At 55.8% G+C, this 234,190-nt stretch overlaps 4 protein-coding genes and 1 long non-coding RNA gene across 13 annotated transcripts; 2 read left to right on the top strand and 3 right to left on the bottom strand.

Annotated features, from left to right (window-relative positions):
* Positions 1–1,185: 1,185 nt before the first annotated feature.
* MXD4 (MAX dimerization protein 4) lies at positions 1,186–15,867 on the bottom strand. Of its 2 annotated transcripts, XM_058723206.1 has the most exons (6): positions 15,635–15,865; positions 15,426–15,525; positions 11,789–11,818; positions 5,957–6,071; positions 4,790–4,952; positions 1,186–4,531 (listed from the first exon to the last, which is right to left on the bottom strand). In XM_058723206.1, exons 1-6 carry the CDS (start codon positions 15,696–15,698, stop codon positions 4,374–4,376), a joined length of 630 nt encoding a protein of 209 aa, XP_058579189.1. In that variant the 5' UTR covers positions 15,699–15,865; the 3' UTR covers positions 1,186–4,373. The 2 variants fall into 2 exon arrangements, with proteins under 2 accessions (XP_058579189.1, XP_058579190.1); XM_058723207.1 differs by lacking the exon at positions 11,789–11,818 and having other exon boundaries at positions 15,635–15,867.
* Positions 15,868–21,229: 5,362 nt separating this feature from the next.
* ZFYVE28 (zinc finger FYVE-type containing 28) lies at positions 21,230–141,359 on the bottom strand. Of its 3 annotated transcripts, none has more exons than XM_058719623.1 (13): positions 140,879–141,359; positions 83,909–84,049; positions 74,212–74,349; positions 72,168–72,370; positions 70,583–70,672; positions 65,925–65,999; positions 56,264–56,365; positions 48,742–50,040; positions 28,762–28,895; positions 26,657–26,773; positions 25,326–25,430; positions 23,062–23,165; positions 21,230–22,526 (listed from the first exon to the last, which is right to left on the bottom strand). In XM_058719623.1, exons 1-13 carry the CDS (start codon positions 140,915–140,917, stop codon positions 22,395–22,397), a joined length of 2,679 nt encoding a protein of 892 aa, XP_058575606.1. In that variant the 5' UTR covers positions 140,918–141,359; the 3' UTR covers positions 21,230–22,394. The 3 variants fall into 3 exon arrangements, with proteins under 3 accessions (XP_058575606.1, XP_058575605.1, XP_058575607.1); XM_058719622.1 differs by having other exon boundaries at positions 65,910–65,999; positions 140,879–141,356; XM_058719624.1 differs by lacking the exon at positions 140,879–141,359 and adding an exon at positions 139,639–139,834 and having other exon boundaries at positions 65,910–65,999.
* On the top strand, positions 48,870–219,611 carry RNF4 (ring finger protein 4). Of its 6 annotated transcripts, none has more exons than XR_009258696.1 (9): positions 188,324–188,481; positions 200,562–200,716; positions 203,991–204,105; positions 206,666–206,745; positions 215,608–215,617; positions 216,027–216,186; positions 216,782–216,830; positions 217,413–218,050; positions 218,719–219,611. XR_009258696.1 is itself a non-coding variant. In XM_058719684.1 (8 exons), exons 2-8 carry the CDS (start codon positions 200,708–200,710, stop codon positions 217,560–217,562), a joined length of 573 nt encoding a protein of 190 aa, XP_058575667.1. In that variant the 5' UTR covers positions 48,870–48,880; positions 200,562–200,707; the 3' UTR covers positions 217,563–219,611. The 6 variants fall into 6 exon arrangements, 3 of the variants coding, with proteins under 3 accessions (XP_058575667.1, XP_058575665.1, XP_058575666.1); XR_009258695.1 differs by having other exon boundaries at positions 217,413–218,394; XM_058719684.1 differs by lacking the exon at positions 188,324–188,481 and adding an exon at positions 48,870–48,880 and having other exon boundaries at positions 217,413–219,611.
* Positions 141,612–183,955, top strand: CFAP99 (cilia and flagella associated protein 99). Its single transcript, XM_058719639.1, has 16 exons — positions 141,612–141,728; positions 150,413–150,540; positions 161,230–161,374; positions 162,567–162,661; positions 166,100–166,212; positions 167,488–167,662; positions 169,283–169,363; positions 169,520–169,594; positions 170,497–170,568; positions 170,809–170,897; positions 171,478–171,682; positions 179,045–179,186; positions 179,377–179,528; positions 180,388–180,593; positions 182,220–182,382; positions 182,521–183,955. Exons 2-16 carry the CDS (start codon positions 150,430–150,432, stop codon positions 182,635–182,637), a joined length of 1,941 nt encoding a protein of 646 aa, XP_058575622.1. The 5' UTR covers positions 141,612–141,728; positions 150,413–150,429; the 3' UTR covers positions 182,638–183,955.
* Positions 186,105–188,267, bottom strand: LOC131506040 (uncharacterized). The gene is made up of 2 exons (XR_009258698.1): positions 187,680–188,267; positions 186,105–187,274 (listed from the first exon to the last, which is right to left on the bottom strand). It is a non-coding gene; the product is annotated as an uncharacterized LOC131506040 (long non-coding RNA).
* Positions 219,612–234,190: the final 14,579 nt, after the last annotated feature.

Below are 234,190 nucleotides of genomic sequence, written 5' to 3'. Positions count from 1 at the left end.
AAGGAGACTTTGGGAGGGAGGGCTGGGATGGAGGGGGTCGTCTCCCTTGAGGGGCGCTGAGATGGAATCTGGTGGGGGGAGGGGTTCCCCAGAGGACCAGGGTCAGATCCCAGGCCCACCCCGCTCCAGTGGGTGACTTGGGGAAGGTGGGTACCTTCTCTGAGCCTCAGTTTCCTGTGTGAGATGGGCCCAGCGTGAGGACATCAAGCTCTAATTTCTGGGGCCCTCATGCAGTCAATAAAAGGTGGTAGTGATTTTAAGTCCTGGCAATATTTGGAATTTACATCCAGACCCGAAGCCCCAGCTGCATTCCTAGGAGGGATTCCCTTGTTTTCCAAAGGTGCCCTCAGGCGGACTCACCCAGGTCGAGAGGCCAGAGTGCTGCTGCCTGCTGCAGGAGGGAGGAGGAACCCAGCTTCCTTCCTGAGGTCCCCGCAGGTCCTCTCCCAGACACCCCCAAACCTGCTGGAGGGTCTCACTGAGCCATCTCCAATGTGTGCGGCTGCATGTCCGATGCAGGCACCCCAAGCTCTCCGGAAAGTCCTGTTCCGGCTACCCTACCCAGCTCCCCGCTGCCAGCATTTCATCCCCCAGCTGCCTGTGCTGGGGTCACACCACTTCACACCCTCACCCTGCACAGCAGGTCCTGAGAGCAGCAGGCAAAGGCCCCGCCAGAGATATTCTGGGGACACTGAGGGCAGATCCAAGGAAGGTTTATCAAGGTGCATCCCTGGCAGCCGACGGTGGCTGCGTGGAAAGGGCATCTGGATGCGAACACCCGGTATCCACCCTAAGGCTGACCATCCCAAGGTCCCGGCACCAGGGCTGGGAGCAAAATCTGAATGCCAGCAATAAGAGCACCTGGTTGGCCGATGGTGTGTGTGTGTGTGTCTGTGTGTGTGTGTGGGTGTGTGGGTGTGTGGGTGTGTGGTTGGGGGAGGGGGAGGGGGTCCACCTTCATTCAACTGCAGGTGTGACTGTCCAGGGAGACAGCTGTGAGGGTGGAGTCTCAGTGGTGGCCAGTTGCAGTGGGGAAGGATCATGGTCTGTCGGGACTCCCTGAAAACAGAAGCTGTGGGCAGGGCAGCGAAGGCTGCCAAGGTCACCAGTGGGCTTGGGCTCCCTAAGGAGGCCGAGAGGAGGGGAGACAAATATGGTGATGGAAAGAACTGGAAGCCACAGGGGTGAGGTATAAAAATCTGTATTTATATTACAAAGACAGAATGGTACAGCACAGTCCCTCCCGGTGAACAGGCTGGTGGGTGGCCCAATTCTCTCCAGTGAGGATCTTGTAACACGCTATCCTGGCCAGTGCCAGGCCCCCCGGGAAGCCCCAGACTCTGGCACAGAACCTGCCCTAGATGTGGCCCAGGGTCAGAGTTCTGTGTGCCCAGCTATGGGGAGGGGTCCCCAGGTTAGCTGATCCAGAGAGGCAGGGGGTGGGAGAGTGAGGGAAGCCTGCCTCGCTCAGCAGATGGGGATTGTCTGGGGCAGACAGGAGGGCACGGGTCCTCAGGGCCTTAGTTGGGCACACAGCCCCATCAGCCCAAGAGAGCTGGCTCGGGCCCCGGGCCTCCCAGACCCAAAATACAAAGGTGGACCCAGAGCTCCAAGGAAGAGAAGCCTTCTTGCAGTCTTCCCAGCCAGCTGGGCCTGCACTGGGCAGTAATGGCCTGGTGTACAGGGGCCACCTCCCAGTGAGGGTGGGGACCCAAACATGAGCCTGGGACTCCAGGATCCTGGCCACCCAGTGCCACAATGGTCCACAGAGGTGTGGGAGGGCACACGGATAGAGCGTGCAGGCACCCCTGCAACCCTGTTCTGGTCCCATCTGCTTCTATAGACTCAACAGTGCTCAGTTATCCGACACGGCCTCAGCAGGGACCCCTCTGGGTCTCTGTGGCCACCAGCAACAGCTAACCTGTGCAAAAGGCCAGAGGGAGGAGAGAATGGATGTGTAACTCCTAGCACCACACCCTGGCCCCGAGGACCACCCCCAACGTGTCTGCTGGTGGCAGGGAGGGGCCTCTGGGAGCACAGGCCCCCAGGTGGCCAGTGAGGTCAACTCCCTGGCCCAGGTGGGAACCACAGCCTGAGAAGCCACAAGCTGAGCTGCCAGAAGGTCAGCTGAGGGAGGGCCACAGTTGGTCACCTGGAGATGACCCTGCTGGCTGGGGTACTGGGGGAGCTGGTACTTTATGAATTCTGAACACAGACCGCCCCAGGGGTCTGGACTTGTGCCTCCCACAGCAGGATCTTCAACTCGCGCACTCCTCTGCCTCGGAGTGTGCCAGATGCTGACAAGAAGCTCTCTGTGGACGTGCTCGGGCAGACGGGAGCCACCCTAGGCACTCTAGACCCCCAGGGACACCGGAAGGAGACAGGATAGAACAGGTTCCCTCGCAACCGCCAGCAAGATGTCTGGACAGTCTCCCCAGCCCCTGCGCTGTCTCCCATGAGCCTGCTCTCCACTCGCCATCCTGAGCCTCTGCAGGACAGGTTCTGTGCCAGAGCCGTTTCCAGGAACCCCTTTCTGCCTCAGTAGGCTACTCACCCTGGCGCGTCTACCAGCGTGACCGAAAATAAACACCAGCTTCCCCCCCCCACCCCAGTCTGGAAATTGGTTACAACGCACCAGAGAGGGAAGCAGACACTGCGGCGGGGCGGCCCCACAGCACACCACCCAAATATTGCTGTGTGGACAAGGGCTTCGGGAACAAAAGGCCAGGAGAAGCCTCCTAAGGCCCCGGCCTGGCTACCCAGGGTGAAGGTCTGTCCTCATCAGCTGCCTATTTCTGAAATTTGGGGCCCTCACCCCAGGCCAGGGGAGCAGGGATGGTTCAAGCTGGGTACAGCTGAGAACCTATTTCTCTGGTTAGCCGGCTCTTCACCAGGCCCCGGGGCACAGCGATACTGGGGTGCTGGGTCACCAGGGGGCCAGGTGACACAAAGCTGCTGCGCACGATCCCCCCCCCCCCTCCCGACCTGGCCCGGCAGGAAGCCAGCCGAGGCTGCTGGGAGGGGCTGCTGCCTGGGGAGGAAGCTAGGAGGGCACGTGCTGGGCAGGCCAGGGGCGCCCCTTGAGCCACAAGGGAGATGCTGGTGGTGGTGGGCGGGGCGGGGCCAGACATGGGACACAAGGCACACTTGGACGAAGGTGACATACAAGACGAGTCCCTGAGACGCTGGGTCACTCCCACCCCTCAGCAAACAAGGACACAGCAACGGCTAGGAAAATAGAGTACAAAAATCTCGTACAGGAAATTGAGGCGGCACACGCTGATGTCACTTGGCGGGGAGTCTTTAGAGCTTTTTTCTCTTTTAAAAACGTTTCTCTTTTGTTTTTGGGAAAAAGCCTCTCTCCTGGGAGCCCTGTTCTGGGCTGCTGGGCAGTGCAGCAATTTTTTTTTTTTTTTTTTTTGCTTTTTTTCTTTCAAAGGTAGATGAGAAAGCCTCCTGAGGCCTCAGTGCCTTCAGCCTGCCGTCCCCAGCGCACTCCAGCCCCCGCCAGGAGGAGAAGCCCTCTGCCCAGTGCAAACAGGGCCAGTGAGCTGGGGTGGGGAGGGGGAGCCAGGCACAGGCCAGGGACCAGAACTTGCCCAGATGACCCTTGAAGGCCTACCTCCCCATGATGTGTATCCTCTGGGTCCAGTGACGATGTGTGTGTGTGTGTGTGTGTGTGTGTGTGTGTGTGTGTGTGTATGCGCATGTGGGCGTGTGTGCCTAGGCATGTGTGTGTGTACATCTGAGGGACCTAACAGAGCAGAAGCTTGGAAGGGGGGGCCTGGCCTGCCCCCAGGAGCCCAGCGCTTGCTCCTGACACCTGTGGGGTGCAAAGGCCCCTCTCCGCCCACTTGCCCCAGGGTGCTCACCCGAGTCCCGCCCTTCATGGGTCCCTCCATCCAGGCCTCAGGAGCCTACGTGGACTGACAGACAGATGGACAGACGGACGGAGAGCCACGCCTTCCTTCCTTCCTCGGTCCACTCCTTCCTTTCTCCTGGGATCCAGGGTGGGGGTCTGAGCTCCCCGCAGTGGTCATTAAGCCCCTCACACGGTGCCCGCCGGGATTTGCAGCAATGATATTTAATACTTCTGGAATGATTAGGAATCTGAGAACAGACCGTGGGCGGCTACGCTGGGCTCCGGGATGTGGGAGCTGGGCCCCGCCTCCCTGCAGGAGTCCCTGCCCAGCTGGGAGGGGTGGGCAGCACGGTGGGCCCTGACCGGCAGGCGGCGGAGGCGGGCAGCCCAGGCGGCAGCTGGAGCTTCCAGAATGGCACAGCAGCGGGCCCGCGGAGAGGCTTTCGAGGACTGGAGGGCTGGCACGCTTGGCCGGGCAGGCAGGCGGGCCAAGGAGCTGAGGGCGCTGGGCCTACGAGAGGCCGGGGCGGCCAGGCCGCCGGCAGGGGGGCCCGTAGCCCCCATCGCTGCAGCCGCCCCTCTGCAGGCTGTAGTGGCCCTCCACGTCACTGCTGCTGCCAACACTGTCCAGCTCACCAGGGCCAAACTCCATGCCCTCTACGTCCACTTCTGGGGAGAACAGAGACGGCAGGATCAGAAACCGAGGTGCCGGCCGGGGGCCCCCTTCAGAGTTAGGGCCGATCTCCACCCTTCACGGAGGACGCAGAGGCTCCGGGGGCGGGGCGTGGGGGAGGGATGGGGCTCCCGGCCTCTGTGCCTCTCCCTCCACATGGCACCACTTCCGCTACCACACTCGGAGCGCTCGGACAGCGCCGGGGACACACAGCGGCCATCGTCCCCACCCAGGGGCCGCTCCCACGCCCCCACCTTGCTCGGAGTCGTCGGTGGAGACGGCGGAGCCTGTGCTGTCTGTGCGCACGCGCTCCAGGCTCTGCACCGACAGCTGCTCCAGGCGCCGCTTTAGGAAGCGGTGTTCCCGCTGCAGCTGCTCCTTGATGCTCAGCGCCCGGCGGTCCTGCTCCTCCAGTTTCTGGGGGCGGGGGCGGGGGGGGGGGGGGCGAGGGGAGCTGTGAGCTGCGGGGATGGGGGGACCGGGGACCATCCCCTACCAGGAACTGGGGTGCAGGGGCGGGTTCTCATCCCACACACCCCCCCCACCCCCGCCTGGCCAGGGGCCACAGGGTGCCCAGTGCCCATGGGGCCCAAAGTCCCGATGAGCCCCCTCCTCACCCCTCCAGGCCCGTTCTCTGTGTGTGCTGACTGGCTCCAGATGACCCACAGCCACTAGACACCTTGGCCGAGCCAAGTCACGCGTGGGCCCTGGGCTAGCACCACCTCCTGGAGGACAGCCCGCCCTCAGCAGTCTTGCCCCGCTGTCCCCCATACTCCTCACATCCGCTCACCCCCTGCCTGCCCTCTTCCCTCTCCATACCTTCCCTGCTGGAGCTGTTGCTGCTCTGTGAGGCCCCAGGGCACTGACTCTACCTCTCTCAAAGCTCCAGCCCCACTGCCTGTGCTGGCCTGGGAGCTTTGAGGATCTCTTGAGGACACTGAGACCCACCCTGGTTTGCCCAAGTGTCCCAAGACCCCCCCCCCCCCCCAACAACCAGCAGGTCTGTCTCGAGGCCTTGGGGGCCTACCCCAGGAGACCAACCCCACCCTCTACCCAGAACCTCCCAACCCCTGGGCTGCCGGCTTCCTATCCTGCCCTTCCTGGCCCCACGTCTCCTTCTAGCTGCTGCCCCTTCACAGCCCAGGGCCCCCGAGGACCACACCTCCCCCAGCCTGGCATGGCTACCTCCTACCCACCCCCCCGCCCAACCTCCCAATAAAACCCAGCACGTGCCTGTGACCACCTCAACCTTCAGCATCCCCCGTGGCCAAGCACCGCCCACCTACCACCAGAGACCCTCAGGGGTCCCCGATGTGCACCTGCTAGGCGGCTCCCCTCAGGCCCCCTGGTCACTCCCCCAGGGTGCACGGGACAGGATAGGGTCAGACCAGGGGCAGCAGTGGGGGCACCGTCCTACTTACCTTGATGTGCATCTTGGCACGCTTCAGGAGGCTCAGCGTGGTGTGGCGGGTGCTGTCAGGGCCCAGGGGCACCAGCTGCTTGAGCTGCTCCAGATAGAGCCTGAGCTTGGCTCGTCTGAAAGAGGAGAGACAGAACAGTCAGGCCAGAGTGGCACAGCCGACGGGGACAATGGCAATGGCAGCAGAGAGGCCTGGGAGGTCTGAGGGCACAAGAGGCAGCCAGCCAGACTCCTGCACGGACCTGCTGAGGGTCCAGGGCTCCCCTCCCAGCCTGGCTGGCAGCTTCCCCAGAGCAACCAGGCACCTGCCTTCTGGATGCCCCAACAGAGGAGGAGAGCCTATGGCCAGGGCCCGTGCAGCCAGCCCACCACAGCCCTCAGGGCCTCAGAAAGCCACCACCAGGCACCACCTTCAGAGCCCTGGCTCACCCTGCTGTCACCATCCTCCACAGTGGATCCAGGAGGTCAGGGGACGACCGGGGACAGCAGGGTTAGGGTCCTGGTCGGACTGCTCCCAGAGGTCCAAGGGCCCGAGACAAGATTGGCATTCCACCTTGCCAAGTTCAGGGTGGTCTCTGGTCACATCACCACAGAAACACAAGTCTATTGGGGTCATGGAGGGCTGAGGACCAGACCCTCCACCCCAAATTTGGTTTCCCTTAGAAGAAACAGCTTCATTCCAGATTTCGTCCCTGTGTTCAGGCAGATGAAGGCAGAGTTCCACAAAACTGTACTCCTAAGAGCCAGTGGCACTATTGACATAGGGGTCTCAGGTTGGGGGCCGGGGGGGGGCGGTTGGCCTGGATCCACCTTGCAGAAACACGGCCTTCCTGGCTCATCTCATCTGGGGAGGGCAGGCTGGCAGAGACTAAGGTGACTACAGCGCATCCTAAAGGACGCTGTGGCCACCGCGATGGCCTGGGGCCATTGCCCCATCCACGTGACGGCCCCTCCTCAGTACGTGCAGGGCGCCAGAGCCCCAACACGCTGTCCAGCCGCGATGCTCTGCTGGGGCTCCGCTCTGAAAGGAGGGCCCTTGAGGGCGAGGGGTAGGAATTCTTTGTGAGACAGCCTGTCGCCCGACTGCCCAATCACCACAGCCAGCACATGCCCCTTCCCTCAAAGTGCCAACCGTGGCCGTCTCTTATTTTCACCTCTATCCCCTATGTGCCACAGCCTTGCTTAGCCTTAGAGAGCCCGGGAGGAAAGTGGGCAGTGATGGCCACTTCTGAGGGGCATCCAAGGCCTGGGGAGAGAGAGGGGAGCTGGGTGCAGGGCAGGACCCCCTCTGTAGAACAGCAACTAACAGCCCCGCCCTGTAGGAGGAAGGCTGGCTGCACATGGACCCCCTGGCCCTACGTCTGCCACCCGTGTCCACACAGCACCCCCACTGAGAGGGCACCTCCCCACCCCGCACCCCAGCCCACAGCACCCCAGCACCTAGGTGGGCCAGGTGGGCCTGAGTTAGGAAGAACTTCCAGGACACAGGACTGACGCCGTGCTCTGCCACGAGGTCACACGGGGCCAGGACCTGAGCAGCCCAGGCACCAGGGACCTACGTATGGAGCAGCCCATGCTCTGCCTGGAGGCTGGGGGACCTTCAGAGATAAGCGCCCACCTCCATGCAGACACAGGGCTGGGGAAGGGGGCATGCACGACCCCCTGGAGTCCGGGAACCTCCGCTCCCTCACCTCCAAGTGGGCGGGGCATCCCCTCTGCCCTGCTGAAAACGGGGCCAGGAACACAGGGGCAGGCTGCACACCACACTCTGTGCTCAAGGAGGGGTCGGCAATGAGAGTGTCACCCTCTCCCCCGGGGCCCTCCTGTCCTGCCATCCGTGCTAAGTTCACAAGTGGGGTCCCCTTGTCCACCTACTCTAGAGCGAATGTCAATTCTTACAATCTGCTGCTTAATTACATAAGCAGCACGTGATCTTTGTGCAAAATCAGAAACTGCCGATCAGCAGAAAAGTAGCCCAGATTCCACCACCCAGAGACGACCACACCATCCTCTCAATGTGCTCTACGTTCCTGCGTCACAAACGCTCAGTGACAACATCAGCATACGGAACCACGTGTGTGACAGGTCACCCAATATTGTTTAAAAAAATAAAACAGCAGACGCACACAAGAGACTCAACAGGACACAATGAAGAGCAGGAGGCATGCGTCTCCAGGTGATGCGGTTGGCAACGTTTATTTCTTTGGCTTTACGGTTTGTGTTTTTTAGTTATTTGTTTTTATATTTTCCAAGTTTTCTACGCTAAAAAAAAAACAAAAAAACACCACATATTACTTTTACAATCAGAAAGAGACATTTGTACAAGAAAGAAAAAACACAGCCGAAAGACGAACAACAGTGGAAAAGTATCTGTGATACACATAAAAGACAAATGGTTAGTATCCGTGACATTTTGAGCTCATACACATCAAAAACAAGGAGAGGAGTATCTTAAGGTGGAAAACGGGCAAAGGACGCAAACAGGCAAGTTGCAGAGCACAGACTGCTAAGCTAGCACAAAACCGAGTGGGTCTCCCAGCACTCTAGGAACTGAGGACCAAGCAGGGCGGGCGGGCGGGCGGGCGTCTGGGCCACACTGGAAAGGACCTGCCGGCTCTCAGGCGGCGCACGGGCCCATCTGCGCTTTGTTCAGGGAGAGCGAACAGGGACGACAGCGCTGAGGGCCGCTGCGGCGACCCAAACCCTTGACCAGCACCTGCACTTGTAGGATCCGGGTCCCACCGGGCTGCCCCCCACGGATGCAAAGATGCACGTTTACCGACGCTCGCTGTGGCCCGGCCTGCGTCAACCAGAGGGCCGCCCCTAACAGTGCAGGCAGCACGCGTGCCCGTGCGGGCGCTGGGACCAGGAGCGGAGGGGAACGCACGACACAGGTGGACACTCACGTGGTGTCCGGTGAAAGGTCGGGTTAGAAAGAGCAGATGACAAGGTCCCATTCTTATCCAAGTTAGTATCCGTGCGGAGGAGAGGAGGGAGCAGGTGCGGCCTCCCAGCCGCCTAGGATGGCTGACTCTGAGGGGGGAGCCAGGGAGGCCCACGGGCGTCTGCGAGCAACGTGGATGGACTGCTTTAGAAATCCCAAAGCAGAGGCTTCTCAAGAGACAAGGAGAGCCCGCTGGACCACAGCCGTGCAACGTTTACCACTGGACAGCGCGCCCACCCAGCTCCAGAGGAGCGCTGGGCCAGGAGGGCAGCCTCGGCGGGGTGGGAACCGGCGCCGGCTGTGGGGCCCCGGGCAGGAACCCCATGCCCCACCCCTGTGGGGAGCGGGCTGCCCCATGACCTCTCTGGAGCTGGAAGGGGTGCCGGGGCCCTGCAGCCCTCCTCTGGGGCTGCCACAGCGCCGCAGGCCCTCTGCCAGTGCCCCGTGGCTGTCCCCGGCATTCCTGGGAGCTTTGAAAATTCACCACTTCCTGAAGGAACCCTGTGTGGATTCTGGGGCCAGAACCCGCCTCTGGGAATCACTGCAGTCTGTTAACAGCAGCTCCGTCTCTGGCAGCCGGCCACGGCCTGGCTCTTGACCCAGGCCCTTGCCCGCTTCCCACCACAAGACCCTGCTCCTCAGAGGAAGACCCAGGGCTCCCATGCCGCATCCCCGGCACCCGAGGGGCAGGGACCCAGCTCCGCAGGGCCACGCTCTGGGCCACCCCAGGCCCGGCAGTCCGAGAAGAGGCAGCATGGAGAGGCACCAAACTGTGGCTCCCTCAGCAGGTGTGACGAGAAGCAAGGGTGCCCCATTCTCCCCTCACGTGCTCCCGCACCTTCCAGTTGTGGGGTTTCTAGAGACGGTGAGCCACTGTGTCACGCAGACATGGCATGGCAGCCCCTGCAGAGGGTCCCCCACCCCTCCACACACAAAACCTAAATCCTGGAGCTGAGCCGGTGGGGGAGGGGGTCATCCTGCCAAGAAACATCTGACTTCCACGACCCCCAGGCCTGGGGTCAGGAGCAGAACACTAGAGCAGCGTTCCACAAGAGAAGAAGGGAGGACGGGGAAGGAACGGGCAGGGCGGGCCTCAGCTTGACCGGGCTGGCTCGGAGAACACGCCGGGGGATGCCCCACAGGCCCAACGTAGGCACGCCTCCAGGGAGGGCAACGTGCGGAGCTGGTGACCCAGCCAGCTGCTCCGTTCCTGCCCATGGCCAGCAGCCAGGAGCATCCAGCATCGGCACAGGTACAGCTGTGACCCGGGGCCTGACCAGGTCCCAAGCTCCAAGACTGTGGGCGCCTCATGGCCAGCCAGGAACACACGCCCCGCATCGGGATGGGGCAGTGTACGCAGACCTCAGGCCACCTGTCTGTCCTGCTTCCGTGTCTGGAAAGAGCCCCCCGAGGCCCAGCCTAGGGGCAGGCTTTGGGAGAAGGTGACTGAGGCCGTGGCCAAGGCCAAGGGGCAATTGTAGGGGTCAAGGCTAGCAACGTGTCCTCCTCCACAGGCAGCCATGCCCTTGCCACCCATACTCCCTTAGTGTCATCCCCTCTGTCTGAACTGAGGGGCAGTTTTTCCAGACACCACCCCCAGGAAGCCTTTTCTACAGCATCCCCACATGCCTGTCCAGGCTCCTGTCCCAGTGAGGCTGGCCATGTCTTCCAGCCTGGGAGGAACCCCAGGGCCCCCACACCTGCCCCACCTCCACACTCTCTTGGGAACCCCTCAATCACACAGGACCAGTCCAGGAAGTACGGTTCCTGCAAAGAACACAGCGTCCTGTCCCCACCCAGCGCCCACCCAGCCGAGGGCTGCTGGCGCTGCTGTGGGCGTCCCCGGAGGGGGAGGGGGGCACAGAAAACTGGCTATGCTCCAAGCTTTCCCAGGGCGGGCTGGAGTTTTTACCTTGTACGCTACCCACTACCCTTGTACACCCCCGCTACCGCCCAATACTGACCCAAGAAGGAAGGAAAGAACTGGCCCATTTCACAGATGGGAGCGAAGGTCCGGAAGAAGCTACCACAAGGCATCCCAGGACCCACCCACAGCTGCACCACCCTGTTAAGACCAGCTACAAGGCCACCTGTCGGCAGGGCCTAGGCTGCCTGTGTCTCGTCCCTTCGTCAGAGAAGGTGCAGGGTCGTGGAGCCCCTGAGGGCACGACAAGGCCTGTAGCACCCAGACTAGGGGCACCTGGGAGGGCTCTGGGGCCAACCTGGGCCGGCTGTACTGCCCCTTCCCCACTTCTCACCCCAAGCCCTCCCACTCCTGGGAGAACCCAGAGCAGACTGGGCCCTGCAGCTGGCAGGTGGGTGTCCCGGGATCCAGCCTGGGCCCGGAGCTTTCCCTCAGGCCCACATGGCCAGAGCCTGCTGCCCTTCCCACTGCCCCCAGATAAGACCAGTGGGAGCTCCTTGGAAGGCACACCCCACAGTGCAAGGGACCCTGAACTAAGGAACCCCAGACTGAGAGGGCTGAACCCTCCTGGCTGGAGGCCAGTGTCCTGAGAGCTCAAAAGCTGCTCCCAAAGGCAGCAAATGCCCCGAATTAGATGGATCTTCTCCTCCAGGGAGCTGGCCCTGACTGCCACATAGCACAGGGGGCCTGTCCCTAGCCGCTCACCCCCACCTGAGCTCTCATGAGCAGGGCACAGGCCCCGGTCTCTGCCTGCTGGCATGGGAGTGCCTGAGACCAGAGCCTGACTCCTCCTTCAAGATTGACCCTTCCCAAGCAAGGGCACGGCCTGGCAGGGCAGGTGGCCACACCCAGGGCACAGCAGGTGGATGCGGGTGCGGCCACAGCATCCCTTCAGCAGAAGGATAGGTAGGACATGTCAGGTGGCCAACGTGGGGCCTGGAGGGGAGGGACAGGGGATCACTTACCTGTGCTTTTCTAGTTCATTGTGTGAGGACCTGTTTAGAGAGACAGAAAGACAGAGCTCACTCTGCTGACCACCAAAGCACAAGAATGACAGCTCTACTCAGGGACTCAGGAACCTGCAAGATGGTGGCAGGGAGGGTGTGGGTCCCAGGACGGCTCGGGATGGGGAGTGCTGGGCAGGTGAGCACTGCTGACCAAAGGCTGGGGGAACCTCACACTGAGTGACAAGGACAGGAGACACAGAAGTGCAGTCATGTCCAGAGGTGCCTAGGACTGCCTGACTTACTTAGTGAGACATGTGGGGACTCTTGCCAGCAGGAAGGTCCAGGACCCCTTCCAGAAGGTTCTAGGACTGACCCACCCTGTGTTCCCAAGGTCTACCAGGCACTAAGCCACCAGCCTTCTCCACCCCACACTCCCGGAGGCCAGCAGTGTCTCTGGAGCCACAGGAGCTGTCACAGGGACCCAGCTGCAGGTGAGCACAGAGGCCAGGACTTCAGGACGCAGGGTGGTGCTGTCCTGACAACCCCAGCCATAGCAACATCCTCACCGTGTTGGGCTCTCCCACCTGCAAGATCACAGCTCACACCAGCGGGACATCGAGGGACAGAGCAGACCCAGCCCAAGAGCCCTCAGCCCAGGGCTCTGATACCTGGATGCTTCCTGGCCCAGTGGGCAGGAGGGACACTGAGGCTGGCCCTTCTGCTTCCCTCTGGGGCCACGGTCTCGGCCTCTCTGGGAACAGTGGCCCCATCTGCTGCTCAAGCCTTGCCCATCTGGCCCATTCAGACAGGGGTACAGAGTCCTGAGCACTCCAGTGGGCAGTGCCACCACATCTGCCCTGCAGAGCAGCAACGCAGCAGGGCCAATCTCCCCATTCTAGATCATTCTCCCAGTCCAGGCGGGGACCCCATGGACAGCCAGGACTCCGAGGCCTGCCAGGCTACCTCCCACGTGAGCAGAGGGCTCCGGCCACCTCGGGGCACACCCAGATTGGATGCCATGTCCCCCACCCCTCACTCCTTCCTGGAGCTTCTGCTGACCTCTGCCTGCCCGCCCTCACTCTCCTGCTCCAGGAACTCAGGATTAGGTGTCTCCCGTCCCCACCCCACGAGCTGGAGCACCTGCCCAGCCTTCGTGCCTCTGCTATCCACCATGGTTCACGGCCCCATCAGAGCCAACTGGGGCCTCCCCTCTGCAGCTTGAGGAGAGCCTCCAGACCTGGGTTCTGGGGGGCTCAAGGGCCTGCTGGTCACAAGGGTTGGGCAAGGAGCTTTGGAACCCCTGTCAGGGCTGGCCAGGACCAGGAGGGAGCAGAGCTGTCAGGCTCCTCGAGGCCTGAACAATAGCCCGCCAGCATGGGTCTGCCCACGTGTGAAGGATATAAGGGTCAGGGAGTGTCCTTCAGTGTAGAGCAACCGGCCCGGCCACCCCCTCACAGTCTGGGCTGGACCCCATCCTGGAGACAGAGGAACACTCCTTGGCTAGCCGGGAGTAGGGAGAGAGGCCCAGAGCCCCGCCTGGGGCTCCTCCCAGACACCTGTGCTAGCCTCCTGGGGGGTTTGTAACATGGGTCCAGGAATGCCCTGTCTTAGACATGCTTCGTACTGGGGCCAGGGGTGGGGGTGGACCCACGGCTGGAGCTTTACTAAGCACGTTCCTGGCATCACCGGTTCACACCCCACATCAACGCCTCCAGGTAGATACTCCTCTACCCATGTCCTTGTAAGACCCGAGCCCCAGCAGGCTGGCTCTAGGCCTCTTGCTGAACCATTGTTCCCAAGAGCCCTTCCTGGAGCTCTGGCAATTGTGGGGCCTCCCCACACATGTCACCCTCCTGCCCCACTATTCACCCCTCACCCCGGTCCCAGCTGTGCCCATCCTTTTCCCTCATCTTGGTGGGACACAGAAGCCTTGCAGGCTGGGACTGCCCTGCCAAGTCAGGGTCCCGAACCCTCTGGGCCCTGCTCTGCCTTAGGCCCTGGTCTGGGTTGGCTGAGGCCCAGCTGGGCCAGGACAGCCTGGAGGGACCATCACTGTGAGCCGTAGGGGCCTCAGACACTGGGAGCGGCAGGCTCTGCCCAGAGGAGCAGCAGGGAGGTGCAACGCAGCCCAGGAGACCCTCTCATTCCCTTCCCAGTGAGCTCAAGATCTCCATCCTGCAGAATGTAGAAGGCCAGGACCCCACTGCAGAACGGGAGTCCCAGAGACGGGACAGGGGGCCAGGCAAGTAATTCAACTGGTCTATGCCTCAGTTTCCTCAGCCTTAAAATGGGGATAAAAATAACACCTCCTTCATGGGTTGGGTGAATATTAGCACCTACGTGAACCACTCCGTACATAAAGGGCCCTCTTCAGAGAATCTTAGAATTCTGGTGATCGCTTTTGGGTACCCCATGGGAGTCCAAGGTCACGTCACGGAGTTCTCCAGGGGTGCCATGGCACTGGGGGCAATGAGAGCCAACAGCACGGGCCTGGCTAGCTCCCTGAGGAGGTGTGAGGCAGTGGTGCCCCCCCCCCCCCCCCCTTCACGTATCCCTTCCCAAACTGCCCTCAGCAGGGGACCAGGGGCCGGGACTCCGAGGCTCGTCCAGCCAGGGCAGATGGAGACTCCACCGATTCCTTGCCAGGCCCGGGGCGCCAGGACGTCACAGGAGATGGGTCCCTGTGCCAGCCTTTCTGTTTCCCAAGAACAGGCAGGCCACAGGAATGAGCCGCACCCTCTGCCAAGGGGCCCCCAAGCCCCCTGCAAGAGCAGATCCCAGCGTGGTGACATGGTCCAGAGCCAAAGTGGGCCCCCAGACAGTGCCAGGTGTGCTGTGGTCCTCATGGCAGCAGGGAGAGGGGAACCCCGTGGGAGCCCTAGCTCAGGGTCCCCATGCCCCTGCAGGGATGTGTACCCCGGCTTTGCGCTTCACAGCCTGGGAACGAGGCCAGGAGAGGGGGTGGGGATCGCTGGCACCCGGAGGGCTGCTGCACGGCGGCCCGCACCTCTTCCAGCTCCCCTTAAAAAAGGCCTCCTGTCCCAAAGAAAGGAACCCTACACTTGTCGCTGCACTTTCACTTATGTCAGGAGAGGGGCAGAAGCGGTGGGACGGGTGGGGGCCCAGGCAAGGCCTCCGGCCGCCCTCTTTGTCCAGGCCCCTGGGGGTAGGGGTCCTCAGCCCAGCCGCAGGAGAGGTGAGGCCCACCCACCCGCGGCAAGCAGAGGTCAGGGCGAGCGGTCCCACGCTGCTCTGCACCGAGCCTCAGTTTCCCTGGACTCACGGGGGCACCGGCCAGCGCCCAATGACAACTTTTTTCCTGCCCGGAAAAGTCCAGAACAACTTGGGAGCGGGGAGCGGCTGCGGGAAGAGACCCCGAGCGGCTGGCGCTGTACGCGTGGCACTGTTTACGCGAGAGGCCGAGGAGGCGCGGCCCGCGGGAAGATGGCGACGGCGCGGGCGGGGCCGGCCGGGCGGGGCTGCGGCCGCGGCCCCGGCGCGCCTCCTCCTCCAGGCTGGCCGCCGGGGCGCGCGGCCGCGGCCGGGCTGCGGACCGGGGGTCGGGGCCGCGGGAGGGCGCTTCGGGGCGGGGGGGGCGACCCCGGGCGCCGGGCCGGGCGGGGGGCGGCCGCGCGGGGGCTGGGGGGGGCGGTACCTGTTGTTCGGGGCCTTGCGCACCAGGCCGGCCGCCTTTGTCTTCTTCCTGGCGAAGTCGCCGTCGAAGGGCAGCACCGAGGCGTAGCCGTGCTCGGCCTCTGCGGACAGACGGCGCGGTCAGCGGGCCCCCGCCCCGGCCCCGGCCCCGCCGCCGCCGCCGCCGCCCGCCCGCCCGCGGCCCGGCGCACAAAGGGGCGCGGGCGCTACCTCGGTCCCTGCGCTCCAGGTACTCGGCCGCCTCCAGCAGGATCAGCAGGGAATTTAGCTCCATCCTCCTGCCCGCCCGCGCGCTCCGGGACGGCGGCGGCCGCTGCCCGGCCCTCTCCGGCCGGCTCCGCTAGCCGCCCGCCCCGCGCGCCCGGCGGCCCCACTTCCCCGACTCCCGCGGACTCCCAGCGCGCTCGGCCGCCACCCTCCGCCTCGGGCCCTCAAATTGACACATAAGGCGAGCGGCGGCCGACGCAGCCAATGGGGGCCGGCGCTCCGGGTCCGAGGGCGGGCGCTAGGCCGGGCCGGGGCCAATGGGAGCTGGCCGAACGCCTCGGGCCGGGCCGAGAATGTTGACAGATGCGAAGCTCGGTTCCGATAGGCCCGCCGCGGTAGTAACAATTTAGAAGCCCAAGCTTAGCAACAGCACGTGGTGGCCCGGCCCCCGCGCTCGCTGACTGGCGGCCGGCGTGCATGATAAGTAGGCGCCGTGCGCCGATTGGCCCAGAACGGTCTATGTAAAATAGGGACCGCGGACCAATGGCCGGCTGCGGGGCGCGCGGCCAATGAGGGCGCCGCGGCCGGACGCGTTGCCGGGAGGAAGCTGAGCGCGGTGGCACCGCAAGCCACCGGACCAGCGCCCCTGGGCTGGTCAGCGTGCGGGAGGTGTCGCGTGCGCCTGGCCTGTCCGCCGGGTCTGCACGTCGTGTGCAGGAACCTGTTGCCCTGGAACAGCCACAGCACTGGCTCCGCGGGAGCACGGGACCTCGTGCTCTCTTCGGGGGTGTCTTATGGGCTACAAAGCGACATCTCTTCCTGCCGGACACAGAGTGACCCCAGGAAAGACCGGAGCTTGGAGGAGGGACGTAGAGGGTCAGAGCCCAAGAGTCAGATCTTGAGCCACATCTCAACGGGCAGAGACCCAGAGAGGGAGGGCCCCTCAGAGCTGCCCAGTGGACCCCAGGCCTGAAGGAAGGGGCAGATATCTGCTGCCACGGTCCCGAGGGTTTCCCAAGAGTGGAGGGCTGCGTGCTCGTGTCTGGTCTGAAGAGTGGAGACATTCCAAGACTTTCCAAGGAAGCGCTTTCTAGGGAAGAGAGTTGCCCTCCTTGGGAGAGGAGCGAGCCCCTCATCAAACTCCTGGCACTTGGGTGGCCCTAGTGGCCCCTGACCCTAAACTGATTCCGTAGGAGCAGGGACTGGCAGCCTGGGGGGCATCCCCAGACTGGCCTCAGTTCCCTTTGGTCTTCCTTCTCACTGGTTGTTGAGACTCGTGGCCTGGCAACTCCTGAGGAGGGGCCCAGCAGGCTGGAGAGTGTGGGGATAAGGTGGCTGGACCCCTTCCCTGACCCTGCCCAAACCTCTAAAGGGGGCATTGCTACTGCCAACGAAACAGAACAAAAACTATAAAAATCTCAGTACTTTCCATCCTAGGATCTATTGGATGTTTTATACACCATTTCCTTGTGCATTTCTGAATCCCCGATTTATGGTTAAGGGAACTGGGAATCCTGAGGTTTAGGGACTGCCTAGTGTCTCCTGGGAATCCCAGTAGCATTGATATTGGTGCTCCCACAAATGTGACCCAGGCCTGGTGACACAGGAGCAGGAAGACCAAGCCACCTCCTGACCTAACGCTATTTGCTGGGGGTGGGAGCCCAGCTGTGTGATCTGAGAAATGGGGTTAGGGGTGTGTTGTCCTCCCTACAAGACCCCAGAAGAGCTCAGCAGGACCCAGCCGGGCACTTGAAACCTGCCATTAGACAGCCCTGCATGGGCTGTCTTGATGTTAACCCCAGCCTTTCCTGCTCATGCCCCACAATTACCCCAGAACCAGAGCACAGCCCCTAAATGCTGTGCAGGATAAAGGAGAGTGCCCAACTCTGGGGAGGGGCAGATGCATTCAGAGTTGGGGGGCCTAGGAGGTAGAACCCCAGGCTTACCACCTGGTGGCTGGTATTTTGCAGAGTCCCTTCATCCCTGCTATGTGAAGAGTAGGTTGCTGGCCCCAGTCCTAAAGCCGGCACCTTGCCTAGGGTGAGTGCACCTGCTGGATGCCCACCCTACTAACTGCCGTGGGGCACGAGGGCTGCTCTGTTCCACAGCCGGCTGGGCAAAGGGCCAGGTGTGACTGTGGGAACCATGTGCATACGGCATCCCAGTCTGAGAGGAGAGGGGTGGCCCCACCTTGCAGCTGAGCTGTTTCAGGGACCCCTCTCCTAGCAACACCCAGGACCAGGCACTTCCCAGTGGCTCCACACCGCCTGTGATGGTGGGTGGCACCTCAGTGCACATAGGGTGGGGGGAGTGAGGGGAGAAGTGGCCCATGAACTAGGGGCAGGAGGGCTAGGACCTGGCATGGGCAGAGGTATCACAACCCAGGCCTAGGGGCCAACCAGCTCACATGCCCTCTGCTCCAGATCTGCAGGCCCCAAGGGCAGGACAGATCCAGAATGTCTGTGCGCCCATCTTTGCCCAGCTCAGGTGCAGGATCCAGCCCTGAGCTACCCTGAGTGCACAGCAGAACGCAAAGCCTTGCTTGTGTGTTTAAGTTTTGGGTGTGACATTAACTTTGAGTGACTGCTCGGTGCTGGAATCTGCCCCTCTCCCAAGTCTCAGAGGCAGGAGAGGCTCTAGAGTTTTGTTGACTCCTGCAAGGAGACCCCAGACTCTGCCCTGAGAATGTGGGGTGTTGGGGGGGGGGGAGGAGGATGCTGCAGGCTAGGAAGGTTGCCTGGAGGAGGTGGCTTTGGCTAGGCCTCTGAGGAGATTAGTGCCTCCAGGACACTGGGTCATGGGGGTGGCATGGGGCAGGCACCTTGGGTCCTGCCCACCTTCCCCCAGCTCCCACTGCAGAGTCCAGGGAACAGGAAGAGCCAGGAATGGCTGAGAAGCCGCCCCCCTCCATGGTGCTATCAGCCCCCAGCCCCAACCCCGGTGGTTTGAGATGTCCAGCTCTAAGTAGGACGCCTGTTTCCCCATCCCAGACCTAGCTGGGATGTGGTTTGCCTTGCTTGCAGTCCCTGCTGAGCTGGGACCCTCCCTGGCCCCTCCTCACCCCTGCAGTCAGCAATGCGGTCGCCCCCCTGCCCTGGCAGCCCAACCTCACTGGGAGAGCAGGTGGTGGGATGGGTCGCCCTCTGGTGGCCATCAGGGTCTGCAGCAGGGACCCTGGAGGGGGTGCAGTCCTGGGCCCCAGAAGAGGAGCACACCTCCAACCCTACTCCTCCCATTTGGCCTCCTGGGATTATATTGTTCATCACCTTCCCCAGCAGCTGGAACACCAAGGCCACACAGCTGGTGGGGGGGGGGGGGGGGCTGCCCGCCTGCATGTCCAGGGGAGGAGGGCCAGGCCTGAGGGCAGGCTGGCTGTCCCTGGGCACGTTGTGGGGACGGATGAGCCACAAGTGGGGGCAAGCAGCAGGGCACCTCCAGAGGCCAGGGGTGGGTGTAGGGGTGGGAGGTGGGAGCACTGGATGAGCTGAGCCCACTGTGGGAGGGGCAGGACCAGGTGGGGTGCATCCCTCGTCCCCATCCCCATGCCACCTCCCAGAGTGAGTACAGAGAGCTTTGGGTGCTCCACCCCAGGCCCTCCATCCTCTGCCTTGGTGGCCTGCAGGCTGCAGGTCCTGAGTACCTGTGGGGCCCAGCCAGACCTAGGACCCCCACCTGTTACCAGAAGCATGGGGTGGAGGCGTTGGGGCACACGGAAGGCCTTCTCCCCAGGGCCTGTGCATAGCCAGAGAGAGGGGAGATGGGCAAGCCAGACCCAGGTGCACCAGGCTCCTGCAGCTCCCCAGCCTTCCCTGATGCCAGACAGGGGTGTGCCGTGGGCGTTCAGATGCCGGTGGAGCCCCTGTCTCCACACCTGCCCCAGAAGGGGCTCTCCAGGCAGAGCCAGCCGGGACTGTCACAGCACCCTCTGCTTCCGCCTCTCGTGTGACCCTCCTAAAAGCTAACAGCGTCTGCCAACTTCTGTAAGCCTCAGTTTCTCCATCTATGACACCGGGATCCTGCCCCCTCGGGGGATTGTCAAGGGGAGTAGAGGGGACAGCACTCAGAAAACGGTAACAGGAAGGACATAATGATGGTGACACAGGGGAACTGGGGGGCTCAGGAAGGCTAGCCTGCTCCAGGCCCAAGCCCGCTTGCAAGGGCTGCCTCCAAATCTGGAGCTCGTGTCTCTCTCTCTACCTGTCCCTGTCCCCAAGGTCTCCTAGTCTTGAGCCCCTACTGTGGGTGGGCAGCAGACTCTTCCTTCTAGAACCTTCCTGAGTGGGAAACTCGGTGTTGGGCTAATCCACTTCCCATCCCCAGGTCTTGGCTCTGCCCTTGGGGTGTGGATAGCTCTGTCGAAGGGTAGGGTGACCCCACGTCCCCGGTTTAGCACGGAAAGTCTCATGACTCAGGACTCTCATTCCTGAACAAACGGTACAAGTACTCACTCTTACTGGAGGCTCCCATGGCCCCAGAACCTTCCTCCAGGGCAGCTCAGGGTAGGGATGCACAAGGGCAGGCCAAATCTGGCTTGGTGGGCTTCCTGGCTCCAGGCCACACCCAGAGCTCTCCCTGTCTCCCTGGGACCCAGGCCTCTCCCTCAGGAGCGCAGCTCTGTCTGTGCCAAGGGTGGGCAGACCCTCTTTCCTGGGTCTCCATGCCTCCCAGCCTGACCTGGTGGATAAGGAGGGCCACCATGTTTTAGTCTGGAAGGTGACAACTGTGGGCCTGTTGAGGAGAGGAAGGGGGACCCTGCAGTGTCTCCTCAAAGCAGCTTCTCCTGTGAGGGGCTGACCTCCTGGTCTGACAGCAGGGGCTGTCTTCCTTCCCCGGGCAGCTGACCTTCCAGAAGTCTCCACCGTCCAGCCATTGGAGCTGCAGCCACCCACAGGGGTGGGAGGGGCTCTGTCCAGGGCAGGAGGATGAGGCCCAGACTTGGGCAGCCAGACACCAGGTCTCCCTGCAAATCCCTTCTCTTCTACTCCTGAAGGACTCAGGAGTGCCCCTAGGGAGTCCCCCAACTCTAAACTCTTTCACCTCTCAGGAAGAAAGTGGGCCTGGTGGCCACCAATTGGGTGGTTTCTCACAACCATCCCTCCATTCTCTGGGGTCCCAGTGTCCACCTCCAAGGGACTAGACACCCAAGTGATCAGCCTCCAAGAGCAGAGGAAGGCCCCATTGCCATGGCAACCCCAGGGTGCAGCCTACTCACCTGCATTCTCTCCAGGGCACTCCAGAAGGCAGCCCCCCCCCGCCCCCCGTGGGTGGGTGGTCCAGACCCGGAGCAGGTGGGGAGGGCTCCAAGGGGGAGTGTCCAAGAGTACCCACCCGCCAACACACACACAGGCCAGGATTCTGAGCTAAAGACCATGAGAAAAGGGGCTGGGCAAGTGGGCAGTGGGCAGGCAGTGGAGACCCTGGAACCCTCGTAGGGCATGGGATGGGGCTTTCGGGGGGGCAGGCTGACTACCCCTCTCCTACGGGCTCATGGGAACCCTTCAATTTCCCTAAGAGCGCAGAAGCCCGGAGCTTTCTAGGGAAGAATGCAAGAACACCGCTTCCCAGACGCAGAAAAAGAAGTCCACGTTCACACCAGAAACAAGTGTCTGCAATCCTTAAATAGATTTATGGAAATGGCTTCGAATTACAGCATTTAGAAAATAAAAATAATCTCAATACATAATATTCCCTCCATTATATACTTCCCCCCCACAGAAGCCATTTCTGTGCATGTGTACCCACTGTTCAGCAGTAGTTGGATTTTCTTATAAAAGAAGCAGTAGTTAGCGTCTCTCTAAAAATAAAGCTGCAATCCTCACTGCAATGTGAAGCCTGAGATTTAAGCCTGAGGTGTCCGTGCTGGGGCCCCCTGGCGGCCTCCGCCTGGGTGCCGGGCCACTCTGGGGTCTGAGGAGGTGGGCCAGGGTCCCTGGGGGAAGGGGGTCAGAGGGAAGGGGGTAGTGGCAGCAGGTGGGTGACATCTGTGGTCCTTGGACCCCGGGGGCCCTGGCCTAAGAACCTGGGGAACTGGGTCTCAGTGCTGTGCAGGCAGCTGCCTGGCCCCCCATCTCGTCAGCAGCCGGGCACACACCGGCAGGGGCGTGCCTGCGGCCCAGAGGACCTGGCCGTGTGTCTGAATCTCCCCCTCCGAGAATAAACAAGATGCCTGCTGTTTGGCCAAGGGAGGGGCAGCGCTGGAGAATGAGATGGCAGCTGCGGGCTCGGGACAGGGACAGAGAATGGGCAGCGCATGGGAAAGCCCTGTGGGACGCCGAGGCCTGCCCTTCTCCTGGACCTGTCCACCATCAGCCCAGGATTTAGCCCCAGGTGCAGTCCCACTTGGCTGGTCAGGAGCCGGCTCTGAGTAGGCCTTCTGTATGGCTGAGCAGCTCAGCAGGCCAGGGGCCGGGGGCAGAGGGCAGGGGACAGGGGCCGGGGGGCAGAGGGCAGGGGCAGGGGCAGGGGGCAGGTGGGAGGAAAGCCCACCCCTGCCCAGGCAGCCACCTGGCAGCCCTGGGTATTCCCCACTGCCTGAAGCTGACCTCCCGTTGGCCCCTGCAGCTGGACGGGGGTCCCCACAGGTGGGGAGTCTAGGGTAGGAGGGACGGAGGAGCTGGACGTTCTGGAAGCCTGGGCGGCCCGCAGCCTCCTGCAGTGGTGGCGGCCGCTCAATGAAATGCAGTGGAGACCCTCCTGCAGCCAGCAGCACCGCCCCCGGGAGTCCTCTGGGGCCCTGGCAGGTTTGGGGAGTGCCGGTGCCGTGTCAGATGCCCGCCTTGTCGCTGTAGAAGGGTGTGACGTGGAACATGTAGCAGTGCGTGCACACGCGCACGGGCTTCACCTGCCCGTAGCGGGGCAGCGGGGCCGAGTGTGAGGAGCAGCGGGAGCAGAAGATCTGGAATTTGTGGGGCGGGCAGGGGACCCAGTGAGCCAGGGTGCCAAACAAGCCACCGCCACCCTCCCCCCAGGCCGTGCCTCACCCCTCCCGACCTCGGCGGTTCCCACATCCCCCCTCCTCCAGCGTGCAGGGCACCACGGGCGGGGCTCTGTGGGCAGGGAGGGGACCTTGGGAAAAGCCTGGGGTGGGTCATGGCCTCAGGAGGCCAGGCTCACGAGGAGGGTCCCAGCCCTGCTCCTAGGCTGCTGCAGGCCTCCTGTTCAGACCCTCCTTCCCTCCACGTCCCCAACTCTGAAGCGGCTGGGGGCTGGGCACCACACCATCGGGACCCAGTGGGCAGAGTGCCTGGAGTCCACACACAGTGCCAAGTCAAAGCGGGGCCCAGGGCTCAGGGACAGGGACCCCAAAGGCCTTACCAGTGCCCTGGGGTGTCGGTCCTGATTCCCAGATCCTGTGGACGGGCCCCAGGGATGCCCCTGGCCACAGTCTCTGGGTCTGTGGGCACAACCTCTGGCCCCCGTGCCCCTCTTACCTTCCCGCAGCTTCGGCAGTGGTGCTTCCGGCGGATAACAGTGAAGGGTGCTTTGCATGCCGTGCAGAAGCCGCAAGCCTCATCGGGGACCCACTCTGGTGGATCTGGGACGAGAAGGGGGGTACGCGTCAGCCAGAGGGGGCCGCGAAGCGGTGACAGTGGCAGCCGGTGGGCTGGGGTGGGAGGCCGACCGCGGCGGGTGGGTGTACCGGTGCCTTCCGCTGGATGGGCCCCAGCAGCTCCAGCTCTCCTCCCCTCCCATCCTCCCCTGGACTCCAGGTGCTGGTTACGGTCTCGGGAAACTGCTGGCATCACATGGACAGGACCTTTGCAGCTGTTGTCAGTGCCTGTCTGCCAGGCCACCTGGATTCGGGACGTGGGCAGGGAGTGTTCACCTGGATGACCCTCTCCTGAGCCTCTCTCTGTCAGCACCCAGCCTGGCAGGGCCCTCGGGCAGAGGTGGTAGCTGAGAAGTGAAGGAATCAGCCACCAGCTCGGCACACTCTGTGGGGGCCCCCGGGGCCCCAGCCTTGCCCACCCCTGGCTCCAGAGCAGTTATGGGACCCTCGTGGTCCTGGAAACCCAGGCAGACGTCCGGCCGGCCCCTCCCTGACACAGGTGCAGGCCAGGCTGGGGCCTGGGCCCCCCTTCCAGGTGGGTGTGGGACCCATCCTGTCTCACTTCTAGAGGTGCTTGGAAGCCTCTATGGAGGTTTGCTCTGGGATTCGGAGACTCGTCAGTGCGGGGGAGGAGAGAGCTCCCACGCAGCAAGACAGGCACTTTCCTCCCGTTCAGGCCCCAAGGCCAGAGCCAATAGCCGGGCAGGGTGGGGGAGAACATCTGGGATCCATCCCTCAGACCACAGTGTGCTCAGAGGTGGTCTGTCCAGACTCGCACGACCCCCAGTGCTCAGGCGGGCACTGGCCTGCACCCCTGGCCCCATCCTCAGCACCTCCAAACGGAACTCGGCAAGGCTGCTGTCCAAGAAGGGCCTGGGGTCTCCTGGCCTCCCTCCTGGCCTGGAGGGTCTGCCCCTCCTCCTGCCTGCACAGACCCAAAGCTGCCTCCCACCCACCTCTCCCACCTTCCTCTCTGGGCCCCGTGAGCTCACCTCAGTGCAGGGAGGTCATTTCTCCCGCTTGCCACCCCTCCCCTGTGTAAAAATCCCAGGCTGACCCCAGGGAAATCCCAGGTGGCAATGTTAGCCCCTAAGGGCCATGCTAAGCCACAGACACCAGCTCAGACAGAAAAGGCCAAACCCTCTCCTGTGAGGACCGTGAGGGTCCGGGGGACTTCCTGGAACCGCTCCTCTGACCAGCATCCAGGCCCTGTCAGCAGGTGCCACTTCCAGGAGCGAGGCTGGGTCAGCAGTCGGCAAGGAGGGTGTGGCTCCCGCCTGTGCACTGGGCAAGCCAGACCTCACAGCTTTTCACTTCCACTCCTCCTGAGCAGAGGGGCCCCGAGTTCCTGCTACAGGTGCTTTGTACCATCGTGTATGGTTTTCCAGAAAGAGTCGGGAGATTGTGCCTGCTCCAGACACCCCATCCCCGCAGCCCCCTCTGGACACCCGCATCTGCATCACCCCCAGAGCACTGGAGCACCAGGGAGGCCCTGAGACGGACACAGGCAGGACCAGCCCAGCTGGCCAGGCACACCAGGAGTGCTGCGGCCTCTGGCCCATCATGGGGTGAACTTTCAACTCCTTCTCAGCTCCACGCACATCTGACACCTGGTTGGGCCTATCTGCCACCATCCATCTCAGCACCTTGCCCAGGTCCCCAGCTCCTCCCCACAGACATGATGCCAGGGCCCCAACCTACTCTGGATGCTCCCTCCCTGACTGGGACACCAGCAGGCCTGACCTCCAGGCTAACAGGGTAGCAGGGGCTCGGGGCTCCCACATAACCAGAGAGTGCAGCCTGCAGCCTCCTGTGAAGAGGGTGCCAGAAGCTGCCATTGAGGCCCTTCCTGTGGGGCAGGTGAATGCAGGTGGGGACAGGTGTGTGCCTGTGCCGAGCCCAGCCGCCTCCAGCCAGGGGCCCGTGTGCCCACCCTGGGGGCCGAAGAGGGGATGCCAGGGTGGGAAGTTGCCTCCCCAGGGGCAGCTACGTGCCCAGAGGGCCTCTGGGGAGGGACCCCCAGTTGGAGAAGCGGTGCCTTCATGGATTCCATATCCAGGGCAGAAAGGGGGACGGTCCAGACAGGGCCTTTGCTCCCTGCCCAGCACGCAGCACCGTGGGCGCTGGCCCAGACTCCACACGTACCTTCCAGGTCCCCATCTCGGGTCTTGGCTGCCAGTTCAGAGGATGACAGGGTCTCTTGGCACAGGGCACAATCCTCTAAGGCTGCACTCCGCAGGCTCTGGGTGACTGGAAGAGAAGGGAGGGGTGGGGTGGGCACAGAAACACCTGTTCCTGGTAGCCCCACCTCCGCATCACTGGCAGGGGTCCCCCAAACCCAGCCGCAGTCCCACGGCCATGGGGTCACCACAGCCCCAGCAGGCCGGGTACTGACCCCGGCAGGGGCCTTCAGTGCCTAGAGGCATGCGGCCTCCCTGGGGGCCCCAGCCCCAGAGCCCCTGCACGGTCTGTGCAGAAAGGTCTCCCTGGGCTGTGATCCCTAAGCCCACCATCCTTGCTTCCAGAAGCGGTCCATGTCACCTGCCTTTTCTGAACCGTGATGTCTCAGGAAGCAATCCCGCCCAGGAATCCCCGGCAAATGGGGGCAGCGCAGCCTGGCACAGTGCTACCACGAGTCAGAGCTTGGTGGACACACAGAACTAACTCTGCTCCTGCTCCCCGCTAGCAAGGAGGGGCTCTGGTGGGCTGGGGCGGGCTGCCCTGTGTGCCCAAATGCCCTGTGATGAGGGGTAGCTGGCCCAGAACAGGTATCTCAGCCCAGCACGGGGGTAGAGGGGGTAAGCCAAGGGTCAGGCTCTCTCCCCACCCCAGGCACGTGACAATATGAGAACGTGTGTGTGTGTGTGTGTGTGTGCGCGCGCGCGCACGTGCGCGCAAGTATGCATGTGGGTGTGAGGGCATGTGTCTACACCCGTGATGTGTTGAGCATGTGTAAGTATGTGAGGCAGGTCCCAGGTGGCCACAGGATATGAACAGCCACTTTCCCCAGGGAGAGATGGGGCCTATGTCCCCTCCTTGACTCTGGGCTGGCCTCGGACTGCTTTGGCAGCCAGAATTTGCTAGAAGTGACTCTGCCATATCTGGGTCTTGTCTTTAAGAGGAAGGGCACTGTCCCTCCCAGCCTGTTAGCCCCAAGAAGTTGGGTGACCTTGCAGGAGCATACGCAGAGGGAGAGTGGGAGGTTCTGCAGGCACAGGCCGGTGCGTGTGAGGTTGTAAGCCACCTGCAAAGCCAGCGGTGGGGACACTGCCCCAGGCAGGTGGCCTCTCGGGGACTTCTGGGGCCTGTGATGTGTGCCCCTTGGTCCCCTAGCGGAGAACCTGGCAGTGCTGGGTGCTTCTTGTTTGGAATGTGGCAGGTTGTGCAGAACCTGTAGGTTCTGTGTAGGGCCACGTTCGCTCAGGGTGAGGAGATGCTGATCCCTGGGGTGGGGACATGCCCTGAGCGGAACTCACCCTTCTTTAGCTTTTCCTTGTCGTCTGCTTCTGGTTTGGTGGCCATGACCTCAAAAAGGGTCTTGAGAATACTTCTCAGATCGCTGGCATAGTTGGTCTGCAGCTGGTCGGCCACACCTGGGAGGGGAGGAAGGCCGTCAGGCTCCGGGGGCTCCAGCCGCTGGCTGTGTCCTCAGGTAGGTGGGGGCAAGAAGAGGCCACCAGCCCCTGGGAGCTGGCTTTGTTGGCAGGAGTGAAAGCTCAGGAGTCCAGGGGAGGCCGGTGGAGGGGTGCCTACGCAGCCAGCCCCCCGCTGGCCCCCGCTCACTCTCACTCCCACATTTTATCCTTGGGGTCGCAGCCACTACTCCTGAGTGGTCCTAGCCTCTCACTGACAGGTGACCCCAGGGCCCTGAACCGTGCCCACTGCCCACAGCAGCGCCTTCACTGACACAGCCACGTGTGTGTCCGGTCGTGCCCTCTTGCCCTGGCAGACGCTGCTGCCCCAAGTCCCCCTGACTGCAGGGGCCCCTTTGGGGCGTGTGGCTGGGAGCCAAGGTGGGGCCTGCCCTCTGCCGGACTCTCTGCCATTCCCTGCTTCCCCCACTCTCACCGCAGAGCCCTCCTCCTCCCTGAGCAGGCTCCCTCTCCCTGAGTGGGGCTCCCCCTCCCTGACTGAGGGCTCCCCCTCCCTGAGTGAGGCTCCCCCTCCCTGCGTGGGGGTCCCCCTCCCTGAGTGAGGGCCATTTCCCAGCGATAATCGAAGCCCCGTTAGCTCTTTCGGCGCAGACACCGCTGCTACTTATGGCAGAGTGAGGGGAAAGCCTCGGGCATCCGGCCAGAACGGGAAGCCCAGTGACCCGCCCCAGGGACTGCAGTCAGCGCTTCCGGAGGATTCTTTGTGCACCGCGACGGTACTGAGCGCCTGCCAGACTCCATATCCCCAAACCTCGGAACAAAGCTGTGTGGCAGCTGTATGAAGCCAAGCTCAGGGTCACCGGGGTCCTCCTGGTTCCACCTGGCCTGGCTTGGCAGTGCCTGGGGGGCCCCGGGGCAGTATGGGACACCCCCCATCGTGACCGGGATTCTGCAGGGATCCCGCCCCCCCCCCCCCCCACACAGGCCACAGGCTGCAGTCCTGCCAAGCAGGCCGGGAAGAGCGGGTAGCGCGGGCTGCGGGGAAAGCCCCGTCAGCAAGCACCCCTAAACCGGGAGGATGGGGGTGGGAAGGGCACGCAGGAGGCCGGGGAGGGGGCCTTCAGTGCATACTTTTATACTGTTGAATCACATGGATGTGTTAGTTATATTAACACACGAACCAAAGAGCAGCATTAAAAAGACACCTTTTGGCTCACGGCCCTCTGAATTCCCCGGGGAGACAAAACAGGCGTCTCCCTCCTGTTCCCCCACTCTGGGGGAAACAAAACTAGGCAGGATGAACGCCACAATAGGAACCACGAACGAACAGACCCTCGCTGTGTGGGTGGCCAAGGCCCCCACGGGAGCCGGATGGGTTCCCCAGTCACAGATGGGGGCCCTAGTGAGGAATTAAGCCTTCCTCCCTCCTGGGCTTGGGGATGATGAAATGGCACCGTGGGGGGATCCCCAGATGGCAGGGAGGGGATGCTCCTGTGGCCCCGGCACAACCCGCATCCTGCCCAGCAGGGACCTTGTGGCCCACCCTCAGCCCTGCCCCGCCCACACTCGAGGCCCCGCCCAACCTGCAACCCACCCTCAGCCAGGCCCCGCCCAACCCCACGGCCCACGCCCAGACAGGCCCCGCCCACACTCGAGCCCCCGCCCAACCTGCAGCCCACCCTCAGCCAAGCCCCGCCCAACCCTGCGGCCCACGCCCAGCCAGGCCCCGCCCAACCTACAGCCCACCCTCAGCCAGGCCCTCTCCACCCTGAGGCCCCACCCACCCCCAACCATGCCCACCTTGCAGCCCACCCTCAGACAGGCCCCGCCCACACTCGAGGTCCCGCCCAACCTGCAGCCCACCCTCTGCCAGGCCCTCCCCACCCTGAGGCCCCACCCACTCCCAACAAGGCCCCCACCCTGCAGCCCACCATCAGCTAGGCCCCGCCCACCCCTGAGGCCCCGCCCCACGCGGGCCCAGCCGGCACCTGAAATGCAGACAAACAGGCGGTGGATCAGGTCGTGGCTGCCGTGGAACCTGGACCGGATCTTCTCTCTTGTGGCCAAGGGGACCGTCTCCAGCCCGGCCTTGTCTGAGGAACCTGAACCGGCCGTGGGGCCACTGCACAGAGGAGATACAGGGTGTGGGGGGCACGGGCACCGCCAGGGGCTCCTGGAGCCTGAAAGCCAGGAGCGAGAACCAAACTCTTTTTGCCCTGGAGGCTCCCACTGCACCACAGCCGAGCTGCCGGGAGGTACTGGTAGCTTCAGAGTGTCATCAAGGTCACAGGCACCACCTAACAAGCCAGCCGGCACAGCAAGGCTCCTAGCCTGGCCATGCCCTGTCTGCTGCCCTCACTTTGCTGTAGCCACTCTCAACTCCTTTCTCTCTGCTGGTGTAGACCACCTGGTGTGGACTCACATGCTCAGCACCACCCCCCCCCTTCTCCCTCCGACTGACATCATCTACTGACTTCCTCCTAGAACTCGCCCACCTACACCCTGCACAAACGGGACTAATTTGGATAAAGGGTCTTTGCAGCTGAGATCAAGGTACAGACCCGGAGAGGAGAAAGTCATCTTGGATTATCGGGTGGCCCTAACCCCGTGACAAGTGTCCTTATGAGAGGAGACGCAGACAGACAGGGCCTCCCAGCTGTGAAGGATGAATTTCTGTTGTTTTAACTCCCTGCGTGTGGGGCTTTGTTACTAACACAGGGTTTGGCTCCCACCATGCACGTCCCTGCTCCTCCCCACGGGGGGGGGGGGGGGGGGGCGCGTCTGCCCCACTTCAGGTGCCTCCAATTCTTACACGACTCCTCTCCTTTCTTCTCTATCCTCCTGTCCTACAATCTGGCAGTTTCTCGTTTCCCTTTCAGCTTTCCCCTTGACGTTTTAATTGATGCTCTCCCTGCGGCTCCATAGACGCAAGTCTTTTAAACGTGGCCAACGGCTGCCTGCACTACCTCCTTCTCCTTTCCGGGAGGTAGTGGATCTGCCTTCCATGCCAGAGGCCTGGTCCTTGGTTGTCCGTCCCGTTTCAGAGGGAGGCACTGAAGGCCGCATGGTGTAGGTGGAACAAAGGCAGCCTCGCACTGCTGGGGCCACAGCTTCAGAGAGAGAACTTGGCACCAGCTGCCCAAGCTCCCACCCCGGGGGCTGCCACTGGCACGCACGTGGAACTCTGCCCTTGTGGCCCGCAGACGTGGCAGGATCTTCACTGTGGCACTGGTTGCTCAGCGATGGGGCCATCTAGTCTTGCAGGGGCAGAGTCGACAGAGGCAGAGGGGGGCGGGTCACAGACCCTCACACACTGTGTGGGTCCCTCACATGGCGCAGAAACATGCAGGACCGCCCTAGGTCTTATGTGGGGGTACGTCCAGGGAGGAAAGACCATTAAGAAGTACAAAGATGTGACACGCCTGAGGTTTGGGGCCATTGTCTGCCCCCCCCCCAGCCCCCGTCCGGTACAGAGGGAGGCTGGGCTGCACGGGCTCCCTTCCTTTCGTCAAGGGCGGTGTGAGAGTTCATGCGTTTTTGCCACACTCTACAATAATGAATATCCACTATGAGTATTTAATGCTTCCCTGGGCCACGGAGAGGTGAGGGCAGGCTGGCAGTGTGAGGCTGGGTGCACCTGTGCCAAGCTGGCACCCTCGGGCAGGTCTACACCCTCTCCTCCTGAGTCGTGGAGTTTCCCGGACAGGCCCCGGACTTTCAGCCTGAGCGTGGGGGACCTGGCTGCCCTCCACCTGCTGTCCCCACCCTGGGAGCTGAGTGAGGAAAGGGGGAGGGGACTTCACTGTTCACAACGTCAGTTACCACTCAGCGTCCCCAGTGTCAGGTGACAGCTTTGCCCAAAAGATTTGGGAGCAGGGGCTCAGATAAATACCACACACCCGTGTTCACAGAAGCTTGCTCTCCAACCCCACCAACAGATAGTGGATAAACAGTGTGGTCCCCACAGTGGGACGTTATTCGACCATAAAAGGAAGTTCTGCACACACTACAAGGACAAACCTGGAAGACACCAGGCTGACTGAGACAAGCCGGTCACGGAAGGTCCCATAGGGTGTGATTCCATTTATGCGAACCATCGAGAAGAGGCAAGCCTACAGACACAGAAGGCAGAGGAGGGCTGTGGGGCCAGGGGCGAGAGATGGGGAATGACCGATTGATAACAGGTACAGGGTTTCTTTACGGGGTGGTGAAAATGTTTGCCAAACTGTGAATATAAAATAAAGGAATGTTTTCTTGCAATCATCTAGTGAACTCACATTTGGGAAATAGTTCATAAGTTAAATGTCTGTCATCAGTGGGCTGGCTCAACAAATCATCAGGTCACATCCATACAATTTCCATTTTGTAGAAGGGACAGATGCTAGAAATGTTAAAATATTAAGTGAAAAGGCAGCATTCTAAAAATTAGGGAGATCATATGTACATAAGGAGAGACAGGGAAACGCAATAAAAGCAAAGCATTAATATCACGTATATTTGAGTGGTGGGACCATGGATAAACTATGCTTTTCCAAAGTGTCTTCTGGGAGCAAGTATTACCTTTGTGATCAGAATGAACGTGATTTCCAGGAGAGAGGAAGCGCCCGTCGGCAGCAGGTGGCACCACAGCCCTGCCTGTGGCGGGAGCTCGTCCCAAGCCGAGACAGAAGCGGCTCGGGGCGCCCCCTGGGGGTCAGCCCTGCAGCCCCAGCCCCGCAGATCCATGCTCCGGAGGCCCTGGACGATGTGGGGCGACCAGCACACAGAAACCAGGGGAAGGGCCCTGACCCCACAGAGAGTTGAGGCCATGAAGGCTCCCTGAGGCTCTGGTTGAGCAGGGTAGGGGGGCCGGTGGAGAGAGAGGGAGAGGGACAAGGACTCCACAAAGACACTGATCCTAGGCAGAAAATCGGCTTCAAGGGGCTCGGGGAACAAAAGACCAGACTGCTGCAGGAAGAATTTGACCTGGGACCTGAGCCTGGGTCTAGTCGGTCTGCCTGGTCCCCGGGGGCCACAGGGATGGCCACTGTCTGGGCACTGCCCAGGGCCTGTGGATGCTGATCCTGCAAGGGCAGTTGCTAGACTGCTGGCCCATGGCAGGCACTGGACCCTTGGCGGACGCCACACAGGCTGGAAGCAGAGGGCCACTCGCATCTATAGGACACACCCCGTCTCCGCACACACCCCGTCTGCCAGGGTCTGCCCCTTCCGCTTCACTGCCCAGGCAGCAGGCTGACAAGGGCTGGTGGGGCCCTGGTCGGCCTGGGGACTGTGTTCAGCGGACTGGACCCAGGGCTCCTGCAGAGCCCTGCCTCGCTCGGCATGACCACAGGGCCGCCCCCGGCGGACTCACTGAGGGGAATCACCTTAGGCCTCAGAGGAGCCCAGCACCTGCCAGGACTTGCCAGGCAGGAACTCCCCTGACCGTGCCAGGGGCCACCCCAAGGAGCTGCAGCTCCTACCAAGATTACAGAAGGCCCAGGACAATGAATCTTTTCAAACAAGTCAGAACATGTCTTTCCTCTGCTGAAACCTTCTACCCCTGCCTCTCAATTAGTCCAAGTAAAAGCAAAAAGCCTTATTGGGCGAGGCTTACGGTGCCTGGCCTAGTCTGGACCCCTCTCTGTCACCCTCCCCTCCCACACCCTCCACTCACTCAAGCTTCTCAAACTTGGTCCTTGTTGTCACAGACAAGCCAAACATGCCATGGCCACAGGGCCTTTGCACAGATATCAGTGGGCCCAGAATGCTCCTTTTCTGGATACCCCCAGACGCCTCTATTTGGTATGCTCTATTGCAAGGGCCTTCCTTGACCACAAACAGGACCCCCCCACCCCCACCCCCACCCCCACCCCAGCTCTCTTCCTGACCCCACCCTGCATTCTGCTCACAGGGACACTCAGCATCCTGACATAGCACGTGTGCGCTGACTGTGTGTCTTACTCTGGGAGAAGGCAAGGTTGGCTCGGCAGCTACTTCCGTTCACTGCTGTACCCCAGCATCAAAGACAGCCCCCCACCCCACACTAGCCTCCCAATCTGTATCTGCTGAACAAAGAATATGAATCCATTAGATATGGAGGAGAACCGGAAGTGGGTTCCCTGGGAATAAACGCTTTCTGCACAGTTGTAATGCCGCATGGGGTTCAGGAAAAAGAGCAGCCAGCAGGGCCTCCTCACCCTTCTGGTGTCACAACTCCTCTGGGAAGAATGGGGGAGCCCCCCCAAAGATGTGTTCACGTCAAACCCCCAGAACCTGTGACTGGGGCCTTATTTGGAAAAAGGATCTTTGGGGATGTAAGTAAGCATAGGATCTCGAGAGGAGCTCATCCTGGACTGTCCGGGCAGGCTCTGAATCTGACGACAAGGGTCTTTCTAAGAGGAGGAGGGGAGACACCCAGACAGGAGGCTGAGTGTGGACAGAGGGGGACAGAGGACGCGGCCATAAGCCCAGGAGCAGCTGGAGCCTCGGGGGGCCAGGACAGGCAGGAAGGACCCTCCCTGGGGGGAGGGGGGGGGCCTCCCGAGGGAGGGTGGCCCTGGATTTTGGACTCTGGCCTCCAGGACTGTGACAAGGGAGGTCTCTGTCTTCCGAAGCCCCCGATGTGTGGCAGTTCGCCCCTGCTGCCCCGGGGAAGCCGGTCCGGACACAGCCGGAAACGTGATCCCACCTCCATCGCTCACCTGCTGGGCCCAGAAATTGCTCCCTTAGGCACAGAATGGGCACGAGGATAGCCACCGATGGGCCCAGCGAGGACAAGCCCGATCACAAGCACGTGTGGCCGCGAGAGGTGGGGCCGTTGTGGCAGGGAGGACACAGCCGGCTCCTACCGATAAGGCCCGCTCGCGCTTGCCAAGCCTTCAAAAGAGGTGGTCACATTACACATATAATTATGGCTGGAATCGTTTAAGGGACGCTAAGCTCATAATCAGTGTTTAAACCTCTAGGGAAATTGCTTTGCCGGGAGGTGTGTGTTTGCTATGTTCGTTCCACAGATTTGCAGCGGGCGAGGGGGCGCCGAGGAGTGGAGGGAGAAGGGGCTCCGTGAGGGTCCTGCCTAGCACCTGCTGTCCAGGGCGGCGGTGAGGCGGGGCTGGAAGAGATGCGGAGGCAGAGGGGCGCGGGGCTGCCTGGCACCTTGAGCTGGCGGGTGACGCTTCTGATGCAAGTGCCCGGGCCCAGGGCAGAGTCTCGCTCCCCCTCGGCATCCCGGGGCCGCCCACAGCCCCACCGGCGGGGAGATGGGGGGTCCCCAACCATGCTAGGGTGGTGGAACTGACACACACCTTCCCCACCCACCGGGATGTCCTGGGTGGGTCTGAGTGCACGTGTGTCTACGTACGTGTGAATGCGCGTCACAGTGTGCGTGTGCGCGCGTACGTGGGATGTGTGTGCACAGTGTGAGCATGCACACTCAGAATGGTGGCACACCCAGGACAGTGGCTGCACAGGGGTGCCAGAGGCTGGCCACTCTCCCAAGTACTGGGCAGGGACAGAGGGACAGGAGAGCGACAGGACCAAGGGTTCACTCGGACTGGCAGCAACCTCACCTGACTCCGCAGCAGTTTTCAAACAAACTCCTTTCCAGAACATGTCATGTTACAGGCTTGTATTGCTTAAAAGACGTAACTCATTCGCCTGTGACCTGTGCATGAATCCTGTCATGTTTTGATACTAATGGAAAGATTTTAAAAGCGAGATCCTGGGTGTGTACATGTTGAAGAGAGACCATCAGCCAGGAGCCGCTACAGTTCACCAGGTGGGAACCAGCTCACTCCCCACATCCTGGCTGCCCCGCACTGGCACCAGGATGGGACTCACGCCCCCAGCCGCACCCTCCCCACCGCCCGCTGTGGCCTCCTGAGCACGGTCAGTTCTGAGGAGGTGAGAGGCTGCCCCGGGCCTGCACCCCAACTCTACACCACCAGAAGGCGCCTGGGCCTCACTGGCCGGGGATGGGGCCAGGACTCAGAAACAAGCCCTCCAAGGCCAGGGCAGCCCCTAAGAGAGGGGGGGGGGCCTTCACCGCCGGTGGGAGTGGATGGGGCTGGAGACGGGGTGACGCCAGAGTCCACGCACGCGGGCTCCTGTGACTACAAAAACAACAGTGGTCTCTGCGTGCCGCACGCGAGTGTGGGTTCACACCGCCATCCCTCACAGGACGTGGAAGGCTCCCTGTGCACCTGTGTCCAGCCTCGTGACTGTGGGCGAATCGCTCCGTCCCCGAACCTCACTGTTCTCTTCCGTAAACGGCAATAGTTAGCAGGGACAGAGATGATGCTTTGAGAGGGGGCCACTCCCGCCTCTGACGAAGGCTCCGTAAGCCGCAGGGCCTCCCGGCAGAAGCCCAGACACAAGGCAGTGATTTCCGGTGATGTATGAACAAACACCACAGTACACAGATCCGTGTGCCGTGGGGTCCCGCGGGCGCTCCGGGCGCCGCCCACCCCTCTGCCCTCCCGCCCGTGCGGTCTACCCTCGCTGGCTCCCATGGCTGTCGGAGAAGCAGCGGCCTGCTCCCACTCCAGAGTCACAGGACCCCCACAGGACCCTGGGGCCGATCGCTGAGGGACTGCAAAAACTGGCAGTTTGGTCCAAACAGCAAATGTAAACAATATACTGAAAATTAGCTGATGTCTCCATTTCCTCTGATTAAGGAGCATTACCACTGATGTCCTAAGAGATGAGCAAGCACCTTTACATCTCTCTCCCTTTCCTACTTCAGTGAGTCCATGGACCCCTGCCCTGCCCAGGCCGGTCAGGCATGGCGGGTCCTGCCCTTGGCTCCCATCTGGGAGGCAGAAGCAAGAAATCAGAATCCCATTGATACCTGTGTCAGTTACGGATAGTCACCATACAGCAGGGAGGGCTTCCTGGAGGAGGCGGCATGGCATGAGAAGAGTCTATGAGTCCACGGAGACCCCCAGTCTCCCCACACCTGGGGCCCACAGCACCCTAGGACACCCCCCGACCTCAGGCAGCCCTGCCTGGCCCCTGCTGCCTGCAGAGTTCTGATGTGGTTCTGCTGCTGTGAACTCTGTGGAGACAGGACCTTCTTGGCCTCCCTGTCTCCCCATCTTTCCACCACCTTTCTGCTGCAGCTGCTCCCCAGGTCCACACTTCCCCAGGGCTCGGTATGTCCCTGTGAGGGGCATTTTCTGCCAGACGCTGGCCTCAGGGCCCACTGCCCTGGAGAGCTGCCAATGGATCTCCGCATCTGAGAAGGGCCTACCTCTCTCCCACTCCAGCCCTGGTTGCCGGGCAGGGGTCTCTACCTCCCAGGAAAACCAGCAGAGAGACTGGTAGGTGACCCAGCTCTGACAGGATCAGGCCCTAGTCTGAGAAGTCAGGTACGGTTGGAATTGGGGTCATGAGGCCCTGAGCTGGGTCCTAGGGCCACAGTGGACCAGCGGCACCTGCCCTTGAGGGGCTCTGGGGTGGTGACAAGGAGGAGGGGACCCCCGAGGGGACCCTGCACATGGCCACTGCTCCAGGGGGAGGTCTGCCATGGGCAAGAGTCCCAGGGCCGGGCTGGGAGTCCCTGGAAATTAGCACAGGCTGAAGGCTTCTGGCATCATCACCTCTGCCATCTGGGCAGAGGAAGGTGATCTCCCGGAGCCTCAGTTTACTGGTCTGTAAACTGGGAAAACAATGCCACCCGTGCAGGGTCCTCCGAAGAAGGACATCCAGACACATACGGTGGAGGGTGGGGCTGGGGGTGCGTGTGATTCCCCCCTTTGCTGTAACACGGGGAGAATGCACAGCTTCCCCAAGGGCAAGGGGGCTGTGAGGCTGGGGCCAGGCTCCCACACTACCACTGTCAAAGAGGTCGGCTGTCCAGAGGCTTAGGCAGGGGATGGACATCAAGCAGGGCCCAGCCCAGAGGCGACCGAGGGTCTGCCCCACACTGTTTGTGGGCACATCACCCCCCAGCGGAATCCCACTGTGAAGCAGCAGCCCCAAGACCACCCGGGCCGTGTGCCAGGCTCCCAGACTCCCTGCAAATACCACCTGGTCAGCCTGGTGGGTGATGTTCATCCAGAAGGAACACAGGGGCACAACTGTCCCTACAACACTGGGGGACAGCCAGGAAGCCTCAGTGAGCCCCCTTGTCACCAAAGGATGCTCTGCAGGGCCCCCAAAACCTTAGGAAGTTCTGGGGACCTGTGACTTCCCCGGACAGGGAGGACAGACAGCAGATGTCCTGCCCAGTGCCCACGGTCCTTGCTGAGCCATCCCTGCCTGACAACAGATAGATGGGGTGGCCAGCAGGGCCCGTCAGAGTTCTTCCCCAGACACAGGCCACAGGAAGACCACACAGGCCGCTCCCCCTGGAGCCCAGAGGGAAAGCCTGGTGGCTCTCAGGTCCATCTTGTCTCGAGTGACCCCAAGCCTGCTGGTACCCGAGGAGGGTCCACAAAACAGGGGGAACCCCTCCAGGGTTGAGGAGGGCCTGATGCCCTGGTGCCTCCCATGTTGCCATGACGACCCTCCATTCATCCCGCAGCTACCCCGGCAGGTCCCGTGTGTCCCCAGGCCCTGGCACACCCACCCTGCCCAGCCTTGCCCACTCATGAGACTACAGCCCTGTCACCGACAGCCCCCGGGAGACACTGTCCAGAGCTGGGGCTGCAGAGCCGGGCAGGGCCCCGAAGCAGCCGCTGACGCAGGCAGCTCCTCCCAGCCTGCCTCCCCGCTCCCTCTGGGCTCGCTGCCCGCCCCGGGCACTGCCTGGCCCTTCGCCACCCTGAGGTCAGGTGCACACTCGGCTCCCTCTGTGGAGAGGGGTGGGAGCCGTGGTCCCACTCCTCTGGTGGCATGGCACAGCCCAGCTCTGGAGAAGGTCCCATGGTTGGGTTATGGGAACCTGATCCTCACGCTCTACTCTAGAAAAGCCAGGAAACACAGACGAGGAAAAAGCGCACGTCCGTGTGTATTTTATAAACACGTGTGGTTGTCACATGAGCAGAGGGGACTTGTGTTACCTTCCGCTGTCGTAACTCACACACTCTTCCTGCACTTTTGCTGCTTTCAAAAGCTCTCAGAACATAAGGCGCCAGGGCTGATGAACAAAGCAGCGGGTGAACTTGACTGTGGACACCGCCTGGTGTCCCTGTTGGACCACACTCAGCAATTTAAACCTGCTTTCTCTGGTTTCTGCCTCCGTGAAGGTGGGAGGAAGTGTCGTACAGGGGAGGTGGCCTTGCAGACAGGGATTCACCTGGCCCCATGGGGTGGAGCAGGCGACCCCACGAGCCCTCGAGGGTGCTGCTGGGGCTGCACCCCGTGCCCTCCCCTCCATCCCGCATCCCGAGGAGAAGGGGTCAGTGCCTACCAAGCACACTGCACCCCTGCTCAGAGCCCTTCACCCTGCCCCGTGGAGCCCTGCATACAGAAGGAGTGGGCAGGCCTGGGGCTGCAGGGAGCGCGATGGGATGGTTGTGCCTGGAGACCCAGAACTGTAGGCCAGTCCCCTTCCCCTGGAGCTGCCCCTGCAGCACGCCCCCTCCCCCCACCGAAGCCACGAACACCCACATACCAAACACCCTGGCTGGGATGAGGGCACAGACCCTGCCTGGGAAGCAGGGCTGCACTGAGTGGAGGGCCAGCGGCCCAGAAGAGGTCCGCTGCAGGGGCAGGAGTTTGAGGGAAAGAACCCAGGATGTGAGATACCAGATGTGAACCCTGAGGTCCCCCTCCAAATCCCAGGGCATCCTCCTGAGGCCAGCTGCCTTCCAACCCTTGGTGGCCCCTCATTTTCACTTGATCTAGGGCAAGGATGTTCCCCCAACCAAGCACCCTAAGTCATACCCTCCAGCCTAAGGGACGTGGTGTGGGGGCTGGCAGGATGGGTGAGAAGACGTGAGACTCGAGGCTGGGCTCTGGGGATGGGCCCAGGGGTCCTGCAGTGGGCCCCCAAACTGGAGTCAGACAGATGAGAGGGTCTCTGAGCTCCTGCTTCCAATCTGTGAAGCAGGGACACCAGTGAAATGTTGCTATGGGACTCAGTGAGGCCACAGAGGCAAATTTTCCCATGGGTTTCATCAAAGGCACATGGTGACTTGGTATAACAGGGAGGGATGTCATGGCAGAGAGGGAGGGGACAGTGACCCAAGGAGCAAACAAGGACCAGAGGCACAAGAGTGCAGAGAGCACCTGGAAAGCTGACACTAGGAGGGTACAAAGGGGCAGTGGCGGGGCAGTTGCCCAGGGTCCAAGAGACCAGGAGAGTAGGGAGCCCTGGGGAGTTCCAAGCAGGGGACCATCACCCAGCTATTTGGTATCAGCCTGTCTGAGGGGACGTCAAGAGGACAGGGTAGGAACTGAGGACAATGCAAGTAAACTCCTCCACTCACTGAGGAAGAAATGGGTAACTGAGCAAACCTACATCCAGTAAAAACATTGAAGCCAAAAAGCCTTCCCATGAAAATGCTAGGCCCAGACAGCTTCACTGGTGAATTCAAACTAATATCTAACTAGCATCTAATTCAAACTAATATCTAAGGCAGAAAGAATACCTGCTCTACCAAACTCTTCTGGAAGACTGAAGAAGTGAAAGGACTCCCCAACTCATCCTAGGTCTCAGCTTTGCCCTGATACCCAATTCTGAAAAGGACATTATGAGAATAGAAAACTATTGCCCAGCATTCCTCACAATCAGATGCAAAATTCTTAATAAAATTTTAGCAAATCAAAACCAACAATACATAAAAAGGGTAATACCTAATGGCCAAGCAAAGTTCATCCCAGGAAGGTAAGATTCACTTAACATCTGAAAATCAATCAATGTAATTTATCACATTAATAGACTAAAAAAAATAAATACTATATGATCATCCCAAAAGATACAGAAGAAGCATTTGAGAAAATCCATCGTTTCTTGGTAAAAACTCTCAGCAAGCTGGGGATAAAAGAGAACTTACTGGACCTGATAAAGGGCGCCTATGAAAATCCTGCAGCCAACAACAGACACTAAATGCTTTCCCTCTGAGATCAGGAATACAGCAAAAATATCCTGTGTCAAATCTATTCAACATTGTACTAGAGGTCCTTGCCAGGGCGAAAATGCAAGAAAGAGAAGTAAACAACATCCGACTGAAAAGGAAATATAAAATTGGCTTTTTTTTCACAGATGACATCATCATCTGCAGGAAATGTGATGAATCTTCATAAAAACTATAATGAATAAAGCGAGTTTAGTAAAGTTGTAGGAAATAAGATCAATATATAAAACTCAATTGCACCTCCCATATTAGCAATGAACAATTGGAAACTGGAATCATAGAACAATATAATATCACATCAAAAATATAAAATACTTAGGGATAAATCTGATCTGACAAAAGATGTGCAAGACTTCTACAATAAAAACTATGAAAGTTTGCTGAGAGAATTAAGAGCCTAAATAAATGGAGAGATATACTATGTTCATGAACTGGAAGACTTGATCTTATTAAGGGGTTAATTCTTCCCAAATTGATCTACAGATTCAACAAAATTCCAGTCAAAATCCTAGCAGGCATTGTTTTTCGTTTTTGTTTCATATAAATTGACAACTGGTCCTAAAATTCATAGAGGACCCGGAATAACCAAAACAACTTTGAAAAAGAAGGAAGTTGTAGATTTACACTACCTGATGTTAAGCTACATTTTAGGGGCACCTGGTTGGTTCAGTCGGTTAAGGGTCCAGCTTCAGCTCAGGTCATGATCTCGCGGTCCATGAGTTCGAGCCCTGCATTGGGCTCTGTGCTGACAGCTCCAAGCTTGGACCCTGCTTCAGATTCTGTGTCTCCCTCTCTCTCTGCCCCTCCCCCACTCACGCTCTGTCTCTCTCCCTCTCTCTCTTTTTTTCAAGATAAAATATTAAACAAACAAAAAAAAATTTTTTGAACGCCAGCTGCCCATACATCACAGTGTGATATTGGTATTAATATAGACAGACCAATGAAACAGACTAGTGAGTCCAGAAACAAACCCACACATATATACTTGACTGATTTTTTTTTTTAATTTTTTTTTAATGTTTTTTATTTATTTTTGGGACAGAGAGAGACAGAGCATGAACGGGGGAGGGGCAGAGAGAGAGGGAGACACAGAATCGGAAACAGGCTCCAGGCTCGGAGCCATCAGCCCAGAGCCTGACGCGGGGCTCGAACTCACGGACCGCGAGATCGTGACCTGGCTGAAGTCGGACGCTTAACCGACTGCGCCACCCAGGCGCCCCTATACTTGACTGATTTTTGATGAAGGTGCAAAGGCAATTCAGTAGAGAAGGGATGGTCTTTTTCAACAAATGGTGCTGGAGTAATTGGTTTTCCTTATGCAAAACACAGTAAAATTTTGATCCATACCTCACACCATATACTAAGTTAATCCTAAATTGATCATAGACCTAAATATAAAAACCAAAAATATAAAACTTCTAGAACAGAAGAAAAACCTCTGTGACTTTGGGTTATAAAAATAATCCTTAGATCTGATACCAAAACTACAATCCAGGGAAGAAAGAAAGTTGATAAATAGGACTTCACTGAAATAAGAACTTCTATTCTTCAAAAGATACTCAGAATGAGAAGATAAGCCACAGGCTGGGAGAAAATATTTGCAAACTGTATTTCTGATAAAGGGCTCCTGAGTGAATGAAGAACTCTCAAAACTCAGTAAGGAAACCACCCAGTTGAAAGAAACAGCAAAAGATTTGAATACAGTAGAGGCTTCCCCCAGTTAGATAGGCTGATGGCACTCGAGTGCGTAAGATGCTGAACGTCAGCAGCCCTTAAGGAAATGCAGGCTGAAACCACCATCACGATACCACTTCAGGCCATCAGAACAGCTCAAGTTACAAAGCCTGACCACACCATGGTTTGGAGATGTGTGGAGGAGCTGCACCCTCACTCCACATGGCTTGGCTTACTCTATGCCGGTTACCTTTGACTAAAGCTGGTGAAACCGGTTAGAAATACCAGACTGGGCGTCCGAACTGTGCTCATGTGTTACTGCCTCTAATGCTGTGCCTTCCTCTTGGACTAACATTACTGCTCCCCTTGTCTGACTAACCTCGCTGGGCTTTGCCATGCCTGCCCTCCCCTTCTGCTTCCCCCCGTGTCCCCTCTGTCCTCCTGGCACCTTGGGCTTTGTTGGACCTGCTGCCTGGGACACATCTCCTCCCTCCCCACCTTCCATTCAGGTCTCAGAGGATGTCACCACCCCAGGAGGCCCACCCTGATTGCTCTGACTGCTGGAGCTGCCCCAGAGCCCACCCATCACTCTCCACCTTATGCATGGATTTTGTCTTCTTCCTGGCACTGGCCGATGGACAGTGGACAGTGTGGGGAGGGCAAGGAAAAGAGGAGAATGGGACCCAGGGGCACAGCTGACGGTGGCAAAGGCGGTGGAGGCGGCAGGGTGGGAGAACGTGAGATGTCTGGGGTGCAGGGAGAAGCTGTCTGGAATGAGAGGGCCTTTCCGGGCATGCTGGGTCAGCAGGGGGTGGAGGCCAGGACGGAGCTGTCCCGGGTGCTGATGCAGCGGTCACCATGCAGCCACTGCCTGGAGCACAGCCAGGCTGGATGTGCTCTCTCCAGCTCCACACCCTGCTATGAGTTTGTAAGACAGACTGTGACAGCAGTGAGGCCCCACAACGAGAAGGGCATGTCCCTCCCAGGACCCCGAGGACCCAAGTGCCTCCTGCGTGCAGGCACTCCACCGCCCTCCAGGGGTTCTAGCGGCTTGGGCCTTAGTCACTGTGCATGCTGCAGGTTGCATGGTGGTGCCGGTGAGGGGCTCAGGGGACTCAGGGAGAACCCAGCCCTGACCTGCCCTCTGACCTCATGCCAGTGCTCGGCTCCGGTCCCACCCCGTGCCAGCAGAGCAGCCCCGTCATGTAACAATTGACTTGATGACAGTCATTACGCCTAATCTGTTTTTTGAGAGTCTAATTAATTCCAAGTCCTTCTCTATTTTTAAACCACTCAATCATTCCTGTTTTTCCTTCCAGGGACAGGACATGGTGGGAGGCCTCCCTGTTCTTTGCACAGTGGTGGGGACACCGGCCGCAGGGACGGATGGCAGTAGCAGCAAGGCCTGCACCCAGTGTCCAGCCCTAGAATGGCTCTGGCAGAACCAGCAGTGATGTGTGTGTCCCGATGGGGACGAAACAAGGCTTCATGGGGCAGGACCTACTGCCCAGGGTCCCACAGCTGCCAGAGAGAGGTTAGGGTCAGGCCCGGGCTCGCTCTGTCACCCCGTTCCAGAGCTGGTGTTCTGCTGAGCCCCGCAGAGAGCCCAGCAATGGGGCGGGTGGGGCCCAGCCAGGAAACATCTCCTCCAAGTCTCCGCTCACTGAGAGGCCAGTCAGCCCAGGTAGTGCACAGTCCTTACTGCCCCCATGCCTTGACTGGCATCCCCTTACCTTTGAAGGTGCTGGCTCAGGACTGGTTCCCGAGAGCACCCCCAACCACCCCGACTACCTGCACCAGAATCCGAGGCTATTGATATTACACAGGAAAGGGAAGCACGCCCTTCCAAGTCGTGGAGGCCAGAAGATAGCAGTAGACCTTGGACACTGATGAGGCCCCACCCAGGGCAAGGGGCTGACCCCAGGCCTGGAACGGCCGACCTGACTCCGTCTGCTGGAGGGAAAACTGATTCGGTGATGTGTGCACAAAGCACATCAGAAGAGCCGGTCCCACACCTCTGGGGAAGGTTTCCACATGATGGAGGATTCACCACTCACCACATACTCTGGGGGAGGTTTACCCTGTGCAGCCCCTGGGCTGGGCACTGGGGCAGCACCGAGGTCTGCAGGCATCTCAAACAGTTCCCACTGTATGGGGAAGAAGGTCAGTGGGGCCCTGGGGGGAAGCTAGAGCCGGCCTCCTCTCTGCAGCCACAGGCATCCCCAGGGCCCCGACGCCTCTGAGCCTGCGTCCCGACCCTGGCAAAGGGCAGAGGAGCTCAGGTGGAACCACGACAGGGCCACAGCACAGAGGAAGGCAAGGAGTTCACTGGAAAAGGAGCCAGGCAGGCAAGACTCAGGTTCAGTGAGGAGGTGATGCTGGAGGCCGGCCTCCTCCAGAGTCTGTCAGCACGGGACAGAGTCCCACCGCGGTGCCCGAGATAACCCTGCCTGGTGGTCACACCACCAGTGAAGAGTGGGAATCAGACCCAGAAACAGTGAAATCCAGTGATGTGATGGGGAGGTAAAGTCAAGACTGGAAATAGGAGCAGTCAGTAACAATCCTGAACCAAGGCGGTGAGTAACAGTGGGTGAGTCACAGCGTCAGATAACAACAGCGAGTAACGAAGACACGTAACAATGACAAGTAAGACGTGGACTCACATGAAGGAACAATGTTCCGTGGCCTCTCAGCTCCTTCTCCAGATGCCATCTGAGCTGGAGACTACTGTTAGCCCATTTTGCAGATGACAAAACCAAGGCTTGAGGAGGTCAAGGTCAAGCATCCAGCCCACAGGTCCCCCCCCCTCCCCTGGACCCACTCACCCACGGAATTTGCAGGTGCAGGGGAACACATCCTCCAATACCGCCACCCAAACAGGGGAGGAGGCGCCACAGGCGAGGTGTGCCAGCAGCTCCCCTCTGCAAGAAGGAGCACATGGTCCGAGCATATGTCGCCTGTTTAGAGCAGAAGCTCAGAAGCCCGTGCAAAGGACAGCCTTCCAGATTCTTATCTTTCTACCCAAAGCGACAGCCAGGGAGGCTCACTAAGTGCATGATGGAGAGGCGGGGGGCACCACCAGCCAGACTCAAATGTGGCCAAAGAACTGAATGACGCAGAGCGACCCTGCAGGGCAGGGCCGGCGACGATGGTCGCTGAGGTCCCCCTGAGCCAGACACTGGAGTAGCCCTGCCTGTGTGTCAGGATGGCCCCAGGCCCTGACAGTCACGCTCCCTCTGATGGTTAGAGACGGTCTCAGAAGACAGAACAACGGGACTTCTAAGACTGGGGTGCAGAGTTGATGGTGAAAGAGGGGATGACCACAGGACACTAGCAGGAGACGAGGACAGTGCTCCCTGACCTTGCGGGTGAGGGGGGTAGCAGGTGCACAATCAGCCAGAGGAAAAACTAACAACAAACGTGAGAACCAAAAGTTGTCTCTAGAATTTTTATAAATTTAATTACGCAAAACAAAATGGACGTCATCAACAAAGTCAAAGGGCGAGTAGCACGTTGGGTAAATCTATCCACAGCAGACACACCAGAAGGAATGTTTTCAAGTCAGTAAAAAAGACACGAAAACCCGATTGGAAAATAAGCAAAACACGTGAACGGCCACTTTGTGCACAGACAGAGGAACCACGAAACAGGTAGAAGCACGTGGGATACCGACCACCAGAGAAAAGCCACCACCAACAGCACAGAGGGTCCCGCCTCTCCTCCTCAAGGTGGGAAAACTGGGCCTGCGGCTGTGGGGGCTGGGGCAGCCCCCCACCCAGGCAGTACATCGCTGGCTTCTGGGAGGTGAGCTGACATAAGTGATGGTAAGGCCTTTATACCTTTGCTGTGCTGACTCTACTAACAGTCGATTCTCAAGAAATAATCCAACTGGGGCGCCTGGGGGGCTCAGTCGGTTAAGCCTCTGACTCCTGATTTTGGCTCAGGTCATGATCTCGTGGTTTGTGAGTTTAAGCCCTGCGTCAGGCTCTGTGCTGACAGTGTGGAGCCCACTTGGGATTCTCTCTCTCTCTCTCTCTCTCTCTCTCTCAAAATAAATAAACATAAAAAAAAAATCCAAGAGGCAGATGCAGAGCCATAAGGGAGCATGACCACAAAGCTAATTTAACATGGAAAAAATATATGGAAGTGGGAAAACATAGAGTAAATTAGGTATGTTCTTAGGATACAGTAAAGTTCCACAGAAATAGTGTTTTTCAAGAGCTTTACAGAGCAATGATCACAAGATAAGATTTAGTGAGAAAAATAAAACTGCCCATGGGATTTGGGATGATTTTTATTTCCTTCTGTTTCCAAAGTTTCTACAATGAACGGGGCCATGTTTATAATAAGAAAAAAGAGAGCCTGTGTTAGTTTTCAAACAAGGCAGCAGGATGGAAACACTCTAGTCTAATGTCCGCAGAAAGGACAAAAACAGACTTGAAGCAGGATGAGCTTCCATGTTGTAGACAAGTGACTTATTCAGGCTTCCACAGCATGGAAGGTTCTGGAACAGTGAGGTGAGTCTAGGGAACAAGACTTTTAAAAAACGTTAACTTTTCCTTTAAAAAGCTCCTAACTTTTCCTGAAAAGGTAGGAGAGAAGAAGCCAGTAAAAAGAGAAAAGCTGAAGGACCCATGATTCTAGAACATTCTGCCCAGGATTCTGCTGAGGGCTATGTCCCACCATCCTGGCAACAGTGCTGGTGGAACGGGCCGTGGTGCAGTGGGCTGAATGTAGGGCCTGGGGGGCTGCCGCGGGGGCTTCTCCAGCTGAGACCCCAGTGCCCTGCCTTCCACCTGTCTTCTGCTTAAGCAGGAAAATCCGCTCCAGGTGTCCTCGGGGCAGGCGGACCCTCCGTCACAACTCCGTGCGCCTGGGCCAACCCTGTGTGGCTCGAAGAGGTGTGAGGCTGCACCTGTGTGACTCCCTCTCAGGACTGGGAGCTCATGAGCACAGTGCCACGCCTGCCGCTCACTCCTCCAGCCACCAGTCACCTGCAAGTCAGGACAGGCAGGAGGCTGCAGGCCACCCACATCTTCCAGGCACTCGGAGCCGAGGCAAACTCCAGCCTGTCCATCTGCAGAATGGGAGGGGTAGTCACCCGCCCCTGCATGCAAGGCCCACAGTCTCCATCGTGAAGCCTCATGAATTTTGGTGAACTTCCTGCCTGTGTGAGGCTGGTCCTTTGTGTCTGTTCATTTTAATTGTACCCTGCTCTGTCACCTCTGTATTAGTGTTCGAGCACGTCCATGAGGTCAGCTTGTGACATAAGCGAAAGGTGCTCCTGATGTGTGCACTGCCGGTGGATTCCTGCTACAGGGGCTTGGGGGGGGGGGGGGGGGGGGGTGTGTGTTCATCGCTGTCCAAGGTCCTGGCCCACAGGCATGTCTTTCCTGATCATCCCACCAGCTGCCACATTCTTCCCTCCTCAGACCCTCTGCAGCTTCCCTGCAAGATGGGACTGTCTCTCAAGGCCACCGTGGGGCTTCTCTTCCCTTTCCTCAGCTCAGCCTCAGCGTTTGTGCTATGGTGAGTGAGGCCTTGGGAAGCTGTCTGTGAGGCAAACAAGCCGTGTCCACTGTGGGACACGTCAGGAAACCAGGAGACAGAGCGGGTGTCCACTGGCTGGACCCAGAAAGGGGGGCAGGTCAAAAGCTGAAAAATTCACGTATCCTGTCAAAGAATTCCTGATGATTTCCTATCATCCTTGCAAAAAAGTTATCCGCTTACCAATCAGCTCTGTGCCGCAGGGTCAGAGGCCCTGACGAAGAAAGCCACCCAGCGGGTTGTGACAATAACTCATTCCCTCTGGACACGGCTGAGGAAGCTGGACTTGCACCTCAAAAACAGATGTTTGCACCGTCTGTAACAGCAGGGTCTGGTGCAGCCACACGGGGAGCCACGCGGCTGGAAGGGAAAGTGGGCACATCTCCAGAAATAAATGCAAATGACCATCTCTATGCATCTCATGTTGAATGAAATAAAATAACCTGCTGTGAGTAACACCGGGGGCACAGTCTCAAAGAAAGGAACGGTCTCGGTCTCGAGCGGGTTGGAAGCAGTCCACGCTGTGTGTGCTAAGGACAAACGCACTGTTGATAAAAGTCTCAGGTGATAATGAGCGCTGGTGAGGATGTACAGAAGGTGGGGCCTCACGCACGACTAGTGGACACAGAACTGCAGACCCTCTGGAAACCAGTCGATAGCACCTCAAAAAGCTGACCACAGAGTTAGCATATGGTGCAGTGATCCTACTTCTGCACACACACCCAAGAGAAATGAAAACCTCTGACTGTACAAAAACGTGTTCACGAATCTGCAGAGCAGGACTATCCATGGCAGCAAAAAGGATCAACAACGCACATGCACATCGACGGTGACCAACAAAACGGCAGAATACTACTCAGCCACAAAAAGGAAGGCGGCGCTGGCATTTGCTACAACGCTGATGAGCGAAAGGAGACACGCTCAGCGAAAGGAGACAGGCTCACGTATTGTGTGATTCTGGTTCTCTGAACTGTCCAGAAGGGGCAGATCCATGGAGACACAAAGTAAATCGGGGGCTGCTTGGGGCTGGGGGAGGGGTGAGGAGTGACTGCAGACCCCACACGGAAAAGCCCAACACCACTGGGCAGACACAGCCAAAGCAGGCAGGGCCCCGGTGGGAGGACCAAGGGTGGTGATGACACAACGGCCATGTGTGAACCCAGCACCTCTCTTCTGATGCTGAGGACGGAGCTGGGGCAATGCTCACTGAATCTGCTTTGTTCCGGATAAGTCCAGGGTGTGGGGACCAAGGGAAGGGACAGCGGCCTGGAGTCAAAAGAGGTGTGGAGGTGTCAGGGTCCCGCAGACCCCCACCGGGCCTGCCTTTCCTGGTCCCCTGCCTCTACGGGGGAGCCCAGGAGGAGCCCTGGAGGCACGGCCTGAGAATATGCCCAGGGAGTCCCCAGGATCCCACCACAGCCCCAGGGGCTCCACTTCCAAGGCCAGGACAGTGAGCAAAGAGAGATGGAAAGCATACTCAGAGGCGGCCATGGCCCAGTTCTCCCGAACGCGGCTCACCCAGGGCCAGGAGGGGCCACGATGACGCAAGGGGGTGGGCTGAGGCAGTCAGGCCCAGGAGGGCCTCGTACCATCTGCTTAACTGCCTGCCGTGCTGGTGTCTGACACCGGCCACCTCCCACCTCCCCTGGCACGCCTGAGAAGCTGAGGGAAGCGGGTCAGCACTTAGGGAATGAGCCCTGATGCAGACAGAGGAACCTGGCTGTGGCCAGAGATGGCCCTTACCTGGAGCCCGACAGGCACCGAGGCTCCTGCTCGGCCTCCTCTCCCTGCTGACTTTCCAGCCTGGCCGTCGAGGGCTGCCCTGCATCCTGCGGTCCGGCCTCAGGCCCCCTTTTCGGACTGGCGGCGGCGCCCGCTCCAGGTGACCTGTCTGCTGCATCGAGCTGAGGACCTGAGGTGTGTGTCAGGCACTTGTTGGAAGTAGGGGCGTCCTCTGGGGGCAGGGGGCACGGGGCGTCCGTGGGCAACGCCTCTGGCGTAGGTCGGGCCTCCTCCTGTCTCTCGGCAGGGCCCTTGGTGCCGGCCTTGGCGGAGCCCATGTAGGAGGCGCTGATGACGCTTCCCGGGCCGCACTTGTCCCGCAGACTCTGGGCAGCGGCGTCCTCCCTGCCGCCCCCACAGCCCCCGCAGCACACGCAGGAGTTCAGGAGGCAGCTGGTGGCCGCAGCACTGAGTTTGTGGGAGCCACCTTCCATCCCCTCGGCGGCAGGCTCCGACGGGGAGACGCCCTCTCCAGAGGCTTCCGGGGCGGTGCCGGCCACGCCCACGGCCGGGGTCGACTTGGGATTGAAGATGACGGTGGCCGAGAGCTTCATGCCCCCTGTCCGGTGGGCGATCTTCTCCGCCGTCCCCGCTGCGTCCACCCCCGCCTCCCAGCCCTCCAGGTGTGGCTGTGAGTCCAGGCAGCTGCAGGAGTTGGGGCCCAGCGCCCACAGCTTGTCGTCCTGGACGTTGTTGTTAGTGCTCAGGTCCCCCTCCTCTGCCTTGGCGGGCCTGCTGGCCCCTGCCTCCCCACGCCCCCTGCCCTGTCCTCTCTCCTGGGGGCCAGCACTGGCGCTGCCCGCCCACCCAGCCGGGCTGCCCGGGGCCTCTGCAGCCCCTTCCACGTCATCCATGAAGAACACCCTTCCTTCCTCCTCGTCGCCGCCCGGCCGCAGCCCTGCGCTGCCTGGGGAGGCCTCCCCGCGGGGGCTGCCCTCCGCCCCCGGCCTGTGCGCGGGGGACTGGCAGGCGCTGGGCGGGGAGAGGAGGGACGACATCTCGTCCCCGGCCCTGTGGACCATGCGGTTGAGTTGCTCTAGCTCCTGGTCGTCATACTGCATGGAGCAGGCCAGCTCCCCCTCCTGGCTTTTGGCCTTGGCCGAGAGCATTTCCTCGGCGGGGAGGGGTGAGGGAAAGGCGGGCGCCAGGGCTGGGGGCGCCTGGGCGTCTGCCCGGATGGGAAACTCCACGTCTTGGGAAATGCAGAGGTTCCTTTCCAGCGTGTGAAGCTCCTCCTCGGTCAGGGTCTGCAGCAAATCCCTAAAGGGTCAAGATAAGAACCAGGGGTGAGACTCCCAGAGGCCACACCAGCCCCGTGGCCAGGAGTGGACACAGCATCCTCGACGTCTGCATCAGCAGAGAAGCAAGGTGTCAAAGCCTTGCAACGAACTGCGCGTGGCGTACACCTCCCCCGCTACAGGACAAGGCACAGGCGTGCGGGGACCGCTCCGTGCCACGGGTCTGGACAGCAGCTGTCCGCATGGATGCCTGGGATGGTTTCCTTCTTAGAAGTGAGATTGGAAACAAGAGGGCCCTGGTTCTTGGGGATGTGATCATCACATTAAGAAAACCTTCTAGGAGTGAAAAAAAAAGTTGGTTTACGCATAGACTTTCATTCAGCACACGTTCTTGACAGCGGTCTCTGTGCTGGGCCCCGGGGAGACACAGGAAGGCCCAGGCAGGTCCCTGCCCTTGGGGCTGCGCTGGAAGAGCCGGTAAGAGACAGATTTCCATGAACGCTGACTGAGTTACACTAACAGCAACTACGACAAAGGAAAATGCCTGCTGGCTCGAGGGTAACAGCAGGGCACCGGGCTCAGTCTAGGGAGACTTCCTGGGGGAAGGGGCACTGAACCGGAGACCTGAAAGGGGTTAATGTAGTGGCGCTGGGGCGTGTCTAGCGCAGGCCTGCGCCTTGCTCTCTGCCAGCAGGTCTGAGTCCAGGTCACACATTCCTGTCGGTCACGGAAACAGGCAGAAAAGCGTACTTCCCAGAACCGCACAGCTGTGGTGCCTCCTACACTGAGCACGCCCGTGCAGACAGCATCAGATCAAACGACGGAACACGAACCAGGCTCCCAGGCCCCCACGTGCCTTTCCAGTCACCCCCTGCCATTGCCAGCAGCCTGACTTCTAAAGGCTGACGTGGTCTCGCCTGTTCTCATTCCGCACGTAAATGGGAATCGCAGCCCACACTCTTCAGAGGCGGGCTTCATTTGGCAATATCGTATTTGAGTACAGCCTCCAGACGACATGCAGGTAAATTTGAATTTCGGATAAACGACAAACACTCCTAGACATATGAATATTTCCTCGGGTACGTATTCCCAAACGGGGAGCATACGGGACATCCTTGCACTAAGAAAGTGCTCACTGTTTATCTGAAATTCAAATTCAGTTGAGGGTTCTGCTGGTTTTGTCTCGCTGGGTCTGGCAACCCCACCTGGTGAGGTTCTTGTGTGGTCGATGGTCTTGTCTCGTGGCCTGTAGCCTTTCGGGCTGGAAACCACCACGGCTCACCCGGGGAGCTGTTCCTGGTGGGCTCTGACTGCCCCGACTCACCCTCTTGGTGAGCCTCTCTGGGGCATGCACGTGCACATCCCTGCAGGTGCACATGGCCGTGGGGGCGGGGAAGCGTGCCCAGGGAATGCACGTGCGTGTCCCGGCAGGTGCAGACGGGGGCGGGGGGGGGGTGAGCGTGCACACTGGACAGCCCCCATGCCGCTCTCTGGCCTGCTCCCTGGCACTGCCATGCACTCCCGGCAATTTTTCACTTTAAAGTGCTCAGCCTGCTGACGAATGAAGTAAACACCGGGGTACATGCTTGTCAGCCCTTAGGTATGAATGCTGTGAATGCTTTCAGGTCTTCTGCCCATTTTTACTTGGCTTCGCGGTCTCGTTCTTACTGATTGACAGGAGTTCTTTACTTGTTTTGGATTTGAGTTCTTTGTTGGGTATATTCTCCAACTCTGGGGCCTTCCTTTTCACTCTTAATGGTACCTCCTGAAGAACTACAGTTTTTAATTTCAATGAAGTTCAATAAATCACTTTTTCCTTTATGTTTAGTGCTTTTCTGTCCTGTTTAAGAAATCTGCCTACTCCAAGGTCACAAAGATGTTCCTGCTCTTTTCCTCTGTGATCTTCACTGCTTTCCTTTCCACGTGTGTATCTCCCATCTATCCGGAGTTGATTCTTGTAGATGGTTGTGGTAAGGATCCAGACACATTTTTCCTCATATGGATATCTGCTGAGTCAGCCCATGTACTGGAAAAAAGTAAGCATTCCCACTGTTCGGCAATGTCTCCTCTGTCATAAATCCGGGAAACCTGTCTGTGTTGGTCTGTTTCTAGGCTCCATTCTGTTGATGGGGCCAGAAGCCGCTCCTGGGTCTGCACCTCCGTGAGCTTCACTAGAGCGCCATGCCAGGGAGTGTCCTTTTTTACGAAGCACACTCAGCAGAAATGCACACACATTCACAAGCATGGTCACACCAGCATTACTTGTGGAAACAACCCAAAGCCCAGCAGGAGTAGGATAGATAAATAATGTTCTTTTTCTCCAGGCATCTTCTTCTTTTTAGCTATTCTGGGCACACTGCACTTCTACCTGAATTTTAGAATTAGTTTGTCAATTTTCTGCCAAAAAAGAAGAGACAAACACCTCCGGAGATTTTAATGGAGACTTGCACTGAATTCATTTGAGAATAACGGGATATTTTCTCAGTGTTAAGTTTTCCACTCCTTGAACATGGATAGCTCTCTATTTACATCTTTAACATTTTATGTAACGTTTCATTAACTTTCAATGGAAGACTTAGACACCTTCAGACTTATGCTTAACTAGCTGATATTTAGTAATGTTATTTATTGTAGGTGATATTTAAATTTTTATTGTATCAAATACATATGACATGACATTTACCATCATAACCATTTTTAAGTGACAATTCAGTGGCATCGAATACATTCACATCATAGTGCAAACATCAGTACCATCCACCCCTAGAACTCACTCATCTTGTAAAACTGAAACTCTGTCCCCATGAAACACTAACCACACGCTCTCCTCCCTGGCTCTCACCATCCTACTCTCCATCCCTCTGATTCTGACTAGTTCAGGTCCCTCATATAATTGGAATCATACACGGTTTATCTTTTTGTTACTGGCTTACTTCGCCAAGCACGCCTTCAAGGTTCATCTGTGTGGTGGCAGACGTCAGGATTTCCTTCCTTTTTAAGGCTGAATGATATTCCATTGTGTGGCTGGACTATATTTCGCTTATCCACTCATCCATCAATGGACACCTAGGTTGCTTCCACTTCTTAGCTATTGTGAATAACGCCTCTGGGAACACAGGTGTATAAATATACCTTTGAGACACTACTTTCAATTCTCTTGGGTATATACCAGATGTGGAATTGCTGGATCAGGTGATAATTCTATTTTTCATTTTTTGAGGAACCTCCACACCGTTTTGCAAAGCACCTGCAGCATGTTACACTCCCACCAATAGCATACAGGGTTCTAATTTCTCCGCATCCTCATCAACACGGTTATTTTGTTTTGTTGTTGTTATTTGTTTGTTTTGAGGGTAGCCAGCCTAATGGGTAGGATCTTGTGGTTTTGATTTGCACGTGCTCTGACAATGATGTCGAGCATCTATTCATGTGCTTGTTGGCCATTCATAAATCTTCTTTGGAGAAATGTTTAATTAAATCCTTTGCCCTTTTGAATTGGGTTGTTTGGTTTTTGTTGGTGGGTTTTAGGAGTTCTCTATATATTCTGTGTATTGATCCCTTTATATCCCAGATACAAAATAGGAGAATATTTTCTCCAGTCTGTGGGTTGCCTCTTTATTCTGTTGAGAGCATCTTTCGATGCACAAAGTTTTAAACTTTTCAAGTCCAATTTGTCTATTTTTTCTTTGTTGCCTATGTCTTGGTATCCTATCCAAGAAATCATTTCCAAATGCAATGTGGTAGAGCATTTGTCCAGTGTGGTCTTCTAAGAGTTTTATTATTTCAGGCCTTGCATTTATGTCCTGGATCCATTTTGAGTTCACTTTTGTATATGGTGTTACATAAGGATTCAACTTCATATGGTGTGCATGCGTATCTCTCTCTTGTATCAGACTAAGGAAATCCCCATTTATTCCTAATTTGCTAAGAAATGTTTTCATCATAAAATACGTACTGACTTTTTCAAATTCTTATTCTGTAACTTTTGAAATTTTACAAATTAATGTAGCAAAATGCTGATTTTTCAAATGTTGACAATGCTATGTATAGTTTGAACTCCAGAAGACATTACAATGAGTTTTTTTGTATATCCACATTTATTTATATTAATTCACAGGAAGTTCTTCAATCTCTCTTGCATTTCCACATTTCCACCTGAAACTTCTCCTTTGCCTGAAGAACTCCAATTAGCATTTCTCTGTGGGCAGGCTGCTGACACATTTCTGCAGCACTCTGCTTTTGAATAACACTATTTCACCTTCACTGTGGAAGGATACTTCTGCTGGGTATAAAATCCTTGTTGGCAGCTAGTTTCTTTTAGCACTTTTAATACGTATCATTTCATTGCCTTCAGGCTCCCATTGTTTGTTTATTTCTTAGGCGACAGCTGTCAATCTTACATTCTTTTCCAAGAAATATGTGCTTTTTCTCTGGCTGTGCTTAAGACTTCTTTGTTTTCAGCAATTTTACTATGATACACCTAAGTATGTTTTATATTTATCTTCCTTGTAGTTTTCTTGAGCCTCCAAAGTGTGTGGGCAGAGATTTCTCTTCAGTTTGGGGAAATTCTTGGCCATTTTTTTCTTTGAATATTGTTTCTGCTCATTTTTCTCTATTCTTTCCTTCTTTTTTTTTTTTTTGAAGATTTTATTTTTTTAAGTAATCTCTATACCCGATGTGGGGCTTCAACTTACGACCCTGAGATGAAGAGTCATGTGCTCTCCTGACTGAGCCAGCCAGGCGCCCCTGTTCCTTCCTTCTGATTCCAATTATGTGCATTAGAATTTTGAGCATGTTGCACATGTCTCTGATGCTCTGGACATGCCCATACCCGGTGCCTCCCCCCTCCCCCATCTCCATGCACTGGCCCTTCCTCCATAAGACCCCCAGTCTGATCTAAGCACTCTACTCTTTCCCTCCCGGCCTCAGCATCATCCACCACCTCGCCTCCTTCTTTGTCTCTTCTCCCAGTCAGACAGCCAGGGAGGGCAGCAGCCGTGCCCTGGGCCAGGGTCACATTCTACCCAGAGTGCTCAAGACTGGGCTGGGCACAAGGGAAGCAACAGCAGGCCATCTATCAGATGAGCTACAGCCTAGACCAAGCACCCCATCACAGGCTGTGCTTCACCCACCCCCAGGGCCAATGACTCTCCGAGGACCATCCTGCTGGGTCATTCTCCACCACCCGGATTCACGGCACTTTTGGCTCCTCATGGGGGAAAGGGAAGCTTGGCACCAGTAAAGGAAAGCCAGCCCCAGGCCGCCCTGGGCTAAACAGTCCTGCCAGACCCAGGAAGGCTGCTGCAGGAGCGCACAGGGTCATCAGCTCCACCAAAGGCATGGAAGGGGGCCTCCAGGGACTGGAGCCATAAGACCCCAGTAAGAAAGACCTCAGAGTCCAAGACTGCAGGGCTAGGGAGGTGATCAGAGGACACGTGCTCACTGCCATCCCTCAAGGAGGCCACAGCTGGGTGCTTCAACTCAGAGGGGCCACCCCAGGGAGGGCTCCCCACCCATCTGAAGTTTGGGTTTGGGGGGTCTCCCAAGATGGAGGGGGCTGGCTTGAGGCTCGTTGCTGCTAAAGGCTAAGGGGAGCCCCTTACAGCAGAGAGCAGTCACCCTTCCAAGTGCCACCAAGCCCACAGGACAGCACGCATGGGGCCAAGGGCACCAACACCACCTGGCCCTGTTGCCTGGGACCACTGGGAGAGCCAGATAAGCCACAGCAGGGGAGGGGCATGGGGTGCTTGAGCGAGCTGGGCCCTTCACCCCTACACTGTGGAAGAAACAAATGAGAGCCCTCGGACAAATACCATTCTCCACCTGGGCCCGAGCCTCAGCCTGGAGGCTGGCCTGGGGGGACAGCCCTCCCCTGCAGGTTGTGTGGCCCTGGGGGCACCCGCACCACCTCAGTTTCCCCGGGCTCTCCATCTCTCAAGGCCCAGTGCCAGAGCCCTGAGCCAGGGCGGCTGCTGTCATGTTATTGGCATTTTTTACCAAAGGTCATAGTGTTACTGGCCAGGAACAAAGAGCCTGGTTGTGTGGGGAGAGAAAGGTATGGGGTTTTGCGAGGGGACTGTAAACATTATAAACCAATAACTCGAAACAAAGACCAAGGTTCTGGCACCTCTGACTTCACAGAAGAGGACTTCCATCCCCGAGGAAAGGAGGGCTCAGGGGCAACCACGGACTCCCCTCCCCCACTGCCCCTCCCCCACCCTCCCGAAGCACCTCCCCCCCTCCACCTTATTTTCCGCAGCAACGTGTGGAAGGGCCGGAACAGCTCAGACATGTCTTCTGCCTTGCGGTCCAAGTTCAGGGGTCCGTCCGCGTAGACCACGAGGCCACTGCATTCAAGACAAAAGCCAGCATGGCGTGAGGCCCTGCAGCCCCCTCAGTCAGCCCCCTGGGTGAGCCCAGACCACAGCCAGGGGCTCTGAGACCACACGTTTCTCTTGCGACTGAATCTTAAATAAGTTTAGAAAAAAAGCAATGAAGATTACTCAGACTTTATCATCTTCAGAAACTGATTAGCTGATGTTCACTTGAGGGATCATAAAAGAATCATAGAAACATATCTGTTCACATCACTGCTGCAATCAGACAAATCAGCGTCAAGATTTGTTACTAAAACTACCTCCTTGAAAATGGAAACATTGGATTTGTGTTTATATTGAGCACAAATGCAAGGGTTATGAGAATCACAGATAAACCATCCACCCACAGCCCTGGCCAGAGCAAGCAGACCCCTGAGCCTCGGGGGGGGGGGGGGCCTGTCAGGGGTCCCTGGGGGGCAGGATGCGCATCTCAAGGACCCTTGGCACAAAGGGGGTGAGACATCTCACAAATGTGGCATCCAGGCTGCCCACCTAGCCTCCCACGGGGACTCCCAGACTCTGACCTCACTCTCCCCCATCCACACTCTGAAGTCCAGAGCGTCCTGACTGAGTCTCTCCAACTCACTGACCACAGCTGTCCGGCCTCCCGGACCCACACCCGCTGGGACAATCCAATCCTGGCCACTACCTGCCCTGCCCGACCCGAACCCTGTGAGCCCCCTCCCCCCACAGTGATCTGTGTGCTTCGTGGCTCCCCCAACTGCACCCACGCTGTCCCCAAGCCCAACTTTCCCTTCGAGGTCTGGTTCACGCTCCATTGCCTGCCAAGACCAGAGACAGCCTCCTGTCACCCCCGGGCAGGACGGACCCTCTCTCCCCCCCACCAGTGGCCCGTGTGCCATCTGGCTCTGCACAGACGCCCCTCCAGGTGCCCCCTTGCCACAGGTGGCACCACACCCATCTCGCCATAGGCTGCACGGCCCTGCCCAGCTCCCAGCGTGCCCCGTTGCCCTTGTCCGAGGGCAGACCCATCTCTGGAGGACCCTCCTCTCGGTGCCTCCTCTCGGGGCTCCCGGGACCAGCCAACTCAGGCCTTGGCACGTGGCGGGTGCCCAGGGAGCAAGCACCCACAACCCCAGCAGCTGCTCCTTGCTTCCTCATCACAGCACAGGTGAGGGAGGATTTGTCTGCCTAAACAGAGAACGGTCTGCATGTTTCTGCAAATGAACAGAATCTCATCGCTGCATCGGGGTCAGGTCATCAGCACTCAACACAAGGTCCTCATTAGCTCAGGAACGCTTCCAATTCGGTGAGAAAGACTGATGAAACTGAATGGACTATGCTTCCCTTAGAAAGGTGAGACTCATGTGCAAAAAGAAAGATTCGAAAGTCACAGGAAAACACGGGTTGTGCCTCTCCCTAGGGCAGCAGGAGGGTCAGGGCTGCCAGAAGCGTGAGGGCGGGCGGCAGAGGATGCCCCATCCAGGCTTCTGTTCCTTCCGGTATGTTCTATGGGTCTTAACGCGAGCTGACAGTGTTCAGGGGACATCTTCCCCACACAGAACCTTGACTTCATGGGTGAATCGGTGATCTCAGCACAAAGGCAGGAAAGGGGCAGAAAGGGGTGGGTTTGGTGAATCCCCGTCCAGGCTTCCTGGCCACCTGGTCTTTCAGAAAGCAGTGAAAGGGGCCGGGAGGGACTCTGACTCCCCTCCTGGGTTCCAGGAAGGACACTGGCTGCCCCATCAGTCCGTGAGAACCAGGCCCAGGGCTGACCGCGGTTGGTCTGGAGCCTCAGAAATGAACTCGTTACGTAGGAGGGCTCCAGGTGCCGTGCCATCACAGTCCACGCAGGCCCATGCTGCGCCACCACCTAGGGGCAGGGCAGCCCCCACAGCTGAGCCTGGCAGAGGTGGACGGGAGGGGCCCGCTGAGCGCTGCGAGGGGCTGTCAGTGAGCAGGGGAGGACACCCAGCATAAGAGGAAAGCTGGGCTCTTTCCTTAGGCCACCTTTACCTGTCTTCATAATGTCCTTTGATGCACAAAAGATTTTAGCTTTGATGGAGATCAACTTACTACTTTTTTCATTTGCCACTTCTTTTCATGTCAAATCTAAGATTGGCCAAACCTGGAAATATGAAGATTTACCTCCTATATTAGAGTTCTCCAGAGAAACACACACACCAGTAGGGTGTGTGTGTGTGTGTGTGTGTGTGTGTGTGTGTGTGTGTACGGAGGGAGAGTTTGGTTAGTTGGCTTTTTTTTTTTTTTTTTTGAGAGAGAGAGTTATTTTAAGTAACTGGTTCACACAATTATGGATGGTGGCCACATCCAAAATCTGCAGAGTGAGTGCACAGGCTAGAGACCCAGAGACTCAGGTTTGAATCTGAACACAGTCTGGAGGTACAATTCCCTCTCACTTGGGGAACTAGGTCTGTTTTCTCTTAAGGCCCTCAACTGACTGGATGAGGCCCACCCACATTATGAAGGGTAAACCCCATTACTCTGGATCCACTGATTTATTAATCTCATCTTAAAAATACCTTCCAGCAACATCTAAACTGGCATTTGACCAAATATCTGGGTACTGTGGCCTAGGCAAGTTGACACACAAAATTAATCATCACAGGGGGCGCCTGGGTGGCGCAGTCGGTTGAGCGTCCGACTTCAGCCAGGTCACGATCTCACGGTCCGTGAGTTCGAGCCCCGCGTCAGGCTCTGGGCTGATGGCTCAGAGCCTGGAGCCTGTTTCCGATTCTGTGTCTCCCTCGCTCTCTGTCCCTCCCCCATTCATGCTCTGTCTCTCTCTGTCCCAAAAAATAAAATAAACGTTGAAAAAAAAAAAAAAAAGTAGAGAAAAAAAAAATTAATCATCACAGGGTCCAACTTTGTTCTTATGTGTGTGGCTATCCAGTTATCCCAGCATCATTTGTTGAAGATACTAACAAATTCCTTCCTCACTGAATGGTCTTGGCACCTTTGTCAAAAACCAGTTGGCTATAGATATTTGGGTTATTTTGTTGTCTTGGTTTTATTCCATTGGTCTATCCTTATGACAGTACCACACTTGTGATTAATATGACTTTGTAGTAAGTTCTGAAGTCAAGACATATGAACTCTCCAACTTTGTTTTTCTTTTTCAATATTGTTTGGACTATTCACGAGCCATTGTGGTTCCATATGAATTTGAGGTTCTTTTCTATTTCCACTAAAAAAAAAAAAAGGCCAATGTCGTCTTTATAGGAAATGTATTGAATCTATATACAACTTTGGGGAGCACCGCCATCTTAACTGGAGTAGTGCTCAGTCCATGAACATGGGCTATCTTTTCATTTAATTAGGTCTTTAATTTTTTTCACAAAAAATTGTGTTTTGTAGTTTTCAGTGTACATGTTTTCCACTTCCTTGGTTAAATTTATTCCTGGGTATTTTTCTCTTTTGGATGTTGCTGGAAATCTCTCCTTTAAAATACTATTTAATTACATGCGATGAAATATTATTCAGTCTTAAAAAGGCGTGAAGTTCCCACCTGCCACACGGATGAACCATGAAAATATTATGCTAAGTAAAATAAGCCAGACACAAAAGGAAAATACTGCATGATTCTATTTATATGAAGTCCTTAGAATAGTCAAATTCACCGAGGAAGAAAGTAGAATAGAGGTTACCAGGGGCCGGGGGAGGGGCTGGGGAGCTAGTGTTTAACGGAAACAGTCTCAGATGAGAAGGAGAGGACAGTGGCAAGACAGGGTGAACGTACTTAATGCCACTGAGGGTTAACGTGGGGGCACCTGCGGGGCTCAGTCGGTTAGGTGTCTGACTCTTGATTTTTGCTCAGGTCACCATCTCGTGGTTTGTGGGTTCGAGCCCTGTGTTGGGCTCTGTGTTGAAGCCTGCTTGGGATCCTCTTTCTCTCTGCCCCTCCCCGGCTTGTGCATGTGTGCATGTGCTCTCTCTTTCTTAAAATAAATAAATAAACATTAAAACAAAGATTTAAGTGGTAAATCTTATATTATGCATATTTTACCACAATAAAAAAATTAACATTTATTGCTTTGATTTCTGTTTACAAAAGTCATACCTATCATGCTAAGAAATTTTGTTAAGCAGAGACATACTATTTGGTACGATTTTTTTTGTACTCAGCACACTGGGGATGTTTTTCCATGGCTTTTGGGATTTTTCACTAATGTTACTTAAGTGGCTGGAGTATAGTTTTTAAACAATCCCTTAATTCTACATACCCACGCACTCGAATTTTCACGATTAAAAATAACCTTCAGTAAAAATCTTTGTAAACACATATTGTGCCCTGTCGGGTCAACGCAACAAAATTCGGAGAAAGTTCTACGGCCACATGCCAAGCACTAGGGACTCTGAGTGGAAAGGCAGTGAGCACTCCTCACGTACAGCTGCCAGGCTAGTGGGGAGACACAGACCCCATTTACATGAGATACCCCAGATGGGCAAATCTACAGACACAGGAACAGATCTGTGGTTTCCTGGGGCTGGAGGGGGGGTGGGGCGTAGGGGGTGGAGGGGACAGCTAAGGGGTAAGGGGTATGTATCTGTTTGGGGTGACGAATATGTTCTGGAATTAATGGTGACGGTTGCCCAATTCTGTACATTTACTAAAAACCATTGAATTGTACACTTAAAGTGGGTGAACTGTGTGGTATGTGCATTATATCTAACGTATTTTAAAAATAAGCGATCTAGGGTAAATATGTAACCTTGCCGGAGGCAGTGAACACCTGTATGAGGAAGGGCTGCAGGTGAGGCAGGTTGTGTGGAGACTGGGAAGGGGCTGGGTAGGGGGCTGTCACTGGTGGGGAAGCAGGTAGGCAAAGGGACCAAAGGAAGGGAGGCCAGAGCCTCCCAGGGCAGGGGCTTCTGGTGGTAGGACCACAGGATGGAATGTGGGTGGGAGGGGTGGCAAAATGAGAGAGGGGAAGGGATGGGGCTGCCTATAGCTGAGGGGGGGAGGGTGGGGAGGAGGGGAAAGAGGGGAGGGGAGTGGTAGAGGAGAGGGGAGAGGGAGGAGGAAAAAAGGAGGGGAGGGGGAGGGGGAAAAGGGGAGGAGAGTGGAGGGGATAGAGAAGAGGGGAAGGGAGGGGGAGAGGGAGAGGGGAAAGGGGAGGGGAGGGGGAAGAGAGGGGGAGAGGGAGAGGGGGAAAAGGGGAAGGGAGGGGGAAGAGGAGAGGAGAGACAGAGGGGAAAGGGGAGGAGAAGAGGAGGGGGGAGGGGGAAGAGGGAGGGAAAAAGGGGAGGGGAGAGGGAAAAGGGGAAAAGAGGAGGGGAGGGGGAAGAGGAGAGGGGGAGGGAGAGGGGAAAAGGGGAGGGGAGTGGAAGAGGGGAGGGAGGCACAGAACTGGCCCCATTGCAGGAGGGGAAGTGTGAGGCAGGACGGGGAGTGGGTTGCAGGGGTGGAGCAGGAGCAAGGCCTGGGCTCTGGGTTCTGGGCACTTCAGCCTGGGATGCAGGTTCGGGAGAGGGCGGCCCACTCGGAGTGGGGGCAACTGCAGAGGCTGGAGCTGAGGCCGGGCCAGGTCAGCAGCCAAGACCGGGAGGTGAAGCGGGCCTTGCAGGCAGGCCCAGGTAAGCAGGTCCACCCTGATGGGGCCAGTCACCCGGGCACAGAACCTGGAGACTGTTAGTTTCCTTATTCGTGTAAACCAACTCCAACTGTTTTCAGATAAACCGTCAGGAGTGAAACTAGTCTGTCACAGTCAGAACCACGTGGAGACTCACTTTCCCCCGGGACATGTAGCTGAGTGAGGGAGGGCCAGGTCCAGGGTGCCAGGGAAATGGGGGAGCTTGGGCCCAGGGTCCGGGGCTGGTACCTGAGCTGGCCGTGGATACCCTCTACCTGGGCCGGACTGGCCTCCTCCTGAACCTCCAGGCCCCCACATAGCCCTCTCTCAGACCTCAGTTTACCGCCTCTGCCTCAGGCACCTGCCCAGCGGTCACAAGGCAGAGGGCCGGGCTGGCTTGGGTTGTGCCTCTGACCTGTGACGGGCCAGAGAGACCACCTCAGAGGATGTGTTGCTCCTGGGAGAGCTCAGAGCAGGGCGTCTTCTCAACCTGGTGGGAAGGGGCTGGACGTAGGGCGAGGGGGACAGAGTGGCAGAGAGGCTACGCTCCCAGATCCCCCTCTGTCCTCAGGGGATCCCACCAACCCACATCACAGACGTGACCCTAGAAGGCTGTCATTCCAGGAGTGTTGGCTTTACCGCCAACCAAGTGTCTACGGGTCACCCTTCTCCCTTCAGCCAGAGGTCTTCCTGCCTCTGACCCTTTGCACATGCTCCCTGCCCGCAGTCCACCACCTGCCAGGCTCCCATCCTGACTCCCGGAGCTCTGCTCCAGAACCCAGGGAGCCTCTCCCCCATGCTACCAGCTCTTGTCCACTCCAGAGGGTCCTGCTCCAAGCCCCCTACCCCACCCCAGCATCCAGAACACTCCACAGCAACTGCTCGTTTCACCTACCTGTGCACTCCCCACGGGCATAATAGTGTCCCTGGGGACAAGCACAGGGTCAGGTACACAGCAGGTTCTCCACACGTGCTCGCTGGGCAAATACAGACAGAGCAAGGCCCAGGCTCCACCCCGTGCAGCTGTGATGCTGCCTGTCTGGCCCAGAGCAGCCACCAAGGACAGTGAGGAAGGAGAGAGGGAGCATCAGGCACCTGGGGAGGTGACCCTGAAGGGGGCGGCTCTGGGAACAGCTTCCTCCAGAAAGGAAGGAGGATTTCGGCCACGGCTAGGCAGCCTGGCTCTGAGGCTGTAACCCCTGCCTCTGCTCGAGGGCTGGCGAGGTTCTGAGGTGGCTGTAGTGAGGCCACCCTCCTGGCCAAGCCGAGCCGAGCCCCTCTGCTCCCCATGCTCTGCGCTTGGGGCCCCTGCATGTTCCCACTTCTGGCCGGCCTGGCCTGCACCTGCTCTCCCTTCAGTCCAACTACAAAGATGCCTCCCTTCGCTGTGACTTGGAGCCCCCTCATTTCTGGGGACTTCTGAGGGAACTCCACACGGGGCTGCCAGGGGGGACGACAGGGCAAGGGCCCAGCCCACGGGGCCCTCACTCTCCCTCCCAGGACGAGGGACAGAGAAGGAACAGAAGCTCAGATGTGTGCGGGGCAGCCGTGGTCTGCAAACAGGGTGCAGTGATGCCAGTCAGGGAGACGTGGCCTCAGGTGGCCACTCAGTGACAATAGAAAGGCCTGAGACCATGGTCCTGTGGTCACCGGGCCTGGGCCAATGCTGACAGGTAGGCTGGTAAAGGGCTGAACAGACCCACTCGGCAGGCTTCAGGGTGAGAACCCGGAATCCATGTGCTCAGGCTGTCTGATGCCTCACCTTATCCTAAACCGGGGTTTATTTTAAAACCGCCTAAGAGAGTCTGGTGCTCCCATGAGGCTTAGAACAGGCCAATTCCATCCTGACCCGAGATGCAGGGTGCTGCCTGGCCCCCGGGGTGCTGTGCGGGGCTCCTCCCCGCGGGGCAGCTCGTCAGAGCAGGCCGGTCAGTGCGCACCTGCGCCAGCCTTTGTGCGCTGTGAGGCAGCTCCGAAGGAAAGGCAGCCTGGGAACCCCATCGCGCGGCCACAGACCCCACGAGGGGGCTCCGTGGCGGGGGCACCTGATCCTGAGCTTCCAGGCACTCGCCAAGGAATTTAGGAAAGAACCAGGGCCAGGCCAGGGGCTGGGCGCTTCCCGCAAAGCGGGGTGTGAACCGCAGAGGAAGGGCAAAGCCGGCTCTCATGGGAAGGGCTGCAGACCCTAGCGCCCCCCGCCCCATAAACATTAAGGCCCCGGCTCGAAGCAGCGTTTTCTTCTACACGTTTGGCCACAGAGAACCATTGCCTAGAAAGCAAACGATGTAACAAAATCACATGGCCCCGTCCGAGGGGATGCTCCAGGACATGTCAGCCCAGACCACGTGAGTTGGCCCACTGGGGACGTCTGTCCTCTGCCTCCTCCAGCTTCGGGGGGAGGGAGAGTCCCGGAGCCCAGCAATTGAGGCGACTGTGACATGTTGCCCCTCTGGTGTGATGGGACCCACTCCTGTTTTCCCTGATTAGGACACCGTCTCCTGGGGACAAGGACAACAGAAGGAGGCACCAGGCCCAAGGGGTTCTGGCAAACTGAGACCCCCAGGGAAGCCGGCTCTGAGGACACAGCCAGGCCAGGGAGACTGAGGCCAGGCGGCCGCCCCCTTGCCCCACCCAGGAAAGTGAGGTGTCCAGAGGGCGCTGCTCAGGGTTCCCTGGGGTCCTGGGAAGTGACAGCCGCTCGCCCTGGCCCATCTCCCAGCCTTTCCTCAGCTGAGCCTCTGCTTATCTCTGGGGTCTCAGGGCAGCGGCAGGTGCTTCTGGGCCAGCCCAGGGCGGGGTCTGCCCGCAGCTCCCACACTTCCGCACGGCACACCACGAGTCCCGCCCCCTGTGGGCCAGGGAAGCCCCTCTGGCCCAGAAGCTGGCCCCATCCTGCGGCACCGCCACTGCCCTCCCTGCTCCCGCCACCGCACCCCCATTTCCCAAGGAGGGGATTCTGTGCCTGGACCAGTCCTGGCCTCCGCGTCACCCCACACTCCCCCAGGGCGGCTTTCGCTGACGATCACATCCACAATAGGCATCTGCCCCGAGGACTCCCGTCCTCTCTGCCCAGCTGCACGCCTGCACACCAGCTGCCCACCGGGCCCCTCCCTAACTTCCAGGTCCACAGAGACCCCCGTGGCCCATTGCCCTCCTCCTCCCTCTGTGACCGCCCTCCCCCTGCCCCCTCACCTGGCGGGAGAGAAGGGCAGTCCCTGTGTGGGAGTCGGGGTGTGGCTGAACAGCAGTGGACCAAGCCCACAACACCTGGGCTCTGACCTTGGCTCGGGGAAGCTCTGGGCACCCAGCAAGTGATCGAGCACCTCCTGCCTTGGCATACTTAGGGCCCAACCGTGTGCTGCCTGGCGTCTCTGAGCCCACCAGACCCCAAAGGCCCAAGCCTGAGCTCCCCTGCTCTCGCCACTCATCTCCCCCACCCCCCCAGCAGGAAAGGCTCCCGCCCAGGCATGCCCCCGCCCCGTGGCCAGACCAGCTGCTCCCACCTCCTCTTCACCTGACAGCTTTCATTTCACCTCCACGCCAGCCTTGAATGGCTCGGGTAACCCCGTCACACCCGCCCACGGGAGCCAGGGGCGTCCCACCCTCTCGTTACGCGCAGCCTCCCCCCACGGCCCGAGCTGGGCATTCTGCTTCTGCGCGCACCCCACGTGGCTCCATGCGGTGTGCGGGGTGCTCCTCCCCTGGGCTGTGAGTCCAGCGACTGTCCACGTCACCTGTCCAGCCGGGTGTTGGGTGTCCAGCCATCTCGCACTATCTAGGGTGGGGGGGGTCCCCCCCTCACCCTCAGAACACTGGTGAGGGGCGCCAGCAGGCCTGCATGGTGCTGTGCAGGCGGCTGACAGCCAGCGTTGGGGGTGTAAGTGCCAGAAGGGGCCCAGTCCTCCACAGTCCTGCCCGGCTTCTGCACGGCGGCTGCCCCGGGCCGGGGGAGCACTCACCACACGATGGCCAACCTGGGGATGGTGAACATGAGGGCCGGTTCATAGTCGTCAATCATGTCCTGGGTCAGGTACCCGAAGTCCAGGGCCCTGGCCGAGGGGCAGAGAGCAAGAAAGCAAGAAGGGTGAGGCCTGCCCGCCCACACCCACCGCGGCCCCGGCCACCCTCACCTGCGCCTGTGCTCAGCAGACAGCCAGGAAGGTGACACTGGACACCGTGGGCCCTCACACGCACACGGGGCCACTGCTGGAACCCGCCGCACTCCAGAAGGCCCGAGCAGGCCTGGTGCTTCCCTCTCCCCACTTTTCTCCTGCCTGACTCCCCTCCGGGACGGAGGGTGCTGGGAGGGGAAGGGGCGCTTGCTGAGGGGGGCCCACGGGCAGCGATGGCGTCCAGCCAACCAAATGGCTCGAGCGGCAAGAACAAACAGGGAACAAAAACACTGCCCCAGATGACCTGACGCTTCCCCGAGGAAACTGCCCTCCCGGATTTATCCGCACTCCCCAGGCCAACGCAGCGGCTCTCTCTCTATGCTCAGTGAGCTGGCGCCTGCTGGCACCACGGAGGGAGGCTCTGAGTAAAAGGAACTTTACGCCATCGTGTTTTTCAGCAGCTTGAAGTGTCTTTCACATACATCAACAGCGAATAACACGTCTTTAATTATGATGTGACATTAGGCAATTTCAAAACTTACCTAATACCACACAGCACTAGCTAAACAGGAGAAACATTCTAGACTAAACTTTAGTCTCAAAGTCTGACTTCAATTACTGCCCAAAGCACGACAAGACTGCTGATGATTCGCTCCACAGAGCCTTGTTCGGGAGCTCCACCCTGGCCTGTGGAGATGAGGAAATGAGAAGGGAAGAAGAGGGAGGGGGTGAGGCCGTGAGGAGGTGAGATGAAGACTGAGCAGGAGAGGAAGGTGAAGAGGTGAGGAGGTGAGGAGGGTAGGGAGGTGAGGGAGGGAGGTGGGGAGTGAGGAGGGTGAGGAGGTTTGGAGGTTGGAGGTGAGGAAGGGAGGAAGGTGAGAAAGGCATGGAAGTGTGGAGGTGAGGCTGGAGGAGGTGAGGAAGATGGGAAGATAAGCAAGTGTGGAGGGTAAGGGGATGAGGAAGGTATGGAGGTGAGGTGGGTATGGAGGTGAGGAAGATGGGGAGGTGAGGAGGTGAGGTGGGGGGGAGGTGAGGAGGTGAGGCAGGGGGGAGGTGAGGAGGTGAGGCAGGGGGGAGAGAGGAGGTGAGGCAGGGGAGGGTAAGGAGGTGAGGCAGGGGGGAGTGAGGTGAGGCAGGGTAGGGGGAGTGATGAGGTGAGGGGAGGAGGGAGTGAGGAGGTGAGACAGTGGGGAGTGAGGTGAGGCGGGGTAGGGGGAGTGGTGAGGTGAGGGGGGAGGGAGTGAGGAGATGAGACAGTGGGGAGTGAGGTGAGGCAGGGGGGAGGTGAGGAGGTGAGGCAGGGTGGGGGGAGTGAGAAGGTGAGGTGGGGTGGGGGGAGTGAGGAGGTGAGACAGTGGGGAGTGAGGAGGTGAGGCGGGGTAGGGGGAGTGGTGAGGTGAGGGGGGAGGGAGTGAGGAGGTGAGACAGTGGGGAGTGAGGTGAGGCGGGGTGGGGGGAGTGGTGAGGTGAGGGGGGAGGGAGTGAGGAGATGAGACAGTGGGGAGTGAGGTGAGGCAGGGGGGAGGTGAGGAGGTGAGGCGGGGTGGGGAGCGAGGAGGTGAGGCAGGAGGGAGCAAGGAAGTGAGGTGGGGGGAGTGAGGAGGTGAGGCAGGGTGGGGGGAGTGAGAAGGTGAGGTGGGGTGGGGGGAGTGAGGAGGTGAGACAGTGGGGAGTGAGGAGGTGAGGCAGGAGGGAGCAAGGAGGTGGGGGGAGTGAGAAGGTGAGGCGGGGTGGGGGGAGCGAGGAGGTGAGACAGTGGGGAGTGAGGAGGTGAGGCGGGGTGGGGAGTGAGGAGGTGAGGCAGGAGGGAGCAAGGAAGTGAGGTGGGGGGAGTGAGGAGGTGAGGCAGGGTGGGGGGAGTGAGAAGGTGAGGCGGGGTGGGGGGAGTGAGGAGGTGAGACAGTGGGGAGTGAGGAGGTGAGGCGGGGTGGGGAGCGAGGAGGTGAGGCAGGAGGGAGCAAGGAGGTAAGGTGGGGGGAGTGAGAAGGTGCGGTGGGGGGGAGTGAGGAGGTGAGGCGGGGTGGGGAGCGAGGAGGTGAGGCAGGAGGGAGCAAGGAAGTGAGGTGGGGGGAGTGAGAAGGTGAGGCGGGGTGGGGGGAGTGAGGAGGTGAGACAGTGTGGAGTGAGGAGGTGAGGCGGGGTGGGGAGCGAGGAGGTGAGGCAGGAGGGAGCAAGGAGGTGGGGGAGTGAGAAGGTGGGGTGGGGTGGGGGGAGTGAGGAGGTGAGACAGTGGGGAGCGAGGAGGTGAGGCGGGGTGGGGGGAGTGAGGAGGTGAGACAGTGGGGAGCAAGGAGGTGAGGCGGGGTGGGGGGGAGCGAGGAGGTGAGGAGGGGCGGGGAGCGAGGAGGTGAGGCAGGAGGGAGCAAGGAAGTGAGGTGGGGGGAGTGAGGAGGTGAGGCAGGGTGGGGGGAGTGAGGAGGTGAGACAGTGGGGAGTGAGGAGGTGAGGCGGGGTGGGGAGCGAGGTGGTGAGGCAGGAGGGAGCAAGGAAGTGAGGTGGGGGGAGTGAGGAGGTGAGGTGGGGTGGGGGGAGTGAGGAGGTGAGACAGTGGGGAGTGAGGAGGTGAGGCGGGGTGGGGAGCGAGGAGGTGAGGCAGGAGGGAGCAAGGAAGTGAGGTGGGGGGAGTGAGGAGGTGAGGCAGGGTGGGGGGAGTGAGAAGGTGAGGTGGGGTGGGGGGAGTGAGGAGGTGAGACAGTGGGGAGTGAGGAGGTGAGGCAGGAGGGAGCAAGGAGGTGGGGGGAGTGAGAAGGTGAGGCGGGGTGGGGGGAGCGAGGAGGTGAGACAGTGGGGAGTGAGGAGGTGAGGCGGGGTGGGGAGTGAGGAGGTGAGGCAGGAGGGAGCAAGGAAGTGAGGTGGGGGGAGTGAGGAGGTGAGGCAGGGTGGGGGGAGTGAGAAGGTGAGGCGGGGTGGGGGGAGTGAGGAGGTGAGACAGTGGGGAGTGAGGAGGTGAGGCGGGGTGGGGAGCGAGGAGGTGAGGCAGGAGGGAGCAAGGAGGTGGGGGGAGTGAGAAGGTGGGGTGGGGTGGGGGGAGTGAGGAGGTGAGACAGTGGGGAGTGAGGAGGTGAGGCGGGGTAGGGGGAGTGGTGAGGTGAGGGGGGAGGGAGTGAGGAGGTGAGACAGTGGGGAGTGAGGTGAGGCGGGGTAGGGGGAGTGGTGAGGTGAGGGGGGAGGGAGTGAGGAGATGAGACAGTGGGGAGTGAGGTGAGGCAGGGGGGAGGTGAGGAGGTGAGGCAGGGTGGGGGGAGCGAGGAGGTGAGACAGTGGGGAGCAAGGAGGTGAGGCAGGAGGGAGCAAGGAAGTGAGGTGGGGGGAGTGAGGAGGTGAGGCAGGGTGGGGGGAGTGAGGAGGTGAGGTGGGGTGGGGAGCGAGGAGGTGAGGCAGGAGGGAGCAAGGAGGTGGGGGGAGTGAGAAGGTGTGGTGGGGGGGAGTGAGGAGGTGAGGCGGGGTGGGGAGTGAGGAGGTGAGGCAGGAGGGAGCAAGGAAGTGAGGTGGGGGGAGTGAGAAGGTGGGGTGGGGTGGGGGGAGTGAGGAGGTGAGGAGGGGCGGGGAGCGAGGAGGTGAGGCAGGAGGGAGCAAGGAAGTGAGGTGGGGGGAGTGAGGAGGTGAGGCAGGGTGGGGGGAGTGAGAAGGTGAGGCGGGGTGGGGGGAGTGAGGAGGTGAGACAGTGGGGAGTGAGGAGGTGAGGCGGGGTGGGGAGCGAGGAGGTGAGGCAGGAGGGAGCAAGGAGGTGGGGGGAGTGAGAAGGTGGGGTGGGGTGGGGGGAGTGAGGAGGTGAGACAGTGGGGAGTGAGGAGGTGAGGCGGGGTGGGGAGCGAGGAGGTGAGGCAGGAGGGAGCAAGGAGGTGGGGGGAGTGAGAAGGTGGGGCAGGGGGCGGGGAGCGAGGAGGTGAGGCAGGAGGGAGCAAGGAAGTGAGGTGGGGGGAGTGAGGAGGTGAGGCAGGGTGGGGGGAGTGAGGAGGTGAGACAGTGGGGAGTGAGGAGGTGAGGCGGGGTGGGGAGCGAGGAGGTGAGGCAAGAGGGAGCAAGGAGGTGGGGGGAGTGAGAAGGTGGGGTGGGGTGGGGGGAGCAAGGAGGTGAGGCGGGGTGGGGGGGAGCGAGGAGGTGAGGAGGGGCGGGGAGCGAGGAGGTGAGGTGGGGGGGAGGTGAGGACCCCAGCTCTCCGTGCTGCCTGCCACAGCTCTGCTCCTCCACGGGGGGGGGGGGGGGGGGGGGGGGGGGGAGCTTCCCTGCAGGAAGTGTGCTCTGGGCTCTGAGGAGAGCGGAGGAAAGTGTCGGTGGAGCTGAGGAAGGAGGCTCTGGGTCTGCCTGCTGCTTGCTGGGGGAAGGTGACTTGGTAGCAGAAGGGGGCTGGAGCCTTCCCCCCCCCCCCCTGCTGCAGGCGCCCCGTCCCTGCCCTGCCCGGGCTCCCAGCCGGCCTCCTTCCTCTTTCCGGGGAGGAGAGGGGCCCTGTGGTGGCCGGGGGGGGGGGGGGGGGGGGGGGGGGGGGGGGGGGGGGCGGGGCGGGGGGGGGCCCTCACCTCTCCACGGTCTCGCAGAACAGCACAATGACCTCCTGCTGCACGTAGTACTCCCTGGGCGACTTCACGGGCACCATGGCAGAGACGTAGCTGCAAACACAGCCAGAGAGTGAGGGCTGCCCGCCGGCCACGCGTCCCCCCCCCCCCCCCCCCCCCGCCGCCTCTCAAATGAAAGCCACGTCAGCTTCCTACGTGCACGCCTCCCAGCAGGGCCAGCCTGGTCCAGTGCCTCCTGGCCCCCCGGCCCTGCCCCGTCTGGGCCCCGACCGCCCACTTCTGCGACGCCCCTGCCCGGGCACCCACCCCGGTGAGCGCGTGAGAATCAGTGCAAGAATGAACGTGCGTGTGGGTGGGTGAACCACGGGGTGGGGGTGGGGGCGGCCAGGACTGGGCGGTGTGAGCACGGGGGCCTCACGGGCAAGTGACACTTTGTCCAAATGTCCCCCGGGGTGAGAACGTGTTTCTTTCCTTCTGAGTCAGTAGCTCTAACTTTTCCTCGTTATAAAAGCTTATCTGGAAGAGGACACAGAAAACAACTGTCCACGCTCCCACCTCCTAGAGAGAACCGCCTTTAACATCCAGGCTGGTTTCCTCCCCGAGGTCATCGGGCCACACGATGGAGACGGCTTTTACTAACTGGGATCACCGTGGTGTGGATTTGGGGTCCCACTGTTTCTCGCCTACTGCGAGCATCTCCGCGCCTGTGGGAGCTGGTGGCGTGCCTGACTCCCGGTCCTGCGCTTCTCCAAAGCCCTGTGAGGAGGCCCCCAGGCCCCACCTGTGTCCTCCGGGGAAGGAGCAGGTGAGGGCAGCCCGTGGGGAGTGGGGCGGGAGGCACTGGCTGGACAGAGGGCAGGAGGGGACGGGTGGAGCTCACGGCAGGTGGTGGTGCTGGGGGATGGGGGGGAGGGCACCCTGTGATCCTCACAGACCCCCCTAACCTGGGGAGGTGCCCTCGCCCTCATCCCAGGGAGCTGGAGCGTCCCCGTGGCCCAGGAGCCACGGCCACCTCTCCCTTGCTCTGCCGTACCCCAGATCTGAGCGCATGGAAGTGATGCTCGGGTGTTTGTGGGGTGAGTGGGTGAACAGGCGGGATCAGGGGGCAGCTGGCGACCAACAAGCCCCTTACGGTGAGCCCAGTCACCAGGGGAGGCGAGGCAGGAGGTCAGAGGTGAGAGGTCAGAAGCAGGAAGTGAGGCAGGTGGTCAGAGTGGGGAGGTCAGAGTCAGGAAGCGAGGTGGGAAGCAGAGGGTAGAGGTCAGAGGTGGGAAGTGAGGCAGGAGGTCGGAGGTGGGGGGTGGGTCAGAGGCGGAGGCGAGGCAGGAGGCAGAGGGGAGCAGCAGAGCCTCTGGCCGGCGACACGTCCACTCTGGGTGACGGCTACTTGCAGGAACCTCCCGGGTCTTTAGCGCTGGGGTGCATCAGGGAGAGGCAGAGGGGGTGGGCCAGACCCCCGGGAAGGTCACCCAGCCTGACCCCCCAACGGCCCCACGTTGGGCCTCCAGGGTTAACTACGCGGACTGATGGCCCTGAACCGCCATCAGTGGGACGCGCTGCCGGGCTGGGGCCTCCCCCTCAGGGTCACCTCAGCTCGAACTCAGCAAACAGGACGTCGAAGTGCCTCAGCGCCTCCCTCATCTTCTCCGTGTAGGTGCTGAGGTCCCGCAGCGCCTGATCACGGAGGGCGCCCCGCACGTCCTCCAGGCTGCGCGTCAGCTCCTTGGCCAGCGGGCGCATGGCCATGCTCTCCAGCTCGCGGTTCATGATGATGGAGCCGGCGGCCAGGCACTGTGGGCAGAGAACGTGGGGCGGGTCACTCAGAGCCTCCTGGAGCCCGACGGCCCGGGGTCCTTCCTCCCCCCCGCCCGGCTCTGCAGAGCCCGAGCTCAAGAGCCGCCACGGAGGGCTGTGGTGCCAGAGCCGCGGGGACCGTGATGCGGGACAGGAAGGCACAAGAGTGGTGGCTGGGCCCGGCTGTGACCCTCCTCCCCTGGGCCCCGCTCCCAGGAGCACCCTCGCCTCCTGCTGTCTCCTCGCTCTGGGACCAGCGGTCTCTCCTAACCCAGAGTAGCCACGGCCACGACAGCACATACTCCCTCTGTGGCTGATAGGGTCCCCCACACAGACCCGGACGTGGGCAGAAAGGGAAGGCCGACCCACCGAGGCTCTTGGGTCTGGGGGCTCCGTACAGGGGCCCCGGTCAGGTGACTCCTGCCCCCTCCATGCCCAGCCCACAGACCGGGAGTGGGTGCCTGGGAGTCCCTGACACCAGGTTGGGGTGGCACTCGGGGCCAACCGGGCTCCCTGACACCACTGCCCTTTCTAGGCAGTAAAGACGCCCCGCTTCCACAAATGCTCACAGACCTTCTTCTGAGCCAAGACTCATCAGTGCGGGACGCCCAGCTTCTGGGCGATAAGGAGGGTCCCTCCGTGCCCGCAAATCTGCCCACACCTGTCCTGGGCTGTGGGAGGCAGGTCACAGGCCTGTGCGGGCTGCATGCACCTCCCCAGCTTCTTCCACTCGTCCAGTGACCTGGGGTACTCGTCAGACCCGGGTCCTGGCCAAGGGGCGGCCACGCAATCCCCGTGTGGGGCTGTGGTGTTGTGGGATTCCCCTGCCCACCTCGGGCCAGCACCCGTCAAAGTCTTATCCTGTCAGCAGTGACCCAGAGGGGAGCTGGGACTACAAGCACTTTCCCGGGGGGCGGAGTGTGGTGTCGTTGATTTCCCACCCACCCTGGAGGGGAGCGTGGAGCTGGCTGGCACCGGGACCACACGGGAGAGACGGCGCCCAGCGCCACGGGGCCCAGGACCTACATCATGTCATGGCTCCACAGCTCCCTGCCCCTGGGACCCACTCTACAGCGGTGAGAACTGAGACCAGAGACAGGGCTAGCCTGCCTGGGGCCACCCACACCAACTGGGGCCTTGGCGAGGACACCCTCCCATCAGGCGGCTCGGGTGAGCAGGGTGAGAGGGGTCAGGTGGGGGACACACAGGGCCAGGCCGTGCCCGAGGAAGTCAGGGCATTCCCGAGATTCACTAGGAGGGAGGCAGAAACAGGCTGAGAACCCCAGCATGGCCAAGGGAGGGGTCGCGAGGTGTGGGTACAGGAAACAGCTGGCTGGGGCGAGGCTGGTCCGGCCACCACGGGTCAGGCACCCTCCTCTCAGGCTGTAGTCTCCTCGCTGGGAGATGAAGGTCAAGGTCTGAGGGGTGGAGAGGGTGGTGGCTCCACTAAGGCACCCGAACGAACGCAGCTCCCAGCCCCCGGGGCAAGAATGACCCCTCCTGTCAGAGGGCGAGGGAAACACTGCTCCTAATTTAGGATTGTTGCTGGTAAGAACCACCTGGAGACCCTTCACATCTGGGGGCCTGAGAACCTCACAGAAATTGCACATGAAGCTTCGTGTCCATATTGGCTTATGTAGATCTGGAGGGAGCAGGTTCATGGCTTTCCCACACCTCCAAAGGGGCGTACGGCCTAATCAGAACGCGCCATCCGTAACCCATGGCGGGTGGGGCTCTTGAAGGGGGATGGAGACACCAGGTCCCTGCCCCCGCAGGTGCACACAGGTGCGGCCCAACGCCCCACACCGTGACCCTGGACCCAGCTGGCTGCCCGCTACCTCGGCCCCAAACCACAGCTGGCCCGCCAGGCTGTCATGTCGGATCTCCTCGGGGAACTTGACGCAGAAATCCCGTGGGGCTCGGTCCTGGGGGATGCACACATCCATGATCTGGTTAATGATGTTTAACACGTTGTCCTGAATCAGAAACAGAGAAAGGGCGCTAAGACACAGCCCCAGCTGGTGGCCGTCAGGTACTGCTTGAAAAATATGAAAAACACATACAGTGTGTTTTCCTGTTCTTTGAGATCATGAGGGTGATATGGTAATGGATCCCTGCTTGCTCTGCAATTGCTACAAAAGTTCGCATGGTCCGGAAGCACCCAGAGTGAAGTCCCGCTCCCCCTTCCCCACGCCCCTTCCTCACACTCATGTAGCCAGAGCGCGGGCAGTGCTGTGGCTATTACTCTGTGATCTCCTCTGCTCACCGCGGGCCTGGGGGAGCCTCCCACGTCACCATGTAGATTTTTCCTCGCCCTTTGTACCGGCCGCTGGCCGTATGCCTTTGTCTTCCCCTGCTGACCCATGCCCACTCCCTGCAGCCGAGGCCACGAGGACTGTCCCTGAACACCTCTCTCGCAACACCTGTACATGAATGTCCTACGACAGAGCCAGAGAAATGGCACTGCTAGGTGGACAGGTACACAAAAAGTTCACTTTGAACCGCCACAAGCCTGTGTCATCCTGGGTCTGTTCACAATACAGACAAGCTCAGCTGTCCGGGAGTAAGGCCACCGAGGGACAGTATGTAAAACCAGGCTTCTCAAACCCGCCACAGAGGACTCCAAGGCCTGTCCTATGTGAGGGCCTCCCCCCGCACCAGTGACCACAGGGGCCAGGGCATCTGGCAGACTCAGCAACCAGGGCCGGGGGCAAAGCCACTGTCCTCTCTGAACCTCAGTTTTGTAGACAGAGCAGGCCGAGCATCCCCTCAGACTCTTCTCGAACCAGCAGATCAATCACGGCAACATGTCAGTCAGCCAGCGAGGAAGAAGTGCCCCCTTCCTTCCAGGAGGTGGAGACCCTGACTCCGCCCCTCACGGCTGTGCAACCTGGGATGGGCCGCTTAACTTCTCTGATCGTCCAGGAGGCCTGGAAAAGGAGACCAGCCCTTCAGGAGGGCTGTGTGAGCTGGAGGCTGTAAGACTCTTGGCTCCGTTTGGCCCACAGCAAGTCTTAATACATGGTAACTTTTGTTCTAAAGACTCCTGAGAATTATTTTACTTAATTTCCTCATGTTCAAAACACAAAGGATAAGAAACTGTTTTGAACTCTTTGTACACATAAGGGAAGCATGCTCATTTTATTGCTTCTTAAATCACATTCATTCTTTTCTTAAAATCATCCTGTTCTTTACACATCTACCATTCACTGTCTGGAATTATAGGAACATTGAAAGTTTAGTTTTTTTCTTTAATTTGTTAAGGATAAAATTAAGGCACATTTACCACAGGAAAATTGGAAACAGTGGAAAACACAGAAGCAGGGAAAGTGTCGCCGGAGGAAAGACCACACGTTGGGCACGGTTCCTTTTCAGTCTTGTATTCTGTCGCTGTCACGGTCGCACGCCTGCCCGTCTCCACAAGCCCCACCTGTGATGGACAGCTATGTACGGTCCCAGCACACGGGCTGTCCCAGCACTGTCTCTCTCTCTCTCTCAAAAATAAATAAACATTTAAAAAAAAGGAAGCAGATATGGAAGATCACTACAGGTGGGAAGCATGACCTTTCTAATGCAAAAGTCAATGCATTAAACCCTGAAGGAAATTCTGCCTCACAACACAAAAACTAAAAATAAAATTCAACCAACGTCAAGTGGTACTGCTGGGAGTTCCTTTTTAAAGGCTTTCTGGGTAGGAAAGCCCCTTTCTGGTGATTCAACAAGCTAACGAACAAATAGGGGCAGTCACAATAGTTAGCACTAGGTGTTTGTCTGCTGTTAGGGGGAGCCAGGGCTCTGACCTCCTATGAGCTGCTTGGACCCACTCCTCACCCTGCCTGGCCCGCGAGGACATCAGCTGCCCGAGGATGAGGGTCTCCTTCTAGTCTCGGCTGGGCCCCCAGTGCCCAGAACCGTGCTGAACACAGAGTGTGTCTCAGCAAGCAGTTGCAGGGCCTCCAATTCCGGCCAATGTGCAAGTGACAGGAACCGAATTTGCCTCCCTCAAGCAACAACAACAGTAACGGGAAAAGCAAGACTATGGTTCCCAAGACACTAGCCACCAGGCAGAAGAGAGATGGGCAGGACAGCCCTGATTGCCTGGCTCACGGCCCAGAGCAACCGTTCAGGGCCCGGTCCGGAGGCAGGGCCCCCAGGCGGGACCCAGCAGACTCCCCAGTTAAGAGCAGAGCTGAGAGTCCAGAGGACCGGGACAGTAGAAGAAGAGGCCCTGAGCCAGAGGACAGAGAGCTGCCCAGGGAAAACCACGCGGATCCGGGAGGGCCCTGTGAGGACACATGCCCGCGAGACCAGCAAGGAGGCAACGCACGCAGTGGAGGCAGCGGCGGCCAGAGCTCAGTTCTGTTCATGTGGCAGAAGGCAGAGCACCCAGAGGTGTCGCGGCTGTGGTGATGAGGGTGGTTGGCACCAGATTAAACTCAGCTCTGAACCCCCCAACTTTTTTTTTTTAATGTTTATTTATTTTTGAGAGTGAGACAGACAGAGCATGAGCAGGGAAGGAGCAGAGAGAGAGAGGGAGACACAGAATCCGAAACAGGCTCCAGGCTCGAGCTGTCAGCACAGAGCCCGACGCGGGGCTCGAACTCACAAACCGCGAGATCATGACCTGAGCCGAAGCCGGACGCTCAACCGACTGAGCCACCCAGGCGCACTCCCCCCCACCCCCGCCAACATCTTTAAAAAATAGGATCCAAAGGATCAGACGGTTTCTGAGTAACCAAACCACATTATAAAACAAAGCTCAAAAAGACTGGTAGGAATACAAAATTATTCAGCTCCCAGAAAGGCGAGATTTGTAATGTCAGACGTTTAATAAAAAATCACCAGGCTTGCAAAGGATTAAGAAAAGATGACACATGATAAAAAGAAAACTCAGGCCGACCTGATGCAGGTGGTGCAGTGGCCACCGGGGGACATGGTGGAGGAGGAGCTGAGCCTTACAACAGACTCCCACGTGTCCCAAAAGTTCGCTGAGGCCACAAAGAAAAAGGGCCCACGCCGATCTAGGAGGGAAACGACACTATCTGAGAGGAAAACAAATCCACTGGATGAGGTTAAGCCCAGATGAGACATTTCATTAGAAAAGAACAACAAACCTGAAGACAAAGCAACTCTCCAGTGAGTCTGAGAACAAAACACATAACAAAACACATAACAGCTCATTGCTGAGTGTCAGACTTCAACATGTCAAAGAGGGCGCCTGGGGGGCTCAGGCGGTTAAGCGTCCCACTTCGGCTCAGGTCCTGATCTCACAGCTGGTGGTTTCGAGCCCCATATAGGGCTCTGCCCTCTCAGCACGAAGTCTGCTTTGGATCCTCTCTCTCCCTCTCTCTCCCCCTCCCTTGCTTGCTCTCTCTCTCTCTCTCTCTCTCTCTCTCTCAAAAAATAAATAAGCATAAAAAGAAAAGATGTCAAAGGGGCTTATCACTCAAGACCTGAAAGAAGGAAGGGGACAGAAAAAATCTTTGAAGGAATTACGACCAACTTTTGTCCAATTTAATGACCAACAATAAGCTCAAGGTCCAAGAAGTTCCATGAACCCAAAGCACAGGGAACACGAAGAAAGCTGCACCAATTCACAGCATGATAAAATTGATAGAAACCAGTGAAAAGAGAAAACTTCACACGTAGTAAGAGGAAAAGATACTACACGCACAGAACAAAGCCTCAGGTGACTCTGGGTCCGTGGGAACAGGGCAAGTGAGAAGGCACCAGAACGCTGTCTCCCAGGCACTGAAGAGCCAGGAATCCCAGGATCCCTGTCCCGCCTGCCAGCGGTGTCCATGGGAGGCGGCGATAGCCAGCACCGTGCTCGGTGGTGAAACCGCACGCTTTCCCCAACACTGATGTGCGGATCCAGCGTGGTCACGTTCGGCCCCTCAGCGGGCGGTTTAGTAGACTTATACGAAGCTGCTCTATTTCGTACAGAAATGCGAAGGACTGAGAGCAGCCCCAACGACTTTGAAACAGAAGAACAAAGTTGGAGATCTGACACGACGTGATTTAACACCAAGGATAAATCTGCCGCCCTAATCAGGACGGTGTGGAATTGGCCCGAAGTCGGGCAGATCAAGGGAACAGAACAGACAGCCCAGAACTAGGCCCACACGTATCTGGATACTGATTGTCAATAAAGGTGTCATTTAGTACAGAAAATGCAGCCTGTTCAGTGGAGAAAGGACAGTCTTTTCAGCACGATGTGCAGGCACAACTGAAAATTCATTTGCAAAAATAAATAAAAAACGTCGGTGCGGTCCTCACACTGTGTCCTGACGTTATGTCAATATGGATCATAGTTCTGAAGCCACAGAACTTCTAGAGGAAAACACGGGGGGCAATCTGATGACCCTGGGTCAGGCCAAGACTTCTTAGAGAACATGTCAAAGGCACGACCTACAAGGGGGAAAGTGGGTAACTGACCTTTCTCAAAATCTAAAACTTACGTCCTTCACAAAACTGGGCAGAGAATGAAAGAACAAGCCACAGACGGGGAGAAAATAATTGTACGTCATAATGTGATGCAGGCTGCTGTCCAGAGTATATAAGGAATGCCCAACAGTCAGTACGGAAACAATGCAGTCACTGCAAAGGGAGGGTTCTGTGAGGAGCTCCCCGGCCTTGCCGCGGAGCTGGTCGGCCTTCCTGGGACTCCCCCGGCCCCGGTCCTCCCCGGGCACAGCCCCTGTGACAGCAAGTCCAGACATCTGGCCACGCGTGCACCCAGGTGCAGCACACAGTGGGCAGGAGGCTGGGGTCTGCAGTGAGGGCACTCCAGGGACCCCCCTCTCCCCGAGAACCCACCTCTGCCACGGCGGGCACCAGCACCTTCCGGCACGGGGAGGTTCGGGGGTGCCCCTCGCCAGGTCACGCACACGGGGGAGACCTCAAACTGTCACACCACAGAGCTACAGCAAGGCTCACGTGCTCCCACCATGACCCATTAACCAGCTACACTTGGGTACTAGGTCTGTTAGCACATTTTGCCATTTAATTTTCTTCACCGAAGCATCTAAAATTATACTCCCTTGACGCCCAAACGTTACGGTGTGACTTAGGGAAAACAGGTCGATGGCAGAATCCAGCCCAGAGCAACTTCAAGCCCGTTTGCACCACGAAATCCAAACCCAACTATACTAGTGTCCTGGGGCCACCATAACACAGCCCTGCAGCTGGCGGCCCAGACAACAGACATTTATTCCTCTCGGTCCTGGAGGCTGGGAGTCTGAGATCCACGCACGGGCAGGTTGGCTTCTGAGGCCTCACTCCTGGGCGTGCAGACGGCTGTCCTCTCCCCGTGTCCTGACACGGTCGTCCCTCTTCTCTTCTTACAAGGACACTGGTCAGACCCACCCATGACGATCTCATGTTCCCTTAATTACGTCTTTAGGATTGGGGGTTAGGACTTGAACATATGAATGGGGGGTTGGGGCGCAACTCGGCCATCGCAACAATCCAGGATTTACTTCATCCTTCGGAGCTATGGTTTTTAATCCTTTATGGTTTCTGAAGCAAGAGAACACACACAAACTGCACACTCACATGTGCCCCGGTCCGTAATTTTCATGAGCTAGAAGGTCATTTCGATGAAAACCAATGACTCAGCCTCCTTCTACAGTCAAAGCCAGCAAGGTGGAGCCACCAACGGGGTCCTGGGCCTTCTCCACCGCACCGGCTCTCAGCCCCCCACTGACTCACCCCCACGGCCCCCCATGGGCAGCCCAGGGAGAGCGGGACTCACCAACACAGCCCATGTGCTTCTCACAGTATCACTCTTGTAAGAAGACGAAAGGAGGCTATTGGGTTGGGTTTTTTTTAAGTAGTTTTAAAAATATTTTTAACATTTATTGATTTTTGAGAGGGAAACAGAATATAAGCAGGGGAGGGGCAGAGAGAGAGGGAGACTCAGAATCCGAAGCAGGCTCCAGGCTCCGAGGGGTCAGCACAGAGCCTGACGTGGGGCCTGAACTCACAAACCGTGAGATCATGACCTGATCTCCAAGTCGGACCCTCAACCAGCTGAGCCCCCAGGCACCCCGACTGAGCCCCCCGCAGGTGCCCCGAGGCTCCTGGTTTTTGAGCATCTACTCTGCACCTAGCATCTGCCTGGAGACTTTATGTAACAGACCCCATTATGGGGCAGAAAGGTTCAAGATACTACACACCCCAGGGGTAGGGCCTACAACACAGCTTCATTTAAGAGAAGTCCGCACACTGCGTGCGGATGAATGTTGATGGGACTTCCTTGTGTTCTGGGTCCCCAGCAAGCCCCCACCCCCACCAGAGCTGGCTGAGGAAGCAGCACGGGAGAGAAGAGGTTGCAGACACGCACCAGCTGCCCTTCACCTGCCCTTCACCTGCCGGTGAGCAGGCAGCATGTGCTGTGGGTCTCGTGGACCACCGCAGCCCGCCAGGCTCCCGCCTGCACTCCCAAGGGCCGACCAGCCGGATGCCAAGCACCTTTTAACGGTCAGCTGAGCAAGCAGATGGTCGTGGAGCACTGGCCCCGGCTCTGGCCAGAATCGGGGTGCATGAAGCCCCCAGGACTCACTGGTGAGAGAAATCAGACTTCCCAGCAGGCATTAAATGGCGAGGCCATCACCCAGAGGGCCTCTGTGGGGGCCCTCCCCACCCTGAGGAAGACTGAATGTACCCCCACACTGGAGCCAGAGCACTGACTCAAACAGAACTGAACGGTGCCCAGTCAGAGACCCACACGTGGACGCCTCCAGGGGCCCCTGGAGAACTAAGCCAGGCCAGGCTGATGCCACCATGCATGCCCCACACAGATGCCACGCTCAGCAGAGGGCTGTGCTGGGGTTCAGGGGGCCTAGGGGCCCTGAGATGCCCCAGACAGGAAGACTCAGGGACCCGTCACCAAGGTTAGGGTCAGACAGCAGGGGGACGAGGAGAGCTCCCATGGCCAGTGCCGAGCCACCAGCCTCAAAGCAGAGAAAGTCACGGCCTCCAGGTGCTTGGCTGTGGTGGCCACATCCTTCCCGGGGCTGACTCACGGGGGCTGGGAATGCCAGGGGCCTGGGGCCCCGGAACCTGGCCTCCAGTGACCTGCATAGCATGACAGCACTCTCAAATCAAGGCCGCCAAGTGGCCCTGCAGAGTGGGCTGCAGTCCCATGTTAACTGCAGTTCCCCAGAGTCTGCATTGCAAAGGCGGGCACATCACCCTGTGCACATGGGTCCTGTACAAGCAGCCCTCCCTGATTGCCATGACCCGGCAAACGCCTGCCCCCTCTCAGCCTGCCTCCCTTCTGTGACACCATCCACCCCTCCAACCAGAGGCAGACCCTCTTCCAGTGACTGCTGCTGAATGAATGAGCGAGTGAATGAATGAACGGACAAACGAACAAACCAGCATCATGACAGTCGAATGGAATGGGAAACAGCAGTCAAATCTGAAAAGACAATGTCCTAATTTAAGGCAGATGTTAGAAATGACAGACACTTTCGGGGCGCCTGGGTGGCTCAGTCGGTTAAGCGGCCGACTTCGGCTCAGGTCATGATCTCACGGTCCGTGAGTTCGAGCCCCGCATCGGGCTCTGTGCCGACAGCTCGGAGCCTGGAGCCTGTTTCAGATTCTGTGTCTCCTTCTCTCTCTGACCATCCCCCGTTCATGCTCTGTCTCTCTCTGTCCCAAAAATAAATAAACTTTAAAAAAAAAAAAAAAAAGAAAGAAATGACAGACACTTTCAACCTAAATGCCTGAGCTTTGCTGAAATCCGCTCTGGCAGGAGTCCTTACACAGCCCACAGGGCCCCAGTAAGCGGCCAGTTAAATATGTTACCATGATGAGCCTTCATAAAATCAGAGCACGTACACAAAGGCATCCCTGGGCGGCACCGCTAACCCTCCTTCTTGGGAGGGGGGCAGAGTACGCAGCTGGGACCCACGACTTCTCACTGTGCCAGTCTGGGTCAGGAGCTCTGGCAGCAGGCCCCCCAGAGGCCCCTGAGCAGGCGTCTGGGCACCCGGCTGGCGGGAGCGTCCCCGGCTCCCCCACTGACCAGAGCAGCCCCTGTGCCTCACCCGGTCACGCCAATGCCGTGTCCATGGCGACACCTTCCTCCCGGGGGCCTGCGGTTTGGGCTGCGCCAGGGAGAGTGGCCCGAGGGACCGGCCGCCGGCGGGAGCCCTGCTCTGTGTCTCTAATGTGCTCCCCTGGTGGCCGAGACCCCACACGTGTTGTCACAACGCGCCCCACCTGACGCCCCGGGAGAGGATGCGGGCAGCTGGCGCCTGCTTCCTCGGGACTTGCCCCCCCGGCCCCCCTTTACCCTGTGCCGATTGTGCTTTGTTTTCACCGGGGTAAATCCCAGCCGTGAGCATGACTGTGCCACGTCCTGTGTGTCCTCCTCATGGGGCATTAAGTCTGGGCTGGGCCTGGGACCCTGACACAGGAGTCTTAGAGGAGGGAGGAGTTCAAGATGCTCGTAGGAGTGCGAGACCCTTTTAGCTTTTTGTGACTTCTTTCTCCAAGAACGTTGCCTTGCCCACGCCTAATTCTAGAGAGTTGCCCTTTCTGCTGTCACCCTGTCAAGGCTCTGCAAAGCCCCTGATGTAGCTGCCACCCCATCTGGTCAATGTGTGTAACTTGCAACTACGACAGCCAGTGGACGGGCCGGAGCAGGTCAGGGACAAACTGACTGCGGGGGCGGGGGGGGGGGGGGAGCTCAGGCAGGCGGGGCAGGAGAGAGAGACCTCCTAGCTGCAAGGTCCACGTGCTGAGGGCACAAGGAAGGACATTCTTTGGAGGGAGAGGGGGAGTGTCAATGGCCCAGCAAGTCCAGAGGCCCCCCTGGGCCCTCCAGCCCCCTAGGAGAGGGGAGGGGCTCCTGGTCATTCCAGGGCCAGCCAGGACCTGCCTGTAAGAACCAAAACCCTTATCTAACTGTCCTGATGCTTAAAAGACACAGTGGGACGCTGGCTTCCTCGAAACCCCCCACCCCGTCCTGCCCCCCCCCCCCCCGGGATCTGGGAAGCACACTCCAGCCCCCTTCCCAGGGCAGACGGAATCCAGTAAGACTTGTGGGCAGAATGCACCAAGAACATTCTGGAACTTTGTGAAAGACCCTGCCTGTCACTCGACAAAACTGAAACACATCTCATGTGCTGACACTGGTCGTTGGCTAAACTGCAGGACATTTCTGGTGTCGCTTCCCCGGCTGGCTCTGAACCGTGCAACACGGCCAGAGTCTGAGCGCCCCCACCCCACAGCCTGACCCCTCCCCCCTGCTAGCTGCTCCCTGGCCAAGACCCTGCCGGCTCCTGCTCATCCCGCCTCCCCCTACCTCTGCTCGGGAAGAGTGCCCTGGGCAGCCTGCACTTCTCGCCTGGCTCTCTTCCCCCACGCTGTCCCACTCGGGGTCGAGTGTCCTCCAGGCCCGGTGCGCGGCTGGACCAGGGGGCGCCCAGCACGTCAGCCAGGCCAGCCTGAGATGTGCTCAGCAGGTGACAAGGCCTCGGGTTCCCCCACGACAGGCCCCTCGGCCCCACGCCCGCTCACCTGGCAGGAGCGAAACTGGCTGACGAGCAGCGTGCACCGTTGCGGGTCCTTCCGCCCGTCCAGACTGTCCAGCTCGGCGGCCACCTGGTTCAGCTCCTCATCCGCATAGTAGAACTGGGCGAGCAGCTGTGGGTCCGACCTCTGCGGGGGAGAGAGGCGCTGGCGTGAGCGGGAGCATCACTGTTCCCGGGCCCCACACCCCTCACGGAACCTGGCACCTGTCCTGACTCCCTTTGCATCTCAGCTCACTTCTCAGGAGGCCTTCCCGGCCGCAGGAGTTCAGGGAGGGTGGGGTGTAGGGATCAGAGGCAGAGTAGAATCGGCTCTTAACAAGGGACTTGCTCCTAAAACGAGACTACAATGGCAGCCGGTGAAGGACGCAGGTCCGACCAACACCCCACAATTTCCTCAAATGAAGCCTGAGGGACTGTGGTGCCATAAGTGGTTGCCATCCGCGAATCTGTTCTCTAGAACCTTCTCAGCCCTCAGCCTGGCTTCCATCCCCCAGAAAATGCCAGTGGTCTGTGGCAGGAGGCCCCTCACCCCCACCCCTGCTCTCCTGACCGGCTGCCGACCGCCCTGAGCACCCTGGCCGCCCCCGCCACCCCTGCCCCGGCCTGCGACCTTCTCCTTCCACACACTGGCCTCAGGGCCTCTGCACTGCAGCCGCTCTGGCCTGAGGCAGGAAGGATCTGAGTTTCCAGGATCAGGAGAAACCCAGAGCAAAAGCGATGACGCCCTTGGAGATACTTTCATAAGTGGTGGTGTTCACGACCGCGCAGAGAAAGAAAGGAGAGGGCGAGACCACAAACCAGGCAGGCGTTCAAAGGTGCCGGGGGACCACACACACGCACACTCGCAGCACAGTCAGCACAACCCACTCTTCATCCTCACGGAGTTAGCACACGGTTGCTTGTCCCCTGATGCTGTTAAATGCAGGTAACTTACTGTCCCAATCTTTGGTGTCCCTTTTTCTCCCATCTCGGGGGTCCTCTTGGCTCTGGCGTTCCATCCCCTCCCCTGTGCGGCCCGTCGGGTGGCTTTTCTTCGGCTCAGGGGTCCGGGCCCTTCAGTGCCTGACTCGGTCAGCTCTCGAGCTGGCCCGGGGGGAGACCCCAAATGAGGCAGAGCAGACCCGCGGGCGGGGGCTCCCAGCTGTGGTGCCTGCCTGGGGGCAGGGGGGCATGCGCCCCTGGCTGGGCCAGGGCGGCCTTCCCGGGGCTTTTCCAGGAGAGTCGAGGAGACGAGCATCTGTTCTGTCACCCATTCACCCAGCAAACGCTGCCTGAACACCCACTCTGCCCGGGGTGCGGGGGCCCGGGGGCACGACCTGGGATGGGGTGGACTCAGACCCCCGCCCTACTGGCGACCCAGTGCCTCACACCCTCTCTGGTCCCGGGAGCCAGTGTGTACCCTCAGTGGGCTCAGCTGACTTGCTGGGTTCCTGTCACTCCAAGGAGGGTGACCAGTGTCCCCTCTGTGACAAAACAGGAACAGGATTGGGGTCAGGGGCTAGGCAGTACTTTTGTGCCTCTTTCCTGTTCCACTGACTGGTAGCGTGGAAAGTGATGCTCAGAAGACATCTCGAGGCCCTTCCCCTACAGGTCTGGAGTCCCAGGGAGGGGTGACGTGGCAGGCAGGGGCTGGGGGCACCCTCCGTGGCCTTGGGGCTACTGACTTTTAGGGAGGCCCTGAGGCCTTGCTCTTTGCTTCTCAATGTCTCAGAATTGTGACCTGGCTCCCCTGGTGGCTGCCAGCTTCCCCTCCCGAGGTCCTGGATCCCACAAGCCATGTCCCAAGAAGGAGAGGAGTGCCTCAAACAGCACCTTGTTACCAGTTACACAGGGGTTGTCCCTTCCTGAGAGGAGGTTGCAGCAAGGGGCTGAGGCCACCGCCGGCCAATGACATGTTCCGGGCTCTGCTGGCACCGAGCCTGGGCACCTGACAGCCTGCTCGGGAGCTGACCTCAGTCACCAGAGGCCGCTAGCTTCCTTCTGGCCCCAAACCCACCGGCTCCCCTCACAGCAGTGGGGTGGGAGGGCAGGGAGAGCAGGGGGCACGGTGGAGACAGTCCCACAGCAGATGCCTCGCTGTGGCCCGGTGCCTCCCACGGAGCCGGCCTGGAGCTGTCGTGGTCACAACGCACCAGGGCAGGCAATGCAGAGCCTCCCTGCACCTGTTCCTGCAGCTGTCACCACTGCTCACAACACGGCGCCCGCTGGCACAGCAGACAGGCTGGGGACCGAATTGAGGGCACTGGATAATGACACCTCCAGGAAGCCAGGTCTCTGTTCTGAGAAAGAGGGCACGATGCAGGGGGCCGTGCCCAAACGTGTCCAGAAAATAACTCAGAAGCATCCTTTGCCCTGGCATTAAAAACCTCACCATAGGGGCGCCTGGGTGGCGCAGTCGGTTAAACGTCCGACTTCAGCCAGGTCACGATCTCGCGCTCCGTGAGTTCGAGCCCCGCGTCAGGCTCTGGGCTGATGGCTCGGAGCCTGGAGCCTGCTTCCGATTCTGTGTCTCCCTCTCTCTCTGCCCCTCCCCCGTTCATGCTCTGTCTCTCTCTGTCCCAAAAATAAATAAAAAATGTTGAAAAAAAAATTTAAAAAAAAAAAAAAAAAAAAAAAAAAAACCTCACCATATATAAGCAGACCTCAAATCCAAATATTCACACTGACGGCCCGGGTGAACGCAGCCCCCTCTGCTATTGGCGGTGAGTGACCACGGAAGGTCCCGGAACGCCTGACGGTGGCCGTGGTGCCAGCTGTCAGGAAGACAAGGCTCTGCCCCTCACATGCTCCCATTGACCCCGCCGGCCATTCCCCTCCCTGCACCCAGGAGGGGACCGAGCCTCAAGAGCGTCTTCCGAGTGGCCCTCAGCTTGTGCACATGCACACACACACCTTCCTCCACGTTCTGGAGAGAGTGACAAAGAAGCACCATGTGTTCAAGCGGAACTGTGGTGTGTGTGTGTGCACGTGTGTGTAGGGGTGTGTGTGTGGTTTGGTGTGGGTGTGTGTGGTGTGTGTGTGTCTCCGTGTGTGTGCGGGGTGTGCATGTGTCTGTGTGAGTGTGTGGGTGGCACAGGGAAGGAGACAGCAGCACCCAGTACTGGGTGCCCGCCCAGAGCTGCGTGGGCTCTAAACCTCTTCACGACCATGCCCCCCCAGCGACGAGCACCTAGCAGGTGCGGCAGGATCCGGTCTTGGAAATGATGCACAGAGACGAGGCTCTTGGTCCCACTTCACTTTGACGTCAGTGAACTACAGACCTTAAAACCAGACCTACAGACGTGCTGTGCATCAGCAGAAAGAGAGCCACAAACACACACACACACACGCGCGCGCGCGCGCGCGCGCGCGCGTGCAGCAGAGTAAGAGAATTCAGAAAACTTTTTTAAAGCTAGTGATTATCCTATATTACTGAAACTCAAAAGGCCTATGCTATTTGAAAACTTTATTCGTACCCTGAGCCAGCTTTCCACCCCCTCAGGACTGGCATCGTCCACAGAGGAAGCAGACGTCCACTGTGTGTGTCCCGGGAAGGAATCCGTGCTGGCCGCGTCGGTCAGACCTGCCCGCGGACCCAGGCACTGCGAGGGACAAAACTCCAGACAGGGTTCCAGGAAATGAATGAACACAACCTACAAAGTTCCATTTGTGCTGATGAACAAAATCCAAGGGAGAATGATGACACTCCATTTTTGTGTCGGAGTCTGCAGGGTCCGGAGTAACACGGGCCAGCTCAGCCCCGCCCACCACGGACGTCCAGCTCAACCAGAGGGCAGGGTCATCACAAGTCTGCTCAAAGTGGGGGACCCATGGATGTTCAGGGACATGAGAAGTTGTCTTTCTCTCTTAGATTTAAATCATCTAGCCTTATTCTATAACATGGTAAATTAAATTTTATTAAGTTTATTTATTTTCAAAGAGACAGAGAGAGCAAGCAGGAGAGTAGCAGAGAGAGAGAGAATCCCAAGCAGGCTCCGCACCATCAGCTCAGACCCCGATGTGGGGCTTGGAGCCTGATGTGGGGCTCGAACTCACGAACCATGAGATCACCGCCTGAGCAGAAACTAAGACTCAGAGGCTTAACCGACTGAGCCACCCAGGCGCCCCTAAAATTAAATTTTAAATTACACTTTTAAATATCCCTAAGGAAAATGTTCACAACAAAGAGAACCAATTGGTATATACAAGAAGGACTCAAAAAATAATAACAACAACAAAAAAAGAACTCACCCTATTTTGAAATAAAAATTGTAAGAGAATAATTTAGAACTCAGTAGGAATGTCTTTTCTGCCACACTGTGTTGATATTTTCTCACAATCAGTTCAGGGCAGCGTAAGTTTTCGCGGTCGCAAGAAGACAAAACAGAAGCTCACGGAAGAAAGCGTCTGGCCTGGGAGGTTCCATGACTCTACGAACAGGCAGCATCAGAGGTGGCGGGAAAACCAGGAAATAACAAAGAAGCACTAAGTTGAAGTGCAAACACGAACTGATTCAGCACGAATTTTGTCAAGTTGATGAAATCATTCCTTCATTCGAAAGCTGCTCTGCGGTGTGGGAGAGGGCGCAAGCCACAGTGGGAGGGGGCTCAGGCCCTGCTGCAGGCCCCGGGCTGAGCCAGCCGGCTGGGCTGGGGCGGAAGGCGGCAGGAGCAGGCCCGCCCAGCCATGTGCAGAGCACCCGGATGAAGTTCACAGGGAAAGGGAAGGCCCAAGGTCACATGGCGGGACAGGATGGAGCCCAGAGTCGGCCTGGGGCTCACACTAAGGACCCTCGGGCATCCTCGTGGGAAAGATGAAGGGGTGAGTGTGACAAGGGCTCCCATCCCTTTCACACCCTTGCTTCCCAAGTAAGAAGTGAGCACTGCAGTGGGAGGGCCTCACGAGGACGCCCCTGTTCGCTCCAGGCCGCAGCCACACAGCCCCAGCCAAGCCGCACGATGGGGAGAAGGGGTGGAGGCAGATGGCCAGACAGGTGGGTAGGACAGATGGCGGGACAGGAGGCCTGGCCAGACCAGAAAGGACCAGTCCCCCACACTGCCTGGTGATGGAGCACAGCCCAGGTGGCATGTGGGGAGCCCCAGCCCCCTGCCCACCCCCCTCCCCTCAGCACCCGCCCCAGGATGTGAGCTGGGCTCCCAACGCTCACTCGTTCCCCAGACAGGCCACCCCATATGCCTCCTGCCATCCCAACACTCAGCAGGAGCCAGCCTTCCAGATCTCAGTGGACCCCAGGTAGGCATCAGCTGGACAGAGTCCAGGTTGCTCAGGGGTGAGGGCTGGGCGCCTAAGGTGCCAGTCCGCCAGCCTTGGGCCTCTCCCAGGACAGCTTTCCAGTAAAGCCTCAGATTCCCCACTGAAACACCAGAAATGCAAGGATGTTGCCAAAAACAAACAAACAAACCAAACAGAAAAGCCTCAAGTCGTGGCACCTTGAATGTGACTGCTCCCCCTACCACCAGTGGTGCCCCCACCCAGCCAGCTGGTCTCCAGTCCCTGGGCCTGGGAGAATCAGCCCAGACCACACTAGGGTCTTAAGGAAGCCCACTGACCAATCGTCCCATGGCTGGAACCCCTCACTGCCTCCAAACACCAACCCAGGCCCTCCTGAAGGTCTGCACCACCCTCTGTCCCCACCAACGTCTGGCATATTTGGGGAGCCATGACTCATGCCCCAAAGTTGGCTTGTCTACATCAGTACACCCCGGGGCCGCCTGGCCCCAGACACCAGCCACCCTTCAGCAGATCTGGTGCCCCAAATAGGCACAGGCTCCTGTTGTCACAAGGCAGCAGCCCTGCCATCTGGCCCATCAGTGACTGGACTGGTGGCTGGTTACTCCTGTGCCCACCCCCCGACTCTGACCCAACTGCCTGCTATCTCTACCCAGGGGCTGCAGAGAGCCCGCCCAGTCACAAGGAGCGACAGTCAGGGGCTTTGTCCCACACCCCCTCCCCAACTGCTGGTAGCTCCTGCTGCCTGCCCCCCGCCCCCCCCCCCCCCCCCCCCCCCGCAACTGGCTCCCTCTCAGGACTCAGGTTCCTGCCCTCCCTGAGGCCTCAGGTTCAGGCGCAGAGCTGGGCCCTGGGCACATCACCACCCCTGTGGCCCCCTGCACCTGGCCGGCACACCTGGCCGGGGAAACCCTGAGGTGGCCAGCTGCTTCCCCCCAGGGCTTGAGGAGGCTGGCCAGGCCCCAGCGGTTTTAGGTCCTGGCAGCCAGGGCTTGGTGCAGACTAATCACAGAGAAAACCGTCAAGAGCTGTGTCTAAATCATGCAACCTCCATAATCCAACACCCCCTCAGAGGAGGTGACGGCCACTCCCCAGTCTGCACAGGGGAGAACCTAGGCTTGGATCCCATGTCCAAAAAGTAGCCCCACCTGTCACTTCGCCCCCCTAACAAAGGATGGCCTTTTTCTGCAACTCACTTTCCCTTCTGGTCCCTGCTGCGTGTTAAGAGCAAGGCAGCACAGGGCTCCCATCCGGACTGGTACCACGTGTCCCTGATAGAAAGCTGGAGGGTCCCACTGGGGTCGGGCTCAGTGGCTCAGGGTCCCGGCACACGCACCCACGTGGGCCAACTTGCACGGACACCACATGTTTCCACAGGTCTCCTCTGAATGCCCAGGGAGCATCCATCCACCCTAGGAGGCTGGCCCCATCCTGGGCCGCAGCCAGAAAATCGCCGCTGAAGCCCAGGAACCGCCCCACCCAGGGCAGGCACCAGCGGACAGTCAGCTGGCCCCGCCCGCACCTCCAGCCTGACTGCAGCCACAGATGGCCTGTCCTCCCTTGCGTGGGGCCCGGCCGGGCCGCTGTGAGTGGTATGCCTCAAGGGCAAAGCACTTCGCGGCTACAGAGCCGAATGCTTGCCCAAGAGAGACTGACGACGTTACACTCAGTTCACATCGATAAATATTTTATGTCTATGGTACAGCAACAGAGACGGCCATCCTGAAAATGTGTCCGGAGGAATCAAGGGCCCTCGACAGCATGAGGAAGAGCCTGTGCCCCGATGGCAGGATGAACCAGCTTCAGAATTTATAAAGATGGGTGCTGGGCTTAGGTCCAGGATGCGCTGAGCTTCAAATCCCGCTCAGTCACTTACTGGACGGTGACCATGGGCACGGCACTTACCCACGTCTCCATCTACCATTTGCAAAATGGGCTTAACGCACTCAAGTACCTGGCAAGCGCCCGGGGCACAGCAGACACTCAGTATAGTCTGTCACTAAGGGAGTCATCACTACCGATAAAAGCGTCCCTGGTGCAAGCAGTCAAAGGTGATAGAAAACAAGCCAAGATGACCTCACTTCTGAGAGCATCATTCCCTGAAAGTGGCCTGCAGCATCCACACAACAGCAGCACCACCCCCAAACAGCAGACCACAATGACACCCTGTGCCAACCAACAGAGCCATGTGGGGAACCTCAACCCCCAGGAGGCAGTGAGGACCGACAGCAGGGGCGGGGAGACCTCCCCCCACGACCGCACCTGGTCCCCGAAGTGCCCAAATCCGGGAGTCTTTCTGAGCCTTCCCCAGGATATCAGGGGGTGGGGCACTGGGACAAGGGGCGCGCATCCAGGGCTGGGGTGCAGGGCAATGGGGCGCAGGGTCGGGGCATCGGGGGCTGGGACCCGGGGCACTGGGGTTCAGGGACGGGGCATCAGGGGCTGAGACACGGGGCACTGGGGTGTGGGTGCTGGGCATCGGGGGCTGGGGTACGGGGCACCGCAGGTGCGGCACTGGGCACACTGCGTGGGCCATTGGGGGCGCAAGTGGCAGAGCCCTAGGGACAAGGGGGCAGGGCGCAGGTGTCCAGGTGAGGTCCGGAAAGGCGGGCTGCCCTCACATAAAGGAGGAAGAGGCCAAGCGGGCTGGGTCGCGGGAAGCGTGGGCTGGGGTTGCGCAGCGAGTGGAGCCTCCGCGGGCGCCATGGAGGCCGGAAGGTCGGTCGTGTCCCAGAAGGAGCGACGTGGGAGGGAGGAGAGGCCTCGGGACGAGCGAGCGTTGCGGCTGGAGAAACGCGGGAGTCTCTCGGGCTCAGAGTGGTCTCAGAGTGGTCGCTGAGCCCCTGGCCGCTCAGCAGGTGTCTGGGCGAGTGGGCCGCCTGCCAGGGAAATGCAACCTGGCCCGTATCCCTGGCCCATCCCCGCTCCAGGTCCCTCCCCTAATCTCTGACACTTCAGAGCCCCCAACCCTGAGCCGGACCTGGCACAAGTGGGAGCAGCAGCCCCTGGCCTGGGTGACGCCCGTTCTGGCTCAAAGATGCAGATAGATGGACTCTCCCAAGCCCTCAGACTCCTGGCCTGGGCTGGGGAATGGGTTAGCGAGCTGCGCCAGTCACCCCAGTACCGGGAGACCTTCACTGCACCTGCTGCGGAATGAAGTCTGCATGGACGTGTGGTGGGTGCCTCCCCTTTACAGGAGGGGTGCAGGGAGAGAAAGCACCCCTCTGGCAGGGCCAGGCCAAGACTTAAACACAGTATGACTCACTCAGGAAGCTGAGGTGGGCAGACTACACAGCCCAACTTCACGGTCAACTCACAGATGGTTCTAGAACAGCTGCTCAACACATCGACCTAAAAGATGTGTCCTGAGGCTGAATCTGGATCCCCACAAAGGAGAACATCCTCTTATAGTGATGGGGGGGGGGGCATGAAATTAAATCTAGGGTCCAGTTATTCCAGCAAAAAATAGTCCTGAAATCTTACCCACACCCAAGAGGCTCACACATAAGATTTTTTTTTTTTTTTTTTTTTTTGAGAGACAGAGAGAGAGGGAGACACAGAATCTGATGCAGGCTCCAGGTTCTGAGCTGTGAGCACAGAGCCCAACACAGGGCTCGAACTCATGGACTGTGAGATCATGACCTGAGCTGAAGGCGGACGCTTAACCGACTGAGCCACCCAGGCGCTCCTCACAGTTAAGTTCTGAGACAGAGTTTTGAACTCACTAAATTTTTGAGACACTGTTATCACCATAACCAGCGTTGCCCCAAATGAGGTTTTATAAGAACTTCTTAAGCAGAACGGACTGTGGGCCTCCCTGAGTGAAGGCAGCACTCTGCAGCTCCCCAGATGATCTGCTAAATTAGTGCCCCACAAGCTCTGGAGTGTAGGACCCGTTTAGACACCCAGGAGACGAGTTCCCTGTACCAGCTATGGCTCCCACTTGGAGGGCCAGCTTCCCCGCTCTTGGCGACTCTGGAAAGTAACCCAGGAAGGGGCCCCGGAGAAACCCCTCCAGCTGCAGGGGGTCCCTGCCTTGGGAGCCATGGCGAGGGGCCCCTTTATAAACATACTCTGGTCCCATCTGGAGACAGACCCCCACTGTTGGGGGAGATGCTCCTGAGAAGCAGGGCCCCAGCCCTGGGAGGAGGCTAGGTCACCCCCTGTTGGGCTGGGACATCCCCCTTCCACGGGGAGCAGCCTGGCACGGGACCCTGCCACACCCCAGGTGACCACACTGGCCTTGGCTACAGTATTTGGGCTTCAGGCCAAACCAGATGCAACGCCTACACATAACACACTGTCCAGTGAATGGTTTCCAGAAGGAAATGATTTCCCCAAACTCCCCATCCAGCGCTGTGCACACAGATGACTCACCAAGCACGGGGACCATGGGGAGTTCAAGCCGGGCAGCTGCGGTGGGTCACGGAGAAGCCCCTTGCGTAACTTCTCAGAAAAGTGGCACGGGCACCCACACATCTGGAGAGGGAGTGTGCTTCGCACCCCCAGACGCCGCCCCCAGGCAGGCCCTGCCTGACCGCAGGTGTCTGAACTACAGGAGGTCTGTTTAGAATTTGAATGGGTTTGAGGTTCTTTCAAATGTGAGTTATTTTCAAAGCTATTAAGTAGTAAACTTGGTGGCATGCTATTTACTTTATTCCCACACGGTTCCCACACTGCTGGCAGCCACGGGACACAGTCCCCCGGGGGCCCCAGGCCCGAGCTCCCATTGTTGGGACAGTGTCCTGGGCTCGGGCTGCAGCCCAGGAAACAGGCGAGGTAGCCGGGCTGGGAAGTCTTCTCAGCTTCTGGGACGGTGGGAATCTACCCAAGGGAAACGGAAATTTAAATTGCTTCTTTATGGGGGCGCCTGGCTGGCTTAGTCAGTTGAGCATCCGACTTCGCCTCAGGTCATGATCTCCTGGTCCGTGAGTTGGTGAGTTCAAGCCCTGCATCGGGCTCTGTGCTGACAGCTCGGAGCCTGGAGCCTGCTTCAGATTCTGTGTCTCCCTCTCTCTCTGCCCCGCCCTCCCCCCCGACTTGTGCTTTGTCTGTCTGTCTCTCTCTGTCTCAAAAATAAACATTAAAAATTTTGTTAATTGCTTCTTTATGAATTGTCCTCTCCTTCAGAAAGAATTTGAGGTGATCACCAAATCAGAGCACACGTGAACTGAGCCTGTTTGTTTAATCAGAGGAGCAATTAAAGGGCCCAAACAGGGGTCCCTCTGGGGCCAAGTGGATCACTGCAGGTACATGACAACAGCCAGCTGGCCTACCCCGATCTCTGTTTTGCTGGCACAGGCCCAGGGCCCATGAGTGTCCCACAGTCCTGGGCATATCAGCGCCACAGAGCGGGGATGAAGTGGATTGGGAGAGTCCAGCCCCACACCTGTAGGGAGCCCTAATCCCGGGCCAGCCTCACCTGCGGTCTGGGAACATGCTGGGGTCAGGGAGCAACACGCAATTCCTCCCACTGGGAGGACCTAAGAGACAGGACATCACCAGGAGGGAAGCCAGCACCTGGGGAGGCCTTGCTGGCTGAGCAGGTGGGGTTAACACACACTTGAGGGATCCAAGGACTTAGAAATGCAGGTGGGCAATCCCTATCAAAATAACACCAGCATTCTTCACAAAGCTAGAACAAACAATCCTAAAATTTGTATGGAACCAGAAAAGACCCTGAATAGCCAAAGCAATCTTGAAAAAGAAAACCAAAGCAGGAGGCATCACAATCCCAGACTTCAAGCTATACTACAAAGCTGTCATCATCAAGACAGCATGGTACTGGCACAAAAACAGACACTCAGATCAGTGGAACAGAATAGAGACCCCAGAAACGAACCCACAAACGTATGGCCAACTAATCTTTGACAAAGCAGGAAAGAATATCCAACGGAATAAAGACAGTCTCTTCAGCAAGTGGTGCTGGGAAAACTGGACAGTGACATGCAGAAGAATGAACCTGGACCACTTTCTTACACCAGACACAAAAATAAACTCAAAATGGATGAAAGACCTAAATGTAAGACAGGAAGCCATCAAAACCCTCGAGGAGAAAGCAAGAAAAAACCTCTTTGATCTTGGCTGTAGCAACTTCTTACTCAACACATCTCCAGAGGCAAGGGAAACAAAAGCAAACATGAACTGTTGGGACCTCATCAAGATAAAAAGCTTCTGCACAGCAAAGGAAGCAATCAGCAAACAAGGCAACCGACAGAATGGGAGAAGATATTTGCAAACAACATATCAGACAAAGGGTTAATATCCAAAATCTATAAACAACTTATGAAACTCAACACCCAAAAAACAAATAACCCAGTGAAGAAATGGGCCAAAGACAGGAACAGACACTTCTCCAAAAAAGACATCCAGATGGCCAACAGACACATGAAAAAATGCTCAACATCATCCATCATCAGGGAACTACAAATCAAAGCCACAATGAGATACCACCTCACACCTGTCAGAATGCACATTCACAACTCAGGCAACAACAGATGTTGTCGAGGATGCGGAGAAAGAGTGTCTCCTTTGCACTGCTGGTGGGAATGCAAACTGGTGCAGCTGCTCTGGAAAACGGTATGAAGGTTCCTCAAAAAATTAACAATAGAACTACCCTACGACACAGCAATTGCACTACTAGGTATTTATCCAAGGGGTACAGGGATGCTGTTTTGAAGGGACACATGTACTCCAATGTTTATGGCAGTGCTACTGACAATAGGCAAAGTATGGAAAGAGCCCAAATGTCCATTGATGGATGAATGGATAAAGAAGATGTGTGTACATACATACACACACACACACACACACACACACACACACACACACACACAATGGAGTATTACTCAGCAATCAAAAAGAATGAAATCTTGCCATTTGCAACTATGTGGATGGAACTAGAAGGTATTATGCTCAGTGAAATTAGTCAGAGAAAGACAAATATATAACTTCACTCATATGAGGACTTTAAGATACAAAAGAGATGAACATAAGGGAAGGGAAGCAAAAATAAGATAAAAACAGAGAGGGAGACAAAACAGAAGAGACTCTTAAATACAGAGAACAAATGGAGGGTTGCTGGAGGGGTTGTGGGGGGGGGATGGGCTAAATGGGGGAGGGGCATTAGGGAGGACACTTGCTGGGATGAGCACTGGGTGTTATATGTAGGGGATGAATCACTGAATTCTACTCCTGAAATCATTGTTGCAATACATGCTGACTAACTTGAATGTAAATTAAAATAAAGGGAGGAAGGAAGGAGGGAAGGAAGAAGGTGGGTTGGTTGGTTGCTGCAGCCTTGGACCCAGACCCCCTGACCACACGTCACCCAGGGCCAGTCGGGTGGTGCTGCTCCCGGAAGGTCTGGGGACACGCACCTCCAGCAGGTCAGGACGACATACCCAGCCCCCTTCCCAGAAGAGGGTACTCCGGGCTTGTAGAAACAGCTTTATTGACACAGATCTCATGTCCCATAACATCCTCCCAGTTAAAGTCCTCAACTCAGGGGTTTTAGTACATTCACGGGGTTGTGCAACCATCACCACGAACTAATTTTAGATCGCCTCCACCCCGCAAAGGGAAGCTTGCACCCATTCCCAGTCATCCCTCTACGGGCCCTGATCTACTGTCTTTACGGATTTGCCTGCTCTGGACGTTTCATGCAAATGGATCACAGGAGATGTGACCTTTTGCATCTGGCTCCTTTCCTTCTGCATGTTTGCAAAGATCATCCACGTTGTGGGGCATGTCAGTGAGTTCTTTAGGGCCGAACAGTTCCCACTGTGGGGATGGACATTTTGTTGGTGGAGCCCCTCCCCAGTTGGTGGACAGGTGGACTGTGTCCACTTTGGGGCGATGCTGCTATGAACGAGTATTTGTGTGGACGTCAGCTTTCCACCTCTCTTGGGCGTAAATCTGGAAGGGGTCCCAATCCGGGGTCACTGCGTGTGAAACTGCCGGGGCCACCGCCAGGTGGCTTTCCAGAGGGGCGGCACCATTTGGCGACCGTACAGCCACAGTGTTTGGGGGTCCCCGTCAACACCTGCGCGTCTCAGACTTCGATTGCCACCGTCCTGAGGGCGGTGAGGCGCCACCTCTGTGCCCTGTGACCCGCACCTCCCTGGTCAGTGAGGATGCTGAGCTCCTTTCTTGTGCCTGTTGGCCCTTTGTCAGTCTTCTCTGTGGCTGTCCTTCCTCACAGTGACCTCTTTCCACATGGGGGTCAAAGGAGCTGAGGCGGTCACGCGCTCTGGTCTGACCATATCTGCCTCCCACGGCCACTTAGGTGCAGTCCAGACTGGGCCTCTGTCTGCTAGGACGAGGGTCCCTCTGCCACAGCCAAAGCCACAGGAGGGTGCAGACTGTGCAACACAGACACGCTCACTTGCCATAAAGGGAGTCCTTGGAGCGAGGCAAAGGTTCTCCCATCACCTGCCCTGGCACCCCGGAAATGTCTCCTACCCACCTGCAACATGTGGAGTAGGTGGCCCTCACAGTCCACTCAGAACCCAAGAATGTGACTATCTTTGGAAAAGGGTCTTTGTAGATGGAAGAAAGGTGTGCTCTTGGGATGAGATCATGCTGGGTTATCAGGGTGGAGCCTACCTCCAGGGACAAGTGTCCCTGTAGGAGAAGGGGAAGCGTACACTGGGGACAAGCCAGGGGAAGTGAGGTCAAGACTGGAGCGAAGTGTCTACAAGCCCAGCAATGTATGGAGCCCCGAGAATCCGGATTCTCTCTCAGAGCCTCCTGAGAACCAATCCTGTTTTCAGACTGTGTCTCCTGAACCACGAAAGAAACTCCTTTTCTTTTAAGCCAGCTACTTGGTTACCCCAGGCGGGAGAAAAGAATGCACCCTCCCTGCACCCCATCCCTGTGTCCGCACCCCAGTGCCCGCACCCCACCCCTGTGCTCTGCGCTGTCAGCGTAGAGGCCGACGTGGGGCTCGAACCCACGAACCATGAGATCATGACCTGAGTCGAAATCAAGAGTCAGGACGCTTAACCGACTAAGCCCCTCAACTGCCCCTTCTTTATGATTTTCTTAGTAACATTTTCTTTTCTCCAGACTACTTCATTGTAAGATTACAGCATACAATATATGTAACATACAAAATATGTTAACTTACTGTTTATATCATCTGAAAGGCCTCCAGTCAATAATAGACTATAGTGGTTAAGTTCTAGGGGAGTCAAAAGTTGCACAGAGATTTTCAACTGTGTGGGGGATTAGCACCCCTAACCCCTGTATTGTCCAAAGGTCAACTGTACTTGGTTTCAAAGCATTTTTAGAGGAAAAACCATAGACGGATATTGCAGAGGCTCAACATACGGCAGAAGAGAACCAAATGGGTGTCTGCTCAGAAAAAACAGGGACGGGGTCTGCAGAAAAATAATCCAGATGCAGATTCTCAAGCCAGGGCAAAAACAAACAAAGCAAAGCAAAAAATAAAAAGACTCCCTTCAACAATAGTGGGCAAATAAACTCTTCACATGAATCCGCATAATAGCAGCGAAAGCTGAACCCCTAGAGAGCTCTCACCCTGGACGTGTGCCCACTGAGGCTCCCTGGAGGTGACTGATGCCAGCTCAGCCGCTGACATGGGGGACCCTGCATGGTGCCTACAAACAGGCTGCCTGCCTCCTGAAGGGACCCCAAGCGCCAGGCTGTCCCAGAGGCAGACAAGACAAAGCGCCCGCCCATATCCACGAGGAGCCCACCTTAGGGGCCCAGGGGACCTGGGGGCAGAGTAGAGGAGAAAGGGTAAGCAGGGCCGCCCAAAGCAGAACCATCAACACACAAGGACTGGTTTTTTATACTGAACACAAAACGATTTTTTAAATATTATTTTTGATTGTAAAAAGTACAGAAATTCGGAAAACTGTAAACAGGAAAATAATCATCTCCAAGAACCCAAACCCAAACCCAAACCCAACCTCTTGGTCTTCTGCCCACGTGAACCCGGGAACACAAGGAGCCCTCTGTCCCCCCCGCTACCCGCCCCCAAGCAGGGCTTCTCAAACCTGCATGGCGGTAAACTCACTCTCGCACGTGTTGGTGGGACGCCGGGGTCCCCACAGGGCCCCTCAGCACCACGGATGTGTTCAATTCATGCTCCGAACCAGAGCGGCTCCAACACCAGCACCTGGGCCCCTCCCACCCACAGGTCTCCAAGAGCACTGACTGCAAATAGCAAAAAACAGCGTGTTTACTCTAAAATTATGATCTTGTCCGTAGACTCAGCCCCTCCACTCTGGAAAGAGCCGTGGGGACAACCGAGTGCGAGATCACTCCAAAAAGCACGTCTTCGGTTAACTGTGTAGGAGCTGAGGCTGTGAAGACATCTGTCCGAATCCGTGCTTTTCAGCAGGTCCCCGTGTGCTCATAGGGAAACGTGCCCCAAGTATCTATGGAACAAACCTAAACTTTAAAACACATCCACATAAACCCAGACGGCAGACACAGCGGCCTGGAGAGGCTTTCAGACGGGAGTGGGCACAGAGAGGCCCCAATTCTCCCATGGAAGATTCTGAGCTTCTAGAACAGCATTCTCCAGGGAAGTGTTTGTCTTTCTCTATTGTCTACGAAATGCAATTCCAAGTGCCTTGACTGCTCGTCGGCCCATATGAGGCTCTGCAGGAGCGTCAGCCATGAGCTGGGTGCTGCCCACCACACCCAGGGTCCTGTCCCAAGTCCCCTTCCCCACGCCCTGCTGCGGCAGGCCAAGGGGCCGGCGTGGCTCTCCTGAAGCTTTGAGGAAGAGGGTTTTCTCTTGTCCCAACCACCCATTTTACAGGAAAATGTTAAATTAAGTCATTCCTACTCATTTCAAGCAACTTTGCATCAAATAGGGTGGCAAATGCTAAGAAGGCCCGAATCACGTGAGTGGGTCAACCCTGGTGGCTCCCAGGGGACCCGCCTGGCTCTCCCCCAAGCTGGAGAGCATATGCCCCACCCTCTGAACCCCACATGAAGTCACGACTTGGTGGCCATACAGACTGATCTGCCCCGTGGCGTGAGACACCACCCCAGGCTGGACGCGGGTGGCCATCCCAACACCGAACCTTCAAGTCTTCCACGGAACAAAATGAGTATAAAATTACACAGCGTGAGCCCCTGGGCACAGGACTGTGCCACCATCACCTGCTGTCCCAAGCAGAGGACAGCCCAGAGCCCCTCCCTCTGCTCCTGCTGTCCAGGTCCCTGCCGCCCACAGAGGCAGCCACTGACACGTGGGGCTGGTGAACACCTAAACGGGGCCATCGGAGTTGAGACGCGCTGTCAGTGTGACCAATAAACATGCCACCTTCACAGACATTAGCGTGAACGTACAGGTCCCCTGGTCCATATGCTGATTACGTGTTGAAATGGTAGCATTTTAGATCTGTTTGTTTAAGTAAAATGTATTATGAAAACTAAGCCTGCCTGTTTATTTTTACTACATATATTTTTTTTTAATTTTTTTTAACGTTTATTTTATTTTTGAGATAGAGAGAGACAGAGCATGAACGGGGGAGGGTCAGATAGAGGGAGACACAGAATCGGAAGCAGGCTCCAGGCTCTGAGCTGTCAGCACAGAGCCCGACGTGGGGCTCGAACTCACGGACCGTGAGATCATGACCTGAGCCGAAGTCGGCCGCCCAACCGACTGAGCCACCCAGGCACCTCAATTTTTTAATATTTATTCATTTTTGAGAGACAGACAGAGTGCGAGCAGGGACGGGGCAGATCATGCCCTGTGAGATCATGACCCGAGCCGAAGTCAGATGCTTAACCGACTGAGCCACCCAGGTACCCCGCTATATATATTCATGTGGCTCCTTGAGAAGTTTAAATTACATACAAGCTTGCGTGTGAGGCTCGCATCATTTCTCTGTAGGACAGCACATAATTTCTTACACGATCAATACCTAATTACACTTGTCGACATTTTGCTGATTTCCAGCCTCAATGCTGATTCTTCTCTCCCCCTGGCTTCCCTGTGAGCTCTTTTCTTCTCGCTGATGTGCGTGCGATGATAACAAATCTTACAATAAGGGTCCACGGATGGTTGACAGTGTGGCTATCGGTGAGCCTGGACACAGGCTGTGTCGGCCCCCCCGTGGGCGTCCGTCTGGGGGTGAAGTTCTGGGCTACGGCCGGCCTCTGTCTCGGCTCCAGGGAACGTTGAGAGACACCCGCCAGGCTTTCCCCTTTCTTTACAGCTACACTGTCTTTTCTTTGTTAACTTACTTTTCACCTCCACGTCCTGCACTTTCGCCTTGTGTCTCAGGGATGTAGTTTCGTTTACGCTACTCTGAACTCCGTCTCCCTTCATCGGAGGACCCTCGTCTTTCTTCCACTCGGGGAAATTCCCAGCTGGTGTCTTTCCAGATGTGGCTTTTCCGTCATTCTCTCTCTTCCCCGCTCTTCCCCCGACTCCTAGGAGACCCTTACTGGACCCTCTTAGGGAGCACTCCCCACTCCCGCACGGGGGAGCCCGGTACGCGTCCTCGGGAAGCACTGTGCAACACCCCACTGTCCCGCTTTCCCGGATGGACGCTACACACTGATCTGTGCAACTGACGGCTGGCGTGTGCCATCACCTAAAAGGTCCGAGAAGGCAGGCCTGCGTCCACGCACCCCTCACTCTACCCCCAGCACCCAGCGCCTGGGCAAATCCCTGCAGCACCCACCCAAGCTCCCACAGCCACCTGGCCGCCCGGCCTCATGCCCTCCTTCAACCCCGTACCCTGAGGCCAGCCAAAACAGCTGCCTTCTGAGAGGCTCACACTCTATACCCGTCTATACCCAGAGCTTCCACTCAAGCCATAGATCCTGGTTCTTCCAAAAGAAATAGCAGAGGCAAGCTGAAGCCAGGCCAATTAATTGTAGGGTTTGCACCCGCTTCCCCACATCACCCTGAACCCAAGGGTGGGAACCGGGAGCCGGTGCTAGGGTCTCTGAGCAGAGGACTCTCCCTCCGTGGGACAGGTGTGCACCTGGTTAGTAGTGGGCCCTGGGGCTTCCTGGGATAGTGCCCGTGGTGGCAGATGGTCACCCCAACCCGATGGGGCCCCCTGCCTGGCTACTGGGCCATCCCAGGAGGAGGCACGGGATGAGGGCTGGTTAGGTGGCCGACGCCCAGAACCTCCCAGTTCTGCTGCAGAGCCGTGTACCGGAGGACAGAGAGCACCTCTGTGCGGGGACTGCTCCAGGCACAGGCAGGAGCCGCGAAGACCCAGGAGCAGCCACCGCGGGGCTCAGAGTGTCCTCACCTACCACAAAAAGGAAATCTCAGAAACCCAGGTTCTGTCCAGATTTGTCTCAGCCGCTGAGGTGCCCACCCCCATGCCTCTCCTCTTACCCGAACCAGGAAAACCCAGGCTGACGGACACACTGTTGAGCTAAAGTTGACACAATTCCAGAGGCTGGACCGCCAGCACCCTACAACTGCTGACAGGCAGCAGCTGTGGACTCCACAAAGCCCCGACTTGACTGCCCTCGTCAGTAGGCACAGAGCACTTAGACACACAGGGGACACGGCTCCTTAGCCTCCTGAATTTCCATCCCATTTTCTTCATGCAATTTTAACTGCATGGAATATATTTTTATGCTCCAAAGTCTCTTTTGATCACCTATCACACCCGTCTGTAATAATAAATATATAAGCAGAATTTTATTTATTTTTTTAATGTTTATTTTTATTTTTGAGAGAGAGACTGCAAGCAGAGGAGCGGCAGAAAGAGAGAGAATCCCAAGAAGACTCTGAAGTGACAGCAGAGAGCCAGACGTTGGGCTCGAACTCATGAACTGTGAGATCCTGACCTGAGCTGAAGTCAGATGCTTAATTGATTCAGCCACCCAAGTGCCCCTATAAACACAATTTTAAAACCTTTCCTGGGGGCACCTGGGGGGCTCAGTCGGTTGAGCATCTTCAGTTCAGGTCATGATCTCACAGTCTGTGGGTTGGAGCCCCACACTGGGCTCTGTGCTGCCAGCTCACAGCCTGGAGCCTGCTTCAGATTCTGTGTCTCCCTCTCTCTCTGCCCCTCCCCCACTCGCATGCGCGCTCTCTTCTCTCTCTCTCTCTCGCTCTCTCGCTCTCTCTGTCTGTCTCTTAAAAGTAAGTCAACATTTAAAATATTTTTTAATAAATAAACAAAACCTTTCCTGTGACTGTAAGGCTGAGTGCTAGAAGCTTCTTCCAGATTGAGTTACCACCGCAACAGCACTGGCACACAATTGGTCCATGCGGCACAAGCATGGGACAGTCTGGTGAACAACCGTCCCACAGCCAAGTTCCATGAGGAAGACATCGGGCTCCTCCCCCTGGCAAATGTCTCTGCGGTGGGTCACTTGGGGCCACGGCAGACTGGCCCCCCCTGTGAGGCCGCTCCCCGTCTCTGATTTTGCGTGAGCCCAGAACACCCGCTCTCACGCTGAGTCCACAGGGGCGGCAGGGGGGCGACTTGGAGGGACAGGCCGAGAATAGCCTCGCGACCGAGATGGCCCTTCACGCAGTCAGCCGCAAGTCAGTTAAGCCACCCCTCAGCCTTACTAGCATCAACAAAGTGGAAACCCCTGGTCTGGGGGCTTTGTCACCCGGACAAATCTGGTCAGAAGGATCTCCGCTTCTGACGTCACCGGGAAGTGGAGCACACAGATTCCCGGGAAGGAGCGAAGGACGGTCCCCCCATTCACACAGGGGATGGACAGGGCGAGGCCTGGACAGGGCGAGGTCACATGGAGAGCCATCCCTCTCTGTCCCTCTCGGAATCTGTATCCAGAGCTCCTCTCCAGACGCCAGAACGCCCTGCTTCTGTCCTCGCGGGGCCAGCACACAGGCGCGCTGGGCAGTGAGTGGCCGCCCACACACGTGCTTGGCAGAGCAAGAGCGGTCTCTCGACGGGGGCCATGGGGGTGGAGGTCACAGCGGGGGGAGGGGCCACCGGCACCTGAAAACAGGTCAACTGCTCGGAGTCCTCGGAGACTCTGAGGGGCTGCCACAAGGAACTTTCTGGAAGGAACCCCCTTTCTCAGGGAAGAGGAAGCTGGTTTTGTAGAAAATGGTTTTGAGAGCTTTCAGACCCTACGGATGAAGAGTCACCCGAGATGGGTCAGCGCCAAATGCCCGCCTCACCGAGAGCGTGAATGGTGCCAAGTGCGTGCCACTCTGGGTCACCCCATGCCGGGGGCACTCCCGGCACTGGGCAGCAAATGCAGTTCGAGGCCAGAGGTGGGGCCAAGCAAGAGCGGGAGGAGGGCAGGGAGCGGAGGTGGCATGGCCCCATGGCGGCCTAGGAGCAGAGGGCGGTCCAGGCCTGGAGCCTAGTGGGACAGCAGCTGTGGCGGGAACGGCCCACCTGACAGGGACGCAGGGGAGCACGGACAAACAAGGTCAAGGATTTGTGAGGATAGCTAAATACACTTTAGGAAAAAAAATTAATTCAACAGACACAAAGGAGACAGAGACCTCTCACTCACCTGGAGTTTTTAGAGTGAGACACCTGCCAGTCAGAACCTACTCCATGCCAACAGCCAATAGCAACCTGGCTTCCCAGATGCGGCGGGGAGGGGTCCTGGACCGCTGACTGCTCGGGGGTCTGTCCTGTGCACATTCGGAACGCTGGCGGTCAGCCCACAGCCTCGCCAAAGCCGTCAGGCCCGGCTGCCACCCTCCCCAGGACAGGGGGACCCACAGATGCACCCCATCACAGCTGTAGGGGGACACACGCCAGGCGGCCCCCCCCACACACACACACACAGCAGCTCTGAGATGATGCCAGCAAACAGGTGACCCTGGCCTCTGGGGGCAGCTGGTGGTGAGGACGTGGGCTGGGACGAGAAGCCGAGGGGAGCGAGGCCCACCCTAAGGAGGTGTGAGCCCAGACCCCTGAGCACCGCTGCCCACAGGTGGGTGTCTCTGGAAAGGGGCTCAGCCTTTCTCTTGGTGGAACCTGGCTGTGCCTTGTTGCTACAACAGCCCCTGATTGCTTCTGAGGAGAGTGATGGACAACCAGAAAAATACCTGAAATCCCTCTGTTCCTTTCTCTAGTTTCCATGTATAGGACACACGATTGGTGTAACATTATCTTCAAAAAACACAGGAAACGACAGGGGCGCCTGGGTGGCTCAGTCGCTTGAGCATCCAGCTTCGGCTCAGGTCATGATATCACAGCTCGTGAGTTCAAGCCCCGCCTCGGGCTCTGTGCCAACAGCTCGGAGCCTGGAGCCTGCTTCAGATTTTCTCTCTCTCTCTCTCTCTCTCTCTCTCTCTCTCTCTCTCTCTCTCTCCCTCCCCTCCCCTGCTCATGCTCTGTCTCTCTGTCTCAAAAATAAATTTAAAAAACATTTTTAAGGGGCGCCTGGGTGGCTCAGTCAGTTAAACGTCCAACTTCAGTTCAGGTCACGATCTCACGGTCCGTGAGTTCGAGCCCCGCATCGGGCTCTGGGCTGATGGCTCAGAGCCTGGAGCCTGCTTCAGATTCTGTGTCTCCCTCTCTCTCTGCCCCTCCCCTGGCTCAAGCGCTCTCTCTCTCTCCCTCTCTCTCTCTCTCTCTCTCTCTCTAAAATAAACATTAAAATTGTTTTAAAAACAAAACAAAACAGGAAACTATAGAGAAAATAAGAATTATCCATAACCATCCCGACCAGGGAACACAGTGGTAACATCCTGAGGCACATCCTGAACAATTTCCCGGCACATACTATGTACGTATTTTTAATAAAATTGAGCCATACTTCCCACTGTTTTTTTTTACTGTTTACTTATTTATTTTTGAAAGGGTGCACACGTGTGTGAGCAAGCAGGGGAGGGGCAGAGAGAAAGGGAGACAGAGAATCCCAAGCAGGCTCCACGGACAGCACAGAGCCCAACACAGGGCTTGAACCCAGGAACGCAAGCTCCTCCCCACCTGAGCTGGGGATCAGGAGCCGGCCGTTTAACCGACTGCGCCCCCACCCCTGGCGCCCCTGCCCGCTGTCCTTCACCAGCTCCCTGTGCCACATGCACTCTACGGCTGGACACGGTCCACCAGGCAGCATGACTGGTTTTCCAACCTCCCCACTCAAGTGGCTTTCAAAGGTAGGGTTATGCCAGTGTTTTGCCAACTTGAACAAAACCGCATCAAACTGCCTCGTTCCTGCCTCTCCCTGCCTCTCCTTTCCTTAGGATGCATCCCTAGCAGCAGAATTAGAAGATGACAGTGGAAGAAGTCTGTCTCTTCTCACATGTTCCAGATTCGGGGTTCCCAAACACTCTAGAGCATCAGGGCCGAGCAGGACCCGTGTCCCCACGCCCAGGCAGCCCCACACATTAGTGCCCGTGTCAAGCAGCATCTGAGGGGAAAACAATGAGAACGTGACACACAGGGGCTGTGACACTGTGAGGTGGTGGCCCCTGTGACAGGAGAAGGGTACGCGGCATCCATAGGAAGCCGCTGTGGCCCCAAGCTGCACGGCCAGAGGCAGCCGGTACGGTCACCGGAGGACGCAGTGGAGAAGCTGCAGCCACGACAGACAGGCCTGTCCCCTTCCCGCCAGCCCTGGCCAGAGCCTCACGCTGGCCCAACCCAGCCAGAAGCCCACTCAGGAGCCTGAGAAACCGTCAGGTAGGGTCAGCACCCGACCAGAGCGGGGATGTGCCAGGTATGGACGGGTCTTAGGACACAGGTGAAATTCAGTGTCTCGACTCCTAATCATCTGACTGCTGGTGACCCTGAACATGCTCTTCATTTGTTTGCCAGTCTCTTTCTGTCCTTTACTAACTGCCTGTTTGTGTCTACAAGAGTCTGTACCTGACCCCACAACCATTGTCCCCTTCTTCCTGGAGCAAAGCACTCCCCATTCCAGCTGCTTGTAAGGGTCCCTGGCATAAAAACTATACTTCCCAGACTCCCCTGCTGTTTCCCCACACCCTCACCGAGGCCCGTGGACCCACTTTTCTGAGGGCCGTCTTCCCCCGGGGTGTGAGGCCTTGTGACAGCTTTCATAGGTCCCTGAAGCCAACAAGTCACCTGCTATCCCGTCACCAATACTTCCCCCTTCGCCACCCGTCTTACAACTTTCTGTGGCTCCCTGCCACGGGGAAGCCATCCTGTCCATTGTGGGACTTGCGTGGCTACATCTCCCCCTGCCTCTCTCCTCCTGCCACTTGCCCGCACTCTCAGAGGCCTCCTTACTGTGGGATCAACACGGCTGCACACACTCCCTCCAGCTTCGTTGTGGTTTCTTCTCCTACGGTAAAGTGTTTGAACTGTCTACAACTTCTTTTCCTTTTAAGGAGCACGGTGGCTACTGGATCTCGTTTCTCTTCCAAATAGGTAAGTGTTGATTTGAGTTGTATGGATGAGATGCTCGACCATCCATAACCAGATGATAGACAGGACAGGTCTGAGTTTTTTAATTTTTTAAAATTTGTTTTAGCATTTATTTATTTTTGAAAGAGAGAGACAGAGTGCAAGATGGAAAGGGGCAGAGAGAGAGGGAGACACAGAATCCAAAGAAGGCTCCAGGCTCTGAGCCGTCAGCACAGAGCTCGATGTGGGGCTCGAACTCACAAATTGCGAGATCATGACCTGAGCCGAAGTCAGACGCTTAACTAACTGACTGAGCCACACAGGCACCCCTAATTTTTTTTTAATGTTTACTTATTTTTAAGAGAGAGAGAGAGAGAGAGAGACAGAGTGTGAGCAGGGGAGGGGCAGAGAGAGAGGGAGACACGGAATCTGCAGCAGGCTCTAGGCTCAGCTGTCAGCACAGAGCCCAGTGCGGGGCTCCAACTCATGGACTGCGAGATCGTGAGATTGCGAGATCATGACCGGAACCGAAGCTGGACGCTCAACCGACCGAGCCACCCAGACGCCCCTGTTTTAATTTTTTTTTAATGTTTATTTATTTTTGATAGAGACAGAGCGTGAGCAGGGGAGGAGCAGAGAGAGAGGGAGACACAGAATCCGAAGCAGGCTCCAGGCTCTGAGCTGTCAGCACAGAGCCCCATGTGGGGCTCAAACTCATGAGCTGTGAAATCATGACCTGAACTGAAGTCAGACGCTTAATCGACTGAGCCACCCAGGTGCCCCAGGACAGATCTGATTTTTAATGCTCTCCTGCCAACAAAAGCCGGAGTGTTTGGGGTCAGTACAGCAGACCTAGACAGGAATCCCTGATGTGCCCACCACATGGCATGACACCAGATCTCCCCCTGACTCCACCGACCACCGGAGCAGCAACGTCAGGGCCCAGGGGCCAGGCCAGGCCCGACAGGCTGCAGGCTCCCCGGGTTCAGCAGCAATCTGGCGCCCTGCAGTGCTAGGATCACCCGCCAGATCCAGCCCACTGTTACAAGGGGACAGGGCGCCCACCAGCTGCAGCTGAGCCCTCAGGGACATGGCCTCTGACTTCCTGCCTCCCTGAGGACACCCTGCTCCCCCTCTTCCTCTCACAAACAAAAGCCAGGCTTGTGAAAGGGGATTCCCTCCCTGAGTCCCCAGCTCCTTGCTCACGGAGGACCCACCTGGCTGTGCGGGAAGGAGGGTCATGACTGGGCTGTGGGAAGGTCTCGAGCTTGCAAAGGAGGCTTTGAGGTCTCCCGCAACACATGCGTGACGCACCTGCCATAAACACTGTGCGGGGGGCATTCTCACCCTGGGCGGAGCCAGCAATGAGTGGCTGTGCACTTGCTGCTGACACCCCACGTCTATTTCTGCCCCCTCGACTGTCTCCAAGAGGCCACGCCCATCTAACCTTGGGCTCCCAGCCCAGCGCACTGCCCTGTCTGTCCCCCAGAGCAGCCACCCAGGGTCCAGTACCATTGGATAGAAACTGCAGCCACAGGCCTCCGGGGAGTTTGCGAGTCCTTGGCCCGGCCGCCAGCCAGCTCTCCGTGCATCTGGCGGACGCAGCCACCGTCCACTAGAGGGAAAGGCTGGACGTCTGCACAGAATGCAGGAGCCCAGGGAAGGTCTCTGATGAAGGGCACCTGGGCCTCTGCGGCGTGAACAGGAGGAAAGCAAACGTCTGCTGGCCTGCAGGAGGGGGCTGGCCTCACCTCTGTGAACCTTCCCCCAGCCTGTCCTGCGACCCCCACCTCATACATGCACTGACCCTCCCCCATTACCCCTGAGGCTGCCCTCCCCACAAAGCCTTCCACCTTGGCTCTTCCAATTGTGTTGGCCTCCTCCCCGGTCTGCCCTCCTGGGCCCACCCCTCTTCCATGGCCCTCCTCTTTCCCCCTCCCCAGGCTTGGGTCTCCCCCCACCACTCCTACCTGCTTTTCTTTCCTAATGCCTGCCTGCCCCCAGGCTCATGGGGGAGGGGCACACTAGGTCTGGGTATTGGTCAGGGTAGGCTGGTCACCTTCAGAAGAACCCCTAGACTCAGGGAGTGTAGTGAGCACTGGGTTCCAGCTGCTGTGCAAGAGTCCTGGGGCCAGAGGCTGCACTCTCGGGTGGGCTGGCCCCCGAGGCCCCGCTGACAGGGCTGCCACAGCCATAAGAACATTTGTGGTACACTCTCACATCACCTGGGCCTCAGAACTGCCCAGGAGAGGAACTGGGGGCTCTGGCTTCCCAGAGGCTCAGGACAGCACAGCCAATGAGCCCAGAGGAAGGAGGTCCCTCGGCCACCTTCAGGGGCACAGCCAATCTCCCTGGGTCCAAGCTGTCCCCAGCAAGGTCCCATCCTCGGGGCACAGCTGAGACAGGATGTGTGAAGGTGTGGCCTGAAAGCCTCTGGGCAAGCCCCACTTGCTCCACGGCACAGGGCCATTCCCGCAAATTCTCTTCAAAGCCTGAGTATAAATTTAAGACATCAAGACATAAAAACTGGCAATTACGACCACATTAAACATGGATCCCATCAGGAGGGGCAAATTAGAAGCTTTTAAAACGTACATTTGCCAATTAGCTCCTGAAGGTCACTCCTAACGTCCACCCTGAGCACAATTACCCCGTGGGGAAGATCCTGCAGGCCAGGGACTCAAATGTCAACGGGGCGGCCCTCAAGGCTGTCGGAGACCTCTGGTCCCAGGCCACCGAGACTAGAAGAGCAACGGGGACCTAGCCCCAAGCCCTGAGACCCATCCCGTGGCCTCCTTCCCACTCACGTGACGATTTGAGTTTATTTATTTATTTATTTATTTATTTTTTGGGGACAGAGAGAGACAGAGCATGAACGGGGGAGGGGCAGAGAGAGAGGGAGACACAGAATCGGAAACAGGCTCCAAGCTCCGAGCCATCAGCCCAGAGCCTGACGCGGGGCTCGAACTCACGGACCGCGAGATCGTGACCTGGCTGAAGTCGGACGCTTAACCGACTGCGCCACCCAGGCGCCCCTTGAGTTTATTTAGAGAAAGAAACATGCTTCGGGAAATACGCAGTGCAGCTGAGGCGAGACTGCGTTTATCTGAAGGTCTCAGAGCTCCAGGCCCAGGGGTCCCACAGAGAGCAGGCCTCAGGGACAGGGACCAGACCACCCAGACCCCCCCTCCCCCCACACACACACACCCTGGTAGGAAGCAGAGAGCAGGGAGCTTGACACTTTGAACTCAAAACAGGAAGAGTGACCTATCTTGTGAAAATACGCACTGAAGGCAAAGAAGGGGTCCTGCCAGGTGGGGGGGTGGGGCAGGCACACTCAACGCCCCACCCCCACTTCTGGTACCTGTGCTACAGTCTACTGCTGGGGGTGAAGACCCCGGGAGGCCAGTGAGTCCCTCCTCTGGGGACTCTGGTGCTCTCACACTGGCCCTGTCCCCTCCCTCAGACCATGGCTCCTGGCCCCTGGATCTACCCCGGCCCCCCAAGGTCTCAGTGGCCAGAGCCAACCTCCACTCACACTCACAGCTAGATGGGGCAGTCTGGCCAGGGGCTGCCCGCATTCAGCCAGAGGCCTGGCCTCCATGGGTCTGGAGTATCCAGGGTCCACCTGTATCTCACACCTATCTGGCTGGGCCAGGGAGGACCAGCCTCTGTGCAATGACAGGCCAGCCTGTCTGAGGCCCCCCTGTCCTCATAGGCCCTCAGGCACACGGCCTGACCTCTTCCAGGCCCTTGGTGTCCACTCACATGGGGAACCTCAGCCTCTAGGGCTCCAAGGTCCCCTACAACCCCAAAGAAACTGCAGGCTGCTTCCTGTGACCCTCATGGGGCAGAGAGCAGACCCAGGTGCCTTCCGACAGATCGGAGGCAGCTGCCAAAGGCTTTGTGCCCTGGATGCCCTGGGGGCACTGGGCACAGGCAGACCCGTGACAGACACGTCTGGATTGCTCTGTGTTTCTCAGGGAGTGAGTGCAGCTGGGAGCCCTCCTGGCATATGTCTGGGGGTGGGGGGTGTGGTGCTCCAGCAGCCTGAACCACAGGTGACAAAGCCCTAAAGCGTGAGGGGACATTGCAAGTGCCAACTTGACAGGTTACCCGAGGCGACTCTGCTCTGGCCCAGGATCAGCAGGGACACCCAGGTGCACTCTCCCCATGGACTGACGGGGGCCACCTGCTGGGCGCCCAGCACCTCTGGCCTCCCATCTGCACCCACCACACTAGGCAGACCTTCTCCCCTCCCACACACAATGGTGGCTGTGGTCAGCTGGACGTGGCCCCCAGAGGACGGGCCCACCTGGAACCTGCCACCATGACCTTACTTGGCAAAAGGTCTTTGCAGATGTGACAGTAATGAGATCCTGGGTTATCTGGGCAGGCCCAAATCCAATGGCACATGCCCCTAAAGAGGCAGAAAAAGAGGTGCCTGGGGTGGGGGTGGGGGGCTCAGTCAGTTAAGTGTCCGACTCTTGATTTCTGCTCAGGTCATGATCTCATAGTTCGTGGGTTCGAACCCCGTGTCGGGCTCTGTGCTGACAACACGAAGGCAGCTTGGGATTCTCGCCCTCCCTCTCTCTCTCTGCCCCTCTCCTGCCCATTCTTTCTCTCTCTCTTTCTCTCTCTCTCACTCAAAATAAACACTCTTTAAAAATTAAAGAGGAGAAGAAACGGAGGCCACGTGGTGGCAGAGGCAGACAGAGTGACATGGCCACGAGACCAGGCTCGCTGCAGCTGCCAGAGGCTCAGGACACAGGCCTGGAGCAGGGAGCAGCCAGCCCTGATCCCGGATGGGCCTCCAGACGGTGAGACAGTAAGCGCCCAGGTGTGCGGTGCTGTGTCCACGAGAGCCCAGCATGCACACCTAGGCCACCTCGGGCCCCACGTCAGCCGCGCCCCAGCCCATCCGGGGGATGAGGGAGGAGGCGCGGAGAAGTCGGAGGCTCGCGTTTCCGGGAACTGAGGGAAGCTGGAAAAGCCGTGCAGCAGGGAACACACGTACAGAGTACACGTAATACACACGCGCGCGGGTGAGCAGAGAGAGTGGGAGGAGCCAAGCGCCGACACCGCTTCCCCTTTCCTGCTCTGGCCACCTCAAGTCTGAGCTTGTTTTCCTTTCTAGAAAGTTTACTACAACCAGAAAAAGCTTTTTTTTTTTTTTAACTTTCTGTAAGAAAACAAGGCCTGTCGCTGGCCGGGCAGTGGAGCGGGTGCCCGCAGCTGAGGAATGCATAATGCATGTCCACACGGGGTCAGGTACACAGGATCCTCATCAGTGACACGTCATAGCGGACAGCAACCCCAAGGACAAAGGCAGAGGCTTCCCTCTGAAGAGCAGGGAAGGCCGTGGGCCTGAGAGGACACAGGGGGACTAGCCACCCTGTCCTCAGAGAAATTTCCAGAAGTCCAGACAGAGCCTGGACAGCCCGGTGCACAGAGCCGAAGCCACAGTGCCTGGCCCATGTCAGGTGCCCCGGGTCAGCTAGCCCCCCTCTTCAGGCCATACAGAGTGACCTCAGAGATTCCTGAGGACAGAGCTGTGGGGCCTGAGAAAGTGTACCTGTCTGTGGCTGTGAGGCCATTTGGAGGCCCCGGTGGCCATGAGAAACCTTGGCCCAGACCAGCTCGCGGCCAACAGGGACCCTCCTCCACCCGGGAGGGGGCTCTTCTCAGACCTGCCCCTCTGCCCTGCTCACCCGTCGGCCCAGGACAGGGCCCCGTGGGGTAAATGCCATCTGCTGTCCTCACCCCTCCCTCCAGATCTGAATGGCAAGAGAGACCCCATGCTCCTGCCTGTGAGCCAATCAGGGCCGAGAAAGGCTGTCCAGCACAGTAGACTGACCATGAGAACAGCCTCTGTCTCCACCCTGCGTAAGGCGCTCTGACCTCCTGGAGCCTGGCGAAGTGGAAGGCAGGGAGCCACCATGTTGTTTCCATGGTCCCTGAAGTGGACAGTGTGTCCCAGCACCCAGTGCTGACGGAGTGACCACCCCGTGATGCGGGCCGTTCACCGTCAGAGGCCACCCGAGATGGGTCCTCCCTACCCCGGGGGCGCAGAAGCAGACACCAGGACCGTCAGTGGGTGCCATGGGACGTGCTGTGACCAGCCCTGGCCACCCCGCCTCACTGAACGGAGCACCCTCGTGGGTAGGCCCCCGCGGGGCTGCTTCCCACTGGTCCCAGGAGCCTCTGTCCCCTTCCTCCCTCCCGCCTCCTTCCACGCTGAGTGCATGCTTGCCTTTCCCATCTCAGCCCCCACGCCGGCTCCCTAGCTAGGTCCACGTCTTAGTGGCTGCTCAGGGGTTACAACATGCCTGGGTTCTGCAGCCCACGTCCAGACGTGTCAGACGCATCCACGTGGTGCGAGACCCCCACCCCGTGGACATCTGGCTGTGGGCCTTGGCTATCAACCCTCTGCTTATATATGCGTTACCATCCCCAAAACACACGGTGCGATTTCAGGTCAATTCCACCTTAGGAGGTCAATTATCACTTCTTTATTGTGGTAAAATAGATATAAAATTCACCATTTTAACCACGCTTCCGTGCACGCTCAGTGGCATCGGGCACATTCACACCGTCGAGTAAGCATCCCCAGCCTCTAGCCTCTATCTCCAGAATTTTCTCATCCTCCCGAACTGTCCCCATGTTCCGCCAAGGGAAGCGGTCCCTGAGTCCTGCCTCTCCCCGGACGGCTGGTCTCAAGAATTCAGTCCACCTGTCGCCCCGCATATTAATTCTCAGTGCCGTGAGACACCGCCACGAGCCTATTAGCGGCTCAGATGGAAAACCCATTCGGCAGCTCTCAGCTCTGCGGCCAGACGTCTGCTCGGCTGGCAGGGAGGACCCTCCACTCAGGGTCTCCAGAGGCTGGACTCCAGGCAGTGGCCCTGGCTGGGTCTCCGCCTGGAGGTCGAGGGAGCTTGGCCTCCCGGCTCACCAGGATGGGCAGAACCTGTTCCTGTGGTTGCAGGGCTGGAGCTCCCGAGGCCACCCCCATTCCCTTGCCTGTGGCCCCTCCAGCTTTGAGTGGTGACAGCACATGAAATCACCCTCGTGGTTCACGTCTCCCACATCCTGTGCTGCCACCAGCCAGAGAACGCTCCTGCTTCTAGGGGCTGCTACGACTCGGGCAGGCCCACCCAGCATCAAGGGACGGAAACCCAGCATCTTCACGGGGCCCACGACCCACAGGGGTGTTTTCAGAACCAGGCTGCCATCCCCGTGACCTCAGCTCTCTAGTGAGCTAAGCACATTGCACTGTTTTGTAGCTTATCGGTCCTCACATGGTTACAGTGGGCATGACGTCCCCGTGGCTCATTCACGTCCGCCCGCTGAATTCCCCGGGCACCTGCAGAGGGCCGGGTTCCATGCCGCTCCATGGGCATCCTCTCATCTCCCCCCCACCACAGCCCTGTGAGGAGTGCTATCACCAGCCTCTTCTGGCAGGCAGAAAACCAAGGCACGGAGAGGCCAAGCCACCGGTCAAGGTCACACAGCCAGAGTGTGGCAGGATCAGGTGCAGGCCCCAGCATGCAGCCCCTGCCAAGCGGTACACCTTCACCCCTCTTAAATATGCTGGGAGTCATGAGTCATCACAAAACTCAGTTTAATCACTTAGGTGGCTCCCTGCACACTTACCCCTCGGCAGATGGGAGGCTGGCTGCCAGGCGCTGGGGTGAGGGGAGCGGGGGAATGGCCTCTTTCTGGCATGGGGGTCTCCTTTTCAGGTGATGGAAGCGTCTGGAACCAGAGAGAGGTGGTGTGGACGCACAACGTTGTGGACGCACGAATGCCACTGAACTGTTTGCTTTAACGCAGCTGATTGTACGTTACCTGAGTTTCGCCTTAACTTAAAACTAATAATAACAATCCCCTGGGGGTAAACAGCAGCTCCCTGGGGCTGACGCATCCCAAGGACAAGCCCCTGACCAGCCGGCCTGGCCCCACACACTCAAAGGCACCACGAGGAACCTGACCGTCATCCCTAAGGAAGCAGCACCAAGTAATCACCTTCAGACCGGATCAAGAATCTAACACCTAAGTAAATTCTACAGTAGAAACCAAATGACCCTGAAAAATGGGCCAGAAATTATAAAATAGACGGGACTCTCAAGAAAAGTATGTCGACACCACCTCATTTTCTTTCCTCGAAGTTTCCCATGTGTCAGCTTGGAAAACAGGATAAAGCCAGTGTTTATCAGCAAATCAGGAACATATTTATCCTGTACAGGGGCCACAAAACGACACTGGGCCTTAACGAGAACCTCCCACCTTGCTGATCCCGCCCCTTATGAGATTATCCAAGTACAACTAAACTTCACGGCTCACAACATGACTCACAATCCTTGTACCCTTCCCCCACGCCCGTAACTCTTCACGTAACTCAAAGGAAATGCTCTCAAGGGAAACATTATGTTCTCTGAATTCCCTGTCCACACCCCGCCCCCCACGTCCTCCCAGACCCAACGTCTGAGCTGACACCACGTCCAGAAGCTCAGCTTTGCCTGTGTGAGCTTAGCGGGAATCAGGCGTCACACACCTTGGCTGTAAGGAATTTGCAAAAATCCAGATAAACTTGTCCATGTGGGATGAATCCTGGAGTTCCAAGAAAAGTCTCCTGTTCCGTTCCAGATCCAAGCAAGACTCATGGCATCTTTTGCTCCTACCTTGGAAGGAAGCAAATTCGCAAAGCTCCTCTGAAGGGACCAAAAGCTGTGTCTTCACCCCCCAAGGACATCTCATTAAGCACATGAGCAGATCTGTTCTCATGGGCAGAGCCACTGAATGAATGTAGGCTGTCAGAAGGCAGCCCAGACCTTCCAGCCCCACCGCACAGAGCACCCCTAACTCCCCCCGCCCCTGTGTGCATGCAGCACCTGCCTTCCCCTTGCTAATGACAGAACAATCCAACTGTATGCAAAGCTTGCCCGTGTCACACATGACGCTATTCGCAACACTAATTGAAAACTCCTGGACTGAGAATTCTCTGGAGGGAGGCAGGCCAGGGAGATGGCCATCTCTCACCTGTGCGAACAAGTCAAATGGCTCAGTAGTTACTTTAAATGGGGCTATGATCACCCACGAGCCCACCACCCGACACGAAGGGAGAGCCCGGCCATAACCCACGTCCACTCCCTGTGGCCCCCAACCACTCCCGGGGCCCCCATCCACTCCCCACCTCCCCATGAAGCTACCTGGACCCTGGACCCTGACTCATACGGCCCCTTTAATGCAGCTTGGTTGCCATATGTGGTCCTAAATGTATTTTTGGTTGCTTTTAACTCTATAAAAAGGACATCATGCATATGTGATATTTTGAGATTGGCTCCTGATTTGTCACATCCTGTGTGTTCTGCCCTTCACCAAGTTGATATTCTGCAACTGCCCTTGTGTGGGGCCCCACGGAGCATCCAGCCACGCCCCACAAGAGGCACCCGATTCTTCCAGGGTTTTGCGGTGTAGGCAGACCTTCGTGAACGCCCTCGCGTGTCCCCTGGCCACGTGGGCATGTCCCCAGGAGGCAGGTATTGCCTTCCCGTGGCTGCTGCAACAAATCATCACAAACCCAGTGGCTCAGACAACAAAATTCATGACTTTGCAGTTCTGGAAGATCCCAGCATGGGTCGCACTGGCTAAAGTCAAGGGGTCAGCAGGGCTGTTCCTTCGGGAGGGTCCAGGGGAGAATCCGTTTCCCCACCCTTCCCAGCTTCCAGAGGCCACCCTTTCCTTGGTCCACGGTCCCTGTCTGCAACTTCAGAGCCAGCGGCGGTGCGTCTGCTGTGTTCACAGCTCTCTCTGACCCTCTGTGGCCCCGTCTTCCACCATGAAGGACCCCCGTGGTTACCTTGGGCTTCCCGACAAATAATCCAGAACCGTCTTGCTACTTTAAAATCAGCCCCACCTGCAACTTGCACTGCGGTTTGCCACATGACCTAAGATCCTCACCAGCTCCAGGGACCTCGATTCGCCACATGTCGGGCCACGCCATGCCACGCCCCAGCAGCCCACCTTCTCCTGCACCTGGACCGGACGACATCTTCCTGTTCCCAGCTCAACGGGAGAAGGTGGCAGCTTGTTGTGACGTGAGTCACACCCCCAGCACCCTCCGACCGCTGGGCTTCTCTTCACAAGGTGTTGACCACATGAGAAGGGTCATGACCGTGCGTGGGTTACGATGGCTCCAGCTCCGTGGGCAGGAGTCCTGGACACATAGACACAGTCTTTCTCGCAAAGGGAATTTTTCCAGCTGACAGTCCCGGGACAGAGGGGCCTGTGTGTCCCACAGGGTCTGCGGTCCTAGGGACAGTCACGCCTGGGGCCACAGAGGTGGCCACGCTTTGTCTGCACTGCTTCAGGCCAGAGGTGTCCTGGCCCTGCCATCAATGTGGTGCCAGCAGGCGGTGTCGTCCTACACGCTCCAGTGGACCCAGCACAGGAGCAACGGCAGCACAGAATAGGTGCCCTGCAGATAACCGGCCGGCGGAAGGTCAGGAAATCTCTTCCACGCCCAGGGCAAGGCCGCCCTTCGTGACCTCTCTGACCTTCCCACTGCAAAGCCAACCTCTCTCCGCTGGAGACGCTCCTATCTCCGTCCAAGACTGGAGCGAAAGGAGGTGGGCCCCGGCACGAAGCCCCGTGCTCACGCACTGAGGGGCGCCGCGCCCAGCACGGTGACTCCGGGCTCTCCAGCCAGCCCGAAACCCCCAGCTTCGTGGCGGCCGGTCCTGGCGAAGGCACCCCCTGCAGGCGCCTGTCACTCTGCTCCCGGAGTGCACGGCGGGCACACCCCCGGTCAGGAGGGAGCCACAACATCAGGGTTTTCTTCTGTCCAGATGTGAAAGACCAAGAGGAGGAATTCACACAGCACCTGACGTTTCAGGAAAACTACTGAACTAACCACACTGCGTCCTTTCCGAGGGCAGGCGACGATGCACATGGAAGCCTGCTTTAGCTGCTTGATCCCCGGCTCCCCGCCTCCATCACCCCCATCCAGGCTTAGCACGCTCCAGAGCCATAGGTCTGAGCAGGCTGCCCCCACAGGCCTCCTGGGGGGTCTGAACCACCTCCTGCAAGCACTCAGCCCTCCGGCCGGGAAGCAGAGTGAGGGCACACGGCTCTGGGAGGCATTCACACGCGGGCCGCTGCCCACTAACCCAAGGCTCCTGAGGCTCCCATCCCATCGCACTGGGCTGGAATCGAGAACGCCTCGTTGTCGCTTGGGGGCCAGGAAACAGAGGACTTTCCTGAAATTACTTCCTACCCCAGTTCATCTGCAGCCAAGGTCACCAAGAACACGGGACCAGAAGAGATGGCCAGACCCAACACCTCAGGGATGGGCTCTGACCACACTGCTGCCCCAGGCAGTGAACACACACCTCAGGTAATAACCGGTGACCAGGAACGGGTAGCAGGATGTGGGGAAGGACGCACAGCACCGGGAGGACAGGGCGGGGTTTCTCAACCCCGGCAGTGTTGGCATTTGGGGCCAGTAATTCCTTGTGGGAGGGGTTGTACTGTTGCATTGTGCAACATTGTTGCATTGTAGGCTGGTGACGGCACACTAGCAGCTACCCACGAGCTGCCAGAAGGACTTCCCCCCTCCAAGTTGTGACAACCAAAAATGTCCTCAGGCATTGCCAAATGTCCCCTAAAGGGACAGCGGTTTGAGAACCGCTGGATCAGATGGAAGACAGGTGTCTCCCATAAGATGGAATTTAAAGGGAAAGCTGAGGGGGAGAGACGCCTGGCACACGGTCCCAAGGTGTGTTTAAGAAGCAGCAAGGAGCCCAGTGGGCTGGAGCAGAAGGGGTCAGGGGGAGTGGTAAGGAGGCCAGAGGGGGCACCTGACCCTGGAAAGCCTCAGGCTTTACTCTGAGATGGGGGGTCCCAGGGGGTTCTGGGCAGAGAGGCAACCTCGAATTGTATATTTGAAACCTGGTTCCAGCTGTTGTGTTGAGAACAGCCTGGACTGGGGTGGGGGGGCAAGGACACAGCGGGGAGACGGGTTAGGGGCTCCAGCAATAACCCAGAGAGGGACGAAGGCGGCCGGGACTGAGGGAGGCATCAGAAACACTTTTTTCTTTCCTCATTCTTATAAATTGTAGTAAGACCTGCACGTCACAGGCCACATTGGCCATCAACACCGAGCACACGAGTCAGCGGCACTGCCTCCGCCATCTGTCCCAGAACATTCTTGTGAACCTCGACCTCCGTGCCCATTAAACACTAACCCCCATTCCTGCCCCTGGTGCCCACGTCTGTCTCTATGATTTTGGCCACTCTGAGTACCTCATGTAGGTGGCACCATGCAGGGATCTGTCCCCTCGTGACTGGCTCATTTCACTGAGCATGGCATCCCGAGGGCTGACCGCGTCCTAGCAGGTGTCAGAATATCCTTCCTTCTTCAGGCTGAATAACATTCAGCTGTGTGGATGGGCACATGGTGTCTATCCACAGTCTGCAGGTAGACGCTGGGCTGCTCCCACCTTGAGCAAGGGGGGTAATGCTGCCGTGAACACAGGTGTGCCCTGGGAACACGCTGATGGCAAGGGCGCGTGTCGGAGACCAGAACTGGGCTGACTTCCAGGTGTGGCCCTAGCACGTGCGTGAACGGAGGCGGGAAGGCTGGGAGGCGAAGTGGTGGGTGAAGGTCTGAGTGAGCAGCGTGGTCAGGGAGGCCAGCGCCCTGGGCAGAGATCAGGGCACGCAGGGCTCAGGGCTGGGGAACCAGTGGAACGGGCGTGATGCAGCGGAGAAGGGCTGCGTGCAGGGACGCAACCCTATGTGGAGGGTGGTAAAGGAGCCAGGGAAGGACCCCAGAAGACTGGACGGAAGCCAGGATGTGGTGTCACGGCCACCTACGGAAGGAAGTGGTCATACAGATGAGGACAGCAACCAGACACAGGATGTGGCCCCCAGTGTGGTCTGGGTGGGCAGCTGGGGAAGCAGGCAGGAGAAGGGGTAGTGGGAGAGGAATCACAGAGGGCACAGAGACAGCTCCTTCAGGACTTCTGTGGAGGGGAGGTCAAGAGGGTTGGTGACCTGGCTGCTGTTTTAGACGCAGGGGAGTTTACAGCATGTTTTACCTCCAGAGGAAAGATATAGAAGATGGAGAGACCAGTATAGGAGTACGGAATAGGCAAAGGCGGTGAGGTCCGAAGCATGGGGGAGGGGGAGACCCAGTGCACAAGGTGGGGGTGAGATCCAGTGCACAGGGGGAGGGGAGACCCAGTGCACAAGGGAGAAGGAAGATCCAGTGTGCAGGGTTGGGAGGGGAGATCCAGTGCAAAAGGGGGAGGGGAGATCCAGTGCATAAGGGGGAAGGGGAGATCCAGTGCACGGGGGGGGGGAGGGGAGATCCAGTGTGCAAGGGGGAGAGGAGATCCAGTGCATGGGGGGGAAGGGAGATCCAGTGCATAAGGGGGAAGGGGAGATCCAGTGCACAAGGGGGAGGGGAGATCCAGTGTGCAAGGGGGAGAGGAGATCCAGTGCACGGGGGGAGGGGAGATCCAATGCATAAGGGGGAAGGGGAGATCCAGTGCACGGGGGGGAGGGGATATCCAGTGCGCGGGGGGGGAGGGGAGATCCAGTGCACGGGGGGGGGGGAGGGGAGATCCAGTGCACATGGGGGAGGGGAGATCCAGTGCATAAGGGGGCAGGGGCGATCCAGTACACAAGGGGGGAGGGGAGATCCAGTGCATGGGGGGGAGATGCAGTGTGCAAGGGGGAGGGGAGATGCAGTGTGCAAGGGGGAGGGGAGATGCAGTGTGCAAGGGGGAGGGGAGATCCAGTGTGCAAGGGAGAGGGGAGATCCAGTGCACGGGGGGAGGGGAGATCCATTGCACAGGGGGGAGGGGAGATCCAGTGTGCAAGGGGGAGAGGAGATCCAGTGCACAGGGGGGAGGGGAGATCCAATGCATAAGGGGGAAGGGGAGATCCAGTGCACGGGGGGGGGAGGGGAGATTCAGTGTGCAAGGGGGAGGGGAGATCCAGTGCATGGGGGGAGGGGAAATCCAGTGCACGGGGGGGGGAGGAGAGATCCAGTGCACGGGGGGAGGGGAGATCCAGTGTGCAAGGGGGAGAGGAGATCCAGTGCACAGGGGGAAGGGCAGATCCAGTGCACAAGGGGGGAGGGGAGACCCAGGGCACAAGCGGGGAGGGGAGATCCAGTGCACAGGGTTGGGAGGTAGGCTGCCTGAATTAATGCACCTGCAGCCCCCTCCACCCTATGCTTCAGGCCTCTCCTCCCATCTGGAGGTGGAGTATCTCCCCAGTCTAGGATCTGGGCTGGACTGTGACTTGCTATGACCGAGAGAATGTAGCCAACATTCCCTGTGACTTCTGGGCTCGGACTCGCCATTCCCTCGGACCACCATCCCTCTGTCATGCCCTCACACCACCACAGAAAAGAGCCTAATGCAGTCTGCTGAAAGGAAGGAGGCCCAGCCGTCCCAGAGCAGGGGACTCAGAAAATCCAGCTGTTGGAGGAAACCATCAAGAGGACAAGATGTGACCTCCGGTTGACCTGGGACCTCAACCCAGGGACTCAGAGGCTCCACGCCCCTCCCCGGGCCTTGGCATGTGCACTGTGCTCGCCCCGCCCTCTCCAGTGCTGCCCCCAGGACACAGCCTTGAGAGAGTGAATGTGCTGAGACCACCTGGACGGCACAGGGACTGAGCCTACGTAAGGCCTCTCCGCAGCAAACTTTAAGATTGGGCGCGTGGGCACAAAGATCTCCCTGTCTTGTGGCATCCGAAACAAGCCTGGGAGGAAGTTCCCTTGCTTATTAAGCCTGCCACCTGACAACCTGGAGTGGCGGCCTGTCCTCAGTTTCTCCCTGCGCTCCACGGAGGGTGGTGGCTTTGCGAACCAACACCTGCCAAGGCCAGGACTTGGGACTCTCTCCCCAGAGGGAGCCTGGAGTGAAACAGCCAGCAACGGTCACATCCACACCACCCTCTGTCTTTGGTCGGCTCGGGCTGTCGAACTGGAACACCACAGACCGGGGACAACAGGCATTTATTTCCCACAGGTAGGGGCCAGAAGCCCGGGGTCAACGTGCCAACACAGTCGGTTCCTGGTGAGACCCGCTTCCTGGCTTGCACATGGCCGCCTCTCACTGCACCCGCGCGTGGCAGAGAGAGTACAGGGCCTTCTCATAAGGACACTAGTCTTACGGTAACAGGACCCCACTTTCATGACCTCATTTAACTGAGTCCCTGCCCAGAGGCCCCTACTTCCCAATGCAGCCACACTGGGTGTTAGGACCCAACGTAGGAATTGGGGGGGCACGACTCCATGCACAGCACCCTGCTAAAGCATCATCTGGCTGCTGACAGGACTTTCTAGAAGCTCCCATTGTTGCGCTTTGTGGGACTCAGCAAGTCTGGGCGTTTGGCCTTCCCCAGGGCAGGACTAGGGGTCCTCACAGCCATCCTTGGTTACGTGCCCTTCCCTTTTTAATAGAAAGTTTAAACTGATCTGTAATGACAGAAAGCAGACCAGCATTAGTGTGGGGATGGGGGGGGGGGGGCAGGGGAGAGGCTGGGAGGGAACGAGGAGGGGGGAGCACAGAGGGGCCGAGGAACTGTTTGGGGATGGCAGTTCTGTTCACTACCTTGATTGGGTGGCTGCCTCACTGGGTACACAAATGTCAGAACTTATCAGACTATCCACATTAAATATGTGCAGCTTATCATATGTCAGTTATACCTCAATAAAGCTGTTTAAAAAGTTGTTTTAGTTACAAACCATAAGAGACTCCTAAATACAGAGAACAAACTGAGGTTGCTGGGGGGTGTTGGATGGGGGATGGGCTAAATGGGGGATGGGCATCAAGGAGGACACTTGCTGGGAGGAGTAGTGGGTGTTGTGTGAGTGATGAACCACTGGGCTCTGTTCCTGAAATCATTATTATGTTATTTGTCAACTAACTTGGATTTAAATTCAGAAAGATAAACAAATGAATGAATAAAAAAACATTGTTTTCATTAAACTTTTAATTTCGACATAACTGTGATTCACACGTGGTCATAAGAAACAGGGAGGGATCTGTGTACCCTTCACCCTGCTTCCCTCAATGGTCACATTTTACAAAACTGCAGAAAGATACTGTAAACCAGGACATCAACACAGACACAATCCACCCGGCTCGGATTCTCTGCCTCACACACTTGTGTGATAAGCGTGGGCGATTCGTTACCACGTGGGTAGGGTCACAATCCACCACCACAGTCCAGACACAGAGCTGTCCCTTCCCCCAAGGATCCCTCATGTTGCCCTTTTCTTTAAAAAATGGGTTTTTAAAAAAAATTTTAATGTTCTATTTATTTTTGAAAGAGAGGGAGAGGGGCGCCTGGGTGGCTCAGTCGGTTAAGCGGCTGACTTCGGCTCAGGTCATGATCTCACAGTCCGTGAGTTCGAGCCCCGCGTCGGGCTCTGTGCTAACAGCTCAGAGCCTGGAGCCTGTTTCAGATTCTGTGTCTCCCTCTCTCTGACCCTCCCCTGTTCATGCTCTGTCTCTCCCTGTCTCAAAAATAAATAAAACGTTAAAAAAAAAAAAAGAAAGAGAGGGAGAGACAGAGTGTGAGTGGGGGAAGGGCAGAGAGAGATGGAGACACAGAATCCGAAGCAGGCCCCAGGCTCCGAGCTGTCAGCACAGGGCCCGACAAGGGGCTCGAACCCACAAACCCTAAGACCCTGATCTGAGCCGAAGTTGGACGCTTAACCAACTGAGCCACCCAGGCGCCCCCTCCCACACAAAAAAATTTTTAATTGTGGTGAAATACACATAACACAAAATCTTCCACTGCAAGATTTTCTGAGTGCACAGTTTAACAGTATTATGTGTATGCACCTCGTTAAAGCTTTTAAAAGTGTGAGCAGATACAAACTCCACCTCTAAGGGTCCTGAGTCACCACCCCTTTCCGGTCCCCTGTAGGAACGAGGAGAGTACTGACTCCTGACCGGTCAACCCCCCCACACACATACACCAAGGCCCCCATGGGTCACCACCTGGTCCAGAAAGATAGCTTCCAGGGTCTGTGTTCCCTTAAGGGTGAACCTAGAACATCACGCTGGCAGGGCATCTGCACGGGGTCATGTACAGAGGGGTTTGCAGTCGCTGCATCCAGATACACTGAGGTCCCTCAGCCTGTGCCCCCACCTTCCGCTCCTCAGGACAGCAGGCCTCCCGGTCTGACCACCTTGTTCATGTGTGTCCTGAAAGCCTGGGGAGCCACTTGGCACTCTGGGGGCACACTCCTGACAATTTCCAACCCCTGGGAGATGAAGCTGTCCAGATGGCACACTGGGACCCCAGCAGGTGCTCCAGGAGGGGAATGTACAGCTTTCGGGTCACTCGTATCCCTGCCCCCACCTCCCCTGACCATGGTGCCCTCTGAAACCACTGCTCTGGCCACTCCCCCACTGGGCACCCAGCTTTAATCCTGAGACAAAGTCCCAGCTGAGGCTGGGGCCTCTACTGTCTCCTTCTCTGCCAAGTGCCAAGCCCAATGCCCGGCACACAGTCACACCCAATTAACGTCTGTTAAATTAATAAACGATGGTCTTAACTCTGTGCCGTTCTGAGATGGTCAGGAGGGGCCCACACTTCCTTTAATCATGTCAGATGCTAGCAGGGAAAGCCCACAAAGAAACCCCCTGCCTCCCCCCACCCCCACCCCCACAGCAAGACTCAGGTCCCAAGTGCATATCCACACAGGAGATGGACAGGGAGGGTCCTGACACAAAGCATCCCACTGTATCCGCCTCCGCTGGATACCTGGTGCTGTGGAGGGAACGGCGGAGGCTCCCTACAGGACAGAGCTCAGAGCGGGACCCAGGCTGTTGTCTGGCCCACACTCAGCTGGGCGTGAGCCACACCAGCTAGCTGACTAGTCGCCGGGCCACACCCAGCTGGGCTCCGTCACTCACATCCAAGCTTCTTCAGCACGGGGCAGAAGGAAGAGGCCAGTGGTGGCCCAGTGAGGCACACCTTCTCCCTAGACAGGAGCCCGTGGGGAGCCCTCACAAGTGCCCTGGTCAAGGGCACAGGGGCATACACGCACCCCGGTACACGGGGCTGGGACAGCCCTCTGCTTTCCAGTTCAGTGCTAATAGTCTATGCACAGGGTCCTTCTCCAGGGAGGTCTCGGGAGCCTTTGGGCTTTTTGGCCACTCCAAGCAAGCACGATAGGCCTTGCTGCCTCCTCCATGCATGCACACAACCCTGACCCTCCGTGCGAGTACACGGCCCTGACCCTCCTTGATATCAAGAACCTTCAAAAGGCCCCTGAGAATGATGGGTTAGGGTGAGCACAGCCACACTTACCTCTCTACGTGAAAGGCACTGTGGCTTAGTATTTTATACGTTGTTGGTACATCGCAGAACACTTGGAAATATCAAAAGACTTCCAATAACTGTGTGATAAGACATCCATAAAAAGCTAATCTCTTCACCCATTACCAGGCTGGCTGTTAAAAGGCAGGCCCTACGAAGCAGGGACTCTAACAGCACCCAGGTGACCCAGAGCACCTTAGGAGCGAGCGTCGCGGAGGTACCGGCCGCCCCCAGCTCTGCTGGAATGAGCGGGTCCAGAGCCAAATATCAAAGCCACGGATCTTGATTGATGCCCTGCCGTATTCACAGAGGAGCCAGGTGGCTGCCATCACACGCACCCTGGGAACGTGAGCAATGGCATTACAGCGGGCATAGAACCGGAGGTGGCACCGAGGGGACGCAGCCAGGCCCAACTCCAGTGTGCCGGCCTAGGAGGCCAGTGTGCGGTCACACGACCCCTCCCCTGAGCTCCGAATCTAACAGGGACTTCTCAGTGGGATTTAGTGGGGCACCCAGCAGGGGACAGGCCACGGGTCACTCAGCAGGGGACAGGCCACAGGTTAATGAAGACATCAGCCACTCTGTGGGGGCACTGCCCCAGTGGGCCTGGCTGTGGGGTCCACAAGAGCACGTGTGGGTGCAGGCCAGATGGCACACCCACGATGCCAGCCCAGGGCTCGGCTGATGCCAGGACCTCACCTGCAGAGCTCACCCAGGTATGCTCCTGGCTCTGGGTTTGGGCAGAGGCTGCTACTGTGGCCATAGGCGGGCCAGTAGCGGGGGGGGGGGCGGAACCTGTGGACCCCAGCAGGCTTTCTTCCCTGAGTCCCCAGGCTTGAGACACGAGGTGGGGTGGGGCAGGCTTTCTTCCCTGAGTCCCCAGGCTTAAGACATGAGGGTGGGGGGGTGGCAGGGGCAGGCTTTCTTCCCTGAGTCCCCAGGCTTGAGACACGGGGGGTGGGGGGGGGGGGGTGCCCACACCTGCTACAGGGTCAAATCTCCTGCCTGAGGAGGGCGCCCACCTGGCCAGAACCCAGATGCAGAGTGAGGCGTCTGCCCTCAGCCGAGGTCCAAGTCAGTCCAGTGTCCAAGAACCCTCAGAGGCAACCACGGCCTGCAAAACGTTGGCGGGGGGTGGGGGAGGGGGCAGCAACCAGCTCCCACCACCCAGCATGTGTCCTGCATCCCAGCGACACACCCTCACAGCAGGTGCCAGGAGTGGAGCCCACAAGCCCCAGGTCATATCCTCCCAGTGACACACCCTTACACTGCCACAGGCACCCACAGCTTGGGGCAATGTGTGTAGAACCTTCTAAGCAGTACAGGTGGTTTCCAGGTTTCCACTGAATGCAGCCTCATCCAGCATCCCTTTCGAGAGGCTCTGTGAGCTCAAGGCCAAGGAGTAGAGCTGGGGGGGGGGGGGGGGGGGCAGGGGAGTCATCAGAGGGACCTTTGCCCAGGGGTTGCGTTGGGGCCACAGTAGCTAGAAACCTGGAATTAAAGTGAGCGAGCACCTTGGCTGATGTCCCCCCTTCCGCCCTCTGCCCCCCACTCACAGTCCCTGCCCCTCCGAGGCCCAAACTGTAAAGCTCTAAGGTCCCATGGGTACAGGGTCAGAGTTCAGTCCCAGCTTCCATGGGGCCTCTTCCTAAGCCAGCTCCAAAGCCCACATGAGTCCTGGGGTGGGTCCTGGCCCTCCCCTTGCCCCCACCTAATGAGAAAGTCCTTTCAAGCCCAGCCACTTGAAGCCCAGCTGTGAGGTGCCAGCCAGCCCCTGTGGCCTCCCCGGGCTGTCTGTTCTCCCAAAAGATACATACAGAGGCATCAAGGTCACACAGGCCACTGGGGGAGAAACACCACCAGCTTTTGAAGTCCCGTCTCCAACACCAGAGGAGGGACTTGCTCAGCTCACACATGTGACCAGTGACGCTGGAATCCCTGGTGCTGGTGGCAGGGGTGGGGGGCAACAGGCGTCAGGCGCCCCGACGTTGACGACAAGCCTCCTGAGGGGAGGACGGACAGACAACCGGCCACGGGGCCCCAGGCAGAGCAGGTGTCTACATCCAGGAGCGATTCACGCTGGGGGCAGCCCTGCAGGGGCGGGGGCGGGCGGGGGGCGGGGGGGGGACTGCCGCCCACCTCCTCCCTGTCTACAGTGAGGCTTCAAGGCAACAGCCGCTTCAGGGGCTGGAGCTGGAAGGTCAGCCTGGAGCCTGCAGGGCCGGGGCCTCCCCACTGCAGGGCACTGCCCTCACTCCCACCCCTCCCTTTCCAGGAGCAGGGAGAGGAAGGGCTCCCAAAGCCCTCTGTGCAGCCTCCACCTGGCTACAGTCACCAAAACTCCTGACGGTCAGCAAGCCGTGATGACACGTTGCAGCCACGACGGCAACGACGTTCTCCAGCCGAAGCAATTCTCCAGCCAGGCCGCTCGGCTGATGCGATTTCCCAGTCCTGCAAAGCCTGCTAGAAAGCAGCCCGCGGGAAGACAGCTACGGAGCCACACGGGAAATGGGGCAAGCAGGTGGAAACGCATTAACAAACGTCAGTGAGAAGCGTCACGGGGAATATTAAATTTCCATCTCTGTTCACCGATATCTGCCGTTTCCGTAATTTGCACTCACTTTACTTTCCATCAGCCTCCCATAAAGAAATCGAGTGGCCGCTCAGGTGGCCAAGCCGGTGGCCAGGCCTGCACCCTCCACAGTCAGCTAACACCCACGTGAGTCCTCCCACCCCAGGAACGGGACCCCACTCGGAGGCCCCTGCAGCTGGCATGTTGCAGCGTGTATGAGGAGAGGCCACGGGCATCACAGGCCTTTCAGACTCCTCACAACCCTGGACAAAGCGTGTCCTCTCCGTGTGACCACCTTGGATGCCGGAGCCCAGCTCCTGACAGGGGCCCAGGAGGGATCGCGGCTCCCATCCAGGGGACCCTTGCCCCTGCCCCGAGAGTGGGGCGTGGAAACAAGAGCCTGTGAGAAAGACACCGCCATGCTGGTTCTCACAGGATTCACAGAGCGCGGCTCCCAGTGAGCCCCGGGGGTGGGGTCTGGGGCCACCTTGGAAGACCCACCCAGGCCTCCAATCTCCAGGAGTTTCGGTTCACAAGCAGGGACACCGCTGGGACACCCTGCTCACCAGGACTGGGGCGGCCCCAAGGCCAGGGCACACAGGTTGGGCAGCCATAGGTCCCCCATCTGGGCACCGCGTGGCTCACACAGGCCCCACTCTCCCCCATGAACCACCCTCTATTCGTCAAGAAGCACAACAGGAAAAACAGTTCAGTGGTCCCCCAAAAACTTAGACCTAAAGTTCCCATGTGACCCAGAAATTCTGTTCCTGTGTATCTACCCAACAGAATGAAAACACAGGAAAATGTGTACATGGATGTTTATTGCAGCTTATTCACAGCAGCCCAGAAGAGGACCCAGCCCAGAAGTCCACAGATGGAGGAAGTGTAGACAGAAGGGAGGCATGCCATTCATCCTTCCGAAGGAAATTCCAACACCTGCTGCAAGGTTGATGAAACCAGACACTGAAGACCCCACGTCGTATGATCCCCTTTCTGTGAAATGCCCAGAACAGAAATGCACAGAGACAGAACGCAGGCCAGAGGTCTCTGGGGGCAGGAGGGGGAGAGTGGGGGAGACTGCACAATGGACACAGCCCCCCACACGCACGCTGGGTACACGAATGCCACTGAGGTAAACAGTAAACTGCGTGTGATGTGAATGCCACCTAATTTTTTAAGAAATGACACATATAAGGGAGCCTGGGTGGCACAGCTGGTTAAGCATCCGACTCTTGACCTCTGCTCAGGTCGCGATCTCAGTTTGTGGGATTGAGGCCCATGTTGCGTGGGCTCTGCACTGACAGCACCGTGCCAGCTTGGGAGTCTCTCTCTCTCTCTCTCTCTCTCTCTCTCTCTCTCTCTCTCCCCCTCTCTCTCTTTCCTGCTTGTTGTGCTCACACACTTTCTACAAGTAAATAAATAAGCTTTTAAAAAAAGAAAAATATGTACAACAACAACAACAAAGCTATAACGGGCCTTGTCAACAAGCTGGGTTGGTGCCCAAAAGCACATCCTTGGGAAAGGCCCAAGGCAAGCGGCAGACCGCAGGGCTGGGCCCCGGGCACTGGGTCTGAGTCTGGGGGAGAAGCCACGTGCCCCCTGCCCCCGCATGCCACGCTGTGCACAGAACACGAGTGACATCTCATGTCTGACACTGCCACTTGCCTTTTTGGTTTTGTCCACGTGGTGAGGCGGGCTTCCAACCCCACAGCCCCTATTCTAGAATAATCTGCAGCATGACAACTGGAGTGTCAGCAGACCAATCGTCTCCCTCAGAGTTCAGACACCTGTTAGAGGCTGCACATCCACCACGATCAGAATACGGACGGGGCACCAAGAGCAGTGGGGCACGGCCACGCCGGCCTCTCTGGGACTGAGCTGGACTGCTGGGCAGCAGGTCAGGCCTGACCCTGTGGGCGTGGCCAGAGGGCAGAGGCCAGAAGGCCAGGAGGGCCATTCCTGAGACTCACCGGTGCTTGAAGAGGAGGGGGCAGCCTGGCACTGCTCTGCCTGTCGCCTGCCCTCCACTTGGCCCCTCGGGTCCTCCCCCACAGTCTCAAGACACGTCCGCTAAATAGGGCCGCACAGATCTTGGGTCCAGCCACGACACAGGGCTCAGTGGGGGGACAGAGGCTGCCAGGGAAACACTGCCCCCAAAAGCCTTTCTGGTTCTGTGCACCCCTCCTCCAGATCTTTCCCCGTCTGTGACAAGTGAGTTTGCAGCCGGACCCTTCGGCAGCCCCTCCTCAGCCTGGCAAACGCCTCCCTGGGGGTCCACACGCTTTCTTGCTGGCCCTGAGGCAGCTCAGAGACCCTGGTCTCCCTCAGCCTTTGCCAGAGCCCCGTCCCTGGGGCCAAATGACAGAGGTCTGGACTCAGGCTCTCTGTGGGGCACTTGGGGCCAGGGATTCTCAGGGGTGTCAGTTCCCAGTCTGGGAGCATTCATCCCAGGGAAAACAACCCCAGCAAGTGTCCTCAGTCAGCGATGCCGGGGGAATGTATGAGGGGCCAGAGGCCATGGTCCTGGAGCTGGGTCCCTGCACACCTGACAGCTGGGCTCTCTGGAGCTTAGCCAGTCTGCCCCACCCGGCCAGGTCCCAGGGCCCCGAGTAGCCGCCTGCCGGAGGGTCAGTGCTCAGCTGCAGGGGCAGGAAGGCAGCTCCTATGTCGTCCCATGGCCTCTCGTTCAGCTAACAGGTGAGGAGACCAGACCTGGCCCCAGCTGCTGAGCACAAGTCCTCGGCCCATCTGTACTCAATCCTGAGCCACTGCTGGGCTCTGGGTGGTGCAGACTTCTCCCAACAGCAGAGAGGCTTCTTGGAGGCTCATGGGCACAGTCGGCAGGGAGTCCAGCAAGGAGGGGGCCACCGAACACGATCTGTCCCAGGACGTGCGACTCCCATCATTCCTTCCTCTCAAAGCTGAAACCAAGACCACAGAAGGTAACAGATACCCAGTGGGGTGGAACTTCTCCGGCTGGGAAGTTTTTCACTCTGTAAGTAGCACGCGGGTGCTCCCCCTGGGCTCCTGCGTGTGCTTAACTCACGGTCTGACGTCACCCTCGCCTCGCGCCTCCTCCAGAGCCACCAAGGACCCACCTCCACCGGGTGCTCCTGGCTAGTGTGTCTCACTCCCGCGTTTTGGGGTCACTCTGCCCAAACCCCTGCTTCTTGCCGCTCCACAGGGTAACTGCCGCACTGATGTGCCACGAGCTCCTTGCCTCCCACGCCCTCCTCTGACTCTTGATTTTCCTTCTGGAATACACTTCCCGGTCCTTGTGCAGCTTTCGTCTTCATCCAAAACTGTCTTCCATTTCATCCCGGTGCTGACGCAGCCCGGCAAGTGCCGTGCTCCCCAGGGCCCTCCCCCAGCCCAGCCTGGAGTCGGGGCCGGCGCCTGGGAAGGCTCCCCTTGCTCCCTGCCCCCGCCCCAAGTCCCATCAGATGCACCTTGACCCTCATCCCACCCTCCCGGCCTGCCCGTGAACTTCCGGAACCTCAGAGTGATCGCCTCACCCCTGCATGAGGCGGGTTGGTTTTTCATTTTTAATTCAATGACTCTCCCTCTCAGTCCTGGGAGATCTACAGGCTCTCCGTTCCCACACCTCGTTCTCGTGAGTCTGTTCGTGTTTTTACCATGCATTCCACATCAGACGCCGGGCGGGAGGGCCCCCCTCCGGACGGGTGAGTTTTACTCTGCCAGGTACCCCAGTGACACAGTGTGGGATAGGGTTTTCCTAGCTGCCTGTCACCCACGCCTCAGCTTCCTGTGTGAACCCCTCTAACCCACCCCTGCCCTGGAGCCATGCTTCCCCACTGCCACTACCCCCGCCCCCAGCCCTGGGCCACCACCGGAAGGCCATGCTTGCCCGCCCTGAACGCAGCTAACCCTCTAAAATGGTGCAAGAGACGCCTGTGACTTCAGGGCTAGGCCTCAGGAGACCCCTGCCATTCCCACTGGGGCACCAACACCATCGTGCAACCCCCCCCCCCCCACCGTCAGCCTCCTGGTGGACAGGAGGCCGTGCAGAGGGGGACCCAGCTGCCAGAGGGCATGGAAGGAGAGAGGTGACAGCCGCTGAGCCCCACCCACATGTGGCCCACAAAATGGGGTGACTGTTCTGGTTCTCAGGGCCATGCTCTCAGCCCTGGGGCCAGCTCGGTACAATTCTGCACTCCTGGGCACCCACCGTGGGGGCTGCGCCATCCACACGGACATTCCATGGGCACCCCAAGCGCCACGGTTCCCAGCTGGGCTCCCGGGCCCCTTGCCCCACCAGCCCTCCCCTACACCCTCATGTCCAGCTAACAGCACCCCTCAACCTCCCCACCGGGCCTTCCCATCCCAGAGTCCTGCCTGCCATGCCCTTACCTGAGCCTCAGCCAGGTCTCCGTCACCAGCCCCAGCTTCCAGTTCTCCCCCTGAATCGACTCCCTCCCCCTGAAGGATCTGATCCCATCAAGACTGTCACCACAAGTGACCTGCACCTGGTCCCTCCCCCTTCTGGCACCACACACACACACACACACACACACACCCTGGTGGGGCTGCCCTGCTCACTCTGCTGACTGCATCTGTCCCTCCAATCCCAGCTCCTCTGGGTCCTGGCCCCCTGGCCACCCCACCTGACAGCCCTGAAGGTGCCCACCAGCCAGCACCCTTGCGCCCATTGTGAGGGCTGCACTTGACCAGGACAGGCTCTCCCTGGGCAGCCCCAGGGGCTGCGGTGTGGTTTCAGAAATCTGCACACAGAACCCCTCGCCGCTGTCCTCCAGAAACCCCAAAACCGAGGGCCTGGAAGGGGTGGTTTCAAAGAGCCTCAGGGCGCCAAGCCCCGCCGGAGATGCATCTCCTGACCTTCCAGGAAAAGCCCCTTGACTGTCTCAAAAACTGCTACGATTCTCAAAAAAAAACTCTCAAAAACGGCTTAATTCCCTTTTTTATCGAGGTAAAATTCACCTAAGATACAATTAACCACCTTAAATACACATTTCAGGGGTATTTAGTGCTGTGCCACCACCACCTGTCTCCAGTTTTAAAACCTGTTTATTGCCCCAAAAGGAGCCTTGGACCCTCTGGCCATCGCCGCCCTTTTCCCACCCCTGCCAGCCACGACATACATTCTGTGTCTACAGACCTGCCCTCCGGGACAGTAGGGGAAGCAGAGTCGTAAAGTTTGTGTCCTTTTGTGTCTGGCTTCTCCACATGTCACATAATGACTTGAAGACTCATCCATATTATAACCTGAAGTTCCTTCCTTTTCCTGGTTGAATAATATTCCATCGTGTGGCTGGACCACACTTCAGTTCCTCACTCACTGTTGGTGGACACGTGGGCCACTTCCAACTTCTGTTACGCATAATGTTGCTATAAACGCGGGGATACGATTCTGAAACGTATCTGACATTGGGGGCACCTGGGTGGCTCAGTCTGTTGAGCGTCCACCTTCGGCTCAGGTCATGATCCAGGGGTTCATGAGCTCAAGCCCCTCGTCAGGCTCTATGCTGCCAGGGCAGAGTCGTCTTCAGATCCTCTGCCCCCCGCCCCTCCCCAGCTCACACTCCCTCTCTGTGTCTCAAAAATATAATGCATCCAACAATGAAGTAGTTGATTCCGCTTTTAAGCTTTTTTTGTAATTACAATATCCCTAAAAATAATAGGAAACATTCTCAAAAACTAAACACCCAACAAACGGCTGCCCCAAAGACACCACCCCCAGGGGTAGGTATGCGCTCCGTTTTCTCCAAGCACCCAGTGTATGACGGCCGCAGTCGTGGGGGAGCTTGGGGGGTCCCCGCAGGGCAGAGACTCACAGAGCCCCCGTGCAGAGCTCTAAGGAGCCCTCAGCCATGAAGGCAGCCCCACTTGAAGTGCCCCCAACATTCCCCTGCCCCCACCCTGCACAAAACAAGGAGAAATGGAAGAGCCTCAAAACACTTACTGTAAGAAAGAAAAAAACCTCCCATTCATCTCACCCAACTACTCTACATAAATTATCATAATATGAAACATTCTATTCTACTTTGCTTTATCTATTCAGATCAGTAAAAACAAAAAAGAATCCATTCATTTTTGTCTTCTTCCTTCAAACACTTAAACTGCCCATCAATACCTAAGTTTCTTTTCATTCCAACTGTGAAAAGTACAAAACCAAATGCTTCATCAAACCAGACTCATGTAAACGCTGGTGACGGCTTCAGTTCCTTCCTGCAGGAGAGGCACAGCTCAGGGCAGCCGCACTTGCCAATTCCAGCTCCGGGGCCCAACAGACCGGAGTTCAAATCTAGCTTTCCCTCTTCCCGGCTGTGAAGGTTCCAACAAGTTAAGATCTCGTCCCTGACATCTCGTTTGTAAAACAGGAACATCAAATGTTCACAAGCACCCCCACAACCTCAGCGCCAACAGAGACCTATGCCCCCAGGCTGTCACTTACACCCAGCCCCTCTGCCTTGGCCACCCCATGGCTCTGGAGTCCTTTCCTGGATCCTGAGCCTCCAGCTGAGGAGGGGTGATGGGGCGGGGACAGGACACAGGAGGATGGCCTGAGAGGTTGGGGGCCAGACCTGACACAGCAGAGCCCACTGATGCCCGCTCTGGCTGAAATTCAGCCCTGGGTTCTCCTTCAAAGGCAATGCCAGGGCAGTGGATCAGCACCTGGCCGCATCTCGGCCCAGGGAGGGCACAGGAGACGGCATCATTGTTACTCATCGCCGGCATTTGTAATGCCTGAAGCATCCTGAGTCAGGTCCTGTTTCTAGCAACCCAGGACCGGACATGCCACAGAAAGGGAGGCAGGGTGCACCTTCTAAGACACTCTCACTCTTGGGGTGCCTGGGTGGCTCAGTCAGTTGAGCGTCTGACTCTTGATCTTGGCTCAGGTCTGACTTCACGGTTCGTGGGTTTGAGCCCCACATCATGCTCTGTGCTGAAAACATGGAGCCTGCTTGGGATTCTCTCTCCCTCTCTCTGCCCCTCCCTCGCACTCTCTCTGTCTCTCAAAAATGAATAAATAAACTTAAAAAAAAAAGATACTTCACTCTCATAATAACCTGGAAGTCACTGGAAAGCCTCAGTGACCGCTCAGACCCCATAAAACGCTCCATGGGTGGTCTTACATTAAGTCCACACCCAAGAGCGCTGCTGACATTGACACCGTCATCTGTTGAGCCGCTCCTGTGAGCGTCCGACAGAGATGACCAAGTTCCACGCAGCAGGTCCCGTCACCCCACCTGACAAACAGGGAAACTGAGGCACAGGGCCAGGCAGGGACGGGGGAGGATTCCCACCCAGGCCCCAGTGCCTGCTGCCCTGTCTGCAGCTTCGTGCTATTTATGCCAGAGCGGGCAGCGAGGTCAGCCCAGGGAGACAGGAGAGAAACACGGGGACCCGCGGCTTTCGGCGTATGCGTTTGTCTTCCAGCTGGGACCCGCTCACCGTGTTCCCCTTTGCTGGGCACAGGGCATGCCACGTAGGAGCCGTGGCTGCCCAGTGCTGTCACCCCAAAGGAGACAAAACCACAGCTCTGCCGTCAAGAACTGCAAATGACCGCTGAGTCACGTATACGCCCTTAGATGGGCATCTTTACACAGTTAAAAGAAGCCTGTCTTCTGATCTGGGGACTCCCGGCAGGGCAGCGTTAGGAGAGGCATCAAAGCATCCTGACGTTACCCATCCTTCTGCAGGTAGAAGGAAATTACCTAACAGGCCTCCCGTTCGGAGAGGGGGGCAGTCCGCTGACTCCGGCTCCCTCCCCGCCACGCCACTGCCTGCGGACTCCGAGCCCAGAGATCAATCAGGCAACACTCAAGACTCCCGGCCTGTGACTCGCCCATTTCACAGTCACCATCAGAACAGGAACGTTTCCCGTTACTGTGCTCCTCTGACTGTGAAGTGCAGACCCTGAGCGATGACATAAGAGCTGGCACAGAGACTGACACTCACCATCCGTCAGCCACTCAGCCCCTCCCTGGCCCTGCAAATGCCAGGGGCACAGGGCTGGGCGTGTGAAGCCACACACAGAAATACAGCGAAGCCTCGGAAACGAGATGGGGACCTCCCCCTGAGTCACTCCCTACCCAAGCAGGTGGGCTCCATAAACCACCTTCAGGGATGGGCACCTCTCAGGCCCTCCCATTTGCCCATAGCCTCCAAGTGCTGAGGCATCCGAAGGAAAGCTCTCCGGAGGGGCGGCCAGATGGGGCAGCAGGGAGGAGGGCCCGTGCCTTCTGAATCCTGGGATGACAGCGATGGGTGTGTGGGCCAGCCCAGCCTGCTGTGACTCAGCACTGCCGAGCATCCTTCCCAGGACTGCGCGAGCCCCCTCTGTGCCAGGCACCTGCTGGCGGAGGGAGCTCAGCCTCAGCACAGCCTGCGTGGCCAGGCTTTCCGGAACACTGGCTTTCCAGTAGCTCACCTCAGAGAGGAATGTGTTCCTCCAAGGATGGCCTCAGCTGTGGCCGGGCACTCAGAGTTTATCAGCAGGAAACGCAGCCTGGCTAGAAGTTCACATTAAAACCCCAAGCTCCTGAAACAGTGTCTGTACCTGGCACCAGGATCCAACATGGCACTGCGAGGTCAGCAGCTCGCTTCCCAGCCAGGCAGAGCAGGGAATTCGAGGCACGTGCTGATACTGCCCTCGCAGACCCAAGAGCAGCAGGACCCAGGTTGAGGGAAGACTACCCATCTCACCAGCTTCCGCTGTAAGCCCTCCCACAGCCCTGGGGTCTGCCAATGCCCTGGCTGGATTTCTCCAGGTCTCTGTCGGGGAGTCCCGAAAGGATGAGGGGCTATGCAACGTCTCTGCACTTTGGGGGCCATGCAGACACAAACCCAGGCCCTTCCCATGGCCCTGTGACCTGCTGGTTTAATACCTGAAGGACTCCTACCTGCTATGGCATTTCCAGGGTCCTGCGCCCCGCCAGGTGGTCAAGGAACAGAGGGTCAGCTCCACGCCCATGACCAGGGGGCCTGGGACTCTGGAAACCAGGAGGGACCGTGGACAGGGCTCTAGACGCCCTGGTCCACTGAGGCTGGGTTAAGTTGCAAACACCCTATCTGGATGTACGCTCGGGCAGACTTCACAAAGCTCGAAGGGTCCTTCTTACAAAAAGCACACGTGCCCATCACATTACCCGGGCTTCTGAGAAGGCTATGTCATCTCTGACCTGAACCCAGGGTACTGACAGTTCCCAGATAAACATCAGTCACTAAAGCACTGTATTCACAAGGAATGTTAATGACCCACATCCCAGGAGTCGTTTGGGGGTACAGACGAGAGAGGGCTTCATGGAGCGCAGGGCGGAGCATGGTAACCCCCCACCCAGCTGGACAGTATCACCTACCCACCCATCAATTCTTCCTCAAAGATGGAAAACACGATTTGACCTGTACCATCATTAGGATGCTCTTTAATGACGGCTGAGCTATCCTGGCTGGGCCTGGTCTGGGGCCCCCTTCCACTATGCCAGGATTTCACCCTTTAGCACAGTGACCAGGCGTCAACAAGAAAGCGATAACCCAGCAAGAAACACAAGTATTAACACTTTCGTTTCAAATGGAGATACCAATTATTCCAAAAGGTTTCACCTTCTTAAAGTTCACTCTTTCTTGGAAGGACTTTCCCTAAACAAAAGTCAAAAAAGCTTGTCACCAACATCACAAAGGGCAGGCTGATAAGCTTTCCCACACATTCCTTTCCTATCCAGCTTTCACAGTCCAGATAATACTGACAAATCCTGAACACTTCACATGAAGAGAAATTATAGTGTTTAAAAGATGGCCTTGAAGAAAATAAATGGAAATATGAGAGATGGGTAATGTCATTTTAACGTTAAACTACTATATTATACATCAAGGCTTTTTTTTTAAACCCAACTGAGGTAGTTATTAATGATTCAGATATCAAAAATTTTAAGTGTCAGAATGTTTTAAAGCACTTCTGAATCCTTTTTAGAACTGCGAGAACAATGAATATTTTTGGCTCCACAATATTTTCCACTGCACTGTAATGAACAAGAAGCTTGGTGTTCAGTTTTAGACCAAAGCAGGGATTAAATCAAGAATGCAGTTTGAATTGTGTATCTATCTAAATACAAAAGTGAAAAAAACAAATCGTAACTGCAGGCAACAGTCTCCCCCAGACACATTCCCCCGCAGCTAACTCTCACACCTCTTGTCCTCCAGCCTGGAATCTTCCCAGCACTGACTCTGTGCTCACCTGTCCCAAATGGATTAAATTAGAAAGGTAAGGGAACCAGAAAATTCAATTCATAATCCAAGACAAAAGTCTGAGCTTTGGTTTGAAAAATGAAAAGCTACTGGGGTGACCTAATATGCTCCAACTCTTCAAACAATCAAGATATTTAACTCCAAAGACAGATCCCAAACAAGAGACCGCCCAAGCTCAAGCTGACTGCGGGGCACCACGCCAAGGCCAGACGCAAAGATCTCAGATGGACGTGTGTCTCAAGTCCAAGGCTCAGGGACAAATATCAGATGTGACCTGACACAAAGCACCAGCCCTCCCTTCTCCGCTGCACCATTGTGACTGGTTAACACCGGCCCTCCACCCAGCCCCCGTCGGCCCCTGGAGCTTGTCTTAGAAGGGCAGCTGCCTGCTGGAGAGGGAAACTTAGGGGTACCATTCTCCATTCCAGGGCACAACCTCAAGGGCAGTATTGTTTTCCACCTTTGAAGACTTTCCCCTCAGCTGAAACTGTGCAGCTATTAATGAAACAGAGAGCACACCATTGCTCTTCCTCCCCTTGCAATAAGACAACACGGTTAGTGATCCTGAAATCAAGGCCGACTCCGGAGCCACAGCTGGAACCTGGACTTCTGACAAAAGTGTTTTTGGAAACACCAGAATGTTACCTGACCTATGATACATTTCCCTGCCAGCCTCTGCTGGCATATACCTTGAAACAGTAACACTACTGTCCACCCTAGATATGACCTTTTGACAAGAGGACTTGATTTTTCCTTAACCGGAGACAAAAGTCACACACACACAAAGCCATTCCTTGTACAGATATCCTATGCAGTGGCTGTCACCTCCCCCTGACAACCCCCCGGCAGGACAGCAGGAGGGCTGAGACTGGCCTTAGGGGAGACTGCAGTGAGGAGCGGGTGGGTAGAAAATGACCAGGGAGGTCCCAAACCACAGGGAGCCAGGAAGCACCAGGGTCGCACCAAGCCACCACCACCCCCACCCCCCCACCACCACCACGGATAAGGAGCTGCTACAGGACAAGGTTGGGAGGCCAGTGGCTGTACCTGACGGGGAAGAACCGAATCCTCTCTGGGGGAGGCCAAGGCGGAGCAAGGAGCACCACAGGCATCCTAATCCTTCAGCCCAACACTCCGGAGAAATCTCCGACCCCAAACACCACGAAGCACAAGCTTTCAGGTCCCTGGGCTCGTCCCCTAGACCCCGGTCTCCCCAAACAGATCTGCTGCCTCCCGGAACCGCGCACCAGGAGGGCACGGATTTAAAGAAACCCCCACCCTGAGAGACCACCCATGTGGGGGAGGGAGGGCGGGGAAGCCCAATCCAGAAAAGCGGTCCAACCCTGGGTCGTCAGTGACACTGTGGCCTCGATGTCCCCTGGTCGCCTCGGTGACCCCACCCCAGCGTCATCGCCCTCAGCCAAGACCCCAGCGCCTCCGCCTGCCCGCTGCGCCGGCCGGCAGCTTGTAGCCCCGGACCCCAAAGGCGCCCCCAGGACTCTGGGCCCCGCGCCACGTACCGCGGCCCCCGGCCCCGCGCTGTCCACAGCGGACACGAGCCCGGGCCGCCGGCGGGACGCAGCGCCCGCAGTGCGACTGGCGCAGCCGCCAGCCGGCGACCCCGCGGGCGAGGGGGGCACCCGTTCTGGATTGGGGAGCACGCGGGTGGGCGCGGGCCAAGGACCCGGCCGAGGTGCGGGTCAGTGCTGGTTCGGGAAGGCAGGGCCGGGGCCGTGCGATGGGGATCCGCTCTGCACACAGGGTAGGAGGGGTCAGCCCGGGACCCGGGGAGAGGAAAGTGGGGGTCCGCTCCAGAACCTGGTAGAGGTGGAGCGAGGGTCTCTTCCGGAGCGCAGGGCGAGGCTGGGGAGTACAGTCCGGGCACAGGATAACGGGGACGGGCAGAAGAGGAATGAGGCGGTCCCCCACCACCACCCCGGTTCAGGCAGCAGGGTTGAAAAGGTCCTTCCGGGACGCAGGAGAAGTAGGAGGGGGTCGGCTTCGGGCTGCGGGTCGGGGACCCCGAGGTGCGAGCGCGGCGCCCAAGCAGGACGGGGATGAGCAGGGAGCGGAACGCGCCCTGGCCGCGGGCAGAGGAGGGAAAGCGCGCCCCGGCCGGAGCGCGGCGGCAGGAGGGTCAGTCTAGGACCTGGCTTAGGAAGGGGTGGGGGAGGCGGGACCCGCCGCAGGGGTCCCGGCACCGTGCGCGCGGGTCGCCGAGCGGAGCGGAGGTGTCGGCGGCCGGCGAGAGAGGGGTCTGCCTGGGCAGAGAGGGACGGGCGCTCACCTTGGGTTTGTACAGCCACTTTCGGAACCTGTTCATCATCGCCGCGCCGGCCCGGCCCCGCGGCCCTCGCCTCCGCAGCGCTGCGCCCGGCCCGGCTGCGGCGCGGGGCGGACGCGGGGGCAGGGCCGGGCCGGGGCCCGCGCGGTCCCTGGGCGGCTGGCGTGAGCGGAGCCGGGCGCGGGGCGGGCGGAGGGCGGCGGACAGGTGCGCGGGGCAGGTGCGCGGCCGGAGCTGCTCCGCGAGCGGCGCGCAGGGCGGACCCGCAGCCCCGCTGCAGGCGGACGGGCGCACGGGCGGACGCGGGCACGCGGGCGCCGGCTCCTCGCGGCTCACTGGCACCCCGCGCCTCGCCGGCCACCGCGCCGCGCGCCGCACATGCGCCGACGCGCCGCGAGCCCCCTGCCCGCCGCCAGCAGCCGAGGCCGCCCAATCCCGCGGCGCCGTGCCGCGCCCCACCCGAGGCGCGCTCCCCGCCGGAGGGCGACCCGGAGCTCCCGGTGAGGGCGAAAAACTACAAGTCCCGACGGGCATTGGGGGGAGGCGGGGCCCTGGGCGCGGCGTCCTTGGCCGCACAGCGGGCGCTGTGCATTCTGGAGCTTGTAGTCTTCCCGCCGGCGGCGCCGGTGCGTGGCTCCGGTTGCTAGGTGACGACGCCCAAACTGCACCCCGGCGCGAGCTCCCCCTGTCCGGGTGGTGGCAGAGGTCCCGGCTGAACAGAAGAAGTGAAGTGGGGGACCCGCTGCGACTTGCGAGACCCGCCGCACCCGCTGGCCCTGGCATCTGCTGTGGCGGCGGGTGGAGGTGGGACGGAAGGTTTGGCGGCAGGAGCTCCTGTGAAGCCAGCACACAGGTAGGAGGGGGAAGGGAGCAGGTGGAACCCGACAGGGAGGAGGGCGAGGCGCGTTTCCTCAGCATCAGCACCTCTCTCCAACAACTTCCCACGATCAGTCCTCATCTCCTGCTTCCCATCTTCTTACTTTCGCTAATTTTGGTCTTCTTCCCAGATCCTTGATTAAAGTGAACGGTGCTTTTTTTTTTTTTTTTAATCGCCACAATAAACGGTGCTTTTTAAAAAGATATTCATCCATATTCACTATTGCCCCCAATGGTGCCCTAATTTGGGTCCATTAAGATAATCACCAAAATCTGAGAACCTGTTTATGTGGCAAGCAGAGAGCTAAAAACCTATGTTGAGTACAAGACACTTTAAATTCCCACTGACAGCTGAAGAAACTGAGGCACAAAGAGGCTGCTGTGTTCTTATCTGTAGGAAGAGGATCCAGATCACAGTTGGCGCTCCCGCAACAGCTTGGAGCTTTCCCTGTCCCCACCCACCACCGCTTCTCTGAGTGTTCTGAGATGTGCAGATTTGGGGTGCGGGGAGTAGAAGTAACTTCTCCCTTGGTAGAGAATTCATTCTCTGAGACTCGTTGGCCCAGGGTCTCAGGGCTCGGGTGGTTCTGGACTGGAGTGGTCCGCGGAAGTGCGTGTGAGTCTCCCCAGAGGCAGCTTCTGAGGCTTCCGTGTGTGCTGGTGGTGGGCCATGTTCTCTTCTGAGTGCCTGGCTAATCTTGCCCACTCCCCTCTAGCTGCCACCCACTCTGCTCCCTTAGGTTGCCAGCACACAGACCCCACCCCGTCCCCATTGCCTCCTATCTCCGATTCTTTTCGCCTTTTCTCTCCTGAGCCTGCTCTGATCGGGCTTTCACCCAACTCCCTCTCCCAAGTTCTTCATCAAAGTCATCCTTGACCCTGATGTTGTTAAATCCAATGATTGGAGCTCAGCCCCGTCTCTTCCTTGAACCGTTAGCAGCAGGCAGCTCAGCTGAGTGCTCTCCTCCCGGACACGGCGTCCTCAGTTGGCTGGAACAGATCACACTCCAGTGGTTGCTCCTTCTCAGTCTTCTGGGCAGGGGCCTCCTCTGCTTCCCAACCTCCTGACACTAAAGCCCGGGACTCAGTCCTTGGAATTTCTTCTTCTTATTTTTTTTAATGTTTATTTATGTTAGAGAGAGAGAGAGAGAGAGAGAGAGAGAGAGAGAGAGGGGAAAGACACAGAATCAGAAGCAGGCTCCAGGCTCTGAGCTGTAGGCACAGAGCCCAAGGCGGGGTTTAAACTCACAAGCCATGAGATCATGACTTGAGCCAAAGTTGGACGCTTAACCGGCTAAGCCACCCTGGTGCCCCAGACCTTGGAAACTCTTCTATCCACTCCTTCCTTGGGTGATTTCCTGCAGTCACATGGTCTGGTAAACACCCATTTTCTCCTGACGTTTCCAAAACTTACATGTCCAGCCTGAACATCACCCTGGGACTGCAGACCCCTTTACCCATTCTTTGCCAATGGATGTCTAACAAATCCCCACAAACTCAATGTGTCCAAATGGACTCTCAATCTTCACACATAAGACCTGCTCCTCCCCAGCCAGTGCTTCTAGCATAAGAACTCACTGTAGACAGTGGACTATTCTCCATGGTTCTGTCCTTCATTGACTCCAAGGCTAGGGCTGTCGTTGCTTGGGCAGAGGCTTTCTTCCTATCCTCCCCAGTTTGAAACTGTGTGCAGGAGGAAGGCTGACCTCGGAGAAGTGGGTGTATCAATTAAGATTAGGTTCAGCTATATGTAATGAAAAACCCAAAGACCAGAGAGGCCCAAGCAAGGTTGTTTATGTTTCCATAAAGGAGGTCAATGGGGAGCCAGTCCTAGAAGGTATAACAGCCACAAAAATGTCATCAGGGACGTGGACTCTTCTAGCTTTCTCTTCTGTCACCTTTAACATGTTTCCTCACAGTCCAGGATGGCTGCCTAAGTTCCTGCCATCACTTCCTGAGTCCAGCCAGCAGGAAGGAAAAGAGAAGAAGAGTATAAGCCTCTCCCTTTCAGAGAGACTTTGCAGAAGTCTCACATCCTTGTACTTCAGGGCATATCTCGCTGCTGGGGAGGCCAGGGAATGTCATCTTTCAGTTAGGCAGCAATAAACCCAAGTAAAACTCAGTGTTTTGTTATTCAGGAGGGAAGGGAGAGTGGAGATTAAAAAGCAACCAGCAAAACCTGCTGTGTGGGTCTATACTTTAAGCACAATCCGTCAGAGCATGACTTGGCAAAAATCCTTGGGAGATTTTTACTCGGAATTAAAAGCCAAGAAAAGAATTTATGTTAATTAACACACATTTTGTATCTGTGTAAATGAAGCCTCTCTAGTGGTTGAGGGTGTTGAACTGGTTTGTGTCTGATGAATTTAAATCTCCTGTCATCTCACTTCTGTCTATAAAGGATTTGCTAAGAAAAGAGAAGCTTTGGTCCAGCCCACCTTTAAAGTTTCCTTAAATTTGAGACAGTCAGGTCTTGATTCGTGGAGTTAAATCTTGGGAATTAAATACCACTTCCCATGTATCTGGTTTTACCCCATTAGAACAAAGCTGAGGTGCCAAGAGCATGTATCAGAATCAGAAGACTTTACCGCCTGTCTCCTACCCAAAAACGTCATTGTGTCCACTAAGCTCACAGGCTAATTTCAGTAAGAATGCAGGACTCAAGTGTCTCTTTTCCTGATTTCCACCCTCCTGGTGCACCTGCTCTGTGTCTCCTCTGCCCCAGGGGCCCTCAGGCCTGGTAGTGAGCCAGACTGCCAGGGACTAATGGTTCCAGCCAGCTGGGCTCCCCAGGGACCCGCCTCCTCCGCACAGCCCCTCACAGACTCCCCTCTGCATCCTCCACCTGGATCAGCCATTTGTTGCCTCCAGTTCTGTCCAGGCCCGCTCTGCATTGGGGACAGGGCTTGGCTGCCTCTCTGGCTCTTCTTGGACTTTGAGCCATCACCAAACGGCCTCTTGGAGCATCCTTTCTTCAGAATGTTCCAGCTCCGGGACAGGAGGGAGGGCAGGGAAGTCATCCTGCCTGAGGAACATCTCCCACTAAACGCGTGCAGACCGCCCACACTCACCACCCACAGCAGGTGCCGGAGGGAACCCTTTTCCTGCCGGTATCTGGTTCCTCCAGGCAGAGCTGTGTTCAGAGCAGACGCAGAAAGGTAGGGCCAAGGGCCAAACCCCATCCCGGGGCAGTGCCCCCAAGTGCCTGTTGGGGGAGGGGCGAAAAGACTGCATCCTCAACGTTGTTTCTGTAAAAATAGACTTTTTACTAGTTGTGCTCATTTCCTTGTGAGCTCCAGAATGTGTAAATGCTATTTTGCTTTACTATGTTGACATGGTGTCTCTTTCCCCCAGTTATGGCTCATCCTGAGATGTTACCGGGAATCTGGCAGAGTGGGTGTTTGGAGGGTTGCAGAACCAGCCTGGGGCTCAGGCTCCCACAGGCAGGAAGCGCTCCCTTGGGATGGGGAGCCTGACCCCCCCCCACCTCAACCCCCCAACTCAGCGTGGGGTTTGTTCTGTCCCACCTTTACTTGCTTAGTAAATATCTCGTGGGCATCCATTATTCTCCAATTAAACGAAACAGTGAAACCGAACTTGTTGAACTATAGGATCTGTGGAAGCAAAGGCTTGAATTAAAAAAGATCACTAATACAGGGGCACCTGGGGGGCTCAGTCGGTTGAGCTCAGGCTATGATCTCACGGTTCGTGGGTTCGAGCCCTGTGTTGGGCTCTGTGCTGACACTTTCAGCTTGACTGTTCTGCAGTTTGCATCCTGTCATTGACTCCGCAGACACCTCTGCAGCACTTGCTGGAGACCAGCTCTGGTTAAGCTGCTGGAGACCAGCTTGTGGACGCAGAAGTGGCACAGGAGGGTCCTGCGTCAGGTGCTCACGGTGCAGTGCGTCACATAGGTTTGGATGAGTTCAGAGGAGGCACGGAGAAGGGAAGAGCTAAGGGAGGAGGAAGCAGGCTCCCCAGGCGCTGATATTTGCATCAGGTGTTAAGGGATGCGTAGGAGCTCACCGGAGAGAGGAGAGGCGTGTTCAAGGTTCAGGAGATCCACGTGAAGGGGCTTGAGAGCCAGTGAGAATCCTGGGAAGACAGAGCTGGGGTACAGGACGGGAAGCAGGAGAAGGACCCCAGGAACTGTGAGGCCAGGCTGCGAAGGGGTAGGACGTGCTGGGTACCCCAAGAGTTGGGAGGATCTGTTAATGATGGCTGTTAGTGGAAGGACACTCCCCTGACCTGAGGCCACTCTCCCCCCAAACCTCCCTCACCTCAGAGAGTGGCATGCCATCTATCCCACCTGCCAGAGGCTCAGGCCGAAAGGGTCCTCCCGCCTTTCCCCCACACTGGAACACCTGCCCGGGAGGACAGTGGCTGTGCCGGGGGGTAAGGCGGAGGGCCAGGCCCGGGAGACCTGGTGAGTGGGTCTGTGGCCACTTGGTGCAGGCGGACTGGGTGATCCTCACCTGCAAATGTCCCACAGCCTCTCGGACGTGGGACCCGGGGCAAAGGGTTTGCCTGAACACAAATAACCAAGTACAGGGGCTCATCCAGAGGGGCCACAGGCAGCCTGTGGCCTCAAGACTTCCAAGCTCCATCCCATGCAGCGAGGCCTCTAATGCCAGATGAGGGGTGGTTAGTGTTGGGGGGGTGGCCCCCACTTTCTGTGGCCAGATGAGGGGTGGTTAGTGTTGGGGGGGGTGGCCCCCACTTTCTACGGCCTTTAAAATGTCCCTTTGTCCACTAGCTGCATGAGGCTGAGAAAAGTCAGATCTCGCTAGGGAAAAGATTGCAAACTATGGAAATAGATCTTTTCCAGAACTTCTCCCAGAGCCAATATTTCCTCCAGGGACATTCACTCAGTCTGCAAGCCAGGCCCCAGGGAGGAGTCCTAGCAGTACAGACTCCCACAGCAAGAAAAAAGAACTGATTGCACACCCCTCAATGCTACCTTTTGGCCCAGAGACACCTCGTGTCCCTCTGTGTGGTCAACAATGCCATCGCCAGGGGTGGGACATCAGAGCAGGGCAACCCACCCAGAGGAGGCGGCCAGGTCAGGGCCCTGACTGTAGGGGTCATGACTTCCTGCCTTCGGATAAGTTAAGTCACTTGTCCTCAGCTGCCCAGCAGACCTGGGACTCGGGCCAGGAGGACTGCACGGCATCCACAGCCTCGCGAGGCCTCGTCTGTACCCCTCCTGCCCCTCTGTCTCGGGCGCCGACCTCCTCGCTGCGGCCCTCACCTCGTCTTGCCTGTGTCCGAGGGTCAGGACCTGCTCCCACGGTCCAGCCAGCCTGCCCCTGGCAGATGAGAGAGGAGGGGCCAAGCCGGCCAGCCCCCTGCCCTCGAGCCACAGATGGGGACTGCTTCTGTTCCCAAAGGTGCTGTGTGGCCTGCTCTCCAGGTGGCCTGTCCCAGTGCTGAGGGGCGGACCTGGAAGAAACGAGTAGCTCAGTGTGTGTTCACAGTCAGCGATGCCGCCACCTGGCCGCACGTCAAAAGGGGGTCACCTGGCACGCGCTGGCCCCACGTCACCACCCGTCCTTCCGACCCCTGCACCTGCAAAGGCCAAAGTTTGGGCTCGGTGTAGGTGGTCCTGGTGAAGATAGGGACAGATGGATGAGCACACTGCTTTCAGTGCCTGCATGAAGGTGGCCAGTTCCTTTCTCCTGGGCCTGAGCCCACCTGACTCTAAGTGGCCCCTGGGGCAGTGACCGCAGCCAGGTCCTGCCAGCAGCTAGCTCACTCAGTACTGATGGTCATGCCCACTTTGGGGCAAGAACCGATGTAGAAATAGGGACTCAGCCCCCGCTGTGGTCCTCTGTGGGTCTCAGCCATTGCCCCCTGCAGTGTGCTCTCGTTTCGTGGAACCACTGACTGGTCTCCGAACCCGGACTCTCCTGAGGCTTGGTCTTCAGGGCCGGCACCTGGCATCAGGGCTTCGAGCCGGTTTCAGTGCGTTTCCCTGTTCCAAGAGGTCTGTCTTCTGGTCACATACGAGAGAGGCTCGTGCCGCTTCTGTCCCTGCACCACTAGGGCTGGGCGCCTGAGCGACCCGAGTCAGGCCTCAGGGCCGGGCGGTGCAGGGGCCCAGGTGTGCAGCCAGCAGAGCAGGGCAGGAGTCAAAGCCTCCTTCCCAGAGCGCTCAGCTCAAACCCGCTCGGGATGCTGCGCCAGGTGAGGGCTCCCCTGCTCTGGTGCCCCTGGCCTGCCTCCTGCTGTCACCTTCCTGGAAATGCCCCTGCTTCCCAGTCCCTTGTCTGCCCCTTTCTGGGCTCCCTCCGCAGGGCAGGGTGGAGGGCCTAGTCTTTCTGCTCGCGCTGTCCTTCTCCAGGTTGGAGATGGATTCCCTGCTGGGGGAGGAGGCTGGTCCGCACCCCTGTCCCCTCCTATGCCACCTGCTGTCTCCCTCGGTGACAAAAGCATTCAAGGCGCTCAAGAGCCCCGTCCACAGGGAGACCCCCACCCATCCTTCAGCCCTGGGACGTTCTCTCCCGTGACTCCTCTCTTCTCTTTGCTCGTGGGCATTTGGGCCTTTTGGAGTGGTTCCCTGGTTTTCTGGGTATTTTTCTCCCACTTTGTGTTTTCATCTTTTTATTCTCTCTTGGGAGATTTTCTCAACTGTACCTTCCACCTCTTCTATTTGTATTTTTAGTTCTGCTGCCATATTTTAATTTCCAAGACTCTGTCTTCCTCCACTGTTCTTGTTCCTTGGATACCACATCTCTCTTATCTCTCGGAGGTGACAGAGGCACGTTTTCTGGGTTTTTTTTAAATTTTTTTTTTTTTCAACGTTTTTTATTTATTTTTGGGACAGAGAGAGACATAGCATGAACGGGGGAGGGGCAGAGAGAGAGGGAGACACAGAACCGGAAACAGGCTCCAGGCTCCGAGCCATCAGCCCAGAGCCCGACGCGGGGCTCGAACTCACGGACCGCGAGATCGTGACCTGGCTGAAGTCGGACGCTTAACCGACTGCGCCACCCAGGCGCCCCCGTTTTCTGGGTTTTAACCGCTGTCTGCTTCTGCTTCTCCTCTTGCCTCTGCTTCACAGTTGTGTGTCAGAGGCTCTCTGAAGCATCTGGTGGCATTTAGCCCTCACACTCTTGAAAGCAGTGGGGGGACTCAACCAATGGGCTGGACTGGCTGGGACAGCCCATCTTGCTGGGGACCCCAGTGACAGTGTATACAGCTTTTCTTTTTTTCACTCAGTCTCCATTCTGGGGGGTCTAGGTCTGGGGACTGCTATCTGGATCCATTCCAACTCGTTGGGGGTTCAGGAGAGGTGCTCGCATTGTTCCCCAGGATGCTAGCAGCCTGGCTTTGCCAACAGCTGGTGCCCAAGAAGACCAGCAGTGGGGTGGCCCAGAGACACACCTCGAGTAGCATGGAACAAGACGGGGGCATGGAGAGGGAGCCTCTGATGGGCCTGGCCACCCCCCTCTAAGCAATTTGGGGCTTACCTATTAGAACCAGTTCCCAGGGTCCCAGCCCCAACCCAAGCAGCTCTTCCAAGGTCTCCCAGGGAGAGGCTCTGGGCAAGCTGGTCTCCTGGAGCTAGGACGTTTCTGGAAAGTTCAGTGCCCATACGAGATCTGGCCACTTACCAACAGTGCATTCTTTCTGGGTGTTGGGTCCGCCACCTTTAAAATGGGGGAGTTGTGGGGCGTCTGGGTGGCGCAGTCGGTTAAGCGTCCGACTTCAGCCAGGTCACGATCTCGCGGTCCGTGAGTTCGAGCCCCGCGTCAGGCTCTGGGCTGACGGCTCGGAGCCTGGAGCCTGTTTCCGATTCTGTGTCTCCCTCTCTCTCTGCCCCTCCCCCGTTCATGCTCTGTTTCTCTCTGTCCCAAAAATAAATAAAAAACGTTGAAAAAAAATTTAAAAAAAATAAATAAATTAAATAAAATGGGGGAGTTGAGGGACACCTGAGTGGCTCAGTCAGTTGAGCATCCAACTCTTGGTTTCAGCTTGGGTCGTGGTCTCACGGTTCATGAGTTCAAGCCCCATGTCGAGCTCTGTGCTGACAGTGCAGAGCCTGCTTGGGATTCTCTCTCTCTCTCTCTCTCTCTCTCTCTCTCTCTCACCCTCCCTTGCTTACACACACTCTCTCTCTCTCTCTCTCAAAATAAATAAACATTTTTTTTAATTTTAAATAAATAAATAAAATGGGAGTGTTGAACCTGGTGACCTGAGGATTCTTCTTGCCCCAGCCATTTGGGATTAGGTCACCTACCCCTCTGGGCAAGACCTTCTGTATAAACAGTCACTGAACCCCAGCTAGACTGAGATATGCTCAGAGGCCTACCCCTCCCAGGCGTCCTCCCCAGCCATGCACAGTTGTGGGGCTTGGGGCCATGTGGGGAGGCCTGGGAGCCTCCCGGATCTGTGGGTGGGTGGGGGCCTGGGGTGGACTCCTCAGGGCCAGCCTGGGCCCATGGACGGCAGAGTCCTGCAAGGACACGGTCCAGGAAGTGGGCCCGGGTTTCCCCAGCTGGGGTCCCTGTCTCCCTCTAACATGCCTCACTGTGAGAGGTCCCAGGCTCCCAGGGGACGTCCCGTCTAATGATAAAGCCTCTGTGGCTGCCTTTGCCACCTGCCGAGCTGACAGCCCAGAGGTCATGGAGGGTGTGACCTGTAATGGTTTGCTTCTAGAGTCCTGCCCTGGGAAGATGGCCTACTACAGAAAATGCATTGAAACTGTGATTGGGCAACTGGACAAATTTAAGGCTAAGAAGGGCAGTGCTGAGCAGTTCCTGGAGGCCGCGTCCACCACCCTGCAGGTAGGATCAGTGGCGGCTCGGGGCTCGCTGGGAGGCATGCTGGTGACACCTGTCATGTAGCTAGTTACTTTCTAGGAAGACAGCTGCTTTCCGTCCTCCCTGGGGAGAGGCCCTGGGCACGGCCCCATGCCATTCGAAGGCTGGATGTCCTCAGCTTCACTCTAGGTCACAATAGTGGCTGCAGTGTTTCTAGGGGCCTTCAGGGACCCTCTCTGTGCCTCGAGAGGCATCCCTGGCATCTGGAATGTGCATCAGACCACTCTTGTAAAAGGGAATATTGGCACCGTGCCTCAGGACGTGCCTGCACGGTACCATCCAAAACTGAACATAGAGAAGAGTGAGCTTGGGTTGACCTCCACTCTGGAGGGTGGCCTCCTCCCAGAGCAGCTACGCACGAGCAGCCAGCGAGCTGACCGGCTTCCGACAGAGAGGCAGGGGCTGGCCAAGGCAGCGAGGTCCACAGGAGCCCCCACCTCCTTCTTCTCGTGGCCCACAGCTGGCAGAAATAAGGGACCTTCCCCCCGCACCCGCCGCCCCCCTGCTACTCACCTCTTGTCCCCGTGCCCCTGGATGGTCCTTGTTCTTTTCTCCCCCAACTACAGCCCACCCCATTTCAAGCACATACAGAGAGTCCGCCTGGCTGACGTCCTGGGACGGCTCAGGGCCGCTGGAGCACCACCTGTCAGCTCGGCCGCCCTCAGAAGCCTCTCTGTGCGTCTGTCAGTCTGTCCACCAGGGGTGGGTAGGTGCCCAGGGAGCGGGAGCATGCATTGCAGGGGCCCAGCCCCCCTGGGGCTGTTGTAGCAAATGCATTAATTACAGGATGCTTGTCCTTAATTGCCAGGTGGAATTGCTTTTCCTTAACAGGCGTGTGTGAGCTATTCACTGCGCCCACCCCCGGGGATGTGGGCTAGCCCCCATGACCTGCTCAGGTGTGGGCTCTGCTGGGCCCCCGGCCACAGAGGGACTCCCTTTCCCTTGCGGTGTGGTAGGGAACGCTCTTCCTTCGTCAGCTGCCTTGTGGTCCAGCGGCCCGAAAACCTGAAGTGGTTGCTGCCTTGCAGAAGGGGCTGGGGCCCTGGGCTGTGCACACAAAGGCTAGAGGGGTCCAGAAACCAGAGACTCTCCCACGAGAGAAAGCTTGGGACCGCTGACCCAACCCCTTCTCCCCAGCTTCATTCAGGAACCGATGTCTCTGGCAGCAGGGGCCGGGCAGCAGCCTGTACCCCTCTCTCAAGCTCATCCCTGAGACCCTAGCATTTGGGGAAATGATGAAAACAACCAAGGCCAGGCCCTACCACAATTATCTTCCCCAAGCGGAAATGCCCTGCACAGCTCAGCACCCCCTCCCCCACCCTGCTTGGGCCTGGCCCTCCCCAGTGGCTGCTCCAGGGCCTGGCGGGGCAGCTCCCTCTGTCCCACCCTCCTCGGGTCTCTCGCATCAGCCATGACTGCTGTTGTTGGTGTCATCCTAAAAGAAAGACCTCGCCCGAGCTTCTCTCATCTTCCACTTGCAAGGAGACCCCTTGGTTTCTCTGCTCTGCCCTCAGATCCCCTGCATCCGCCCTCCAAAGCTTTCCCCCACTGCCCAGCAAAAACAGCAAGGTTAGCATCTTTATTTCTCAGTAATAACCATTACAGAAAGTTGGGTCTGTGACAACACATTATTGCCGGTAGTTGTCGCTTAGTGAGCCATGGCATCATGCCCCTATGTGTGTGTTTCCGTGGGAAGGGAGGCCAGCACGCCTCTGCCCCCAGACCCACCGCACCGAGTCCCAGGGATCTGGCCAGCGTCGCCGGGGTGTGCACGGATGCTCGCGTCAGATGGAGAGGCCGGCAACTGCGTTTTCTGACACGCTGGTCTTCCCAGATCCTCTCCAATGCCCGCCTCAAGTCTGCCCCAGTGGGGACAACACACTCTTGTGTCCAGAAAATTGAAGGAACCCACTGTTTTTGTTAGACTCAAGGCTCAAGGCTGCCGCCTGGCAGAAAACAACGCAGCACACGAGCCCATCAGGCAGGGGTCCTGGCTGGAAAAAGATACCTTCAAGTGCTGGCTGCTGGTTACCTGTGAATGTGACCTTATTTAGAAATGCCACCTCTGCAGATATGATTAGGAATCTCGAGATAAGAGCATCCTTGACTTAGGGTGAGCCCGAAATCCAGTGACTAGCATCCTTATAAGGAGAGGGAAATCTCAACACAGAGACCAGGGAAGAAAGCCACGTGACCACAGATATATCCATGAGATGTGGACACCAGGATCCCGCAACCACCTGCGGCTGGGGAGAAGCACGGTGTGGACCCTCCCTGTGACCTGACCTTGCGACACCTCAATTTCAGAATTCTGTCCTCCAGAACTCTGAAAGCCTACATCCCTGTTGTTTTCAGCGGCCAAGTTTGTGGTAATTTGTTAGGGTAGCCCCAGGACATTTGTATAGACAGGGAACCTCCTGGGAGAGGCCAAGGATGGAGGGGCCAGGCTGGCACACTCAGGGTTGCTGCCGAAATGCTGGACTCTGGGGACTAGGTGCAGAGGAGGGCGCCTGAGGTGTTCAGATGAAGCCTGGCCGAAGGGTGGGGAAGGTACAAGGACTTGTGGATTGGGGGGCAGTGTGCTGACTTTCTCTCTGCAGATTATCTGTAGATCAGAAAGGGATCCATCATCACCACTGGGTGTGTAGGTGCTGAGACGTGGGCATCAAGCCTCCGCAGATGCCAGTCTCCAGAACGGCCTGACAGTGGCACTGAGGGCCTGGCTGGGGCTGGAGAGAGGAGGGAGGGATCAGTGGGGGTGAGGGTGATGGAACCAGCAAGCACCTGGGCTGGCCTGAAAGCCTGGGTTCTCCCGTGCTCCCTGGCCAGGCCCTCGGGAGGGACAGGAATCCTCACCTCCCCCGTGCTCCAAGCTCTGCCCCCTGTAGTTAATGTCACTTTGGAACAAGTGTCATTTCATTAGAGCACGACAACGGCAGACTGGAGAGTTTCCTGTAGGGGAGAGGGATGCTGCTGGACGTCCCTCCCTGGGTGTTGCCTTTGGCCACCCCTTCTCCCACCTGCACTTCCAGAGACCCACGTGGCCAGCCAGCATGACAGCTGGGCACCAGGCTGAACAGGTGGGGCATAGGGACTCCCAGAGAGTCAGCTTGGGCCTGCAGGACCAGGGCGGGGGCGTACTGGGCACACCAGGCAGCTTGGGGCATCCACAAAGTCCACGAGGTCTGAGCAGACCTCAGAGAAGACTCTGGCTTTGAGATTGAGATAGAACCAGAGGGGTGGGAGGTCTGGGAGAACAGGGATTCCGCAAACCACCCCCACCCCCCCCCACCTAGGCAGAGGGACCTGAATGAGTCAGGACGGCAGAGTCCTGACCTGTGACAGGCGCTGTGTGGGCGGGGAGGCCAAGTGGGATCTGAGTGTGCAGAACCTTGGGCCCCGGGCCAAACCATGGGCAAAGGCGGGCAGGGAATGGAAAGGTCCGTACTGGGCTGGCAGGAGTGGTGCTGGGCAGCTGGGCAGTCAGCACAAGGGTGAAGCGGGGGTGAGGAGAGGCCCAGCTGAGCACCCAGTCCGCCCCACCCCCTGCCAGAGGAACAGGGAGAAAGCAGGAACTGGGGGGCTGGGGCCCTGGATCACCACCCATGTCCTCGCCTGGAAGGCGGCAGTATGGCCAAGGGCCAGAACGCCTTGAACTTGCTGTCCTAGTCAGTAGCTTCCTGGGCTCAGGAAACATTTTTTATTTTAATATGTTTAAGTGCCTGGTTTATTGACATCAAAGATCCAAAACCCAAAAGGCTCAAGGTGGTATCCAGTGGGGTCTACCTCCCATACTGGCCCTCCCAGGAGACAAGCAGAGAGCAGTGTCCTGTGGTCCCTTCCAGAGACTGCCCAGGCCTCTCTTGCATAGACATTAGCTGTAGCAAAAATTACATCTAAATTGTATGTTTTATATATGAAAACAGTATCATTTTTACATAAATTTTTTTTAATTTCTACAAAATGGTAGTACATTATAACATAAATGTACATAAGTGTGCATAACACTTAAAGTACCATGAGGACTCTTCTTCCACGTTCTGTCCTTAGAGCTGAAAGCATCCTGTTGCCTGGCTGTGACATAACCATCATGACCATCACCTGTCGATGGGCTTGTAGGCCGTTTCCAGTCTTTCAGTATCAGAACCACAGTGAGACGGACCCGTCCGCTTGTCCCTCTGCACCTGGGAAGGCACACCTCGGGCCAAGTCCCAGAAAATGCATCTTCTCCACGGTGGGGGAGCTGGCCCCCATGGTTTCTGTAGATCTTGCCAGTTGAGGGGTCTACGTGCTCACACTCTCGTTGGTGGGCAGGGTGTGTTTGTTCCCCCAAAGCCTTTTGCTTACATATTGTGCTAGCAAGTGTTTTCATCTCTGCCAATGAAATAGGTGGGGAAAGGCAGTCAGTGCACATAATCAACATTTATTTTACCTCCTGAGTTTTCAAGCGATATGTATTTCTATCTCTGAACGATCTGATCTTCTCAGACCTGTATCTGTTAGGAAACAGTGTTTGGCTGTGAGAAAATCCAGAAAAGCAATGGCTTAAAGAAATTGGAGGTATCTTCGCTCACATAAGAAGCAGTCTGCGTACATACAGGCAGTCCAGGGTGGGCTCAGGGGCTCCGTGGTGCCATTAGGAATGTATTTTCCCTCCTCTCTGCTCAGCCATGCTTGCAATGTACCTTTGTTTTGTAGTCACAAAATGGCTGCCCTGCCTCCAGCATTGCATCCATATCCCAGGAGAGAAAAGGAGAAAGGCAAACAGCATAAAGGCACGTGCCGGGTGAATCTGCCTCACTTTCTAAGAGCTTCCTTGGAGGCTGCACCCGGCAATTTGCCATTAGATCTCATTGATTAAAGCCATCTGCTACATGGCTCCATCAGCAGGGGCCTGGAAAAAGTTTTAGCTGAGCAAACCACCATCCACAATGAGATAGCATTTTTCTGTTGAGCAGGAAAAAAGGGAGAAGGGATTAGACACCGGGCAGCCTGTTTCCTTTGTCTGCTCTTCTTTTTTTGTTTTTTAATATAATTTATTGTCAAATTGGTTTCCATACAACCCCCAGTGCTCATCCCAACAGGTGCCCTCCTCAATGCCCATCACCCACCCTCCCCTCCCTCCCACCCCCCATCAACCCTCAGTTTGTTCTCAGTATTTAGGAGTCTCTTATGGTTTGCCTCCCTCCCTCTCTGTAACTTTTTTTTCTTTTTCCCCTTCCCCTCCCCCATGGTCTTCTGTTAAGTTTCTCAAGATCCACATATGAGTGAAAACATGGTTATCTGCCTTTCTCTGGCTGACTTGTTTCACTTAGCATAATACCCACTTCAGCCAACGCGTCACTGATTAGCAGGAGCCTCTAGGTGTTTTGACACAACTTACACATTCTGTGTTCTGATTAAATCCACAACCAGGCCCCTTTCCTGCCCCAGGCCCCAGTCTAGCTCTGCCCTAACTCTGACAAACTGGGTCTGGGGGCTCCGGCCAGAGGCAGCCAGTGATGGTGGAAAGTCGGCAGGCCCACAGGCCCGGCCACCTCCCAGACTATCCGCGAAACTGTTATCCAGGGCCTTGCTGCCCTCCCTGGGGGCTGGCCAGGGGCTGTGGACTCCAGAGTCCTGAACTTGACCAAGGCCCAAAACGGTATCCACACTCAGAGGCCCTTGGGCGGCCACAGCCCTCTGTGGTCTGTGGCTGAGGTGGGTTTGGAATTAAGGGTCAGCTCTGGTACCCGGGGCCCCCTCGGTGCAATTCAACTGTCTCCCTACCTCCTCCTAGAGAAAGCCTGGCCAGCCCAGCCCCAGCAGCCCTCTGCTGGCCTGGCCAGAAGGACTTGGTCACTGCCCCAGGCCTCAGTCTCCCCACTATGACCAGGTGGGTTGACCTTCCCTGGTGGCAAAGACCTGGCCCTGGGCCCAGCCTGGCCCACGGGCCAGGGTGTCATTTACTGCTTAGCTCTGTGTCCTCTGGGACCCCTTGGCCCCATGCAGCCCTGCCTGACCTCCGTGCCCGGGGATAGATGGCATCAGGGCTTAGAGCGGCAGGCTCTGGGCTCTGACCTTATTAATACAGACTCACACTTCCCAAACGCAGACGTAATTAATGAGCAGCGGAGTCGCTGTTGTCTGAGCCTCAGAAGTGCTAGAGCCTGTCAGCAGGCGTCCTGCAAACTCATGCAGCCTCAGCTCCAGGCTTGCTGACTCATTGCTTTCTGCCCTGCCCGCACGGGTGCCCGGCCTTCCTCTGACAGAACGCGCCCGCTGTGCGCACAGCCCAGGGGTCAGAGGACCGTGAGACCAGAGCTGACCCTGGAAGGAGATGCTGCTCTGTGCCTCGCCTGCACTGGGGGGATGTCCCTGGGTCCCCACAACTGCCCAGGAAGGCAGGACATTCTGTTCCCTGTCTGGAGCAGCACCGTAACATTGTAGCAGGGAAGGGAATCGGCTGCCTGCGTGTGCAGCTCGGCAGGAGCGCTAGGCAGCGTCTGACTGGGGGGATGGTCAGGGACGCCTCCTGGGTCAGGTAGCGTCCGAGCAAAGACCTGGTGGGAGTGAAGGAGCAAGTATACAGGGAAGAGTGTTGCAAACAGAGGGAACAGCTAGCATGGAGGCCGTGAGGGGATATCCTACAAGCTGGAGACGCAGAGGGAGGCCAGTGTGGCTGGAGTGGAGACAGGGTTAGGTAAGGACCCCGAGGGAGCCAGACCAGTCCACACAGAGCCTCACTGGCCATTGTAAGGACTTCTTCTGGCAGGCTCTGAAGAAGGACAGACATGATCCGATCCCCATTTTATTTTATTTTTTTTTAATTTTTTTTTTCCAACATTTTTTATTTATTTTTTTTTGGGACAGAGAGAGACAGAGCATGAACGGGGAGGGGCAGAGAGAGAGGGAGACACAGAATCGGAAGCAGGCTCCAGGCTCTGAGCCGTCAGCCCAGAGCCCGACGCGGGGCTCGAACTCACGGACCGCGAGATCGTGACCTGGCTGAAGTCGGACGCTTAACCGACTGCACCACCCAGGCGCCCCACGATCCCCATTTTAAAAGAACTACTTGGGGCGCCTGGGTGGCACAGTCGGTTAAGCGTCCGACTTCAGCCAGGTCACGATCTCGCGGTCTGTGAGTTCGAGCCCCACATCGGGCTCTGGGCCGATGGCTCGGAACCTGGAGCCTGTTTCCGCTTCTGTGTCTCCCTCTCTCTCTGCCCCTCCCCGTTCATGCTCTGTCTCTCTCTGTCCCAAAAATAAATAAACATTAAAAAAAAAAAACTTAAGGGGCGCCTGGGTGGCGCAGTCGGTTAAGCTGCCGACTGCGGCTCACGTCACGATCTCGCGTGATCTCGCGTGAGTTCGAGCCCCGCGTCGGGCGGGGCTCTGGGCTGACGGCTCGGAGCCTGGAGCCTGTTTCCGATTCTGTGTCTCCCTCTCTCTCTGCCCCTCCCCCGTTCATGCTCTGTCTCTCTCTGTCCCAAAAATAAATAAAAACGTTGAAAAAAAAAAATTAAAAAAAAAAAAAAAAAAAAGAACTACTTGGTGGCCAGGCTGGAAACAGAGGAAGGTCAAGAGGAGAAGCCAGAGTGCAGAGGTTCCCCCGGCCCACCCATGAGGCGAGGGAGAGGGAGGCAACAAAGACTTTCTGGGGTTGTGCTGAGATGGGGAGGCCAGGGAGTTGGGGCAAAGCCCAGAGGCCAGACACCGGAGTCGGGGGAGGGTACAGGAGCAGACAGAACTTCTGGAGTCCAGGGAGGGCGGGCCGGGGACCCACGGTTGGGAGGGCACGTTTTCAGCCTAGATGCTGGTTGCGGTGCCCCCCGGGGTGAGCACAGACCTTGAAGAGACTGGGCTGGAGGCCGGAGACCCTCCCACGTGAGGAGAGGAGGTATTGGCATCCGAATATTGCTGGAGCCCAGTCCTGGCACTGGAAGGAGCAAGGGGTCTCAAAGCCATGGGGAGGGTTTCAGAACCCAAGTCCAGGGCAGCCCCTGCTGCACAGCGGTCACCTCTGTGGGGGGCGGGGGGGGGGGGGACGTCATCTCCCTTGACCTCCTGTCTCTCCTGTAAGGGCATCTCATTAACACAACCAAACTGTGCCAGAGCCACGGGGGCATAGCCCACTGAAGAACACGGTTTCAGGCTTCCAGCCTCTGTGGCTCAGGGGCACCTCGGGAAGGACGTGGGAATGACACCGTCTGCCAAGACAACATCCACACTCGCAGGTGTGGAGACAGAGGCTCTCCGAGGTCCTGTGGCTTGTCCAGGACCCCTCAGGTCGTTTTCTTCGCGTGAAAATAAGAGGGGGGGCGGGGCACCTGGGTGGCTCAGAGGGCTGAGCATCTGACTTCCACTCAGGTCCTGATCTTTCGGTTTGTGAGTTTGAGCCCATCAGACTCTGCTGTCAGCGCAGAGCCCACGTGAGAGCCTCTGTCCCCACTCTCTCTGCCCCTCCCCACTCACACTCTGTCTCTCTCTCTCTCTCTTTTAAAAATAAACGTTAAAAAAAAAGAAATACAAATGTCCAGTAAACATACGAAAACTTCACTGATAATAAAACATTCAAAATAAAACAATGAGTTGCCAAAATTTATCTAATAGATGGGCAAAAAAAATTTTTTTTGTTTTAATGACACTACTGGTGAGCATGTTTTGCAGTGTTTTGCATCTGTTTGGGTCGAGGTCTGCATTCTGGTTTCACATGCTGCATTAACCGTCTTGTCCCCTCCTGGAGATCTTGCAGGACTGAGTTCAATGGCTGCCTTGCTCCCTGTGACGGGAGAGAGCGTCTGACCTAGCGACTCCCCACCACTGACACTTAGGTCCTTACCATTTTCCTTCGCCCTGAACTTCTTTCTTTTCCTTTTCAGAAAGAATTAAAACATTTGTTGGGCATAAATACATTACGTATACGCTACAGATACAGTTAGGGGTTACATACAGTATCCTATTTGCAAAATCTATACACTAAATTTGATATGGCAGTTTTAATGTGATGTGTATGAAATAGTCTAAAATTTACAACACACCATCGTCATAGAGCCTGCTTGGGATATTCTCTCTCTCTCTCTCTCTCTCTCTCCCTCCCTCCCTCCCCCTCCCTCCCCCTCCCTCCCCCTCCCTCCCTCTCTCTCCTTTGCCCCTCTCTCTGCTCATGCTCGCTGTCTCTCTAAAATAAAAAAAATTAAAATAAAAAATAAAATGTACAATACAGGAAAACATACAATGATTTTTCCCCCTGAAGTTGAAAAGCTTGGAGTGTATGCTGAACAGTGAGGGAAAACCTCTTGTCTTTCGGTGTAGAGGACCGCACAGGGGTGACACCCAAAGACACTCAGGGCACTTCTCGGTTTCTGCAGGACTGACTCCTGCGGTCAGCCAGACACAGCCAGAAACTGCCAACATTCCAAGCTGATTAAAAGCAAGGCAGACGATATGGGAAAAAAAAAAAAAAAAAACATTAAGAAAATTTTGCTTCTTAAATGCCCTGAACTTCTTGTATGCGGCTATTTCCTGTATTTTGGATGGTTTCCTCACATTCCCAGAAGTAATTACTGGATTAAAGGGTACGGGAAGCACAAGGTACTTGAAACACATTTCCAAATTGCTTTCAGGAAAGACCCAACGGCACCGGTCCCCACCAGCCCCTCTCATGGCCGTGCTGGCAACATTAGACGTTCTTCTTCAGTCTTCTTGTTTTCTTTTTTTTTTAAATTTTTTTTTTCAACGTTTTTTATTTATTTTTTGGGACAGAGAGAGACAGAGCATGAATGGGGGAGGGGCAGAGAGAGAGGGAGACACAGAATCGGAAGCAGGCTCCAGGCTCCGAGCCATCAGCCCAGAGCCCGACGCGGGGCTCGAACTCACGGACCGCGAGATCGTGACCTGGCTGAAGTCGGACGCTTAACCGACTGCGCCACCCAGGCGCCCCAGTCTTCTTGTTTTCAAAAGCTTAATCACTTTTTTGAATAAGTAACGTGTGACAACACAGTTGTCCAAGGGGTAAGTGGGGAAAAGTCAGTGTCCCCAGCAGAAGCCCGTGGAGAGAACACAGTCCCTCCAGTTACTGGTAATTCCTGTCTGACTTTGCAGGTTTTCCTTACCATTTTTTTTTCGGGGGGGGGGATTATTTTTTTTAATAATTCACTTGAAAACCTTTATAGGAACTTGCTCTTTTTGTCTCTCGTTGTGGTAAAACACACGTGACATAACATTTAGCATCTTAGCCCCTGTTAAGTGCACGGCTCTGTGGCATTAAGAACGTTCACACTGTTGTGCAGCCGTCCCCACCCTCCTTCCCAGAACTTTCTCATCCTCCACAACAGAAACCGTTCCGTGAAACGCTAACTGCCCACCCCCACTCCGGCCCCCGGCTCCCACCATCCTCTCTCGGTCCTGGGGCCTCATACAAGTGAAATCACACATTTTTCATGCCTGTTTATTTGTGTCTCTGCCCCCAGCCCGTGGTCACTACCCAGGAGCACCCGAGGGACCACATCCTGGGGTGGACCCGCTGGGTCAGAGGGTCGGGGCGCTGGACTGCCGTGGACTCTGCCAACAGCTTGGGGAGGGGTATACTGAGAGAACGCTTCCCCAGCACGGACCGGGTGCCTGGCCCTGGCCCACGGCCCCCTCCCCCCTCCCAGGCTGTTTCTTTCCTAGACCCTGAGCCCCCAGAAGCAGGCGTTCATTCTGGAGGTGCTGTCTGGGTGCCTCGAGTACCAGAAGCTGCTGGCCGTGGTGGTGGACGCCTTCTACGTGCGGGCCGGCTGTCTCTGCCCACGGGCCGACTACAGCCTCTTTGAGGGTAGGTGTCCCTATGGGCCAGGCCCGCTGCCCTTGCCCCCTGCACAAGGCACAGACAACAGTGGTGACGACCTGGGGAGGTGGCTGCAGACAGGAGCTCCTTAGGCTCATGCTGGACACCAGCCCCTGCTTCTGCAGCATGCTGCTTTCTGGTCTCGCTCCCTGCCCCTCACTCGTTGGGTCCTCACGGCTGCCTTGAGTGACTGGACCGGGTCTGCCTTACAGACGTGCAAACAGACTCCGGGCTCACTAAAAGCCAGGCTGGGGTCCAGAGCCTCGGGTCCCTGAGGGAGGCACAGCCTGCTTCAGAGACAGTGCCCCCAAAAGGCCAGCCTGAGTGAAATGATGAGCCTTTATCATTGGCCAAGTTCCTGACCCCCTCAGCCCCGAGGACGTAGGGCAGGGCCAGCCTTGTGGCCGCAGTCTGGACTGTCCAGCAGGGGATTAAATATGAATTGTCTCTGCCTGGTCTCCTGCAGGCCCCGGAGGGCCACCTGCTTCCGTGGCGCGGGGTGAACACTGCGGGCAGAGTGGTCAGTGCCTCCGGGTGGGGGTGTTGGTTCAGCCCCCAGACCCTGCACTAGGCCTCAGAGCCCCTGTTCAGAAGGAGAAGGCTTGGGGACAGCAGGGTGCTGGGAAGCCGAACTTAGTGATCCGATGCCAGGTCAGAGCTGGCCCCTGAGCTCTGCCTGTGCCCCCGACGCTCAGCTCAGGTGTCACAGCCAGCAGCACGTCACTGGCCTGCCCAGCAGCCAGTGTAATGAACAGCCCCCGCCCAGGGACCCTCACCTGCCCGGGTGTTCACGTCCTGCTTGGCTTAAGGCTACTCCGTCTCTCAAAATTAACAAACTGAAATCCAAAGTGATTTTCCTTTTACCCAGGGAACTTTTAGAATTTCTGACAACATGCCAAGTCAGTGAGCGTGTGTGGAAGTGTTTTGACAGACGCTCCCCAAATGCTCACCCATGTGAGCCGTCGTCCGAACTCTCGCAGCATTTTGTCGTTTTCACACAGTGTCAGGTGGAGCTCCTGCCTGTGGTCACCTGCCCGGCTGGTGGTGGGCCTTCGGCTCCGCTCCCTGGCACCTGCCGGGCACCGGTCAGGCCTCTGGCTGATTCCCCAAGACGGAATGCAAGGGGGCGCAGGGGAGGACACCCCAGGGGCGGCCCCACTCACCGGCCCCGTTTCCCCAGTGATCTGCTACCTGGCCACGTTCCAGCTGGAGGAACTCGGCTTTCAGCTCTTCTGTGACATCGTCAGGTCCCAGCCCGTGGACAAGATGCGCAAGGTGAGCTCTGCGGTTTCTTCCTAAACCCAAGGGCAAAGGTGTCCCAGCCAGCGCCGACCTCTCACTCTCTGGCTCGTTGTAATGGAAGAGACTCTGCTGGGTTTAGTGTGTGTTTATGACAAACAGGTGCCCTCTCGTTGCTGCAGACACCCTCGTTTTGTCCCTGGGGGATTCGACTCCCATCCGTCAGGGTCCTGGTGGGTGGTGAGTCTGGGCCTCTGGAGCCTTCCCTTCTCTCTGTGACCGAACTCCTCCCTCCAAGAGAGGCTGTGCTGCCAGGGGGCTGAGGGGCAGGCAAGGGGGTGGGTCCGAGTGGACCCTGAGGATTGGCGTCCATCGGGGGAGGCTGCGGACCAATCTCCTGCCCTGCCGTGGCCCCTCCTGTGGCCTGAGCCTGAGGCCTACCGTTCTTTAGTGGCCAGCCCCCGTGGAACACTTGCTGTGGTGAGCATTTCTTGTTCCATCTTCACAATGACCCAGGGAGGTCGTCCTACGAGGCATCCATCCCACAGCTGAGGGAACTGAGGCACAGAGAGGTTGGGTGACTCACCCAATACCACTCAGCAAGTGAGTAGCAGAGCCCTTTCTTGGACCAGGCTTTTAACCACTGGCTTGCTCCTTCTTACTGGGCTTGGAGGGCCGTCACCAGACCAGGACAGCAATTCCTGGAGAAGAGCAGGGATATCACAGGCCCCGGGAGTGCCCTGGGGCCTCTCCCAGAAGAAACAGCAGGGTCTGTGGTGACAGTTTGGTGGGAGTCGGGGGGGTGGGGGGGAAGCGGGGGAAGGGACGCCCACTAGGACCACAGCCCCCAGAGATGTGGCACTGGAGACTCACAGGTACCTTGGCCACCTAACAAGGGAAAGAGAGAAAGTGCTGGCCCAAGGCTGTGATTTGTGTTTAATGATGGGATTTCCTGCTCTACATGTAAACAAGCAATTCTCGGGGATAAACATTTGCATAGTTATCTTAAACACAGTCTTCATCTTTCTAAGAAAAAAACAAATTGTAGGCATTTTCTGAGAGGTGTCTGGAGGTGCCCAGGGCCGGCTCCCCAGGCTGAGCTGCCGATGCTCAGTTCCCGCTCTGCTCTCAGAGGCCTCAGATTCTTGGTGACTGTTGAACAAGAGGGCCTACGTGTCATCTTGCACTGGGTCCCGCAGTGCAGGAGCTGGCCCTAGACCAACCTTGGCCTGAAGAACCCAGAGGGGGCGGCACAGGACCCTCCTGGGGCTGCCCCACAACGCAGACCCAGGACAGGTACACAGAGAGCTGGCCACACACGGCGAGCCTAGGGCCCCCAGTGCAGGTGGCTGGGTGTTACCTCCCTGGAGATTTTCTGGAAGAGATTCATGGAAACTGCCCCCATACTCCTGTCCCCAAACTCCGACAGGAGCTAGGGAGCTGCAGGGGTGGGACGGCACCCTCTGCAGGGCCTTCTCTCCCCTGCCCACGCCCCCTCCCCCCCCCCCCCCCCCCCCGCCGTCCCATTGGGTCTACCCACCTCCAGCCTCTAGAGGAGAGGTCAGCCTGGGCCTTGAAGACAGGGCGCAAGCTGTTGGGGACAGGATGGAAGCCCTGGGGCCTCCCTGGGGAAGCCCCCCACAGCCCACAGTGGTCAGCAGTGACGAGGTGGTGGTGAGCTCAGCGTGCCCAGGCTGGTTCTCAGGCAGCCTTGGCCATGGTCTCTGCCGGACACAGTGCTGGATGTGGCTGCAGCTGGTCTGTCACTCCGGGGGCAGTAGCAATCCTGCTGGCTCCAATGACCCCCGCTCACACGCTGGAATCCTCCAGAGGGCCGGAGAACTCACCCCAGGACCCTGCCCCCACACCTGGTGAGAATGGGGGCCTCACTGTGGAGAGCTCTCTCCAGGGGTGTGGGCAGGCCATCCCTGGGTGGGGGCAGCACACCAGCTGAGATGCTGAGTGGGCGGGGGGCACTGGCCAGGAGCAAGGGGAGCAGAGACCCCCAAGGCCGGATAGCGGGGCACCGACTGCCCCTTCCAGCAGGAAGGGGTAAAGGCTGAGAGACAGCCATGCGATGGGGAGGGCAGGAGACAGGCCGTGGCTGGGTGGCTGGCAGCTGGGCAGCGGGCAGTGGCCACCCTGGGGAGGCAGTGACAGCAGCTGGGGTCCTGTCCTTGTGCCTGGTGCCCCCACTGCTCAGCCGCTCCATTCACAGCAGCTGCAAGGGCCCGGGCATCATGCCCACCACGCACAGCACACAGCAAACACCGACTCCAGACCCAGAAGCCCCGGGAGTAAGGCCCTCCCAGCCCTTGGCAGGCGTTGGGCCCAGATCCACGGGCGGTGCTGGGGTGGAGCCCAATGGCCCACAGCGGGAACCTACCTGCTGACTCACTCCCTCCCCAGTAAACTCCCTGTTCCCAAGGCTCACAGCTCAAGGGTGTGCTTTTAGGGACCCAGATGGAGGCATCATGTTTCCTGTGTCCACACAAAGCTCTCCTGGGGAGCTCCAGTGTGTGGCCTCCCTGGTTTTCTGGGAGCCTGGTTTGAATGGTCTGTAGTGGTCCCCTTGACTAGACAAGGCCCTGCAAGCCCGGGTGTGGTTTCGTCTGGGTGGACGCCCTCCTGCAGAACAGTCCCCCAGCAGGCCCCGGGCGTGGCTGCCCCTCGGAGGAGGGCTGGGGCGGGGGGCGCTGAGCTTCACCTCAGCTGTGCTGACAGCCACGTCCTGGGGCCACAGCCAGCCCCTCTACAGAAGCACACTCCCTCTCCCCAAGACAGCCAGCCTCCATGAGAAGCTAAACTGGACTGTCTTCTAGAACCAGATCTGTTAGACTTGAGGGCCAGGACTGGAAAACAGCCTGCAGGGCCCGCGGCCGCTACAAGTTCCTGCTGTGGCGGGGTCCGGGCCGTCCCAGAGAGAATATCCTCAGTCCCTTCCAGGGGCCGGGTGGGCAGGTCACTCCTGGGGCCCACCCACTGGCACTGTCCTGGGCAAGCAGGGGCAGACTGCACCTCTATTCCTGGAATTCCGGAGCCCATAGGGGATGCAGGGTGCTGTCCATCTGTCCCCACCAAGAACTCTCCAGAAGTGGGGTGTGGGCCTTCCAGGTCCTGGGCAGGGAGCTCAGGCACAGGGTCCCCACCAGCAGGGACGTGCCCTGCTGAGCAGGGACACGCCCCAGGACCGGAGCGGGCTGCCCTGAACGCCCAGAGGCCGTGAGCAGAAGCCAGCGTGGCCAGAGGCAGCGCCCAGCACAGGCACCCAAGCCCAGCATGGGGGCGGGCGAGCAGGGCTCGGGGAGGGAGGGTCTTTCCCGAGGGGCCTGCTGCCCTGGCGTGGACAGTGGTTTCCTTGCCCCCCTGCCCCCTGGGCATTGGCTTTCCTGTGAGGGACACTGTGGGCTTCACCAGGTTGGGGAGGGGTTCTGGTCCTGAGGCCCCCCTCAATGGTTCCTACTTCTCCCTCAGTTCCTGGGGTTCTTCTTCAACCCCTTAAACCTGTGCTCATGGATCACAGATGAGTGGAGCCTCATCTACGAGACAGCCTATGTGCGAGAGAACTGGATCGGCCCCCTGATGAGGTGGGACAGGCCGGAGCCTCCCTGCACTCCACTCCCTGAAGCCACCCTCTTGTCCCTGCGCCCCATAACGGGCTCGGCCAAATCCCGGCTTCACCCGCGCAGGCCGGGACCCACGGGCAGAAGGACCAGCACTGTAGCCTGGCCCTGCCCTTGGCCTCCACGAGAGGCTACTGGAGTCAGGGTGAAGCTGGCCCTGTGGTGTTTCCCTTCTTACAGGGCTGGGGGAGCCGCCTGGTTTTCCTGGGGACAGACAGACTGTTTGGGCACAAGCAGACCACTTTAGGTACCAGCAGTGTGCTGGAGAGCCAGAGGCCCGGGGGGAGGAGCCCTGCTGTGGGAGAGAAAACCATGGCCCTGAGGTGGAGGGGTGGCCCTGGAGCTGCCGTTTCCCTGGAAGAAAGCCCTCAGTCCAAGCCAGGCTGGATTCACTGCCCGTCCACCGGACTGCCACCAGGGCCCGGGCCCTCGGGGCCCAGAGAGCCACCTGTGGGGTCAGCCTGGCTCCAGGGTGCCTGCCACCCACCTCAGCACTGCCATAAGCAGCCCCACCCCAGACCCGCCCTGCCCCTCCGGAAACCTCACTCCCCTCAGAAGTGCCCTTCCTTCCTCTGGTGGCCGTGGGCCTCGAGCTGGGCCAGGAGCTACACAAACCACGCTGTCTGTCCTCAGGGGAACCCCACCGGCCAAGCTGCTGATGGGAACTGGGCCCGCCTGCGGTGTAGGGCACAGACCCCTGGTCCAGGGCACCGGCACCCCAAGGCTCCACCCTGCTCCCGTAGCCCCTTCCCCACCTGTCACCAGCAGCACAGCTCCAGGAACATTCCAGACATCTCCAGCTTCTCTGGGCCTCCTTGCACTGGGCCTTCCGCTCCGGCCCAGATGAGTTCTGCGTCCCTCCCACTGCTGCCCCTCAGGCCCCTGGATTCCTGCCGCTGGGCCTCTCTGCCCCTGTCCTCCCAACTCCCCACGCAGCAGCATGGCTTGTGACCACAGTGCTGCTGGCCTTGTTTCCTCACCTGTCTGCGTGACTCAGGGCACAACTGGTACAGTGCCCGGGGCATAGCTGGCCCTCAGTGGAATGGCTATTGCTTCCATTATCAGCCCGCACCCTAAGGTGGACCCAGGGTGTCTTGGGTCCTTCGGTTCCCCAGGGCCGTGCCCTCGTTGACCTTCTCCCGAAGGCCGTGCCCTAGTTGGCCTGCTTCTCCTGAGGGCGGTGCCCTGGTTGGCCTTAGGAAGTGGCCCTAACTGGCTGCTCTTGCCTTTGCCTTCAAGATGGCAGCCGGAAGTCCAGAAGCTGATCAACCAGCTAGAGGAAGTGTTGGCCAATCAGTCCGTTTCCAAGACCAAGGCCAAGGTCACAGAGCCCAAGGAGTTCAACCTGACTGTCCCCAGACCCCGCTCCATTCCAGTGCCTGAGCCAGTCCCTGTCGTGGCCAAGTCCAAACCAGTAAGTGTAGACATTTGCAGTGAGCACGGCCCATCCAAGCTGGGAGAGTGGACTCTGTGAGCCAGGGGCAGGCTGGGCTCTTCCCAGGTGCACTGGACCAGACCAGGAGCGTTTGGTGACCCCACGTCTCTGTGGGGAAGCCCAGCTGACCTGGGGCCTGCCCAGTGAGTTCCTGTGCTCCACATCCTAAGGTCTGGTCAGCAGAGATGAAGTGAGGCTGTGGGGCCACAGGGCTCAAACCTGTCCGGACGTGGCATCTAGAGCATGCTTGTAACCTGTTGTGACATAGGTCTCCCTCTCTATTAAATAGCACATGTGTAGCTCACAATATGCTCTTCAGTACTACTCAGGTCATGGGCAGGTGATAATGTCTGTCTGTGTGACCCCATCATGTGGACTTGTCCCCACCCCAGGGCCTTTGCACACCTGTCCCATCTGCCTAGAGCCTCTTCCTCTCCTTCTCCCTCTCTCTCTCCCCACTTTGCTGACTTCTGCCAGTCAGGATGCTTTGTATTGTAGGTAACAGGAAAAGGCAGCTCAAGCTGGTGTAGACCATAGCGGACGGGCTGACTCTTGGCTGAGTAGGTTAGGCCTCGGGCAGAGTTTGATCAGAGTTCTAGCTGTGCTTCTGTGGGTCACTTTATCTTTGGGCAAACTTCCTTCATTGTAGCAAACCACCCAGGCCTTCCCCGTACTGTAAACCATCCAGGGCATGAGAGGACATCTAGGGCCAAGAATTCTGTAAGAGTACGATTAGGCCAGCTCAGGCCGCACGCCTCCCCTCGAGCTGATCACCATGATTGGGGATGCTGTGTTCTGACTGATCCAAGTCTCTACCCCACACACTTGTGGTGGAGTCAGTTTCCCAGACCCAATCTGGTTTCCTCACAGAATTAAGGACCACGTGGAAGGGGGGGGGGGTGCCGGGGGTCCCAGCCCACCCCCACCACCTTCAGGTCTCATGGCAACCTCTCTGCCCAGAGAGGTTTTCCATGAGCCCTCACCCGGGTCAGGTCCCTCGAGTATTCCAATGCTCCTTAGGCACACAGGGTAGAGGGAAAGGAGTTAGGGTCTGGAGCTCAGGGGTTTCCAGGCTGCCCCTGCCCCACCCCCATTGACACTGCTCCCTCCAGGCTGGCGAGGGTCCCTGTGACGGGACCCTGTGGGTGGCTCTCAGGCCACCCTGGCCTCTGCAGTATTCATGCTATGGCCCCGCCCCCTCCCTGACCCTCACTTTTCTGGGGTCCATGACACCTTCCTGGACTCACTTTCCCCTCCACACCTCCCCTTCCATCCCCTGCCCACTCAGTGGTCCTCTGCCTGGTCCCCCAGTGTCTACTGGGCCTGGACCCCGTGCTTGGCCACCTCCCTTCTTGCTGCTGGCCTGCCGTCCTTCCTTTCCCTCCCCCGGATGGCCACCAGCACCCAGGGGATCCCAGTCAGAGCCCAGCAGCCTCCCTCTCAGCCCTGCTTCTGCTGGCACGGGCACCACGGTCCACCCTCCTGTCCCCGGCACCGCCCTCTCTTCACCCATATCCCACTGGCCACCAGCCTGGCCCTTCTACACACCCCGGACACCATAGCCGCTGACCGCAGGCTTTCCTCCGGCCACCCCACCAGGTCCCCAGGAGCACCTACCAGCCGCCCAAGGAGCAGCAGCTGCTGGAGATGACCAAGAGACACAATCGCTGGAAGGCGGAGGTGAGGACCCACCGGCGAGCCCTGCCTTCCTAGGCCCTCTGGGGGGTGTTCTGTGAGGAGGTGGGGGATGGGGGGGCGGAGGAAGACCGGGAAGCTGGTCTGTGCCTCCGTCCCTCCCGAGGCCCAAGGGCGCCGGGGGGTGGCCAGTGGGGCCAGAGCCAAGTGCTCAGGGCGAACGTGGAGGAGATGCGGTGCGCGGTGCCCAGGTCCCGCGGGGAGCCCCCGACGCAGGTAACACGCACCCTCCTCGCCCTGGGTCGGTCTTCACGGTGGCACTCTCCCACCACATGGAACCGTCCCTCCCTGCGCCCTTTGAGCGGTGACGCGATGAGCCCCTTCTTTAGCCTGTCCGGTCTCTGCTCCCCAAGCCCGGGCGGGGCGGCACGTGCAGATGTACCTCCAGATCCGCACGGGCGATCCACGCATCCCTCTCTGGGTGTTCCCACATTTCCATGCTGAGCACTTACTGTTTCCGTAAGAAAAAAAAAAAAAGCCAAGGTAAGTTTGTCAATAAAGAAAAAGTAAAGGACGCAGGACAAGGAAGGCCTGTTCGTGGTGGGCGCTCTGTCCAGAGGAGTGGGCCTGCCCTGCCCTCCCCACTGTGGGCTCCCCCTGCCGCCGGTGGCAGCAGGGCAAGGCAGCGGTACCCTGGCCCCCACAAGCAGTTGGGGCAGGCGGGGCATGGCCCTGGGGGTGTGCTGGCTGAGTTCCAAGGGGGGGCTCTTCTACCCACCACTCCGCACACTGGGGCTGTGGGGCCCCTCCTGGGAGCACTCCAGAGCAGCAGCAGCAGGCAAGGAGCAACTTCCTAGCAGCCAGGAAGCCAGTCGTGGAAGCCAGTGCCAGGGAGCCATTCGGGGGACAGGCCCTGAACCCAGAGGTTCAAGCACCCGGGAACTGTGGTCCCCAGGCCTGGCCGGCCCTACACCCAGGAAAGGCCGGGGAGGGCATGGGAGACAGAAGTGTTGTCATGGGACCCGTGAGCAGGGGGTGGGCTGGGAACACTAGGGTGGGCAGCTGGAGTGAGGACAGGGGAGCGCGTTGGCCCTCCCGGGGGTGCTGGGCCCACCATTCCCCCCAGGGTGCGTCCAAGGGCACCCAGTGGGCACAGGTGCTGGGCCTGATCCCCGCAGGACTCCCAGAAGACTCTGCAGCCCCGACTCCTGCCCCGAATCCTTAAGACTCCAAAGCTGACCTTCTACAAGGTGAGGGGTGTTCCTGACCGGCCAGGTTGGGCACGGGGTGCCTGGTCTAGTCCCCTCTCCCTGGACACTCACTTCCTGGCCAGGTCTGTGCCCAGGGGATCAGATGGCCAGAGCTAGAGGCCCTGAGGGAGGCCCCACCCTAGGGGCCGGGGGGCAATGTGGGGGGTAGGGGGGCACTTGCTGGCCCGACTCTCCCCCACCAGCCACCAGACTGCAGCTGGCCCCTCCTGTCTCCTGCAGACCAACAAAGTCCCTGTGAAGCTCAACACAGCTGCCATCCTGCGGGAAGGATCTCTATACCAGCGGCAGGTGGAGAAAGAGCTGGAGAGGTAGGCGGGTGGCTCCTCACCCTGTTCAGAGGAAGGGGTGCAGGGACGGCTCTCCTGGGAGAGGAGGAGGTTGCCAGCAGGGGGGGAAGGCGGGGCCTGGTGGCTGTGGTGCTTTGGGGGTGCCACAGGCAGGCCAGCCTTAGGGTCACGGCTGCATCTGAAGAAGATGACCCGCTCAGTGAGGGAAACTGGGCAGAAGGCGGCTTAGCAGAAAGCTGGCCCAGCCCACACTTCTCTCAGGGTCACCTGCTCTTCAGAACCCCCTGAGGCCCCCCGCTGACCACCAGCACCCCGGTCCCCTGTGCTTACCCCATCGGTTGGGCTGTGGGTGGGAGTTTGGGTGGCTGACCAGGTGGATGAGAGGATGGACAGGTGGATGGATGGGTGAGCAGACGAACAGGTGGCCAAAAGGTGGTGGAGGCACAGGACGGGGACAGGCGGACGGTGGGTGGTGGACAGGTGCTATGGCCCGCGATGGGTGAATGGCTCCCCATGCCTGTGAGGCCACCGCACCCCCAGGGAACCCGTGCACCCCCCCCCACGGCCAGCACAGGCCCCCACTCTTGTCCCCTCTCCCCAGGGTGGATAAGCTTGTGGACGGGGCCGGGGACTTTTCCGAGTTCCTCGAGTGGCAGAGGAAGGTGCAGGCGGAGGGCCGGGAGGAGCAGCTGGCCGCGAGCGAGTGCCACAGGCTGCAGGGGAAACTCAGCCACGAGGAGGCCATCCTGGCCCGGCAGCGCCTGGTGCAGGGGAACAAGGAGAAGGCTGACCAGAAGAAGGAGGAGGTGATGCAGCCTTGCGGGAGCAGCGGGAGTACCTGGGGGCCGGCTGGCGGGCTGTGGCAGCTCCTGTGGTCATGGCTTGTGGTCTGACCCCTAAGATCCACACAGTGGCTGTGGTTTCTCTTTCTGCACCTTCACGGGTTGGGGGCGGGGGTTGGAGGCTCTCTCAGTGGACAGTCTGGCCAGCACTTCTGGTCCAGACTGCCCCCTGCCCCCACCAGGAGGGGCAGTGGGCCCACACATCCACACATGAAGGAGGATCTGAGGTTCTGGCAGAAACTTCTGGAAAGCCAACACATTTGCGTATGGCATCCTCTCCCATAGGAGGGTCTGCAGGCATCTTCAGAAGCTTTAGACGTCTCAGTCCTGGCTCTGCCTCCTCCTAGGACAGGTGGCCTGGGTGGGGGGCCCCAACCTGTGTTTCCCTGAAAGCCTGTTCTTGGCAGTGGCTCCCAAGTGGCCTGGGGTCCGCGGGCCTGACCTCGGTTCTGTCTGTCCCCAGATGTGTGCCCTTGGGGACTTGCATTGGGCAGGGGGAGGGGACCATGCTGGAAGTTCACTTGAAAATGCCCTTTGGATAACTTGTTTGTGTCTGTTTGTATTTGATGTTAGGGTTTGCTTTTCCTTCCTTCTTAGTGTACTTTTTCACAAATAGGAAGTCAAAGCGATCTGAAAAATAGACTCAGAGAAGCGTCATTTCTTGTAAGTCCCTTGCCACCTACCCACCTCAATTCTTATCTTCATTAACCTCTGGATCATCTTTCCTTAAAGCAAATACGTACACTTGTGTACAAATCCTTCCTTCCTCCCTGGTCCCTTACATAAAATGCCACGCCCTGCTTTGTCTGCAATGGGAAACACAGGGCCAGTTTTCCGTGTTTGTGGAGAGAGGTTTTCAAGGTAAGCTTCTAGAGGGGACATCGCTAAGCCCCAAAGTTAACTGAGAGCGGGGCTCGGTCCCCGCTGTTGGGCACACAGTTTCCTCACCTTCTGCGGGGCAGCGTGCGCAGACCCCGGCAGAGTGTGCCGTGCTGAACTCAGAAATGTTCGCTCGTCTTGTAGGTGAGAAACAGTATCCCGGTACAGTTCTGATTTGCATTTCATTGATTATGTATGAATTTGAGCGTGTTGCCATACATTCAAGAGCCATGTCTTTATCTCTTTCTGTGAACAACCTCTCCGTGCCTTTTGTCCGTTTTCTCGCAGCTCTACTGCGGCACGATGGACGAGTGAAATTCGTGTCTGTTGAAGGTCTGTCACAGGATGTTCGGATACACGTCCCATCGTGACATGATTGTCACAATTGAGCAAATTGCTGTATCCGTCCCCTCCCGCAGCCACCTCCTCCACGTGTGGCAGGGACACTGGAGATCTCTCTTAGCAAATTTCATGTACACGTTCTTATGAACCACAGTCCCCACCCTGTACATTAGGTCTCTGGAACGTACCCATCTTCTAACAGACTTCGCGCACTTGGACCATGCCCATGGCTCTGGTCTCTGCAACCACGATGTGGACCTTGCTAGATTCCACACATAGGTGAGATCCTACAGCAACTGTCCTGTGCCAGGCTTATCTCACTTAACATAATATGTTCCCGGTTTACCCATGTTTTTGCAGATGGCAGGACTTCCTTCTTTTTTAAGGCTGCAGAGTGTTCTCATATTCGTCTCTGAAGGGACAATTAGGTTGTTGCCATGTCTTGGCTATTGTGAATGATGCTGCAGTGAACATGGGGGGTGCAGATATCTCCTCAAAACAGTGGTTTTATTGCCTTTGAATCTATTTCAGAAGTGATACTTCTGGGTTCTAATTTTATTTTTATTTATTTATTTACTTATTTTTATTTTTTTGTCCTTATTTTATTTTTAATTTTTTAAAATTTACATACAAATTAGTTAGCATATAGTGCAACAATGATTTCAGGAGTAGATTCCTTAGTGCCCCTTACCCATTTAGCCCATTCCCCCCTCCCACAACCCCTCCAGTAACCCTCAGTTTGTTCTCCATATATATGAGTCTCTTCTGTTTTGTCCCTCTCCCTGTTTTTATATTATTTTTATTTCCCTTCCCTTATGGTCATCTGTTTTGTCTCTTAAAGTCCTCATATGAGTGAAGTCATATGATTTTTGTTTTTCTCTGACTGATTAGTTTCACTTAGCGTAATACCCTCCAGTTCCATCCACATAGTTGCAAATGACAAGATTTCATTCTTTTTGATTGCCGAGTAATACTCCATTGTGTATATATACACCACATTTTCTTTATCCATTCATCCATCGATGGACATTTGGGCCCTTTCCATACTTTGGCTATTGTCAATAGTGCTGCTATAAACATGGGGGTGCATGTGTCCCTTCGAAACGGCACACCTGTATCCCTTGGATAAATGCCTAGTAGTGCAATTGCTGGGTCGTAGGGTAGTTCTATTTTTAGTTTTTTGAGGAACCTCCATACTGCTTTCCAGAGTGGCTGCACCAGCTTGCATTCCTACCAACAATGCAAAAGGGATCTTCTTTCTCCGCATCCTGGCCAACATCTGTTGTTGCCTGAGTTGTGAATGTGAGCCATTCTGACCGGTGTAAGGTGGTATCTCATTGTGGCTTTGATTTGTATTTCCCTGATGATGAGTGATGTTGAGCATTTTTTCATGTGTCGGTTGGCTCTGGGTTCTAATTTTAAAACTGGTAGTTCTGGGGGTACCTGGCTGGCTTAGCTCGTAGAGCATGTGACTCTTGATTTGAAGGTCCTGAGCTGGAACCCCACATTGGGTGCAGAGATTACTTTTTAAAAACTGGTAATTCTATTTTTAATTTTTTCAGAAAAAAATTAAAATACTTTTTTCCACCATGGCTGCACCAATTTACATTCCCACCAACAGTGCACAGAATTCCCTTTTCTCCACATCCTCGCCAGCACTTGCTATCTTTTGGCTTTTTTATGATAACCATCCCAACAGGGGTGAGGTGGAATCTCATTGTGGTTTTGATTTGCATTTCCCTGATGATGAGTGGTTATGAGCATCTTTTCATGTGTCTGTTGGCACATGGAAAATGTCTGTTTATCATCTTTGGAAAATGTCTGTTCAGGTCCTTTGCCCATTTTTTGGTCAGGTTATTTGGCTGTTTTGTTTTGTTTAGTTTTGTTGCTATTGAGTTGTAGGAGTACCTTATATGTTTTGGGTATTAACCCCTTATCAGATACATAGTTTGCAAATGATTTCTTCCATTCCATAGGTTGCCTTTTCATTTTGTTGGTTGTTTCCTTTGCTTTGCAGAAACCTTTTAGTTTGATGTAGTCCCAGTAGTTCATTTTTGTTCTTCTTGCCTGTGCTTTTGATGTCAAATCCAAAAAAAAAAAAAAAAAAAAAAAAAAAAGCTAAGAGAAGACCAATATGAGGGAGTTTTCTCCTGTCTTCTAGGAGTTTGTGATTTCAGGTCTTGTGTTTAAGTCTCTAATCCACTTTGAATTGATTTTTGTGTGTGGTGTAAAATAAGGGTCTAATTTCACTCTTGTGCGTGTGGATGTCTGGGTTTCCCAGCACCGTTTGTTGAAGACACAGTCCCTTCCCTGATGAGTGGTCTCGGTGCCTTTGCCAAAGATCAGTTGAACATTTTCTAACAAGCTCTTAGCCTTCATTTCTTTGGTTTTTAAGAGTTCTTTACACAGTAGGGACAGTGACTTTTCATGATACAATGCAGATATTTCCTCCCAATCTGTCACTTGGCTTTGCTTGTGTGTTTTACCATGCAGACTAATCAATGTTTCCTTTTACTGTGCCTGGACTTTGAAGAGTGAGGAGAAAGGTTTTCCCCATACCTGTGTTATAGAGCAATGCGCCTAGGTGTCCTCTAGTATTTATATTTCATTTTTACGGCTGGATCTCTAATCTGCGCCCAGTTTATGCTCATACGTGGTCTGAGGTCTGGATCGACTTCCATGACCACCCAACTGGGGCTCCCAATCCATGAATGCAGTACGTCTCTCCATTTATTTCAATCCTTTGTTTCTTTCATCTGTGTTGTATAGTGTTTCGTTTTTAGCATTCAAGTCCTGTTCGTGTTCTGTTAGATTTGTGCCTAAGTGTTTCTTTTATTATTTTTGAGTAATTGTAAGTGGTAAGTGGTGTTATATTTTTAATTCTGATGTCCATGTATCCGATGCTAGTATATTAAAGCGTAATTGACTTTTGTGTGTTGATCATCTATCTCAGGACCTTGCTGAACCACCTTATAATTTTTCTAGGACAAACAAGGCATTTTGTCGTAGAGCCCTTGTAATTTTCTATGTAGACAATCATGTCATCTGTAAAGAACAGTTTATTTCTTAACTTCTGACCTACATTCCTGTCATTTGCTCCTCTAGCCTATTGCACTGCCTAGAACTTTCCAGTGCTGTGTTGAATAAGAAAGAGCCTACAGGGGTGCCTGGGTGGCTCAGGCAGTTAAGCGTCTGACTTTGGCTCAGGTCATGAGCTCACAGTTTGTGGGTTCAAGCCCCTTGTCGGGCTCTTTGCTAACAACTTCTGATCCTCTGTCCCATCCTGCCCCCCTGCCCTTTGCATGTCTTACGTGTGGGGGATGCTGAGGAGGTGGGTACCACAAAGACGCTGGCAAGGCCTGAGGTGGCAGAGCTGGTCTGGGCAGATGGCACTCACAGTGCACTGTGTCCCCCCCAAGCCTAGGCCTTCTCCTTGGTCCTGTGCTGCCCTCACACCTGCCCCCCGCCCCGGTTCCGTGCACATTTATGGAGAGCCAGGAGACACTGCCTCTTCCCCTCCCTCCCCGCTTCTCCACTGGCCCTGAGCTGTGTCTGTGCTGTCCCCGAGGTGCAGCTGGGCAGGGGCCCTGGGACCCAGCAGGGCAGGCCTCCTCGCCCACGGTGGTGGTTCATGGTTTGTTCTTTCTTTGCCCCTAGTCAGCTCACTTGAGATAAGACCCCTTGCAGATTTTGGCCGCCCACCTCTTTTCACCTGTATTTCCACATAAGTATCTTCCCACTTATTACCAAGTTTTCGAAGATACTTTTAACAATAAACTTTTTGCTTCGGAACAGTTTAAAGAGTTACAGAAAAGTTGCAAAGACGGTGCAGAGAGTTCCCGTTTCCTACCACCCAGCCGCTTCTGCTGGTGACGCCTTACGTCTCCACACTGGCTTTGGGCCGCCACAGGGAGGCACCGCAGGCCTGACCAAGTTGTGGAGGCCGCAGGTCCAAGGTCGAGGAGGGCGTGAGCTGGGCCATGCTCTCTGCTAAGCTCCCTGGGGAGGACCCTTCCTTGCCTCTTCCAGCTTCTGGAGACCCCAGAAACTCCTTGTCTGTGGCAGCCCCACCCCAGACTCTGTCTCCGTCCTCACATGGCCATGCGTCCGCATCTCTCTGCGTCCCTCTCTTCTTATGGACACTTGTCATTGGACTTAGGACCTGCTCTAAACCCAGGATGATCGCATCCTGAGATCCTCACTTAATTGGATGTGAGATCACATTCTGAGGTTCCAGGTAGACGTGAATTTGGGGGAGGTGCTACCCCCTACGCCGCAGTATATCTGTCACAGCCAAGAAGCCAACGCTGGTACGTGACTTGCTCGAACTCCACACTTTGCTTAGATTTCATCACATTTTCTCCCTACGAAGGCCCTTTTCCTGTCCCTGGACTCCACATCACATTTAACGGTCATGCCTCAGACTCTTCTTGGCTGTGGCAGTTTCTCAGACTTTCCTCGTTTTTGGTGACCCTGACAGTTTCAAGGAGAGCGGGTCAGGTATCCTGTTGGATGCCCCTCAGCTGGGGCGTGTCCGATGTTCCTCTCATGGTTGGATTGGGGTTGGGGTTTGGGGAGGAGGACCATCACAGCCTGTCAAGGGCACCTGCTGTCAACCAGCTCTTCACTGTGATGTTGACCTTGACCCCTTGGCCGAGGTCGTGCCTGGCTTTCTCTGCTGCAGTTAGTGTCCCCTTTCCACATAGCACCGTGCGGAAGGGGATCTCTAGGCAAAGCCTGCAGCCGGGGGCGGGGGAGGGGGGGGGCGACTACTGAGAATTCTGCTGCACAGGGGACTTCTCTCTTCTCCCCCACTTTCTTGAATTCATTCCATCAACTCTTTCAGTGTGGACCCATGCATATTTATTTTACGCTTTGTGTTATCAAAAGTGTTACTCCGTTGCAAGCTTTGGCCTTTGGGAGCCCCTTCAGGTTGACCTCCTGCGTCCCTCTGACTGCCCTGTGTCCTTCCTTACTTTAGGACACTAGAAGATGCACCAGGCTCACCTGGTGGTTTCCCTGTCCCAGCCCTAAAATAAGCTATTTCTCTGAGAGCCCTGGTTCCCTTTCTTAGAACCTGGGGCAAAACTGGACAAATCAAAAAGGATGGTCGAGAGGCATTTTTGATATATGCCAGCAAATTGTTTTACAAAAGGATTACTTGGTGCCCAGTGTCTAAAGCTGAAGTCCAAGCGGCCTGCAGGCTGATTCTGCACTGATGGTGCAGCTGTACATGAGCCCCCACTGCACAGACTGCCGGGGTCTGGGGGTCCCGGAGCCCCTGGCCACCCTGGGCCAGCGACAGAAGGCGTAAACCCCACACTGCATTTTAGTATCTAGAGGACTGAAACCGCGATTCCGAATTGTTCACAATAGTGCCAAACTGGAAGCAATCTGAATGTCCCTCCACAGTAGAATGGATGAAAGCGTTGTGGTATACCCCAAAACGTACAGCCACAAAAATAAGCCACCTACAGTCCAGGGGATAACGTGTACGAGGCTAATGAACGCAGCGCAGAGCCACAGAGGCAAGAGGCAACCAGACACACGGGAGGATTCCAGTCATGTGTGACAAAGCGGCAAAACCACACCCTGTCCTGTTGCTTAAAACTCTGACCTTGTAATAATAAAGATCACATTCACATTTAAAAAAAAAAAAAAGAAAAAAAGAAAAGAAAAGACTCTGACCTTTTGAAACAGCACGAGAAAGAAGAGTGGGGTGACCAGCAGGACGTGCCTGGGGGCTCGTGTGACAGGGACCCTGAGGCTGGCACATCCTGGGCTCCACATGGCTTCAAAGCATCGAGCGCCCTCCTCTCTCAGGGGGAGTCTGGGGGCCGGGGAGAGGCTTCGGGGCAGACCCAGCGGCTCAGACTTGGTTTCTTCCCCAGAACCGCAGTGGAGGAAGGGGGGACACGAGGTGGAACTTCCCCAGTAGGCCCGACCTCCGGGGGACTCCCGGGAGCTGCTGAGCTCAGATCCGGGCTCCGGGGTGATGCAGGGTCGCCTCATGCTGCTCCCGGGGCTGGGGGCAGCCCGGGGCAATGGGCCCGCTCCAGGGGGGACCCTGCGGCTCTGACCACGGTGGGTCGGTTGTGTGAGCAGGCGGCAGAGCTGATGCAGCAGCGTGCTGAGAGGCGCCTCCGGGAGGAAAGGTCCACGAAGGAGCTGGTGCAGCGGGTGGCGGAGGTGCAGAAGAACGTGAAGGGGGCACAGACGAAGCTCCTGAGGGGCCGGCAGCAGATAGGTAGGGCGGGGGGCCGGGGACCACGAGGCCGCGCCCAGCTTTGCGCCCCCACCCCACCCCGGCTCGCGCCCCTGGCTGGCCTCCCGCCCCAGGTGAGCTGCTGCGGTTGCTGAGAGCCCAGTGCCCTGGAGGGAAGGCCGGGGTTGGGCAGGGCACCCTGCGGCCCCTCAGCACCCCCTTGGCCCTCTAGTCCAGGAGGTGATAGAGGAGAGCCGGGAGCTGCTGCAGCGCAGCGCAGAGGCCGCGGGGGAGGAGCAGCAGCGGCGCCGTGAGCTTATCTCTCAGCTGCGAGCCCTGGAGACACAGCCGGTGCGCCAGGGCAAGCTCGTGGACCTGACCCAGGTGAGGACCGGGCCCCACTGGGGGAAGCCTCCCCACGTCTTGCTGCGCCTGGCGTGGCCACGGGAGACCACGTTCAGCACGCCCACCGGGACCAAGGGACGTCTGGCACCAAGCCGGGATCCAGCCGGCACGAGTGGCGTGCCCGACCGTGGACGCCGCGCCTGCCCTGCCGGAGGCCCGGGACCGGCCCAAGAGTTCACAGTCAAGTCAGGGAGACCTCTGTGACCTCTGGGGACAGGAGGCCAGGGCTCCTGGGAGTGGGCGAGGTGGCCTTCATGTTGAAGGAGGTCCCGGGACACCCCCCCTCTCCCCCCCCAGGCCCAGGTGGGAAGGGCAGTGTAGGGAGAGCGCAGGTGTGCAAAGGCCGGATGAGTGGAGGCTGAGAGGAGAGAGCAGGTGCCTGGAGGCCCGTGTGAGCGGCACCCTGAGAGGCCAGGCTGGCATCTGCTGAGGTGGGAGCAGGCCTGCAGGGCCCCGGGAGCTGGTGTGGGAGCCTGGCCTGATCCCAGGGGATGTGGGAAGTTCACAGGGCATTCTGCACAGGCCCCCCGGGTCCTGACTCAGGGAGACAGGGCTGAGTTCCATTTGGGCCCTACCTCAGTAGAGGGGCCTACAGGGCACCCAGCTGACACGTGCGGTCCCTGGAGGGAGGCCAAGCCTGGGGAGGCCCAATGGCAGGGATGCTGCACAGGTGCTACTGAGCAGGAAAGGCAGTCGCCCGGGCCCAGGGGCCAGACCGATGGAACTTGGGGGAGGGGCGCCGGTGCTGGCACAGAGGACAGCTCAGGGCATGGCAGGTGGCCGTGCGGGCTGGGTGTGGGCCTGACGCCCAGCTGCAGGCCTCCCCATCACCCTGCAGATCCCTGGGTATGGCCTGGAAGGGGAGATGTCTGTGGTGGAGCTTCGCGAGCGGCTGGCCCTGCTCAAGGAGACCCGGAGGCGCGAGGAGGAAGAGAAGCGAGACCAGATCATCCAGGGCAAGCGCGCCAGAAGCCAGGAACTGCAGAACGCGGTGGAACAGATCTCGCTGTGCCGCGCGGCCATGGGGAGGTCTGCAGCCTTGAGGTCAGTACCAGTGGCCCCAAGGGGCAGGCGACTGAGGCAGGAGCAAGGAGCGAGCCTGCCTTTGCGACCTCCCCGCTGGGTTGTACAACTACATTCCACCCTTCTGCCCAGGCCATCCCCTTGCCAATAACTTCTCCCACCTCTACTATCTTATTAGCTAATCTTCAGACATACAAAAATGGCAGCAAAAATCATGCAACGATGGCCTGGATGCAAAATGATGGCATATAGCTCATGAGCATGACCTTTGCCGTGTGTTCCATCTAGCTAGCTACTTACTCTGTCCCTGCAGAACCATCTGGAAGGAGCTGCAGGATTCAGACACTTCACTCCTAAACACTCCGGTGTGCATCTTCTGAAAAAAACATTGTCCTGCATAACCACAGCATACTGACACAACTAGAAAATTCACATCATCTCAATATCCTGTCCATAGTCATGTTTCTCTAGCATCCCAAGACTGTTCACTGTAACTTTTTAAAAATTTTTAAAAGTTTATTTTGAGAGAGAGAGCACGCGCATGCAACGCGTGCGAGTGAGGTGGAGGCAGAGAGGGGAGAGAGAATCCCAAGCAGCGCCTGACGTGGGGCTCGAACTCACAGACTGTGAGATCATTGACCAGAGCTAAACCCAAGAGTCGATACAGTCGACGGTCACAAAACTCATCACTATTGGAGTGCCTGGGTGGCTCACTCAGTTGAGTGTCTGACTTGATTTTGGTTCGTGTTGTGATCCTTGGGGGTTGGGATCGAGCCCTGTGTCAGGTTCTAGGCTGAGCATGCAGCCTGTTTAGGATTCTCTCTCTCTCTCTCTCTCTCTCTCTCTCTCTCCCTCTCTCTCTCCCTCTGCCCCTCTCCATGGCTCAAGCACTCTCTTTCTCTTAAAAAAAAAAAAAAATCCATCACTATCGATCCTGAGTGACTGCTGCTCTGGTTACAATTTGAGGAGGTCCTGTGACAGCTGTAGGGTAGGGGCTGCCCAGCTACAGCTGGCTGGCCACTCAGCAGGTCCCTAAGGTGGCATGTGCCGGGGACGTCTCACCACTTCCACCTGCTAGACTCAGCCTGATAGACCACACACACAGTCTGGTTGGCGTTGGGGAGCCTCCAAGGGTCCAAACCCACTAACAAAGCTCCTGGAGCTCTCTGCGTGTAGCCAGACCTCCTGGCACGAATCCACCAGGACCATTTTAGTGCACAGTCTGACTGGAGCCAACCAAGCAGGGATGGTGGCTGAGGGAACAGCACCTTCACATGCCCTGATGCTGTGAAGTGCCCCTAAACCAAAGCCAACGGGGAACAATCTGTATAATGAGGTCTCATTTTGGAAGGAAGAATGACCTAGCATGATAGAGATTTGCAAAGATATTAGCGGCTACCTCTAGGCAAGAGAGTGGCAAGGAGGCACAAGATAAAAGAGGGTTTTCACTTTTTTGCTCCAAATACCTACGTAGCCAATATACATGAGATACATTTTTGAAACGTCAAGTACAAAGGGCAAGAAGGTAGAGGCGCTGGGGGGACGTCACCCCAGAGGTCCTTGGAGAGCCTCTCCCCCCTGCACGTAAAACACCCCCATTGACCTGTGGTCGGGGCCCCTCCTAAGCCCGCCCTGTCCACCGCCCAGGTGGGAGGAGAGGAAAGCTCGGTCCGCGGCCCCGGCGGCGCCCTCCCAGGACGAGCGCGTGCTCGAGCTGCAGCGCAAGGTCGAGGAGAAGGCGGCCGAGCGCCGCAGGCAGGCGGCCCTGCTGCGGGTACCGGCGCCGCGGGCCGCGCATCGCAAGCCACGGGTGAGTCCCGGGAGCGGGCGGGGAGGCTGGGGGCGCGGCGTCCCGGGTGGGGGAGCGGCTTGGCGACGCGCGGGCGGGGGCGGGATCGGTGGGCGGCGGCCCCGGCCCGCGCAGACAGCCCTGGGCGCCCGCCCGCAGGCGCAGCTGGAGGCGCAGCACTGGCTGGAGCTGGAGCAGAGCCGGGAGCGCCGGCTGCGGGCGCTGCAGCGGAGCGGCTCGGTCTGCGGGCACGCGCGCCGCCTGGAGGCCGCCTGAGCCCGGGAGGGCGCGCCCCCAGGAGCCCCGCGAATCCCGCCCGAATAAAGCGTGCGGCCGGCGGTGTGCGCCTCCTCTTCCTGCGCCGCGCGCCCCCCTCCACTCCTTCTTTCTGCTCCGCGCCCTAACCTGCCCCGGAGTCCACTTGCCCCAGATCAGGGTTGCCAGATAAAATGCAAGACGCCCAGTTATTGCTTAAGACAAACTCAAAGTATCCGTTCTTTTCTTCTGCAATTCAAATTTATCTGGGTGTCCTGTATTTTCTGTGCTAAATCTGACCACCCTTGCCTTAGATTCTAGCCCTTCCCTAGCTCCCAGGGCAAGCCCCTCCCCTTTGTGGAGCTCCCAGAGCCACCTCTGCACGTGAAAACTTGGAATTCCCACTCTGCCTGGAGTCCAGTGGTTTAACTTGTGTGGTTGCACGTGTGCATTTGGTTGGAGAAGTGGCTGGAATGCTTGAGCCACTGGGAAATGGCCTGTGTCATAATTTGTCTCAAGCAAACCTCATTGCCGCCCTGGGGGGAGGGCACCCACGGGGATGCAGGAACTGTTCCCTACCTCCCATTCTGCTGATGAGGCCAGCAGTGCTCGGAGAGGTCAAGTAACCAGCCCCAAAAGCCTTGACCCACAGCTAAGTCTGTGTGACTTTAGAGCACCACCCAGCCTTCTCCAGCATCACCAAGGGGACGTGATTAGAGCCACTGACATCCGCCCACACCAGGACACATCCATTCTCTTGGTTCCTCTGGATCCAGTTACAGACTGGAGAGGGCATGGCCTTGAGGACAGGCTGGCCGAGTGACAGCCTGCTGGTGAAATGCAGAATCATGAAAAAAGCACAATGTGCTGAAGCTCCCAGGAAGGACAGAGAATGGGGGGGGGGGGGGGGAGGTGGTCAGGGAGGGGCTGGAAACAGCCAGGTAGATAGATGTCCAAGAGAGAGATCTCCTCAAACCTGACATCCTCCCGGACCCCAGCACACATTCAGACCAGGAGGATGGGCACATTGAAGTGACAAGAACAGACACCAGAGTTCTCCCTGAATATTGTGAACTATCAGAACCCCAGGACTTTCTTTCCCATGTTGGTAAAGAGAAATTTCCCACCTCCCTGTCAAAAAAGCTGAGGGGTGGGGGCGCCTGGGTGGCTCAGCCGGTTGAGCGTTCGACTTCAGCTCAGGTCACAATCTCACTGTTGGTGAGTTCGAGCCCCGGGTCGGGCTCTGTGCTGACAGCTTGGGGCCTGAAGCCTGCTTTGGCTTCTGTGTCTTCCTCTCTGCTCCTCCCCCGCTCACACTCTGTCTCTCTCTCAAAAATAAATAAAGATTAAAAAAATTTTTTTTAATTTTTATTTATTTTTGGGACAGAGAGAGAGACAGAGCATGAACGGGGGAGGGGCAGAGAGAGAGGGAGACACAGAATCGGAAACAGGCTCCAGGCTCCGAGCCATCAGCCCAGAGCCCGACGCGGGGCTCGAACTCACGGACCGCGAGATCGTGACCTGGCTGAAGTCGGACGCTTAACCGACTGCGCCACCCAGGCGCCCCAAAAAAAATTTTTTTTTAAAAAGCTGAGGGGCAGAATAAATTTCATTTAAAGAGATAAACATGACATTTCTCCTATCCTGTGTGATGTGTTATTCAAACCCATTTCTACGACCTGTCCAGAGAGTCCCTCAGGAGCTCCGAGAGTTTCAAAGGATGAATTATTAGGTCTCATCTGGCAGTCCACAGGTAGGGTGGCCTTCAGGATGTGCCTGATGCAGGAGTTCTGTCTCCAGGCTGGGAGCGGCTCCAGCCTCACAACATCCAGAGGAAGAAGGGTCATCTCTCCCTGGTGGCCAGCTCAGGAGGGTTCTCTGTCCTTGAAGCCTTGTGCGAACATCTGCTCCAGTCTCTCTGGCCTGAATCGAACATGCTCTGCCAACCCAGATCCCAGGGTGGCGGAAGGTCCGTATGGGTGCCCAGAGCAGGCACCGTGGCAGGAGGGGAGGATAGCCCTTGGCAGCGATGCTGGTTGGCAGTCCACACCAAGGTCCTTACCTGCCCTCTTGGACCAGGCAGCAGCTCAGAGCTGCCTTGAGAGTACATGGGACTCCTGCCCCATACAAACCCAGGTGGGAACAGGCCTTGGGCCATCCCGAGTTTGTAGCCTGAGGGCAGGCCTTGTGTCGTGGATTAATGGCAAAATGTCTCCAGTCTCCAGGTTCCTTGCCTTGTGACCTCCCGTCAGGAGGCACTCTGTGTCCCTCAGCACCTGAGTCTGGGCTGACTCACTTTGGCCTGTAGGGTGCCAGCTTTGAGGCTGGGCCTCCTGTGGCATCCGAGCTCCCTCCTGTTCTCTTGGAACCCTGCCCAGCCCCAATGTGAGCATGTCCAGGGTGGCCTGCTGGGATGAGACACTATATGAGGACAGCCACTTGTCCCAGCGGAAGCCCTCCCCACCCGTCCTACAAACCAGCAAACCAGCAGAACCCGACATGTGAGGCCAGCCAGAACCGGAACACTCCCCCTGCCCCCACTAACTTGTAGCTTCCTTGGCAACAATAAATGCCTATTTGTTCAAAGCACTGAGCTTTGAGGTTTGTTCAGAAACAACAGCTGTCTGGCCGACCCTCCAGAGCTGATGGCCTTCATTTACCGAGGCCTCCCCTACCTGCGTGAGCCCTTTTGAGAGAGAACCAAACTGCCCCTGGAAAGAGGACCAGCCAGGAGAGATCAGGTCCAGCTGATGCTGAGAAAGCACTCTCTGGACCACCCAGAGAATTCACATCCTGCTTCAGTGTAATTTCTGCATAAGTACAGCCAGAAGACCCTCACTGACAGTACCTGAAACTCACTTGGGCTGGGGTTCTTTTGAGATAGTTAACGAGCAGATTCTCAGACCTCATCCACGGGGATTTGGCTGGTCTGATGCCCAGGAATCTACATTTAGCTGTGTGGCACTTGGAAACAATAAGGTCCCAGTCTCTTCTCTAAGCTAGAAATATTCAGGGCCACAGGCATTATCTGTGAGGGAGCCAGGGATGTCCACACCACAAGTTCAGTGCCAAGTGATGTTTGCAGAGAACTTGAAGGCAGCTCCTGAGCATGAAAAGTGATATTTGTTGTAACTTTGTTTTTCAATATCACATCGTTTATTTTTCACTAACTTCAAATTTTATTTTGATTTTTTTTTTAGGTAGGCTCTGCACCCAGCATGCAGCCAAACACGGGGCTTGAACTGATGACCCTGAGATCAAGACCTGAACTGAGATCAAGAGTCAGACTCTTGATGGTTCAGTCGGTTGAGTGTCTAACTTGATTTTGGCTTGGGTCATGATCCCAGGGTAGTGGGATCAAGCTCTATATCAGGCTCCACACTGAAAGCCTGCTTAAGATTCTTGCTCTCTCCCTCTGCCCCTCTTCCCCAATTGCACTCTCTTTCTCTCTAAAGTAAAACATAATAAAAATTTAAAGAGTCAAGATGTTTAACCAACTGAGTCAGCCAGGCACCCCAACTTTTTTTATTTTTTTAAGTAGGTTCCACATTCAGTGTGGGGTTCAAACTCATCGCCCTGAGAGCAAGAGTCACATGTTCTACAACCGAGCCAGCCAGATGCTCCCAGCATCACACTACCTGATGTATTAAAGTTACAAATAGAAAACCCTAGCTATTCTTTAGGCTGTGAAATTCAAGTTACTAATCTTATCTATAAATCTATAACTATCATTTTGATTAGCTGTGTATGGTTGGTTCCACTCCTTTAACATTTTAAATTACATTTTAACATGCAGAATCTAAACTTCTTTTTTTAGCATTTCCGTTGTCTGCCTTATCAAGTATTTAAAAATTCTGGGGCGCCTGGGTGGCTCAGTTGGTTAAGCGTCCAACTTCAGCTCAGGTCATGATCTCACGGTTCGTTGTTGGAGCCCCACATCAGCCTCCGTGCAGACAGTACAGAGACTGCTTTGGATCCTCTGTCCCCCCTCTCTCACTGCCCCTCCCCCACTCGTGTGGGTGCTCTCAAAAATAAATAGTAAAAACATTAAAGAAGTATAAAAATTCCTAAAGATACATTAAGGTCTCATTTATCTTAAATTTGTAAATTTCCTTTAGTATTCCAATTATGATCACAAACTAAAGTCTTGTACCTTCCAACTTAGAATCACTATCAAAATCAGTATGTTTCAAACTCAACATGTTTCACACAGAATCAGACTTATTGGATACCCTACCATACCAAATTCCTTTACAATTACATGAGTATCAAACAACAGAGATTGTTTGTAAACTCAACACAAAACCATTAACGCTCTGGCTTTGATCTGCTTAATTTCCATACATGACTCAATCTTCCGGGGAGAAGACCCCCTCCTACTAAACTGTCCATCCCAGGCATTTGGAGTGACATCCTCATTGCCTGACGGTGTCCAGGGACCACACGTGATGGCCATGACCTGATCTGGGTACTCTCAGAATAGGAGGGACAAGCTAGGCTTTCTATTGCCAAATCCATGTCCAAGTGCAGTTCTGGAAGCTGAAGTCAAGGAATCCACCACCGGCTTTTCACTCCGGGTTCTGATCTGCAGCACCTCTCAGGGCCTGGCATGCACCTGTGCTGGTCTGTGTGGAGCCCTTCAACCGTCCACCTTCTTCCTGTGAGGCAGATACTGTACAGTGACTATTCCCGTATAACAGGTGAGGGGACTGAAACGTGCTTAAAACAACGGAGCATTCAAACTCAGACTCGGGCAGGAAGGGTCCAGAGCCTGTATTCTTAACCCCCCCGAGTTGCACCAGACGCCCCAGGGGGAGCTCCAGCCCTTTGCCTGGGCCCTGGCCCCTTTGTGGGCCAGAGTGCTCCTCTGGGGGTGCAGTCCTTCCTTTCCTCGCACCCATTGCCCTCGGGATAATCCAGACTCAACCTGGCATCTGGGTCCTCCACAGTCTGACTCTTGCCTCCCCCCGCCCCCCCACCCGACTCCCCACCTCTGCTCCTCGCACAAAGGGTAGTCTGCAGTCTCCTGGACATGCCAGCCTCTCTCTCCCCACCCAGGCTACCTCTTCTGAGAACTCTCTCCTTCCTTCTAGTCCTTTCAGTTCCCAGCTCCGAGGTCGCTTCCTCCAGGGGGCCCTCCCAGACGTCCTGGTTGAGTGCCTCCTCCGGGTTCCCGCAAAGGGGCCAGGCTGTGCTTCCTTCCAGTTTTCACTGCCAGCCTAGTAAACAGTCCGGGAACACTGGGACCAGACGCTGGCCCACGACCTGGCACGTCGGGTCGCGAGGGCCCTGGAGTTCCTGCAGATTCAGGCCCGGGTTTTGGCCAAGAGCAGAGAGCTCGGGAGCATTCACAGGAGAGAGAACTGAGGCCCGAAGCGGGGTGGGAGTGGGCCCGGTACGCGGGCCGCGGGCCGGCTGGCCTGGAATAACGCCCAGCTCCGCTCCGTCCGCCGGCCGCATCCGCCCGGTATCAGAGGGCCCGGAACCGGCCGCCGCTCTGCAAACCACAACTCCCGAGAGGCCTTGCGCACCGAGGGGGCGCAGATCGCCTCTCTCGCGGGAAGGCGGGAGCTTGAGTCGCGAGCGCGGGCGGAGCCGGAAAGAAGCGCTTTTCAAAGCGGTAATAGATGGTTTTCTTATCCAATAGAATTGAAAACATACCTCCTGCACCGGTAGACCACGGGAGTACGAGGAGCGGCGGCCAATGGGAACGCAGCGGGGGTGGAGCCGAGGCCTCCGGAGCGGAAGTGGATCGCTGCTGAGGCGGCGGCGTCTTGCTGGAGGGTTTCTCCTCCGTGGTTTCCGGAGGTGCTTCTTCGCTGGACTGCGTCGGCGTTGGCTGCTGCCGGGCCAGACCGGCTCCAGGTAAGCCTGGCTTCACGGAGAGGGGGCGGCCGGCCAGAGCCGGGCGGGTGTGGGGTTCGGGCGGCTTCGCGGCCTGCAGAGGCCTCGGCGCGGCGGCCCTCCGGAGCGCAGCCAACCCCCCTCGGGCCGGACGCCCGGCCGGGCCTCCCCCGAGCCCGCGAGCCCGCCCAGCTGTCCGCGTGGCTGCGTGAGCCCGGCGCGGCGCAGGCGACGGACGTACGAACGCCTCGCTGAGGGCCTCCGCCGCCCCGGCGGGCTGCGGTCCCAGCGTTTAGTTGTAGCGCAGCTGGAGAAACCGAGGCTGGGGTGGGGGGCGGACGCGCCCAAGGTCACTCGGGGAGGCGGACAGGGCGGCAAGGGCCGTTCAGGGGAGGCCTCGGCCAGCTTTTTGTTCCCCGCTGACGCCGCCTCCTTTGTGTGCTCGCGCCGCCGCCCCGCCATCGTGGGCCTGCCAGTCCTCCCGGGCCGCGTGGCGGAGCCTGCTGGGCCTCGTGGGGCTGGGGGCGGCGGGGGCTGGTCTTGGGAGCGCCCACCTGGGCCTGAGCTCCGTGGGTCCTCAGCTTCCGGTCGCTGGGGACCGCTCGTGTGCTGAAGCCCGCGGCCGGCCCCGCCCCTCGGGCGCCTGCACCCCCGCCCGCATCCCCGGCGCGCTGGTGGCCCGGGGGCCTGGAGAGGAATCCGGGTCGCGGTGAGGCTTGAGACCCGAAACGCAGTACTTACTCCCTGTACTCCGCTTTCCACCCTTTGACCCGTCCGGGGAGAAGCCTGGACTTTACCGCAGTAGTCGTTTGGGGGAGGTTTTGGCTTTTGTCTTATTCTAGTCCGTCCCCATCTACATTCACAGTCGTGCCTTCGTTCTGCTTCAAGTTCTCGCAGCCCGATGTAGGGTCTCAGCTCTGCAGCCCTGCGCTCTGCTTCGGCTGCCGAAGTGTTGGGGAGGCTGAGGCGGTCTGCCCAAGGTCGTACAGTCGGCGAACCAGTCGACGGCAGGGCTAGTCTGGAACCTCGTTTTCCTGGCTGCAGGACTGGCCTTTGAGTTCAGTGACTAGGAGTTGGGGGACCACGGTAATGACGGACAGAGACGCCGAAGGGAATCGTTTTGGTTTTTGGGGGGGTGTGTTTTTTTAATGGGTAGGGAGGCATACTGGGTTCAGTTTTATCTACGAGCTTGAAGTGAAATGGGAACATTCAAGTAGAAAGATGTGTTGCTGGTTTTTGCATTGCCTGAATTTGAGTTTCCAAATCAGATTTAAAAATCTTACTTTAATGTGTTTATCAATCTTTTTTTACAGTGAACTCCCCCCTTTTATATATTGTTTTCCTAATCTCCACGAAATGTTAATGCTTTTTTAAAGCATACGTCTTTTTATGTACTGTATGTGTATCTTATGCTTTACATGAAAAGAGTGAGTTTTTCACCCCATTTGAGAAAAAGAGTGAGTTTTTTCACCCCATTTGAGAATGCGTACTTTAAAATTCTGAGCACACCTTTGAGGTCTCCTGTGTGCCAGGCTTTCTGCTCGGGGGTACAGCCCCTTGAGGGAATGAGAGGAATTCTCTGAGGTGGAAATACAGATTGTACAAGAGACGGGACTGGAGATAGAAGCAGGAACCGGCTCGCAAAAGGTTTTTGGGGTGCCCCAAGTTAAGGAATTCAGAATTTATGTTAAGAGCAAGTGGGAAAAATTACTAAATTAAGTCCTAAGCAGGGAAGTAATATGGTTACTGGGATATAATTCACATGTACGTTCTTCTAACTTATCTTTCCTAAACAGCTTGTTTCTCAGCAGGGCTTTGGGAATTGTAGAGCAAAGCATTTTAAGGTTTCCTCTCTGAGAAGGAAGGCCCGGAACACAGATACTGCTGCATCCCAAGGTCAGACTTCAAGTGTGATGAGAAAACACGTGAGGTTAGGTGGGAGAATGCTACTACAGAATTTCCTTTGGAAAGGTTTTGGCATAAATAAGAACTGTTAGGTTTGTTATTCATACTGTACCACGCAGGATAGGTAAAGCCTAAAAGTGTTTCAAAATAAGTATTGGGGCGCCTGGGTGGCTCAGTCGGTTAAGCGTCCGACTTCGGCTCAGGTTAGTAAGTTTAAGCCCCGCGTCGGGCTCTGTGCTGACAGCTCAGAGCCTGGAGCCTGTTTCAGATTCTGTGTCTCCCTCTCTCTCTCTGACCCTCCCCCATTCATGCTCTGTCTCTCTCTGTTTCAAAAATAAATAAACGTTAAAAAAAAAATTTTTTTTTTTTAAAATAAGTATTATCAGTAGCTTCCTTGCGTAAAAGAGAAATTGTGAGCCTGAGGTTTCCCTGGAGTATTTTTTTTAATTATGTTTATTTTATTTTTTTAGTGATTTGTACACCCAACATGAGGCTCGAACCCATGAACCTGAGATCCTTTTCTAGCCATTATGTTTGTAGAGATGTTCTTTCCTTTTTTCCCATGATGGTGGTGTGTTTTTGAGTCTTTGTTTCCCGATGGTGACTATATTTAAAAAAAATTTTTTTTTAATGTTTATTTATGGTTGAGAGAGAGTGTGAGCAGGGGCAGGGGGAGGCAGAGAGAGGGAGACACAGAATCTAAAGCAGGCTCCGGGCTCTGAGCTGTCAGCACAGAGCTAACATGGGGCTGGAACCCATAAACCATGAAACCATAACCTGAGCCGAAGTCAGACACTTAGTCTACTGAGCCACTTAGACGCCCCTGCGTCTGATATATTTTTACTTGCAGTGTAAGACTCCATTTCCGCCATCTCAGAAATTCAGCCTCTTTGCACCTCCAAGGCATTCTCTCTCAGGCATGTAGTGAGCTTGATAGTTTATTTCAGTGGAAGAAAGTCACGGTTTATTTCATCAGCATGTTTATGGTAAGAGAAGGGGACAGGAAGTATTGGACTTGGAATCAGATTGAGCATGTCGAGTGCAGGAGAAGCAGCGGTTAGATCAGGACCACGAGCATGGATCATATTATGGTCCTGTTGTACGGAAGAGCCTGCGGCAGGTGACTGACAGCCTGGGTACCAGAGCCAAGTACAGCCACTTGTGCTTTGAGCACTTGTTTGGAAGCGTGATTAGTTCCATCCAACAGGATTGAAATCTCAGGGACCAGTCTGAACGTTACGGGATTCGAGTTGATGTGCATAATTTCACCCGTGAGAGATACTAGATGAACACAGAAAATTGAACTGAGCTGAACCAAGTCACACAGCCTGAAGATAGTACACTCTCCTCAAACATCTACCAGCTTTCTCAGTGACTGTGTTATGAGCCACACCCTTGCACATCTCACGTTTAAAAAATTTCGCCCTACTTCCCAGTAACTCACTGCAAACCTTGTAAAGTACCGTAGCTGTATATGTGCATTTCCCATTTAACGTGTACAGCTGTGCTACCGTTTTTGTTAGGTTCTTAACTTTTGTGTGCATGTGACATTGACACAGTTTTTTTAGTTGTACCCTTAGTTTCATTTTCCCCCCATAAGCTGTGTAGTTTTTTGTATTGTGTGGTATATTTTAGAAATACACACGTCTGTAACTTCAGATGAGGCCGCAAAGGTTAGTGGTGAGTTGGGGAAGGGAGGTTGGCTCTGTGAAGGTGATGGATGTGATTGGGAATATTTGCAGTCTTCTTGGATCTTTTGGAGCCTGGTAGTTTTTTGGGTGTTTTGTTTGGTTTTTTAAGCTACCATGTGAAGCCTTTTAACTTTCCCCGACCCCTTTTCCATCTCTATTAGAGCATTGGATCTATTAGTTGGGTGCTTTGCTGTTCTTTATGAAGCATCCCAGGTGCCACATTTGTCCTGGAGGCCAAGGACTATTGACTTCCTATTTTACTTCCTAGGGAGAGTGTTGAAGGAAAGTTGAGGAGGGTCTGGATTAGGGCTTCCTCTGCTCATAAACCCAGGTTTATGGGATCCCACTACCAACATTAGTGTCTCTCGAGGATTGAGTTTGGCTAGCTCTTTGGTGACAGCATGCATCCGTTCATTAGCCAACCCACAGCTGCATCTGCCTTGAGTGGAAGGGAAGGACTTGTGCTGAGGAGCTCGCGGAGGAGGGGGGCAGTGCTATTTGAGACCAGCCCGCGTATGCAGTAAAGGAGTTCCCTCAGCGGGCACTGCTCCTCTGCTCCCTGCTATAGGTATAAGCCAAAGAATCAAATTTGTAAGCTTCTGACGATACCCCTGCCCCCCTTCAGGACCTGTACCTTAGCCCTTTTTTTACTACTAGATTCGTTCCTCACACACCCTCTTCTCGACTGGGTATTAGTTCAGGATTCAGTAGAAGCATCTAAGCCTTCTAGCTGGCTTTTTCTGGCAGGCTCTGTGTTCAGGCACCATCCACACAGGCCTAGCACGCCTGCCTCTGTGAGTTTCATGGCCACAGTGACCCTGATCCTGGGGAAGAATGGGAAGTTGTTGATGGCCTCAGCACCTGAGGTTGATACGCTCCACCGGCCTCTGGTTATCTTTTCGACCTCGGGAAGGATAGATCCATAGATCCTTAGGTTTCTTTTTGTTGTTGTTTTTTTAAAGCTTATTTATTTAGAGAGAGAGAGCATGTGTGTGAGCAGGGGAGGGACAGAGAGAGAGAGAGAGAGAGAGAGAGAGAGAGAGAGAGAGAATCCCAGCCAGGCTCCATCCACTGTACTGTCCATGCAGGGCCCGATGTAGGGCTTGATCTCATGAACCGTGAGCTCATGACCTGAGCTGAAATGAAGAAGTGGACTCTTAACTGAGCCACCCAGGGGCCCCTTGGGTTTCCTTTGTTATGAACCCTTGCTCGTGGCCTCCAGGAATTGCCTTTATCTGCATCACCAGGCCACCATGGCCTGAAAGAAAATTGGGTTAGGGGTCATCAGTGGAGAAGCCACTTAGCTTCTCTTCTTTGCCGTCCCAGAGTAGTAACCCTTCTACAAAGGAGTTGGTTGCATGTGGTATCTTTTAATATCTTCCCAGTTGTGAATATCTTCCTGACCAATCACTGGTAGCAACCTCATCAGCCATGGCTATCGGGGAATGAAGGTGTCCCCATGCCCAGGGGTTTCATCAACAGAAAGGTCAACCTAGTGTTTGGGGGGAATTGTTCAAAATCCTGCAGGTAAAGCTATAGAAAAATTTGTAGGAACAGCTTGTTGGAGAAGAGGAGGAGCCACGGTCTACACTGGCTGTGTTTGGGTCCTAGGCTTGTCCTGGAGGTCCCAGGCCTGGATGGGAGAGGCGCAGGGTCCTGCTAGAGGCAAATTCCTTACAGATGTTTCTGGGGCTGTGTCCACTGCAGAGTGCCTCTGAGTGACTGACTAAACCCTGTCAAAGGGTCTAGAAAAAGAGTATTATGTAAAGTTTATCTTTAATTTTTTTTCTGTTGTGGTAAAATACACCTTTTATAATGTGAATTATTTGAACCACTTTCAGGTGTTCATTGGCATTAAGTACATCACACTGTTGTGCAACCATCAACTGCCATCTGTCTGCAGAACTTTCTCCTCTTTCCAGAGAGAAACTCGTGTGTTCATTAAATAGTAACTTCCTGTTCCCCCTCCTCCCTTCCCTGGCAATCACCATTCTACTTATTCTCTGTTGCTGAATTTGATGGCTCTCAGGGCCTCATAGAAGGGGAATTATACATTATTTGCCCTTTTGTGTCTTCTTTTACTGAGCATGCCTTCATTGTTCGTCCATGTTGGAGCCTGTGTCTGGATTTTATTTTTAAAGCTCAATAATCTCTTTATTGATGTTTCTTCATAGATTTTCAAAAAACTGACGTTCACTCTTAATTTTGGATTTTTGCATCTGGAGGCTTGAATCACAAAAGTAGACCATCTCTATATCCAGACAGGTGTTCTTTTTTTCTTTTTGTCTAGTAGAAGCAAAAGGCTGTCCTTGAGGGGTCCTGTGTTAGGAGAAAAGGAAAGAAGCTCCCTTGGTGACATCACCAAGCAGGTGTGATGGTCCTTGGTGCTAATGCTCCTTTCAGGCCTCTGAGACTTTGATGATTGCTGGTGATGGCTTCATCGGGGTAATAAAATACATTTGGAAAGAGCAGCTACTGTCTCTCCAAGCCTAGTGTGGTGCTTTCTCTTTCTGTCACATCCTTTCATCTAACTCCTGCAAAACCCCCAGGGGAGACCAGTGGTCAAGGCCGCTAAGCCTCCTTTAGGAATAAATAACTGGGAGAGGTCTGCCCCATTACCTCTGTGCTGGCTTTTCAGCCTGCTCTAAGCCTAAGCAGGAGTGACTGGCTACATCCTGCCAAGCAAGTCTTCTCTGGAAATGAAATGACCCTCGAGATCATGACCTGACCAAAATCAAGAGTCAGACACTTAACCAGCCGAGGCGGATATTTTTCTTAAGTACTGAAGCCCAATTGCTGATGTGACAGTGTCATCAAGGTTCCATTTAAAAAATTGGGGGGGGGGGGGTGCTCCTGGCTGACTCAGTGGATAAAGCATGTGACTCTTGATCTCAGGGTCATGAGATCAAGCCCCACATTGCGGGTAGAGCTCGCTTACAAGCTTTGAGGGGCGCGTGGGTTGCTCAGTCGGTTGAGTGTCTGACTTCAGATTCTGTGTCTCCCTCTCTTTGCCCCTTCCCTGCTCGTGCTTTGTCTGTCTGTCTGTCTCTCTCTCAAAAATAAACATTAAACAAAATTTTCAAAAAAGCTTTGAAATGAAAGTTATTGGCAGGGGTTTTTTTTTTTTGTTTTTTTGGTTTTTTTTTTTTTTTACTTTTTTTTGAGAGAGAGGGAGTGGGGGAAGGGCAGAGAGACAGGGAGACAATCCCAAGCAGGCTCTGGGCTGTCAGTGCTGGAACTCACAAACCATGAGATCATGACCTGAGCTGAAACCAAGAATCGGAGGCTTGACCTACTGAGCCACCCAGGCGCCCCAGTTATTGGCAACTTTTAGTGCTCAGGCTCAGTCCCCCAAGAGGGCAGGCTGTGCTGGGCACTGGTACATTGCCAATGGCCTTGGGTGTTTTTTAACATTCTTTACAAAATTACAAAAGCTGTTGGTTAGTACACAATGCTCTTTAAAACATTCTTGATTTTTAACACATGTTCCATACGTAGTTCTACTTTTGGAATTCCATTTATGGAAATACTTAAAATAACACGGCAATGATATGTTTATGGTTTTAAAAGGGGAGATATGGAGTAAACAGGTGGTACTAGCCAGTACCCGATTAGTCACTGATAAATGGGTACTTCCCTGAGGAAATCCTGTAGGATTTGTGCTGCCTTCTCTCTGCTTGTACCACGCCAGCATAAAGAGGTTGCCCTGGCTGGCTCATTCATACCCACAGGAGACTGTGTGTGTGTCTCAGCAGCCATTTTTGAGTTTACAGTGAGAGCTGCTTGTAGTTGGCGCACAGAATGAGCGGCCCGATGCGTCTGCACATCGTCTCCCCGTAGAAAAATGCACAAGGAGCCACCGAAGAACCAAGATGGCCTGGCACTTGTGGAACCCACCTGGAGAGTTAGGTCTCCGATGTCTGCGGGTAATCGTGCCAGCCTCTGCTGCCTGGTGGTATGAAGGAGGGCTCCCACACCCTGGGCTGCACAGAGCTGCTCATCCCTAGATCTCCCCTGGGCACCCTGCGGACCTACACTTGGGTCTCTGGTGCACCCCTGGCCCGCCCCTCCTCTGTGGACTCTCCCTTTCTTGGCATGGGAGGACCAGCTCTGGTCTCACACTGACTGCTTCCTGCCTGCCTGGCTGTTTCTAGCCATTTTGTTTGTAGACGTGTATCGGGTACGCGGTCATGTGTGTCTCTCCCACTAGAATGGGGGGGGGGTGTCATTCTCTGAAGTGTCAGTGATGACTTCATGGGAAAAAAATCCATCTCTAATGAGGACAGAATGAGTAGAGCCTTCAGTCTGTACTGGCCTCGATAGCTCCCTCCCGTCTTGCAGTCCTGTCTCCCACCCACCACCTCCAAGCCACACAGCTGTCTTCTTGCCTGGGGATCTTAAGCCTCCTTACCTCCTCTCTGTCTGCTTTCTGACTGGTTTAGCCTCCCGCTGGCCCTCAGAGCACATGGGTGACGGGATCTTTAAATGCAGCTCTCTGTGGAAAAGCCTCCGTTGTCCTGCCCTTGAGGTGTGGGTTAAGAGGCGAGTCATGATGGGCCGTTCACCCTTGCTGTCTTCTGCCCTCTCCAGCCACCCACACAGTCCCTGCCTGAGGCATTCTTCTCCCCTTCTGCACATCCGCCCCCGCCTGGTTTGTTTCTTGAGTAACTCCTGTCACTTGGGGCCTCCACTTGCTTGGTCACCGGTGAGCACCTTCCTGTCGCCCGGCCTGTTGACTGCTGCTTCCTCCCTGGAACACAGGCTTTGTCTGATGCCTCCGGCTTCTCTCCAAGCTTTGTTTCTGACTTTTTATTCTGCTTATAAGCTCTTGCTCTACCTGACTCCCTGTGTTTAGAGGTTTAGACACAGTCTAAAACCTCTGCCTGCACTCCAGTTGTCTCCTTGGACCTTTCTACCTGGATATCCCACATCCAGCATTTGTAAAACTAAAACTGTCCACCGTCAACTCCTGTTTCCTTTCTCCCTTCCCTGGTTCAGTTTTATGGCATCACTCCTGCCAAGTAACCAGCTAGATACCTTTGTATGTGTGGTCCTTACCCTCCTATCAGAGTTTTAGGAACTTCTGGCATCCGGCCTTCCTGGCCATGCCCAGTGTCATGCTCTACCCCCGTCTTGTCTTAGTGGCAGGGACACCATTAACCACTCCACTTTGCACAAGGGATCAGGCTGGGTACAGAGTAGACAGACACCGCCCTGCCCTCACAGCACTTAGTCGAGTGAGGGCATGTGAATGACTTCACGGTTTGCCTTGGGAACCGAAGGACCGTGGGCAGTCTGCTGACTTGGGGTGCTGGTATTGTTGGAAGGACTTTCTTTCTGGATATAGTGAATTCGAAAACCTGGAAAACATCATCCATTTTCCAGATTATTTCTAGAATTAAAGACAGCTGATTCTGGCATGGTATTTATTTAATAGTGTAGGTTCTGGTGTCACACTGTCCTGGTTTAAATCCAGGCCACTGTTTGGTAGTTGTGGATTTGGGGCAGGTTGCTTAATCCCTGACCATCCTTAGCTCTCTCATGTGTAAAACGATAACCTCAGTAGTACCTTCCCCCTTGTTGGGTGATGGGAGCATTACAGAAACTGTTTGGAAAGCACAGTGGTTTGTACACGTTGGAAGTAATGTCTGGGCTTCAGCTGTTGTTAGTCTCACTTTTATTCTGATGGCCTGTATCACCTGCAGGATCCAGAACACTTTGTAGGCTGTGGAGGCTACCTTCCTGTGAGCCCTGCCTTCCCCGTCCAGACAGTACACTTCCACACCCTCACTCTGGTCTGTTGGGTGCCCCCTGCTTCCCACCTCCGTTCTCTGGTGGATTTCCCGAAGGCCAGCCTTCCAACTCCCTGTGCTCTCTGAACACTGTTCTTCCAAAAGAAGCGGAGAGATTGGAAATGAACTGCTGGGCTCGGGCTGTGGGAGGTGGTTTCAGAGAGTAGAGGGGACGTGCAGGCCAAGGGGGTGGGGGTGCCTCTGGGGCAGCCCGTAGGACAGGTCTTGACCATCCTTGAAAGTCTAAAAAGTAACCAAGTGGGAGGCAAGAGGCTTAGGGAATAGCCCAGGCGTGGGCTTTACTTTATTTGCCGTCGCTCAGCAGGCAGATCTCCCTCCTTGCCTGTCAGTGACGTTTTTATCAAAGATTCTTCTCAATTCTGAGACACACCATGACGTAGGTGACTTCCCCCCAAACAGCTGCATCATGGTGTACCTCCGGATGTAAGCTCCTCCTCAGGATCTGAAACATACGCAGATGTGTTAGAATCCAGAAAGTGCGGTGGTCTTGTGAGTCCCTGGAGGCCATTGGGGCGCCTCCCCCTCTGCTCAGACCAGGACGGCACTCTTCCTCCCGGCCAGAGCCTCTGCCCTGAACGCAGTGTCAGCCAAGGTTTACCTTTACTGGGCCGGGTGTTGCTTTGGGAAGCGTGGGGGCCCTCTGTGGGTGGGGGCCATCTGAGGGCCGTCTGGAGCAGTCATGCTGTGTGCCAGCTGCACGTCTCCCCGCAGAGTGACGGTGAGGACGCTACCCCTCTAGGCCAGCTGGGATCAGAGTGGATAATGAGGTGCCAGGGAATCGGACGTGGGCAGATGCAGATGACCAGGTAGTAGAGAAAGAGGCTCAGCCGGCTGGGCAGTTCCTCTAACGGGGCTTCTGTTGAAAACACCCGGGGTAGGGTGGCTGCTGAGAAACCTCTGATCTGTCCTTGTCCTGTGTTTCTTTACACCTGGCTCGTATACCTCAGTTACACCTGAGCCGTCGCCAGTGCCAGCGTGCCCCCACCCCCCAGCGGGGAGCTGATGCCTGGGTCCGTTCGCTGCTGTGTTCCCAGGGCAGGGGCCATACTGACCATTGAGCGAGGTGGGGAGACGAGGTGTAGAGAGGGGCCGGGGGTGGCAGATGAGTCCCATTAGCCCCTGGGATCCTCAAATACCCGTTGCAGGAGGCGCCGCTCTGGTTCATAGTTAAAGAAACAGGGCACAAAGTTTGGTGCTTTGCCCAAGGTACGAGGAGGGCTTTGGAAGCACATGACCAATCCAGGCTGCCTGGGTCTGCAGATGTGCTCCCCACTGCTGCAACCAGCTGTGTGTCTTAGAGGGAGGTGCTGGTGGGAGACCTGTTAGGAGGTAGGACAGATTAGAGAGCGGTCTTGTGGTTCCCGCTGCCTCGGTGTTTCCACCTACAAGGCCTTTTCCTCGTCCAGTGGTTCCTGTGGTGCGGCCTCTGAAGCAGCACCATTAGCACTGCCTCAGAACTTGGCAGGAATGCAAAATTTTGGGCCCCATCCCAGACCTGTTGAATCAGAGACTCTGGTTTCAGAAGCCTTCCAGGTGAGGCAGGGGCAGGCTCAAGTTTGAGGACCCCTGTCCTTGTCCGGAGCACTCTGGCCCAGGGTGGGCCACCACAGAGCCTCCTCTTTGCTTGGATTCTCCCCGCGTCCCTCAGCCTTGCCCTGAGCTCAGGGCTTCCCCCACTAGAAGCTGGCTTTTTGCCCCCTTAAACCTTGATGACTCTTGGCCTCAGACTCCATGTATTTGCTTCTCTTTGCTCCCTTGCCTCCCAGTGGAAGGGCCCTGAATGAAATCCTAGCAGCCTCTAGCAGCCTCTTCACTTGCTGTTTCTCTGCTTTTCCTGGAACGTCCCGCTTAGCTTCCCAGCCCACAGTTTCTTGGTTCTTCCCCATTCAGCTGCTGCCAACGACAGAAGTCTCAGCTAGGCATGCAGGATGAATCCCAGCAGGTGGCTCTCGTGTCCTAAACTATCAGCACCTCCAGAGGGCGACAGTGAAGTTGTGGAAAGAGCCAGAGGCTTCACTGGCCTCAGAAGCTCCGTGCCTTCCTGGTTGCAAGGCGTCCATGAGGTCATGTGTGGTGGTTCTGATTCTCTTTCCTTTTCACAGCAGCCAGCACAGGACTCGGGAAGGGTTTCAGCAGCCAGAAAGGAGAGCAGGCAGTAGCACATGGGTCTGATCTCAGACTTTGGCATGATGGAGCCCCCAGTACTCTATGAGGATGCTTGCTTCCTGGGCGCCTGGGGGCTCAATCCGTTAAGCATCAGGCTCTTGATTTCAGCTCAGGTCGTGATCTCACGGTTCATGGGATCAGAACCCTGGGTCAGGCTCTGAGCTGCCAGCACAGAGCCTGCTTGGTATTCTCCCTCCCTCCTTCTCTCTCTCTCTCCTTCCCCTCCCTCCCTCCTTCTCTCTCTCTCTCCTTCCCCTCCCTCCCTCCTTCTCTCTCTCTCTCTCTCTCTCTCTCTCTCTCTCTCTCCCCCCCTCCCCCCACCCCCGCCCCACTGGTGCACACTGGTGTGCATTCTCTTCCTCTCAAAATAAACATTAAAAAAAAGAATGCTTGCTTCCTAAGAATATGCAAGTAAGGAAATGAGTTGCGTAGAGTATCCAGCAAAGTTCAGCGAAAGGGTTGAACTGAGTTCATTGATGACAAAGGCGGCAGCACTTACCACCACCTTGATACCTTTGATTTTCAGGACTTGGAGATACCGGAAATATATCTGGCTGCAAATTGCCATGCTAGCAAGAGGATGAGTAACCAGTGGGTGTGAGAAGTTGTCGCCTTCCCTGCCAGCTCTGCAAAGGTCCCATCCTTCTCTGGAGGGTGGAGCCAAAGGGCACCATGAGTACGGTGAGTTTTAACAGCACGTGATTTTATTTTATTTATTTATTTATTTTTAATTTTATTTTCAAGGCTGAGCAACTACCTCATTCCTTATGACACATTAACGGAAGTACCGTAAAGGTGCCTGTGAGTAACCCTTGTTCTCAAAAGAATGTGTGCTGGACTTCTGGCAGCTGTGCAGCCTACTCGTCTTGGGGAGTCCGTTGTCTTGGGTGGGGTCCTGAAGACAAGGCTGAGAAGTAATAGTGGGGGTGGGAATTGTACCAGGGCTCTGGTTTATTTAATCGTTTACAACCCAGTTTTCCATTTCCCTTCAGTTTCCTTCCCTTGTGTAGTTCTTGGTCCAGTGTGGGCATAATGGTAATGATCTCTTGTCAGAGTTTTCTTACACTCAGTGACCTAAGTCGGTAAGTCAGCATTACGACTGTTCAGAGCTTTGATCAGACTCAGAAGCAGTGCTGGTTTAGTGGAAGCAAGGGTCACCCGGAGCCCCTGGAGCTGCAGAGAAGATTCCCTGAAAGTCCCCCTCTGCAGTTTATTCCCCGCTGACAAAGCTGCTCATCTGATCTAAACTCAACCCAGTTGTTTTCTGAGATACTAAATTCATATCAGGTGGACCAGATGTGAAAAGACAGCCTCGTATTCTCTTTCCAGGTTCCAGAGGTGCTATGAATGTGGGGGCGGGATGAGACAACCACAGCTCCCAGGGTGAACAGTAGTAGAAATCCTGTAGATTCCTTTTGCTGTCCATCTCCTCCTGGCCACTCCCAGTCCCTAGTATGCTCCAAGCCCTTTTGGTATTTACACACAAAAGGGCCTTTGTTTCCCTGGCCTACCCTCCTAAAAGGCAGACGTGACTTCCCACCTGGGTCCCTTGTCTGCAGATTGTCACTGCCCCTCCCCTGTTGGGAAACCAATGTCCTAAGCCTCCTCTATGAAGCCCACACCTTGCCCAGGCAGGATCTGGACAGACAGAGCAATATAGATAGTCTCTTCTGTGATTGTGTGAAGAAGTTGGTTAAACTTCCCTTGGAATGGTGTAAATAACTTAGGTGATCAGTTTAAACTGGAGGCTGAGCCTCTCTGTTCGCCAGGAGGGGGAGAGCCACAATGAGAGTAATAGGACAGAGTGGAGGATCTCTGCAAATGTCGTGGGGTTCTTGAGGCTGGCCCTGAGCTGATGTCCACCTGCTGCCTGCCCGCTGGTGAGGGCGATTGGAGGAGGAGGTGGGAGCCCTACAAGGGGTCGGTCCTGATGTGGTCGTGCTGGCGGGATGAGGGGTCTCCTCGTCATGGAGGTGCCATCTGCATAGGTTCTGAAAGCTGTGTGAGAACTGGCCGAGTGAAGAGGGGAGGAATGGGTAGCCCAGGCACAGAGGGGCTTGAAGAGCTGCCAGGGAAGAGGACCGCTGTGGGGTGTAGGGTGGGGTGGGGGAGCGTTGAGCGTGCACATTGCGGCAGTAGCCATGATAGGTTCTTTCCATCACCTAGACCTTGGCCAGGGCCCATGGCTGCTGCCCGCCTCCGTCGGTGGAGACCAGAAACCATACAGGTAGCTGCAGGGGGGCACGGCGGTTCTGTTTACCAGCATCTGCTGAGAAGTACTAGGCTCTTTCCAGAGGAAGGAAAATGCAAGGGCAACTTCAGAGAGAAAGAGGCACGAAGCAGCCCTGGGTGTTCTGGTGGCCGCTGGGGAAGCCTGTAGACTCCACTGAGGCCGGGGTGTCAGCTCCCTTGAGGGGCAGAGCAACTCCTCGCTGGAGAATTTTGAACTATTGCAGTGGCTTGTCTCCGGGCCCTCCTGGGGATGGCTCCTCAGATCCACTGAAAATTGCTAAACCCACATCTGATTTCTGACTCTCCTCAAGCTGCCATTTGCTACTGAGGAGCCGTTGGAACCCAGCAAGAGTCAGACATCTCTCTGTTGCCTAGCCAGTGAGCGTTGGGCCCAGTGATGGGTTCCCTTAGGTCTTGTGTAGATCTCACCAACAGTGTCCAGTCCATCCAGAGTTTCCAGAGACAGAATGCTTAGTAAGGTACGTAAGCAGTTAGGGTATTGTTGGCGTCTGCTGTCTGTGCTCAGTACTTTGCGCACTCTGTCACCTAATCTGTGTGCCAGCTCTGCAAGGCTGGTACTGGGGAGGAGGAAGTTTAGACTGCCCCAGCTCACCCATTTTGAAGCATAGTGGGCCCAGTGCCGGTTAGAACCCAAAACACAGGGAGCCAGGATTGGTTGGGGCCATGCAGGATGGGAACACAAGGTGACAGGGTCAGGTGAAAAGTTCTGTCTCTTTTGAGGAAGGCAGGCTGTATAGGGCATGTTCTCATCCTGTCTTTCAGGGCCATCCAGGTCAGAAAAGCTGGAGCTTACTGGTAAGCCAGCGCTCAAGGATGTGTGTGAGAAGAAGGCTGGTTCAGAGAGTATGGACTGCAGCTAGGCCAGCCGAGAGCCTGAGCTTTCCGGAAGGCAGGGCTCTTGGGCAGCCACTGGGAACTTTGATTCTTTGAGCTCTGGGGGTGATTGTTGGGGTGTAAACCATACTGAATAGTACTCTAAAGGTTAAAGGTTTTTGAAAGAAAAGACCCAGTTTCCACAGTGGATAGAAATGTGGGAAACTGAGGGCCTTTGGGTTGAAAAAAACAAAGAGGGCTCAATGGGACCAAACACAAATCCGAGGAAGATAGGTTTGTGACTTTTTTTGGTTAAAAGGAGGGATTTCTGGGGCGCCTGGGTGGCGCAGTCGGTTAAGCGTCCGACTTCAGCCAGGTCACGATCTCGCGGTCCGTGAGTTCGAGCCCCGCGTCGGGCTCTGGGCTGATGGCTCGGAGCCTGGAGCCTGTTTCCGATTCTGTGTCTCCCTCTCTCTCTGCCCCTCCCCCGTTCATGCTCTGTCTCTCTCTGTCCCAAAAATAAATAAAAAACGTTGAAAAAAAATTAAAAAAAAAAATAAAAGGAGGGATTTCTGGCCAAGCCTTGACCTGGATCAGAGGCTTCTATAGAGTGGTGTGGCATGTACTTTGGATAGACCAATAGTTTGATATAACAGAAGTTTTACTTTGTAGAATTCATATTCACTACGTGTTTGGTATTATTTCTCTCTAAATATTCAGTGATAGGAATGTCAGGTTTTGAAAGGACCCCCACCTCAGGCTGGCTCACTGGCCTCCTACTCTTCCTGATGAGTTGAGCCATTCCCGTGTTGACCTTTTATTCTTGTTATGGAAATTGTGTCAGCAGCCAGAGCTCATGCGACTGTTTCTTTCCCTGGGTTACCCTCAGAGAAAGCGTCGTGGTGGGACAGTAAATTCTAGACAAGCCCAGAAGCGAACTCGGGAAGCAGCGTCCACCCCTGAGATGGCCTTGGAAGCAGAGCCCATAGAACTTGTGGAAAGCGGTAAGATGGCCAGGGACACCGTGACCGGGGGCGGGGTGGGGGGGTGCTGGTGGGGGACGGTGTGCGTGGGTGAGTACAGCACTGCCGCCTCCCAGCTGTGGGGCCTGGTGGGAGCCACACCACCTGTGCGTGCCTCCGCTGCCCCCTCCGAAATGGGGTGCTCCTAGTACCGTTCGTACAGTTGTCCGCGAGGTCACTGAGATCAGTGCTTCTGAGAGAACGCTTGCTGTACGAGGGTTAGCTTCTGTCCGTGTGTCTGTAAGACCTACGCGACCCTGGACTCCGCCACTTGAGCCGCGGCTCAAAACCGGAAGCGCACTGGATCAAGAACTGCTTTGTGCGGTATCCGAAGGCCTCCACGGGTTCCGACGGCCTCTCGGCAGGGCTGACCTTCTGGGAACGTGCAGGGGGGTGAGACGGCCCTGGGCCCAGCTTTTCGACTCGAAACTACATCTCCAATTTGCTCTGCCTCGTGAGGTTCTCCGATTTCCTTTTCTCTTTCTCTTTGAGATACAGAATTTCCCAAGAAGGCAGATCTGTTGACAGCTGCCTGTGTTGGAGTGGGCTGGTATAGGCAGAGGCCAAATTGATTTTTCCCCCCTTCTGCGTGCTGAGGGGGACGGCCAGTGGCCTGAGTTGAGTCCCTGTGCTCTGCATGTGTTAAGATTGATTTCGTGACTGCGAAGCTTGAAAACTGACATGTAGAGGCGCCTGGGTGGCTCAGTCGGTTAAGCGTCTGACTTCGGCTCAGGTCATGATCTCACGGTCCGTGAGTTCGAGCCCCGCGTCGGGCTCTGGGCTGACGGCTCAGAGCCTGGAGCCTGCTTCAGATTCTGTGTCTCCCTCTCTCTCTGACCCTCCCCCGTTCATGCTCTGTCTCTCTCTGTCTCAAAAATAAATAAACATTAAAAAAAAAAATTAAAAAAAAAAAAAAGAAAACTGACATGTAAAGGGAAGCAGCTTGTCTTGAGATACATTTCATGGGCCCTTCAGAGAAGTGAAATTCTCAGTATCGTCTCTGTGGCTCCTGAGTTTCACTTCTGTGAATTCCTAAAAGCCTGGAGGCTGAGACCCTGGCCCCCCTGCCATCCCCTCCCCTCTGTCCCAAAGTTGATGCCCCTGCATCTGAACTCTGCCATCATTCAGGAGAGGCTAGCGCCGGAGGCTCCTCGATCAGGACACTGACCACATGAGTGGTCTCTAGGGGCTCAGGGTCTCAGGCTTGACTGCTATTTGGCCCAGCCCTCCTCTCACCGCAGGCCACCTCAGCATGTGCACAGGGCCGTGTGCACAAGCTGCCCGTTGGAGTCCAGCTTCTATTTATGGAGCCATAGATTGTGTCCATCAACACAGAAACAGTTCTGTGACCGAGAGCGTATCAGTATGTGGGCTGTTCTTTAAAAAGGAGGAGGTCAGGGGCACCTGGGGGGCTCAGTCGGTTAAGGGTCCGACTTCAGCTCAGGTCATGATCTCACAGTTCATGAGCTCGAGCCCTGAGTTGGGTTCAGTGCTGACAGCTCAGAGCTTGGAGCTTGCTTCAGATTCTGTGTCTCCCTCTCTCTGCTCCTCCCCCACTCCTCCCTCCCTCTCTCTCTCTCTCTCTCTCTCTCTCTCTCTGTCTCTGTCTCTCTCAAAAATAAATAAACATTAAAAAATTTATAGAAAGATCATTTCGTAAAAATTACATTGGACACAACCATATATTGTGGTCTTTATTCCTGTGAAACTTCTTAATATAAGAAAATAAAGCAAGTTGGAATATACTAAATGCATCACAAGTTACTGTCCCCAAACAAATACTTCTAAAAATCCTACTCCCATGCTTCTTAGTGCTGTAACAATAGAAGCAAAAATGATCCTAAATCTTCTTTTTTTAGTTTATATAAATGGAAGTTGTCGCCTGCCATTTGCTCCTTCCTGCCGCACAGAAATGCTGCTAACTGTTTGGGACGTGTCTTTTCCCACTTTGTCCTGTGCTCACGTGGACACTGCCATGTATCCTAGGGCTCAAGGGCAAGCTGCGGAACGGGCCCAGCCCATTTTGGTGTTTTGGGGTGCTAACAGATCAGTAAATACCTCCTTTGTCCCACTTGAGAGCTAAATGGAGATGAAAACGTAACTGATGGGGGTGTGTGGCTGAGCCCGACAAGGTCTGTGGGTGAGTCCATCCCAAAGAGAAAGGCCCTGCGGTGAGCATGCCTGGTCCTGTCCCCACATGTCCCCAGCACTCCCAGGTAGGTCACTGCCCCTCCCCTGTGCAGAGGCCGGTGGGGACACAGAGGCCTGGTTGTGTGGCGGCGGGGAGGCCCCAGGGATAAAGGTGTGCATGCGCACAGACCTCACCCCTCGGTGCAGTCGTAAAAACTACACAGTGCCACTCAGCAACATTCTGGAAGGGCATTCATTGGCTGCCACCTCTGGAAAGGGGATAGGTCCTGAGGTTCTGCATTCTGTCCTTTGGTAGGGTTTAGCAGAGGTTTATACCTGTAATCATTTCATGCTTAGAGCGGTGTGCCTTTACTTTTCTCCTAATGCTTGTTAAAAATGCTTTGTTTTGAAGCTGGAGACGAAATAGTGGACCTGACCTGTGAATCTTTAGAGCCTGTGGTTGTTGACCTGACTCACAATGACTCTGTCGTGGTAAGTGTTGGAACGGAGAGTCGCCTCTTCCTGGCTGCGGGCCCTGGGCCAGCGTCAACTTCAGAAGGCCTCGGTCACAAGTAGTGGCCTGTGCCGAAGAAGCCCGTGCACCCAGTGACTAGAGCCCAAGATAGAAGGTTGTTTCTGGAAAATCATTTGTTGTGGCTTTGCTGCCTGTGGACAGTAAATGTTTGTGACTGGGGCCTTTCTGCAGCTGGCACACGAGCCATGTGGGGAGGGCCCCGAGACCCCACCTCTGTAGGCCCCCCTTCCACCCTTGATACCAGCTGTGCGGCCTTAAGTTCCTCGGCCTCCTTCGCGTTGTGAGTGGGGATGTGTCACGGGCTTGTGTGCGTGTTCGGGTGGCTGGCACGTGGGGGTACCGGGCACACGTGGGTTTACACTTCACAGCTGGCGGGAACGAGATCTCTTCCGTTCCAGGAGGGCCCCCTCACGGGGTGCAGGTGCCCTGCACCGCTGCCTGCCGCCTCAGCTGTGTCAGGGCTCCAGGGAGGGCGGCAGCCTGCCTGAGCCCCCTTCCTGGGGCGCCAGCTACGGACCCTGGCAAAGAGCGCGCTCGCCTCTGTGGCCCTCGAGGAGGGAGACCTGGTCCGGGCGGCGGGCGTGCTGCGGAGTGGTCTGGCACGCCGCCTCCACCACGTGGGGGTGCACCGCTGTGTGTGTGGGTTCCGGCGGCTGCTCCGCCCCTGGCCCCGCATGCTGAGGCTGCGTTTGCCTCTCGGGGATGCCTCTAGCACCTTCTGTCCTGATAGGTACTTTGTGGAGTGGAGCGAGTGGGAGGCAGGCGCTGCCGCGGACTGGGCTCAGTAGCGGCTGAGTGTTCACCTGGCCTTGGGGCCCACTGATCCTGGGCTTATTCTGATTGTGCTTGGAACTTCAGAAGAAGGTTCCACTGAGAAGCTCCAGGACTTCTTTAAAAGGAAAAAAGGGCGACGAGGAGGAGCTGTCTTGACAGATTTAGAGGTTTAGACTCTGGCCTTGATTTAAAACCTATCCTGTGTTCCACACACACACATGCGCGCGCACACACACACATGCGCGCGCACACACACCACCCATCCGAGAGGAGAGGCAGCTGTTCTTGCCGAGCTATTAAACGGCCTCCCACGGGTCCTGGATGCATGCGCAGGTGGGACGTCGGCTCCCAGAAAGGAGCCAGTAGTTCTCTGGAGATCAGTTGGAACTTTCTGAGACAGGTGGGGAGTAGGCTTAGCTGTCAGTCTCTGCCTCGGCCCGATGGGTGTGTTTTTTGAGGTACGTACATGTACACAACTTTGCTGCTGGTCCCGCAGGCTCCCTGGGGTTCTGGAAGGATAGCTTCTTTTGGTGCCTTGGCTAAAGCATGCGGCCCAGTTGCTGATAGACACTTAGAAGCAGTGCCAAGTCCTTCTTTTCTGTGATACTCCTCCCCACTTGCAGCATGACAAGCCCTGGGGGGATAGCCGGGATCCTGCTCGACCTTCGTGCCCTCAAGGAGACGGTGATCAGCTTCTGTTGGGTGACACGCCAACATCATGAAGTCCCCTTTCATGCCTTGGGTATTTTTTTTTGCATGACCAGACTGCCCTCCCTACATGGGCTCCTTCGTGAGCTTTTCTGCTTTCTCTGTGTTTCCCTTGGCATGGAAAGTCCTCAGGAGACATGGAACAGGACTGTTAGGGTTGGGGGAGCTGTCCTAGGAGTGGATGGCAGGCCAGAGGCCAGCGATCGGGAGAGGGGGGAGCGGGCCTGGGAGGTGGGAGTCCTGGTTTTCTGGTCCCAGATGTACTGGTCATTTTGGTCCTGGGACTTGACTTAACCGTGGTCGCAGTGTTCCCAGCCATAAAATAATGGTTTGGGACTTTATAGCACTCTTCATTCTAATTACTCTCTACTTTTTGTTGTATATTTTAATAAATTCAAATGCCAGTTTTTAACATGTAAGGCTGAAGTTCTTGCTCTAAGCAGATCTACATGGGAAACCTAATTGTATTAACTCAGGACAAGATGAATTGTAAGTTCAGGGTGACCTCAGGCCTCCCCTGCAGGAGAATGTGAATGGATAAATGTATCTGTTCCCAAATTGGGGTGATCTTCCCAGTTCTACCGGAATCTGGGAACAGGCCAGGTGTACCTCTTCTGCCTTGCTGGGAGTAGCTAGTTCCATATCTTGAAGACCAGAGTCTCTGCTTACCTGGGTCCAGGCACGGCTTCAGAATGTCGGGGAGCCCTCTGATGAGAGATTTCACAGAGACTGGATTTTTCCAACTCTAAAACCCCAGAGCCTCCAAAACCCCCAGTGAATTAAGAGAACTAAAAAATGCTGTAAGGTACAATAAGACTTAGTCCATCTCTGCTTAGATATTTTTTTCTCCAAACCAGCTTTTATTTTGGGCAATGCATACCCAAAAAAGGCCGTCACTGCTGGATCCCAGGGCATGTGTATCTTTGATGTTTACCAGATTAATGCCTCTTTTCCAGAGGGGCTCTGCTAGTTGACGTTCTTGCCAGTGTTCGAGGGGCCTCTGTCTCCACGTGCTTGCCGCCGCTTTGCTTCCAGTCATGGGAACCTGGGAGTTTCCTGTGTGGCTTTAACGTGTATTTCCTTGATTCTTCTTAGGGTTGAACACTTTTTCATGCTCATTAGTGGTTCATTTTCCTCTTTTGTGAAGTGTCTGTAAAAATCTTTTTTTTTTTTTTTAATTTTTCGTTAATGTTTTTATTTATTATTGAGACAGAGACACAGCATGAGTGGGGGAGGTGCAGAGAGAGAGGGAGACACAGAATCAGAAGCAGGCTCCAGGCTCTGAGCTGTCCGCACAGAGCCCGACGCGGGGCTCGAACTCATGGATTGAGATCATGACCTGAGCCAAAGTCAGACGCTCAACCGACTGAGCCACCCAGCTGCCCCTGTAAAAATCTTTTTACCCACACGTTGTACATCCAACTTTTACAATAGCTGGAGAAATTGATCTAGAACAGAGCAACTCCTTGTCTTCTCCCCATTCCTTGCCCCCATTTGGTTGTCTGCCTTGTGGGGTTTTTTAGACCTCATTTTTATTTTTATTTATGTATTTATTTTTTTAAGTAGGCTCAACTCCCAACGTGGGGTTTGAATTCAAAAGCTGGAGCTCAAGAGGCACATACTCTACCATTTGAGCCAGCCAAGCACCCCTTCCTGCTTTATTTTGTTTTACAAGTGACAAATATGAGCTTGCTGTTAGGTTTTCTGTCTTCTCAAATGTTTGCCTTTTTGATTTATGTAAAGAGGTTCTTAATTTTAATAGTTGGATTTATCAATTTGCTGAAGAAAATTTCATATAAAAATGTTGCTGTATTCTTTTTTTTTTTTTTTTAATTTTTTTTTTTTCAACGTTTTTTTATTTATTTTTGGGACAGAGAGAGACAGAGCATGAACGGGGGAGGGGCAGAGAGAGAGGGAGACACAGAATCGGAAACAGGCTCCAGGCTCCGAGCCATCAGCCCAGAGCCCGACGCGGGGCTCGAACTCACGGACCGCGAGATCGTGACCTGGCTGAAGTCGGACGCTTAACCGACTGCGCCACCCAGGCGCCCCAAAATGTTGCTGTATTCTGACAGTTACTGTTTTGCCTTCTGCAAGTAGGTCTGTAACCCACGTGAATTGCCTTTCGTGTGTGGTTCTAGGGGGGCGTCTTTAGCCCCTCTCAGTAAAGTCTTACAGTGTTCCTTTTAGTTCTGCAAGTCTTTTGTTAGAAGAGTTACTCCTAGATACATGCAATATTAGGAAACTACTAAAAATGGTATAAAGTTTCCTTCTCTTTTTTGTTATTTGCTAATTGATTTTATCTATTGACTTTTCTCAGTCTAGCAATTCTTAATCTGTAAGTCTTTTGGATTTCTGTATGCACAGAACAAATTTTGGTTCTTTTCTCCTTTTTTTTCTTACCTTAACACCCTGGCGAAAGAAAATTCAGCACTGGCTGAATAAAAATGGTGACAGTCCCGGACATTCTTGTCTCATCCCAAATCCGAAGGAATCTTGTCAGACTTCAACCATTAAATAAGCCCTCTGCGGTAGGTTTTGTTGCTGCTGTTCACGTCCTTTACAGATTGGAGAAATTCCCGTTTCCTGTTGGTCTGCAAGTTTTGTCATGAATCACGTACTGAATTTTAACACTTCATAGAACGATAATTTTTCCCCTTTCATATGTTGAAGTGGAGAAGTCAAGAATTTCATTGGTTTTCTCCATTGGTTTTCTCCGTGCACCATCAGCACAGAGCCCAATGTAGGGCTTGAACTCACGAACCATGAGACCACGACCTGAGCCAAAACCAAGAGTCAGATGCTTGACTGACTGAGCCACTCAGGTGCTTCACATTGATATTAATGTTAAACCAACTAAATATTGTGGATGTGATATTTTCTTTTCATATATTGCCAGATTCTGTTTGCCAATATTTTATATATACGATTTTTGCACCTTTTTAAAATTTTTTTTATTTTTTAGTGTTTATTTTTTAGAGAGAGAGAGAGAGAGTGGGGGTGGGGACAGAGGGAGACACAGGCTTCAAGCTCTATGAGCTGTCAGCACAGAGCCAAGGTGGGGCTCAAACTTAACGAACTGCGAGATCATAACCTGAGCCAAAGGTCGATCTGTCTAAAATTTTCACTTTTATTGGTATAAATTTGTTTGTAATGTCTTAATGTTCTGTGGAATCTGTAGTGATGTCTCCTTTCCCATTTCTGATTTCAGTTATTTGTGTTTTCTGTCTTTTTAGATTAGTATCACCAGAGGTTTATTAGATCTTTCAGAGAACCAACTTTTAGCTTTGTGGATCCTTTCTCTTGTAAGTTTTTTTCATTCATGGTTGCTTCTTTCTTTGAGTTTATTTTGCTGTCTTTCTAACTTACTAATTTTCATCATTTCTTTTCCAGTAAATGCATTTAAGATTATACTTTTTAAGCTATATTCTACAAATTTTGTTATTAGTATTTTACATTCAATTCAACATATTTATCAAACTTGTTTTTTAACTTTGAAACATTGGGGATTTTCTTTATTTCCTTTGTTGTTGTTACTGATTCTTTGAATTACTGCATTATTGGTCAGAAAAAACATTCCATGCGTCAGTTCTTTGGTAATTCCTGAGACTTGCTTTGAACCTGGCCTGCACAAAGCAGCTGGCCTTCCCTAGATAACCTGCCTGGGCTTTGGTTTCTCTGTGAGGCTTTCAAATGTAGGCTTCAATTTATTTTATTTTATTTTTTTAATTTAATGTTTATTTTTGAGAGAGAGACAGAGTGTGAGCCAGGGAGGGGCAGAGGGGAAGGAAGACACAGAATTGGAAGCAGGCTCCAGGCTCCGAGCTGTCGGCACAGAGCCCAATGCGGGGCTTGAACTCACAAACCATGAGATCATGACCTGAGCTGAAGTCAGACGCTTAACCGACTGAGCCACCGAGGAGTTCCAGGCTTCAATTTTTCAAGAATCTTCTGTATTTTTTTTTCCTCTGGATTAATTGTATTGCCTTTAGTTTGAACAAATAATTTTTTTTGGATATATCTTTTTTTAAAAGTATGTATGTTTTATCTTGTTTTGGTGGTTTTCAGTGGGAAATTTGGTGGAAATACTAGCCTGCCATTTATTGGAAACCTCTGCTCGTATTTTCCATCCTTCTGCCTTCTTAGCTGGGGTAGTAGGTGAGTTCAGGTTTTCAGGGCACTTTTCTTTTAAAGTCAGGTTGGTTTCCCTGAAATCTCTTTGTGATGTGTTTCCATGGTGTGCCTATGACTCTGACTATTCGTGTTACACTCCATACCTGCCTATTTTCATTCATGAGACTGGAAAGAATCTGCTTAACTGAAGCTCCCTTGCAGGCAGGGACAGAGTCCTGTCCATCTCTAGGGGAATAGTCAAGGGCCCGAGGGGCACCTGGTGACTTCATAATCGTGTAAGAAAGAAGGGCTGGCCACCATGGCCAGGAACGGGGGAATTGGTTGTCTGTGGTGCTGGAGGGGCTGCTTACTGTGACTGCAATGTTCGTGGCAGGCCCGGTGTTCCTGGGCCTCCCGGAGGGCCGCACTAACAAATCCGTCACTGCGGGCTGCGTGCAGCGGTTGGATCCAAAGAGCAGCTGCTTTCGTGCACAGTGGGTGGAGGTGGCTGTTTTCCCCAGTACAGCAGCATGCCAAGTGGGGAGGCTGCCTGAAGCACGCGGCTTGCTGAGCTCTTGGCCGCGTAGGCATTCTTAGAAATGCCAGGGCTCCACTTGCATGCAGAGGGCCCCAGGCTGCCTGTCTCAGTCCCGTTATTTCACCCAGCGTATTCTTGCAGCCCCCGGAGGTGCCTAGAATGCCAGGGGTTGCGTCTACTGGTAGAAGGAGGGCTTGACCGGAAGCCTGTGACATGGGTGTCCGCACTTGTGGGTGTTCTAAGGCCCACCTGTGCTTCAGAAACTCAAAGGGCCTTCGCGTGACCGGCCTGGAGTCCGTGTGCCCTGGTGTGAAAGCAGGCGGCAGCGGGGGTCTGCTGTGGGTTGTTCGTACTCCGGATGCCTCCCTTGTCTCTCAGCGCTCTGCCCTGTGCTTTATTCCACAGTCAAGAATGGGAAGCCAGACCCAAAGGTGAAGCAGGCTGTGGGAGGCCACTTGCCACAGTACTAACTCAGCTGTTCAGACCAGGGGGTTGGGGGGTTGGTGTTTTGTTGCTTTTAAAGGCCTCTTGGCCACATGAGAGGCTCCAGAGCTGCCCTCCTCTCCCCACCAGGCAAGCGCTGTGTGACCTGCAGGGCCACAACTGTGAGGAAGGGCCATTCCAGGGTGCTCGCAGGCACCTTAAAGGGGTTCTGGAATTTGATATGGTTCAGCTGCTGGCTGGCCCAAGCACCAGGCATCGTGTCTCATGTCCCTCAGCCAGGCTGTGGTGCCATTGTTTTCTGCCCTTTGGGCAAGAAGCTTCATCTCTGAGGTTTTCTGTTGAGAATGGGGACCGAGTCATCACCAGTGAGGGGAGCTCTCTGGCCACTGTGTGTTCGTTTACCCAGTGGTTAGGTAAGGAACACCTGTCCTGAGCCTTGGACTAGGCAGCTCTATGTACCTCCCCAGAGGCTGACGTTTGGCCTGAGCTTGGCACTCCCTGCAAGTGAGCTGGGTCTGACTCACAAGAGCCTGTGGAGACCTGGCTCCCACACACTGGTTTCCCGGGAGCCAGTGACGCCATATTTCTTCCAGGTGTGTCCACACTTAATCGAATGACCCATCTTGGCAAAGGAAGCGAGGCAGTGTTGGGGTGCTGGAAAGCTGGGATCGTCCCTGCCCACAGCAGATTTTCCTTCCGTTCTTGGTTAAATTCAGAGCTCCCTTTCTGTAGACTTCATGGGGACTGCACCTCCTGTCAGCCCAAGCTTTTTTTCTAGTAAATATCCCAATAATGAGATTGACGGTCCCCCACTTTCATAGTTCCGCAGTCCAGCCTCCTCTAGGGGGAGGTGGGGGTGCCTTCAGTAGTAATGTGGGTTATGTTCTCATCCGCAAAATGAAGATCTTTATGCTTAGACCCTCCTTTCTGGGATGGCTACTTGTATCTGTCATGGTTCAGGTTGGAAAACTGAATCCGCGCTAGTTCTAAAGCATAAATGGATTTTAATACATGGGAGGAGATGCTTCTTGGTGTTGAAAGGGCTGGAGGAGCAGGACTCTAGGAATAACCCCAGACATCTTGGCCTTGACCCACCATGGGACCGTTACCTCCGCCCCAAGCAGAGGGTCAGGAGATGGGAGCCATCACCTGCACTGATCTCCTTGGGTTCAAGGAACCAATACCTTAACCCCTTGCTAGGGAGGAGGGGCCTGGGCCAAGGACACTGCGGCCTGGGCCAGGACTGCCTGTTGATATTGCCAGCCGTGTCCATCTCCAGCGGCTGAAATTGGTGCTGTCTCACTGGTGGAACTTAGTTTGTGTCCAGAATCCCTGCCACGAGGAGTTGGGATGGAAAGAGCTTCTGGTTTCTGCAGGGCAGGACAGCATGCCCTCTGCCATGGTGTCGGCCGAAGAGAGGTGGGCAGTGGGGCTTTCCTGAAATAGGTGATGGCCTGTGACGAACAAGAGGAAGAGGTGTGCCACTGGTGACACCGTAGACAGACAGGTATAGGAGCTCAGAGAGGGTTGAAGCCATGGGGTATGAAACTATTGTAACATAGTAATCCTAGTGTAAGTTCTGCTGAGTAGCCGATGGCGGCCTCAGGTTCTCAGTAACTCGTGTGTGTTTCTGGAGAACCTGGAGTCAGGGTGGTCTCAGCCCTTCGTGTGCCACTCGTTAGTCCCTGCACGCCCTGCTCTGTTTAATTACTTGATTATATCCCAGCATAAGTACTGCACACCCTCCTCCCAGTAAAGGTTCATGAAACAAGATGCTTGTCACTGGCCCACCGGACAAGGAGAGCGTACGGACCTAGTCCTGGGCTCCGTGTCCGCGGTGAGCTGGGGGCGCTGGTGCCTCTGTTCTCCAGAAGAGAAAGCCAGCAGCTCCCACATGGTGAGTAACTTTCAGGTCACGAGCCTGGCAGCTCCAACTCACTCGGCGTGTGGCAGGCCGAGGCACACAGCGTGCCAGCTGCCAGGAGGCGGAGGCGCCCAGGATGCACCTTACTGGAGGGGAGGTGTCCAGACCTCCCGTCAGTGCTGGGCAGGGGCAGGCCCTCTCCTTGCACCTGTCCCATCCCCTGGGGTGGGGAGGCTTTACTGATCCCCTGAGGATTTTTGCATTTGAAATAAGAAATGCTTCAATTGTGTCATTTAAGATAAGTTTTTTTGAAATATACAGAGTATTTTATGTCGTACTGATGTTCCTTTTCTCTTTTGTTTTCCTCCGTTTTAATAGATTGTTGATGGTAAGTGGTTTCCTCTCTTTCATTGGGTTTGGGTGCAGAACTGATGTGGGTGAGGGTTGTAACGCCAAAAGCCTTGCCAGGCCTGTGGGTGTGAGAATGCCAGGCGGGAAGACCCCTGCAGTCAGTGCCCTGTGCTCGCTGAGGAGACAGTACCCCTAGGGTGGAGCTGTGGTCCCATTGGAGTTTAGAGAAGGCTGACCGCCTTGGACTCCCCACTGCTCAGGCACCTGCTCGTGGCAGAGGTGGGGCTCCTCCTGGGAAGACCGGAAGGTGGCCTCTGTATAGCTGGGCAGGACCTTCTGGGTGTGGTGCTGTGCCTCTCGGGTTGGCGCTGGCCTTTCCCGGTGGGAAGGGAGTGGTGAGGTGATGGGGCTGGCGACCCTGCCCTGAGTGCGGACTCCTCTCTTAGAAAGGAGGCGGCCGAGGAGGAACGCCAGACGGCCACGCCAGGACCATGCCGACAGCTGTGTGGTGAGCAGTGATGACGAGGAGGTGTCCAGGGACAGAGATGTGTACGTGACCACCCACACTCCTAGACACGCCAGGGAGGAGGCAGCCGCAGGACTCAGGTGCCAGCCCCCACCAGCCTGCTTCCTCACCAGAAGCCTCTGGCCCCGTGGGTCCCCTCGTCCCCTGGAGAGGGGAATCCTCTCTCCCCCCACCTCCATTTCTCAGGGGGTAGACCATTGGAAATACTGGACCTTGCCCAAGCTCTGTGAGCCCATGGCTTGAGAAAGTCTTCTTGGAGCAGCTGCCCAGCAGCTGGGGACAGGCGGGGCTGGATTCAGAGCTGGTTCAGCCATTCCTGGAGGGACGAGGGTGTGCCCGGCATGGGCAGGGTGGGTGTGGACATCCCTGGGCCACCTGCTGTGAAGGACAGATCCAGTGGCTTCCCGTGTCCTGCACTAGGAATGCTCAGAGGGGCTGGGCACAGCCCCTGCCCCAGATGGGGAGGCAGAGAGTACAGCCTGGGTCGGGGAGGACAGGCGTCTTCTCTTGTTCCCCTCTCGCCTCCCTGCTGCGCCCCCCTTGGGGCAGCTGGCCTTCTTGGGGGGCTTCCGATGCCTGTGCTAAGGGGGGATCTGGGCTGCTTCTGTGAAGCCACTCTGAGGGATTGAATGGTGGGGGTTGCTGAGGAACTGACCCGAAGCCCTGTGATTGTAGGCCCTCTGGTACTGTCAGCTGTCCGATCTGCATGGACGGGTACTCTGAGGTAAGCCGGCTCTGCCGTGTCTTCCTGGCTCCTGGTGTCCACACTGCTTCAGTGGAAGAAGTGGACGGAGAGGATCTCCTCGTTAGGTGGCATTTGACACCTCTGTTCTGCAGTCCGGCGTGGCCGCTGTGTGTGGCCTGTCACACATCTGTGCGTGAGGGGAGAACGTGCCAGCTTCTCTTTGGGCCCTGCAGCCTTCAGCCCTGGCCCCCGTTGAGCACACCAGTCCTGTGTGTTTCCTGTCCCAGCCTAAGCAGAAGCTGCCGGTATTTCCCGTGGCCCCTGTGCCCCCCAGCACCTCCCTGTGTGCCCGCACGGCAGCCCTGGGCCTCAGCAGGCCTGTGGATGCGGGCACCTGGGGTCCCTGCAACCCTTGGGTGGCTGCTGCCGGGAGAGTGGCTCCCGCCTCTGCCCTGGGCCTTAGAGACCCTGTCGTAGTCGCCTGACGCTGCAGGGCGAGTAGGTGTGTTCAGTCCTGCAGAGCTGCCCGGCCCTTCTTCCCCTTGTCACAGCAGAAGTGGGGCTCTCTGCCGCTGTGGGACCAGGGCACACGTGAAGGCTGTTCCTTCTTGTGTTTTCTAGATTGTACAGAACGGACGTCTCATCGTTTCTACAGAATGCGGCCACGTCTTTTGTAGCCAGTGCCTCCGTGACTCCCTTAAGAATGCTAACACTTGCCCAACTTGCAGGAAAAAGATCAACCACAAACGATACCACCCCATTTATATATGAAGTGTGGAGAGTGTCAGGAGAGGCAGACGGACAGACAGCCGGGCTAGGTCCTCCGCTAAGCCTTTCATGGCTTCTCTGCCTCAATTTCCTGAGCTCAGAAAGACTATTTCAGAGCCAACGTCTGATATGTAAACTGCTCTTTTGTCTCAAACCCGCTCTCAAACCCTTTCGTTACCTCCGGTTTACTGCGGTGGAGCTGGAGCCAGGGCCCAGGCGGGGGCCCCCACCTCTGCCCCCCGGGCATCCTGGTTCCAGGGTAGGAAAGAGGGAGTTAGGCACATCGGAGTTGAGAATCGTGGTTCCAGCCTCTCTCTGGAGCCTGCATGTCTGCCAAGAAATTTTCCCCTTTTGGAAAGTCCGCCCCAGCTTCCTCCTGGCAGTGTCATCAAGGGGCTGGCCCGGCTCTCCCAGGCGGGCTCTGTCGTCCCTGGCGTCAGTCCGCCTCAGCGACCGAGCTAGACCAGGTCCATCTGGCCCGAGGACCACAGGTGTGAGCACAGCCCTAGAGAGACCCACCACCGGGCGTTTTTCTTCCCTGGCGAGTCTGGGGTGCCCCGTGACTCCACCCACACCTCAGCAGTGATGTGCGGGATGCTGCAGACCAGGAGACTCTCTACAGGGCAACTCCCGGTTTCCTAAGAACGAAATGTGCAATAAAGCCTGTTCTTTGCCTACTTTCCAGCAGCACAGGAGATGTAGCACTGTTAGCGTCCCCTCAGAGGCCTCATGTTGCCCGTGGAGCGGTGCCTGTCACATCCCGTCCTATTCGCCACCTGTTCTCAGGAACTTAGCCCGTGCCCCATAGTTTTTCACCTGGTGCAGGCCGTGCAAGGTATATAGGGCAGACATGTGGTTGGATATCCTCTCTCTTTTCCGGTCAGATCTGTCCTGTGTTCGCCACATGCCCTCTGGTCCTCAGTTCCCACTGCCTAATGTCCACTCGAGTGTAAAGACAGAGCTGGTGGCAGTACGTGAGGCCTTACCAGCCACCCACATCCCTGCTGTTGTCCCAGTCAGCTCCCCTGAGTTTCAAAGAGTTCGGCCCACCTGATACTAGTTGGGCTCTGCCTTGGCTTTCACCCCCACCCCCCACACCGGCTGACATTCATTTCAGAAGCTGCTCTTCTGACCTTTCGGGCTTTTGACTGCTCCATAGGTTTGGTTGGCAAAGTATGGCGGCCTCTTCTCCCCACGCGACCCAGATAACACGCTCTGCTCAGCTCCCTCGGTGTGAACATCTTGGTCCTCAAGGAGGCAACAGGGTGACCTGACTGCCCCTCACAGCACAGGGCCTGGGGGCGGCCAGCAGGGGAGAGGCCTTGCTGCGGCCGCCCGCCTTGGCCTCTGCACCCTCCTCAGAGGGCTTCTAGCCAAACCACCAGCCTCTTCGTGTGAAACAGCTGCAAGGTGGGGAAGGGGCCTTCTCTGGCTTTGCTAGCAATAACTGACCTTCAGTTTACCCTTCTGAAGGAGCAGGGACTCGGCACGGAATTCACTTTAAACGGGGCTGAAGGAGTGTCCCTCCTCTGTGTGAAAAAAAATTTGTTTTATTCTTCATTCTGACTTTTAACTATTTGGCTCACTTCTGGTTAATTTGGATGAAAGTAATAATTTTCTACTTGGAGTCAAGGAGGGCAGGACGTCAGTTCCCATCGGCCTGATGCTGGGTGTGTCTGCCCTCTGATTGGACATCATTGCCTTTAAGTTCCTCTGGGCTTCATGGAACCTCTTTTGTTCTGTGCCAACAGTGCCCAGACTTCAGAACCCAGGACGACCGTGCAGCCCAAATCTCCTTTAAGTTTTGTGCTTAAGGACAAATGGTTGATTATTAGGTTGTATTCCTTCATACTAAATTGGGAAAAATGTTTAGTTTCTACTATTCAGAAACTGCAAAATAGGTTGGTAAGAAAAAGAACCGTTTTCCTTTCTTCATTGTACATAGTTCAGATCTTTCTTTGTTACATTTAAACTATATCCATGTACATCAGTCTGTTTTTGACTCCTCTACTAGTGTTACAGATGGAAATAAAATCATTAATTTGAACCAGATCTCTTTAGTGCATTCATTTGCTCTTTGGGATGGATTTTCTCCCCCTTTGTGCAAGATGTGTGATTCCTGTCTGCCTCAGGTTTAGCCTGTTCTGTCCACATGTGCAGGAAAGTTGTTTGTGTGGCTACCGATCCAGAAACCAGCAGGCCAGACCAGAGGTCATTCCTGGGAGTGGAACCACAAGCCCAAGCCCTGGAATCCTTGATCAGGCAGGATTAATCTGCACCTCTGCTCTAGGAAACGTGGCTGGCTGCAGGGGAAGAGCTGTGAGCCGCATGGACTCAGATGGACCCGGGAGTCTGACGGCCCGGTGCCCCTCCCTGCCTCAAGCACCCGGACACAGACTTTGCCTTCCACGCCTGGGTGGGGGCCCAGGAGAGCATGGCGTGCCCCAGGTGATCGGTGCCGGAACAGGTGGGACGAGGGAGTGAGTGGGCTGGTGGTGGTGGTAGAAGAGCTTGCCTCCGCCTATCCCCACGCCTGTCCAGGGGCCCCAGAGACCGAGATTAGAGGCACACGATCGTGCTGAATTTCAGAGGCCCACCTTCAGCTGGAGACCAGTTCGATCAGAGGAAACTGCAGTTACTCAGACACTCCCTGCACATTTCGTCACGCCCCAGCATTGCAGTTGGCTCTGGCGGGTATCGAGTAAACCCATGGATATTGCTGCCCTTCTGGGGTATGCATTCCTTGAGGGAGACTGTCCCATCGAGCCAGTGAAAAGTCAAAACTTGGAGGTCAGGTACAGGAGTCCCCGGGATAGCAAGAAGGGACGCTGAGCTGCAGTCTTCGAGGTCCAAAAGCGTTCTAGGGAAAGAGGAGGTGATGTACGTTCCTTCTCTAATGTACACCAAGGTATGCCAGCCTTGCATTTCTTGGATAAATCCATCTTGTTCATGATATCTTGTCTTTTTGTTTTACCAATATTTGGCTTATGGTTTCTTAAGATCCATGTTACACGTTACAATGACCTACCATTGTCCTACTCTGTCTTTGCCAGGTTTTGGTTTCAAAGTAAGGTTAGTTCCTACAGAGAGACTACAGTTACTCCTTGACTGAAGTGGAGCTCATAAATATTATCTCTGAACTGTTGTTTTCATTGAGGAAAGATTTTAAAATACTGATGTGTTTTTCCCATGTTTGAGAATTCACTCTTTTTGTCTGTTAAGTCACAGGTTTCTGGGAATTCATACATTTCATCTCTACAAGATTTTGGCATAAGGTTGTTCATAGTATCCTCTTAGAAGCTAATTAATGGCTGCAGCAATTTTTTTTTTATCATTAATCAGTTTTGTCAGTTTTATGTTGTGTATATGTTAACTCCAGTATCCATAGTCTTTTCTTCGTGTGTCTCGTGAACTTTTTCTCCCTTATCTTGAGCCCATGTAAATTGGTACACAGTCCGAAAACTATTTGAGAACTGCATTGAAAGTGGGTTGCTCCAGAAAGTATTTGCCTTTGCTTTTATGAGGTATTTAAGGTTGTTAACCAACACAAGGGCGTTCTATTTATCTTTTATGCTGTGGAATATAGCACACAAAAGAGCACACTTCACTGAATTACCTCAAAAGTATAGCTCAGTGAATTACCGTAAGTCACATGCCCATGAACCAACCACAACAACAAACAGAATGTTGTTGCCACTTGAGAAGCTCCCACTTGTCCTTCCTCCCGGTCAGTACACGCTGCCTTCTGTCCCGGGGGAATCGCTATACTGACTTTGAGGGCAAGGACCGCTTTGACTCTAATTCTGGTTTAATTACCAAAACATGCAACCTTAACCACGTAATTTTGTTTGACCTGTTCTTTGAGCTTCAGACAGCTGAAACTATTTGATATGCACTGGGGTTGGGGCTCCTGTTCCTCGGTGTTACATTTGTGAAATGCATTCATGTCATGCACAGTATTCATTTTGTTTGCTGCATGGTATTTCTACAGACGACTATGCTTCAGCTTATCCATTCTTTCAGTCATTTCAGTGTTGGGGCTATTAATAGCCCAGAGTGAACATTCTGTGTGTCTTTTGGTGCAGTTTTGCTACCATACCTGTTGGGCATATACTTACCTGTAGAATTACTGGCTTACGGGGTATGAACATTTCGGGAAAACCCACAAATAAGTGGAAATTAAACCACACTTTTTTTAAAAAAAATTTTTTTTAACGTTTATTTATTTTTGAGACAGAGCATGAACGGGGGAGGGTCAGAGAGAGGGAGACACAGAATCTGAAACAGGCTCCAGGCTCTGAGCTGTCAGCACAGAGCCCGACGCGGGGCTTGAACTCACGGACCGCGAGATCATGACCTGAGCCGAAGTCGGCCGCCTAACCGACTGAGCCACCCAGGCGCCCCTAAACCACACTTTTAAACAACCGGTGGGGGTCAAAGAAGAAATCACAACGGACATTAGAACATACCTCGAGAAGAAAGAAAATGTGACCTTAACAAAACTTAAGGGGTGTGGTGAAAGCAGTGCCTAGGGGTTGCTTACAGCTATAAATGTATACATTAAAAGAGAAGTCAAATCAATAACTTAATTGTATGTCTTAAAGAACTAGAAAAAGAACAGCAAACTAAACCAAAGCTAGAAGAAAGGCAATAACAAAGATTAAAGCAGAGATAAAGGAATTTGACAATGGAAGACAGAAAACCAAGGACACCAGAAGTTGTTTCTTTGAGAAGATCAAGGACGTTGGCAAGTGCTTAGCTAGACAACAAAATTGCTAAAATCAGCAATGAAAGAGAGGACATTACTGAACTTTACAGAAGTATGGAGGCTTATAAAATACTACTAAGAACATCTGTAAAATTGGGTAATGTAGATGAAATGGATAAGTTCCTAGAGATACAAACTACCAACACGGACCCCAAATAGAAAATAAGAGTGGGCCTGCGCAAAGTGAGACTGAAGCACTGAAAGTGCAAGACCAAATGGCTTCACTAGTAAATTCTATCAAACACATAGAAGACGACTCTCTTGGATTCTAACAAAAAACTCAAGAGAGCACCTCCTAACTCATTCTGAGGTCGGTATTATCCGGATACCAAAGCCACACAAAGACACTACAGGACAAGAAAACTGCAGAGTAATATCTCTTAGGAATACGGATGCAGAAATTTTTTTGAGAGAGAAAGCACAAGTGGGGGAGGGGCAGAGAGAGAATCCCACGCAGACTGTGCACTGTCCATGCAGGTCCTGATGTGGGGCTCGAACTCACGAAACTATGAGATCATGACCTGAGCAGAAACAAAGTTGGATGCTCAACCGACTGAGCCACCCAGGCACCCCTGGATGCAGAAATCTTTAACAGATGGCTAGCGCAGTGAATTTAGGAGCATACTAAAAGCATTACACACCATAACCAGGTGGGTCTTTCTCCAGGCATGCAAGAGGGACTCAACCTATGGAAATCAATACAACTACTACGTTAATAGATGAGGAAAGGAAAGATAACATATGAGCCCCTCAACTGATGCAGGAAAAGTGTTTCCCAACACCCTTTCATGACAAAAACACTCAAACCAGGAACAGGAGGAAATTACCTCAACATAATAAGGGCCATATATGAAAAGCCCACAGCAAAGATACTCAATGGTAAGTCCAAGCTTTTTCCCTAAGATCAGGAATAAGACAAGGATGCTTAATTTCATCACTTCTCTCCAACATCATGCTGGAAGTTCTAGCTAGAACAATTAGGCAAGAAAGAAAAGACATCCACATGGGAAATGAAGGAAAAGTATCTGCACACGGCACGACGGTGGAAAACGAAAGAATCCACAATACACATAAACAACTATTAGTACTTGCATGAACTCAGCAAAGTTGTAGGATATGAATTCACCAATTAGTGAATACACTGATCAATCTGAAAAGGAAATTAAAACAATTCCATTTCATAGCGTCAAAAAGAGTAAAATCCTTACAGTGTACACTGAAACATTGAAAGAAACCACGACAGAATCTTGCTGAAAGAAAGAAAGCTAAGTAGAAAGATACCATATGCTCATGGATTGGGAGACTTTTCGATTGTGACGAAGGCAGTACTATCCAAAACAATACACAGAATCAGTGCAATCCCTCTCAGACACCAATGGCATTTTTTTAATAGAAATGGAAAAATCCATCCTAAAATATGTATGGAATTTCATGGGACCCAAGATAGTTAAAACAATCTTGAAAAAGAGCAAAGTTGGAAGACTTCCCAATTTGAAAACGTATAAAGGTGCAGGAATTAAACAGTATGGTGCTGGAATAAGGATAAATAAATAGATAAGTGGAATAAAATTGAGAGCCCAGAAATGATCCCTCACCTCTATGATCAAATGATCAAATGTCAACAAGGGTTTCTTTTTTTTTTTTTTTCTTTTTCTTTTTCTTTTTTTTTCAACTTTTTAAATTTATTTTTGGGACAGAGAGAGACAGAGCATGAACGGGGGAGGGGCAGAGAGAGAGGGAGACACAGAATCGGAAACAGGCTCCAGGCTCCGAGCCATCAGCCCAGAGCCTGACGCGGGGCTCGAACTCACGGACCGCGAGATCGTGACCTGGCTGAAGTCGGACGCTTAACCGACTGCGCCACCCAGGCGCCCCGTCAACAAGGGTTTCAAGACCATTCAGTGGAGAAGTCTCTAACATGCTTGGAAAATTGGATACTCACGTGCACAAACATGAAGTTGATTGAGTCTTTAAGCTATATACAAAAATTAATACAAAATTGATCAAATACCTAAATTTAAGAGCTAAGATCATAAAATTCTTAGAAAAGGGGTACCTGGCTGGCTCAGTAGAACATCTGACTCTTGATCTCAGGGTCATGAGTTCGAGCCCAATGTTGAGTGTAGAGCTTACTTTAAAAAAAAATGCTTGTGGGGGCGCCTGGGTGGCTCGGTTGAGCAACTGACTTTGGCTCGGGTCATGATCTCACAGTTTTTGAGTTCGAGCCCTGCATCGGGCTCTGTGCTGACAACTCAGAGCCTGGAGCCTGCTTCGGATTCTGTGTCTCCCTCTCTCTGCCCCTCCCCCACTCATGCTCTGTCTCTCTGTGTCCAGAAATAAGTAAACATTAAAAAAACTTAAAAAAAAAACACATTAAAAAAATTCTTGGGGCACCTGGGTGGTTCAGTCAGTTAAGCATCTGACTCTTGATTTCGGCTCAGGTCATGATCTCACAGTTCGTGAGTTCGAGCACCAAGTCCAGCTCTGCACTGACAGCACAAAACCTGCTTGGGATTCTGTCTCCCTCTCTCTGCCTTCTCCCCAATCACGTTCTCTCTCTCTCTCTCTCTCTCTCTCTCTCTCTCTCTCTCTCTCTCCTTTCTCTCTCTCTCTCTCTCTCTCAAAAATAATCATTTTTAAAAAATTCTTTGGAGAAAACAGAGGAAAGTTGAAAACAACTTGTACAATGTGTGCAGTTGAAAAGGATTCAAGTAGAAAAAAAAGGATTCAAGTGGTAAATTTTGTATTATATTTTTCTTGGATTTGCCAATGGTTTCTTAAATATCACACCGAAAGCACAGGCGACAGAAAAGGAAAAATAGAAACATTTGACAAAGTTAAAATTTTTTGTGCCTCAAAGGAACAGTGAAAAGGCAACCCACAGAATGGGAGAAAACTGCAAGCCATCTATCCTATAAGACAATAACCAGAATATTTACAGTGCTCCTACAACTCAACAAGAACAAGAAGTCAGACAACCCGATTTAAAAACTGGCAAAGTACTGCAATGGATATTTCTCCAAATAAGATAGACAAATGGAAAATAAGTACCCAAAAGGAACTCAGCATCATTAGTCACCAGTGAAAAGTAAATCAAAAACCACTAAGAGATCACACTTCACACCCATGAGAATGGCTGTTATCAAAAAACAGTATTGGCAAAGATGTGCAGAAATTAGACCCCTTGTGTATTGCTGGTAGATCTATAAAATGGGGAAGCTTCTCTGAAAAAGTTTGGTGGTTCCTCAAAAAGTTAAATATAGAATTAGTACATGATCCAGCAACTCCTAGGTGGATACCCAAGAGAATTGAAAGCAGGGACTTAAACATCCCTGTACATCAGTGTTCATGGCAACATTATTCACTATAGCCAAAAGGTGGAAACAACCCAAATGTCCATCAACAGATGAATGGGTAAAGAAAGTATAGTATATCCACACAACAGAATATTATTCAGCCTTAGGGGCGCCTGGGTGGCGCAGTCGGTTAAGCGTCTGACTTCAGCCAGGTCACGATCTCGCGGTCCGTGAGTTCGAGCCCCACGTCAGGCTCTGGGCTGATGGCTCGGAGCCTGGAGCCTGTTTCCGATTCTGTGTCTCCCTCTCTCTGCCCCTCCCCCATTCATGCTCTGTCTCTCTCTGTCCCAAAAATAAAATAAAAAACGTTGAAAAAAAAAATTTAAAAAAAAAAAGAATATTATTCAGCCTTAGAAAGAAATGAAATTCTGATACAACATGGATGAGCCTTGATACCATTATGCTAAGTGAAATAAGCTAGACATAAAAGTACAAATATTGTATGATTCCACTTACATACGGTACCTAGAATAGGCAAATTCATAGAGACAAATTAGAATAGAGGTTACCAGGGGCTGGAGGTAGAAGGGAAGGGAAGGTATCTAATAGGTACAGAGTTTCCATTTGGGATGATGAAACTTTCTGAAAATGGGTAGTGGTGATGATTGTACAACATTGCAAATGTAGCTAATGCCATTGAAATGTATGCTTGAAAAGATAAAAATGGTAGGTTTTAAAAAAAAAAAATTGGGGGGGGGCACTTGGGCGGCTCAGTTGGTGGAGCATCTGACTTCGGCTCAGGTCATCATCTCATGGTTCAGGAGTTCAAGCCCCCCATTGGGCTCTCTGCTCTCAGCACAGAGCCTCTTCAGATCCTCTGTCTCCCTCTCTCTCTGCCCCTCTCCTGCTCACACTCTTTCTCTCAAAAATAAAACATTAAAAAAAAAAAAAAAAAGATTTTCCTTTTTCAGTAATCTCTACACCCAACATGGGGCTCGAACTTACAACCCTGAGACCAAGAGTCACATGCTCTACTGACTGAGCCAATCAGGCACTCCTAAAATGGTAATTTGTATATTTTACCACAATTTTTTTTAATGTTTTCACATTTATTTATTTTTGAGAGACAGAGACAGAGCGAGACAGAGCGTGAGTGGGGGAGGGGCAGAGAGAGAAGGAGACAGAATCCGAAGCAGGCTCCAGGCTCTGAGCTGTCAGCACATAGCCTGACACAGGGCTCTAACCCACAAACCGTGAGATCATGACCTGAGCCGAAGTCGGACGCTTAACCGACTGAGCCACCCAGACAATTTTTAAATAAAAAAGCTAGTATAAAATAATCTATCAGATCTCTGTATTACATAGATATAAAATTCCATGTATATGTCATTTCATATATACCATTTATTATGGTCTTTATTCTTTTTCCATTTCCATCTGGAATAATTTTCCTTATGCCCAATGAACTTCTTTTAGTATTTCTTTTAGTGAATTCCTGCTGGCAATAAATTCTATTTTTGTTAATCTGAAAATGCCGTTATTTTACTTTCATTCTTGCATGATATATTTTTTTCTGAGTAAAAAATTATAAGTCTTTGCCTAATATGGTTGCCATGAGCTGCATGTGGCTGTTGAGCACTTAGAACATGGTGAATCCAAATGGAGAGTGACGGGAAGTGTAATACACGTGTGGTTCTGAAGACTTAGCATGAAAAAAAAAGTATAAGATACCTTGTTAATAGTTTTATATTGGTTACATGTTTAGCTCATGATATTTTGAATATATTGCATTAAAGAAAGATTTAAAAAAATTCTAAGCTGGTGGGGTTTTTTTGGTGTGTGTGTGTGTTTAATAACTAGGTCATTCAGGGGCGCCTGGGTGGCTCAGTTGGTCGGTTTGGGCATCTGACTCTTGATTTCAACCTTGGTCATGATCTCTTGGTGTGTGAGATTGAGCCCCGAGTTGGGGCTGTCAGCGCAGAGCCTCTTTGGGATTCCCTCTCTCTCCTTCTCTCTGCCCCTCCCCCACTCACGTTTTTCTCTCTTGAGATAAATTCAACAACAGCAACAACAACAACAACAACTAGGTCATTCCATTGTCTCCCATCTTCATTTCTGTTGCATCTAACTGACACCTGCCTTTGAAGAGAGGTGATGATTTTCTCTGGCTAAAAGTTGTCTTTGTCTTTGTTTTCAGCGGTTTGACAATGATGTGCCTGGGTGTCAGGTTTGCTTGTATTCATCCTGCCTGGGTTCACAGGGACTCTTTTTTTTTTTTATTTATTTTTTATTTTTATTTTATTTTTGGGACAGAGAGAGACAGAGCATGAACGGGGGAGGGGCAGAGAGAGAGGGAGACACAGAATCGGAAACAGGCTCCAGGCTCCGAGCCATCAGCCCAGAGCCCGACGCGGGGCTCGAACTCACGGACCGCGAGATCGTGACCTGGCCGAAGTCGGACGCTTAACCGACTGCGCCACCCAGGTGCCCCTCACAGGGACTCTTGAAACTGGGTGGATGTCTATCGTCAGCTTTGGAGAACTCTGCTTCTGTGGCATTCTCTCTTGCCTTTTGGGACTCCAATTACACACTGTTAGACCTTCAACTGGGTCTTATCTATTTCTTGGTCTTTTTTCTGTTTTATCAATTGTTTTTTTCTCTGTGTGCTAGTTAAGATGTTTAATACTGAATTATCTTCCAATTCATTAATCCTCTTCTGCTTTTGCTATGTCTCATCTGTTCATCTATTCTTAGTTTTAGTTATTTTTTAGTTTTAGCTAATGTATTTTTTAATGTTTATTTATTTTGAGAGAGACAGGGAGAGAGAGGGGGGAGGGCGGGGAACAGAGAGCAAGAGAGATCATCTCAAGCAGGCTCTGTGCTGTCAGTGCAGAGCCTGACGTGGGGCTCAATCCCACAAACTGGCAGATCGTGACTTGAGCCAAAATCAAGAGTCGGGTTCTCAACTGACTAAACCACCCAGGCGCCCCTAGTTTTAGCTAATATTCTTACAGATTTCAATCCCCAGGTGAAATTCTCCATTATTTCATCTGTTTTTACACCTTTTTCTCTAATTTCTTGAGCACATTAATTGTAATTACTATACAGTCTTTGCATACCAGCTCCAGTATGTGACTCACCTACGGGTTTGTTTTTAGTCTTTTGTGTTTTTATTTTCAGTCAATTTTTTACTTTTTTATTTTGACAGGCCATGACATTTAAAAAATTGTTTTTAGAGAAAATGTGTGTGAGCAGGGGAGAGGGACAGAAGGAGGGAGGGGGAGAGAGAGAGAGAGAGAGAGAGAGAGAGAGAGAGAGTCCTAAGTAGGCTCCATGTGGAACCTGATGTGGGGCTCTATCCCACGACCTCAGGATCATGACCTGAGCCAAAATCAAGAGTTGGATGCTCAACTGACTGAGCCACCCAGGTGCCCCCAGGCCACAACATTTTTAGCTGAAAGCTGACCTTGAGCATAAGACGTTGTAGGGGATGCGATATCTTCCTCTGCTAGGCACATAGAGCAGGTGCCAGTCACCTCAGCCTGGTTGCACATTAAGTTATATTAAGGCTGTGTTGTCGTTCGCTAAGCTCTGTCTACTGGGTCACTTCCCACTGTCAGGATGCCACGAGAGCTTCCCAGTGAGCACTGGAGCGCCTCTCTCTGCTTAGGCCTGATCTATAATCCTTGTCTTTTCAGCTTGGTAAAATTGCCAGACCTCTACTCTGCTTCTCAGGGTCTTTCTTCATCCCAGAAGCTTTGTCTTTTAGCTTCCTGCCTACAGGGTATGAGAATTTGGCAGTGTCTTGAGAGAAAAACTGTCAGGTTCAGTAACTTATCCTCTCACTGGGATTATAGCCCCAAGTCAGTTTTGTCTTTTCACCGCAGAAGACTCCCCAGTAGTATCCTCTTTTCAGACAAAGCCTTGCTTCTCAGCCCTGTGTCCTAAGTACTGGAAAACACTCAGGGAAAAATGGACCCCCGTGCCTAGGTCTTTAGGCCCTCTCCCATTTCTTAAACATCTGTGTTTTTCTTATATTTTGTGTATGTATATACATATTTACACATATATGTTCTAGTTAAATCAATAATCAGGAGTGTATCATGGTGACTCTGTTGTTCCTGTATCAGATAGTGGCTGGTGTGTTCTTTCATACCAGCCATGTATCCAATCTTTTACCTCAATTTCAGACATCAAATAACTTAAAATGTCAGGTGCTATTTTTCCTTACAGGCTTCCATTGTCCTGTTCTAATTTGGGCTGGATATTTTTTTTCAATTTTTGACTTTTTTTTTTTAACCCCTACTAGGGAGTTGTCTCACCTCCTCAGCTGAACTTGTAATTATCTTCTCTCTCCTATTTTTTCTTTGTTTCTTTATTTCTTCTTCTTCTTCTTTTTTTTTTTTTAGAATGTGCAATCGGAGGGAAGGGGCAGAGAAAGAGAGAGAGAGAGAGAGAGAGAGAGAGAGAGAGAGAGAATCTTAAACAGACTCTGCGCTCAGCGCAGAGACCGATCCAGAACTCAATCCCACAATCCTGGGATCAGGACCTGAGCCGAAATCAAGAGTCAGGCGCTCAACTGACTGAGCCACCCAGGCCCCCTTGCTCCTATTTCCATCTGCCTTTTTCTGCTTTTTGTATAATCTTAACTTTATCTTCCAACCCAACTGCTGGTTTTCTTTTACAGTTTTGGTTATACATTTAATTTCCAAGCCGTTCTCCATCACTCTCAAGATTGGGTGACCCTTGAGGTCACATGTCTGTTATAAGACAGAGGAGAGAGACTTAACAGTCTCAGGCGTATGTGGGAACTAGACCTATGGGCATTACCTTATTTTATTGTGCCTCGCTTCAGCAAGCTTCAGCTATGCTGAGTCTTTTACAAATTGAAGGTGTGCAGCAACCCCGTGTCAAGCAAGTCTGTTGGCCCCATTTTTCCAGAACTGTTTGTTCAGTCACGTTTTGGAAATTCTCACAACATTTCAAACTGTTTCATTATTATTGTATTTGTTGCGGTAACCTGTGATTACAACTCACTAAAAGTTCAGGTGATGGTTAACATTTTTGGGCAGCAAAGCATTCTTAAATTAAGGTATGGCATTTTTTTTTTTTTTTTGTATACAAAATGCTATTGCACACTTAACAGACTATAGTGTACTGCAAACATAACTCTTATACTGGGAAACCAGAAGTTTATTTGACTCACAGTTTTAGGACATTGTGCAGCGGTCTGGAACCAAACACGCACTATCTCCCAGGTATGCCTGTCCTGGTACTTTAGGGTTTGTTGTCATGTTACAGTCTGTTTACCTGAAAAATGCAGTTTGAATCTCCAGAATTGTTGTCCATATAATTCTACATCGTATGTGATTTTCTTTCAGAATTTTGAAATCCACGCTCCACTATCTAGCACCAAATGTTGTTACTGCTAAGACGTTTAGTGAGAAATTTTCCCTGTCTTTTTTTTTTTTTAACGTTTATTTAGCTTTGAGAGATGAGAGAGAAACAGAGCGTGAGGGAGGGGGCAGAGAGAGAGGGGCACAGAAACTGAAGCAGGCTTCAGGCTCTGAGCTGCCAGCACAGAACCTGATGCGGGGCTCGAACCCACTGACGGTGAGATCATGACCTGAGCTGAAGTCGGACACTCAACCCACTGAAGCACCCAGGCGCCCCCCTCCCTTTTTTTTTTTTAAATATGACTTCCTCTTTTTCTTTCTGCATGTTTTAGGCCGTTTTATTTATCTCTGACTTTCTACAATTAGTCACCATCCTCGGTGGACTCTTTCAACCTGGACACTCAAGTCTTTATTTCTGGTAAACTGTATTTCTTTCAAAAGTTATTTCCCTCCACTTTTCCCCCTAGAACCCTTAGAAAGTTGTGGGATCTCCTGGTTTGAACTTTTATAAGTCTCATTTCTCTCCAAGAAATGTTTTCTGTATCTTTTTGTTCTACTTTCTGGATAACTTCCTGGACATTATCTTGCAATGCTTCTGCTGAATTTCTTTTACAATTTTGCCTATATTTTTAGTTTCCAAGACTATTTTCTTAAATATCTTTCAGGATATTAGCAGCTTTTTGAAAATTTTCTGATTCCTTCCATTAACACTTTCTTTGCCTGTCCCTTTCATACACGTTGTTTTTTAATCTGTGCTTGAGCCTTTTTTTTTTTAAATGTTTATTTTTGAGAGAGACAGAGTCAGAGCGGGAGCAGGGAGGGAGACACGGAACCCGAAGCAGGCTCCAGGCTCTGAGCTGTCAGCACAGGGCCTGATGTGGGACTCAAACTCATGAACTGCGAGATCATGGCCTGAGCCAAAGTCGGCCGGTTAACCACCTGAGCCACCCAGGTGCCCCTGTGCTTGAGTTGTTTCTTAAATGACTGGTGATCCTTGACTGTTTCTCATGTTTACAAGCTGATTAGAAGCTCCACGTGGGTAGTTTATTGACCTACAGACTTCAATTTAGGGTGAGCGTCAAGAACGGCCTGATTATTTGCTATCCCCAAACAATATAGTATGTATGTTCGTATCTGTCCTCACGTTAAGTTTCTGCAGAGAATTCCCTGTGCCCTGCTTGGGGACAGAAGCTTGCTGCTATGGTTCTGCTTGGGGCAAAGAAATGGCCTGAGCAGAGGTGTCCAACTGTTCTTTCTACAGACTTAATAAAGCCAGAAATTAGAAAAGGCTTTCATTGTTATGTAATGCTTACGGGTTATGAATTGTGAAATAATGAACTTATCTAATTTTTTGTTAAAAGTTGTCCTGTGTTATTAGTGCGTATTCATATCTTGGTCAACAATATTTATTAAAAAAAATTTTTTTTTAAGTATATTTATTTTTGAGACAGAGAGAGACAGAGCATGAACGGGGGAGGGTCAGAGAGAGGGAGACACAGAACCTGAAACAGGCTCCAGGCTCTGAGCTGTCAGCACAGAGCCCGACGCGGGGCTCGGACTCACGGACCGCGAGATCATGACCTGAGCCGAAGTCAGCCGCTTAACCGACTGAGCCACACAGGCGCCCCAACAATATTTATTGCATTATGAAAGTAATAAAACTTCACTTTTACAAAAACATATCCAACATATGCTGCCTTTCCCTGCAAGTTAGTTCTAAGAGGCTCTCAATGTGCTGAATAGCCATCACCAAGCTTAAGTCCTCTCTAAGGTCACTGCCCACACCTCCCTGTGACCACTCACACTCTTGCTGGACTGAGCTTCTCTTACTTCTAAGCGTATATAAGACCTTTCCTGGCCTTTATGTTGTACATTCTCCCTTGTGATGGTTAATTTCCTGTGTCAACCTGACTGGGCTACAGGTGCCCAGACATTTGGTCAAGTGTGACTCTGGATGTATTTGTGAAGATGAGATTAGCATTTGGATCAGTAAACTGAGCAAAGCAGATTGCCCTCCCCCGTGTCAGTGGGACTCATCCAATCAGTTGAGAGCCTGAAGACAAAGAAAAGACGGAGCTCCCACTGCCTGAGTATCTCTGAGCTGCATCGTTGTTTCCTACCCCAGGACTCAGACCAAATCAGCAGTTCTTCCTGGGTCTCCAGCCTACAGGCTTTTGGACTAGAATTATACCATTGACCTGCTTGGTTGTCAGACCTTTGGACTTGAACCGGGTTTCCAGCTTGCTGCCTGCAGATTTCAGGACTTGCCAGCCTCCATCATTTTGTGAGCCAATTCCTTACAATAAATCAGCCTCAGTCCCTCTCTTGCACACACACACACACACACACACACACACACACACACACACACGTACATAGAGGTTGGTACTGTTTCTGTGGTGAATGCTAATACACTCCTCAAGGGGGGGGGTGAAGATGAATTCTTAGGGGGAGAAACAAATTTTAGATATTACAATGTTTTGTGGCCCTCCAGAGCTTAGCCTTGCCAGACAAAATCTTATTCCTTAGTATTTAACTCCCCCCCCTAATTTCTTATGCATTTTTCCTCAGGGGAAGTTAATGAAATACAAAGGTTGAGAACAACTGCTCATGCCTTTGCTTCATCACTTGTTTGCCAGAAGCACCCTCTGCACCCTACAAGGTTGTCAGGAGTGTCCTGCACCCCAATCTTGCTCCCCTGACATCCATTCTCTATACAACATCTGGAGTTCTGTAAAAAATACACATCCTACCCTGACACACTCTATTCAGAACCCTCCATGGCTCCCAGTTGCATTTAGAACAAAATCCGGCTTCCTTGCGGATGACCGCAGTTTCGGCCATCTTCACTTGCTCTAGCCACAGTTGGCTTTGTAGTTTCCTGGGACCTAGGGAGCTTGTCTCTGCTCCAGAGTCTTGCATTGCTGAAATACCTTTTCTGTGAGTGACTGGCTCTTGCTCAGTTCACCTTAGAGAAGTTTCCCTGGTCTGTGGCCCTCAGAGGAACTCCCAACTGTATCACCCTGTGCTCAGCCAGAACCTAAAAGTCACACCAGAGCCACAGCTGAATTGGAATTCCGGCCCTGCCTCTGACTATCCGGATGACTTTGGACAAATCCCTTAACATCTATGAACTTCAGTCTCTCATCCATAATATAGAGCTAATGGTGC

This window comes from Neofelis nebulosa, chromosome 3 (assembly GCF_028018385.1).
Source record: "Neofelis nebulosa isolate mNeoNeb1 chromosome 3, mNeoNeb1.pri, whole genome shotgun sequence".
NCBI classification, from domain to species: domain Eukaryota; kingdom Metazoa; phylum Chordata; class Mammalia; order Carnivora; family Felidae; genus Neofelis; species Neofelis nebulosa.
This window is presented reverse-complemented; position numbering and strand designations above follow the sequence as displayed.

Bases quoted from the DNA above. Each gene is read 5' to 3' on its own strand.
- CFAP99 (XM_058719639.1), top strand. From the start codon at position 150,430: ATGGCCTACTACAGAAAATGCATTGAAACTGTGATTGGGCAACTGGAC. The intron at 167,663-169,282 runs GTAAGTGTAGAC...CCACCCCACCAG, and splicing joins TCGTGGCCAAGTCCAAACCA to GTCCCCAGGAGCACCTACCA. The intron at 179,187-179,376 runs GTAGGGCGGGGG...TTGGCCCTCTAG, and splicing joins GAGGGGCCGGCAGCAGATAG to TCCAGGAGGTGATAGAGGAG.
- MXD4 (XM_058723206.1), bottom strand. From the start codon at position 15,698: ATGGAGCTAAATTCCCTGCTGATCCTGCTGGAGGCGGCCGAGTACCTG. The intron at 15,526-15,634 runs GTAGCGCCCGCG...GTCTGTCCGCAG, and splicing joins CCTGGAGCGCAGGGACCGAG to AGGCCGAGCACGGCTACGCC. The intron at 11,819-15,425 runs GTACCGCCCCCC...CTCTCTAAACAG, and splicing joins CGCAAGGCCCCGAACAACAG to GTCCTCACACAATGAACTAG.
- RNF4 (XM_058719684.1), top strand. The intron at 204,106-206,665 runs GTAAGATGGCCA...TTTGTTTTGAAG, and splicing joins CATAGAACTTGTGGAAAGCG to CTGGAGACGAAATAGTGGAC. The intron at 216,831-217,412 runs GTAAGCCGGCTC...TGTGTTTTCTAG, and splicing joins GCATGGACGGGTACTCTGAG to ATTGTACAGAACGGACGTCT.
- ZFYVE28 (XM_058719622.1), bottom strand. From the start codon at position 140,917: ATGATGAACAGGTTCCGAAAGTGGCTGTACAAACCCAAG. The intron at 74,350-83,908 runs GTGAGCGGGCGT...TTTCTGATTCAG, and splicing joins GCCAGTTTCGCTCCTGCCAG to GACAACGTGTTAAACATCAT. The intron at 56,366-65,909 runs GTGAGTGCTCCC...TCTTGAATGCAG, and splicing joins CCCAGGTTGGCCATCGTGTG to TGGCCTCGTGGTCTACGCGG.